General features: G+C 47.5%; 2 protein-coding genes and 1 non-coding gene across 8 annotated transcripts in view; 1 reads left to right on the forward strand and 2 right to left on the reverse strand.

The window, feature by feature from the left end:
* Positions 1-11,491, forward strand: part of MRO (maestro) — a 22,480-nt gene extending 10,989 nt beyond the window's left edge. For 2 of the 4 annotated variants that reach the window (XM_032311063.1, XM_032311061.1), the window contains 6 exons: positions 914-1,016; positions 2,634-2,780; positions 3,851-4,033; positions 6,726-6,881; positions 8,120-8,227; positions 8,579-8,936. In XM_032311063.1, the coding sequence (XP_032166954.1) occupies positions 918-1,016; positions 2,634-2,780; positions 3,851-4,033; positions 6,726-6,881; positions 8,120-8,227; positions 8,579-8,632 (747 nt within the window). In that variant the 5' untranslated portion in view covers positions 914-917 and the 3' untranslated portion in view covers positions 8,633-8,936. Of the gene's footprint in view, positions 1-913; positions 1,017-2,633; positions 2,781-3,850; positions 4,034-6,725; positions 6,882-8,119; positions 8,228-8,578; positions 8,937-10,634 lie in introns of those variants that run through there. The other 2 variants (XM_032311062.1, XM_032311064.1) reach the window with 2 other exon arrangements.
* Positions 11,492-55,818: 44,327 nt separating this feature from the next.
* On the reverse strand, positions 55,819-201,846 carry MAPK4 (mitogen-activated protein kinase 4). Of its 3 annotated transcripts, XM_032310884.1 has the most exons (7): positions 201,656-201,846; positions 151,727-151,846; positions 105,438-106,879; positions 67,630-67,774; positions 65,970-66,131; positions 61,114-61,315; positions 55,819-58,456 (listed from the first exon to the last, which is right to left on the reverse strand). In XM_032310884.1, the coding sequence occupies exons 3-7, from the start codon at positions 105,981-105,983 to the stop codon at positions 57,760-57,762; spliced, it is 1,752 nt and encodes a 583-aa protein (XP_032166775.1). In that variant the 5' UTR covers positions 105,984-106,879; positions 151,727-151,846; positions 201,656-201,846; the 3' UTR covers positions 55,819-57,759. The 3 variants fall into 3 exon arrangements, with proteins under 3 accessions (XP_032166775.1, XP_032166773.1, XP_032166776.1); XM_032310882.1 differs by lacking the exon at positions 151,727-151,846; XM_032310885.1 differs by lacking the exons at positions 65,970-66,131; positions 151,727-151,846.
* An 80,653-nt stretch (positions 201,847-282,499) lies between these two features.
* LOC116572507 lies at positions 282,500-282,642 on the reverse strand. Its single transcript, XR_004278371.1, has one exon. It is a non-coding gene; the product is annotated as a U4 spliceosomal RNA (small nuclear RNA).
* Positions 282,643-285,636: the final 2,994 nt, after the last annotated feature.

Raw genomic sequence — 285,636 nt, forward strand, 5'->3', positions numbered from 1 at the left:
AGATTTCTACCCCACAGGCAATTTTTGTTAAAATTGCTTGGCCATTCTAACCTGTTCTATGCACATGCAAACATATAGGTACAAATATGTTTCCCTTTCTCATACTAACAGTAGCATACTGATTTTCACTCAACAGCATGTTTTGGAGATCATTTTAGCATGGGTGGGCCTGCCCAATATTCTTTTTTTCCTTCCAAAAAATTGTTTATTAACATGTTATCCATATGGATTTTTCTTTTTTTCAAGTATGTTTTTAGTGGGTTTCCCCCCCGGTATTCTTCTCCATGACAGCAGTGTGGTCATCTGTAGTTGTGTAGTTGTAATATATAGTTCTAACTTATTTATATTAAATAATTAGTCACAACTATCAAAGGACATTATAGATTGTTCGCATTACAAAGTGGCAGTGTCTATCGTATACGTCTGTGTCTGAATAAATGATGTGCCGTTGTCTCTGTGGGGTCCCAGAGTGGCTGAAAGATATGCACATTTCAGAATTATAGTTGATGATATCAAGATCGCCTCTAAAACGCAGTACCAATTCACATTCCTGGGGAACTTTTGAAAACACAGCGTTTCAGGCTACTTTTTACTTTAACTCATGAGACTCTGAGTGGGGCCCTGAATCTTTGTTTTATTTCCTTGGTGATTCTGATATAAGAAGGCTCCAGGAGAGAATGGGAGCCATGGGACGGACGGTCTGGGTGCTCCTGCTGCATTTCCTCCTGCTGTTTATCTACTGCTGGGACAGCTGTGTCATCTCACCAAGGGGACGGGGTCCTAAAGGACAGGCCTCAGGGATGTTGCTTCTTTGTGTTCTTACCCTGGCACCGTGTTTTGTATGACACTGCTTGTCGATGACAAATCTTGGAAGAGTGTTTGTGGCTCATATGACGATTCTGTTTTCTTCTAGTTCCATGGATCAAACACAGAGAGGAATCCTGGGCCAGCCCGGGCCAGTCCCCACCACCCAGCCCAAGAAGAAAAGGACGTCAGTGATGTCTTTCTTTTCCAAGGTCTGTCACAAAATATTATGAACAGAGGTCCCTCCCCAACAACCACCTGTAACAGCGCCTGGTCTGCATTGGCTGTGGTCGCTCCACTGAGGTGCTTCTGGAAAAAGCTTGATGACCCTTCTCATAACACAGACCTCAGGTTCATAGGGTAACGAGATAAGCAGGGAGGAATTTAGCTTACTGCAAACTTAATCATAAAAGTATAGAAAGAGCTACAACGCATGCTGAGAAATAATGATGAGACCTGGTAATCACCCAAATACCGAATAGGACTGTGGGTCCAGTCTGCAGCCCCTCGTGCCCCAGGACAGTAAGGAGATGGCTTTTCCTGGATCTTGTCTGGATTGTCTTTGTTCTGACATCAGCATATGTTGCTGTGTTATATGAGGCACAGAACACTGCGCCCTGCCTGGTCTCATAGGCTCACCACAGAGGGGACCCGGTTCTTGCCCTGCAGTGACAGTTAGTCCCTGATGTGGCTTCCTGTGCTAGTCCCATGGTGTTTCCCATTTGCCTTACTTATGCATATCTGTTCCTAATCTTAGTTGCTCAGATATATGCGTTCTGGGGTGGGACAGCCTTTAGGTGTCCTGAAATGTTTGTAGGTGTGCTTTGCTAGTCGGGCCAAATGCTGTTAAGAGGTTGAGGAAGACGAGCACTGAGAATTAACCCTTGGATGTAGTCATGTGGAGGTGGGGGTGGGGGGCATCAATCTGACTGCAGAAGGTTCAAGAGATAAAGGAGAGAGGAATTGGAGAAAACAAGTATAGACACATCTTTCAAGGTAGAGCAGGAAAGTGGGGAAGAGCTGGAGGAGGACGAAGGGTTGGGAAAATGCTTTTCTTCGAGATGGAAGCCGCCCAGCATTTCTCATCCTGTGAAGGATCCCTGGTCTCAGCTCACACCAACTCTCTAAAGCCCCCTTTATTTATTTATTTTTTTGTTAATGATTTTCTTTCTTTATTTGACACAGAGAGAGAGAGATCGCAAAAGAGAGCACAAATGGTGGGCGGGGAACCCAATGTGAGACTTGATCCCAGGACCTGGGGACCATGACCTGAACCCAAGGCAGACACTTAACTGACTGAAGGCGCCCCTGAAGCCCTTTTTCTTCTGAGCTGTAGCACACCCTCAGTGATCCTAGAGCACCTGTCCCCATATTTCCCCCAACCTTTCTCAACACCAGCCCTGCATTATTTGTCTCTACCTAGTTCCTCATCCACCAAAGTTCTTCATTATGTAAATCAAACTAATGTATTTCCAGGAATAATCAGGTGATTTTTTAAAAAAAAGATTTTATTTATTTATTTGACAGAGAGACACAGCAAGAGAGGGAACACAAGCAGGGAGAGTGAGAGAGGGAGAAGCAGCCTCCCCCTGAGCAGGGAGCCCAATGCAGGGCTGGATCCCAGGACCCTGGAATCATGACCTGAGCTGAAGGCAGTTGATTAATGACTGAGCCACCCAGGTGCCCCAGATCAGGTGTCTTTAGGTGGAGAAAGAAGGGCTGAGTTGAGCAGGCCACGCAGGATTTTATTTAGAGGGAGGGATTGGGGTTGGAATAGGTATGACTCTGAACACTCCCCAGATCAATACATTTTTTACTGTACTACACAGGTCTCTTGGACACTGAGGTTCCAGAAGCGGGAGTCTCTGAAGAATGTGTTTTCCATCTTGGCAGAAAGAGCCCAGGACCCCAACGCTAAAAAGCGCCACATGGCAATGAGAGGCCTGGGAACCATGGCCAGTGAGACCCCTGACAAGGTAGGAGAGGAAGGTGGCACCCAACTGGCCCTCATGGCCTGGAGTCCCCAGGACCGGGAGATGGTGCTTCTTGTACCAGTTATCTGCTGCTGTGCGACAGATCACCACAGACCTAGCATTCATCCTCTTGTAGTTCCCTTAAGTCAGGAGTTTAGGTACAGCATAGCTGGGTTCTCTGCCCAGCATCTCACAAGGCTACCACCAGGTGTGGGTCAGACTGCGTTCCTTTCTGAAGCCTGCGCTCTTCTTCCAAGCCTCTGTGGCCGTTGGAAGAATGCAGCTCCTTCCAAGTGTAGGACCAAGGTCCCTGCTCTCTTGCTGACTGGCTACCTCAACTCCTTGAGGCTCTTCTCTCACAGCATGTGAGCTTTCTTCTTCAAGGCCAGCCCAAAAGCTTCAACCACTCATGCCTGCTCAGAGGAACTCTTATGTAGTGTGATACAACCATGGGAATGATATCCCATCCTTGTTGTCATATTCTAGAGGCTAGAAGAAAAGTCACTGCTTCCTTCCACATTCAGGAGAAGAAGAGTGGACAAGGGTGTGACTCATTTGGGGTTATTTGGGGGATCTTCACACCTCAGTAGTATCAGCCTTGGGAAACAGAGTGGCAGATGGGATTAACACACACCTGGACATCACCCTCTTGGGTGAATTTAATTTATTTTTGAGTAATTTATGCCTGTGTAGTAAAAGATGTTTTCCCTACCTCTTTTAGCAACTGTCAACTTCAGTGATCATTTCATCTCACCCCCGATAAAAGTATCTGCTGTGCCCCAGAGGCCTAGATCATCCAGCCCACCGCGCTCCTTGATGCTCCCTTCCCGCCCTCATCTGCTCATAGGCCAAGCTCCAGACTGCTCTTCCTGTTGTTCTTCCAAGATTGAGCTGGATCTTGGGTCAGGTTAATGGAAAGCATTTGTATTTCAATGAGTGTTGTTGCCGTAGTACCTGAAGAAGCTGCGCTCTCAGTCCAAGTCCTAGGTTACTGGAGGATTAGAAGTAGGATTGCTTTTCAACTCGCAGGGAGCAATTTCTGGACTACTCATGCTCTTCAAACTTGTTAACAGGTGAGAAAGTATAAGAAAATTGTCCTAGACCTGCTGGTGCATGGATTGTATGACCCTGTGAGTGCTGAAGTCATCCACGAGAGCTTGAAGACACTGACCATCATTTTGGGCAAGATCCAGGGGAAAAGTCTAGGCTCTTTCTTCGTAGACATCACTCTCCAGACCAGGACTTTATTAGATGATGTAAGTGAGACAATTCGGAAGAATTATGGATTATTAAAGTTGAGGTAGGATGAGATATATATAAGCCCCGGCTAGTGTGTTGCTCAGAGACCATGGTCTGTATTATTCACTTCTTTATTAAGAAATCATTGAGAGACTAGTATCGTACTGGCAGTTATGGAAGACATATAAAGAAGGAGGCGTTTTTGTTGTTCTGGAGAAGTGAATATATACACACCGATGATGACTATGGTGATGAAGATGATGGTCAAGGTGATGGTAACAGTGCTGACATGTATCGAGTGCTTTGTTAAGGTGTGACGATAACACTAGTTAGCATTTAGCGAGCCAGTACTGTGTGCCAGGCACAGTGCTAGGCAGTTCTCATGGGTTATCCCATAGAATCTTCTCAATAACCCAGTGAAGTAGGCACTATTATTTATCTTCACTTTATAAATGAGAAGAAACCAAAGTACAGAGAAGTTAGGTGACTTGCCCAAGACTCACAGAACCAGTGAGCAGATATGACCCCAGACTTTCTGACTACAGGACCTGGGCTTTTTACTGCCACGGGACAAGGTGGGCTAGGTAGAAAGTGCACTGATACGTTGTTTGCTCTGAAACTGTGGAGACTCTGAGATACCTTCCTTTCAATCTGACCAGTTAGCCTGCTGCAGACACACACACACACACACACACACACACCCTAACAGAGAGATAATACCTGTAGAATAGGAAACAGACCTACAGACCTTTTATTTACTCACAAAGCACCTTGCGTGAGTTCCCCCACTGAATTCTCTGGATGGACCCGAGCCACATGAGAGGAACAGAAATCTTGAAATTATGAAACTCAGAGTTTATATAGGAACTTTTGCCCCGTTTGCCTCTCCTCCTGCTCAGAGAGACAGAAGAGACCTTTGCTCTGGAATGCAAACCAGTCATCTCTGTGGGTAGCAAGGAGAGGAAGCCCTCTACCTCCCTGGAATGTAAACAAATATCTCCAGAGAGATGTCTAAATCTCTCTGCAGGGCCTATCTTTTTTTTTTTTTAAAGATTTTATTTTATTTATTTGTCATAGAGAGAGAAGCGAGAGCAAGCACAGGCAGACAGAGTGGCAGGCAGAGGCAGAGGGAGAAGCAGGCTCCCTGCCAAGCAAGGAGCCTGATGTGGGACTCAATCCCAGGATGCTGGGATCATGACCTGAGCCGAAGGCAGCCGCTTAACCAACTGAGCCACCCAGGCGTCCCTCTGCAGGGCCTATCTTAATTTCCAGGGCTTGCTTGCATGCAATCACTTTTTTATACCCAGATGAACTATAATTTTTGACCAGAAAGCCCTGGGTGTATAGTAACCTGGAGATACTTGTGGAGAGTTGTTTCCTGACAGTGTATATCTAGTGGAGCCTTCTTGACTGCCCATCTCACCCTGTGCTCTCTCATGCATGTGTTCCCTGTCATATGATTATCAGGCCCCGAGCAGGCCAGGCACCCATCTTATGTGTCTTGTACCTCTTAGAGTGGAAGGGTAGCAATGAATTGAATTATGCACATACACATACACACATACACGCACTGGTAGAACAGCAAAGAAAGTGCACCACTAAAGCAATTTGTGGAAGTGTCCCATGTGCTAAAAAATATTTTTCAGTTCTTTATGAAATGGTCAGTGGTCTTTGGTCTTGCTGAGTGTCTGTGACCCCCCAGTTCTAGGTGCTCCTTGCCCCTGAAGAGGCTCAGCCCAGCTCAGTTCCTCCTGGTTTGCCTGGAGATTTCATGGGACCAGGAAACACTGATATAAAATCCCTTCACTAACAGTCAGGAGACTGGGTGCTACCCCGGTTCTTTGTCACCCAACAGTGAGACTTCCACAAGTCACTGAAATGCCCTGAGCCTTGATCTACTCATCAGGAAAGGGAGATACTTGGACCAGACCTCTCACCTTGGAGAACAAGAAAGGACTGCACCCCCTGAGACACCCTCAGAGACCATTCCACTAACTAAAAGCAGGGAAAGTTGGCAAGGTGTCAGGAAAGAAACAATTGTTATTTCTATCACAGAAGCGAGAAATTCAGACCAGAAGTGAAGGAGATGCCCTAGTAGAAGCACTGGGAATAATCAAAAGGAGATGGGTCAAATGAATGAAAATTGCAGCTACCCTAAATTCCTTTAGGTAGTGACATGGGATGAGCTCCCAGATAGATCATTTGATGAAAAATCAAAGTTCGTGACAGTGGGATGGTGTGCTTCTGTTTGCCTAAAAATGTGAGAAAGGACTATATGATACATATTTTATTCTTTTTCTTCTTAATTTTTTGGAGGGATATGCACAAAATTTATAACATTGTTCATTCATGGGAGGGAAATTGAGTGGCAGGCAGAAAGGGGTAAGAAGGAGACTTACTTTTGTTAATAAAATGAATTGATTATTTTGAATTTTGAACCATACAAATGTATTCTATCTCCAAAACTTTGAGTAATAAAGAACAGAGTTGGGAAGCTTGGATTAGCACAGTGATTCCCCCAGTCTGCTTGTCTTGTCCTCTGGAGAAGACAGTCGGTCAAGACTGTTGTTCAAGCCAGCTAAGTGCTTTAGACGGGATCTTGTGATCCACACTCACCCGTGCAACAAAGCACAATGACTGTGATGTCCTCTGATGCAGTGGCCTTATGGTCATGACCTGGGTTCTGTTTTGTTCACCGGGAATCTGCAGGAGAATGACAGCATGAGATACTCAGCCTTCGTCTTGTTTGGCCAATTGGCGTCCTTTGCTGGGAGGAAATGGAAGACATTTTTCACCAGCCAGGTCAAGCAGACTCAAGATTCCCTCCTGATACATTTACAGGACAGAAATCCCCAGGTTGCCAAGGTAAGTCTGTGAGAGTCCCATCCGCTTCGCTAAAGCTCAGGCCGTTCCTGAAAGGGGCTGCGGTGGTGCCCTGTTGCGCTGAGCCACTAGACCTCTTCCTGCCGGTTCCATTAGGGACACTCAGAAGTGTATCCACGTGGGGTGCCTGGGTGGCTCAGTGGGTTAAAGCTCTATCTTCGGCTCAGGTCATGATCCCAGGGTCCTGGGATCGAGCCCAGCATCGGGCTCTCTGCTCAGCAGGGACCCTGCTTCCCTTCCTCTCTCTCTGCCTGCCTCTCTGCCTCCTTGTGATCTCTATCAAATAAATAAATAAAACCTTAAAAAAAAAAAAAAGAAGAAGAAGTGAATCCTTGGAAAGGTCCCTGCCCAGGGACTCATCTCTCTCTGAGCCAGCGGGCTCTTTTCCATCTGCTCCTGCCCCATGGGCCTGATCCAGTGCCTGCCAGAGGTAGATAAACTCAGGTTACTGGAGTGTTGGGGGCAGAGAGGCCCTAACTTGGGTCTAATGTGTGGGGCAGTAGCCCACATGACGAGGACATGAGCTCATGCCAGCTAGCTTCTGACAGTGCATATGTTCCCCACCCCTGGCTTCTCAATCCCCTCTAGAGCTTTTGTTTTATTCTTAGAGAAAACATGTCCTAACAGGGTTGGATCTATGTAGGTTTTCAAAAACCACTGAGAGTGAAAGGTTCCACTAAACCACTTGTCTTTTTTAAATTAGTGCACACAAGGGGGCACCTGGGTGGCTCAGTGGGTTAAAGCCTCATCCTTTGGCTCAGGTCATGATCCCAGCATCCTAGGATTGAGCCCCCGCATCGGGCTCTCTGCTCAGCGGGGAGCCTGCTTCCTCCTCTCTCTCTGCCTGCCTCTCTGCCTACTTGTGATCACTGTCTATCAGATAAATAAAATCTTTAAAAAAAAGTTAAAAAAATAAAGAATTTAGTGCACACAAGAGAGACAAAGAGAGAGAATTTGGGAATTTAGGAATCCAGAACTACTTTTGATGGGATGATAACCGGTGGTAAACTATAAAGTGTTGCTCTCCTCACCAGCCCCAACTTCTAGACACAGTCATTTTAGAAGAAAAATCCTTTAAGGCTGACGTCTTCAGACTTTCTGGAAGTTACTTTCATACCCTCAGTAGCCCCCAGACCACACATCCGGTGCAGTGCTCTTCCTCAGTTGGATTCTAGAACTCTCTAATGTTTTTGACAATAAGATGGTAATATTTTTCTCAGGCTTGCAAAACAACATTTCGAGCCTGTTCTCCATATCTGAAAGAAAGAAAGGAAACCGGCTTCCAGACTGAAGAAGATCAAAGGAACCCTAAACTCTGCCGGCAGCTGGTGAGTGAGAGAGGCGGGGAGAGAATTCTCCCAGAGGTCCCCCCCTCCTGGTGTCAACCCAGAGGCTGGGCAGCCACACTTGGGGGTTCCTCCCCATAAAAGAACTCAGGCCAATTGTGTTTCCCTTGTAACTAACCCGTCACACAATGTAAATGACAAAACGCCCAGAGGATTACACACAAAATCTATTGGCACTCCTAGCGTAGACTATTAGATGAACACAGGCCATGATCTGAGAGTCTGAGGACTGATGGTCCTCACGCTCTGCCTTTGACAACGGCCTCCTCGTCGTAGAGTCAAGGAGCTGTGTTGAACCTGTCCCTCACGAGCGCTTTTGCTGATTTCTTTCAGAGCCACTATCATCCCGAGCTCCTGCAGTACTTCTATGCAAATAAGATTCTGTAAACACAGAGCCACAGGGAAATTGTTCCAGTGAGCACCTTGCTGGGGAGCTGATAGTCCCCCCTCTTTTAACTCTTCGGATGCTTCTGCTTGCCTCTTGGGATTGTACTAGAAAACGGGATGCTGGGAGAACAATTGATGGCAATTGCATGGAATTGTATGATTCTATCCGAAGTAAATTCTCAATTGCTTTTATGTATCTCGTTTCCTCCCCATGCAAATTTGATGAGAAGGTACCTGCTTTGTTGAAAACATTGAAAACATACGTAGATTCGGTGCTTATTGTTCTTTTTGCTTCTTAAGTTTGTCTCTGTCACCTATCTTGTATTTTTTATTTTATTTTTAATTTCTGAGGTTTAGGAGAATATTACCTCAAGTGATTTTTTTTTTTAATCTGTCATTGATACTTTGCAATTTGTTATGGATGACTTTATTGGCAGGATCCATTTAAAGTTGGTGAAAGGCCCAAGAAGGAGGTTTGGAGACTACCTTTAGCTTCTCATAATCTTCAACAGTCATTGCCTCCAAGATCATCCCTAACACAAATTAATAAAGAGAAAAAAGAATCTAGAAAGTGTGTGTTGAAAAACCTCAGGCTAACAGTAATGTATGCAATAATAAGTAACATTTATAGAAAATGTTTATTGGACACTAAGCGCTTTGCAAGTATTATTTCATACTTACAACAACCCTATGAGAAAGGTACTATTGTTATCCTCATTTTCCAGGTGAGAAAAACTAAGGCACAGGGAAATTAAGTACTTGCCCCAGATGACCTGGTGAGAGACGGGGCTGGAATTTAAGCCTAGACAGTCTGACTTCTGGAGCCCATATTCAATCACCATATGATTCTGCCTCAATGTGGAATAATTGACAGATGGTTAGAAATGTAAAAAAACAAAAAAACAAAAAACAAAAACCACACAACAACAACAAAAACAAAAAGAACAAATTAAAAAAAAACACTCAGCTTCTGCTCTATTTAACTCAGTTAACTTTTGCTTTTATATGTACTAAGTACACATCTCTATTAATTTAATTGGTGGTCTAAGTATATAGTTTTACTTGTCACCTCTTGGCTAATTATGTCAATTTTTGGGGGCAGTCAATTCTAATTCTAGGAGGGATCACATGGCTCATATAAAAAGTTTCAAGAAAAACCTCAGCCTCTCCTACTTTCCCTCCAACCAGTTTACCTCCCAAGCTTTTCCTGTAGAAATCCTGATATTATCACCAAACTTGGCATTCAGGCCATACGGGACGACTGTGTCCAGTTTGGGAAATGGAAAACACAAGAGGGTCATAAGTGCTGCAGAGGGATCTTAATATTGTTCTGAAAATTGGGAACTCAGTCTTCCACTCTAGCTTTCCGGGGACGGGACTGTATAACACAGATGAGGGGTGTCTCCTAGGGGAGACAAGAATGTGGCAGATGGCAGAAGGGGAAGCAGGAACCAGAGGCATGAATGGATTTTCTTCCTTCCTATTTTGAGGCTGGGGTACCTGAACCAGGGACTCGGGAATGGCAAAGACTCCAGAGCAGGTGGGATGCTTCTGAGCTGAGAGCCTTCTCCCTTCCCAGATGTTGGCCTGTTTGAAACTATGTTGCAAGGTCCCAGTAGAATCTGATGCTTTCTGCTAAGCGATCAGTGAGTGGCCTGAGAAACAATTGCATCTGGCCAGCATTCGGACAAAGCTGGAGGTGGAATGGAGCACGCAGGTTATATGCACTAGAGCAGAAACATCCATGTACTTAATGCCCCTGAGCTGAATAAAATTGCGGAAGATGCTATTGAATTGGCTTTAAGATCTGTGGTGGACTGTTCACTTGGGTGGCCTCCAATGAATCATGTCTCCTAACACTCGTGCCCTCTGTAGACCCTTCCCGTTGCATCTGGGCTGGCTTTGTGGCTCACTTTAACCATGAGAATGTGCTGAAAATACCAGTATGCCAATTTCAGGCTACTCTGTAAGAGCCCTGGCAGCTTCCTTTTTTGTGCTCCAGGTGAAGCCAGCCGCCATGTAAGAAGCCAGATTACCAGGAACGAAGAAGAATGTCTGAGATCACCGTTTTGGAGGAAAGACCAGGCTAACTGTGTGGGATGCCACGTGGAGAGCTGAGGAACCCAATCCACAGTGAAGTCTGAGGTCCAGGCGCATGACGCACGTTGGCCGTTCCAGCCAGACTCCGGCTATCCACGTGACCCAGCTAACACCAGCTGTCTCCATGAAGCCCATCCCAAATTGCAAAATTGTAAGCAAGGGAATCAAGTGATTGCTGTTTTAAATCGCTAACTTCTGGGATAGTTTGTCACTCGGCAATAAGTAACCAAAAGAGATTCCTAATCACTAATTTTGTCATTTGGCCAGTTTTGTTTTGCTCTTAATAAGTCCTCTTTGAGTTTAAACTGTATTTCTAGAAAGTTATATTATGATGGAATTCTGCGGTGAGAGCAAGGGATGCCTTTTTTGGACGTTCTTGGACCTTTGGATGCCTTGTTCTCCTTTTTCTAGCTCACCCTGTGCATCACAGCACCCGGCGTGCAGCAGCTGATCCAGAAACATTTGCTCAGTGACTAAATAGTTGCAAATTGTAGGGGGAACAGCGTCCAAAGTAGTTTGCTACTCTGGGATCTTAGCCATGGGCTCACACTCTTCCTTTCCAGCTTTTTCTTCTGTTACTCTTTTTGCTTTAGCCAAGTTTGGCTCCTCTCTCTTTAAACCCTTCTTGGTCTCTTATGCTCCTTTGCCTTTGCTCAGTCTCCTCCTTTTGCTTTGAATTCCCTCCCCCCAGCCATGCATACTCCAGGCACACCCCCACACACATCTCAGGTGTATATCTTCTCTGTACTTTAAGACTGATCATTGCCCGATCCCCTCAATCAGGAAAGAGCTCGCATTTCTGAATTCCCAGAACATTCTCGCAGTTTTATGCTGCTTGACATGTTTGATCTCTTTGAAAGTTTTTTACCTCCATGTCTTTTTTTCCCCTGGTTCAAGAGAAGCTGCTGAAGGAGGGATCCTACCCTGTGTAGCTCTGTAAGTGCTTAGTAAATAAATGTGGATTGGGGAGGAAAAAGTCCTAACGTCATCTGAAGCTACTCCCCCTTGGGAGAAGCCCATTTTGTGAAATGAGGACCATCATTTCTCTCCTTATAACCCATCTGCAGGTGACTTTTATGCTTGTGTACTTAAGTAACCCTTTCCATGTAAGATGCCTGTTAATTTGCTAATCTAAAGGTAAGGCTTTGATTTTTTTTTTTACTTTTAAACACTAGATATGCAACAGTTGAGTGAATTAAAGAAAGAAACAGGAATATTCAGGTGCTACCGTGCTATGAGCTCAGGGTACAGATCCACATAAAACATGGTCCCTACTTTCCCGTTGCCCACATGATGGACCTTTCTTAAAGGGAAGGAGAAAGGAGAGAAAGACAAAGAAGGAAGTAGAAAATTTAACAAGTAATCAGTACTGGAACTCACTGTGAACAGAATCCAGTGGAATTCTGGTCCGTAATGTTGAGTTATAAAAAGCACGAGTGTGTTTTGCAAGGAGAGAAATAGTAGCTGTGTGGACAGCTAGCAGATAGTGCTAGAAATAAGGCAAATATGTATTTGTGCTTTTCTGCATTTTCCAGGTTTTCAGCAATAAGCATGTATTACTTTTGCAATCATAGAACACATGCAAAAATTCTCTTTAAAATAAAAATGGACTCTGTATTGGTGTGTCAGGGGCGTGCTGCTTATTGGTGTGTAAGGTGGCATGCTTCGGAGAGCCTGGGATGGTTTTCACTCACTCTCAGTAGCATGTGTTTGCGTTTGTCCTTTTGTGACATTGTCGTTTTAGCCTACTGATGACAAATAAAGTGACTTATGGTTGATTGTCAGTGTATTTATGTTACTGACTTTACATTCTTTTGGTATGACCATAGGAGAATAAGTCTTTTGTTCCTGTTTTTATTTATGTGTTAAACGCTCTTAGAAAAACCTCAGGTTCTAGAGAAACTCAGTGCATCCCAGTTTACTGAAGAGAGAGAGTTTGATATTGCAAAGGCCCCTTTAAATTATCGAGTTACGCAGACTTCCAAGCCTGACATGGAAGATTCTTCATAACGAACACCAACTTATGATTTCCCTCGGCTCTTCCTAAATTCCTCCTACCTGGAATGTTTCACCCTCCATTTGTTTGTTTCTATCCACCATTCACTGGGTGGATAGACTATTCCGAGTGTCCTTCTTTTTCAGAGGTAGAGCAGAGCACTTAGGAAGATGGGAAGATGGGTCCTGATCAGGCCCTCCTCATTGTGAATCTGGCTTTGCCATTTACTGGTATAAACTTGGGTAAGGCAGCCTTCCAAGCCTCAGTTTGGATCAGTGAAATGGACATAATAATCCTACCCATAGTGGTGGCATGCTACAAAGATTCAACTGTACAACATCAAACACTTTGCATAGTGCTTGACACATAGAAGATGCTCAGGAAATGTTGGTTAATTTTGCTCCTGACCTCCAACCAGCTCTCCAGTCCCCGTTCCTTCTTTCTCGATGCTGCCCAGGTCTCCACCGAGGCCCATCCTGGCTTTCAGTGTGGGATTGGAATGTCATCTTGATCCTCCCCAATGAGAGATTATAGTCCTAGAGTCAGCTCTGCCTCTTTCTCCTCCCCACGTGCTGAGGACTGTAGCATTGAGCCTTGCCCACCAGGGGGGCTCAATAAAGAATTTTGAATTTGTGGAGTTGCTAATACTGGTGTCTTGCCTGAGCATGAAACTAGCACCTCGCAGTTGGCTTTACAATGGCCCAATATATTTCCATAAGAATGAGAATCGTAACTGAACGAGAAGAGCTAGTCATTTTCTCCCACTGGGCTCTTGTCTGGGTGTGTTCAGAGCAAGAGCAGTGGCTTTTTATACTCCAGAGCCAGCTTCAATAGGTTCTTTTCATTCTGTCTGAATGGCTCCGGTGGCTCCGTTAATAATTCTGTGTTGTATCTTTTGGGCGATCTCTTGTTAATAATTAACACTCCACCTTCTGTTTCTGAGTGTGATTACTGTAATCATGTTCCTTTCAAGCTAATGAATTTCCAGCAGCACTTTGCAAATGTTAACCAGGTAATGGCCCAAATGTCTCCCTGCAAGAAGAAAATGTTTTTCAGAAACGTAGATCAGAGAGTTAAAATGTCATTTCCTAAGCCATGCGGCTAGAGGCACATGCCTCTGCCCGGGCGAAAATGCGATAGGAAATTCAGGGCCTTTCGACATGCTTGCATGGACTGACTACATCAGCAGGCATGGTCTCCTTGGAGAAAGAAAGCAGCTCAGTCCCAAAGGCGACATCACGTGTGCTGGAAGGACCCATGAGCTGGTGTCAGGAAACCTGACACGCCAAGTACCTTCATCAAGTCACGTAACCACTCAGCGCCTCAGGGTTTTCATCTGTGAAATGGGAGGAAGAAGCTACCACCCAAGGTCCCGTGATGGTAAAATGAGACCGTGGGTGGAAATGGTACGGTGTTAGCCCATGGTGAGCTGTGCTCGTGGGCACGGTAGCCGCTGATCAATGGAGCCTTTAATACAAGGGAATTTGTGGGAAGAAGGAAAGACAGCACTAACAGAGACCCTGATTTAAAAGTAATATGCAATATTAAAAATCTTAAAAATATAAAAACAGTAAAACTGAGTATAATACATTGTTCTATATATCAGGGTGCTTCTCCAGATAATAAGTACCCCTGTCACAATGTGAATTAGGATCAGTTTACAAGTTTAACATGTATCTATTTTATATAATTTTGTTACACCCAAACTTTATGGATAAGAAATAATGACTAACATTCAAAAATTGTGGAAACCCTGGCAACTCTTTCTTTGGACTATTCTAATATTGGGGTCAAATTCGATTCAAGATACTTAGGACTCTGTTAGGGAAAAATGAAAATCTTGATCTGTTTGGATTTAAAACTCTCAGAGTGACAGTTTATTTACTAACCCTTTACAAGCCTGAGGAGACTAAACCCAGGGATCTGAGATTTTCCTGACCAGCAAGAAAATCTAGACAATGTGCAGGGTCCTGGATTAAATGAACTCAAAGCAAATGAGCTTATTTTCTGACTTTAGTGAGCAGATTCAATTTCATAAACAAAAATTGTATGACTTGGGACGCCTGGGTGGCTCAGTTGGTTAAGCAGCTGCCTTCGGCTCAGGTCATGATCCCAGCGTCCTGGGATCGAGTCCCACGTCGGGCTCCTTGCTCCGCAGGGAGCCTGCTTCTCCCTCTGACTCTGCCTTCCACTCTGTCTGCCTGTGCTCGTTCTCTCTCTGACAAATAAATAAATAAAATCTTAAAAAAAAAAAAATTGTATGACTTAAGAGAGCAAATAAATAAATAAAAATCTTAAAAAAAAAAAAAAAAGAGAGCAAACCCAATGTCCTGTATTAAACAGGGGTTACTTGTTTAGATGGTTAACCTATCTTATTTGTAAGTGTTGCTTCTCATTAACTCTCAGTAAACAAAGAAAGGATTTTATCATGAAGATACTAGAATATGCACAGTTAAGTCTGTTTAATCTTTTTTTTTTTTTTTTAATATTTTATTTATTTATTTATTTGACAGAATGAGAGAGATTACAAGTAGGCTGAGAGACAGGGCTAAGCAGGCTCCCTGCTGAGCAGAGAGCCCAATGCAGAGCTTGATCCCAGGACCCTGAGATCATGATCTGAGCCAAAGGCAGAGGCTTAACCCACTGAGCCACCCAGGTGCCCCCAAGTCTGTTTAATCTTAAAGGCCCTTTGACCTACCTAGATCTGTGTTTATACTTCAACATAACTCTTGGTTGACCTCCTTGCTCTTACCTTTCCCAAGAAAAGGAAAGGCTGGCCTAGCATTTTGGATTTCACATGACTTTTTCTTAAATCTGATTTAAACATGTATGTCAATAAATGAAGTCAGCCTAAGAAATCAAAGCCTGGTATCTTTCGGTTTCCCCAGTGTTGGCTCAGGACGGTCCCCACCTGGCTTCAAGGAAAGCCCTTCTCTTCTGACTAGAATGGGGAGGAGTCTGAGGGGGAGGATGGTTTATGTTCTCTCTCAGGGGCATCCAGATCTCACACTCTCTGCTTCTAAGTGTTCCTAGAGCTGGAGCCTTCGGTGTAGCCTGTGGGAGGCAGCTGAAGGCAGAGGGCTCAGCTTCCGGATGTCCTTCCCCCTCAGAGTTCTTTAGTAAGAGATCATTAACGGTGATCTCTCTCAACTAATGAGAGCAACAGTCAGTAAAAATTTTTTTTTCATGGCTGGGCAGAAAACAACCAACCAAAGAAACAAACAAAACACCAACTGACAGCCCCCTTGCCTCATTTCCGGCTCACGCACCCACTCTCCTTCTGGCCCTTCCCTGGCTGCGCTGAGGGAATACGTGCAGCTTAGCGAGGTGTGGTATCTTGTAGAAAAACACAGTGGGCAAGGCGTCACGTGCAGCTTACTGTAAGGCAGGGGTAGGCGACTGTGGGATTTTCCTGCTGGGTATGTGCTGTGATGTGATGGAAGTTATTTCTGGCCTCAAAGCTTAACTCCTCCCTCCGCAGGACGAACACAGCCCCCCCTAGGGCCCCACCAGGCACACTCCCTTGTTCTTCTGAATACGGCCCTTTCACTGGAGGCTCGCTGGGTCCCTCCTGCTGCCCTGCCCTTTCTAAAACTATCCAGAAGTGTGGCTGGTATCATCAGGGCCCAGAATCTGCAAGGAGGGCAAGTGAGGTCAGCCAGGATCACTGTCCTCGGCTCTCTTTCTCTCTCTCTCTCTCACATAAATAAAATCTTAAAAATAAGTAAATAAACGTGATTCATCTGAATTAAGATGTGCTGTACGTGGAAGACACACTGGATTTCAAACACCTCGTATGAAAAAAAGAATGTAAACTATCTCATCTCAATAATGTTTTCTACTGATCACACCTTCAATGACAATATTTTAGCTATCTTGAGTTAAATACAAGATACTTTTCAAAATTAATTTCATTTCTTTCTTTTTACTGTCTCTCCGTATGGCTGCTCGGAGGTTGAAAGTCATCTCTGGGGTTTGTGTTTGTGGCTCACCTTCCCTTTCTCCCGGACGGGGCTGCCCTAATAGACACTTTCAAAGCCAGGCAGGCCAGGAAATGGTTTTGAGCCAGGGATTCCCCCCAAGCAGATTTTGGGGACAGTCACCTGCGCTCTCTAACAGCAAGGTTGCTCTGATGGGGGTTGAGTGTGTTTGGGTTAATGCAGCAGTCTCTGTATCATAACCTGTGCGGCCGGCAAGGGGGGAGGGAGGGACAGAGGGAAGTAAGCCATTGGTAGGGGCACCAGTTCCCGAAGCTGGAGAAGATGGTTGTAGTCGAGGCTCATGGTGGTCCTCCTTGACTAGGAGCCAGGGCTGGGAAGCCAAACTCAATTTGTCCCTCTGCCTCTGGGAAATACCAGCTAAGTCATCTTGGCCAGCTGGGTGGTGAAGAGCCAGGCTGGGACATCACTGCCCCTGACAACAGCTCTGTGACTTTGGACGAGTCACTGGGGCTCATTTCGCAGATCTGGACTCCGGGGGGGGTGTTAATACAGGACCCCCTCTCGTCCTGCACCCACTATTCTCTTACCCATCACAAGTTCACCACCTTAGTGGTGTCCCCCAGAGTGACTGATCACCCCAGTCTGCCTGGGATAAAGGGGTTTCCTGGGTCAGAGGACCTTCAGGGTTAACCTGGGACAATCAGGGTCACCCTGCCTCGGAGAGCTCAGCTGGGACTAGAACGTTAAATAGCTACTAACTGGCCAGTGTGGGGGAGGGTGGGCGGTGCATGGGAGGCGGTGAGTGGGGGAGTGAGGACGTGGGCGGATGAGACCACCCCTCCCTGGTGCCTTCCCTCAGCTTCCCCTGGAGCAGCAACTGTCCCTGGGGAGGGACACAGGAGTGGGGAGAGATTGTGTGGGTTGGTGTTCTGGACAGTGCATTTATTCCCACTCCTCTCTCCGCCCTCAGGCAGCTGGAAGTTGACACCAGGGCTGCTTCGATCCCACTCTGAGGAGGTTACAAGAAACAGAATGTCTGCTCCTATAACCTCCCTCCCCAAATCGGATCATTTCAGAATCGAGTCTATCACAGGAACTGTGAAAATGATCATTCTCACTATAAAAAAAAGTAGGAACTTCTCTCAGCTTTCTCTCCATAAATAGTCTATTTTCCCCATTCTGTTTCCACAGTACCCAGGCGGGACAGCCCCCATGCACGTCAATCCCTGATGCGGGGTCCGGGCAGCATGCTGAGTTCCCACACTCCCCAGGCGGAGTGTGATGTGGGAGAATGCTTCCCAGAGGCTTCTCAGCTCCAGGATATCTGCTGGGAGTCACTCAGAGTATTGGTTAAAACAGCATATTCCTGAAAATTCTGAATAAGTCAGTCAGAGGTGGGACCTGGGTGTCTGGGAGCATCTCAGGTGAGTCTGATCTGGGAGCATGCGCAGCTGGGCCAAACATTAGAATCCCCTGGAGCATCTGAAAAACCAGGTGACCTTAAGTCGGGCTTCCTAGGGAGAAGACCTGGGCATGAGTGTTTCTTAAAAAGCTCTTCCGGTGCTTTTAAAGATAGAAAAATGTATTGATGAAGACATTATACAAAGTGAAATAAACTAGAAACAAAACCACAAATAACTGTATCACTGCACTTACATGAGGGACCTAGAGTACTCAGTTTCATAAGAGTCAGCTGGGTCGGGGTGGGGGGGAATGGGGAGCCAGTGTTTAATGGGGAGAGAACTTCAGTTTGGGAAGATGGAAAAGTCCTGGAGATGGATGGTGGTGATATTGCTTAGCAATGTGAATGCGCTTAACGCCATTGAAGCACAGGCTTAAAAATGGTTAAAATGTTAAATTTTATATTACATGCATTTTACTACAATTTAGAAAAGGAAATATTGAGTAAAATGTGACTTTCTCTTTCTTATCCCCTCATTCTCTTTCCCATAAAAATCATATCATCAGTTTATTGAGTTTCCTTCCAGGCATATTCTGTGCATCTATAAACACATATAAATATATATCTTCATAAATCTACATACTTCCTGTTCAAATGGAAACATTACACTGTACGACCCACTACCTTTTTCACCCAACAATAAACCTGGAAGATATTTTCCCATGAGAACATAGTAAAGAGCCTCGTTACCAAAAGAAATTCATGATGTTCTGTGGGTGGTTGTGGTGTGATTTATTTGACCGTCTCCTAACGATGAAAGTCAAGGATTTCCCTCTTCTTCTGTTACTACAAACTGTGTTGCAATACACAGCCTTGTCATTGGATCCATGTACAAGTGCACTGTAAATACTCAGAACTTGAATTGCTGGAACACGTATTTAAAATTTTGACAGAAAGTGCCGACTTACTCTTTGTAGAGGCTGTACCAATGGGCACCTTCATGTGCAACGGAAAGGGAAGTGCCCGTGTTTATCCACTTGCTCGCTGACATGAGGAATTATCAGACGTTGGATCTGCTCCAGTCTCGTAGTGAAAAATGACATCTCCGAGCAGTTTTATTTTGCATTTCTCTTAGTTGTGAGTAGGAACATCTTTCTGATGGACTCATCGAGGTGAAGTGGTCAGCTGGTAAGGGAACTATCTTTGGGTGGGCAAGATAGTGAAGATCTCTGCAGGCACCCTGAGCCCGCAGCTCTTTAGCTACATAAAGTCCAGGCCGTCTCGAATCCAGAGGGAGGATGGACATTCTGGTGAAATGGACAGCACACTCCGTTAGGTCTTCATGGAGGAAATCAAACCACCTGAGACAAAGGGACACGTTTTGCCCAGTCCGATCTTTATCACCGGCCTGGGGGAGAGGGACCTTCTTGGTAAAGAGTCCATCTGGCCCTGGGAGGATTGTAGGACAGGGTGACAGGGTGTTGGAGAGTTCCTTCCTCGGAACCAAAAGCTGGGGTTCCACCCAGCCCAATGTATCGCTTATAAAGGGGGAAGCCAGGTACCATAAACTGGGAGCATTATATCTTTCCAGATTCTCTGTAGAGATTAGCAATACACATGGAAAAGGGCATGAACTTGTCTTTCAAGCAGTGAGTAGAGGAATGTGGCTGTCTGTGGGGTCTTATGGGAGAAGTGGGCAGGCTGAGACCCAGGAGCCTGCCTCCTGGGCGGATGGAGGGCCCAGGAACGCCGGTGTGTGTGTGAAGCCGAGCGAGGACGACCAGGAGGGTGCTAACTTCATAACCCCTGGTAGTTCAGCTCCCAGACATCTCAGGACCCAGCTCTGCACACTCAGCAAGGCAAGACTGCTCAGCCCGCTCTAGCTGGCTGTTCCTCTCCCCTTAGAGGGAGTAAACCAAAGCTGCTCGGTGACCAGAGGAGGGCGACAACGTCCTGTCTTTGACCCTGTAGGAGCAATTCTTTGGTCAGGGCAAAGCATGGTTTAGGATTTCCAGGCCATTTAAAAGGTTTTGTTCTCCCCCTACAGTCAGGGGAGGGGGAAGGTATCACTCTTCATAGCGCCAGCAGAAAACGTCTTTCTTTCATGTCTCCAGACTTTCAAGAATTTTTTTGAAGCCTTTTGACGTGCTTGGCTAGTAACTGTCTGTGGGTCACTCTGCCTTGTTATGTGAAAGCCACGGGTGAACCTCTGGACCTATGAGGTACCCCTGCCCTGTGCCTCAACCCCACCCACCACCCCCAGACCTGGGCTGTCCCACAGAAACCACCTCTTCCTGTTCTCGGGCTGGCTCCTCCCTCCCTCTGCAGAGCCCCTTCCCTGTTGTTTGTTGGTTTTTTGGTGGTTATATTCATATAATGTGGAAGTCACCACTGAGATAATTTCAAAGTGTACAATCCAGTGCATTCACTACATGCTCCACGTTATAGGGTCACCAGAATCTAGCTCCAGAACGTTCTTCCCAGTGATGGAGAGCTTTCTACCCTTTAAGCCGCTCTCACTTCCCTTCCCTCTCAGCCCTGGGCAACCACTAATCTACATTTTGTCTCTATGGAATCACCTATTCTGGACATTTTATATAAATAGAATCATGCCATACGTATACACACACATATGGTCTCTTGTGTCTGGCTTCTGCTCAGCATAGTATTTTTGAAGTTCATCAACGTAGCACTGTTATGACTTTGTGAAGTTAACCTCTGTTAAGTGGAGCCCAGGGTACCCATGGGGAGCCCTGATTTGACAGACCATATGAGGAATTGAACTGGAGCCGTTGGTGACTCTCAGGTCCTGGAGGAAGGACAAAGCACACCTCCAGGGGCCACACGAGGAGGTCAAGGCAAAGTGCAGAGAAGGGCACAAACTGAGCCGCAGACCTCTATGAGGGTCTATAGGTGGAGTGTTTTGGGGTTCCTGAGCTAGGGCTGGATTGCTCAGTTGAACCCTCCAAAGCATGGTTTTGGTAGCCCCATGGGGATCTCATCTAAGAGCTATATAAGTCAAACAGGCACTGGGAGGCAGGAGTGACTGCTGATCCCAATGGCTGTTGCAGAAATCCTATTGGGAGCTTTCATGTTCTCAAGAAACTCAAAACTCTGGGGGCTGCTATCAGGTCATGGGCTTGCATGGAGGGGCTAGTGTGGGTTTGAGGTCCCCAAAGGATGCCCGACCAAACAAAATGTATGCCAAGGCCACAATACCATGACGTAGTTTAGCTAAAACTCTTGACAATCATGCAGGAGGTCTTCATTCCTTTTTAGGGCTGGATAGTATTCCATTGCATGGGCGTACCATAGTTGGCTTACCCATTCATTCTCTTGATGAATGTTGTTTCCATCTTTGGACCATTATGAATAATGCTGTGACGAACATTGGTGTACAAGTAGCTGAGTCCCTGCTTTCAATCTTTTGGGTATACGCCTAGGAGTGCCATTGCTGAGTTAACCAGTAACTCTCTGTTTAACTTTTTGAGGAACTGCCCAGCTGTTTTCCATAGTGGCTCACCATTTTACATTCTTACCAACAATGCATGAGAGTCCCAATTTCTCCATATCTTCATCAACATTTGTCCTTTTTGTGTTATTGTTATTATCAGTAACATTATTACTATATCTGTCCTAGTGGGGGGTGAAGGGGCATGCTTTTGTGGCTTTGATTACACTTCCTTAATGATGACTGATGGAGAGCGTTATTTCATCTGCTGGTTTCATTTGCTTATCGTCTTTAGAAAACTGTCTGGTTAAGTCCTTTGCCCATTTTTAAATTATAGGGTTGGTTGTTTTTGCTGTTGAAGTTTAGGAGTTATTTATATATTCTAGATAGTAGAACCTTATTAGATGTATGACATACAAATTTTCTCCTGTTCTGCGTGTTGTCTTTTCACTTCATTGAAAGCTGCATTAAAGTTTTTAATTTTGGTGATACCCAATTTATTTTTTTCTTTTGTTGCTGCTATTTGGTGTCCCATCTAAAAAACCATTGCTAAATTCAAGGTAATGAAAAATTAGCCCTTATGTTTTCTTTTAACAGTTTTATAGTTTTAATAATTATAGTCCGGCCTTTGATCCATTTTTTAAAAGCATTATCCAGGAGCACCTGGGTGGCTCAGTCAGTTAAGCATCCGACTCTTAATTTCGGCTTGGGTCATGATCTCAGTGTTGTGAGATCCAGTCCCATGTTGGGTGTGGAGCCTGCTTAAGATTCTCTCTCTTCTACTCCCTCTGCTTCCCTCCCCCTGCCCCCAACCCTTGCACTTGTGTGTGCTCTCTCTCCCTCTCTCTTTAAAGGATAAATAAATTAATTAAACAAAACAGAAGTGTCATCCTTGTGGGTTTTTAAAATTGAGGTATCATTGACATGTAAATTACATTAATTTGAGATATAATGTGATGATTCAATATTTGTGCTTTTGATCCATTTCAAGTTAATTTTTGTATATGGTGTGAGACAAGGGTCCAACCTTATTCTTTTGCGTGTGGTATCCAGTTCTCACAGCACCATCTGCTGAAAAGACTGTCCTTTCCCCCATAGAATGGTTTGGTATCCTCATTGAAAATCAGTTGACCGTTGCTGTATGGTTTTTAGACTTCTAATTCTATCCCATTCTCTTTGTTTTTAAGCCTGCCTGGACTATTTGAGAATAAGGTGCTTTTCTTTTATTCTCCAACCCCTTGGCACTCTTCTTACTTACTACTCCCAATGTTTTCTTTTCATTCACGATGTGATTCCTTCCAAACCTTAGCCCAAGATTCTGCAATATAATTATTTGTGTAGAGAATTCCTTTTCTGACCTGATCTCCCAGTTCTCAAGCCTCCTCTCTTGCAGTACTCTTCCCCAACCCTACCACAGCCACCAGCTTCCACTGCTGTTCCCTTGTCCTTGTCCTCACCAATAACTCCACTCTCCATAACCATAGTTTCAGACATCCCAGACTCCAACCACTACCTGGTATTTATTAGAGAACTGTAAATTAAAACAGTGAGACACCACTACACACCTATGAGAAAGATTAAAATCCCAAACACCGAAAACACCAAATGCCAATGAGGCTGTGGGGCAATAAGAACTTTCATTCATTGGGATGCCTGGGTGGCTCAGTCGGTTAGGCAGCTGCCTTCGGCTCAGGTCATGATCCCAGCCTCCTGGGATCGAGCCCCACATTGGGCTCCTTGCTCAGCAGGGAGTCTGCTTCTCCCTCTGCCTCTGCCTGCCACTCTATCTGCCTGTGTTCATTCTCTCTATCAAATAAATAAATAAAATATTAAAAAAAAAAAAGAACTTTCATTCATTGATGATCAAAGTGCAAAATGGTTCAACCACTTTGGAAGACAGTGTCAGTTTCTTACAAAACTAAACATAGTCTTATCATATGACCCATCAATCACCCTCTTTGGTATTTATCCAAATAAGTTGAAAACTTATGTCCCCACAAAAACATGCACAGAAATGTTTATAGAAGTTTTACTCATGATTGCCAAAAATTGGAAAGAACCAAGATGTCCTTTAATAGGTGAATAAACAGAGTTGCCTTCAGACAATAGAATATTATTCAGCAATAAAAAGAAACAAGCTATCAAGCCACAGAAAGGCAGACAAAGGAATCCTAAATGCGTATTACTCAGTTAAAGCAGGCAGTCTGAAAAGCCACATCCTGCATGATTCCAAATATATGAGGTTCTGGAAAAGGCAAAACTATGGATCAGAAACTTGAGGGGAGGATGGGAGGGAGCACTAGGGGGAGCAGGGAGGAGTTTCAGGGTCATGGAGGGATTCTGTACAAGACTGTAATGGCTGGTGTAATGTGTAATGTAACGTGTAATGACATGGATTCATGTCATTACACATTTGTCAAAACCCAGAGAATGGTACAAAACAAAGAATGGATCTAATGTAAATTATGGATTTCAGTTAATAATTTGTCAATATTTGTTCATCGGCTTTAACAAAAGTGCCACAGTAATGTAAGAGGTTAATAATGGGAAAGTCTGAAGGGGAGAGAAGGGAGTATGTGGGAACTTCAGTTCTTTGTAAACTTAAAACTGCTCTAAGAAAGAGTTCAATTAAAAAAATTTGAAATCTCAACACCAGGGCACCTGGTGGCTCAGCTGGTTAAGCGTCAGACTCTTGATTTCAGCTCAGGTCTTGATCTCAGGGCTGTGTTTAAGCCCCGTGCTTGCTCCATGCCCAACCCTGGGCAGGGAGCCTGCTTAAAAAATAATTTAAAAAAAAAATCTCAACAGGAAAAAAAAAATGTTTGAAGATGTTGAAAGGTAAGATTAAGCATGTAATTGCCTCATCTCCAGAGCTCTTTTTTTTTTTTTTTTAAGATTTATTTATTTATTTATTTGACAGACAGAGATCACAAGTAGGCAGGGAGGCAGGCAGAGAGAGAGGAGGAAGCAGGCTCCCTGCTGAGCAGAGAGCCCGATGCAGGGCTCGATCCCAGGACCCTGGGACCATGACCTGAGCCGAAGGCAGAGGCTTAACCCACTGAGCCACCCAGGTGCCCCCTCCAGACTTCTTGTAAGAAAATAAATCATTGTGTATCACTTTTAATTAGTTTTCACTTGCCTGCAGTTGAGAACATCCTAATTCATGTATTAATTGTGTACATAGTAAACTGAGGTCAGGAGAGATTCAGCTACTTGTCCAAGAACACAGAGCTAGAAAATGGAATGGCTAGGCTTCACATCTGGTTTTCCTAACTCCTAATGCTCCATAGTCTTTCAAGCTAATATGTGCTTTCCTTGAGTGTGGACAGGACTTGTGATTTGCTTTTAGCCAATAGATTGTGGCAAAGGTGTTAGAGGAGCTCTCATTGCTGGCTTGATGAGGTGTGTGGTCATATTGCAGAGGCAAAGAATTGCAGAAGGCCTCTACATGGTAAGGGTGACCTTCAGTGGACAGCAAGCAAAAATCTGGGTCTTCAGTCATATAGCTCAACAGTAGAATGAGCATGGAAACAAATTCTTCCCCAGTTGAACCTCTATGAGAATGCAGCCCGGTTAATGCATTGATCTCAGCCTTGTGATCCCAAGCAGAGGATCCCACTAAGCTGTGTCTGGACACGTGACCCCCAGAAATGGGGAGGTAATAAATGGGTGATGTTCTAAGTTTTTAAGTTTTGGCGTATTGTTATGCAGCTATAGAATACTATTAGCACTACCTATACCTTGCATGAGCCATATTTTGATTCCCTATAATTAATTAATTAATTAATTATTTTAAAAGGATTTTATTTATTTATTTGACAGAGAGAGATCACAAGTAGGCAGAGAGGCAGGCAGAGAGAGAGAGAGGAGGAAGCGGACTCCCTGCTGAGCAGAGAGCCCGATGTGGGATTCAATCCCAGGACCCTGAGATCATGACCTGAGCCAAAGGCAATGGCTGAACCCATTGAGCCACCCAGGCACCCCTCTGTAATTATTTAAATTGTGTTTTACAAATACTGACATTGATGCAAATGTTAGACTTATGTTTCAGATGGGTAAACAATGATCCTGGAATAAAACAGTTCGCTAGCCAGAGTTCTTTTCTTTTTGTTTTGAATTGCAGGAAAACAAGAAAAGAAATGTGTGTCATTTGAACAGAGCATAATTCAATTGTCTTTCTTGAGACCTTGTGTCAATTTGATTTGCAAGCAAATTGTTTTTTCTTCTGGCTCCCTAGGCGGTAAATATTCTCTATCTTCGAACTCCTTTTTCCAGAAGGGATTTATGTGTGTGTGTGTGAGTGTGTGTGTGTGTGTGTGTGTGTATGCATGTGTGCATGTGTGTATTTATGTATATATGTGTGTGTGTACGTGTGCATGTAGGTTACATTAGTCACCATACAGTGCATCATTAGTTTTTGATGTAGTGTTCCATGATTCATTGTTTGCATATAACGCCCAGTGCTCCGTGCAATACGTGCCCTCCTTAATGGGCTCACCCATCCCTCTACTCCCCTCCCCTCTGAAAGCCTCAGTTTGTTTCCCATAGTCCATAGTATCTCATGGTTCATCTCTGCTTTGATTTCCCCCCTTCAGTTTTCCCTTCTTTCTTCTAATGTCCTCCCTGCTATTCCTTATGTTCCACATATGAGTGAAATCATATGATAATTGTCTTTCTCTATTTGACTTACTTCACTTAGCATAATCCCCTCCAGTTCCATCCATGTCGATACAAATGGTGGGTATTCATCTTTTCTGATGGCTGAGTAATATTCCATTGTTTCTATGGACCACATCTTCTTTATCCATTCCTCTGCTGAAGGACATCTTGACTCCTTCCACAGTTTGGCTATGGTGGACATTGCTGCTATGAACATTGGGGTGCATGTACCCCTTCTTTTCACTAGATCTGTTTCTTTGGGGTAAATACCTAGTAGTGCAGTTGCTGGGTCCTAGGGTAGCTCTATTCTTAACATCTTGAGGAACCTCCACACTATTTTCCAGAGTGGTGGCACCAGCTTGCATTCCCACCAACAGTATAACAGTGTAAGAGGGTTCCCCTTTCTCCACATCTTTGTCAACATTTGTTGATTCCTATTTTGTTAATTTTTGCCATTCTAACTGGGGAATGTGGGGAATGTGAATCCCATTGTGGTTTTGATTTGTGTTTCCCTGATGGCTAACGATGTTGATTCAGAAAGGACTTATTACACGAAATAACAAAGTACTTTCAGATCCAAATGATGTGTTTCACATTTCTCTTTTAATGAGAAGCTTATTCTGTTTTCAAGATACCCAAGTGCCTGGTTTTTTACTCCTCTTTCTAAAATAGAGACTTATTTATGCTGATTCCATAAACTTCATATAGGCAACTCCTGTTAACGGTCTTCCACTGGACAAAGGGTAAAGTCTCCTTTATTGTGAAAATGTAAGCTCGGGAGCAAGCCGGAGGGAAGAATTTTAATTTCCTAGTCTGGTCACCCCAGTTTGCAAGTTTGACTTACAAAAGTGGGCAGCCTTAGTTTTTATCATTTATTTGTTTGTATTGAACTATAGTTGACACAGTGTTACATTTGTTTGGAGAAGTGGGCTTTCTTTAAACCTAGGTCCAGGGGGATGAACAGAACATCCAGGTCCACTCCAGGCCCAATTCTAGATCATAATATTAAAACTAGCCAAGAACTCTGGTTTTGAGTTATGAGCATGTGGCATTGACTAGAAATGGGCCAGAGGTCTATTACATTTTAAGGAAGCTTTATTGCCAAAGAATCCCAGAGCTGGCAGGCAATCGCTAGATTAGACATCAAGTTGCTCACATAGAATAGGCTGCTGAACATGCAGGATCCTCAGAAAGGACATTCTTTTCCATGCCCACCTGAGAAGTGGTCATGAAAGACAAGCTTCAAGGGAAACCTTCAGGAAGCAGAAGTGAGGGCAGCCAGACTGGGCTGATACCCATGCAGGGAGCCCCTGCTACTTCTGTTCCGGTGGTCCCCATGTTCTTTCTCCCTTTTCCTCAAGGGAGTGTGGATGGCATTTATCCTGTTCTCATTCACCACTGGGTTTTGGCCATGCCTGGGTAGATGGTTTATTCTTTAGCCTTTGGTCATTGACCTGCTCCACCAAGGTCTCTCAGAGGATTGCTTATCTCTCAGAGATCCTGCATTTGGAGGTGGATGAAGCAACTGACTCATTCTTTTGGTGAGGAGCTGAGCATATAGTATATGACCTGAGCTTATCAGAAAGTGTGGCTTATGAGAAGAAGGACATAAATGGAGATCAGGGAGCCAAGGAGTGAGCTCCACTGGAAACTTTCTGGCTGTCTCTCTGGCTTCTAGGTCCTGCTTCACTCTTCTCAATAGTCTCAATTTCCACTGAGGATCCTCTGGGCTAAGCTCTTCTGAACCTTCTTTCCCACTGGCCAGAGGAATTGGTTTTGACTGGCTACGTCGCTCTAATCAGAATGCTTCTCAGGACTTTCATGGAGAGTCTGGACTTCAATGATCTTTTTTGCTTTCCAAAATGTGGTATACAGATATGACGCCCAAAATGGTGGCTGCCCTCTTATTTTCATGAAAGAAGCCAGTCTGCAATGAAACTGACATATCAGGGGCGCCTGGGTAGCTCAATGGGTTAAGCCTTGGCCTGTGGCTCAGGTCATGATCTCAGGGTCCTGGGATCAAGCCCTGCATCAAACTCTCTGCTCAGTGGGCAGCCTTCTTCCCCACCCACCCACCCCCCCCACCAGCCTCCTCTGCCTGCCTCTCTTCCTACTTGTGATCTCTCTCTCAAATAAATAAATAAAATCTTTAAAAAAAAAAAAAAGAAAGAAAGAAACTGACACATCAAGAGGAACACGGCTAAGAGAATAACAGATAACTAGAGCCTAATCCTGATCAAACCATGCCTGAAATCCTTCTACCTTGGGGTGTTCTTGTTATAGAAGCTTATAAATTCCCCTAGAGTTTAAGGGAATGTGCATCGCATTTTCAGTTATTTGCAGCAAAAAGCATCCTCATTGGCACCAGAGGTCTGGTTGCTACCACAGTTCTGGGAGGAAATTCCAGGATTTCAGAAAACCTACAAAGCTGGAAGGGCAATGTAAGTGGTTTTATAGGTAACAGGTAAGTCTAAGGAAGTCAGCTGAAGCAGGCAGGGCCACACAGGGCCCAAGAGGTCAGGGGTTTGGTTAGAACTCCATTGCAGAGAAGTCAGTAAAGGTGAGATTTGCTCTTTCTAGAGATGTAGGTCCTACTTTTTTTTTTTTTTTCAAGACTTATTTATTTATTTTAGAGAGAGAGCGTGAGCATGAGTGGGGGGATGGGCAGAGGGAAGGGGAGAACATCTCAAGCAGGTTGCTGCTGAGTACAGAGCCCATAGGGCTCAATCCCAGGACCCTGAGGTCATGAGCTGAGCCAAAACCAAGAGTTGGATGCTTAGCCAACTGAGCCACCCAGGTGTCCCTATTCAGGCTCTACTTTAATTGAGAACAGCGAGTGGGGGTCTGAGTGAGGGCCCTTGGCTGAGGGGTGGAGCTCTCACCTTGATTGTTGGGGATAGGTGAGAACAGGTGCCACTCATCACCAAATGTCTCACAGCCTTGCTTTCACAGTGGTTCCTCCAATTCTTTATAACCTAGTCTTCATAAAGACCATGGCAAGGCACTACCCTAGCAGTCCCCCACTCCTCTTTTTCTCCATCTTCCCCCTTCCTCTAAGACTATCCCTTTGGACTGTGAGGTGAGTTAATGGGAGTCACAAAGAAATATCTTGCACCATCTTTTAGAGGCTGAAAGTGTCCATGACTATTACAACTAGAACCTGGTCCCTTCCGGTAGCAAATGATTTGGCCTGGCTTTCCAGACACTGGAGCACATCACAGGGCTTATAGACACACCTCATATCCTTGAATGCTTAGCACACTGTCACCTTGGGCTTTTGTACTTGCTGTCCCCTTGGCCTGGAATGTTGTGCCCCACCTGCCCACAGAGCTGTGTCTTCTCTTTCTCAAGATGACCTGATTAGGAAGACAGGCTTCTTAAAATAAAACAGCACCTTCCATCACCCATCTCCATCTGCCAGCACTTCTGAGCTGCACTGTCTTCTTTATTTGTGTCTAATATTGGCCATCTTCTGCATATTACCCTGATGATTGTGTATCTCCCCTCTTTAGAAAGCAGGACAGAGACTTTGTCACTTTTTTTTAGTGTTGTGTCTTGGGTACCCAAATTAGGGCCTGATGTTCAACAAATACTTGAACAATCTACTCTACAGCTAGGAAAATTGAATTTTTTAACTTTTATTTATTTAAGTAATCACTACACTCAACATGGGGCTTGAACTGGTGACCCCGAGATCAAGTGTAGCATGCTCTTCCAACTGAGCCAGCCATCTGCTCCAGGAACACTGAATTTTTACAAGACACACAAGTGGGGGAAATGTGCATCTTGAAAAGTTGTATTTGTCATTATTATTATTTTTTTTAATATTGATTGGTTGGTTGATCTTTTTGCTCTCAGTGCAGTGATCAGGAATTTTGGCTCAGTCGGGTTCTGGCTCCAATTCTCTTGAATGCGGAACAGCCTAAAATGTGGGATAAGGGGGTGCAGGAGATATGAGAAGAGACGCTGGAACTTTGTCCCGTCAGAGGTATGGTGAGTGTAACCAGTAGCCAGGCACCCAGTTCCTCTGGAGCACAATGGGAAAATGGCGTTGTCATGAGACAAGTTACCAAGACACAGCGGAGGGCGAGGTGCCAGAAAGAAGAGAGAGAGCCTAAGGAAAAGTCTGCCTACAGAATGGCACAAAATCCAACATTATGGGATGCATCAGTTAAGAAAAAAATCTTGGAAATAAAACTAAAAATATGTCAAATGATGAGATGATGAAGTTGGAAAGTGTCCTAGAAAGTACAGCAACAAAAAGAACAATGAGGAAGTCGAGATAAAATAAAAGACTATTCCAGGAGGCTGATATCTAATAGCCACTGTAGAAAGAGCCAAGAGATCAAGAGGAAAGGACTTAGCCAAAAATGCAACAGTATTGACCAGAAGGGAAGTGAGTAAGTGTCAGATCCATAGTGTTCAGCAAGAGGCTAGATGATAAATGGGTGGGAAATACTTATGCAGGCATGCCACTGTGAAATATTCTAACAGCAGGGATAAAAGAATATCCTATTAACTACCAGGGAGAGGAGAAAAAAAATCCAGCAACAACAGTCCGGCTACAGAGCGTCACCACACAGATGAGCCTGAGACTTTCCTACAGCTCGAAGCTGCAGGATTCTCGAGAACTTTCTCCTCAAAATTCTGGGAGGAAATTGTTTCCCATCTGGAGTTCTGGTCCCAGGCACTATTGATGGAGTATGAAATGCAAGAAAGACATTTTGGGACATGCAGATTGTTTTTATTTTATTTTTTAAAAAGATTTTATTTATTTATTTAAGATACAGAGAGAGCAAGATTGAGAGAGAGAGAGAGAGAGAGAGAGAGAGCGAGCGCATGAGCAGGGGATAGGACAGAAGGAGAGGGAGAAGCAGGCTTCCTGCTGAGCAAGGAGCCCAACGAATCCTAGGATCATGACCTGAGCCGAAGGCAGATACTTAACCAGCTGAGCCACCAAGGTTCCCCGTGCAGATTGTTTTTAAAAAATTAACCTCCTGCAATATGTCGTTAGTGCTGTTCATCTAGTATTTCTGTCTCCGTTTGGGAACTTCCCTTTCCCCTTTGAGTTGCGGTGGCTCTGAAATAGTGTCCCACAGTCCCGGGATTTTATTTTATTTTATTTCCTTTCCTTTCCCTTCCTTTCCTTTTTTCTTTCTTTCTTCCTACTTTCCTTCCTTCCTTCCTTTCTTTTTTTTTTTTCTCAGTCTTCGCTCTCTATGCTTTTTACTTTTGGAGGTTTCTGTTGAGATATCCTCAAGCTCAGAAATTCTTTCCCAGGTTGGGTCCAGTCTACTAACAAGCCCATCCAAGGCATTCTTTTTTCTACTACAATACTTTTTATCTCTAGTATTTCTTTTCGGGTTCTTTCCTAGGATTTCCTTCTCTCTGCTCACATTGTCCATCTGTTCTTAAATGCTGTCCACTTCATCCTTAAAGCCCTTCGTACATTCATCAGAGTTGTTTCAAATTCCCAGTCTGATCAATCCCACACCCCCGCCGGGTCTGGGGATCCAGCTCCAGAGAGAGGAGAAGGGTGATGTGTGAGGATGAGAGCCAGGCAGCGGGCTGAGGAGTCAGGAATGTTGGTGCAGAGTGGAGCAGGAGGATGCGGAGCTCCAGGAGGGACCCCAAGGAGAAAATGATAAAATGGTTTGGAGGTATAGACATTTTGAATGAGAGCTGTTACACAGAATGGTTGGAGTTTGTAGGAAAATTTACCCACACGTTTAAGAAAATGACTGCATTTTAAAAAAGAGACAGTTATTAACTCCAAGAAAAACAAAATATAAGAAAAGAAATGTAATTGTAGAATACCACTTAGCTCAGTGATAAACACTGTCAGTGATAAATTCTAAATATGGACTTAATTCAAAATCATAATTTCATTGGGGGCAGGTTCTTCACGGGTGGAAGCAGAAAGAGATGTGGTATGAGGTCTTAAATTTTATTTTTAAAGATTTTATGTCTTTATTTGAGAGAGAGAGAGCGTGCACATACACGTGAGCAGGGAAGGTGGGGAGGGGCAGAGGGAAAGGGAGAAGCAGACTTTCTACTGAGCAGGGAGCCCCATGCAGGGCTTGATCCCAGGACCCCAAGATCATGACCTGAGCCAAAGGCAGACACTCAACCCACTGAGCCACTCAGGTACCCCTCAAAATTTTATATATAAGTCAATAGATAATGTTTAAAGTTGCTAAACCCAGAGAAAGCCATGGAACTATATTAGACATGGTCAACAGGCAATAAATATTGACTATAATCATGATCATTTCTAATAAAGACATATCTGTCTTTATTAGATGAGGTTGTGAAAGTGTTGTCAAGTGGCTTATCACATCTCTGCTGCTATGTGGCTTCCTTAGTGCCCATGCTCTCCCTGTGGTTGTACTAGTGTGGCTCAGTGGTCAGTGGTGTTGCTATTGTGATTATCTTCCCATTCACTAAGCATGGTTCGCAGGAAGGGATCCAGACATTATTCAGAAATTATGGGTGTGGCCTCCTCCACATTGTCTCCATGCCTGGGTGTGGCTGGGTTGCAACTTGCAAGGATATGACTTTGGAGATGTTTCCCAAGTTGAAGGGGATGAACACCCATTATCCTATTTCAAAACCTTGAGATGACTTTCAAGCAGAATGAGTCTTCGGGGGATCACATTTGCTGGGCAGAATTGAAACCAAGGAGAGAACTGTCACCTTCTCGTACCCACATCGGACACTTGAAAGCCACAGGAATATGCGTGTAGTAACCTAGAAAGGCAGAAGAGAAGCAGCAACAGTGAGACTTCTTTTTTTTTTTTTTAATTTATTTTTTTAAATTTATTTGTCAGAGAGAGAGAGAGCGAGCACAGGCAGACAGAGTCGCAAGCAGAGGCAGAGGGAGAAGCAGGCTCCCTGCTGAGCATGGAGCCTGATGTGGGACTCGATCCCGGGACACTGGGATCATGACCTGAGCCGAAGGCAGCCGCTTAACCAACTGAGCCACCCAGGCGTCCCAACAGCGAGACTTCTGTAAAGGCATGACGACTTGTAACTCCCACAGTTTCTCACGAGTACTTGAGTGAGTCTTGAAAGCGGATAATGCATCAGTTTTGAGCCCATGGCCAGCTGTCAACAGTAGTAGATTGGAAAAACCAGGAAAAATTGTAAGTTGCACCAGAGGGGGCAGAATGAGGATGTGATGGAAGGGGCGGGGATAGTTCTGTTGGGTTCAGAACTGCCCCCCAGGAGCAGGAGGCTTGGGAGTAGGGGCGCTCAGGTAGCCTGAGGGCTGGGTTTGTCTCCTGGGAGGTAAATTGAGTGCTATCTGACTTGAATGGCCAGGAGAGCCTCTGGTGGGTTGGAGGTGGGTGGAGGATGAACCTCAAGTGCTCTTTGAGAAGCCTCCAGAATCAACCAAACTGCCAGGTGGTCTCTGTCAAATTGAAAGATGTGGTTCCCACTCCAAGCCTGAAGTCCCAGGAGCCTCACAGTCCAGACTACCTCCAGACAGCCCTCGCAGTGGGGGGCCCTGGGCTCCATGCGCTGAAGGCAGGCTGGAGGAAGGTGAGGGAATGACTATATCAGGGGAAGCAAAACCTTCAAGAGAGGCATCAGCTGCCCTCAACCTCCCCGTGCTTTCTTCACTGTATCTATTTGTTTGTTCAGAGCCTGTTCCCAAAGAAATCAAGGTGGTTTAGGCATCTTGACTGACACCTGCTTAGTTGTCACCCCTCCATCCAGCCATGGGCATGTATTTCTGGGTGGCACAACTGTCTGTGTCTTGGAAGTGGCCACTTTGCCCCTGCTTGATCTTTCAAAGAGTTTAGATTCCTGTCAGTAAGTAAGAGGTATTTTACTGTTGAAAAATGAGACACAGGCTGGGAGACTTCTCTGCTGGTCAGCCGGCCTGGGGCAGGGGTCAGGGGAGCAGCCCAGGTAATTCAGGTTGATGTTAGCAATATTTGCCTTGCTCAGCCAGAAGCTAATGTGTGGTTTTTTGCTTCATTACTTCCAGAGACCAGAGAGAGGGTCTTTTGGTTCAAAGTGCTCTAGAGGCAGGGAGCTCTCTGAAGCTTTTAATATAATTTATTCCGATATAATTTAATATATGCTTTCCTTTTAATATAAATAAAACCCAACTACACAATGTTTGCCAACACTGCACTGATTTTCTTTAAGAGGTTTTAACTATTCCCTGTAAGGATCCAAACTCTTGGTTCATTATTTATTTTTCAGCTCATCTGTGATTCAAGTGGATGCTCATCTGATAATATTTCTTCAAGAAGTCAACCTCGGGGTGCCTGGGTGGCTTGGTTAAGTGTCCAAATCTTGATTTCTGCTCAGGTCATGATCTCAGGGCTAAAGGATAGAACCCCCGCATCAGGCTCTGCACTCAGGGGGGAGTCTACTTCTCTCCTCCCCTCCATCTGTCCTTCCTCCCTCTTCCTCTGCCCTTCCACTCTCTCTCTCTCTTTCTCTCTCTCTCTCTCTAAAATAAGTAAATAAATCTTTTAAAAATCTTTAAAAAAAGAAAGAAAGAAATCAACCTCTCCCATGTCATTTGTATGACCTTAGAGGTTATGACTAGTAAGCTAGATACACAGTCCGAGAGATCTGCAGAATCCAGCCAAATGTCATTTTAATAGGTTCAAATGGATTCATGGATTATAGGGAGACTATGAAAGATTTCATAATAGAATCAGGTAAACAGTCAAATCCCATCAAGTTGCTGTGACTTAGGTACAGAGTCGTTCAACTGAAGAATGAGGTCATGTGCAACTTGAACTCAAGCAACTTAGTAAGATCACCCTGTCAGACTATGACTAATGTTAATCTGTTAGAACCACTTCAGAAATAAATGCATGTTGTAAGAAAATTTATCCCTTTAGCTATATTCCTAATGTTAAGAAAACTGGTTCAATCTTTTTGAGTTAGTTTGAGCCAGACAAATAATGTCATAGTGAATCTGTCACCAAGATTGTTGGGAAATACCAACTTCCTGTGACAAATGTCGCTTATAACTCCAAGTGAACAAACACCATTTTCTATCATAAACATTCTCCCAAATGTAGTCACATGTTAGTCTTAAGAGTGTGAGTCAAAATCCTTGAGATAGAAGAGTAAAACATTAAGCACTTTTTAGCAAACTAGACAGGATTTTAACTCTGATGACAAGATGCAGAAAGTGGGTAGAATTAGGGGTGCCTGGGTGGCTCAGTGGGTTAAAGCCTCTGCCTCCGGCTCAGGTCATGATCCCAGCGTCCTGGGATCGAGCCCCACATTGGGCTCTCTGCTCTGCGGACAGCCTGCTTCCTCCTCTCTCTGCCTGCCTCCCTGCGTGTTTGTAATCTCTCTCTCTGTCAAATAAATAAATAAGATCTTAAAAAAAAAAAAAAAGAAAGAAAGTGGGTAGAATTAGCTTACATTATTTGTTCACAGGTGTGTAAATATTCACTATTATTTCTTCTACCTAATAAGATTTAATGGTTACCTCAAGACTTGTTTTTTTCAGAGCACCTGTATCAACAATCGGCATTTTTTTCCAGAATTCTTCTTTAGCAACAACTAACTGGGTCTTAGAGATTCTGCTGCCTCCCACATTTTCTAGCCAAAGCTGAGTGAAAGAATTTGTGGCATACGATGTGTTTCACAATCCCATTCAGAACACATGGACTTGGACTTAGACTCACATTGGCACCATGATTATAGAAGATGACTCTGTTTCTCCTTGTCCTGGAGAATGACAGTCCCTGTTCTTGTATCTTCCCACAGTCTCTGGCCAACTTGCAAAATGGCCAGCTTTAAGAAAACCTCAGAGTTTGCTTGGAAATCCTCTCATTGATTAGAATTACTTCATTGCTCCCTTAGTGGATGTTATAGATTAAACTGTATCCTCCAAAAAAAGATCAATTCAAGGTCAAGTTTCTTGTACCTCAGAATATAATCTTATCTGGAATCAGGGTCTTTGCAGATTTATCCAGGTAAAGATGAGGTCATTCTAGTGCGCCCTAATCCAATATGAGTTGTAACCTTATAAAAAGGGGAAATTTGGACACAGACACATACAGAAGGAAGATGATGAGAAGACACAGGGAGGCCATGTGAAGGGGGAAGGCAAAGACGGAAGAAGGCAGGTATAAGCCAAAGACCTCCAAGCATTGCTAACTGCCACCAGAAGCTAGGAAGAGGCCAGGAAAGATTCTACCCAGAGTCTCAGAGGAATGACAGCCCGGCCAACACCTTGACTCTACACTTCTAGCCTCCAGAAATGGGAGAGGATAAATTTCCACTCAGTTTGTGGGACTTCGTTATGCCAGCTCTAGTGGGTCCTTGAAACCTGAGGAGAACACACAATTGAGAACAGAGATTAGGAAGCCAACCAAACCCACGGTATGACTATTGTGTGAAATCTGGGAATAACGTGTATAGCCGGTATCTGTCCTAGCCAGCATCCTCCCCCCCCCCCCCCCCCCCCGGCTAGAAAGCAGAGCTACAATGATGGCTAGCGGGCAGGTGGTTTATTTTGACAAGGAATCCCAGGGAATAGAAGTAAAACAATAGAATTGAGCGCAAAAGTGAACTGGTCATTCCTGTGGGTAACTGAGGCCCCATCCTGCTAGCACCTCTGAGAAACATTCTGGAATGCGCCATGGATCTGCCCAAGGAATGGTAGAGAAGTGCATCGAAAGAAGCCCTGGTGGGGCGCTCAGTTGCTAAGTGTCTGCCTTTGGCTCAGGTCGAGATCCCAAGTCCAGAGATCGAGCCTCACGTTGGGAATCCCTGCTCAGCTGGGAGTCTGCTTCTCCCTCTCCCCTCTGCTCTGCCCTCCACCTGCGCATTCTCTCCATCTCCCAAATAAATAAAATCTAAAAAAAAAAAAAGAAGAAGAAGAAGCACTGGTGTTTTTTTTCCCATTGGATTTCCTCTCCATGTGCGTGTGGGAATGCAGAGTGGCTCCCAGGAGAGCTTTGCTCTGGGTCCGAGACAAGGACAAGAAGCAAAAGAGGTGGGGTGTGGGGGTCTGTCAGCCTCCCCTGAGAGGAGCTGGTGGGCTGCAGTGGTGGCTGAGTGTGGCTGAGAGGCTGTGGTTAGGACATGAGAGTTATCGGAAAGTACTTGGAGATTTTGTCTTATGAGGGTACTGGGCAATTAATTCATTTAGGTTTTAAGCTAAAAAGTGCCAAGAGATTTTTGGCCTATAAACAGCACTGCAACACTGAGAAGAGCTTACCCATCATTTTTATAAACTTCATTTATTAGATTTGTAAGGATTGTTTAAGCGCTTGCAAAAGCTGTTTGGTTTGCCAGACAATTGAATTAGTTCAAAAAGGAAATTGAGTGCATTGGATTTATCAACACAGTTAAAATATTTAAAGGAATTTAATTAAGTTAAAGAAGTCTCCTTAAAAATTATTGTGAACATTTGTGAAATTTATAAATAGAATTTTTCTCTAAATTGAACTTTAAAACGTAGGGAAAACTAGACCTTTGAATGATCTGAACATTAACCTTCAATCTCAAACTAGCTCCTGAATATTCTTTTCTATACAAACAAGATGCTCCTAAAGACTAAAAAAAAATCATAATTGTATCTTCCAGTGCTATTGAAATCTTTTTTCATCTATCCTGTTCATCCGAAAAGTGAGTTCTTCAAAAGTGGAATAAATATAAGATAGCCATTCATTTTGCAACTTAAACTTTGTATCATTTGGGGTTCTTTGACTGCAAACAAGGAAAATCAATTTTGGCAAAGCAAAGGGAATCTACTGAAGGATTCTGGGCAGCTCAGAGAATTAATGAAAAGGCTGAGGTCCAGCCTCTGAAATGGAGAGGCATCCAGTCAGCCCTGGGACTCAAAGCAAGTGTGTGGACTCTGTCCTAGGCAGATTCATCTGCAGGTGTCAGAGGCCACGCTGGCTGTTATCTGACAAGGGGACTTAATACTGAGGGTTGGGTGCTAGTCAAATTCATGAAAGGTCAGAGGAGTGGACTGTAGACCACCACCACAAGGCTGACCTCCTCAGGAAGCACTCATTTGGTCACTGCCAGGAAGTCTGAGGGTTCTATTAGCCGTCCTTCCTCCCCCGCCAGCCTCGCCTTTCGGAGGACCAGAGCATCTAAGTCTCCCACAGTCTCTCCTGCTGCTAGAATGACCAGAGGTGCAGCCATGTTCTCCCAGCATGCACTGGAGAGTCTTCCTCACCACTTGGGGCCAGCCTAGCAGCCTCAGCCCCCTCCCTGACTTGGTTCTGGTTACTCCATTGCTACAGAACCACGGCCTGACAACTAGCAGTGTAAGACCACGAGCAGGTCATTATGTCACTGATTCTGTGGGTCAAGAATACAGATGGCGCACAGAGGATAGGGTTGTCTCTGCTCCGTGCGGTCTGGGAATACTCAAACAGCTGGACTCTGGAGTCCCGGGAAGGCTTCTTGGCTCACACATCAGGGGCATGACTGAAGGACAGCTCCGTAGGGGTTGCTGACCTGAGCACGTGCATGAGGTCTCCTGGGACGCCATCTTGGGAGGTGGAGTTTCTCACGTGGAGTCTCGGTTCTTCAAGAGCACAGGCTCCATTGAGCAAGATGGAAACAACTTGGCCTTTTGTGACCCAGATCTGGAAGTCACACAGCATAACTTCCACTCTGGTCAGAGCGGTCACAAGCCTGCTCTGATTCAAGGGGAAGGATGCAGACCCTGCCTCTGCATTGGAGGAGTGTCAAGAAATGGCAGCGTCGTACTCTTCTGAGGTGACACTCGTGGTCCTCCATGAAGCTCCACTGCCCCATTGGCTGTAGATCAGCCTGTGGTCCTCCACCTGGAGTGTCCCAGCCAGTGTGCTACTGCAAGTGGGTTACTGCAACACGAATCCTCACAGCGCAGGGGTGGGGCAGTGGTCTCAGGTCAGCCAGAGAATCTGGGCTGGTCCCCTCTTGCCAGAGCAACCTCATCGTTCACCCTGCTATGCAACATGCGTGTTCTCATTTCCTAGGTGTACATGAGGTGGGAAAGTCGGAGTCTACTGCACTAGACCACACGCTTTTTGCAGATGAGAGCTTTGTCTGCTTTCTTCATCACTCTATCCCCATGGTGCTTGACCCAGAGCAAGTGCTCAGCAAACAGTTGTTGAATGAATGAATTTACTCCAGGCTCCCAACGTGAAAGCAGCATTACAGCTCAGCCTGGCTTTGTCTGTCAGGAAAGAAGGGCTATTCACAGCTAGTTACCAGGAATTTCCTGAGGTAATGGGGTGCTCTCCCCCACCGGAGGGCTTTGACTCCACAGGGCCGTTCACCAGTACCCCTTTATCCAAGGGCTCTGCATTCTCCTCATTGCTTTGGATCCCACTAGCAACTGGTGCCTCCTGAGGCTTCAACCAGCTGAGAAAGCAGAAAAAAGCCAGTCTGAGGAGGAAGAGAGGCAAAGCAGAAGCACGTCAGGTGAAAAGACGTTTTCTTCAGCTCTCCTCGTTGCTTCTGGGACCCCCTGCATCTGCATAGGCCTTGACAGGCCCTTTATGGCAATGTAGGCTCGTCCTAGCAGGAACCCCCAAACCCTTCCAGCTTCTATCCAGTTCTAAATCTGCTTCCACATTTTTAGATATCGATTATGGCAGCCCCCCACTTCATGGACCAATTTCTGTTTTATCTTTTTTTTTTTTTTAAGATTTTATTTATTTATTTCAGGGAGAGAATGAGAGAGAGAGAGCATGACAGGAGAGAGATCAGGGGGAGAAGCAGACTCCCTGCTGAGCAGGGAGCCTGATGTGGGACTTGATCCCAGGACTCCAGGATCGTGACCTGAGCCAAAGGCAGTTGCTTAGCCAACTGAGCCACCCAGGCTCCCTGGACCAATTTCTGTTTTAGACCATCCAGGCTGCTCTAGAAATCATAGTCAAGGTGGCTTATAAACAACAAACATTTATGTCTCATAGTTCTGGAGGCCGGGAAGTCCAAGATGAAGGAGCCAGCAGATTCAGTGTCTGGGGACCACGATTCCTCATAGACTGCTGTCTTCACACTGTGTCCTCACATGGCAGAAGGTGCAAGAGCTCTCTGGAATCTCTCTTATAAGAGCACTGATCCCACACCCGAGCACCCATCTTCATGACCTAATCACCTCACAAAGGCCCTACCTCCTAACACCATCACCATCAACGTATGAATGTTGGGGGACTCAAACATCCAGTCTATGGAACTTACCCCCCCACACCTCCATCATAGGCTACCCCTAAAGCTCGGACCCGACTCCATACCCCAGTCCAGTCACAGACCCGCTGTGGGATCATGGCCAGAGCAGGGAAGCTCTGCTTCCTTGGTGCTCCCATCTGGAATGTTCCTGCCTTTCTCCCTGTCTGGGCTGAGGTCATACATGGATGCTCTCTCTGCAAGCTCTGACGTCTTCTCACAGGGAAGGAGGACGTGTGCTTTTGGTTGTTCAAGGATTGTCATTCTTGTGTTATCCCAGCCCTTGCCCCAGTCCTTGGGATATAGCAGATCCTCACCCCATGTTTTTCATTGAAGGAATAATTAAGGTATTTATGTATGTATGTATGTATGTATGTATGTATTTGAGAGAGAGAGAGAGCTCCCGAGAAAGCAAGAGCAGGAGCAGGGAGAGGGAAAAGCAGACTCCCAGCTGAGCAGGGAACTCTTGGGGCTCCAAGCCAGGATCCCAGAATCATGACCTGAGCTCAAGGCAGACGCTTAACCAGCAAAGCCACCCAAAGGCCCCTGAAGTAATTTTTAATTGTCCTGGTTTTGCAGGTCAAGAAACAGGGGCACAGAAGGATGACCTGAGCTCACAGGGACAGGAAAACTTTCAGACGAACACTGGCCCAATTGCCAATTACCTCTCCGCCCCCAGATGGCCTCATTTCCTACTGTCCGCGTCCGTTGGAACAACGAGGCCCAAGGATCAGATGGGACGGGCTGCAGCAGGGCACCACCTCTATAAACCCGGCATTGCTCTCTCCGAAACTCAATCAGTTCCTGCTCATTTAATTTCTTCCCTGATTGTGAGGGAGGTTTGGCTCCAGGTGCTGGGTCTGCAAGTCGGGGTCTAGGAGGCGGAACGGACATTTCTGGCCTCCCAGAGCAGAGAAGAGCAGAGACCAGCGTGCTGGGAGTCAGATGAGCGGTGCCGACTTGTCCTGCAGGCGCCCAGGGCCAACCGCGCGCAGGGCTCCCCCCACATCATTCCACAGTTTTTTATAAGTCGGTTTTCCCGCTTGGTGGATGTGCTGTGCGTGTGTCCGGATAGATCTCTGTCCTTGGCCTCCAGAAGGGCAGTTCGCGAAGCGTGGAGCCGGCAGGGAGTGTGCCATTAGAGACAGTCATTAGGACGAATAGCTCGTGGGGGTAAACACACAAAACCCAAATTGAGTGACGTTCTAATTCACAGGAAAACAAGCCCCTTTGCAGCTTGCGCCAGATGAGGTAAATGGAAACACATGACGTCACTGTTGGGCAGGAGTCTCTCTGGCGCCCCTCCCTCCCCTTTCCTCTGTGGGGGGAGGGGCGCCCTCCCCTTTTCTCTCTTCTCTCCTCTTTCCATCATCCCTTTCTGTCTCCCTCCCTCTCCCTGCTCCTTTCTTCTCAGGGTCAGCTCCCCTCCTTGTTCTCTTGGGGGCATCTTCTCTCCCTGCCCAGTGCCCTTCTGATAAGACCCAGGCAGGCTCTCTCCAGCTCTTTAAGAGAAACTCATTGACAGTGAGAGGCAAACCACTGATAGGGTACCAAATCCCTTGGTTTCCAAGGGCACTCCATTGGTCTTTGGACAGGTGATAAGCATCTCAAAGCCCCCTCCCCAAGGGAGAAGGGGTCTCTAACAGTGGAGCTTCCTTCCCAACCTTACGAGTGGATGAGGGGTTCTGGGGGCCCTATTTTGAAGTCCCTGAAATCATATCCTACAGATCCGAACTAAAGGCTGGCAAATTCCAAATTCTGCTGAGTAGAAGCATTTGGGCAGGTGGGAAAGGAAGCGACAAAGCCAGCTTGGCTCAGAAGCAAGTCTGGCCCACGCGTGGCCCATGGGACTGCTCACTGCCCCCTCCAGCCTGGAGCAGGTGCTCAGCAGACGCAGACAGGACGCTCTGCCTTCGCTCAGTCCAGTCAGATCTCATTAGCCTCTCCTTTGCTGCAGCTGCTGGCTGCTTTCTCCTCAACTCTCCCTCCCCTGCCTGCTGCGCACCCCTCAAGTTCCCCCCACACCCATAGTCAATACTCCCTGTACTTCCTGGTAATTCCATCACCAGGCATTTGACCTAATTTGGGGTGCACAGATCACCAAACATGGCAGATGGAAGGCATCCGAGTTCCCAAATGAAGAGCTGGCTCGGCCGTTCGCCTGAGTCAGACGGGCGATGCTCGACGCATAGGAATAGCCATGGTGGGTGCGCTTCCCACTCCCCTTGCCGTGCTGCGAGGTCCTTCCGGGCAGGAGCAGGTCGGCTCTGTTCATGTTGCATCCCCAGTGGGCACTGGCTCACTGTGCCGAGCCCTGTGCCCCGTGGGCATTTTATGGGGCATGTTGTTGCATTAACCATGTCCGTTCTCGTCTGGGGCTCCTGTTGTCTTAGAGACTTGCTCCGAAGAAACCTCTTGAAGTTGCAGGGAGCTTCCATCCAGGTGTGTGTCCACCTGAATTCCTCCTTTTAAAGTAATGCTTTCCATTAAACAACCCTACGTGTGTACCAGACCGCATAGTATGTTGCCCTTCTGGACCTGTCATCTCCTGGGACCATCTTTATTGGGCCATGTGGACAGACAGGGTCCCCATTCCCCATGCTGCAGGCAGGCGGGGGAACCACCCAGAGCTCCTGTCTCCTGGCCTGTAGTCTGCCTGCTACTACGGTGCATGTACCCCGAGGCTTCTTCCCCACATTCCCACTTCCCTGCAGTCCATCTCACCTGGAAGGGAATCCACTCTCCTTCCCTCTATCCTGACCAGCCCCTCGGGTTTCAGCCTGGCCCTCCATCTGATCGCGCATCTCAACCAGCCCTTGCTTCCCTTGTCCCCGCAGCTCAGATTCCACGAACATGGCCCAGCGCCCCGCTCAGTCTCAGCCAGGGTTCCTATTCCGGCTCTCATATCCCTCCCACCACGGCCAAGGCCATCTCGGGGGCTCAGGCCTGAGAACTGGTCTTGCCCTTCACACCACCCCCACCTTTTCCCTTTAACACTCATTTTTTTTTTTTTTTAAGATTTTATTTATTTATTTATTTGTCAGAGAGAGAGAGAGTGAGAGCGAGCACAGGCAGACAGAGTGGAAGGCAGAGGCAGAGGGAGAAGCAGGCTCCATGAGGAGCAAGGAGCCCGATGTGGGACTCGATCCCAGGACGCTGGGATCATGACCTGAGCCAAAGGCAGCTGCTTAACCAACTGAGCCACCCAGGCGTCCCTTTAACACTCATTTTGAGGCTGTTTTCCAGCAACCACTTAGGTTTCTGAGATATCAACTTTTCTTCATAGATCATCACCTCCCCCACTACCCCACCCCCGGCTGGCTAGGAACAAAACAGCAGCAAAGGTAGAAGCCTGTGTTTCCCTTAACCGTGGTCGTTGTGTCTTCCACTTTGCCCTCTCTTCTTCCAACAGAGGGAGCTGGGGGGGTGGGGGCCAGTGTTGCTAGAAGGTCAAGGATGCTCTGGGCAGGTGAGTGCTCTGTGGGGGCAAGGTGTTCCCAGTGGAAGTCTAGAGTGACTGCTCGGGGTGGCGGGCGGGGGCTGCCTCACCCCGCCGTGGTTTGCTGAAGACTTCCCCCTCTCAGTTTTGAAAGAGGTAAGAATAGGTCTCTCACAAAATATACCACGTGGGCATAAAGATTATTTTGAGCTGAAGGCAATTGAGAATCAAAAGATGCAGAAAGAAACCGTCTCAGAGCTTCCCTTATCTGACTCTAAAAGCAATAAAATCTGGGAAATAAGGCTGCGATAAATTCCTTCTTCAGGCCAGACCTACTCCCAGAAGGGAGAATGTGAAGAAAATCTACTCCAATCCCTTCTTCAGGGTGGTTTTAAGGCCCTGACAGAAACAGAAAGTTCACTCATAATTGTTTAGAAAGATGCTATCATGAACATTATTTCTCGAGTGTTCTCCTAAAACCCATTTATTTTCTCCTAAAAGCCTTTTCTTCCCCCACCCTCTCTCCTACTAAATTTGGTGCATAACCTTCTAGCTTCAAGTATTTGAAGAGTCAGCTACTTCTTCTGCCAGCTCCCATATGTATACAAATAAATCTTGTCCTCTCGTTCATCTGCCTTTTGTCAATTTAATGCACAGACCCCAGACACAGAGCCTAAGTGGGGAGAGGAAAAGTATTTCCTCCCCAGCGGTTGCATGTCGTGACATGGAGAGTGACAGCCAGTGGCTTGGCTTCTGCCTCCTGTTGGCAGATGCTTGGTCTGCAGCAACTCCCGGTCTGTGGGCACCTGCTGATGATTTTCACTTAGAAGAACACAGTCTGGGGCGCCTGAGTGGCTCAGTGGGTTAAGGTCTCTGCCTTCAGCTCGGGTCATGATCCCAGGGTCCTGGGATTGAGCCCCGCATGGGGCTCTCTGCTCAGCGGGGAGCCTGCTTCCCTTCTCTCTCTGCCTGCCTCTCTGCCTGATTGTGACCTCTGCCTATCAAATAAATAAATAAAATTTAAAAAAAAAAGAAGAAGAACACAATCTTCCTTTGCCCATTATCTCAGCCCCCAAACTGAATATATTAGCCTTCATCTTAAGAGGTATACAGAGGTCGATCTATATACAATTTTTAAAGAACTTTCTGCTATATAATCACCTCACACGACAACCCTTACTCACACTCATTATTTCTCACAGCATCCCTGAACTGGAAGGATAACCATTACAATCAAGGCCTCCAACAAGCAAGGGCTTGTCACCAAGTCCCAGTCTGATGGTTTTTAATTCATCCTTGTTGGGTTCCCGTTAAATCTCTACAGTGCTACAAGTCACACAATCCCAGTTAAAAAGAAGTACGGCGCTCTCCAGGGGAGGTCAGGGGCTGATCCCGCCACAGTGGCCGTAATGGCGTGAGTGGTGGCCTTGGAGAGGGTGAGATGCCGGAGCAGTGGGCGGTCTCTGGAAGACTTTCCTCTGTTACCATCACCCTGGCCTTTGGTCCGAGAATGACACATTCCATTGCAAATCAGGGGCCCCACAGGTGCAACAGTCTCACAGGGTTATTCCAAGGCTAGTTCCTCCTAAACAAATCCCCTTAAACGAAAATCCCTTTAGCATACGTGAGTTCTACCTCTGTGATAGTCCTCTCTCGTTCCTTCTCCTGCCGCTGACTTGTTACTACAGACAGTGGAAGGTCTGGCCCTCTTGGGCGACGCGGCCACATCAGAGCACTAGCCAGTATTTTCCGGCGGCTCTGAGACCCATTTGACAGAAGATAGGGCTGAGTCCGCACTTGAGGTAGAGCATTCCGAGCCCAATTCGGATCTGTCAGCCCAGCCTACTCAAGGAATCCTCCCCGCTGCGAAAAAACCCAGTTCCTGGGATCCCAGGCCATGAATATTAATGGCCATTCTGTCATCCTGCTGGTTTGTGCAAACAAAATGTCTCCCCCGGGCTGGGCTGAAGCAGGTGGGGGCGTAAGTGATGGGGAGACACCGAGGTGATGAATTTTGGCCAGCGGCCCCCATAGAGGAGTGTGAAAAGAGAAAGGAAAACAGACATTGCACAAAGCGATCTGGAGGCTTTCCCGGCAAGCCGCCAGAGGTGTTAGCAAGTGAGAGTTGTCCGCTAGGAACTGCTCTGGGCACAGAGGCCAGAATCCTGCTTTGCCTTTCAGAAGCAGAGGGGGAGGCTGGAGCAGGCGGCTGAGCAGCTGGTGGGCTGCAGGCTAACTGCCCTCACAGCCAGGCTGGGCTCCATAAAACTTTAATAGCAGCTTCACAGAGCCTAATCCTATGACCCTAGCAGGGTTTCCCCCCTCCCTCTTTTAAGTCAATAGGATTTCTTTCTGGAAAAGAGGAGCCAAGGGGTAACCTTGCACAGCCGAGACTCTGGCTTGAGCCCCAGAAGAGGGGGAGGCTGATGGGGAGGGCCCTGCTAGCCCTCAGGAGACCAAGCCCCTTTCCTTCCCTCAGTCAAAGGAAAGGGAGCCTTGTCACAGGAAGAGGCAGCAAAGACAGGATGGCTGTACTTGGAGAATTTATGAGTGCCTCTGGCAGTCCCCGGAATAGGCTTTGTACAGGTTTCCCCATAACTTTCCTGCAGTTACTACAGCCCCTGCAGCTGTCACTTGGCCATTAGGTCTCAGGCCTCCATCGCAGTCAGGCCTTGCAGAGCCTGAGCTGATGGGGGAGGACATGGTAGGCGTCAGGAACCAAGATGGCTTCTTTGGTGCTAACACAGGTGTTCCTCTTGGTGACCACAGGACCTATTGGTGGAGAATTTGATGAAGGCTAGAAGTTCTGCATTACCAGGCTAGACTAGGGACAAAGGAATGCCATCCTTTTGCTTGTGGCACAAGGCCAGCTTAGCTCGGAGGCCACCGGGCCTGGGAAATGAGGTGACATAATTTTTCGAGGGAGAAATTCACTCAGGCTTTGCTACCAAGGAAATATCCACTGTGAGACTTCAGACTGTAACCAGGCCAACCCAGGGAGGCAACATCCGAGCTACTAAAGGCTCCTGGTGCCGAAAAGGGAAGGTCAAGCTCTGGGGCCCCGCAGCGCCTGGGGTTTCCCGTCAGAACGCGCCTCCTTCCCCACCTTTACCCACCCACAGGGTCTGCTTCCTGCGAGGTTCCACCTGACCCTCCCTCTGCCGATGAGGGATTTCAGATTCTCTGTTCAGAAGAAAGAACACTTTCCCCAGTGGGCCCTTCTCCACCTCTCCCTACAGGAAGCCCCCCTCCCCTTCATGCTTTCCTTCCCCAAGCGGTCCAGGATCCTGTCCCCCTGGTTTCCATCTCTCTTTCTTGGAAAAGAGGTTCTCATAGGGGAGGCAAAAGTTACCTCTACCCATTTAGGATTTCAGTGGGGACGCAAACGAAAAGACAGCTTACCAAGAGGGCACAGGTTATTAATACAGTGGTGACATCATGTAGGAGAGACCTCAAATAAGGAGTAACTCCAAGTGGCGGCCAGGGCCGCCCGCAGCTTCAACGAGGAGCACTGCTTCCTAAAGAGACGACAGGACAAAGGCGAGGGGTCTCGGGCTCCCAAGGGCGGTGAACCGTGGGAAAGGCGACAGTGTGGGAGGAAACACATGGAGTAGTTTGCAGATTCTTCTGGCGGACCGAGAAGAGTTTGTCTGCCGTCAAAGGGAAAGTCATACCCCGCCTTCAGGCAGAAAGGAGGAAAGGTAGAGAGCGCTCTCCTATGTTTGCTGCTTCCTAAGCGCCTTCCACGCAAAGAGGCGTCTTTCGGGCCACATGCTGTGGCCGGCTTACACTGTTACTGCCCATCCCAGCCGGCCTCAGGAAGCTCTCCCCACCTTTCTTCGGGCTGTGCGCTCAGGCTAGGTAAGCTGGTGAAGGCTCTCTGGCTAGGGCAAGGTGTTGTTCCTTCCAGGTAACGTGGTTGCAGGTGCTAGTGAGATGCAGTGGGGGACAGACGTCTGGGCTCCGGGATGGACTTGAGTGGGAGGGCGGGTAGGCTTTGATCGGGTGGAGCTTTGTTCGTTCCACCTGAGGGGCACCTGCCTCTCTCCTTTTTTTCATCCCACCAGGTCCCGTTAGGTTTTAAGGGATGAGGTTTTGCTCATATGATCCTCCTCATATGGAGATCTTTGTGATGATGAGTGATCATAAGAGTGTTCCATCCCCTTCGGCCTGATTCTGTAAGCCAGAAGCTCAGCTCCTGGAGAGGAAGGGGGGCTTGCCCTTTATTAAAGCAGTGGCCAGCCTTGGCATAACATCTCCACTTTCGGATTCGGGCCGAAATGTCTTCTGTATGCGCAAGGCAGACTCGTCTCATTGTCAAGTCTAATACATAAATCGCAGCTCGGAGCCAGGAGACCCAGATGTAAAATGCAGTGTCTGGCCCCGCTAGAGATAACTATATTACCTGTAATCGGGAAAGCGGGCCATCCTGATCCTCCACTCCGCTCCGGTGACTCCAGTGATCGATTTGGCCAAACTCCGATGAAGCAGAAGGACATTCAGGCGCAGGGCTTCAAGTGAAATGAAAGCGGCTGAGCCAAGAGATGAGATCATGAAACTCTTTGCAAAAGGAGGTGAACAGAGGAACCGTGACTCCGGGCTCCCCAGGGGCTTCTGCTGAGTCCTTCCTGAGCTCCGCTTTGCTTCTTGACTTCAGAACTTGAGAGACACTGTTGTATCTGTTTAAGAAACACGACTTTTTTCATTTAGGGCCATTTAAGTGGGTTTAAAAACCATCTCTGATTTGATCTGAAAGTGATCTGCCCACAAAGGCTGCATGGGGCCTGGAGTTCTGTGAGGGTCACTCCTTCAGTTTGAGAAGATGAGGACCTCGCTGAAGCAAAATACTACCTTTAAAAAAAAAAAGATTTTATTTATTTATTTGTCAGAGAGAGAAAGGGAGAGTGCACAAGCACAAGCACAGCAGAGGGAGAAGCAGGCTCCCCGCTGAGCAAGGAGTCTGACACGGGGCTTGATCCCCGGACCCTGGGATCATGATCTGAGCTGAAGGCAGATGCTTTAACTGACTGAGTCACCCAGGAAACCCTGAGATGAAATACTATTATAAAAGGATGAAGGCCAGCATCAGCCCATAGCATTCTAGAACTGTGTTATCCAACAGAATGTGGGGAAGAAAAAAAAAAAGTAATAGAATGCAGGACACCCATGTATCTTAAAAAGTTTGTATTAGTCAGCCACATTTAAAAAGTAAAAGAGACAAGTAGAGTTAGCCCTAATATATTTTATTTAATACAAGATATCAAACCTTACAATTTTAACATGCAATTATATTAAATATAAAAATAGGCAGTCAATTAAAAAATATAAGGGTATTTTCCATTCTTTTTTCAATTTGGGGGTCCCAAGTCTTTGAATCTGGTGTGTATTTGACACAACCGATCTCCACTTCAACCAGTCACCTCTCAAAGGCTCAGCAGCCACGTGTGGTCATGGCTACTAGATTGGACAGCGCAGACTGGAACGGTCCACCAACCAGAATTTCAAAAGGGTAGGGCAAGTACATTTGGATGGGAAGGGAAGCAGGGAGGAGAGACCTCCGGGAAATAAGAGCGGAGAAAGGGATGTTCTCTATCTAGTTCAGTTCTGAGCTCTAAGCCACGCCTGTGCTAGAGGGGCGGGGCTCCAGTCAGGAGTACAGAATGGAGAGGGCGGTGCTCTGTGGGCTGGACCGGGAACACCGCCTCCTGGGCTCTTCCCTCTCCGGAGCTGCTCCCACCCTCCTCTGAGAAGGAGAAATACGACTTGAAATCAGGAGGGAATGGGGCTTGCAGATGGCCATGTCTCTGTCTTAATCCTCAGCAAATGCAAACGGTGGGAGATGGGAGCAGACAGGAAAGCCCAGGGAGAAGGACTTGAAAAGGGGGAATGTAGCTAAGTATCTAGCAAAGATCTCAAAAAATAGGCAGCAGACATGGGATGGCTGGAGAACTGTAGATTAAGGACACAATAAATAATGCAAGAGGGTTTCCCCCGCCGGGACAGGTTGGGGTGAGAGCCAACACTTGGCTGTTTGTTGAGTCTACCAAAGAGCTCAAACACTCACCCTGGTTTGGAACTCTTTTTTTTCTTAAACAGGACAACTCGCTTTTTGGGAAAAGATTTATTTATTTATTTTAGAGGGGGAAAGCATGAGACTGCGGGGTGGGGGCAAGGAAGGGAGGCAGGGCAGAGAGAGGGAGACAAGCAGACTCCCTGTTGAGCCGGGAGCCCAATGCAGGGCTGGATCCCAGGACCCTGAGATTATGACCCGAGCTGAAACTAAGAGTGGGGTGTTTAACTGATTAAGCTACCCAAGCACTCCAGGTTTGGAACTTTTGCTGCTCATATGTTCTAGGAAAAGGCAGGTTCTTTGCAATAAAAGGCATAAAGCTATGTAGAAATATGCCCTTGGGGTCAGCCGTTGTGGTCACAGGTGTATAAAGAAGTTTGCCAACTGCAGGTTTTAGAGAACGGGACAATAACACTTCACCAAGGATCTACCAAGCGGCGGGAACCCAAACCGCACTGTTATGGGAATGAGGCAGAATACCATCGTGGAGGAATCAGCAGCCTTCAAATAATCCTTGTATTCCCTGGGATGCCTACTACCACGAGTGAAAGAAAATTTAACTGAAGACTAACTGGCTCAATCACAAGGATATTTACTGTTTTTTAACTAAAAAAGTCTGAACGTAGTGCTGCCTGGGTGACTCAGTTGGTTAAGCGTCTGCCTTTGGCTCAGATCATGATCTCGGGTCCTGGCATCGAGCCCCGAGTTGGGCTCGCTGCTCAGTGGGGAATCTGCATCCCCCTCTCCCTCTGTCTATTCCACCCTCGTATTTAAAAAAAAAAAAAAAAGTCTGAATGTAGGCAGTTCTAGGGCTGGTTATGCAGCTTACTGACATGACATCATCACAGACTTGAGCTCCATTGATCCCATGTTTTCACCTCCACAATCTGACTTTTTGTCCTTTGGTTTGTTGCCTCATGAGTTCAAGATGGCTGCTGTAGTTCCAGCATTGCATCCAAATTCAAAAGTAGGAAGCAAGGGTTTTCTTCTCAAGATGCCCTTTGAACCCAAGTATTGAGAAGCTTCCCAGGAAACATCCCTTCATCTCTCACGGACCAGAACTGGGTCACATGGCCATGGATCATTTTGAGGAAGTCTTAGGGAGGGAACCAGCTTTTGGATAGCTAACTATAATGAATGCCTCAGGTCCCAAGACAGGCATCATGCTGTAGAAGGAAGAGCAGTACCTTATGAGCCAGGAGCCACCAGCTTGCTATGTGACCTGTCCTTGTCACTTAGTCTCTCTGAACCTACAACCTTATCTCCAGGGTGAAGAATTAGATTCATTAGATGGCCTCTTTCTGCTACAACACTTTTGATTTTATTAAAACTCGTTTGAGGGTGTTGAATGAGCTGTCCTGGGTAATATAATTAATTTAATGAGATCCATTTGGTAAAAAACAGCTGTGGCTCTGCTTCCTGTGGTCAGGGCACATTTGTTGGCTGGATAAACTCTTTGCTCACAGATTTTGATGGAAGTTTAATTACACCAACATCTTGGTGTCCTTGGTCTCTCTGAATGCCAATTCCCAGTAGGAATGTCAGACCCTGTGTGTTGTGCTAAGCCAGAGGGACCTCTCCTGGCCTTGATTGACCTTGATCAGCCCTGCCCAGGTTGGGGCAGCAGAGGAGACCTCCCCTCCCATCGGGCATTCATTGCTCTCTCGAGTTTCTTTTCACCCAACTCTGGCCTAAATGTGGGCTTTATCTACATCCTTCCCGAAGCCCTTCACATGACAAAACTACTCAGTGCCCTCCTTTTTGTCTAAGCACTGCTTGAAGGAAATCACTGTGATGTTATGCTGGTGTGAATGGATACTGAGGGGACAAGGCTGCCCTACACACGGGTCAGGTACGGGGGTTTCGTGCACGGCTCCTGCGGGCCAGGCCAGGGCGGAACAAGGCAGGCGAGTCAAAGCTCTTTTCAATGGCCAGTAACAGAGTCCACTCAGAAAAGATTCGGGGAAGCTGTGGGGGATCCAATGAGAACCGGGTGCAGGGGGTACCGTCAGGTCCCTACAAGGGACTGGGATGGGGGGAACTGCCCTGTGCTTGGGCAGCTTCTGTCTGTCTCCTGCTTTCTTCTTCTTCTTCCTCTGTGGTTAGGAACACTTGATTACCCTGGTCACCCCACAGTTCCCAGGTTGGCTTGCCCTCAGTTCAGGCAACAGTGAAGACAGACAAGCATCTCTGCCTTTTTTTTTTTTTTTAGATTTAATTTTTTGTTAGAGGGAGAGCTCATGAGAGAGAGAGAGAGAGAGAGAGCGCACATGAGCAGGGAGTGGGGCAGAGGGAGAGGGAGAAGCAGACTCCCCACTGAGCACAGAGCCTGACACGGGGCTCAATCCTAGGACCCTGAGATCATGACCTGAGCCAGAGATGCTTAACTGACTGAGCCTCCCAGGCACCTTGGAGATGTTAATCTCATCTGAAAACACTCTCATAGAAAAATCTAGAATAATATTTGACCAAATATCCAGACACCTTGGTCTCATCGGGTTGGAACATAAAAGAAACCATCATCTCCTCTAATTCTACCTAGTAGGAGCCCGTATGTGGGGACTCGAAGCTGGGTGTGGCTCAGCCTGACTCTTGACATCCTCAGTTTCTTGTCTTGCCTCTTGCTTCATGTGGCCAGGGACCTCTCTCAGCGGCAGAACCCTGGTGTCCTCAGCTCGGCATTCCAGTACGGCTCCGGGGGAGCTGGTAATGCCTGCTTCCTACAGCAGTCTGTCATGCTTGCAGCGTAATTCCCCCAGTGGTAATCGCCAGGCTGACAGAATGAGTGGTTAGCTAGCTTGCTGATCTGTCAGCAGGCTTGGCTCTTACGAGCAGACCATGATTTACTAAGAAAAAGGATCTCAGGTGTTAGATTGCCTGACACCGGCCTCAGCAGGCATGTTTTTATTATTATTATATTTTAATAATGCTGCATATTCTTAAGATCTCCAGGATACAAAGCTCTGTTGCTTCAGCTTTGCTGTAAAGTTCACATAAAACAGACTCTCACGCGACTTTACAATGGCAGGAGGCACAAATACATCCAATGTGTCACAAACAGACTTACCTTGTAGAAGAGGGTTCACTTCCCAGGTCCTCGTTTCTCAAACCCTGTACATTCCAAAGCACAGCATTTGTACATTCTTCAGAAGGACTGGCCCTTGGCTGGCTCCTGGGAGCAATTCCGGAGCCTTTGGATTCTCTATTATACAGCTGAGCCAAGGCCATGTTTTCCCACTTGGACCTGGGCCGGGGTGCTGGGAACACAGGAGCTCACATTAGTCCCATGGTCCTACCCAGCTGAACTGATCCTTAATAAAAATTCTGGGTGCCAAGACTGGGATGAGACTCACTGGTTGTCACATGTTGTTGCTGGGAGAATTAGCATGTCCCCATGCCACTTTCTTGGGAGAGGACCCCCTGAAATCTTGTGCTTGGTTTCTCCAGGAGTTTGGCTGCCCCCCGTTTACCCTTTGCTGATTTGTTCTGTATCCTTTCACTGTAATAAACCGTAAGTGTGAGTGCGACAGCTTTTCTGCATCCTGTGAGTCCTTCTAGTGAATTATTGAAACTGGAGGATGGTCTTGGGAACCCCCCTCCGGACAGTTACTTGGCGGAGGACTCTGTGGTGGGGGGCAGTGGTGGAGAAGTGACTTTGGGGACCGTTAACAGTGGGAAATTAATAACAAAAGGGCTGGAACTGGCCCTGGAGGGCTCCCTGCGGGGCCAACTCTGGTGGTCTCTCATTTCCACCTCTTTGCCCCCACAGTGCCCAGTACACTGTCCTGCAATGCAGATGGTGCCCTGCCCAGATCCCGTTCAGCAGGTGCGCTGAGGGGGCCCATTGCCCAGCTGCTGTGGGTTTTGGCGGCCAATTGGCTCCTAGGAGAACTGCCCTTGGCTGAATGGGCTCTTTCCTCCACTCCACCCCAACAGTCCCCAGTCACTGGCTGACATGGGGGCACAAATGCCTCTTTTCCTCAACGTGGGATCAACTCCCTGGTGCCATTCATTCTCCAGAGCTCTGTGTGGTGTCAGGCTGAAGCTGGTCTCTACCCGGACCTCGAGCTGGCTGAGCGTTCTTCCCCAGCCTTGCTTCCTGTCCTCTCCCTCCTCTTAGCGCTTTCCTTCCAACAATCACTTGCGGAGAAGCCCCCATCTCAGAGACTGATTTGAGGGAACCAATTCGAGACGGTGAAGACCCGGCCGTCATGGCTGTTGGAACCCGCACGACCATGTTTGATACCATGGCAACGCCCTGAACCAACTCAGCGAGGCTCCCAGTGTCCTTGTTTCTGCAAAGGCATTTCTCAGTCATATTTAAAACTCTTAGTATCGAGCCCATGAATTACCGCGGAGAAGATGTAAACCACGTGTTAGCAGTTCTGGGAGACGGAAGGGGAAACAATTGTTGAAGAGGAGGTTTGCTCTCGGCCACAGGCTTGTCATTCACACGCTCCTCCTTCCCACAGTGGTGACTTGCACCGTGACCGGCTTCCTTCCCTTCTGCATCATCTCCCCTTCGCTCTAGCTTCTGAGCTCATTCCTCCCACTCCCGAATGACTTGCCCTTGATTTTTTTTTGTCTCACGATTTGCCTCTGAAGGAAAATAAGCCAGTGCCCCATCCGACTTTCCTTACTGGACGAATCAGCCCCCAAGCTGGGCAGAAGCTATCTGGAGGGGTGGGACACCACGTCCAATGTCAGAGTACAGAGAACCGGAGAACCGTCTGGCGTGGAAAACTCACAATTAGTGTCACAAGTGTTGTGAGTAGAAACACATCTTCATAGGAGACAGGATCAGACAATACGTGAATGGACGTACGGTTGACCCCTGAGCATGGGGCTTGGAGGCACTGATCTCCCACAAAGCAGAAAATCTGCATACGGAACTACTGACTGCCCAAAACTTAACTGCTAAGAGCCTACTGGTGGCCAGAAGCCTCACCCAGAACATAAAGTTGATTAATACATATTTTGTATGTTATGCATATTATATGCTACAGTCTTAAAATATTTAAGTCAGCTGGAGAAAAGAAAATGTTAGAAGAAAATTGCTGAAGAGAAACTACATTGACAGTATCGCACTATAAAAAATCCGTCTCCAAGGGGCCCGGGCGGCTCAAAGCTGGAATGCTCAAGGGTCAACCTCAGGGTGCTCCTTTCTTAGTTTTTCTTTCCTTTGTTGCTGTTTGCTCTTGGGGCTTCTCAAACCCCACTTCCCACTACCTACCAGCACCTCAAATTGGGCCTCAAGGCCAATGTAAGATTCCCACCAGGACTCTGGCCCCGCCCCCGGTGCTCTCTTCATCCACCTCTGCCCCGCAGAGAGATGGCCACTCTCTGCTGCCATTTTGGAGAGAATCCCCCAACTCCCTTAACGGGGCTGCTCCTCTTGGATCAAATGCAGCCCACCAAGAGAAAGTTCTTTTAATGCAAGGGCCTTTCAGGGAAGTCCGAATCGACAGAAACACATTTTAAGAACCCCTCCGTTGTCTTATTTTATAGTTGTTGAATAACAAATGAGGTCACGGCTAATGTCTGGCCAGTCTTACAAAGCAGTGAACTTCGTTGAGGGGACTCTCAGGTACCTGTGAAGTGTGGCTCGGGGAGGTATTTGTGGGTGTTGGCTCCTCCAAATCTCATGATGTTGGCCCCTTTGGGGCTGGACAAAGGGTTTAGCCTTGCTCAGAAAGATGGGGGTGAACTCCAAGATATGGTTTGAAATCTACAGGACGGACACCAGGCCAGACCCAGACGGTTCTGGAATCACTACCCTGACTACCAATCCGTATAGATTCTCCACTCCGCTCCCTGCCGACGGCAACCCCTCAAAACCCTGCCCTCCGGGGTGCAAGGAGAAACCAGCCGTGCTCCAAGGACTCCACCACTGCCCAAGACACGATCAAATAATACGTAAATGAATGAGAGCATACTTCGATGAATAAAGGACTCTGTGTTCCAATAAAACTTTATTTGGCCCATCCTGATGAGTTTAATAGATCTTTTGGAAACATGAGTAGTTATAACAATTCCTCTATAATAACAATTGTATATGAACTCCTGGTCAGGGTCAGCAGCTTGTTCCTTTACCAAAAACGTAAAGCCGCCCTCTGAGGACAAGTGGCACATGAGGAGCGGTGTGTATTTCCTTGTCTTATTTTAAAAAAAAAAGAAAAAGAAAAAGAAAGAAACTCAAACACTTCATATTTACATATTTTCCATTAAAAATTATGGTCAGTGTGATTAATTTTGTTTTTAAATATAAGTTTCTAATGTGTTGCAGGTTTCAATGTACAACTCTTAGTTAGCTGATAGGTTTAAGGTGCTGTCAAGGTGAGGGTGAACACAGCCCAAGGCCAACACTGGGGAGTCCTCTGTTTGCAAACTGGCTAGACCTCCCGTGGGTATCTCTGGGGGTGCTGGGCGGGGCAGAATACCAGTGGCGGGAATGGCAGAGCATTTCGGGGAATGGACTCTGCTTCCGCAGAGGGCTTGCTGTGCCCCATACCATCACCACAGGCTCTGAATGCGAGGATACCTCTGGTGCACGCCCCAAACTCAGCCTGAAGCTACGAGGGGCATGGCTGCTTGGAAGCCCTTCCTGTGTCCTGGGGTCTCTATGCTGGTGCCTGACCCCTGAGGACTTTTCCTGCTGGCACCCGGCCTTTCCCATCTTCCCACCTTGCTCCCAAGGCCACTTGCTTTCCATGCATTTCTTTAGGGACCACTCTCTGCCAGGGCTAAATGGATGATCAAAATCAAGGTCAGTATTCATGAAGCACGATTGGTCCCGTGTGAAATCTTCTCTCCTAACACATTTGCTCTATGGCGGGCACCTCATGGCCTTGTTTACTCCAAAGGCGCAATCTGTGCCAAGAACATTAGTTCCCAAGGTAGGCTGGGAGAGGAGCTCTGTACGTGTCTGCGTGTGGGTTCCATGTATGGGACTGGGTGTTGGGCTGCAGGCGTTACTGGGACTGCTGTCTTCAAACTCACCTGTGTATGACACTCCCTGGGGAGCTGGGGCCGTGGCCTTGCATCCGTGCATGTGTCAGGAAAGTGCATAGGGAGTTCTGGAGGAGGTGTGTGCCCAGGTCTGGAAGATGAGCTCTTGGACCCACAGATCCCACACTGGTCTGATCTGAGCCAAGGTTTTCAGACCACACAGGGATGAAGCTAACGGGGGTGTGGCAGGTGGGCTACGGAAGTACTTGAGGAACCAGATAATATCTGGTTGGTCTGTAGGGTGAAACTGGCTCAGTTTCCCATTTTGGAATATAAAGCAACATTGCTCTGAATAAAAGATGGGATAGGGCAGATGGTGATGGGCAGGGAAGAAACACCTTGGACCAAGGTTTTTGATTGGAAAGCCATAGGGCCCCCAGCAGAGGAAGACAGTTTAGAGTGGACAGACACTAGCCTAGGAGACCGGGCTCCCAGCCTTGCCCCCGGGGGTAAGCACTTCACTTGGCTTCTCCCGGCCTCACTGTCCTTCCTCTGTCCGTGAGGCTAGACTGGCCAGATGGCTTCAACCGTCGGCCAGCAAGATTCCTCTGCACCCGGCCGGGCTTGCAGACTGCTGTCTAAGACACACTGCTTCCCGGCAAACCGCCACCTAACAAGGGCCCCCTCTTTGCTGGGAAAGTGATCAACCCCCAAACTAGGCTCCTGTTCAAACCTGCTCCCAGAGGTTAAAGGCTAGTTATTAAGGCAGTTTAAGAAATGGACATTCCTCTCCCTCCTCGGATCCTTCCTGTGTTTTGCTAACCCCAAGGCAGCAGAGAGGGGTGCAAGGGCGCGCAGTCGAGATGCGGGGGAGGAGGGCCAGCCCCTTCTTGCCAGGCCGGGCTTTCCCGGGTGGCCTCCGCTCGGGGGTGCCTGGAGCTCCCCCTTTCCCTCACCACCTTTCTTTGGAGAAGGCCTCGGTCTGCACGAGATCCCCGGGGTGCTCAGGGAGGCACGCGCCGTTGAGGTCACCCAGTTTATTGTCCGGCAGGTCCTCGGGCTTGCTGCAGAGCTTCAGGGCGCGGGAGATAAACACGTCCAGGTCGAACTGGGGGCTGGCGCCCCCGTCGATGGGGGCCGGGCGGCCGGGCGGAGAGGCAGACAGGCGGCGCTCAGGGCTGTCGGGGGGCGGGCTGGCGCGCTCCGGGGCACCTTGCGTGCTCTTGACCCACTGCGCGATCTCCAGGAAGAGGTTGGTCGGCTCGTCCTCGCGTGGCCCAGCGTCCGCGGCCACCGTGGTGCTCGGGGGCGCCCCGGCCGCCTGCTTCCAGTGCGACAGGTCCAGAATGAGCTTGGGCTCAGAGTAGTGGTGCGGCTTGCTGTCGCGCCACAGCAGCTTGTCCAGGTAGGAAGGCGAGCCCACCTTATAGTCGCAGGAGCGCCCGTAGTCGGACTCGAAGGCGCGTTCCATGGACGAGTGCGAGCGCTCCAGGAAGCGCTCCGAGCTGCTCTGCGAGTCCTTGCGTGGGTCCACCTGCACGTCCTCGGCCAGCGGCGCCGAGCCCGCGCGCGGGTCGCGCTGTACCTCGCTTGCGTCCTGGCACCGGTCCGGCCTCCACTCCAGGTCCGAGGACAGGCTCACAGGGTACCTGCAAGGGTGCAGACAAACGGAATGGTGAGTTGCCTTCTCCGAGGGAGCCAAGGCCCCACACCCCTGTCTGTCGGGCACAGACTGCCTTTCCATTCCTTTCCTGTCCCTCTGGTCCCGTGGCTGCCCCCACCCACACCCCCCAGGGTTCCCGTGGAAGGACTGATTTTTTTTTTTTTTTTTTTTGGCTTAACCCTTGTATTCTTCTGCACTCATTCAATATCCTACAGTTATTTCTTGAGCACATTATTAAGTTATTTCAAGGCACTGGCATTGCCAGGCACAGCAGAGAACCAAACAACAAATTCCCTGGCCTCGTGGACCCTCCTTTCAAAGGCACCCACCAAGGCCACAACCCTTGCAAAGTTGCCGCTCTTGATCCAGTAGCCTCTCGGCGGGCCAGAGAGTCCGTGGTTCTAACCAGCTCCCAGGTGATGCTGATACTGCTGGTCCAGGGACCACACTTCGAGTAGTGGAGCCCTAATGAGTGCTCCTTGGCCCTGGCTCAGATTAGAATCACCCCACACTCTGATTCTGCAGGTCTCCACTGGGACTCTGCGTCTGCGTGGTTTTAACACATCCCCAGGGGATGCTAAGGTACGGCCTGGGCTAAGACCTCTTGCCTTAGGGGCTCTGGTTAGATGCCTCCCCACCCCCAGCACCCTGCAACAATGCAGCGCAGGTGGGATCTATGGAAAGGTTCTAGACACCTTCCAGAGAGGCCAAAGATCCTTGGAATTCTGCCTTCTGTCAAGTGCCCTGCGGCCACGGAGAGTAAAGTCAGCTAGCCAAGAGCAAATGAAGGGCAGGTGTGCTGGCCATCAGCTCGAGCTGGGCCCTCGCCTCCCCATGCCAGGTGCTCTGTGCAGAAGAACCATGTGGAGGGAGGCAGGGAGCGCAGGAAGGCATGGCCCACAGCCAGCCACTCGTAGTACAGGATGCCCAGAGCTCACACAGGAAGAGCCGGTGCACCGAAGACAGGCAGGTTTGGCTGTGAGAGTGTAGATGCGGAGAAGCGGTCCACACGATGTGGTTTACGAGGCACAGGGAGGCCCCGGGACTGCTGCCCTCTCTCCCAGTGACACCACGAGGGCAGGAGTCCCTCCCAGAGGCGAACACTGCCTCTTCCCACAAGGGTCCTAGAAGCTGCCGAGATTTCTAGGAGGAAGAACTTAAGAAGACCCTAATCCCTGGCTGCTACACACCGGGAGCCAGGCGCCGGTTCTCGGACAAGACTCTGTGGAATCAGCATTATCATGCTGCCTTCCCGATGTCCCCACTGGGACATGATGCTGGCACTCATCCAAGGTTAAGCCATTTGTCCAAAGTAGGAGGGCCTGTAGGAAGGAGTCTGCCATGGATGGCCAATCTCCATCAGGAAGGTGTGATGGGAAAGTCGGGAGCGGAACTCTGTCAGGCTGAGAAATGGGCAGAGCTGGTGGGCAGTGGCTAAAGAAACCCTGCCAGTTTTCCCGGCCCCAGCCCTGCACTACAGCCGTGATAAGCACGGGGTGGGCCTCCCTGGGCCAGTGCTCTGAGCCCTTAAAGCGCTGTGGCGCAGAGGGGGAGGGGCTGCAGGGACCACAGTCAAGGGCGGGAAAGGCATGGGGGTGGCAGAAGGAAGGGTCTTCATTAATCTCTATTTGCTGGCAACTCTTGATAACAACAATCGACAACAACAAACCCACAAACCTGTCCAAAAATAGCAACGTTGCCCCGGCCCTCCCACTGCCTCCTTACGCTGAAACCTGTCATCTGTCAAATGACTGAAAAGGAGAACTTGCTCATCTGTCACTTATGTAACTAGCTGTCACATTCCCACCGCAGCGGGGCTCCCACTTAGGCCTCCTTGGAGTCCTAGCTGCTAAGCCCTTGACTTCTATTTCTAAACTGAGCAGCTCTCAGCTCTCCCGGCCCCGGATTAGCAGATGGTGACGCCCAAATGTTTAGCTGCCTCATCTCAACGTCAGAACAGGAAGGGTCCCGAGAAATGATAACATGCCTACACAGAGATGGTTAAAAAAATGTGTGTTCTACCCAATGCTGACTCACGGGTAGTGACTTCCGGGTACACTGTGTTGGGAAGGATTCAGAGGCTCAGCCCAGTTTGGCATTCAGCAGTGTCTGGCATAGGTGCAGATCCAGGAGGCCCCCCAGGAGGCAGGCATTAGCTGTGTGGCCTGACGCTAGTCTCTACCCTCTCTGGGCTGTGGCTTCCTCATGTGTTGCTGAGTAGTAGTGATAACAGCACCCCTCCTTCGTGGCACTCTAGGGAGGTTTCAACGATGAGGACCATGCGAAATTTTGTGCGGTCATAAACGTCACATTGTCTCTCCTCTGTGTGCTGGCGCAGTCTACTTTTCTAGGGCAGATTCCCAGTCTGCCAGAAGTGAGCTCCAGTGACGGGTACTCCTTAAATGTCGCTGAACCTTGTATTGAGCCCTGGCTCTAGAACCCTCAGGGTGGGGAGGACAGGGGTGGTGGCCGTGTTGCACAAAGGCAGGCTCCCAACCCACACATGCTCACCCGCTGGGAGTGCCTGGGGTATAGAGCTTGGGAGGTAGAGGGAAAGGTCACGGAGGATCAGAGGCAAAACAGAAACGGGAGGATGAGAACGTGGATTCTACACTCCAGAGCCGGAGGCCCCTGGAACCGCACCTGTCCCAGTTGGAGAGCTGGCTCTGGTTGGCAGCCATCAGCAGGATGTCATCAATCTCATCTTCAATGCGGAAGGGGTGCTGCGAGGTGGGCTCGTCCTCCGGGCACGAGTACGGGCTCATGTAGGGGTGCTGCAGCCCCATCTCTGCTGTTAGACGATCCATGGGGTTAAAGGTCAGGATCTTCTCCAGAAAGTCAATGGCTGCAGGGAGCAAAACAGGACAGGAAAGTCATTCACTGCCCTGCCTAGCAGAGACATTTTTTGGTACTTTCCCATTTGTAAAAAGCTTTTCAGCCATTCTCCTTTCTTGTGATCCTCACCACAATCCAGTGCAAATTCAGAGTAGATAACTGCTTTTCTGATTTCACAAATGAATAAACAGAGGCCCAGCAGGGGAAAGTGACTTGTTCCAGTTGCTGTTGGTTAAGAGCCGGTACAGGGCTAGGAGTCTGCCTTAGGCTGGTCTGGGCTAGAGGCGAGTACGGGGTGACCCTCCCTGGAAGCACTGGCAGGGGAGGGGGCTGTGCGCATGAGCAGGACACCTGGAGCTCAGTCCCACTGTTGGGGGGGGCGTCCTCTAGGAGACAGCATGGGACACACCTCAGAGGTGGCTCCCTTGTGGGGTCGGGGGGAGCTGCGGTGTCTCTACACCCATTCCCACTGGCTACAGATTGTGTGTTGCTGGAGTGCCTGGGGGAGCCTTGGCTCCCAGGTGCCAGCAGTGACTTATGAGACAGGTCACCAAAAGGTGAGGCAGGTGGGACAGGTCCGATAGCCCACAGCTGCCCGGCCCTGCCTTCCTACCACAGGCTGCGCCTGGAGGTTTGACAAACAACAGCAGGCCGGCTTGATATTAAAATATTTATAACCACCAAGCTGAAGCCCTCCTGGGGACCAGGGTCCAGATCAAGGGGAGATCCTAGGCACTGGAACCTGGGGACAGGAAGGGACACTCCAAAGCCTTGTATGGTGGCTGGCTGCCCGCCAGCATGAAAGTACCTCGAAGTTTCGGTAGCCAGTCAGGCGCTGTGGGTGCGCAGTGGCCACACACCAGCTCTGCACACAGGACTGGTGTCCTTTCTCCAGGCGGGGCAGGGGCAACCCTCTGCCTTGTGGGCTCTGCCCTGCCTCATCTCAGCACAAGGTCTAGCCTGCAGGTTTGTATCACGCCTCAGCTCGGGAGAGCCCACCTGAATCCCGGCGGGGCTAATCACGTTACCGCCCACGTGGCAGGGGACAAAGGCTGCAAGCCAGCCACCACCGCCCTGCCCCTCACACCAGCCCTGGGTCTCTCTGCAGCAAAATTCATCCATGATTCAGGAAATTGAGGGAGGACGTGGTGAAGCTCCGTAAGCCCAGACCGCAAGATCAGTAAAGCAGCAGGCACTCCGATCACCGTCAAGAGCTCGAGGCTCAGGGGGAGCCTCTGGGTCAGGGCTGGGGACCTGAAAGACCCTCCCTGATGGGCGGGGCTGGGAAGAACCTGGCCACGGCACACAGTCCGCTCTGGCCCTGCCTGGCTCTGGGCAGGGCGAGGTTCTCCCTCTTTGGGCTGCTGCCCTCCCTCGATCCAGCAGATTACTCTGGACCTTCTGACAAGGACAGGAGAGAGCTGAAGCTCTGGACATGGGCAGGCATCATCACCGGCATCACTGTTGTTAACAAAGACCCAGCAAACCCTGAAGTGCCCCCCATGGACTCTAGTGAAGATGAGTCTCCTCCTTCCTCTTCCTGACAGCTGGTCTTCTAGCAGGTGCCAGACACTTCCAGAAGCCTAAAGACTAGAAAATCCCTTCTTGTCTCTAAGCTAAATCAGCTCTGCCCTCTGCAGGTCTCCCATGTCCGGTCCCCTCAGGTTCCAAGGCAGCAGCCAGGTCCTGGGCATGGCCCCTCTGCCTGGCACACACTGGCCTGGCTCTCCCAGCCGCCCTTGCTGTCTGACGCGGCTGGGGGACGGGAGGCTGGGGGACGGGGTGGGAGTGACGTGTGCACCCCACTTCCAGCCTGGATGCGTGAAAGCCTCCTGTAAGAGTCTCTCGCCTCTCTTCCCCTGGCTTAGGCTGGAAGTGGGTGTCCAGGGGGACCCTGAAGGCTGAGTGTTGAAGATGGCAGACCCTTCTCTGACAGTCTGGGTTCCGGGAGAACCCCAGGCTCCCCCACTCTGTCCAGACTGGAGGCAAGCTGTGTCTACACCGCCAGCAGATCTTCCTGGAGTTTCTGGATGTATCTGCCACGGCACTAGCTTTGTTTTTCTCAATGCAGAAACCAAGCCCTCCCAACCCCCAACTCCTCTTCTCTGGGCTCAACCTCCCCACATTTTCTGAAGGCATTTCTAGTATGAGGCTTCCCTACCATCTTGTCACCTTCCTGTGACCTAGTGAACTTCAAACGGGACTTTCCAGAGCCCCCAGGTCTGGAAGGATCCTCAGGGGCATCTTTGGTGACTGAGACGCAGGTGGGCCCTGAGGGCCCCAACGCTGCTTCACCCAGAGCACTCCCATCAGATTTGTCACTTGTGACACCTTTACTTTGTAGGGTAAATGGAGCTCAGAACTGATGCCTCGATATGATGGCCTTGGGGCCTGTCTCCCTCATCCTGCCTTGATGGCTCCATCAGCCACTGAGGGACAGAGTCACCCAGGCTGCCCTTTGAGCCTCTGCGGGCTACAGCCAGAAAGAGACCCTGCCTCTTCCCAGGCCTGCGGGGCCTCAGATGTACAGAAAAGGGAAGGACTGCAAGTCACCGGCCGGCTCTCCTAGGTGGGTGGCCTTGGTGCTCTCCCCCGACCCATACTTCATTCTGGGGACCCCTCATTCTCCTAAAGCTAGAGGTCAGCTGGAGACCTCCTTTCAAGGTCAGCTTTTCAAGGCCACAGGCCGGCGAGGGAGTTTCGGTTGGAGCGGAGTTTTGGCACATAGGGAGAGAGGATCACGCCCAGCTTCGGTGAACACTGTTCAGCTACAGGATCAAGTCCAAAGTCATTGGCCTCTTGGCCCTTCTCACCTCTCCAGCCTCACTTCCTACCTACAGGTCTGTGACTCGTCCTGCTGGTCCGGGCTCACCATGTCCCACTGGCCAGCTTCTCTGTCCCTCTCCACTCCCTTCCTCTCCCCAAATAGGCGGAGCTCTCGCCGGCCCCTTAGGATGCATTCCTTAGTCTTGGTTCTCCCCATCTTCCCAGCGAGAGCACCTCTCGTGTCTCCGAACTCCCATCCCTGACACTGTGGGGGCTTAACGCACGGCAGGGGATGCTGCCGACGATAATGAGGAGCTTCATCTCCTATCAGGGCCAACTCTGATTTTGTGGGGACACAGCCCACCACTCTGAGAGCCAGGGCACTGAGGGGCTGCTGTGTGTGTGGCTGCTTGGGGGAGGGGACGCGGTGACACACCCCTGACCTGGAATTCCTGAGAGGTGAATGCCCATCTCGCCTCGTGGTGGGATGTCTACAGGGCCCTGGGACTCACATACAGATGGGCGGAGTCTTAATTTGTGGTGAATGAAATGATTCTTCCTCCCCTTTCATGAAGAGAAAACTGAGGCAGCTTATGATTGAGTGGGGATCATGGCCACGGACATTGTTAGAAGACACCAGTGGTCCAAGTTCTTGGTCTCTTGATGGTCTCATTCGTAATAATGGACACAAAGTGGCATGGAATAAAACCTATTTCACCACCTCCACCGCAGCAAGCTGGGGCCACGGGACTGAGTTCTGGCCAACGAAACGTGAGTGGAGGTGAGGTGTCCAAATTCCGGCTCATGACCTTAAGGGCAAGCGGACCTGCCCCCCTTCCTGATCTTCCTCCGGTAGTAAGGGCAGCACCCTAAGATGGCTGAACAGGAGGACGGAAGGGGCCTGTGCCCCTGGATGACTTTGCAGCAGGATCACCGTCTTGGCCCTGGACTGTCTGCTTTGTGATTACTACAGAAGAGAGAAATAAGCTTCCTAACTTCTTTTTTCTTAAATGAGAAAGAAATCTTATGTAAGCCATTAGGAATTTGGGTGTCTCTTCCAACTGGCTGAACCTGTGTCCTACCTAACACGGGAGGGGGTCTCCTCAGGAAGCCTCTGGTAGGTGTGAGATCCAGTGATAATGTTAACATTTTATTTATTTGAGAGAGAGACAGAGGGAGAGACAGAGCATGAGCAGGGAGTGGGGCAGAGGGAGAAGGAGAAGCAGACTGCCCGCTGAGCATGGAATCTGACATGGGACTCAATCCCAGGACCCTGAGATCAAGACCTCAGCTGAAGGCAGACGCTTAACCGCCTGAGCCACCCAGGTACCCCTAATGGTAACATTCAGCTGATGGAGCAACTCTCCCAGGCCCAGGGCTTTACACATTCTATTTCACTCACCCGTCACGATGTCCCCATGACACGGATCACTGCACTCATCTTACAATTAAGGAAACAGAGGCAGAGAGGTTAGGAAACTCGCTCAAGGCCAAACAGCTACTCCAGTGGAACTGGGCAATGAGTCTGGGTCTGGGTCTGAAGCTCATAAAACCCACGTTCTCTGCATCACATCATCAAGGGAAACAAGGAAAGGGGAGCTGAAGGAGGAGGTGGAGGAAGGCGAGTGAGAAAGACGAGGAGGAGGAGGAAGCCAAGACAAGGAGAGAGTCTGGAGGACGCCAAGCTTTGCCTTGAGGGTCTCCTGGCGGCCAAAGTCTGGGGGCCAGGGATGCTCATTCTGGAAGGAGCTGGGGCAAACTCCTGCTACAGTGGCATGGCCTTGGCCCTTCTGTCTAGGAACTCGGCATCGTCCTTCTGGAAGCTGACCACCCGCCCGGCCCGGGAGGAAGCCGGAGCGCAGCCTCCCGGAGGCTGGCCTGGCCCCAGGTGGAGGTACCTTCGCTGTTCACTTCGGGGAGCAGTTTGCGCAGCGGCCTCTTCACCTCCCAGCTGCTGCTGACGAGCGAGGGCATCACCCTGAGCAGCTCGTCCTTGTCCTCCTCCCGGATCACGGGGATGGTCTCTAGGATGAGCTGCATCTGCTCCAGCTCGTGAGCCCCTGGGGAGCCAAATACCACATGGTCAAGTGCGTTGCCCGAGAGGCTGGGGCGGTGGAAGCCCCACGGTGGTTCCGGGAGGACGGTGGGAGCAGCACCGGGCCGGCGGCCAGGGGACCCGGGTTCGGGTCTTCACTTGGCCGCTGGCCTGCTGTGTGACTGCAGGCAGGTTGCTTGCCATGTCTGGGGCTTGGCGTTGACAAGTGTCTCTGCCTCTGGAATGGACCCGTCTGATACAGACTGAGTCAGCAGAGCTAATGTGACGGGAACAGCTGGGCCCAGTGCTCTGTCCCAGACGCCTCTGCGTGTTCTTTCCCGGGCTGGGCGAGGAAGTGATTTTAAAACAAGGTCTGAGCCTCGCCTTTTGGGTATCCAATTAGAAGGACCCTAACGAGGAGGGGGACAATCAGAAATAACCAGCTGGCTCTGGAATGCGGCGTGTGCTCCCCGAGGCCGAGGGGAGGAGGACCGGCGATGGCGCTATGCCAGGTGCGTGGGAGACGTGTGCGGGGACAGGACGGACTCGGGCATTTATTCACGCCTGTGCTCCTTCATTCCTTCACCAAATGTCGACTTACTGAGCAGCTTCTCCCTGGCAGGCCTCAGGCTGGATGCTCGGCCGTAAGAAGCTTCAGTCTTTACGAGTCTCAGAAACGCGACTCATCTTTGCCGCCCGAGCACGGACGCTCTCCCGGCGCGGTGGCACTGCTGGTAGGGGTCAGGTCTCTCTCCTCGCTGTCCCCTTCGACCTCCAGGCTGCTCTTACTCACTGCTTCCATTTTCCCTTTTTGCTTGATAGCCTTTCCACTTACTTCCACCAGTTTAAACTCTTAACTGACTTTCTATCTTCAAGAAGTCCCCAGATTTATGTAGCTGCTCTGCGTGCCTGTCCCTTACCACCGATTCCAAACTGCCAGAAGCTGGTCCTATGGTGGGGCTCCTCTGTGTCCCCCAACGACGCCTGGTGCAGCCCCGAGCGGACAGGATTACTGCGATGCTGTCGCAGCAAGGGCCTGCGGCTCAGGCTGTTTGGAAGCGGTCCCTTTGGCCTCCCCCTGTGCGGGCTCATGAAGGGTCAGTTCAGGGACCCTGGGAGCCCCTTGTGTGGTCCGCTTCCCAAATGAACACTCCAGACTGGCTGCTCACAATGGCTGGGAGAGAAGAGGAAGGGTCTGAAAATGCAGGATGGGTGTTTGCAGTGGTCAATCCCAAGGTGTCTGAATAGAAGTCGTTACTTGACTTTGAAAGTTCTGCCCTCAAAAGGTTATTTTCAGCCTTTCTGGTATCTTGCCAGAAATGATAAGGGGCTTCTAAGTAGGTCCATTAAGCCATACAGGTCATTTTAAAGAGAAAGACTAGAATGTTTTGTGGTTACCATCTTTTTTTGTCTTATTTTGTTATTGGGGTGTGTGTGTGGTTTTTTCTTTTTTCCCTTTTAATCAGTTCTCCCTTTTTCTAGAACGACATCAGAGAAGGAAGGAGGCATGGGCAGTGACTTACCAGCAAAGAGCATTCTCCCCGTGAGCATCTCTGCCAGGATGCAGCCGGCGGCCCACATGTCAATGGCTTTGGTGTAGTTGTTAGGGGAGAGGAGCAGGCGCGGCGAGCGGTACCACTTAGTCACCAACCCTTCCGACAGGTAACCCTGGAAGACAGAACCCCCGGCTCTGATGAGCAGCCCTGTGCAGATATACCCTCTCTCCCCAGCACCTTCTCATTTCTTTCCACCCAAAGACAGCACCCCGTCCAGGATCCTTCCACTCTGGAGCCTTCCCTGAGGCCCAGCAATTCTCCACTGTGGGTGGAGAGGCAAGAGACCAACATTCTGGAAGGAAGGCTTTCCCACCCCAACGTGACATCACCCTGCCAAACGAATCTGCCCTCATCTAGTCAGAAGCTGGATGCCTAGGAGCCAAACTCAAGTTCATTACCATCATCAACGGAGTGAGGACGAGAAACTTGGAATTTCATTGATCCAGCGGCTGAATTTCAGCAATGGCCACACATCTGAAATCAAGCCAGTTACTGTGATGCTGAAGGTAAGAATTAATGCGGCTATAGAGCTGGGGATGCCAAGCCCCTGCTGACCACGGAAGGCTGGCTCCGTAATGGGGGCAGGTGAAGGGCATACGGAAACACCCTGAACGGAGAGTGGGTGCAGCTTTGGTTGGCCCAGAGGATTCTGGGAGCTCCACAGTGTCTTTCTGAGGGCATCGATGTCCTCACTGATTTCAGCCACTGCTCAAGGATTTGTGGTCTGGGACAGAAGCCCTCCCTACAAGATGTGGTGGGGAGCTACGTGGTTTCGCACAGAATGGAAAATATAGCTGGGCAACTTGGATTCCGTTTTTTACATGTTGGGCCAGAAAGTTGGCCCGAGAGTGTAACCTGGGAGGTGTCCATTCGGATGACCCGGAACAGTCTCTAAACTGAGAAGGCAGACCCGTGTGGGGGTTAAGGTGAGACAATTCGGACGGAAGGGATCCAGTGGGAGAGCCCAGGGATGGTCTTGATGTCCGCTGATGAAACTCCCCATTCAGCATTTGAACTGCCCTTTTTCCTGATGTAGGAACTCTCACAGACCCAGGCTCACGCAGATGAAAAGTTAAGAAACCCCAATACCCACCAGGAGCTTTTGATCAATTAATCTAGAATCTATTTGCTCAAACCTTCCGAGAGCCCTACAGTACGGCGGCAGTGCTCTCTCCTCTGTGGTACATGTTTCTTCAGAGGAGGGACCCAAACTGGTGGAGGGAAGGGGGAAAGAGGAAGCAACCACAGGGTACCCCTTCCCTCGCCTCAATGCTCCCACCCAAATGAACTCCTTCGATTCCCTCATGTCCCTGTCGAGTCACCCATCCCCCATGCCCTGGCCCCAGCCCCCTAGCAATCACGGTTTTCTGTCCTCCGGTTTTGCTTTGTATGGAATGCCATATACGTGGAGTCCTCGCCCCTTTCTGAGTCCCAATTCCCTCACTTAGCATGAAGCAGCTGGGTTCATCCATGTTGCTGTATGCACGGTGGTTTGTTAGGGGTTTAAGTGTGATCCTGAAAGTTACAGATAGACTGGGGTGCCTCGCTGCCTCAGTCCTTGAGCATGCGACTCTTGATCTCAGGGTTGTGACTTCAAGCCCATGTCAGGTGTAGAGCTTACTTAAAAAATAAATTTTAGGTGGGGCACCTGGGTGGCTCAGTGGATTGACCCTGGGCCTTCGGCTCGGGTCACTGTCCCAGGGTCCTGGGATTGAGCCCTACATCGGGCTCCCTGCTCCACAGGGAGCCTGCTTCCTCCTCTCTCTTTGCCTTCCTCTCTGCCTACTTGTGATCTCTATCTGTCAAATAAATAAAATCTTTTTGGGCGCCTGGGTGGCTCAGTGGGTTAAGCCGCTGCCTTCGGCTCAGGTCATGATCTCAGGGTCCTGGGATCGAGTCCCGCATCCGGCTCTCTGCTCAGCAGGGAGCCTGCTTCCTCCTCTCTCTCTTTGCCTGCCTCTCTGCCTACTTGTAATCTCTCTCTGTCAAATAAATAAATAAAATCTTCAAAAAAAAAAAAACTTTTAAAAAATTTTAATAAATAAATAAATAAAGTTTAGGGGCACCTGGGTGGCTCAGTGGGTTAAAGGCTCTGCCTTTGGCTCAGGTCATGATCCCAGGGTCCTGGGATTGAGCCCTGCATCGGGCTCTCTGCTTTAGCAGGGAACCTGCTTCCTTCTCTCTTTCTGCCTGCCTCTCTGCCTACTTGTGATCTCTGTCTAATAAATAAAATTAAATTAAATAAAAAATGAAATTTGGGGGGCACCTGGGTGGCTCAATCGGTTGAGCGTCTGGCTCTTGATTTTGGCTCAGATCATGATCTCAGGGTCATAGGAGTCCCTCATGGGGTTCTGTGCTCAGCAGGGCATCTACTTGAGATTCTCTCCTCCCTCTGTCCCCACCCCGCTTGCTCTCTCTCTTTAAATAAATAAGATCTTAAAAAAAAAAAAAAATTCTTCAAAAAATTACAGCCACAAGCCAAACTGTAGAAGTTCACTTCTGGGTGGGCAGGTCATCAGTAAAGAATGGTTTGATTGATTTTCTAGTCAGAGGCTGAGGCAGCCAGAGGAAGATAAAAGCAGAGTCACCCAGAGGAGAGTTTTCTGATATGTAAATGAGCGGTCTTCTATGGATGGAATTTCCTGTCATTAACACCTGCCAATCCGCAGCACCCGGGACTGAAGTGGGGACACAGGGAGGCTTCCTTCTGAAACACCTGCCTGGAAAGTAAAAGAAAGATGTTTGCATGGGCAAGGCTGCCCGAGCCAGAAATGAGGGCCAGGCCATGACAGCAGCTGAGAAAGTTCGCCCAACAGCTCTTCCTTACTTCGGAATGAAAACCGAGGTCCTGCTGCTTCCCCAGGGTCACTTGTCCCTCAAGCCGTTTTGAAAACAGAGGACATACTGATGTGTTTCAGAAGCCACCAGGCAGAGGAGAATTTGGGAAGCTGCAGTGTCTTCTGTCAGGTTCTGGAGCAAGAGGAGCCCTGCAGAAGGGGGCGTTGGGAACAAAAAGGGGGCTCCCTTTCTGGAAGGGGAGGCGGGGCAGGGCGAGGGAAAGCAGACATGGGGAAGGAGGTGGTGGCAGGGGTCCTGCCCTCAGCTGAGATGAGCCCTGGGAGTCCAAGCAAGAGGCTCTGGGGCCTACAACACGATCCTAGTGATCTGAATTCAAGAACGTTTCAGCAGAGTGGGTGGGGTGAAAGAACACAGAACTTTCTAGAATTAAAAGAATACCGAGGAATGGAGAGTTTTATCAGAAGGGCTCACAAAACAGTAAGTAGATGGGCTCAACAGGTATCTTTAAATGGCTTTCCTGTCAGAGCCTGCAGGGTGTGGAGAGTTCCAGCTCCATCAGGATGTGGAGGAAACCTGTCATCATACCTGGTCTCCCTGTGGTGCACCACTGTGTGGGTCTCTGAGGAGACAGGACACTAACACTCCCACGATTCTCCATGGCCCCCCTCAGCACGTGAGAGGCAGGACTGGAGCTGCCCTTTCCCGAGGGTCCCTTTCCTCCTGCCACCCTGTCTGGAGGTGCTCCCGGGAGGCAGCTAGCCAGGATTCCCTGTCTAGACCCTGCCATGGGGGCCTCTGGGTCTTCCTCAGAAATGGCTGCAACCAGCCAGTGTCACTTCCTTTTAGGGTCCAGTACAGCCAAGGGGAGGTTTTGATTTTAAAAGCACGGGAGGTGTTTGGGAAATCATCAGCAGTGGCTGCCCTCTGATGAGGGTAATCAGGGACCCCCAACAGATCCAGAGGGAAGGTCTGATTAACGATCTGAGCATCCTCTGGGCAGAGGGAGCAGGGACACTGCACTCAGTCCCAGTTGCCTGCCAGGGAATCCAGAACAGCCTCCGTCAAACTCACTCCAGAAGGGTTGGCACCGATCCGCGGCCGGCTCGGGGTGGGTGGGCTCCAGCTCTGTGCCTCCCGAGCCTGACCCCTTGTGTCTGGGAGACAGAAGCTTAGAGAAGCCATGTTCCAATACGCCTTCTGCTTCATCCTTCTGGCCCCTCACAGGGACAGGAGAATTGAAACGGGGACACAGCCTCTGAAGCATAAAAGCCCAGTCAGCTGTAGCTGAGTGTGTTTTGGGGAAGGAGGGGTAGGGTGACAAGGTGCGAAGGCTGGTTTCTCCCCTCATCCTGAATGGCTGCTTAGGGCTGTCCCTGCTTCCAGGCCAGGGTGGTGGGGACTCGGACAGCCTCACCTTCTCTACCGCAAGTCTGTGGCATGTGGTGTCCCTGTGCGGTGGAAATGAACGTGATGATTAAAACCAGCCCTGTCTTCAAAGAGCATATAATGTAGGTAGAGATGAAACAGTCACTATGGTTGTCAGAAAGATAAGGAAATGATCTCGGTCAACATTTATGTGGGACCTACTCTGTGCTGAGCACTGTGTTAGCCTTTGACCTTTTTAAAAAGATCTATTTATTTATTTATGAGAGAGAGAAAGAGTGGGAAAGAGGGGCCGAGGAAGAGGGAGAGAGAACCTTGAGCAGACTCTGAGCTCAGCACGGAGCCTGCGGGGCACAATCTCACGACCCTGCCATCAGGACCTGAGCTGAAGCCAAGAGTCGGACACTGAACAGACGGCACTCCTGGGTTAGCGTTTTGCACGCTTCCATTCTGCTGTGCTCCCGTCAGCCTCTCGATGCAGGCTCTCCACAGGGCCCCCTGCCCAAGCTTGTATAACTGGGATGTGGCCTAGGGTGTCCCGCTCCGGAGTCCTCGCTCTAACCTGCACGTCGCTGGACCACCACCATAGAGCCCCCATAAGCAGCAAGGAAGGACACCGCTTAGAACGCACAGGGACAGGCTTTGTTTGGCAGTGGGTCAGTGAAGGCTTCCTGGAGATGCGGTCCAAGCTGGTCTTGCTGGAGGGGACGTCTTGGGATAGCTAGGTGGTGACAATGGGCACCCGTGTGAGTCAAGGTAGAGGGTGGGAAGACCTAGAATGTGCTCAGGGGACAGAGAGACATCTGGGCATGTGGACAAAGGGGCTGAGGAGAACGACCTCCGTTCTGAAAGTTAGTGGACGCCCAGCAAGGAGAATCAGGAGTGCTGGCGAGAGGTACAGACTGCCCAAAGCTGCTCACCTGGAGTCACTGGTCTCCATCCTGAATGAGCTCCCCAGGGAGGCTGCGTGCCCCTGTCCAGTTTGAGAACACCAGGAAGAACCAAGGCAGCCATGGACAGTTGTGGAGTGAGGAAGGAGGGGTTGTGAACAGGATGGGAGTTTCATCAGAGACCATGAGAGGCTGCTCTGTTCTTCCAGTTCCCCCTGGACAGGTCTGCGTCCTCTGCTAGAGCTCCTGCAGGTTCTTACTTCCGGGCAGGGTGTGGATGGAGCAAGGTGGTTACCGGCTCTGCAGTCCCGGTCCCTCGCAGCCTAGAGAGCCTTGCAAGCCTGGCTAGCACCAAGATGCTACTCTCTGGACAGCAGGGGACCCTGGGGCTCAGGAAGGCCCCTGGGAAGGCCCGTGGGCACCACGTGTCCTTGCAGCACACACAGGCACCCCTGTCTGATCTAGAAGAAACTGGGTCAAGGGAAAAAGAAATCAGGCTATGAAGAAGTAAAATTTTTAGCCTTAGGGATCCGTACAGGTTGCCGCATGGGTGCTGTGACTCTTATAGGCGCGCACGTTCCCAGAAGATCTTCCAGGGGGCGTGTGGCAGAAATCAAAGGGATGTCACACAAGGAATGGGAAAGACGCGGGATTTTTAGCCTGCAGAACATAAAGGGGGAGGGTGGCATGAGAGCTGCCTTTAAGTGTTTTTTTATTCATTTGAGAGAGAGAGAGAGATTTTGCATGGGTGGGGGAGGGGCAGAGAAAGAGGGAGAGAGAGGAGGATCTTGCAGACTCCATGCTGAGCGCAGAGGCTGACGTGGGGCTCGATCTCATCACCCTGAGATCCTGACCTGAGCTGAAATCAAGAGTCAGATGCTCAAATGACTGAGCCACCCAGGGGCCCCAAGAGCTGACTTTAGATGTTTGCAAGGTTGTCATATGGAAGAGTTAAGCTTGTTCCCTGAGGCTCTGGGGACAGACGTGAGCCAAAGCAGGAGACAGAAATCTCTGTAATAGGATCATAACAGCTAACATGCACTGAGCTCGTCAAACTGTGCTGCTTCACAAGGATTAACTCACTTCATCCTCACAACAACCCAGGGAGGCAGGGACTTTCACTGTAGCCATTTTACAGGGAGCAATCTCAGGCACAGAGAGGGTAAGTGGTCTCTCCAGCGTCACACAGGCTGTACGGGACAAGCTGGGATTCCGCCGCAGACTATGCGGCTGGTGTGCCTTCCATCTGACTACGCAGCCCTCCTGCCATTCACATCAGAAAAGCCTCTAAAGCCATCAGGGCTATCGAAGGCATGGGGGGTGGGGGGAGAGTGGCATGATGGGGAGAGGACTGGGCTCCTAACGGAGCAACGTCCAGGCACAGCACGGGGAACCGTGACACCACTCCCCTGGTGGACGTCCAGAGCACCGCTTCTCGGACTTGGGAGTGCACGCGGACACCTGAGGACCCGGACTGATTCAGTGCACGCTCGGGTCATCAGGTGGGTGAGGTGATGCTGCGCGGTCAGAGGGCCGCACCGGGGCCAGCAAGGCCCTACTCATCTTGCATATCATGCCCGGCCCTAAGGACTTGCGATCTGCCTCGCTCACAGCCCAAGCACATTTCCCCATCAGAGCAGCAGGCTGACCTATGATGGGGTTAATTCTTTGTGTTACAGACACTCATCAAAGATCATTTAGAAAAACAACACCTTCCCAGAGGCCCCTCTAAGCAAAGACGTATGGCCTTCCTCCTCCAGTCTTTTCCCTCCTAAGGTGTAATTCTTACTTGTGCCAATATCCCCATCAGGCACGGTTAGAAGCCTTTTTTAAAAGAAGTAACACCACAGTCAAAGAGCCTTTCTTATTGCTGACTCCAAACTCATTCTATTAAACTCATTTCCATAAAAATATACAGCAGGGAATCACTCAAGGCGAGGAAAGAAACACACAGTCTTCAAAGCCCAGTGCACAGCGCAGTGGCTGGTAAGTAATGGGGTACGCTGTGTTCATACAGCTACAGTCCACACGGCTGAAGAAAGAGTAGGGTTCAGTCGGCTGCACAGAACGGTCTTTAACTTCAAGATGCCCTCAACGCTGATCGGCTGTCCCCATTCGTCTGGGCTGCTCCTTCTCCACTCTGTGCACGGGGGGATCCTGGCCAGTGAAATTCACAATCTCTTCCTAGGTTTCCATGGAAATCAACCAAAGCCCAGTTAAGTTTGCGAAGGCCTGAAGACGCCATGTGGTTATTCCTCTTTATAGTAAAAAAAAAAGGGGGGGGGCGCCTGGGTGGCGCAGTGGGTTAAAGCCTCTGCCTTCCACTCAGGTCATGATCTCAGGGTTCTGGGATTGAGCCCCGTATCAGGCTCTCTGCTCAGCAGGGAGCCTGCTTCCCCTTCTCTCTTTGCCTGCCTCTCTGGCTACTTGTGATTTCTGTCAAATAAATAAATAAAATCTTAAAAAAAAAAAAAAAAAAAAAAGAGGAACTCATGGCCCTGAGATCAAGAGTCGAGTGCTCTATGGATGGAGCCAGCCAGGTGCTCTGAAAGAATCATGGCTCAGTCATTGGGCATCTGCCTTCAGCTCGGATCGTGATCCCGGCGTCCTGGGATCGAGCCCCACATAGGGCTCCCCGCTTGGTGGGAGGCTGGCTTTTCCCTCCATCACTCCCCCTGCTTGTGTTCCCTCTCTCTGTCAAATAAGTAAATAAAAATCTTTGAAAAAAAATTTTATTTCCAATTGTGCCAAGACACGCTTAACATAAAATTAACCACTTTCAAGCAATTAAGTGGCCCTGAGTACATTGACGATGTTGTCCAACCATCACCACTGTGCGTTTCACACAATGAAAACGGAGTCTGTACCCATTTAACAAGTCCCAGGCCCCGACCCCAACCTTCTACTTTCCTGCTCATACAAGTGTCATCATGTCCTTTTGTGACTGGCTTATTTCACTCAGCCCAACGTTCTTCCTCTTACTTTTACTTTTTCTTTATTGATTTTTTAAAAGATTTTATTTGAGAGAGGGGGTGGGAGCAGGGGGGCAGAGGGGAAGGTAAAGGATCTTAAGCAGACTCCAGAAAAGCCCGGAGCCCAATGCGGGGCTCAATCCCACAACCCCGAGATCATGACCTGAGCCAAAACCGACAGTTGGCTACTTAACTAAGCCACCCAGGGGCCCTTTACCTCTTACCAGCAGGGAAGTGGGAGCAATGGGGTGGGCCTTCTTTTTAAAAAAGCGCCTTCTTGAAATGTGGTTGTCTTCCAATAAAATGAGAGCTTCCGCCACAGATGAAAGCTTTGGACGTTGTCCTCCCAAACCATGAACTCGCAATTCTACCACAGGTCAAAGACATGGCAGAATGTTCTGTTTGTCTGGAGATATACCAAGATGTACCAAGATCACCAGCACTATCACCAGCACCATCCTCGCCAGGGATGGGCCCCTGAGCTGGTTAGAGAGGTGGATGGAGGGAGGTCTTTGCTTGGGCGGCTTCAGCCTCAGTTTCCCCATCTATTTGCATTCCTGGTCCTCAAGCATTCCTCTGTGGGGCGTTAGAGTCTTAGCATGGCCCACCACAACCGCAACCTTTAAATGAGTGGCCCTGCTGGGCCCAAGTGACTCATTTTCAATGGGCTGGTCTGTGAGCAAAGACTCGGATTAGGAAGACCCATTAACTGACAGGCCCTAATTAGGCATTTGTCTCGCTGACCTTCGAGGGGAAATCTGGTGGCCCCGTGGGGCAGTGGCTCTCAAACCTGCTACACATAAGAAGCATCTAGAGATCTTAAGAGAAGCCCGATGCTCAGGCCATCTGCTATACCAGTTATGGCGGACTCTCCAGTGGGGGGGCCCCAGCATCCGTACTTTTTACAGTTCTCCACGTGATCCCACTTTAGATTCATATTTGAGAACCGGTGCCCTACTGATCAACTGCTTGGAAAGGTAAGCAGTATTTGAGACTCCCCAGTTAGGGCAGCTTCTGTTTGTAGCCCCACTCGGGAGGAGATGAATCCTTGAGCAGCCACAGACACTCCCCCGGACGGCCGCGCCGTGGGAAGCAGACCCTGCCTGGAAAGCGACCAGTCGTAACAACGGCTGCCATTTATTGAAAAGCCTAACGATATGCCAGGCTCGGTGCCACGGGCTGCTTTATTACTAGTGCATTTCATGATCAAAATGACTCTGTGAGAAAAATACAGAGTGGTGAGCAACTTGACCAAGGCTAGGCTGGCTAAAAATGGGCAGTGCTGAGATGCAGTCCTAGCCGTGGAACAGAACAAAGTCCTTGTCATCACGGAGTGCACCTGTTGGCTGGAAAGACAGCAGAACAAGCAAATGGACGATATGTCCCCTGGAGATGGGGCAAGAATGAAAAGCAAGCAGGGTAAGGAGAAAGACAGATGGACTGGGTGGGTGATGCGGGAAGGCCTCTGTGATAAGGGGACATCAGTGATCCTTGTGGCCATGTGGGGAAACATCAAAGACGTCCATCTCTGAGCCCCAAGTCTCCCCTTTCTGTCCCCCAGCTCCACCTCCAAACAAGGGCAGCACTCTAACCTTCTCCCCTCCCCTCGCAAACCCTCCTCTGAGATCTCTCCTTAACACCCAGGTGTGTGTAACAGAGCATCTTTGGGCGGGCGGGGGAGGGAGCTACCGGGTGAGGAGCTCCTATGAGGCACCGGGGATTTCTGGCCTGCATTAGCTCAGTCGAGCTCATGACAACCCTGGAAGAGAAATATTTATTTTTTCATCTCACAGCTGGGGAAATCCTGCAGGCCCGACCCCCTCTGCCTGGCTTACTGGGCAAGCCTTTGTGTGCCTGGATCCCGTCACCTCTAAATGCACAACTCCGAGGCGCAGGGGAGATCCGGAAGGCAGGGGCCATTCTCTCTCCACCTGCGTTGCTCAGGGGAGACGCTCACGTTCAATGTGGTGAATTAATGGAATGAATGTAATCTGGAGGAATGACTAATAGGCCCATAGCAGAATTTCTGGAAATGACCACGAGCCAATAAATTATTTTGAAGTTCGTAGGCCACATAAAAATCACAGGGCAAGAGTAGCAGCCATGTTCAAGTCCAGCCCTCTGAAATCCAGGGCTCCTTTCCACCTGACATTATCTTGATGCTGCAGCATGGGAGCTGGGCCCCTTGGGCTGCGGATTTTGCTGGGGGGCCAAGGTGGAGGTCAGACTCAGCTCTGTGTTCCAATCCTTCCACCTCCGCTCTCAAAAAGAGGATGGACCTGTAAGATGGGCGCGGTCACTGTCCCGGCTCTGTGGCGGGGAGCGCAACGGCACAGGCCCAACATCGAGTCCCACAGCACACAGTTCCGTCCCCATTTCTGCACCTCCTCTCGTGGCTGCTCATGTACCGTCCCTTCCCGGAGGGTAAGCCTTCTCCCTCTGTTCAGCTTGCAGGACACGCTTGGAAGAACCTTCTGGGCTCCCCCTCCTCAGAAGTCTCTGGGGTATACACCACCACCTTTGTGTAAGATAACTAAGATGGAATCAGACTGAGAAAAGTGAGGGCTATGTTGTCATGGTCTTGCCTTTTCCTATGGAAGCAGGGTCAGGTGCATGTTAGAAGGGAGAGGCGGATCTTGGAGCCCTGGGGCGACTTGATTATATGGATGGCGATGGGCAGGGACAGACGCTGGGCCCCGGCAGTTCACCTGAACAGGCTGGAAATCCCTCTCTTGGGAGCCTGTGAAGGGCAGGAGCCTGGGGAAGTTGGCACTGGGCAGGGTAGGACTCCTGCTGGGCCCAGCCTGTTTATAGGAAAGGAAGTAGCTGCCTACAGAATGGAGGAGAATGAGCCAAAAAAGCCCCATCACTTCTGAATTTGGCTACCTCCCTGGTCTGGGGTGGGAAAGTCTCCCTTATGGAGTCACTACTTTGAGTTAAGGCAGTGTTTCCCAAAAAGGGCTCACATCCCAAAGAGGCTGACGGGAGGAGCTACAGCGTGTGAACAGACAGATCCTTCAGGCAGGTGGACAACAACCAAGAGGTTTACAGAGTCTCAGGGTCTCCTAGATAGGGTTCAGGATGCACCGTCTGGCACCCCTCTTTGTCCGCATTATTTTCTAAGCTTGTCTTGGGGACCAACCTTTCTCTGGGTACACCTTTGGGAAATACTGGGCAAAGTTCTTGTTCACACGCTTACCTGGGAGAGGAAACACTGATCTGTTAGCCATTGTCTTCTGTTCTATTAGCAAAGACTCGTGTCATTATGGCTCCTGCCGAACACACTCTTTGTGGACGGAAACACACTGCAGCCCTCACTCATCTCTGGGCCCCTGAGGGCAGGGACCATTGCACCTGCTGTGCCTGGGGTCTGCATGTGGAGGAGGCTGAAGGCCCAGGTGACCATGTGTGACAGAAGCAATCAGAAATGTTGGCTGCTCTGAATTCACAGAGGCTCTGGCTGCAAGGGTGGGGAAGGGCAGGCTGCAAGGGGGGTGGGGGGGTGGGGGGAGGGGCCGGCCTGCAGGGTGGTTGCCCTGTCCCCTTCCCCCAACCACCAGGGAAGAAGCACAGGCTGCAGGGGATGGAGGAAGACTGTGGGGTCAGAGAAGAGGGTGGCGGCAAGGCCCTGACACCAACTCCAGCCTCCCCACCCCCACCCCCCCCCAGCTCCCTGCCAATGTTGGTCCTGTCAAGGTCCAAACCCAGCTCTGGGCTTAGTAACTCTGTCTGAGCTTGATTCAAGAAAGGTCTCCTCTCCTTGGTGGCTGGGCTGCCTGGATCACATTATCCACCAAGAACCACATCCTCTCTCTGCGGAAATACTTCTCTTCCAAAAACACCTGCAGGCCTCCAGACATGTCCCACTTCTGAAATGCCCCGCACTTGAGGGACCACTGGGGTCCCCTGCTCCAGGGAATTTCAGTCTCATTTCAGAAGGGATTGTTTGTTGACAGGCATTCCTTGAGTTTTTCCCATAAGTCTGGCTGTGTGTGAGTTTTTCCCATAGGTCTGGCTGTGTCTGGCTCCCTGGCTCAGGGAGCTTACAAGCCAATTCTGTGCAGTGAGCTTTCTGGTTTGACTACAAAGACCATTATTAAGCCAAAGGACACTCATCCCTGAGTGAGGGAGGCGATAGGGCCTCAGGGTGTGAAGAACGAAACAAAAAGGGGGTTGGGGTAAGTTCTGGGGGCCTCTTAAAAATATAAAATTATGTGGGGCACCTGGGTGGCTCAGTGGGTTAAAGCCTCTGCCTTCGACTCAGATCATGATCCCAGGGTCCTGGAATCAGCAGGGAGTCTGCTTCCCTTCCTCTCTGCCTACTTGTGATCTGTCAAATAAATAAATAAAATCTTTAAAAAATATATAAAATTACGAACACAAAATTATGAGAGTATTTTTCAGTCAGAAACTGTAGCAAATTAAAAATTATAAAGAGCTGGCAAATACCACAAGCACCACACAATTCACAAAAATAACATTTTTACTAATTAGCTGCTTGACAAACTGCAGGTAGCAAACTTCTGAAACGTGCCGCCTCATCTCTGATCTCTTGTACGGCAATTCTGTACCGTAATTTTTCACAGTCAGAATTTAAATATAACTCAGTCTTTGAAAGATAACTGAAAAGGTAACTCAGTCTTCACAATGGTTGATATTTCAGAATGACTGGTATTTTATAAATTTCTCTCACCTCCAGTACTTGTTGGGTAAGGTCATATATATTTTTAGGACTCTTGTCAAGTTTGGGAAAAACGCTACTAAGCCCTCTTTCATGTATGCGCTGTAAAACTCAGGAGGCATTTCTAGCTTTCTCATGTGGTGACTCAACTTTCATTCTTTGAATTGGTGGCATTCACTGACCAGGCTGTTGTGAACCAGGATGGGCCAGATGTGGCCACACGTTATGAGCTGTAGGTGGGCTCTGCTTCTTTTGTGAGCTGACACCCCATGACTTGATTCAGGGGCCACCAAAGGATTCCTGGGAGCTATTCCCACACCAAGACGACGGCAATGACTGAACTATATATAGAAGTTAACAGCAAATCATGTAAATATACTCGACTAAACCAAAGTAAACGTACCCCTAGCCCAGCCTCCTCTCAGAGGCCCCACCAGCATGACCCAACACGAGGGAAGACATGGGAGGGGGCAAGTCAGAATGGAAACGGGCTCCTTCTTAGCTGATGGCTGCCGAGACAGCTCAGCTTGCAAATATTACAAAAATATATGACCATATGAACACACTGTGAGAGGTCCTGAGTTGGGATTCACCAACTCTGTGGTGAATTCGGTTCTCAACCAGGAGGACAAAGGGCCAAGGAAGAGGCAAGGGCCAAGGAAGAGGCAAGGGCCAAGGAAGAGGCAGGGGCCGAGGAGGACAGGGAGGCATGTTGTCAGGATCTTTGAGACAGGAAAGCAGGTACCGGCCTAGTCTAGGAACCTTCCCTGAGGTCAATCACAGCAGGGCCTCACCTCTCATAGCCTGAGGCAGACTGTCTAGAGCTCTGGTCACCCCAGAGAGTCTGTGAAGAGGGAAAGGTTACAGAGGAAGCTAGTGTCGTTTTGAAGGATGTTTCTTTCTCTCCTTACAAAACAAGCTGGTATGATCTCTGGCCACCAGAAAAGGTCTCTGATCTCCTCCCCTTGCCATCCGGCTGCCTTAAATTCCTTGACCAAGAGCCTTGGTTTCACTTTTAGAGGAAGAGCTGAAAAAGCAAATTCCATGCCCCCACCCCCACCCCACGGCGCGCAAAAGAGTATGCAGGGATTTTATTCTCCACACTCAGCGGTGCCTCTGGAAAGTTCCTGGAGAGCTAAGGGAGGTAGGATATTGCAAGGGCCCTGGACACTTAGAGAAAGCAGGGCTCTGAGGAAGGGAAGGGGCACGGGGCGGGGGGAGTGGGCCCCAAAGAGGAAGTCCAGCCTCTATACAACTTTCCAGCACCCCACCCAGCGGGTCTGGCAACCCTAGGTGGATGGTTACAAAAAAGGGGGGTGAGCTTTGCTTCAATATTTACGAGAAAGCGCTGTGAGTGCACTGGGTCTTCAAAACCATAGGACGAGCTCCAGTGGGTGTGTGAAGCCACAGCTGCTTCATCTTCGCCGCTGTCTAGTATTCCAGGGCTTTTAGAGGGAGTGTGAACAGGGAGTCGGCATCCTTCTGTTAGATTCCCTTCTAGCTACTGCTATATAATAGAGAATTTGGCTGGTCTTTTCCCCCGGTTCCCGTGAGGACGCCTCTAAACCCTCTGGAATGTCCTGCGTGTCAAGAGGGCAATTGTTACTCTCTGTGGGCCCGTAGATAGCTTCAGGATGGGTCTGGCCATGTAAACAGAGAGCTGGGTTGGGGGTTGGGGGGCTGCTAGAGCTTGAGTTCATCCAGGTGCCCAACGATTCAATCAACCATGCTTACATGATGAAAGCCCAGGAAGAACTCTGGACCCTGGATGTTGAGTGAATGCCCTTGGTTGGTGACACGCACCTATGTAACCAAAAAACCTCCACGTATGGGACCCTCCTGGGCTTTGCCTTTGGGATTTCTTGCTCTGGCTGGCTGGGATTCGTAACCTTTGTAAGAACACTGTAGTCGGAAGCGTAGGGCTTTCCTGAGTTCTGTGAATCATTTAAATGAGGAGGGTATGTGGGCCCCCGAATTTGTAGCCAGTGCCCTGTGTGCCGGGGAAGCCCTGAGCTTGTGGCTGATGACTGAAGTGAGGGCTGACCTCTGGGGACATGACCTCAACCTGCCAAGTATGTTTAGATCAGAAAGAGGTCACTGCAGGTGTTGTCAGTTAAGATGAAGTCAGCAGGATGGACTATCACCCAGGATGACTCATATCCTTACCAGAAGAGGAAATGTGGACACAGGGCACCCTCATGGGGAGGTGGCCATAGGAAGATGAAGGCACAGAGGGAGTGAAGCCTCTAAGAGCCAAGAAATGCCGAATATGGCCGAAGCAGCCAGGGTCAGGCATGGAAGGGACCCTTCCTCCTAGCACCTAGAAGAACTGACCCTGGCAACGCCCTGAGGTCAGACGTGTGGCGCCCAGAACTATGAGGTAAGGGGTTTCTGTTCTGTAGGGTTCTCAGCGTGGGCTGCTTTGACACGGCGGCCCCAGCAAACTAAGGCAAAGCCCAACGAAGGCTTGATTTTCTTCCTGCAATGATGATTTTGATTTGTCTTTTTTAAACAGCAAAAATCAAACCCCACACAAATCCTTCTGGCTGTCTGCAGGCGCCCTGACTCTCGGGTGCTCCAGCACGGGAAGAACATGGGGACATGGAAGCATCTGGAGGGTTTCTCAGCAGGAGGACCTGACTCTGGTCTCACCACAGCCCGCACTCCCCTGCCAGACGGAGATGCCTCACAGGTGGTGTATCGGTGCTGGGAACACAAGCTCTGGACCTGGGTTTGAGTCCAGCAGCTTCCATGTTGGTGACTTAACAGTGATTTTCTTAACCTCCCTGAGGAGAAGACTCCCTACGGGGCTGTCGGGGGATTGAAACAAAACACATGCAAAGCACGCTGCTCTGAAGAGTGCCACGAAGTCCTTCCATTCTCAGCTCTATTTTGTTTTCTTAAGAGAGAGACAGTGGGGCTTGGGGAGGGCCAGAGGGAGAGGGAGAGACGATCTTAAGCAGGCTGCACCCCTAGTGCAGAGCCCAAAGTGGGGCTCGATCCCATGACCCTGAGCTAAAACCAAGAGTTGGCCACTTAATTGGAAGGAGCCACCCAGATGCCCCTGGCTCTATTTTGAGAGGCTTCAAGGGTGCCCCTTTGCTTGTTGTGCCCAAACGCCTCAGCCTGATTTCTCGGGGTCTCACTGCTCTGCTCCAGCCTTCCTCTCCCTGCTCCCCGGGGGGTCAGGCTCTGCTCTCCCTGACATGTTCACCCCCTTTGCCTCGCTGGTGCCCTCCCCTGCAATGCCGCCTCTCACTTCCTACCTAGAGCCTGATGGCCAGTAAGGCTACCTTCACCCCCACGTCCTCAAGACGCACTCTTTCCAAACGAGCTCTAACTTAGAAGGAAAAATGGGGCCAGAGACAGGGGAGGGAAAGGAACGTTTTCTCCAGAAGACCCGTCCGTGTCACTCATTCGACACCGGATATCCCATGCCGCCCCGTGTACTTGGCTAAAATGTGAGTCTCTGTCCTGTCTTCCCAGTGTCACCACCCGTGGCCACACAGGGCCCACTGAGGTTTGTCAAGCGTGCTCAGTTCGGACTGGTTTCGAACCAATTCGGAAGGCACAACTGCCCTCCCACCACACCCAGCACAGACGTCCCACTTTCGGTGTCTGCTGCTGAGGACGGCGACAGTAAGTCAGGGACTAACTCCAGATGCCCCTCTCACATTCTTTCCCCTCTCTAGGTGGGGGTGGGGTGGGTGCAGAGGGAGGGAGCAGAGCTGGAGGCTGGCAATGAGGCCAGATCTTCCCCGGTGAATCAGTGCCATCTATACGGTGTTACTGAAGCCCTCTCTATGCAAATAGCTCTTCCCAGAAGTCCTGTGTCGTGCCTGATTTCCCACCTTTGGAATAAATTATATGGGGTAATAGTCTGGGTGTGCAGGGGGCCACTATTAAAATGCAGGAGGACATCTGTCACTCCTCCAGTGAGTATCAAGTGTTCACAGCTGGGGAGTCACATGCAGATGGGAGCCCACTCGGAAGAGGTGACAACAGGGCTCTGGCAGATAGTGAGGACAGCATGGGGACAGAGGCTGTAAAAGGCACTGATGGCCCCAGGTGGCTCAAGGACTCTGCCTGCACAGGGGAGGTGGCTGCGGAGAAGGGGAGCCAAGAAGTGCCCATCTAAGGCCAGTGGATGAGCCCACCTGGGGCAGCTTGCAGGGAACCTGAGTTCCGCAGGACCAGGACACCCTTGGGGTAAGTCATTCAGGCTGGCTGAGATTGCCGGGGAGCAGGTGTGCCCTATATGCACATAGTCCCAAGCCTTTCTTTTAATTTTAATTGGTTTTGGATAGAAAAGATCCCCAACTATTAAGGGCACCATTCTCAGTAGCTTCAAAGCTCTCTTTTTCTCTCACTCTCTTGTTTTCTTCCAAGCAGCAGGACCTCTTTGATGCTTCCCCATCCAGTGTCTCTGGCAGCTAAACACCTAGCACCTCTTGCTGAGTCAGAGGTGGGAGGTCCAGACCTGCCTGAGGGCCTCCCTGCATCCCTGTGGCAGCCCCTGCGGAAGAACCCCCCAGGCTCCAAGGAACACAGTTTGACAACATCTGTGTGGCAAAGAGCACTAGACCTCCAGTCGGAAGTCCTGGAGTGAAGCCACATGTACACTCACTAGCTACAGAAGCCTGGACAATCTCAGCCCCCTCAGTTTTCGTTTTCCTCATCTATAAAATGGGAGACAGGGCCCTACCCAAACCACAGGATGACCATGGGACTCCCACCATGACCGGTTAAACAAGGGCGCAGCAAATGCGTGGGAGCACTCAAGTTTTTATCGCCATTCACATTACACAACTGGCTTCTGAAAACAGACCGAGACTGGACACCCTTCGGCAAGGTCGGGTTTTGAACATCACGACTCTGAGTCTTCAGACGCTGTGGCTCTCGGACATGAAAGGGAGGCAGGAACCCCTCTCCAGAGCCCGGTGGCTGTGATTTTCTAGTAATTCGGATGTCTGCCTTTATCCTTTGTCTGTTTCCTTACTTGTCAGACCATCAGCTGTCGCTTCTCTCTGCTCTCAGGTGACCATCTAGTCCCTGGTTCGCTGCCTCTCATCTGCTGGGGGGTCTGAAAACCCAGCCAGGAATCTCACCTCCAGAGGCCCGGGGGGTGGGGACGGGGACGGGGACGGAGAGACCCCGTGGATGGGTGAGGCCCCATCTGTTCAGGGGTTTAGACTGTCTTTACCTTCCATCTTGCCTGGGGCTCAGATAAATGAGGGCTGCAAAACAGAAAGACCGCTGTCCTTGCTCCGGAGTCCAAAATTCATCCTGCACCCGCCAGCCACCAGCCAGCCCTACTCGGAGCTCCCCCAGCATGAAGACCGGCGGCTTAAAGCTGAATTCACGGTAATGAGTCCTGGCCCCCAAGCTGTCCTATCCCAGATTCCTCCCTCACGCTCTGGCTCTGCTCCATCCGGTAAGAAGCTCGTGTCTCCAGAGGACTTCCTCCCTGCTGAGCACTGTGCTAAGCACCTGGCATTCTTTATCCAGTTCTTAGAACAACGTTGTGACATGGGTTCTGTTATTTCCGTCTTGCAGGTAAGAAAATGGAGCTTAGAGGATAAACCCCTTGCTCAAGTCCCACAGTTATTAAGGACTAGGATCAGGGCTTATAGCCTATAGTCTGTGGAGTTCTTCCTCCTGGGCAGGACAGGCATGGATCCAAGGCCCTGCTGAGCACTCCGTGTCCAGATTCTCGCCTACAAAAGCTACACGGGCCTGCACCACGGGGCTCGCACCTACCATGGAGTCCAAGGGAAGCAACGAAAGACTGACCCAGAGGGTCGGGGAACGCCACCCAGGACTGGTTGAGGCCCTGCGCGGAGGCTCCGGGTGAGAATACCTGAAGTCTGGGCCACAGGCGGAGAACCGTGAGGTGGTATGATTTCTGGAGCCACAGGAAGGTTGCTTGAGAAATACTGCCTCCACCTGCTGGCTGCTGCCTGAAAATCCCTTTCCCTTTCCCAGCGAAGAGTAAAACTTAAATTATCAATGCGACCAGGCTGTATGGCTTCGTGCTACAATTCTACGGACGCGTACATGGCTGATGTGGCTTTCTTGCTAAGATCCACGGGGGGTTTTGAGAGAAGGAAGAAGTACCTGGCGGTGCTCCTGTGGGGACGAAGCAGGGCAAGAAAGAGGACGGGGGGCAGCGAGCTGTGGCCGGAAGCTCTAACGAGGGGAAAGGATGCGGAGACGCAGACCAGGAGATGGTCTGGTAGTGTGACCAGACACGGCCTTACTGAGCTCATCCAACAAGCACAGACTCAGAAGGCTGTGGTTTGCTTCAGTCAGGAGCCACCTTGAAGACGAAAACCCACTGTTCAAAATGAAGCAGAAGGTTGGGTTTCTGTGCTATTTGGACGTGGGTCGGTGTTCTGGCTAACGGTGGGGTGAAGCAAAAAAAGACGTTCTGTTTCAACGCCTGTTGCCGGAAAGATCTCTAAAATGTCCCCATTCAATTTCCTGCCTTGGGACACAGCGTCCAGGGAACAGAATTCGATTTCGGACGACTGAATGATGTCATCAGCTTTCGCGTCTGAGTCTTTGTACATCACGGTGCCCGGCGGCAGGCCGAAGAGTGGAGCACGCGGCATCCCGTCTGCTCGACGTTCAGAGCCAATGTGAAGTGAAAAACCAAAGCCAGGGACTTCCTGGAGAGACTTGTCTCTGTTTTCTCTCACTCATTTGCTTCTCAAAGTCAAATAGAGACCCCAATATCACTTCAGGCAAGTCGTTTTCGGGGAGGCCTCTCTGGAGAATGAGATGAGCTGCTGTCTAAGGTCTAATGTGGCCCCGACGTTGTCTCTGAGAACCGAGCTGCTCTAGTTAGCGGATGGGCCCCGCCGAATCGGGATTCTGCTCCCCACAGCGAGCCCTGTTCCAGGAACTGTTAAGTCCCCCAGCCCCAACATGCCCCAGCGCTCACCTCGAGCAGACACGCGTCACTGAAACAACAGAACCCTCGCAGGGGTCTGGATGTCAAGTGTCATCACCACTCAAGGACACTCTTTTAAAACAGGCTGCTTCTCCCGAACAGTCTGAGGGTGACCCCAACAAAACTGGTCCTCCTGGGGACTGTTGAGGGTACAGGGCCAAGACCAGAAGTTCAGGGATGAACGCTGCTCTAACTGCACACATCCTGAACTTTGGGGTCTCTGTCCCAAGACGGACCACAGAAGAAGACACTGGGAGTGGAGTCCTTGAGGGGCTCAGTAAGCATCGCCCAGGTGGTTCTCCGTGGCCATGGCGCCTCCTCACACACGCGGGCACAGTCCTATCTCTATGTTCTCATCTTTGGACTCTGATTTTCCCCCCCAGTTGTCTGTGGGGGACGTGGGCCCGTATTCTCTTTCGTTTGATGGGGAGGAAGCTGAGCCTCCCGGGTCAGACTGACTTGCGTGGGTATCGTGCGGGAGGCAGGGCTGGGACCCAGGCCTCGGACGCCAGCCCCCCTGGTCTTTGAAATTGTCTTCACTTCGAATTCTGCTTCAGTGCCCCGGGGAGAGAGGAGATGCAGGCAACCATTGTTTTCGTTTCCAGAGGGGGAAGCCAAGGCAGAGAGCAGTGATATTCCCTCCTGGTCACCTGAGGAGTTGGGAGGGGCACGGAGGCCAAAGCCACAGCGTCTGAACCTCAGGCCAGTGTCTGTTCCCAAACAAGCAACTTCTTCACTCTGTGGTCCTACTGAGCCGTGGAGTGCCCCCTGTGAAGGCCCTGAGCAAGGAGGCCCAGCAACAGAAAGCCATGAAGGGTCGGCGACGAGAGACGGAGAGAGGGGGACGGCAGGCGAGCAAAGCTGGGGCCGTGCGTCCTCCTGGGTGCCAAGCCTGCAGAAGGAGACGACGCCAGCCCGTCACCTCACACACTCCTTGCTGCTGGCCCTCTGGCCCCAGTCCACACAGGTCTTCCTTGGCCCTCCTTCCTAATCCCTGCAATAGCCCCATCCTTTCCAACTTCCTCCCAGTGCTTTCCTGCCAGTGGCTTCTCAAGAACCCGTTTGTGTGTGTGGTGGTGGTGGGGGGGGCAGTTTCCCCCAGGCCTGCCTTCATCAGAGGACCCCGGGAGCCCCTCTAATGGGCCGATCCAGTCCACGCCATCACCCCAGGGGGTGCCAAGAGTGAAAGGGGATGAAGGGAGTAAAACTCTTTTTCGAGGCAATAACAAGCCACTCATCAGATTTTTAAGCAAAAAAGATGGGCTCTGCCCCACTGAGTTGACAGGGGCCACCACGTCTGACCACGCCCTGCTGGAAGGGTGGGAACGTGAGGGGGAGTCTGTTGCTGAAGGGGGATGTCCAGAGAGAGGGGCGAATACAGCCACTGCTCTGTGGCTGTGCTCCAACTCCACACAGCCCTGCACCCAGCTGTGCTGTCGCTTTGCCTGCACGTCTGGGAGGGAACTCGCCATCTGCGGCCGAAGGAGTTTTATGGGCAAACTGTGGCACTGTGAAAAAATCTAGTCTATGTAAGCGTCCCACTTGAATATAAACTCCCTGAAGTCAGGGACATCGGCTAGAGTATTGATTTTCGGCCTTGTGTCCTCAGAAGCTAGATCATAGTTGGCATTCAGAATGCCAAGTATTTTTTTAACGATTTTATTTATTTATTTGACAGAGAGAGAGATCACAAGTAGGCAGAGTGGGGGGCAGATCAGGCTCCCTGCTGAGCAAAGAGCCCAATGTGGGGCTCGATCCCAGGACCCTGAGATCATGACCTGAGCTGAAGGCAGAGGCTTAACCCACTGAGCCACCCAGGCATCTGAATAAGTATTTATATTTTAAAACAGCTTTATTGAGGTACAAGTGACATACAATTGCACATACTTAAAGTGTACAATTTTGATATATTTTGACATACATATGCCAACTGTAAAATCCTCACCAAAGTAATGAACACATGTGTCACCCCTGGGAGTTTCAATGCCTCTTTGCCTCTCCAACCACTGATCAGTTTACTATTACTGTAGATTACATTTTCTAGAATTCTATATACATGGGATCTTACAGGATCTCATTATTCATTCCTTCCTTCATTCATTTTGGTCTGGCTTCTTTCACTTGGCGTAATTGTTTTGAGATCCATTTCCTATTGTTGCAAATGGTCCATTCCCTGTTATTGCTAAGTAGTAATTCCACTGTATGGATATACCACAGTTGGTTCAACTGAATGTTGATAGACATTTGGGTAGCTTCCAGTTTATCCTCTATGAAAAAGAAAGCTGCTAGGAACATTTATACACAAATCTTTGCATGGACATATAGTTTCATGTCTTTTGGGTAAATATATCAAAGTGGAAAGTCTGGATCATATGGCAGATGTAAATTTAACTTTTAAAGAAACTGCCAAATCATTTTCCAAAATGGTTATAACATTGATTTTCAAATATTAAGCCAAACTTGCAGTCCTGAGATAAAACACACTTGGTCAATATGCGTTTTTCTTTGTATATGTCGTTAAATTCAATGTGCTAAAATTTCGTTTTGACATTTTACATATATCTTAATGGGAGATATGTTTTCTTTTCTTGTAATGTTTTTGTTAGGCTTTGCTATCACCGCAATGCTTAGAATGAGTTGGGAAGTAGTCCCTTCTCTCCAATTTTTTGAAAGAAATTTGTAAAACTGGTACTATTTCCTCCTTAAATATTTGGTAGAATTCCCCTGTGAAGCGATCTGGGCCGAAGTTTTCTTTGTGGAAAAAAAAAAATTTTTTTTTTTTTTTAAAGATTTTACTTACTTACTTGACAGAGATCACAAGTAGCAGAGAGGCAGGCAGAGAGAGAGGAGGAAGCAGGCTCTCTGCTGAGCAGAGCCGGATGCGGGGCTCGATCCCAGGATCCTGAGACCATGACCTGAGCCGAAGGCAGAGGCTTAACCCACTGAGCCACCCAGGCGCCCCTGTGCAAATGTTTTTAACTACATGTTCATTTTGTAAGTAGAGAGGGATATTCTACTTCTCAAAAAATTTTTTTTGAGATACAACGCATATACCATAAAATTCACTATTTTAAAATGTACCATCCAATGGTTTTAAGTGTACTGGCAAGGTTGTACGACCATCATTACTAACTAATTCTAGAACATTTTCACCATCCCAACACAAAACCTCATACCCGTTAGAAGTCACACTCTATTTTTCTCCAACTCCCAGCCCTTGGCACCACTAATTTACTTTCTGTCTCCATGAATTTGTCTATCTTGTACAGCTCACAGAAGCAGAATCAAACAACAGGTGGCCTTTTGTGACTGGCTACTTTCACTTACCATAATGGTTTCAAAATTCACCCATGGCATATAGCATGCTTATTAGCACTTCATTCTGCTTCATGACCCAAAGAGTCAAAACTATCTTGAAAAACAACAATGTTGGAAGACCCACCTCCTGATTCCAAAACTTACTACCAAACTTCAGTCATCAGGATAGTGGTGTTATGACATAAGGAGAGACATGAATGAAGCTGGACCCCAATCTCACACCATCTACAGCAATGACTTCAACATGGATCTAAGACCCAAAGGTAAGACCCGAAACTATAAAACTTTCAGAAATCATACATGTAAATCTTTACAACCTTGGATTAGACCCCAACTGCAAAAACAACAAAAGAAAACATAAATCGGGTACCAACAAAATTTTAAAGAAGTTTGCTTCAGAGGACAACTCCAAAAAAGCTAAGGATAACCCACAGAGTGACAGAAATTCAAGTTATTTATCTGATAAGGGACTTATATCTAGAATATATAAAGAACTTTTATAATTCTATAATAAAACAAAACCCAAATAACCCAATTAAAAATGGGCAAGGGATCTGAACAGACAGCTCCCCAAAGAAGATCTACACATGGCCAACAAGCACACGAAAAGATGCTCGACCTCATTGGCCACCAGAAAAATGGAAATCAAAACCACAATGACGCACACCCTCACCCCTCATTCTGGGATGGCCAGAATGAAAACAAGCACATGAAACAGAAACTGAGAAGTGATACTGAGGATTTGGAGAAACTGAACCCTTGCTGCTGGTGAGAATGTAAAATGGTGCCACCAGTTTGGAAAACATTCTGGTAATTCCTCAAACAGCACCATATGACTCAATAATCGCACCTTAGGCTTATACCCAAGAGAAATGGAAACCTATAGACCCACAAAAGCTGGTTCAAGAGCATTCACAGCAGCATCATTCATGATGGTTGAAAAGTGGAAACAATGCCACAAGCCAAGGAACAGATAGACAAAATGTGGTGTATCCAATTCTGGCATGTCATTTGGCAATAAACAGAAATGAAGCAGTGAGACCCGCTATCACATGAATAAAGCTTGAAAATACACCAACCCGGTCACAGAGGACCACACACCACATGATCCTATTTATATAAAATAGGCACAGGCAAGTCCATAAAGAAAGAAAGTAGACTTCTTGGGTGCCTAGGACTGGAGAAGGAGGGGATGGAGACCTTGAGGGGTGATGACTCAGGGGGTTGAGGGTTTTGTGGGGGGTAATGAAGATGTTTTAAAATTGATTCTGGGGGTACGTGGGTGGCTCAGTCGGTTGAGTGTCTGACTCTTGGTTTCAGCTTTGGTTATGATCTCAGGGTTGTGGGATCAAGCCCCATTTACAGCTCTGCGCTCAGCATGGAGCCTGCTTGAGGTTCTCTCTCTCCCTTCTCCTTTGTCCCTCCCTCCACTCATGCATGCTCTCTCCCTCTCAAATAAATAAGTAAAATATTTTAAAAAATAAAATAAAATTGATTATGGTAATACATGCACAACTCTGTGAATATACGCCAGTGAAATGTACATTTCAAACGGGTGAGTTGTACAGGATGTTGATTATGTCTTAAGTTAGTGTAAAAGCCAATATAAACCTCTGTTCTACTGCAAGTAGCAACCTCGCTGGTCGCTTTTTCCCAAATAGCTGCGTGCTGGGGCAGTGAAGCAGGCCGTGGCCCCAGTAAGTTTCCAGTGGGGAGAGATGGAAGGAGAGATCCCGTGGGGAGAGGTGGAAGGGAAGAGAGGTGCAGGAGCACTGGGGAGGACGGCAGGTGGACATGCGAAGCTGAGAGGCTGTGCGGGCCCCAGAGAGAAGAAGGGGCCTAGGACACAGGGATTGCATTTTCCTGTCCAGGCCCCACCTTTGTTCACTGTGGGCCCCACGGAAGATGACAAAACTGCTCTGTTCTCCAACTTTCTTCACGAGAAAAGCAGAAGCAAGTGCTCCCCATTTCATGACTCTCCCTTCTTCTCATCACAGAAAGTACCTGGGAGTCTTTGAGTTCTGGAGCTGAGTCCAGCGGCACTAGCTGCTGTCCAAGTCCCTGGAGGCAGGTCTGGTCCAGGCTCTGCTTCCTATTAGCAGTGGGTCTTAGATGAGCCCCAGCGGTCCCCTAGTCCTCACGTATCAAGTAAGGACAATAATTAACCTGACCTGCCTCCTTCAGAGGAGGATCCAGAGCTACCACGGGTGGGAAAGAACTGCCAGCGTGCATTACTGTGAATTCCAGGAAAAACTTCAGGGTAGATATGATGATATTGATCCCTCAGCTACAGGGGCCATCAGCTGTTCATGCTCTCTCATTAGCATCTACAAATTGGTCGGGGTCAGGGTTGAGGGCAGCTGGTAACCACAGAACAGAGCTAAAACAAAAGACCTATAGAGGACCACTAGGGAAATGGGAAATGGGAAAAATTCATCCCCAAGAAGATGAGTCCCACATTTCACAGCTGCTTAATTGAGCTTACTGCCAGGAGGACACGTGGTTCTGCAGATGGTCGTCGTTCTGCATAGAAGATAGTGCAATACAACCTTCATGACCATAACCTAGGGTCTCCCACACTCTGGAAACCTGCTGTCCAGGTCATCTGGGGACACAAGAGAGGCAGTATGGTGCAACAGGCAGAACAAGGAATGGCTCCTCGTTTTCTCTGCCTTGGACAACAACAGGATGTTGTCAGGCGTGTGACGGACAGTAGAGGCAAACAGGACATCATGGAAGAGAGGGGAAGGAAGCAAGAATGAGCATTGGGGCAGCTGTGAGACAAAGGCTTGCCTCTTCCCAAACAGCTGTGCCAGGATGGACCTCATGGTTGCTGTTCTGCATGCCTGGATATGGAACTGGAGGTGGACATCTAAGTGAGTACCTCTGGGGAGGACAGGCCTTCCTCTCCAGGCTGTGCGTGGGGAGGGTGCATGGGTAGGGGCGACAGGTGCTCATTGCTGGGATCCATTCTGAGGGGCCATCACCGAGGTCTATTCTGATTGGCTGGTCCCCAAGCTTACCGATTGTTAACTATTTTGAATATCAACACTAGTGTATAACCTCATTACCAGAATCAGTCTTTGGCTAAATTGCAGAAGTGCCAACATTTAGCAACCTAGTCTACCTTCAGGTTAAACACCCTCTTCCAAGCGCGGTGCTTCCTCATCGATCTATTCTGACAACTGATTCCCATAAAGGTTTCTGACTTGTCCCTACTCCTCTTCACTCCTTCCATTTTTATCTAAGCTGAGAAACTAAAGCATGGTCAAGTGCCTCAATAATATTTATCATTAGTGCTAGCATTTCCAGTTGTCTGAGAACACAGAAACCCTCTCCAATCATGATTCATAATCACAGTGGAAAAGAGCTAATATTTACCAAGTGCTTCCCAATGCCTGACCTGGTGCCATGCACCGCACACACAGCCCTGGGAAGCAGGATCTAGTATGAGGAGGGGACGGGGCCAGCCCACAGCAGGTGAGGTAATTCATTCTGCGTCACCTGGTACCAATGAGGAGGGTCATCCACCTTCCCAAGGGCATGGTGCACCCAGAAGAGCCTGTCCCGTGGTTGGCATGGGGCCAGCAGCCAAGGCGGGACCACCCTTGGGGAGAGGGGGTAAGACTCATGTGACATGTTATGGTCAGCGTGTGCACACTCCCAGCCCAGATGCTGGTGGGCTTCACCCTTCTCTCTCATGGAGGGAGTGATCGGGCTTACCACTCTTGTAATAAACATGTTCTTGGCAAGCAGACTCTTGTTAACAAAACTTCCTCAACCTCCTACCTGAAAAGGTTACTGTGATAAAACCACCCATGGTCCTGCTACACATTTTTGGGAACTACAGAAAAATGAACAGAAGGGGGGAAATCCCCTTCTTTTTATTTGTCATGTCTAACCCTTGTTAACAGTTTGGAGCTTTTAACCTTTAGCCAATTTCAACGTGTCATTCTTTTCTCTGTGTTTCCAGCTGTTATGATCACCATCTAGACAATTCTGTATCTTGCTTTTTAAACCCAATCATTATGACATAAACATTTTCTATGCTATTGTGAACTCTTCCAAAAACACAAATGAAAATAGTTGTATCCCATGCTGTGGGTAAGCCAGTTTACTTAACCATGCCCTAACCTCCAATATGATTTCAAGTTGAGATGTTCACGTATGAGGTTCTAAGTAAAGAGGTGGTATTGGCCACATCTGAGTTCTGTGTATCTAAGAATTGAAGTGTCGCAGCTGGTCATGCAGTTTGAATTTGGCTTTTTAACTTAAGGACGAGTTTTAAATTGTACTGAGGTGGAAGGAAAATGTCCCCGAATCCCAACAAGGCACTTAGCTAAATCTCTTAGAACATCTTTGTGGACAGTGAAGAAATACAGATCAGATAAAGATATAATTTTGTAAACTCACAACTGGTTGGACAACTAAATCCAAAGACTGTTAGCTCAGGTTCAGTGTCACCCTGAGAGAAGTGTCTAACCGCCATGAGTCGAAGCATTTCACCTAATCCCTTTACACATTTTAAAACCAGTGATACAAGTGAAGTCATAGAAGACAGGTTTATCAATTATGACGTTGTAAGGGACAAAACCACCAATTATGACGTTGTAAAGGATAAAACAAAGATCCAAAAAGGTCTCATCAGGCTGGAATATTTGTCTTAAGCCAACAAGATGAAGATCAAGCATATAAATGTAAAACAGAGAATACCGGGCTTAACTGAACTTGGTTGGCAACAAGCTCAGTATGAGATAATAGTTGACATGGCTGCCAAAAAAACCACGAGCAGCGGGAACAGTAAATCATTTATGGAGCAGAGAGGTCACACTCTCACTAACTCTGCTGGTGAAATCACAGAGTATCTGTTCTGAAAGATACTTTTTAAGCAAGGGTATGACAAGTAGGAGGAGGTCAACGAAAAGACAGGGAGGGTAGGGTGAACTCTGGCAACATTATCATGTGAACAGCCAACAAGGCAGCTTAGCTCAGTGGCTACAGCGTGACCTCCGAAGCCACTGCTAGGCGTTGACACCCAACACCACCATTTTCTAGCTGGTGACCTTGGACAAGCTACTCTCTGTGCCTCAGTGTCTCCATCTTAAAATGGGGACAAGAGCAGCACCTATCATTATCATCACCATTATTATTCTTATTACATTATTAGGCTGCTGTAAGGACTAACTAGGTTAACACCTGTCAAGCACTCAGAACAGTACCTGGATATGCAAACAAAGGGCTTCTAGGCTGCAGAGAACTAGAAGGGCATGATGGATGACTTCAAATATTTGAAAGTTTCTCTGAAGGAGCGAAATCGTGCTTTATTCTGAGATGTTCTTGAGGACCGTACTTGATTCAGTGGAAAGGTAAAGGCTTAGCCTCTTCATTTCAATTAGCATTTAATGTACAGGTATTTTGGGTCAGATACTGTGCCAGGTGCTAGGAATAGAGAGATAAATGAGATACATACTGTTTACTAAGGGCTCCAATGTCTATCAGGGAAGAGTCAGCCATGTGAACAGATAATCACCATAGTATGGGAGTAAGTGCTTTGGGCAACTGGAGGAAGGTGTGATTAAGTCTCCCTCGGGGAGCTGGGCAAAGCTTTGCAGAGGTGGGGCTTCCGAGCTGAGTCTGCAGGGATAGTAGGAGTTCATGTGGGAGCAGAGGGAACAGTGTGTGGGATCAGAGCTGTCACCAAGTATGGGATTATCCAGTGAATGGTGACAAGTCAGTGATGTTACAGCACAAGGTGGGTGGGGTGGCAGAAGCTAGAGATGGGGCTCAAAGAAGTGGAATACCAATGTACAAGGTTGCCAAGAAAATCAGGATAATCCCAGTAGTACGATCTCTCCCCCCTCCGCTGCCCAGCCTATTTCTCTACTACTATCTTTTCAACAGGCAACCCCAGCAAAGGCTATACTAAAGAAAGGCTGTATTAAAGAAACTATACTCCAGGTGAAAATTGCAAAGGATTTGACTCAATTTTCCAATCATTCTTCTTCAGTGTAAACACAGGGATATTTGCCTATAGAGTAAGACGGTATCATGTTCCTGAGATATTTATATCCTGGGAGTACCCAAGAAGAGGGACTGGAGCAAGGCGTGGAGCAGCTGGGCTCCTCCCCACCAGGACTGAAGGCGCTGTGTGAAAGGAGTTCCCCTACCTGCACATCCACTCAGGTACAAAGGGAAGGAGGAACAGTGCGCTATTCTACACTTAGCCCCTAGGCTCTCCACTTGATGCCACCGAATAATATTCATTAAGCACGCTACTGGGATGTAGAGATAAGTAAGTCACCAACACTTCCTTCAAGGTGCTTACAATCTAGCATAAAGGGTCATTGGCCACACAGAGCATTACATCACTGAATGCGAGGGGGGCTGCTTCTGGTCATGACGGAGTAGCTATACTAGATTTGCCCTCCTATCTTAAGCAATGACAAAACTGGACAAGCACACACATCAGATGTTTTCAGGCACTGCACAGTGGGTTGAGGGAAGGTACGGAAACACATAAGGTGAATTTCATATTCGCCCTGGCACTCCGCCTGGGTAGATTTCCCAACCACAGCACAGGGAGATGGAGCAAAGCAGAACATGGTTGTCCTACTGATCTGGGGAAGTAGGAACTGGAGTTTGGGGTTGTTGAAACATCCAGAACTGGCAGGACAAGATGCTGGAGAGGAAGGTTCTTCAATAAGGTGGGGGCCCAGAAGTTTGTTGTAAGGGTGGGGCTCACACAGATCTCTGGCTGAGTGCTGTGTTGCTCAGATGCAGGGTGAGATCTGGTGTGGGCTGGCAGAGAGCAGCTACTTTGGAATTGAGAGCAAGAATATTAGAGGTTCTAGAGACCTACCACTGGATCCATGGGAGTTCCAGTCTAGCCAGCCAGAGGGGAAGCACCAGGCATTCCAGTGACAACAGAAAGGGGAGGACCTAGGGGTAAGGACCATGTTCTAGAATAAGGGTTACTCTAGTCCTGCCCTCTCAAGCCTAAAGCCAAGCCTTAACAAAATTAAGGAGAACCATCATCAGTAAATTAATGGACTGCCAGAACAAAAACCAAAATTGGGTTTTGAACTCATTAAAGGAAGACAATATAATTCAGACTCCTTTTCAGAGTATCATTTGCAATGTCCACAAAATTATGAGAAATGTGGAGAAGAAAGAAAATGTGACCCAAATTCAGAAGAAAAAAGGAGTCAATATAAAACAACCCAGAGATGTCCCAGATTTGGAATTGGCAAAGACTTTAAAGCAGTTATTTTAAATATTTCATGGATTTATAAGGGAAAAAAATGATCTCAATGGATGAAGATGGGGAATTTTAGCACATAAAGGGAAACTATAAAAAAGGAACCAAATGGAAATTCTGGAATGGAAAAGCATATTATCTTAAAGGAAAACTCACCAAATGAGCTTAATGACAAATTAGAGATGGCAGAAGAAAGGATTAGTGAAGTTGAAGACAGAACCACAGAACTTATCCATTCTTAAAAAAAAAAGACAGAAGAAAGACTGTACAATCTTCTGGAGCAATAGCAACCTAAGTAATACATCTAATCAGAACCCAGAAAGAGAAAAGAGAAAAAGCAGAGCAGGAAAAAAAAAAAAATTGTTGAAATGTCCCAAATAACAGAACCAAGAAGCTCAATGAATCCCAAATAAAATAAGCACCAAGAAACACACACCTGGGCACATCCCAGTCAAGCTGCTGAAAGGCTCAAGACAAAATCTTGGTTGCAGAGGGGGAAAAAAAAACCCACATACATATAGGGGAAATGATGTGAATGAAGACCTTCTCTTCAGAAATAATAGGGGCAGGAAATAAGGCAATGGCATTTTTAAGTACTGAATGGCAAAAAGATCGTAGATTCAGAAGTTCATATCCAGAGAAAACAAACTTTAAACATGAGAGGAAAATAAAGACACTTTCTAGATAAGGGAAAGTCTTTGCCAACTTGTCAGCAGCAAACCTACTACAAGAAATTCGAGCCCCTCTCCAGTAGGCTGGTGGGACACTGACTTCCTGTGGGTGAGGTGAGTAAGGAGGCTGGTGCTGAAAATAAGGAGGAAGCTTCTGATCCCTTTATGCTTTTAATCAACAGCTCACCGCCCCCTCCCAAGAGGCAGACCGGCAGGCACAGGAGAAAAGGTGAGCTTTGTTTCCTAAGATGATGGGGTAGGCAGAAAGCAAGGCAGCGATACCCTGGGCAGCGAAGCCAGCAGTAGAATCCTGAAATGCTGTCAAACAGGCATTGCTCCAAGCCCCTAATTCCGTCACTCATCACCTTGGCCTCATTCCCAGAGGCTCCTCGATCTCTCTAGGATCTGGCAATCAAGGGTCAATTCCTGGCGAGCAGGGCCCCTCCAGGACCCTACCTTGGGTCTCTGGCTGGCTGCTTTTCTGATGGGCAATACACGGGCCATGCTAGTTAAAGATTTTTCCTATGGCCCATGGTTGCTTCCCAGGGAGGGAGGCCGAGGTGTGATGTTCAGGGAGGGTGCAGGAGAGGACCCCAGGAGGTCCAGGGACACCATGGAGGCCCTGCTCCTGGGGGTGGGGCTGCAGTGGGAAAGGGCAAGGAGGCTCTGAAAGCCAACGGAAATTAGCTCTCCAGTGGGCCCGAGCATTCAGGGACACTTGACTCTCTAGTACAACCTCTGTTCTAATCCCCTAGGTCATGTTTTTCCCTTTTAAAAAGGGATATTTCATAGCCTTTTAAATAAATCTTTTCAGCTCCACTGATTTGGAATAACACGCTTAGCAGCTTAAGAACTTCTAGCTGGGCCTTCAGCAAGTTGTCCTTCCACGAGCCCATTTTCTCATGAAACGCTGGCCTCCGGGTCTGGCTGGGCCTCTCCCAGGGCTGGCACCGTGGACCCCGGTTCTTTTCCGGGATCCCTGGGAGGGATACTATTCCTCCCTCCCTGCATCTAGGGAGCTGCTCCTCTTTCCCCACATCTCCAAGACGGAGATCATTCAAAACACAAGCCCACAGAACCCCAAAAGGCCACGCTCTTGATCAGGGGCAAAGACCCTATTTCAGGCCCAGGAACGCGCACTCCTCCTCGGAGTTTCCGTTTCGAGGGAATCTGGGCTGTAGGGAGGCTTTCTGCGTGTCTGCCCAGGCAGACAGGAGGAGCTTATATCGGCCTAGACAGATGAGAAGCTGTCAGAAAGCAGTGGCCTGGAGAGGAGGAGGTGTGGTTATCAACACGGTTAAACCAGCATGGACACTGCCGACCGAAGCTCCGTGCACAGCCTTCGGAAGCTGGCTGTGTATGTTCACCACCACGAACCTTTCTGCCTCCTCCAGGACCTTGAACCACAAGCCTTAACGAACCACGGTCGTCTGCCCTCAATCCACACTCGGTCTCACTGATCTGCGAAGCCAGTGTCTCCTGTCAAGTTACAGAAATCAAGGAGTTTACAGCAGAATGAAAAGTCCATGTTTTCTAAGATTGTGTTCCTATCACCAGACTACCGTGAAAGTCACACCCAAACAGAACCAACGCTCCTTTCAGTGGAGATCCCTGGTTTGTGTAGCTTTTTGCCAAACCTGAGCGATGATGAACAGGCCAGACAGCTTCCCATGTGATGTGATGGAGACCCTGAAAAGCCGTCCTGCCCAAAACAACCCTCCCCATTCCGGGTCTGACATTCTCGCCGTGAATGACCCCGTTAGTTAAAGGAGCTGCTTTAAATACAACCCCATAATCTGGGAGTTCCTAGCTTCCTTCATGATGCTGTCCACACACAAGCTGTTCCCTGTCTTCAGATAAGTGGTTTTTTTTTTTTTTTTTTTAAGATTTATTTATTCAACAGACATCACAAGTAGGCAGAGAGGCAGGCATAGAGGAAGAGAGGGGAAGCAGGCTCCCTGCTGAGCAGAGAGCCTGATGCAGGGATCGATCCCAGCACCCTGGGATCATGACCTGAGCCAAAGGCAGAGGCTTTAACCACCCAGGCGCCCCTGATCAGTGATCAGTGAACCAGCACCAGACTCACCCGGAGGCTTGCTAACCACCCAGCTTGCTGGGCCCCACCCTGAGTTTCCGATAAGGGTCGGCCTGAGAGGAACGAGAGACCATCTCTCTGGAGCCCCAGGGACAAAGTCGATGTTCTCTGGTCCGGCACCCACTTTGAGAATCAATCACTGTCCTATTAATTTCTAAGACATCTTCATGAGATTGGTAGCTATAGTGTGAACGCACTCTGATAGGGAGTGAGGTATGAAGACAGAGGGCTCTGGAACAGAAAGGGGTCAAGGGCCCAAAGACAGGCTGGCTGAACAAACTCAGATCTTCTCAACTGATCCACCAAAGCACAAGTGCCGTGGGCTGTCCAGACGCTGCTGGGCCTCTGACTCTGGCTTTCTTTCCTGGTGTCTTCTGCCTGTGGCCCCCAGAGGAAAGACGAGGCTGCTGGCAGGGCCCGGCAGCCCAGGCAAGGATGGGGGGCTCCTCCCTCAGCCACGGCGGCCCCTCCAGGAGGAGAGTGAGTTCACACAGCTGATCTGGCTGTCAGCGTGCTGTGGGCTCTTGGGGGCTCCTGACACCAGGCAGAATTTGCACAGGACTCAGCCGAGTCTTAAACAACGTTTCTTTTTTGCCTCTTTGGAGACCCTCTGCTTCCTAACAGGATAAATTCAAAGGAAAACATGCTCTGACCCTTCAGCAGCCTCTTGACACAGACAACAAGGAACTCCTTAGCGGGCTGGCTGAGGGGTGGGTGGGGAAGGCTTCATCACAGGAGCAGAGGCTGGGAAGCCACCTATCAGGTGGGGCCTAATGACTCCCCTCTGGCCCTGTCCGGAGCTGGTTCTGTATGTCAGTGGAGAAGGAACCGAGACTTGAATGTCCGCATGGTATTATCAGGGTGTCTACTGGGAGAACAGTTCTGTTAGTGATTTCGCCCTTTGTACATCTGAAAACACTTTGACATCCTCCACGTGACTCTATCAAGAATCCTGGGAAATCACCAGAATGGGAACAATGACTGTTTGACAGAAGACCACTGAGAAAAGAGGCACGGAGTGGCCTGGAGTGGCCTGGAGTGGGCATGGAGTCGAACCGTGTGTGCTGACCACACATTGTGAGATCCTGAGTGGGGGGTCCCTTTCCTAGGCCCTGGTTTTGTCATCTGTGAAATTATGGACAAGGTGATGGTGAGGCCTTCTGACAGACCCACTCAGGAATGAGCTGCTCAAAGAGCAGGACTGGCCTGACGTCAGTGAGGTGAGTAACAGTGACTCAGAGAGACAAGTGCCCCCCGACAAGCTGTTGAGTAGGCCATTAGAGCATTCCCACTGCCACCCACTGCAATCACCCTGACAGCGTGGGCTCACTGGGAACTCCAGTTGCCTTCTGGACCTGGCAAAGACCGAGGCCCCCAAGAGAGGGATGGTAAGGGAGACCCAGAATGCTCTCGGACTGTGTCTTCAAGTCCCAGGGAAGCCAGCTGCTCACTGGAGAAGAGAAGGCCATTGCCTTCGGCATCTCCTTCACCAGGTGAACTCAGTGGACACGACCCTGAATGGCAGGCCCCGTGCTAGATGAGCAGAAGTGGAAGCGAAGGAGACTCACTGTCCACCCAGGAGGGAGTCGCAGTGAGGAGTGGGAAACCGGGGGGCTGGTGCTCAGCCAACGGGCCAAGTCCAGCCACCAGTCAGGTCACAAAGTCTGGCCCTGGCCCTGGGCTGAATCAGCATGAAAAAAAGGAGTGCCCTTTTATAACCCACACCTAGGTGCTGCCTCCTCCAGGACCTTGAACCACCTTCTTCGAGGCGAGTGCAGGAGCCGTAAGACTTGAGGAAGGCTCCGGTTCAGAGCAGTTCCCAGGCGGACACCATCCTCCACACACACAGGGGAAAGCAGATGCGCACGTCTGACCCCAGCCAATCCCCTGGCTGGAGAAATTATGGGCCTGTTCTCTTTCTGAGACTCAAATCCTCTACACACATGCCATCCGTGGACCCAACTAGCTTCCCACCTGTGATGTGCTGGTAAGTGACTGTTCTTCCCCTGTTCAAGATGGCCAAGATCCACTGGGCCAAGTCTCAGGCACAATGATCAGACTCCCTGGAGGAGATAAAGTAGACACGACATGCCTCAAGAACCAAGGGGCTCTCAGCCTCTGGGAGCAGGGAAGAGGCAGACGCAAATACCCACGGGACAGAGGAGAGCATGGAAGATGCTAGAAGGTCCAGGTTATGGGTGGGGGAAGAACCAACAGGGAGATTCAGAAGAAGGGAAGGTTCATTTCAACTGGGGGCCAGTTGGCCTTCCAAAACAAGATAGAGCCTGGAGGGACCATGCCTTACGATGTGAGAAGGCCCCAGTTCTAGAGCCGCTCCCGCCACAGTCAGCCAAATCATCTCAAGATAGCCGGTTCTCTCCGATTTCAGATGGACCATTTGCCCTAAGTGCCTCCCAGCTTTATGAGAACTAAATGAGAGCTGATTTAAATGCACACTGGGTCAATGAAAGCACCAAATATAAAGTTTTTGTCATCACTCGGCTTAAAATGAGGAGGTAATGAAGAAGGCCGAAAGTACATGAGGGAGAAGGGGGAGAAGGGGTGCGAAGGGGTGCGGGGGACACCTGCCCAAGGCAGGGCTCACGCAAACACCCACTGGGCTCACATTGGGCCCCAGTGATTTTTTTTTTTTAACTCCCACAGATAATTTTATTGAAGAGACTCTAAGAAGATATGTCACAACACCGAAATTCTTCGGCATCAGGAACATGAAAGTCCCAACCAGAGAGGTGTCTTCCCAGCCCCAAGGGACAGGAACGCAGCCACTTAGAGTTGCCGGCCAGGGAACCAGGGCCGGGGTCTGGGGTGCTCAGCAAACACTCCTTACATAAACGGACGGGCTCCTTACCTTACTGCCTCCAGCGGGGCTTTACATCCACGCTCCATGTTGACTTGTAGCCACAAGCCACAGGCAGATGGCATCTACCCTCGTCCCTGTCAAAGATGGGGAAACCAGGGCTCCCAGAGGGCACGTGACTGTCCACATCCCGGCTAGCACTGCCAGAAGGGAGCCTGGACCCCTGCCTCCACACCTCCTCACACTACGCGCTTTCTAACAATTGTTAGGGCAGCCGATCGTCACCCCAACACCTTTCCTGACTTTAGAGACAGTTCGGAGCACTCTGCCCGGAACACGTCGCTTTATCAGACCCTTTCATCAAAGGCGGTCCGGTTCTTACTCCCAAAGGTACTGGTTTATTGCAATTCAGAAAGTGGTTTTGTGCATCCCAGAAATGAGTGTCATGGATGCGCTGGTCCTTTCACCAAATAAGAATTGATTTGGGTTAAAACCTTCAGTTTGATTGTTTCCAGTCATTGCTTCTTAGAAGAAAGGGAAGGGTATTAGGAAGACAAAAGGGCATTATTATTATTATGGTGGTGGTTGTTGTTTTTACCATGGATACTCTGCCTACAAAGTCAACTGTCAGTGTTGACAGATGGCCAAGCCACAGGAAGGGGGGATGGGGGCAAGCGCTTGGTTAAGGTGGCACTAAGGAGCTCGAACCAGCTGGGCTGATCTGGGGTCTGAAATCTAGGCTGGAGCCCAAGTTCTAGCCAGTGAGGGTGGGACGGGGAGCCCTGCCTCCCCCTCCCCCGGATACCCTCTCACTGTAGCTACCCCATGCAGGTCAGTGCCTTTCTACGAGTCTGTGACCTTCTGGCTGCGGCAAATAAGGTAGCAAGGAAGAGCAGAGGAATGGGACCTCAGAGAGAAAGCTGAAGCATGTTCAAGGTCAGAGCTACCCTCCCCTTTCATGACCTACCTCGGCCACTTTGGCTGACCTACTTCCTAGGGAATGTTTTCATTCTAATAAAAATTCATGGTTCAAAGGTTCTGGCAGAAGGCTGGAAATCACACCCACTCCACAGCTCTGTTGAGGGATGCCTGGTGATGTGTGCTCGGGCTGAGGGGCTCAGAGGCTCCCCTAAATTGGCAGGAACCAGGGGTGGGGGAATAGAACTTCCAAGGATTCCCAGTTCCTGAAGGGAGCAGTGGATTAGTTAAGAAGAGGTTGGGGGCCTTAACGAGTGTCCACATGTCCATCAGTGTGGCTGGGTCAGCTCTGATCTCTGCAGCTGGAAGAGCATTTAGCTCTGACCAGGGGGTCTCAGGCCTGTCCAGACAACTCTGGTGTTAGTATGACAGGGAGAGGCCAGAGCACCGCGGGACCTGGGAGAGCTGAGCCATTAGCTAGACAGCATACGCTGAGGATGAGTTTACCAGATTCACTGTTCGTGCCCCCTGTCCGTGGACAGAGAGAACGGGACACAGAGTAGGGGAGGAGGCAAGCTGAGCCAGAGCATAAGGCTGGTGTGCTGGGGAGCCTCACAGGGAGCCCTGAGCAGACAACAGGGAAAGGGGGTATTAGGCAGATGGCAGAGATAAGAGAATGCTAGAGGCAAATTCACCAACCACAGTCTTAAAGTCATAGAGTTTAGAGCTGGAAGGCATCTTGGAGATCACCTTCTCCAACCCCCTCTTGCGCAGCTAGGAATTCTGGGTCGTGGCCACGGTGTGGAGCCAAGCCTAAGAGCCAGGTCACTGCTCGCACCCCCTGCCCAGCCAACCACTGCTTGTGAGGCCAGTGGTCTTTCTGGCACCCTCCAGCCTCCCCCAGGTACGAACCCCAGCCCCCCGGCTTCAGCGAAGCTAGGAACGCCCTCCTGAGTGACCGTGAGCATCCTGGAGGGTTCCAGGAACCACCCCACCAGCCATTCCAACCAGACATACCTTGTGTGAATAATGCTGGTCAACGATCCTCGCCAACCCGAAGTCCCCGATCTTGAGCACGAGGTCCTCCGTGCTGATGAAGATGTTGGCAGGCTTCAGGTCCCTGTGCAGCACGTTGGCCGAGTGGATGTACTTGAGCCCTCGGAGCAGCTGGTACATGAACAGCTTCGCGTGCTCCTCCGTCAGCGTGCCCTGCTCCAGCAGGCGCGCCAGGTCCGTCTCCATGTGCTCCTGGACGATGTAGGCCACGCTGAACTTGAACAGCTCGCCCTGCAGGTCAGTGCCCTTGGGCCCCAGCACCTCGTACACCTTCACGATGTTGTCGTGGTCCAGGCGGCGGATGATCTTGATCTCCCGGAGGGCGTGCTTCATGCTTCGGGCGTCACTCAGGACGATCTTCTTGACCGCCACCTTCCGGCAGGCCCTGCTGTCCACGGCCGACAGCACCAGCCCGTTGACGCCAAAGCCCAGGGGCTGGAAGTCAACAAAGCGTCCACCAAGGTCATACCCATAGACACTGGCAATGCAGTCCCCCTTCTCAGCCATCGTCGGCTCAGTGGTCAGGGTCCGCCTGGGCGATGGAGGGGCGGTCAACGTTGGCCAAGCCCCGGGGAGCAGCTTTCCCAGCACACCTCATTCTGTCGAGTCCCAGAGCTGAGGGTTGCTTTTTCTCGTGTTGAGGTCACTGCCACCAGCCCTCTGGAGATAGGAGTGGCATCTGTCCATGCTTGCTGAGCTGCGGAAGGCGAAGGCTCAGACTGTTTTCTTGACCCGTGTCAGAAGGGCTGTCCACCAACTCCTCGGTACTCTGAACTCTCCCTGAAATTTAGAATGGCTCATGCTTTCTTCAAATGTAGCATCTTGGAGAGAAAAACCAGTCTCATGATCTATGTGAATGTGATGTTTCCTACCATAATGAGCCTCAAGGTAAAAGATCCAGAAACTCTCCTCTTTGAATCTTGTGTTAAAAGACGTTCCTTCCGGCTGAAATGCAGAGCTGTGGCTGGGCTGAGCTCCTGGACTTCTGATGGCCCAAAGCTCAGTTTTATCACAGCGTCCAGCAGCCTGGTAGCTCTTCTCTGCGTCCCAAGCAGGATGAAGGGATCCCAGCAATGGATTCTGGAGGCCTCCAGGGGCTTCTTTCTACTTCTGCCGGCTCCCCTTTCTAGCAGCTCCCCTTAGATGCTGCGACCCAAACCAGGCTGGTGGGCACTGGTGAAGAAAGCCGAGAAACCCAACCACCTTTCTCGAGCTCTACACCAAGTTACCCAGGAAGTCCCAAAGCCGAGGGGCACTCAACTGCCACGCCAGGATCCTCCAGAGGCCTCCGACGGGGCTGCGTCCTTGGTCACCCCTTCCTCCACGCCACCTTGCACAAGACTGTGCTGCTGGACTCGGACAGGCTGCAGGAACGCGGCATCTTTCAGACCATGTCTCCTTTCCTGTCAAAGAAATAACGTTGGGTAAATTTCCACACTCCAGCCTCCAACACCTTCCCACTTGCGTGTCCTTTGTTAACCAGCCCAAGTGTTATTTGATCTGTCCAGCCAGCTGAAACACTGCTTGCTCAGGGGATTCCAGGCTCTGCGCTGCCCAGCCGCCCCTCCTGCTGTGCACAGCGCTCCCCTGGAAGGGAGAGAAGATGGATTGATTTGATAAGATCGTCAAATGGTGTGCCTTTGATGTAAATGCCTGCTCCCCAGAGGTTCACACACCCAAACTGTGGGTGGGAATGATCTGCTCTGACTTTTGAGAAATTAACTTGTGATGCTCTCTCTAAACACATACCTCAGTACTAGCTGGGAAGGTTGAGAGTAAAAAGTAACGTGCTGCAGACAGAAAATAAAGGAGCGATAACTTTGTGTTTCTGCTTGGACCCCTTTGCTTCTCCCTTTTGCAAATGTCTCTGGGTATTTTGAGAGAATCTGCCAGGTGCTGATGTTTAATTACATGTGTATCTCTTGCTTTCCAAAGAGGCAGCTTAAGCACACACATCAAATAAGAGAACTTTACTACCACCCTATAAAAGAGACTCTCTGCCCAGCAAAGAAGGGCACAGACTTAGCAAGACACCAGGACCAGCATGGTGAACTGTGTTCTCTTTGATGATGAGGATGTAGCTCTGCAAAGCAATGGTTCAAATCCTATCCTGACTGCCCCCTTGTGGCTGCTGACTCAAATTACAGGCACAGGACCTAAGGGGGAGGGAAAAAACTGCAAAACAAACAATGTAAAATCAGACCTCTGGAGTAAAGGCAATGTCATAGCTTTTAAGGGAGTGGTAGGTTTTACAAGTTTATTAAGTCCACGGACATTCAGAGAACAAATACTGTATGCTGCACAAAGGAATGAATCTGGCAGAGCTATTTCTTAGTTCTCATCACCCCGTTGGGTCCTCTATAGGGATGCCTTCGTATCTGAATTTTGCACAACTCTGCAAATGGTAAGTGAGGCAAAACAACAGTTATCTCAATGTCTGAAATTAGGGGGCAAATCAGGAGACACAGATGATCTGAAATAGTAAATCATCAGATCCCCTCTGAAGACTTATGACAGAAATTTGCCAAGGGTCTGGAACATAGTAAATGCTCAGCAGATGTTAGCTATTGACAACTTTGTTAAAAATTCCCTTGCACTTGAGTAAGATGGACCTACTATTCTAATGTTTTGTCAAGATCTTCAGTGATTCTACTCTGCTTGTGTTTACTGGTCCCAGCAGCAAAATAACCTTGGTCTTAGAGAAATTTCAGACTGGGAAGCAATCACAGCAAACAAGTCTAGTGGTCCTTAACTGGGGATGGTGCTGCCCTGTCTGGTTAATTCGACTAGGAGTCACTACTGGCCTTGAAGAGGCAGGGCCAGATTGGCTAACCATCCTGCCAAGCAGTTCTGTCAGTGAGTAACTGACACAAGCCCCCGAATGCCAGCACATTCACTGTGAGACCATGATTCTGGTCCAAGTCCTCACTTTGGGACTTTGAGAGCACGGAGGTTCAGAGGAGTCTAGCTCAGTGCTTCTAGCATAAACAGGGTCAATAAACATTTGATGAATCGAGAAATGACTACCATTCACTCTGAGGATTCCTTGCCAGGTAGGGACAGTGCTGGGACCACCCTCTGTGCCATATTCTGTGGCCCATGCAGTGATGTCTACCTGGATACCTAATTCAAGGGAACCAAAGAATCACCCCAGTCCCGCATTCTGTTCTCCTCTCTCCCTGTGCATTTGGTAACATAAACCAAACTGGAGCTGCTTTCACTCTCTATCCATATGCCTGGTCCAGTTCCCAAGGGCACAGCAAACAGGCAATTATATATTTTGCTTTATGAGAAGAGATTACTTAAGCCTTTTTCCCTTGCCAGCTCCCACTGGGGTGTAAACAGACAGGACTGAGCACCTAAGCAGGGAGGGGATGACATCACCAGCAAATGAGAGCAGGATTTGTTCCAGATCGGCTGCATTGCAGATAATCAAGAGGTGCTTTATTTATTTTTTAAAACTCTTTCCTCTTCCTCTCACATGGGGCAGGGACCACCTCCCCTGGGTGCACATGGGCACACATGCATGCACACGTGTGTGCCAGTGGTCTCCCTGATGAGCTATCAGCTCCAGCGGGCAAGGGCCATGTCCCCTTGGGAAGAGTTGGTCCAGCCACTCGGCCTTTCTCATGGGCCTCTAAGTACACTTTTTCAATTCCTGCCTTCCTTCTTTGCCTGCACCTTCCCGGTTCCCGAAATGTCCTCCTGCTTCCTCCCCACTTGCTGAAATCCTACCCATCACTCAGAATCCAGATGGCATCTCACTTCCACTCCAGAGTTCCCATTCCTGGAGTGTCCCCGGTGACATTCTCTCTGCTCTCCGCTCCTGCAGTGTTGGTGCGTCTGCTGTCTGTGACATTTACCATATCTGAATCTGGGCTGCTAGGTAGCTTTTTATCCATGACCATCTCCCAGCTAGACTTCAAGCTCCTCAGGCTCCAGCATAAAGCTGCCCTTGGACAATGACCGTGGCTTGGGAGTGTCTGAGAATACTTGTCCGTTAAGTCTACAAAGTGGTCATGCCCACATTTCCTGCAAGGTCAGCCTCCCCTCCCTGTGTCTGCTGCCTCAATACAACTTGCTCCAGAAGGTTCTTCTCACGACAAGCCCCAACCACCCAGACACACCGCCACCCCCTTGGGAGCACCTTCTGCTCCAGAATTCTAGCACTAAGCAGGCAGCCCCTGACCGGCCGTTTCTCTGTTCCCGTGTGAGTTTGCTGTTACTCATCCCTTCTCAGTCCTCTTTACTTTCTCAGTTTCTAGAATTCCTCTATAATTTCCTGGGTAAACCTTCTGCCTTTCTCCACAGGTGGGCTGATTACAAAACACCGAGTCCCTAAGACGTCTTGGATTAGTGGTTCATTGTTTGTGTGACACACCAGGGGGTGTGGGCCCACGGGTCCTGGAGAGAGGCAGACCCAGCATCTGGAGATGTGCCCACCTGGGCAGAGGAGTGATTCTGGCAACTTCTTAGGGCAAAGCACAGCCATGCTCCGTTTGAATTTGGTGGCTCAGAGCTGCTCTGAATCAGGTGTGACTTCCAACCAGGGAGTTGGCATTCACCTTGAAGGAAGGAAAGGTCATGGGTTCAGCTGTGCTCGAATGACAATGAGCAAGAACACGTGTAACTCCTGCAAGGACAGCCCGGGCTCCAGTAATTCATGGTGAATGTCGTCATAAAATTCAGGAGTAGAAATATCTATCCCCAGGACTGGATGGAGCTAGCAACGGAGCTTCATCTCTCCACTGATTTCTCCTGGACTCTCCTGCAATACCTTATCTGAGGCCAATTAATTATCCTCTTACACATCCAGCCTTCTAACATGTAGAGGCAAACCAGAGACGAGATGGTGTGTGCCAACTGTCCCTTGCTGGGTTTCCTGGGGATCTGGTTTACAAAGCGGCTTTGGAAAGTCTAAATTTAGACTCCATTCTGCCTGTTCAGATCCTCTCAAGCCTCATGCTGCCATCAACTTTCAGCAGGAACGATGGATGGCCCCCGATGAGGGGCTGATATTTCACAGAGCTTTCTTTTCTCTCCTGAGCACCCAAAAACTTGCAGGAAATCCTTTTCAGGCAAGGCTAATGTTTACAGTTGAACAGGCTGCGCACTGCAAAAATTCTAGGTGGCACCATTCACGTTAGAGTCCAGTCTGTCTGACTCTAAGGTTCGTGACCCTAATCACCATAGCCCATGTGAACGAAGTCCTCTAGACCAGAGATCAGCAAATTTTTTCTGTAAAGGGCAAGAGGATAAACACCTAAGGCTTTGCAGGACAGACCTTCCATGTTGCAGCTACTCCAGCCTTGCTTTCCAGCACAAAAGCAGACACAGATAATACCCAAAAGAAGTGCATGGCCGCATTTTAAAAATGTTTATTTACAAAGAAGAGGTGGGAGACTGAATTTGGTGAGGAGGCTGCAGTTTGTCGCCCCTGTTCTAGACGGTGTAGGAACATTCTCTAGCTTGTTCCCGAGGTGGCACTGAAGTGTGCTATGACTCAGACCTTTCCTGCTCCCCATGCATGGTCTCCTCCCTTCTGGCCTCAGACCTCCAGCTGCCTCTCACAGTGGCCCAACCCCAGGCCTGCCTGCCCTCCCAGGGAGCTACCCTGGGCCAAGTTGAGCTCATCTGCAGGTTTCCTGGCCTCAGGGCCCACAGGCTACCCTCTGTCTCTGTGATTCTCAGGTACTGCTGACTGCCTTACTCCTACTCAGCTGGCCTCTACCAGAGGCTATCTGGAGAGGCAGAGAAGGTGAGGTGATGAAGACAGGGTAGCCGCCCAGACTGAGAGGTCACCATGGGCCAGGAGCTGCGCCCAAGGATTTCGGTTTGTGTCCTGCTCCCATGAAGACCCCAGAGGGAAGTGACTTGCCCAAAGTCACTCACTAGCAGTTGACATCTCTAGAAATGACCTCTCAGCACTGTTAACATGTGATCTGAGCCCAAGTGAGTGACCCTCACCACGAAGCACCTAGGGCCCATGTGACTTCCAAGGCCCAAGGAAGAGAAAATTGGGGGACAGGTGCACCTGTGGTACTTCCCAAAGGAAAGCAGCCCCAGTGTGGAGACCATGATTCCCTGCCCACTTTATGGAAACAGAAACTGAGAAACAGAACATTAAAATGAGATTAAGAGTTAAGAAAAAAAACAAAACAAAAACAAAAAACTGCAAGCTTAAACAACCATCCCACTCCCTTCCAACCGGTTCTTAGACTCTTCTCTCACCTAAGCCTCGGGTACACCAGAGCCCGGGCTGCAGAGACCCGCCATCCCAGGCGTGAACGGAGCTGAGTGTTCTCCCAGCTCCCTGACCTCACAAGGTCCTGGTGCTGACACGGGCCACCAATCAGGAACCATTCCCACTTCCTCCGGGTGAACAAAAACAGGTCTGCGTGAACCAGCAAGCAGCTGAGCCCGACCAGGGATGACCCACGATGGTTCCGACCCAGGGTTTCTCAGCCTCGACGTGACTGACACCGTGAGCCTGGTCATTCTCAGCTGGGGCGCTGACCTATGCACTCTAGGATTTTGGCAGCACCCCTACATGCCAGAGCACCCCTGAGTTGTGACAACCAAAAGGTCTTTAAACACTGAGACTGATCGCTGGTGGAGGAGGCACCCCATCGCTCCCAGCGGAGAACCACTGGTCTAAAGCAGCCGTTTCTAGAACTGGAGAAGAGTTACTTGTTTTATGCAGCTGTACGGCGTGCTGTTGTCAACAGTTCAGGAACCCTGGTCTCTACTTACTAAATGTCAATAGCATTTCTGGTTCCTGTGACAACCTCAAACATTTCCAAAACCCCGTAAGGCAAGGGGATATCCCACACCAGCCCTGTTGAGGGCCTTGAGTCAAAGGCGTGGTAACCCAGTCCCTCCTTGGCAGCCATTGGCTTAGGGGTTGGTTATATGATCCTGTTTAGGATGGTTAAGTCTTAAAGGAAATCCCACTTCGGGGGATGGTGCTCAGGAAAAGGCCTCCTTCCCAAGAAGAAACCACTCTGTCCCTGGACGTCTGTGGGAGAGAAAGTGCTGTTGGTGCTACTGCAATCACTTTGAAACCACACAGGGACAAGCCTGGGGACAAAGGCCAGCACAGGAGAGCTGGCAGATGGGGGGGAGGGGGTGCTGACATTGCTGAGTGGCCGAGCCAAACCTGGAAATGCCCACCTCCAGCTTTCTCGCCCCGTGAGGCTGCTAAGCTCTATTTCTGGCTAAGACATTTTCACCGCCTTTTCCCCCTTTTATTTGAAGGGGACATGATCTGACAGCAACTTGCCAGGGACATGGTTGATGGGGGCGGGAGAGGAAGAGGTGCAGAGCGCAGGGCTCCGGACTTCCAGGAGCTTGTGGTCCGACTGAGAAAGAGGAACCAGAGCAATAACAGTTACAAAAACAATCGAGAGCCCTCAGCACGTGTGGGAGTTAGGACGCGGCAGACGGAGGACGGACCAGTCCGAGCCGGGCGCGGAGGCTGCGGAAGGCACGTTCTGAGAAGGCCCCCAACGACCCCCGCCTCCTGGTTTCAGGCCCTGTGTAATCCCCTCCTCGTAAGAGCATGCTGGACTTCCTGACCGTCTTCTAAGGAACAGCGAGGCAGAAGTAATGAGATGTCCGCTCTCCGATGAGGTTATAAAGAGGCCATGGCTTTCCTCGTGGGTGATCACTCTCAGGGAAGCCAGGGGAGGCAGCCCTAGGGGGTCATCCACGTGAGTTCTTTTTCCTTTTCTTTAAGATTTTATTTACTTATGTGAGAGAGAGATTAAGAGAATGAGTAGAAGGAGGGGCAGAGGGAGAAGCAGACTCCCTACAGAGCAGGGAGCCCGAAGTGGGACTCGATCCCAGGACCCTGGGATCGTGACCTGAGCCAAAGGCAGACGCTTAACCGACTGAGCCACCCAGGGCCCCTCGGCAGGAGTTCTTGCAAGGAGGCCTTCTGACGCCCCCTGGCCACCACAGGGGCAATCTTAGAAGCAGACCTTCCCTGAGGTGAGCCGTGAGAAGGAAAAAAAGCATGAATTCTCACAAGAGATTTTATGTCACAGGCACTAAGCTGTGCCCAGTGTCCTGATCACAGAAACCATGTGACAATAAATGCTGCTCAAGTGCCTGAATTTTCAGATGTTGTTCTACAGCGACAAACCACCAATGCCTCAGAAGGGACTTGGAGATCTGCAGCTCTTGACGTTTCCAAGACAGAAAGGATGCAACGCTGGCCTCTGACTTTGAGAATTCTTGGGCCAGGGGTCCTGGGTCTTACCTGGCTTGGATTTCATCATATTCCAGAGCCCGACAGAGTCTGGGGTTGGGCGGCGGGGCGGGGGGGACACGTCACCTCTCTTGTTTCAATGATAGAGCCCTAGTGTCTCGTCCTGGGTCCCACATACAGTAGGGACTTAAGAAACTGATACCCAATGACACAGGAAAGCCTACATGCTTGCAGGAAGAGTTTGGTTATGACCGAATATAACCTGAATGGGAAGAGAAATCGAAAATGGGTCCCTGAAGCCCAGATCAGAAAGCTTTTGGAATCCCTCCAAGGAGAGCAGGAGGTAAAGGTGGGGGTTGAAGCAGGATACCACAGGGACCCCAAAAGAGCATAGTGACTGGAAGGCACTTCCTCGCCAAGGAAGGAAGGGCGGGTCCTGAGGCAGTTAGCACTGTGTTATCTCTGACTCTGAGTTCAGATGGGTCTTACCCTGGCAGCGACAGCAGCGATACTCCAGGACTTGGGAGAAACAGCTCTTCCGGGCCTTCCAGGCTTCGAAATGAAGTGCCAGCCCTCCAAATGCCAGGTGAGGCAGCTGGGGGAGTCTAGGCGAAGTGAGCCGCCCTGCTGGGAGGACAGGAGGCCTCTCCTCGCTGTGGAAGCCCAGGTGCACGGGCAGACAGCTGCCCCAAGTGTTGGCCGGCGATGCCAACTCAGGCCACATTTCCTATCCCGTGCCTCTCCCATGACCAGCACCACTGCCGACCGAGGGCCTGCCTGGGACGTCCCTCTGCACACCAGCCGGCAGGACAGCCACCAGCCAAGCCCAACACATCCCTATAAATACATCTCGGGCAGGGGAGCAGGTCGCGGTGAGCATCCTCCCCTGGGGTGTGCAAAGGTCTGAATGTTCCTGGAGGCGGTGATGCCACCCACCCTGGCTTGCTTCCCTTATAAGGTTTCTTCAAGAACACACGGGGCGGGGGTGGGGGGGATGCAGAGTAAGAAACAGGAGGGGAACCGGTTTTGTCTTCCTCTCTCTGAGAGGAGCAAGAGGAGAGCTGCTGGGGCAGGAAGAGAAAAGTTAGCAGAGGGAACGTCAGACCTTGGGGTTGTCACCTCCTCCCCCAAGTGCAACGTGCAGGAGCGTGCAGTTTGGTCTTTGCTCTGCCTTTTCTCTTGAAAATTACATAACCAGGGGCGCCTGGGTGGCTCAGTGGGTTAAAACCTCTGCCTTCAGCTCAGGTCATGATCCCAGGGTCCTGGGACAGAGTCTCTCGTTGGGCTCTCTGCTCAGCAGGGAGCCTGCTCCCCCCCCCCCCCGCCTCTCTGTCTACTTGTGATCTCTTGTCTGTCAAATAAATAAATAAAATCCTTAAAACAAAAAAAAAAAAAAAAAAAAGAAAATTACATAACTAGCCAGGGAGAACAAAGACTTCGCAGGCCTCCCAGCGGCACCACGGAGAGAATCCCCGCAGGCGCCCTGGAGCACCACGCCCACATCAGTGCAAAGCCGGGGAGGGGGACAGGGTGAGTCCCCACATGTGAAGTGTGCGTGCTGGTCCCCAGGGGGGCGGCCCTGGCTGCGGAGGCTGGGAGTCTGACTTCAGGATGGATCACACGTGTCTGTGCCACCCAATGAATCCTTCTGGGTTTAGACAACTCCTTCACTTGACCTTTGTCAATGCAAGGGGAAACTTCTTAGTTGTTCTTTTTTTTTTAAGGAAAGAAATCTGGGATAGCCGAAGACTTCTTTCAAAATCTAAATCAGGGCAGTTATGATTTCAGTGGCTAAATAAGGTGAGGCCCCCATTTGGGGCCTGCTCTGTTCTAAAGGGCAGACATCCCAGCCGGGGGTAAGCGTCTCAAAAGTGGTGTCTGCATCTTTAATTTCTGCCGCATTTGCTTCAGCACCTGCTGCACGGAGTCCATAGATGAACTGTGCCTTCCCTGACTTTGGAGATTACTCTCTGTGAGGCAAGATTTAATAAGCCATCGTGGGAAAGCACAAAGCTGCTGGTCCCGGAGGAATTCCTTGTTCAGACCTCACTTTTCCTACCAAACTTCTGGACCCACACGTGGGACTACTTACTCCCTGCCCGCAGGGGGCGCCCATGGCAGTGTGGGGAAGATCCCTGGTTTGTAGTTATGGGATTCAGCATTAAGGTGTATTGCTTTTAGCCCAGAAATGGCAAATAGGTATCAGACGTATTACTATCAACCCATCTTGCGCCTATGGCAGCTGTTGGCAATCGGTGATCACCTTCTCCTTCCTGATGAGCCAGGGACCCCAGCACCCCTGAGAGCCTCTGCCGACCACCTTGAGCTGGCTGTCAGAGCAGAGCCTGTAGGCATCCACAGCCCAGGCGGCTCTCTCTGGCCTCACACCGCTAATGCCCGGCTTCGGTCCCTCTCTTCCCCTGGCTAATTCTGACTCATCCTGTAGGTCTAAGTCTAAATGTCCCTTCATCCAGAAAGCCTTCCCTGATGCTCTTTCCCCTCCCCAGACCAGCCTATCTGTCCGGCTGCGTCCCCTGGTTCTGTCCTCACGTCACTCTTCTCTCGTTCTGTTTCTGCTTTAATTGCTTGTCTTCTGTGTCTGCCCGGAAGCTCAGTGAGGGCAGGGGCTCCATCCTCCACATGTGCCACAGCCCCAGTGCCCCATTCCTAACTGGCTCGGTGACGAATCATAACATTCGGGCAGCACAAGGCACCCCGGGACCTCCCTTGCTCCACATCATCTATAAATGCAGATTTGTAATACTCACGCCTCCCTCCCCCTGAGAGGATTTCACGTCTTGTCCGATTCGAAGCCTGCATTCAGTCCCTTTAAATCTGACAGAGTTCTTAACTTCTCACCCAGTCCCCTGGCCCGCTACCCAGCAAATGTGCGCACACGCTACCTCCTACTAGTCCCATGGAGGTTAATCATTTCCAGGGCTTGTGCTCACGGGGACAGAGAAATCATTCGTAGAGCAGAAAAAAGTTCCCTCTCCTGGCGACTGCATCTCCCTGTTCACAAGCGGTAGAAGACGTATTTTGACGGCTCAGGGGACCACCACAATCCCCGGACCACACGGGGCTGTCACAGCCAATGAGAAAAGTCACCGGGGGCGCCTGGGTGGCTCAGTGGGTTAAGCTGCTGCCTTCGGCTCAGGTCATGGTCTCGGGGTCCTGGGATCGAGTCCCGCATGGGGCTCTCTGCTCAGCAGGGAGCCTGCTTCCCCCTCTCTCTCTGCCTGCCTCTCTGCCTACTTGTGATCTCTGTCTGTCAAATACATAAATAAAATCTTTGGAAAAAAAAAAGTCACGGGACCCGAGTTCGAGTCCTGCGGCTGCCTGTGAGCAATCCAGGAGTGTCAAGTCTGTGAAGCGGGAACAACCTCACTGCCCCACTTCCTCAGGGGGATAAGGACAAACAGAGGCCAGTGAGCCAAACACACTTTCAAACGTAGAAACCGTATACTGGAGGGAAGTCATAACTTCCTAACTTCTGCAGGGACACTAGCTGGGTTCTAGGGGGTTTGAGACGTGACCCTTTCTCATTCCTCAAGCTTGTCCCTTCATGTTCTTCCAAGAGGGAGAGGCCTCAACGTGGGTAGAGACACTGGCCCACCAGCTACTGCACATATGTTTTAAGTCTTGGTGTTTTGGGTTTTGTCAGAGGCAGGTGGCAGGGAACTTGAGGCTAAATTATTTCTATCTTCTCTTACGACCCAACACACACTGCGACATCCAGCCCCGAATGGGGTGTCTAGCAATGGATCTACAATGAATCACAGGCGTAGACTGAGTATATCCTCCCGCCACCCCTCCACCCCCACCAATCCAGGTGTGGAAATCCTAATCCCCAGTGCGATGGTATTATGAGGCGGGGTCTTCGGGAGGGGATTACATCATAAGGATGGAGCCTTCACAAATGGTAGTAAGGCCCTTATGAAAGGAACCCCAGAGATCTCTTTTGTCCCTTCCACCATGGAAGGACACAGTGAGACATCAGCGGTCCTTATCAGAACCCAACCACGTTGGCAGCCTGATCCTGGACTTCCAGCCCTCCATAACCACGAGAAATAAATTCCTGTTATTTATGAGCCGCCCAGTCTGTGGTAGAAGAGTCCGAACTGACTGAGACACTCACAAAGTGCCTCACCAAGTTCATTACGGCAACAGAATCCACTCTATTCTAACTTCCTGACCTCCGCTGCCAAGCGTCCAGTGCCCTCTCTTCTGCTCTCCTGGTGAAGTCCTCCTTCCCTCGAAGGTGATTAGACCCTCCCAGTCGGAACCACCTGCCACATAGATTCCATCGCAGGAACGGGCCCTCCTGGAGAAGCAGCAGGTGCTGCTGGCTGCCTGCTTTAGGAGGGACCCCAGTGAGCGTCGCTGGTCTCTGAGGAAGAGTGAATCCCCTGCAAACCTATACGAGATTCCGCACAGGGAGAAGCCTCTCGGATCTTAATGGCCAGGATCCCACGGAAGGCCATCCAACCCCACTGGACGCGGAAAGGGGAGGGTGGCAGTGGTCAGCCTTCAGCTCGCTGGAGAACGGGACAGAAGCTCCTCCTGCCTGGTGGGGAGAGAAGGAAGAACGGAAAAGCAAGCAACAGAGGCAGGAGAGGAGGAGGAAGCTGGGAGGTGGGCGGTGGACCCAGGAACGCACCCTTCCCCCTCCCAGGGCTCCTAAACAAGGCAAAAGAACCGGATCCCTCATGGTGACACTGGGCTTCCCACCAGCTGGCATGTGGATTCTTAGCTGCGTTTCATGTCATCTGGATAAAGGTGGCCGTCCTCACCTCAAGGTGAGGCTACGCGCCCACTCAGTCCACACTGACCGCAGCAGGAACCAGAATCCCTCCCCTGCGATGTAAGAAAACTGAGGCCCAGAAACAGGAAAAGGACTCTTCGGGGGTTAGTCAGGGAGGCCTGCAGGGTGCTCCAGCAGCAGATTTTGAGAAGAGGTCCTTCCAGCCATGTCTTGGGCCTCAGAATGACCTTATGAAGGATCTTCCAGCCAAGATCCTTCTTCCCAAGAATGAGGAAGGGGATCCCGACCCAGTGACAAAGAGCTCCGCACAACGAAGAACGGCAAGCTGGGAAGGAGCAGCTCTTCCTACTCCAATTAAGTATAATTAGCGTGTATCAGGGAAACAAAAGCCACATATGGACCGTGTGGCAGCCGCTGTCAGCTCTCCAAACTGCAATCCTCCCCCTTCACTGAGAGCAGCGCTGGGAGCCAGGCGACTGTGAATTGGTCTGTGTCCCCACTGAGGACGTGCTGGGCTGGTGCCTAGCACAATGCCTGGCCTCTGGAGCCGCGAGCCCGTGTGTGATCCTGAGGAGAGTTCCAGGTTCATTTTAGTCTGAGGACAGCCGGGCCCCCAAGGCCGGGAGCCAGAGATACCTCCGTCCCTTCCGATATAACAAAGGCAGTGAACAATCACGGGGATGCAAACGCCTTATGCTCATACGCATCCGTGAGCAACCGAGCACTCAGAACCTGACGCTTCAAGGCAAGGAGTGGGCCTGAGTTGGGGGAACAGGTTTGAAGAGGAGGACTAGGGAGAGAGAAGGAAAAGGACTTCAGGCAGGAGGAATGAGAGAGAAAGGAGCGGAGTAAAGGGAAGAAAGAGGGACCCCATGTCCACTCCCACAGGCAGTCACCTGCCTTCCTTCTCCACTGTTCGGCTGCTGTGAGCCCTTGGTACACACGGACCCACCTCCCCAACTGGGAGCCTTAGACACACACATCAATAAAGTCCTCAGCGTGGAAAATGCAGGAACCTTGACAACAGCGGCAGCATGACCAACACAACGCCACGCGCTAGCTGGACAAATGTCACGCTGGTCGGCGGCCAAGAACTCCACAGCTCTCCCAGGTACAGGGAGTCCTGGGCCGAGAACTGGATTTTACCTGCACGGTGCAGTCGGCCGGAAACCCAACCAGGGCCGGCACCGCGGCCAGCGCAGCGGGAGTGTGAGGTCAGCAAGGCGCTGGACGGTGACGCACTCACACGTTCCTTTGCTGCCCATTTGCCCTGCACACTGCAGATAAACGAACTTCAGGATTTATTGGGTTTTAAAAAGAAACAGCACAAACCAGGCTCTGTCTTCTTGTTGTGACCCAGAGCTCTCATGTGCTGGGAACGAGAGGGCAGTCAATGGGTCTCCTGGCCTGGAGAAGGTCTCAGCCACCAGCAGGCTCATATGCAGACCCAGCCTCCAAGCCACCTGCTAGGAGGAAGGCCAGTTGATAGGTATCACCTTCCCCCCAATGTCAAGGGGCCAGGGCAAATTGGGACTCAATGGAGAGGAAAGGCGGCTGACTTCAGCTACAACGTAGGCAGAGCTGCCCTCCAGAACATGAGTGGGGAAGGTAAAGTCTGGGTAGTAAGAAGAGGTGGCCGAATCCGGACAAGGTGGGCTGGAGGAGCGGCCCCCTTCAGCACTGGTCCCTCTCACTTGGGAGTAAGCACAGGGAGGCAACTGCTCACCCTGGCGGTGGGAGGGGACAGAACCGCTACCTTCCAGGGAGAAACTTCTGGATGGGAAGAAGGTGGATTTTAAAGCAATGCTTTATTTTACCAATGACAGAATTATTTTCTTTTTCCAAGCAGCGATGTAAATTGGTTTTAGTTCTGAATCTGTTTCAACCACCTAAATTGCAAATTAGAATCCCAAATGTAGGCAGACAGTGGTCTTGGGACAACTCAAGAGGCCCCGCGGCCTCAGAAGGCCTGAAGAGAAAGACAACGCGGGTTTCAGCAGAACTGAGCCTGTTCTGGGCATCCAGAATGGAGGTGGGGGATCTCCCTTAGCCCCCCACACCCTGCCATCTGTTTAGTTCTATAACGCAAGTCTATTCCTTTGAAACCAACCGAAAAGCAGAAAAAACACGGACTTCGATAGTGAGCTCTTGGACTCATCTCCGACCCAACCCCAGAAAGGGACTGAGCGCCAGCTTCGACACAAGGCTCCCCCGGGCTCCGAGGACCACAGATCTGCTCTCATCTCTCCCGGGCTGCTGGAGAAAGTGGCTGGGAAAATCTCGGTGACCTTTCACACCCTGTGGCTGTGGTCAGGATGCTCTCTGAGCCTGGATGTGCTCTTTTGTCTCTCCAGCCACTTCCAAGGCTTCGCAAGGAGGCCACCTCAGGGGGAAGCGCAGTCAGGGTCATGACCGGGGGAAGGTGAGAAGGGAAGTGCTTCTCCGGGGCGGAGGGCCCTGTGGCAGCCCTCACGGAGTCCACTTCGAGGGAACAAGGAATGACGTCCCAGCAGCTCCCAGCGGCTCTCCCTGCCACTGCCCATGCCCTAGCCCCTATCCATCCTCTTTCTGCTTCCAATATTTCTAAAATACATCTGATCACTTTAGTCTCCTGGGGCCAAAATACTTTTTAACAGAGACTACACCCAAGCACCTCGTGCAGCCTCACATCAGACCCCCATCTGTCTTCCCACTTCTGTCCAACTGCCTTCCATAATCCGCACCCCACACTGCAGCCTGGGGCCATCATCCCTGAGTCACCCCATCCGAGGCACACGCGGCCCATCTGCTGATGACACGCTATCGTCTTTGTGTTCCCGGAACAACCCTACTCGTGCCCAAATGTCACCCCGCCCCCTCGGAGTGAACTTCTCCTTCTCGGAGCTCAGGGAGCACAAAGCATCTGCCTCCAACAGTTGTCTCGTGAGCTTCTACTGTCTGGGAGTCTTCCTTCCCACTGGATTGGGAATCCTGGGGGGCAAGAGCCCCGTGCCTGGGCCCCCAGATACTCCCTGCCCTGTACGGCTCCTGGCTTATAGAGGGTGCTAAGGAAGCAGTTGATGAGCCAGCAAGGAGACGATGGATGGGAACGGGGCTAGGACTTGACAGTGGAGAACGTAAGAGGTGCTTGGCAGAAGTGGTCCACAAAGGCACATGTCCCTGGAGAGTGTGACCTGCTGGTGGAAAGACGGCCAGCTCCCCGGGACCTGAGCAGGTGTTTATGCAGAATGATGCAAGCTCTGTACGCCAGCCTGGGCCGCCAGCCTGCGGTGGGGCAGCACCCAGGACTGTGGCAAGGGTGCAGACATGGCGGGGTCGGGGGCTGCTGAGCAGAGGTGCAGAGAGCAAGCAGATCTCCTAGGAGTGCTGGAGAAGAGTCCAGCGCAGCTGAGAGAAACTGGGATCAGAGAAGGGATTTTGCAGTAGAATCTTGGTGACTGCACATTCCCCTGGGCCTCACCCAAGACAGGGCATCATTGACACGGTGGGAGCAGCCTAGCTGCAGCAAACATAAACCCCGAGAGGGACTGCACACCATTCCCTCCGGCGTTCCTGTCTTTTGCTTCTTTTCCCAGCTTTCAGATCACCACTGACAAACTCGGGATGCCAAATACGGGTCGTTTACTGAAACTGGCTACGGGCTAGCTTCTCAGGTTCATTTGCCTACTTCCCCACAGCAAAAAGACGCTGCAGCTGAGACATCTCCTTATAAACTGTCTTGCCGGATTCTTCCGGAAGCCTCAGCTGCTGTGGAGAGCTCTTCTACTGTTTGGTCGCCCCACGGATGGCAATAAAATCAAGATGAAAACTCATTTGCAAAGCAACTTCCCACTGTCCAAAGCATCTGCATGCAATGTCATTTAATACTTTCATGTAATATTTATTGAGCTTCGCTATGTACCAGGCGGCGGGGATGAGGGGGGCACGGGGAGGACCCCCCTGCAACTCACAGTTCAGGGGTAGAGGTGCAGAGGGGACACAAATAATGACACAAATCATGCCTGTGTGCGACAGGCAATGGTGAGAAATGTGTGATGGGAAAGTGTAGGACGCCAAGAGCCAGGGGGACGAGGAGACAATTAAGTTGGGGAAGTGATGTTTGCGTTGAGATCTGCAGCTCCCCAGGAGGTGGGGTGGGGAAATGCTCAGAGCCATGAAGAGCCCTGAGAGGTGTGATGCTGGAGGGAAACAGACGGTTGGGGTCGGGGAGGAGGGATCTGCTGGCCCCCAGGAGGCGTGGGGGTGGACGAGGAGGCTGACTGCGCCATGAGGAAGCAGCTCCGGGTCTGAAGCAGCTGCACGCCCAGGAGGGAGGCCCACTGCAGGTGCTCTGACAACCGGCGCACACACCCGCACCCCCCCACCACCCGACCGGTTCCACCCTGTCTCTGCTCCACGGCTCCAAGCTGGGCGGGGCCCGGGCCTGGTTGAGGCGGTGGCCCACCCTGCTCCGGTCCATGCTCCCAGGGGGACCCCTCCCTCTGGACAGCCAGCTCCAGGTGTGCTCCCCAAGGCAGAGGACCCAGGTGCAGAGCAGAGCCAGGCGCTCTCGCCATCCGCAAACAGCCAAGGGTAAACGATCCCTGCAGGCCTCTCATCTTTTTTTTTATGAAGAGCCTCGTGCGATTTGCTGCAAACTCCCGGGATGAGGAGGGGTCTCCCGCTGAGGGAGGCTTCTGGGACCACCCTGCCCTTGGTCGGAGGAAGGAGATCTCGGCGAGAAGGAGCCGGTGAGGCGCTGTGGAGCAGGGAAACTCTGGCTGACGAAAAGGACTCTGGGTTTGCGTCTGACCTCTGCCACTTACACAGGATGTGACCCTGAGCCTCGGTCTCCTCCTCTGTCAACCGGAATATTCTGCCTCCCGTATTTATCCCACAGGGTGTTGGAGTGAATTAAAACCACCAGCCCTGAAGGCAGTGTGGAAGGAAAAAACAGCCCAGGAGGGACTGCTGAAATCATCATCACAGATGTTAGCCCTTCCCCGGATAACAGCAATCCTAACAACCATGGTAACTAGTGACAGCGACAATAACAACAGGTGACAATGTGCCTTATGTCGTTTAACTTCACTCTTAATGTGACACTCCTAGGAATGCAGGAGCCTGGCGCATCTTACAAGCCAAGAACAGACTCGTAGTGGAGGAACCCGGCCAAGCGTACCCCGCCGGAAGTGGCAGAGCTGGGCTTCACACCCCAGCAGCGTGCCCCCAGACGCCACACGTTCCGACCCTTAGGCAGTGCTGCCCGAGGGAACCCCCACCACCCCTGCTAGAGCTGTCCCAGCAATCAGACTACGGGGCTGGTGTGCTAAGTGACACCAGGCAGTTGCCATTAGCTTGCCCTATGCCCCTTGACAAGGGATTGCCTTGGTCCTCCTTCTGCTTCCTTTCGGGACCAGGGACAGCAATCTTGACTACTTGTTCCTTTTCTTTCTCTGCAGTGTCCCCTCGTCTTCTCCGTCACTCACACTCTTCTCCATTAGTGCCCAGATAAGGGCTTGAGGCCAGCCAGGTTCCCTCTCCCAGGAGATCTGTGTTTTAAGCCTTTTCTCTGACCATAGAATATGAACTTAGGCCCTGGCTGGGTAAGGTTGGGAATCACCCTGGCTATTTGGGGGAAGAGTTCCTGGCACCTCAAAAATGACATCATGAAGGTCATTTCCTGGGTGGCCGAGAAAAAGGAGAAGAGATGGTCAAGGGCCCTTCCGAGCACTGGGGGAGAGGACCCCGCCCCCCAAACCACTGCTCAAACGACCCCCCGAGTCATTTGTTTGTATGACTGAACATGTTTGGGGCCCTCTGGATACCAATGACAAGCGTGACTTTGTTCCCAGCCGTCTAGCTGGCGGGTCCTAGCTGCCCAGCGGTTCCAAGCCGGTGATTACCTTCCCTTCTCCCACCTGGCCAATCCCCCACCACACCCGCTGACAACGGCTCTCCTCGCCTCCCTCAACCTCCCCAGGTGGGATTTACAGTGAGGGGGTTACCAAGGCAAGCAAATGTGCATGTGGCTTTACACTATCCTATTCTGGTCTTCCCTCCACTCCAGTGCAAAGTTATCGGAGCGAGATCTCCTGTCCAGTGCAGAAATCCCAAAGCTTCTGGCACTCAGGTCCTGCTGGAGGCAGCTGCAGAGACAGAGGGAGGCAACTGAGATGTGGACAAGCAGGAATACACCTCCCCTCCCACTCAGAGGGCATTAAAATGACAGTAAGGGGGTCTTCGAATCAACATGAACCCATACCAACGAAGGGAATACCAAGGGAGCAACTGGAAGACATTTCTGAAAGGTTGGGAATTTGTAAGTCTGTGCCCAGAAAGCAAAGGTGGGCAGGGGTGGGGGTGGGGGGGGAAGCAGGGAGGGGCAAGTAAGGAGGAGAGGCTCCAGGTGGTGGTCCACAAGCCAGGTGGAAGGGACCCAAACTGTGGAATTGACTGAAAGTTTGCATATGAAATGGGACAGTGTCCGCGTGTGGAAAAGCGGGCAGATCCTGCCTCCTTCCCCTTCCCATCCTCTTCTTGAACCCTATGTGCTCCAGCCCCTAAATCTAAGCCCCCAGTTCTGAGGGGACCCTGCGGAGGTGCCATGGAGAATAAAGGACAGGATGAGTTCGAGAGGACACGTTTTTTTGGTTTGGTTTGGTGTTGGTTTGTTTGTTTTTACAAATTCATAATGTAAATGCTGTTTACTGGTTTTCAAGTTTTAGAATCAATCTACAAGTAAACAGGCCACAAACACGACAGATGTCCTCAATGCGGACACAGAAAAGATTGAGGAGAAACGCTGCTGGACAGATGGAAGGGGAGAAGGAAGGAAGGAGAAGAAAGAGAATATTCTTACGCTATGTTGAGAGATCCTGCTGAAAGCAATGGAAAGAGAAATGACAGGTAATGAATATAAGCTTGAAGTTAAAGGATAATAAATATGAGCTCTTTAAAAATGATGATTACAATCAAAATCAAATAAAGATGCTGACCACGATGCTTCTTTCTAATGAGGAAAACATTAAGGGTTCATCAACAAAATAAATGTGTAACATAATATCAGATTGTTTAATGGGCAGGCAAGCAGATTTGCCTGCCCGACTTCATTACTCCTCTTTCTCTCTCTCTTTTTTTTTTTTTTTGAAGAATTTTATTTATTTATTTGACACAGACAGAGATCACAAGCAGGCAGAGAGGCAGGCAGAGAGAGAGAGGAGGAAGCAGGCTCCCTGCTGAGCAGACAGCCCGATGCAGGGCTCTATCCCAGGACCCTGAGACCATGACCTGAGTGGAAGGCAGAAGCCCAACCCACTGAGCCACCCAGGCGTGCAAAATGAGCCACAAAGACAACAATAAACCACCCCAAAAGTGGGTGAAGCATTTTATTTAGAGATTCGTAACTAACCAACATTAATAACTAAAAAGAGAAATGTTTGAAAGTTTGGGGTCAGGAATGACATAGAAGATGACAGCTTTTCATTATAAGACTCTTTTAAACTTTCTTAAAAAAATAAACAACAAAAAACCATGGCTTGCATTGATTAAAAGTAGAAAGACCAGGGACTCATCTACTTATTTGCAGCCCCATGGTTCCCAGGGCAAAGAATGCTCCAGAGATGCTGGGAAGGATCCCGTCTCAAGTCTTGCTGTTGGAAAAGAAAGAAGGTACCTCTGTGACAGCAGCCTGGGAACCAGCTTTGGCAAGTCTGTGCCCCTTGCCAATGACTGGGCTTTTCCCTCGCCACCCACCTCTTTGTCATCCTCCCCGTCCTTACATGCTCTTGACATTTTAACCCACTGATTTTCAAACTCAGGTGCACACCAGAACCCACTTAAAGTCCTGGAGCCTCATGAGAATAAGATAACCAACAGACTGGGAGAAAGTGTTTGCAGAAGAGATATTGATAAATGACCTGATTCAAAAATGGGCCAAAGAATTTAACAGACACCTCACCAAAGAAGAGATACAGATGGCAAAGAAGTGGATGAAAAGATGTTCTACATTGTAGGTCATTAGGGAAACACAAATTAAAACAATTACTATACACTTATTAGAATGGCCAAAATCTGGAATACTGACATCAAATGCTGGCAAGGATGTGGAGCATCAGGACCGCTCATAACATGGCTGGTGGCGATGCATCATGGCACAGCCGCTTGGGAAGACCGTTGGTAGTTTCTTACAAAAGTAAACATATTCCTATCCTATGACGCAGCAATCTTGTTTCCTGGCATTTACCCAAAGGAGTGGAAACTTAACAGCCACACAAAAACCTGTGCATGAATGTTTATAGCAGCTGCCAAAATTTGGAAGGAACCAAGATGGCCTTCAGTAAGTAAATGGATGAACAAACTGTGGTACATCCACACAATGGAATATTATTCAGCACCGAAAAAGGAATGAGCCGACATCCCCTTTCCAAAGGCAAAGGGCAAGCTGATTACCAACCACCCCTGGCAGAGTATTGGTCCAGAGAGGCCACTGGAGTTTTGAGCACTGTGTGTTGAACCTATTACATTCTATGCCATGTCAGAGCACATACCCAGCATCATGTGACTCCTGAAAAAGAATAAAAGGTAATCAAATGAGGGGCATTTGTTCTATCCAGGGATACCAGCCTTAAACAGGAATTCCACACAATGCTTCACTGTATTTTCTTCACAGGATGAAGCTGCTCCTGAAAACAACTTCTTGATAATCACAACTACTTGAGTTTACAGTTTCTTAAAGCTTTTTCACTAAATGTGCTGGGTAGTTTTCGTAAAATAAAGGAAGGAAGGTGAAATGCATATACCAGCAAAGTTTTTCTAAAGCAAGTCTGAAGTCATTCTTAGTCCCCTGGGGTAGAATTCTTTTAGTGTGTAAGCTCGCCTTTCCAGTCTTCTTCCCAGATACACGATAATGTGCTTCAGCTGACAGCCAAACAGCAGCGAAAACAGCAGGAAAAGTAATTAGCAAATTCATTAATTAGGATACGGCCTACATTTCTTCTATAATGGTTACCATTTACTTATTTTATTATTTTAATTCTCTGCCTTTTACTAGTCATTAATGGCCATTAATGGTATAATAGTATATACTATTATGTCTGAAGGGTCACAAATATATTTTGCTTTACATGTAAAAGTGTTATTTATATAGAATATCAAGTCTGAAGCGGTCTCAGAGGCAGTGTTGCAGAATATGTTAAAAACAAATCTTACAGGAAAACAAATACACACAATGGAGAACCGCTAGTAATTACTAAACACTTAAGAAGACAGACAGACACTGGACTATGCTATTTAATTTACTCCATTTTTAGTAAAATTCTAACAGTTTAATTACAAAGAAAATCAATGAGAACACTGAACTTGATTATTATATAATACTATCCAGTTTATTTCCTTTTTTCTTTAAGATTTTATTTATTTATTTGACAAAGACACAGCGAGAGAGGGAACACAAACAGGGTGAGCGGGAGAGGGAGAGGCAGGCTTCCTGCTGAGCAGGAGCCCGATGTGGGGCTCGATCCTAGGACTCTGGGATCATGACCTGAGCCGAAGGCAGATGCTTAACTGACTGAGCCACCCAGGCGCCCCATCCAGTTTATTTCTAAATTTTAATTGTATATTATTGAGAAAATCCAGAGTCACAGAGATAAGTTAGGGCAAATGTATAAGAGCTTTTTATTTTTTTTAATAGTTCACATTGACAATCTCAAGTTATTTTTAAGTTAAAGATGTCAGAATAAACTTTGAGATGAGCTAAAAATAAGATGAGCACATTGAGAGTTTCAATATGTTAAAATTTGAGAAACAACCCATTTGAGGGTGGGGTTTTTTTTTTTTTTTTGGCTTATAATTCTTTTTTTTTTTTTTTAAAGATTTTATTTATTTGACAGAGAGAGATCAGATGTAGGCATAGAGGCAGGCAGAGAGAGAGGAGGAAGCAGGCTCCCTTCCGAGCAGAGAGCCCAACACAGGGCTCGATCCCAGGACCCCGAGATCATGACCTGAGCCAAAGGCAGCGGCTTAACCCACTGAGCCACCCAGGTGGCCCTGGCTTATAATTCTTAAAAGAAATTAAAAATATACTTTAAAATAAGTTCAAATCAAATTGTCTGCGGAATTGCAAAGCATGTTTCAAACACAAGTTAAAAACTACGAATCTGTGTAAACTTCTTTTTACAGATGAGGAAATCGAGGTCCAAAAAAGGTGGGGAGACTTACCCAAATTCCACACAGGAATGTCATAACAGAGTGAGATCACAACCAATTTCTCTGACAGTATGTCCCCGCCACCTTTTATGTTGCACGTTTCAGAGAGGGAATGCTTTAAGGGGATTTTTTATGGAACGTGCCTCCTCCAGGGTCCTCTGTGACTTCGTGAAAAGACACGAATGGAGCCTGATTTTGTGTGTCACCAACTGGACTTCCCACTCAACCAACACTTTTTTTTTCAGGTGGCAGCTCGTATCCTGCTCCTGGAATTGACAAATAATAATTCGGGGCAAGAGCAAAGTTAGGAACATGGATGAGTATGAAGAACGCTGGGCTACCCCCACCATTCCCGAGATCAGTCATCTTCCTCGACGACTCCTTTCCAGAACAAACGCTCTGTAGCATATGTGGACTGCTTCTATTAGGCGGACAAAAGAAAGCAAGGTAGCTGTAAGTGCCAGACCCTGACACTGTTCTGACCACTGCTAGCTGACACCAGAGATACCAAGTATCGACACTAAATAGAGATAATTATTACCAGAGGTAATTATTATTAACAGAGTGAGCTGTATATAAATAGCATAGATTTCCCAGACTAGACAACCCACTCTGCTGTTGGGAGGTTCCTAATGGGATATCCTACCAGGTATACTCTCAACCCTCCTAATGCCCCAAAGGGAAGGGCTAATTAGATTATAGTTCATCACCCAAAGGGGGAGAAAGACATTTAAAGATACTGGAAAATAGGGGCGCCTGGGTGGCTCAGTGGGTTAAGCCGCTGCCTTCGGCTCAGGTCATGATCTCAGGGTCCTGGGATCGAGTCCCGCATCGGGCTCTCTGCTCAGAAGGGAGCCTGCTTCCTCCTCTCTCTCTGCCTGCCTCTCTGCCTACTTGTGATGTCTCTCTGTCAAATAAAAAAAAAAAGAAAAAGAAAGAAAAAGAAACGGCTTTCATCTCTTCAGAGCTCCATCTGCCCGCAGGCCAAGGCTGAGCTGTGTCTTCCTCCATTCCCCAGATATGTGACGAGGCAAGGCCACTTCGGGTCTGGGCACCAGGGCCCTACCGTCCTCCCCCTCATTCCCACCTCCATGACTCCGCCAGAGTGTGCCAAGGCAGCCCCGGCGGGTTTCCTCCTCCACAGAGGTCCCACACATAAGCAGTCCTGGCTTTGGCTGCTGGCTCTGCGGGTCACAAGAGACTTGTGTAGCATCTTGGAGTCTCAGCTCCTCGTCCTAAGAAGTGGGCTCTGGAAGCCTTCTCTCTGGGTGGCACAACAGTTGGAGATCGTGCACCCAAGGAGATTTGCTTCGCGCCTGGCACCTAACAGCCCCTCCATTGGCAGCAGCGGCTCTGACCACTGTATTGTGCTGCGGATCCTCCATTCTTTCCAGGACTTCACGTCTCTCCAAAAAGGCTCCTACATTTCTTCTCATGTCCATGTCACTGTGCCAGGGCACTGTCAGGAACTCAACGGGAATTAAGTAATGTTTCCACACTCCTGGCTCCTCTTGGGTAGCTCACCTCTCACCTTCTGTGACTTTGAAAAGGTGGGCTCCAGGGAAGGAGCAGGAGGCCAGAAGCAGCACAGGAAGCTTTGGGGGACAGCAGCAGGGCTCCCGTGGTCGTCTGTACGGAAAGTGCTGATGTGTCAGCTGCCCCACTGTAAGGGGATGGGACGCTGCCCCCTTGGGGCAGAAGGATAAAGCCACATGTGAAAGGCAAGCTAAGAGCCTCATATAAAAATACGTCACGCAAGTTTGAAGTACTGTGATTTGTCATAATATTTTTCTAAGACTTCAAGGCCTCCAGTGTTCACTCAAGGACTATAAACCATGCCACAAACTACCTAAAATGAGGGAGAGACTTTTTTTTTCCACTCTAGAAATAGCTGCCGAACAGATTCCATGCAGTGCTTCCTTGCCGGCTGCCAACAGCATCACATCTCATCATCACCCAGGAAGAACGGGGTAGATATGAAGTCAGAAGTGTCAGGGAGGGAGGGGAAGGAACCCGAATTAACGGAGTACCTGCACAAGGTCAGGCACTTTACACAACATGACATCCTTGAGGACACACAGACCTCTCTTGTGATGGGCCCAAGTCTGTCTCCCTCCTCCCTATGCATGTGTTCAAGTCCTAACCCCGCAGTACCTCAGGATGTGACTGTATTTGGAGACAGGGTCTTTAAATGGTGATTAAGGGGCGCCTGGGTGGCTCAGTGGGTTAAAGCCTCTGCCTTCGGCTCAGGTCATGATCCCAGGGTCCTGGGATCGAGCCCCGCATCGGGCTCTCTGCTCAGCGCAGGGAGCCTGCTTCCTCCTCTCTCTCTGCCTGCCTCTCTGCCTACTTGTGATCTCTGTCTGTCAAATAAATAAATAAAATCTTTAAAAACAAATAAATAAATGGTGATTGAGTCCCAACCCAATATGATTTGTGTCCTTATAAAAACAAGAGGTTAGGACACAGATGTGTATTAGCACAGAGGAAAGATCGCATGAGAATGTAGCAAGTGGTGGTCTGAAGCCCAGGGTGAAGCTTCAGGAGAAACTAACCCTGCTGACATCTTGACTTTGACCTTGCAGCCTCAAGAATGGTGAGAAAGCATTTTGTTATGGCAGCCCAAGCAAATGGATACATTCTGACGCAGGTATTACTCTTATTTTACATATGGGGAAACAGGTATATGGAAGTAGCCTGGCTAGAGACAACTGGAAAGAGAGACTAGACCTCTAGACCTTAGACTAGACCTGCTGGACTCCAAAGCCCGGTCTTCCCCTCTAGCTCGTGAAGAGTGGGGGCTGTGGAGCCAGCGTTCCTGGCTTTGAATCCCAGCTCCATCATTTCCTGGCTTTGTGGCTTTGAGCGAGCTGCTTAACTTCACTGTGCCTCAGTTTCAACATCTATAAAATAGAACCACAGAAATCCTTACTTTGTATGCTTGTAGAGGGGATGAAAGAATTTTAAAATGAGCTACAAACATATGCAAAATAATAGGAGATAGTTACACTCTGCTGGGTCTCAGCACCCAGCTCCTGCTAATGTTTGGTCTGTGATCCTAATTCCTGATGTAGAACTCTTAAAACCCTTGTAATTTCCTGTGTGACAGGAAATTCTGTTCTGAGGAGGCAACTCTTGGTAGGCTCCTGCATGGGAGCTGGTGCCCAGCAAAAGCAAGCCATAATCAGAGGCTTGGAAACTTCAAGCGCCTCCCAAGCCCCTCCACTACCGGCCCCCCTACCCCGGATCCCCAGAGAGGGGAGGGGAGTTAAGAGTGAAGTTAGCGATGGGTCATGCCTACATGATGAAGCCTCCATAAAAATCCCCCAAGTGTGGGGTTTGGAGTGTTCCAGGTTGGTGAACAAGAACACGTCCACGTGTGAGGAGGCTGGGCACTGCAAACCCCACAGGCACAGAACCTCCCGTGTTCAGGATCCTTCTAGACCTCACTCTAGGTACCTTTTCATCTGGCTGTTATTCACACCCTTTAATACCCTTTGTACTAGCAGAAATCTAGTACTGGTTTCCTGAGTTCTGTGAGCTGGTCTAGAGAATGAATGGGACCCAAGTAGGGAGACGTGGGAACTTCTGACTGATAGCCAGTGGCTCAGAAGCACAGGTGACAAGCTGGCCTGGACTGGGTGTCTGGAGCAGGGGTGGTCTTGTGCAACCGAGCCCTTTACCTGCACAACTGGACCCCAGCTCCGGGTGGATGGTGTCAGAATTGAACTGAATTGTAGAACAAGCCACTGGTGTTACAGAATTGGTCTGTATGGGAAAAACCCCTTCCCCCGATCCAGCTTCAGAAGTGCTGAGTGACAATAAAGGAAAAACACTTCATTTTTTCCCTAGACAACATAAGATACTCAGCGTTGACACATGGCAAGTGCCCAAAAAACATTAGCTAGTATGACTACTACTATCGTTATTACCATTATTTTTATTAACATCATAATAATGAGGGATCCTTAACAGTACTGAGGGATCCTTACTAATCTCATCCGAACTTCACTTTCTCAGGAACGTGAGGTCCAGACATGAGGAACGTCTTTGAAGGTCACAAAACCAGGTAATTGAGATCTTCTCCATGATCTTCTCCATGTTCTGTTGTTTGGTGGAGGCTCAATGAAACAAGTATCTGGCTGCAAGGTTTAGTTTCTAATGGTTTTTACGGTGAGAGCAGGGCATGCAATGAAGGAAAGGCATCCAGGAGGCTGCGGTGGGCATGGGGACTGTGACCCTCAGCCCCAGACCCTCATCTGCCCACAGAGACACACATGGCACCAGCCGCACCCCTCCCCCCGAGCATCGCTGCGAGTGCACCAACACGGACACGCGAAGGTGACACAGGACACTGAGGCATAGGATTCAAAACAAAAGAGAGCAATTCCTGAAAGTCCTTGTGGACCCAAGGGCAGGACAGAAGATACGCCTTAGGACCAGACCTGAAAAATTAAGGAAGCATCAAAAGATTCTCCTAGAAAAACAACTGATGGATGTGGCTATTAACAGACCTATAGTCCATTTGCTGAGTTTGCTGAGAAGAGGGCAAAGCAGACACACCTCGTGGAGTGTGTATGTGACTACACTGTTCTGAGCCATTAGCGGGGGCTCAGGCAGAAGGGGCAGCCCCTGCCGGAGAGAAGCCAGCAGTCACATCTGTTCCCAGAGCTCCAGGACCAAAGGAGTCTGGGGCTGGTCCGCAAAGGCAGGGACCAGACCACGGGGCCTTGTCCACCGGACTGAGGAAGGCGCTCTCCTAACAGCAGCAGTAGGTCACTGACGGGTTTTTGTCTAGAGACCATGAGATCACAGTTGTATTTGGCAGAGGCGACTACGGCGTGGAGAATGGACTGCCGGGGAGGGCCTGCGCTCAGGCAGCTCGGGCTGGGGAGCTTCTGAAGTGGTTCGGGGCCCTGAAGCTGGTCGGCGGGATTAGGATGTGCAGCTGAGCAAGGGACTCAAAGCAGAGATGAGAGCTACCTAGGATGCCAAGTCACCAAGCACAGTGAAGGCCTGGAGTAGGGGGGAGGGAAGGCCAGTGGATCCCAGACAGACCCCTTTCTGGCTTGGACTGCCGGACAGACAGGGATGCTGATACCGAGACAGGATCCTCGGATGAGGGGTGGGTCCCGGGGTCGGTCTGAGAATCACACTGAGGCTACGCGACATCCATGAGGGGACGTGGACAGGAGGCACTGACGTCTGCTGAGTACTCGCCCTGTGCCAAGCGGCCCTAGGCGGCCCTAGCAAAAAAACACAAGGAACAAAACAGGTTCCCTGCCCTCAAGTGGCTCATGCTCAGCCGGGGCCACACACTGGAATCACCAGGGAGTCCAGTGACCACGGATGCCCGGATCCTGCCGCCCAAGTCGCAGTTAACTGGGTGTTTATGGGCTCCCCTGGTGATCTAGGGTGTGGTCAGGACTGAGATCCCCGGAGCTTGCGAGACCTGGGGTGGCCCATGCCTCATCCCATAGAAAGGGGAAGCAGCAAGACTCATGACCTTAGGTCTTAAGGATTTAGAACAGAAAACCTAAAGCATGTGATATCATAGGAATACTATTTTCTCATTATTAAATCAAAATACATGCATTCTTTGTAATTCCCAGTTCCTACTTCTGCCCTGGCTCCCTTATTAAGAGCTGAGCCTCTCTGTCTCAGATCAGACTTTCCTCCACGACACACAGAAACACACCTCTCACGCCTGCAGGAGAATGAAAACTGGATCACAGAGGATCCCTTCTCTAAGAGGTGATGTTCTAATACAAGATAGAACTCAAAGAGAACACAAGGCAAGATGTAATCCATGCTAATAACCAAGGAACAAAATAAATGCCTAGAAACATCAGAGAAGCAAGAGATAGCTGGTGTTTACTCCTCTTTCCAAGTCACGACAATGGACCGCACAAGAGTTCTCCCTCCTGGAACTGAACACATCTTGCCCTTGAACTCTGAGGTCTGAGCGCACACCTTCCTCAATTTTCCTGGAAAGAAGAGAACCTGACAGCCAGGCCGAAGTTGCCTGTGCCAGGCAAACAACACTTCAGTAAGCGTGCCAGGGGCACACCCCACACCCCATTCCGGAGCAGTGCCCAGCACCGCTCAGAACATTCCCGCTCATCTGCGCTGCAGGCTGCTGGGCAGGGAGCCGCCGGGATCCATTCGGCCTGTTTGGAAAAGAGAGAAATGAGGCATCTGGGAGACAGGAAAAGGCGGATCCGTCTGGGAGGGGCAGGCATCTGACAAAAACAAATCCTGAACTTCAGCCGCGAAAACGACTGTCTCCCCCCAGCCCTTCCCCCTCAACTCAAACTGTACGTTTCCAGCCCAGGGCTCCCTGAGTTCTTCCAAATGCCCTTAAGTCATTATAAGCACTGCAACGCCCCCGCCGTCAATGTGGTGGGCTGCGCTCCTTAGGATGGAGAAGGAGCTAACAGACGATTCTAGCCTCGCGATTCTCCAGAAGCGACCATAAATAAAATCAAGTCCACTTGTCATTCCACCACAGGCCACATCATCTGCCCTGAGGAGACTCGTGAGGAGTATCTGACCTCAAGGACTTTAGAGTAAGAGTTAAAGAGTTTAGATTTTATCCCTTAGTCAGTGTGAAGCCACTTAGGGTTTCTGAGGGATAGGATCAAGGAGTTTCAGTGAGATGAATCTGGCAGCATCATGCCCAAGTGTCTTGGCCTGAGAAGCCATTAAACAAAGGAAGGCCACTGACAAGAACTGAACCCTCAGAAGCCCATGTGTTATCAAGTGTACTAGAGTGGCACTAGAACATTCTCCGAGCCAATGTGTGTTATACTACTTAAGTCACTAGGGTATTTGCTTGCTGCTAAAAGGAGGAGGACCTCTATGGATCCTTCGGACTGGGCTCAGTCGTGGCTGCCTGAGAAGCTGTCCCATCACAGGCAGGCCCCCATTTCCCACGCAACAATTCCAGACCCATGGAGATCACTTTTCCCTAAAGATTTCCAGTGAAAGGGACCCCCCGGTGCCCATGGCGATGTTCTAGACTCGAGAAGGATTTTCTTGAGTCCTACTCCATGCCACAACCTGCCTCTTCCCTCACCACAGAATAGAGAAGAGCTGAGCGGATTCTTCTCTGCCACAGAGACACCTGGGACAGCTGAGGCGTGTGACTCTGAGTTCGACACATCCTTTTCCTTACTGCCCCAGAGACCCCGGTATAGAACCGTGACCCGTTTATACTTTCATCAAATTATTCCACCAGTTCAATAGGTGGTAATAATAATAATAAATCTATGACACCTGGGGTATTGTACTAGGTACAGTGGTACATATAAAAAATCAAACCGGACCCAGTCTCTGTGCTCAGGGAATGATGAAAGTCCAGAAGATGCTTAATATTATTCATAAACATCCACAGTGAGACAGAAGATGACAGGATGTGAAAGAATCCCAGAGAAGCAGGTGAGGGAAATACCACAGGCACAGGGGACATCAAAGTGACTTAGTTCCAAAGGGAAATACTAGGGATGGTAGATTCTGACAAACCAGAGAAAAACCTTGCAGATCTAATTATGTAGAAATCCAACAACAACAGGAAAAATTTACTTCTCCCGAATGAATACAAGAACACAGGCGGACGTGCTCTGCAGCCGGCCAAGGCAGCCACTTCTGGCTCCTGAGATTCCCTACAGTATCTGGGCAGGGAAGCCCCCAGCCTTTACCACTCAGGGTCATGTGACACTTGACGGGAAAACAAACGGCCTGCGCCAAGAGGAGAAGCAGTCCTGGTTAGGCTCGAGGGCATCTAACCCAGGGCCATCTGAATGAAGCCTGTCTTCCCTAAGCAGCAGGAAGTACTTGGGAGGGTTTGACCCGATGGGGTCCTGGCTGAAGGTGACAAGCAAGCCCCTCCAAGCCACACAAGGCCCCACTAGCCTAGAGATGACCGGCAACCCCCACTCCCCCCACCCCCTGCCCCTGATGATCCCTTCTTCATGGGACCATCCACAGATGTCCACAGCAAAGAACATCTAATACTTTTGACGTTTATTTGGGGCTTTTACAAACATCTCTAAGTCTCCCAACACCCCTGACCAGGCAGGCACTCTGAACCCTGTCCTCTGTGACAGGTTATGGCACGGATTTCCTACTGTGTCTAGGATCTATCTGTAAGCATGTTCCATTCAAGCAATTTCTCCAGCTTTGGCTTTGGCACACCCTCATCGCCTCCCTCCCCGGGAAGGACGCTGTGAGAGACAAAGGTTTTCTGCTCTGAGAGGACTTAACTGCCCATCTAGGGGCCACAGAAGAGTTAAAATAACAACGAAAAGACATCAGAAGGCAGGGTTTGATGGAGTCTCAAATAGAACAGGCAGACACTGATGCAAAACGAGCTCACAGGACCAGAGAAAGCACGGGGCTGGCTGAAGTAGGAAACCACCAAGCACCAGAGGGGTTTGAACGATGTCTAGCACTTAGCAGAAATTCCATCTTTTTTTTTTTTTTTTAAATAGTTGATCCTTAGTATGACTGCCCTTATATTCTCTAAAGTCTCCACAAACACTGAATTAGTGGTACAGAACCACTGCTCCCCAGGGAAATACAGGGTTAAGTTACTGTGAGCTGCTGGTCCAAACAAGGGAGCAGCCTCGCATACACTTGGTGAATTTCCCCTTCCTTTTTCTGGCTGTACCATACCGGCGATGCATTAACAGCAAATTCACAGTCAACAGCACAGTGAGGCATGCCTGAAGGAGGCTGTCTCAACACGGATTTTCTCTGTCAGGCACATCACAGCCTTCTCGTGTTTAGGAACACTAGGCAGCGCTTCGGCTCTATGCTTAGGGCCATTTTAAACAGTGAAATCATCAACAAAAAGCACAAAAATGCACCAAAGCGCCATTAAGTAGAGTGCAGAGAGAATGCTCACTCACAGTAGGAGAGCTGTACCAGGGAGGCAGGGTGCGGCCTTGCTGGGTCTCAGCCGGAAACACACACACACGGCAACATAAATTTTTTGCCATTCTGTTCTGCACATGTCCACAAACAGCCGTGAAAGCACCATGAGTATAGACTTTGGGGTATAAATATATACTAGTGGGAGGGGCAATGAGCAAATATGGGATCCATGAATAATGAGGATCAACTGTCCTTTGTTCCACAAGGGACGTAAAGAGAGGCACTCAGTCCATGTCTGTGGGATGCAGTTGAAGCTGCAAAGACAAACGAGGCTCTCAGGGGGAGGAAACACACATGGAGGTCGATGGAATGGGAAAGAGAAGCTGGTTCTGCATAAGGGAGGGACAGGAGGGAGCATGGCCAACGAGGCAGGTACGGTCAGACGTGGGTATTACCCACAATCACTAAGAACCTGGCAGGTGCAGGACTAGAAAAGGGCAGAATCTCAGGACCCTAGGGGATGGGTCAGGAGGGGCTGCTATGGACAGAGGGGCCAGATCAGTTCAGCAGGTACATCCAGAGCACTTCTGGATCTCCAGGGATGGAGATGACTGGCTGCTCTAGAGGGAGGGAGAGGAGGAAAGGGCTCGATGGTCCACGACCTCTATGTCTCAGTACCCATACAAAAGCGACACAACCAGGAGCCAGGACCCAGCAGCCGGCAGACCGTCCCCAAGCCTGCCCCCTCATTCCTTCTGTGCACCATGGCTTCCCATTACCCATCACTGTTGACCTGTCTTCTCAAACATTCATTAAAGCCCTCCATGTGCCTGGACACTCGCACGTGCCTGATACGGTGCTTAGTCCTCACGACAGAGGTGGCCGTTATTATTACGCAGCCCATCTACAGACAGGAAACAGGCAGGGGTTAGGTGGAACTCTTAAAACTCTCTGAGCTTTCTGGCTTCATGTAATCCCTTCTGTTTATTTTGGCTTTTGCTGCCCTCACCTGAGGAGACTGATCCAAAAAATACTGCTTAGACTGATGTCAAAGAACTTACTGCATCTGTTTTCCTCTAGGAGTTTTATGGTTTCAGCTCTTACATTTAGGTTTTTCATCCATTTTTGTCTGTATGGTGTAAGAAAATGGTTCAGTTTCACTCTTTGGCACGTGACTGTCCTGTTTCCCCAACACCATTTGTTGAAGAAACGGTCTTTTCCTCATAGCATATTCCTGCCTCCTTTGTTGTAGATTAACTGACTATACAGGTGTGGGTTTATTTCTGAACTCTCTAGTCTATTCCATTGATCTATGTGTCTATTTTTGTGCCGGGACCATATGGCTTTCATTACTACAGCTTTGTAGTTGATCATGTAGGTATCTGAGGCTGTGATCCCTCCAGCTCTGTTCTTCTTTCTCAAGATTGCTTCGGCTATTTGGGGTCTTTTGTGGTTCCATAAAGATTTTAGGATTTCTTGTTCCAGTTCTGTGAAAAATGTCAGTGTTATTTATTTTGATGGGAATTCTACTAAATCTGTAGATTGCCCAGCAAAGGAACCATCAGCAAAACCAAAAGGCAATGCATGTAATGGGAGGAGATACCTGCAAATCATACCTACAATTAGGGGTTAATATCCAAACTATATAGAGAACTTACACAACTTCACATTAAAAAAACAAAAAACAAACACCATTGAATAATGGTCAGAAGACTGGAATAGACATTTCTCCAAAGAAAACCTACAGACGGCCAACAGACACCTGAAGAGACACTCAGCATCACTCCTCAGGGAAACGTAAATCCAAACCACAACGAGACATCACCTCATACCTGTAAGATTGGCCATTATCAAAAAGACAAAAAATAACAGGTGTTGGCAATGATGTGGAGGAAAGGGAAACCCTCCTCATATCACTGCTGGTGGGAATGTAAATGGGTGTAGCCACTGTGAAGAACAGTATGGAGGTTCCTTCAAAATTAAACAGAACTATCTTATAGTCCAGCAATTCCACTTCTGGGTATTAGCTGAGGACAATGAAAACACCAACTGGAAGAGAACACACCCCTATGTTCACTGTGTCCTGATTACAACAGCCAAGATATGGAAGCAACCTAAGTGTCAGATCAATGGATGAAGATGATGTGGTACACGCACGCGCACGCGCACACACACACACACACACACACACACACACCATGGAATATTATTCAGCCACAAAAAAGAATGAGATCTTGCCATTTGTGACAACATGGATGGACCTAGAAGGTATTAAGCTAAGTGAAGTGAGTCAGGCAGAGAAAGGCAAATACTGTATGACTCCACTTATATATGGAATCTAAAAAACAAAACAAATAAAGCAGAAGAGAAATAGGCTCAGAGGCACAGGAAACAAACTTGGTTACCAGAAGGAAGACGGCTTGCAGGGGATGAAATAGGTGAAGGGGATTAGATGTACAAAGTTCCAGTAAAAAAATAAGTAAGTAATGAGGATCAACGTACACAAAGGGAACATGGCCAGTAATACCGTAGTATCTTCGTGTGGCGACAGATGGTAACTAGGCTTACCACGGGGATCACTTTGTAATGTATAAAAATATCAAATCACTAAGATGTACGCCTGAAACTAATAGGATATTGTATGTCAATTACACTTCAATTAAAAAAGCAAACAAAGTCTCTGAGCTGATGGTCTGACGCCAGAGCCCTCGGCCGTAACCAGGGACCCCGCGGCTCTTGCTTGCTCACGGCTGAATCCCAGCAGCTTGGTTTGGAGCTGGGGCATCTGCGTGACTCCAGAAATATCAGCTGAATCACGTCCACCTCCAGCCTTCCAGGTGAGTGGCATGTGGTGCACACAGACTCCTACAGCCCCGGATCAGGCCTCCCTTCACCAGGGGCTTCAACCGGAGCCAACTTCAAGGATGTTTGCCCTGGGCTGTCCCCCCACGCTCCCACCCACACTCAGGAGGACCTTGCACTTGGTTTAACACTCTGTTGTTTTGAAATTCTTAACACTTTTCAAGCAAGGGGCCTGCATCTTTGCTGTGCACTGGGCCCCTCAAATTCCATAACCGGTCCTGTTCCTGACTCCCCCAATCTCCTCTCCCACAGAGGGCTTTGCTGTGGGCCAAACCTGAGGACCAGAGACAAGTCTGTGCAAGCAGCCACTGCTTTGCTGAAAACTTTCCATCCCAAATTAACACGTACATTTCTATTCTGGCTATGGAGCCAACTAACGCGTGTAACTTAATCACACTGTTGTTTGCTCAATCTGGCTGTAAACCGTGTAAACTTCATCCTCCCAGGGGCTTTCGCTACCGGTTGGGGAATTAACAACCCACGTCAAGCTCGTTACACGACTCTCTCAGGACTCTGCTCTGATTTCTGCTCTCAAAATCCCTAACCCAGAGCAAGCAGCCTGTGGGCCCTGAGCGATGCCCTCCCCTGAATTACTGAATGGGAGCACCTCCTCTTAGAAAAGTCCCCACGGTTCAGAAAGCAAGGCGGAACAATGAACACTCTAATCATACATTGCTTCTGTCCATCCACATAAGCCTGAAGCTCTGCAAGATCCTCACATGAAGGGTTGCCAAAAAAGTTAAGGAAAATGGACCTTTTTCTCCTCCCCAATCTAAGCTGGATATAAAATGAAATTAAAATCCACAAACAGCTAACTGCCCAAGCCTTAGTTTACTAATCAAACAAATGGGTTGAACAATTTATCTGCATTTAATAACACAGGCCAACAGAAGAGCAGGTGGCTGCTAGCCATGACCATCAGGAGACAGGAATACCTAGCACTGCTGAGGGGCACAGCAGGGTCCAAAGGAAGGACATGGTGGGAAGAGGAGAGGTTGGAGGGGTCAGAGGAGACCCAGGTTCTGTTACTGATGAGCTCTTGGAGTTGGGTTTATAGCACTGCACTCTCTGGGCCTTGGTTTCCTCCCCTGAAAAATACTGACCTAAAAATAATTTGGTGACAGTGATGGGTGCCTGGGTGGCTCAGCTGGCTGGATGGCTGACTCGTAATCTGGACTCAGGTCATGGTCTCTGGGTCCTGGGATCAAGCACCGAGTTGGGCTTTGCACGTGGCATGGTGTCTGCCTGGGGATTCTCTTCCTCTGCCCCTCCCCTCACTGACCACCCCCTGAAATAAATAAATAAATCTTCTTAAAAAAATATTTGGTGACAGTGAGGTTAAATAAGACCATGGATCCAGAAACCCCTCTGTGAAACCTTTAAGACTTACTCTATTTTTTTAAGATTTTATTTATTTATTTGAAAGAGAGAGGGAGACTAAGCGAGAAAGAGAGAGAGAGAGAGAGAGAGAGAACCAGCAGGAGGAGAGGGAGAAGCAGACTCCCCACTGAGCAGGGAGGCAGATGTGGGACTCAATCCCAGGACCCCAAGATCATGACCTGAGCTGAAGGCAGACACTTAACTCACAGAACCACATAGGCAGCCCCTTTTAAAGTCTTATTCTAAAACAGAAGATGCTACTGGGCCCAGATGTTGCATGTACTTAAAGGGCCTTCAGAAGGTCTAGCAGATCCCAAGGAAACTGCCCTGAAATGATTTCAAGAAATCCCAGCTGGGGGAGGCAAGATCAAATTCGATGGAAAGAATTCGTATTCCCCGTGGCCTGCCAGCCCTTGGCCTCCTAACGCGATCAGATGCTGGATTTGGAAACAGTCAACCCGATCGTATTCTTCACACTTCTAATTACTTCATGATTTGTATACACATTTTGGCGGTTGCTTCAAGGCTGTTTTATTAATTCACAGATTTTCACTATTTTTGCTTCTCCTTTTCTTGCCAATTAGCTGAGCTAGCGGCCACTTGGCATCTGGGGAGAGCTGCAGTGGAAACCAAGCCTCCCTGATCCCCAACCCCCACACCCAGGAGCCTCACCTCAGACGGAGGGTCAGAAGTCACCACTGGGGACAGATGGGTGGGGGTGGCCTGGGGGAAGCCCCTTCCCCAGTGACAACATCTGTTTCCTCTGCCCTTAGAGAACAGCCTGGAGCACCTCCCCTACCATCTCTTGCCAACACCACGCACACTCCCAGGCCTATGCTCACACTCAGAATCGAACACCTGAGGGAGTAGGCCGCCATCACTAGACTCGTGTCACTAACCTCATGAAAATTCTTCCATTAGTCTCCCCAGGAAACTGGGAGAGAGCACCCTATGCACCCAGGTCTCTGGTGTAGCCGGTAAATACCATCCAAACTCATGGCCAAGTGAGACCCTACCCTTGTATCAGTCCTGGGCAGACAAAACGGGCATGGGGTCTGATTCAAGTCCTGGACCTCATGGGCCTCACTTCACCCCGTTGCCAGGTCACCCTGAGGAAGAGTGTAGAACACGGTAAGCCCTAAACGCAGGCCATTACAAGCAGCCGACTGAAGTGTGACTGTACCCTAGTGGTAGAATGTTTTGGTTCCATTTTAAAATCAGACGGATTTCAAGGCTGAGACTTGACGTGGAGTAGGAAATATGGCTGAAACCTCTCCTTCCTCCAGAGCCCAGGCTGACTGAAGCTGGTGGTTGGAAGCAAGAAGGAATGTTCCAGAAGGGAGTGCCTGTGGCTTCACTGGGCCATTGTTATCCATTGTACCCTCCTCAGATGATTTTTGTCAGCTTCCTGCTTTTAGAATGTACCCCTAGGGGGAGGTCCAAGCAGCATCCAGCTAAGGAAACACAGCAGGAGCTGAAATGGAAGCCACTTGGCCAAGACTAGGGCAGGAGGCAAGAGAGCTGAGCTGGAATAGTAATGCTCCCCCTCCCTTGCTCAGTCACAGGGCCTAATGAAAACACCTATTTGTCTTGCAGATTGATCCCTGCTGGGGATAGCCAGGAGGCTGGTTTTCCTACCTGATGAAGGACATCAGCACTCAGACTAGCAAGCAGCCACTTGGGCACAGGGCTGGGGAAAGGGACAAAGCCTCCAGGACATCAGGGAGAACCTGGCACAAGAGCAACACTGCTGACCGACGCTATGGCTCTTTTTGAAGATTTCCAGCCACATTCCATGCCAGCACTTTCACTCTCCCTAAGCATCCCAGGATTCCAGGCACCCAAGACTCAGTCCCCTAAGATCTCCTGGGGCAGACCAGGCATGTTCCAGGGCCAGCCTTGGTTCCTCCAAACCTGCACCCCTCCAGCCCCTTCTCCCATGCCCTGGGTCAGCTCAGGGAAGCACGGAGCTGGCTGAGTTTCTAGGGCCCCTGCCCCTCTCCAGCCCCTTCTCTGGTGCCCCGGGTCAGCTCAGGGAAGCATGGAGCTGGCCGAGTTTCTAGGGCAGCCTGGGCTTCAGCTTCTCACATGGGTGTGCTGAAGTGAGCGCCAGTCAGCAGGGATGCAAGTTTGTTTCCAGATACTTTTCATCCTCCAGGCACCCCAGAGAGTGAATGAAGATGGGAGTTCAGTGCCACAGGCTGAGGGAGAAGACAGGGCGCTCCAGCCCAGCTGTGTGCTTGGACAAAACTTACAGCTGACTCAATACCCTTTAAGCACGCCACTGGGTGCTCTCAAGTGTCATTTTCTGAACACACTGAGTTCTCTTTAGACCTAGAGGCGGCCAGAACTTCCCAGGACGCCGCGCCGGAAGAGCATTCCAGACAGGGCCCTCCAGGAGGGACACCTGCGTATATGGAACAGGACGTGTCTTCAGACAATATTAACATCAAGAACACCACCACCACCTCTACAAAACTCCGAAGAGTTTATTTACAAAAAGCAAGTAAACCTAGGTAGAAAAACTTGGATTGAGGCAAAATATGGTGCTCATTCTCTGCTTCACAAAAGGACTCACCACTGCCATGTTTAAAAAGCAGCAAAAACAATTGCTGCTTTTTAAAAATTACAAATTCACAGGGGCACCTGGGTGGCTCAGTGGGTTAAGCCTCTGCCTTGGGCTCAAGTGATGATCTCAGGGTCCTGGGATCCAGGCTCTCTCTGCTCAGCAGGGAACCTGCTTCCCTCTCTCTCTCTCTGCCTACATCTGTCTACTTGTGATCTCTCTGTCAAATAAATAAATAAAATCTTTTTTTAAAAAAACTTAAAAAATAAAAATTACAAATTCACTGCATAAAAATCAGATAATAAAGGTAAGAAAAACAAAAGAAGGACCCTAATGCCCCAGAAAATCCTGCCTCACATCCTTCTAACATTTGCGGTACATATAGGATAACATTTTTTTTTTTAAAAGGAAACTACAATCATATGGTATATGCCATTTTATAAGCAATATACTATAAAAAATTCTTTGAATGAAGAGACTGATACATCACTTAACAGCTCTACAGAATCATCAAATAGAGTACTAACATTTACTCACGTGCTGCTTCCTTTAACTAGTGTACCATCCTGGAACTTTCAATATTGGCAAATGATAACTTAATGAACAAATCTCTAAGAATGTAATCAGGGAATCATAATTTCTGATGTTCTTGCATTCTGCTTCCATTTATACACCAGGCACTAAAGAACCCATACAGTCATATATTCATTCATTCTTTTACCATATGCTGATTATAACCCTACTATATTCCCATCATTATATAAGCACTGGGATGTTCCTGCTCCAGTGGAACCTGGACAGCAGTGAGAGAAGACAGACAACACATAACAAAACAGAGATTTAAAAAAAAAAAAAAATCAGACTGCAATAAGGGCCGTGAAGAAAATCGAGAGGACAAGATATAATAACATAGCTCAAGAGAGAGGATTATTTTAGCCAGAAGACCTCTCTGAAAAGATCACTGAGTGATCTTTCTCCTTACCTGAAAGGTAAGGAGTCATCCCCATGAACAGTCGGAGGAAGAGGAATCCAGGTAGAGAAAACAACACATGCAAAGGCCCTGAGGCAGGAGCCTTTGGTTTGGTATACGCTGAAGTAAGCCAAATGTGGGGAAAGGCTGAAGAGGCAGATCACCCAGGGTCCTGTCACTGTGAGGAGCTCTAACTTCATCCTGGTGTACCAGGAAGCCACTAAGTATTCCTGTAGGGCAGTGGTGTGATCTAAATTGTAAGTTCCCTCCAGCTGGGTCCTGAAATGTGAAGAATGTACTGTGGGGGGAGACCAGTAAGGCAGTCTTGGAAGTGGTCCAGGTGGGTGATGATGGGGTCTTGGACTTACTTGATGGTTGGGGTGGAGAGAGACACAAGATACATTCTGGAGTGAAATGAAGATCTGCTAACACATTAGCTGTGAGAGAAGTGGGCAGGGAGCACTGAAGAAAGAGTCCTACTAGTTTTTGCTTGACCGGCTGACTGAGGCACCACTGACACAGATGGGAAAGTCTGCGGACAAACAGATTTGAAAGGAGTCAAAATGAATTTGTAGAGACGTCTATATGGCTGCACAATGTTTATAATGCTTTTGAGATCCTTTCTCTCCCTGGCTCCAAGGAGCTCGGTGTTTCTAGCACTGAGACCTGGCTGGTGTAGGTTCTAGCTCGGGATCAGCCCCTTCCTGACCTGAGACTTCAGGGAACTTACCTCACTCCATGCAGATGTCCCCCATCCGTGACCAAATAAAAAGAATACATGTCCCTTTCTTAATTCCTGCAGCTCTCTTAAAGGCCGAGAAATAATGCCAAAGGAGCTATTTCCGCTCCTGGAAAGGAGGCATAGTAGGTACTGTCAGGTTTCTTTAGCGTCTCCCGAACTACCTGTGTGTATACAGGAGCCCTTTATCATACTCCAAGGGCTCAGCCTCTGAGCGAAAACATCTTTGGGGGACAGAACCTGAAATGATACCATTTATCTGACCCTGCGGGTCACTAATCCTCCCCAAAGATCCTTCACTGGCGTGGGAACACCGCCATTCACTCTCATTACAGATAAGGTTCTTATTTTAAAGCCCTAAACCCAGACATTTGGCAGTTTGTGGGGCTGCTCCTCAACCACTCACCAGACGGTCTGGCCTGGCCTGGCAAATGATTGCTTCGTAAATGCCACAGCTGCAGAGCCCCTTGCCTCTCTCACGGCCGCCAAGTCGGGGACCCAGGGCCCCCCGGCAGTGTGTGCTCTCACTCAAGTGTTTAGAAGCCAGAGCCATGGACCCTGCACACGCCCCCCAGGTCCCCTCCAGGAATGCAGGCCTTTCAGCCTCGACCGCAGGGCAGGTGCCCCCATCACCACCACTAAAGGCTGTCTCCCCCCAACAGAGCTGAGGTCACGCTCCCTTCCCTGGGCCCACCGCACCCAGCGGGGCGGAGGGGGGGTGCAAAATGGCATGAGGGTCTGAAGGCCTCTGACTTGGGCAACTCCGAAGGACCGCTCCAGCTGCACTAGTCCCGGGGCTAGAGGAGGCCATCACCGGGGCGGCCTCCCAGCCCGGTGTATCCTCGGGAGCCCTCCCCACAAAAGCCCTTGACGTTTCTCTCTCACAGCCTGCTTCCCAGGGAGGAGTGCAGGGCCCAGGGCAGGCCCCCAGCAGAGATGGGCTTGGACCCTACCCCCTCCCAGGGGCTATGGTCTAGGAAGGGAGACAGACCTGCTCCAGGCACCCTTGCTTCTAGCCTAAGGCCAGGCCATGCTTCCCCCAAGGCACTCCCAGGCTTCAGGGCCTCCCCCACTGCCCCCCCAACCCAACTCTTTGGCTCACTTTTCACCTGTCCTTTATATCTGAGGCCGACATCGCGCCTCGTCATGCCTCTCCTTATAATGAAGTTCACTGAGCCCGCAGTACATTCTTAGGGCGGTAAACTGGTATTATGGACATGGCCTGTCTCCCCAGAGAGGCCATAAACACCCCACGGCAGGGACTTCTCTAAGTTCCACACCAGCACAGCGCAGGACACAAGACGGTAAACGCTGGCTGCCGACCCCGGCAGGCAGAGCGACGGCGCGCGCTAAGGTTAACTGCCAAATGTATGCTACACACAGAAAGTCTTGTGGATACTTGGTGAAGGCAGAGATTGAAGAAACTCCAGGGAAAGCGGAAGAAAAACTTTTATAATAACCGACTTACCGGGGACAGTGGAGATTTCATTTCTGGGGGAAAATTTTGCTCCTGGGAGCTCGACCCTGAATTCCTAAGAGCTCAGTTCTCCAGCTCGTCGTCCATCTTTCCTGCCATTTGGGGTCCCGGCTGTGCTGATGAACAGCTCTGCGGAGAATGAGCTTGGGAGGCGGGTGCAGCAGAAACGCATGCTTCATGGCAGACAGAAGCTCTCTGTAACTTACATCACCAAGTCGCTGCCCACCCCCCAAGTCCTATAACGGCAAAAAAAACAAAGTCCCATTTTCCTCCCTGTTATTCAATGCTTCCAGCTCAACAGGTACTTCTCTACCCTTACCCACGCCAGCATCATGGAGCTTTCCCACGTTTTAAAACCTGCTATTTCTGACCTCTGGATGGGGCTCCTTCCCACATGGAGAGGCCAGGTGTCTTCTGTCTTTCGCGGGCACGTCTGGAGAGCAGCAGGTGAGAAAGAGCACACGCTCCAGAGTTGGACGGTCTGAATCTGTTTTACTGCTCTCTACCCACTTGGCACAAGCTACTTAAGCCTTCCCAAGCCTCAGTTTTCCCATTTGGAAAGTGGAGATAATAGGACCTCCTTGCTGTGATTAAATGAAAGCGTGTATGTAAATCAGTGAACACCATGACCAGTAATGAAGTGAATGTTCGGTAACATTAAATACCGCTCTTCCTCTTTACAAGCTTCCAAGGGCCCTGTTCCTAGCAAGCTGCATAACAAAAAGGCTACTTGGCTCAAATGTAGTAAAAATAAGACGACAGAACTGTTGGGTTGACAGTTACCTAAATATATGGATAATCTCTCCAAAGACGGAGGGATAGATGGCTGGGCTATGGGTGAATTTTTCTTCATTCTGTAAGTTATGTTAATGTCATTGCGTTCTTTGTCCTGTAATTCTTTTTTAAAGATTTTTTTAAAAATTTATTTACTTGAGGGGCGCCTGGGTGGCTCAGTGGATTAAGCCGCTGCCTTCGGCTCAGGTCATGATCTCAGTGTCCTGGGATCGAGCCCAGCATCGGGCTCTTTGTTCAGCGGGAACCTGCTTCTCTCTCTCTCTCTGCCTGACTCTCCGCCTACTTGTGATTTCTCTCTCTGTCAAATAAATAAATAAAATCTTTAAAAAAAAAAAATAAAAAAAAAATAAAATTTTATTTACTTGAGAGAGAGCGCGCGCGCTAGAGAGGGGAGAGGGTCAGAGGGAGAAGCAGATTCCCTGCTGAGCAGGGAGCTTGAATAGGACTCGATCCTGAGACTCCAGGGTCATGACCTGAGCTGAAGGCAGTCGCTTAGCCAGCTGAGCCACCCAGGCACCCTGTCCTGTAATTTTTTAAAACAAGTGATTTTCATATCTAAGTGGGTAGCCCCACTTCCCTCCCTGGGTGAAAACACACAAAGTAAACATTGATAAGCCAGTGTCATCTTAGCGCTTGCAGAATCCACGCCAGATTTTTTCAAAAGGGGACCGAAGAATCTGCGTCTAATTAAAAGCAAGTTCCTCCAGGCTTATACGCTCCCCAAAGTTTGAGAGATTCTAGGAAGAACTCTGGATTTGCAATCAGAAGATGCAAGTTCTAGTCTTCACTCTGCTGCTGTCTTTCAGCCAAAGTCCCGTGTCCTCCTGGGTCCCGCTTTTGCTTTCCCCTTCTGCAAGGAGAAGGGGTCAGTCACATTCCCCACTGGGAACCCATGCCAAGGGAGAAAAGCTGGCCGGAGAGCTTAGATTCCTGAGGATAACTAAATAAGCTTGGGGACAAATAAATATTCAGCAAGTGATCAGGCCTCGGCAAAAGTGCAATGCATGAATACTTCTGCCAACCCAAATAAAGCTGTCACACAGCCTGCATTTCCTTGGGAGAGCCAGTACTCAGGCCCTGCTTCTCCGGCTCTGCGTGCTCCTCCTGCCAGTTGACCTATGGACAACCCCAAGCTTATGCAGAGAGAAAGGACTGTGAAAGGAAAGAGAGAAACATCAATTTGGCTTAAGCTCCCAGCTTTGGTAAAAGGATGGAGCATCTACAAATAATGCCCAAAGGGAGAGTTCCATGAGCGTGAGTGTGTTGGCCGCACCGAGGAAGAAAGCATTATTGAAAAGATGCAGGAGGGGGCAGTCATCTGTGGTCACTGAGATGTGCTCACCTCCTTGGGTAAGTCAAGGATTCTAAGTCCAGTTTAATGTAAACCCCTGAGTTCTGATGAGCCAGTTCATGTGTTGAGTAAATATCACAATGACTCTCAGAAAAATGAACCACGGCTGCTCATTTCATTTTTTTCTGACGAAGGAGTAACAGATACCGGGTCCGCCAGCTATTTGGTTCATCATGGAGGATCATCTCGTATACCTTGAGCTGGGAATCTCTGGCTGGACATTAATCCAGGCTCACAGAAATTGGAGTCGACATATGAGATCCTTCCCAGAGATCTTTCTTTTTGCAGGGGAACATCCCAATTAAAATGGTATATTTTGGGGCACCTGGGTGGCTCAATAGGTTAAAGCCTCTGCCTTAGGCTCAAGCCCCACATCGAGCTCTGCTCAGCAAGGAGCCTGCTTCCTCCTCTCTCTCTACCTGCCTCTCTGCCTACTTGAGATCTCTATCTGTCAAATAAATAAATAAAATCTTTTTTTAAAAATGGTATATTTTGCACTTATATTCACCTTGTTGTGTAAGAAATGGAATGACTTACGCGTCCTTGGGGCATAGAAAGATGCCCTACAATGGGCGCCTGGGTGGCTCAGGGGGTTAAGCCGCTGCCTTCGGCTCAGGTCATGATCTCAGAGTCCTGGGATTGAGTCCCGCATCGGGCTCTCTGCTCAGCAGAGAGCCTGCTTCCCTCTCTCTCTCTCTGCCTGCCTCTCCATCTACTTGTGATTTCTCTCTGTCAAATAAATAAATAAAAATCTTTAAAAAAAAAAAAAAAAAAAAAGAAAGATGCCCTACAGCAAGGCAGTTACCAAAACCGGGAGGCTCAGTCTTGGAGAGACTGGTAACTGAACTAACTGGAGAGGTCAAATGTTGGCATATTGACTTTCCTTTCCTTTCCTTTCCTTTCCTTTCTTTTAGCAGGAGAGAAAGAGAGGGACACAGAGAGAATGAATCTTAAACAGACTCCACACACAGCACGGAGCCTGATGTGCAGTTCAGACCCTGAGATCATGACCTGAGCTGAAATCCGGAGTCAGACATTTAACTGACTGAGCCACCCAGGTGGCCCTGCACGCTGACTTTCAGGCAGTATTTTGTAGGGCACGGTCTTTGCATTTTCTCTCCAGGTTTAGGATTTTTTGATCCATCTCTTCAAACACCTGTTCCACATGGGCTCACTTTATTACGATGATGATACTCTTACAAACCAAGCAAATGCTTTCCCATCAGGCTTGTAAATGGTGTCTAATTTCATGTGGTCTCTAACATTTCTAAAGATAGAAATAGATTTTAAAAGTACCTTGATACATTTTAGAGATAATTCAAAAACACAAGACAAGGGAAATTTAGCGGGGATAAATAGAAGATCCAGTATTTACCCTCAATTTTACTATGAGATCTGAAATGCAGGAATGGCCACTGGAAAAGGCCTTGAGGGTCTCAGAGGACCCCAGATTAACATCTGAATTATTATGGGAAAAAATGTTTAAAAGCCATCTTACTACAGAAATACATGGAGAAAAATGCAACTTCTGAGCCTGTGTATCTTCTTCCTCTTATTTTTCCCCAACATTACTCAAACCCTTTTTCGGAGTATTCTGTACAGCTTTAAAAGCGAAATGGGGAGGGGCGCCTGGGTGGCTCAATCATTAAGCGTCTGCCTTCTGCTCAGGTCATGATCCCAGGGTCCTGGGATCGAGCCCCGTATGGGGCTCTGGGCCCAGCGGGAAGCCTGCTTCTCCCTCTCCCATTCCCCCTGTTTGTGTTCCTTTCTCACTCTCTCTCTCTCTGTCAAATCAATAAATAAAATCTTTTTTTAAAAAAAAAAAAAAGTGAAATGGGGGAGAAATGGGGGGGACAGTAAGAGCAGATGCAGGGGATAATAACTAATTTGGTTTACTTGCTTTAATAAGCAACCTTCAACAAAAGCAAAGAAGCCCAGACAGAGAGTGGTGACCATGTGTTGAGGACTGGGGGCCAGGGGGAGGAGAGCTGAACATGTTAAGGCTGGCGATGCAGGTGATTTGATCCAGAGGGTAAAAAGGGTTGCCAGGAATATACATACACATACTTACATATATATCAGAAAAGACAGTTTCAGGCCAAAAGAAGAAAGTCTGCAGGTAAGTTGGGGCTCTCCTCCCAAGGGACGGCTGACTCCTAACGAAACCGTGAGCTCCCTCTCATGGGACATTCTGGAGAAGGAGAAGCGGTGATCTGTCAGGATGGTATGAAGACGACTCTGGGGGCACCGGGGTGGCTCGGTGGGTTAAAGCCTCTGCCTTCGGCTCAGGTCATGATCTCAGGGTCCTGGGATCGAGCCCCGCATGAGGCTCTCTGCTCAGCGGGGAGCCTGCTTCCCCCCCGACCGGTCTTTCTACCTGCTTCTCTGTCTACTTGTGATCTCTGTCAAATAAATAAATAAAATCTTAAAAAAAAAAAAAAAAAAAAAAGACAACTCTGGCACTCGGTGCTACAATTTTAGGGTAATATAAACGTGAATAGTTACCAAGCTGGAAGACGGGACAGATGGGGAATGGGTAAATGGCTTACGGTTCCAAGTCAGAGTAAAGATTTAACAGGAATATTCTAGAGAGGATTTTAAATCTTGATGGGCAGGTGGATCAGACAGCCTGTGACATTCCTGCCCCTGGATTCTCGGCGTAACATCGGACTGGTCCACAAGGGTAGCTGCGATCAATGACCTCCAAGCCTTCTCTGCTCCAGGACCGGCCGGTTCTGCACTAAAGCTTCATCAGTTTTGCAACAGAGGCTGAAAAGTGGCCCCTCGTGGGGAGCTACTGAGTCGTACAGGCTGGAGTCTGTCAAGGGTTTAACAAAGTGGAATAAGCAGGGGTCTAAACTCAAAGGCAGGTTTAATCCCTGGAAAGTCAAGTTGGACAAAAAGTAGTATCATGGGGTTTCCCATGGGCTTATCTTTCTCTTTAACTATTTAAAGTGCTTTTAGAACAAAACAAATGAGCAGAGGGGAAAAAGAGAAACCAAGAAACAGACTCTTCCCTACAGAGAACAAACGGAGGGTTCCCCTGGAAGGGAGCTGGGTGGGGGATGGGGAAACGGGATGGGGATCAAGGAGTGCACTCGTAGCGAGTCACTATATTGCATGCCTGAAACAAATTTGACACTGCCTGTTAACTAACTGAACTTAAATAAAAGCGTTAAAAAAAAAAAAAAAAAGGAAAGGAAATGAAAACTGAGAACACGCAAAAAGTTAAAAAAGAGTGCTTTTACAACCCCTGTACTTTAGTTCCTGCCATGTGCCACTTTAAAAAATGGAATCATTTTTCTCCTTGATTTAAAAGATTGAACCTGTTTTCTCTGCTTAAAAAGACTACTTCGGTATTGCCTCTGGAATGACAGAACTCTACACATTACTTATGTTTAAACTGCTTTACCAGGAATGGACTGATGCTAGTGTGCCCCATTTGAGAAAATCTGCAAAAGCCCAAGACCTAAAGAAAAACCCACGGGTAATCACTCACTTTCTAAAAGTGGCCTTTGTTTTGCACCACAGCTCCCAGAGACACAAAGCCTTAAAGCCCAAAGCCGAAACCTCAGAGAGGCTGATGACGACGATGATGGTCCAAATTATCCCCATTTATTAAACGTGTCCTATCTATAAGCCCCTCAAATATGTTCACTCACTTAAGCCTCAAGACACCCAGGGCAAGACCACGTTTGTCAGCCACCCGTGGACGGTGGGATGTGTCCAAAATTAATGACTGCAACTTCAGGGTGCAACCCTCAAGAAGAGGGGCCTTCCTTGCTTTTCATCCTTTTCCCTTTCTTCTGGCTGAACTGCACATCCCAGGGAAACACCCTGACCCACGCAGATGAGGGCAACACCTGAGGGACAGGGGAGCGACAGGATAGAGAAAGCCTGGGTTCTCAGTACTGGGAGCTGCCACGCCGTCATGAAGTATAATGCTTGCAAGACTGAGTGAAAAGGAAGTAAATGTCTATATTGTTTAAATTATTAATAATAGGAGGAGCGTATCCCCACTCTGGACTCAGGCAAGAAGGGCATGTGCACTGGGCCCTGCACTTCAGAAAGTTCCGGGTCTCCCAACACCACACACACACACACACCCCCCAGTCACTCAGGACCAGGGACACAGTATAACCAGTACCTTGAACATCCGCTGGCATGACTAACATCATTCAAGCCCCAGGGACACATTTCTCTGTATCTCTTGCCTTAGTCCTCAAAACAAAAGGCCACTGTGTCCAAATGTTGTAAAGACTGGGGACTTGGCCACTGCCAGCAGCATCAGGAAGAGCTGTAGCTTCAGAGCAAGGGAGAATCTGAGCAGTGCCAGCACTGGGTATTAGCTCATCCAATCCTTCTTCTCAGAGAGCATCAATGCAACAGATTTCTGCATAATGAAGAAGGGCTGCTTCCCAGCAGGGTGGGAGAGCTACTTTCTTTTCTTTCTTTCCTTCTTTGCCTTTCTTCATCTTCCGATTCTTGGTTCTAGCAGCACGGCTGGATTAGTGTGATATTTATGAGTCACATACAAAAGCGGAGGAGTAACGTGCCGTATTAGACAACGTATAGACCTCTGAAATTTGCACACCTCTGTGTAGGTCTGAAGTCAACATACGTGATATGTGACCCTGATTCTTTACACGCGCAACCAGACAGACTTTAAAAGCTATAATTACAAAGTTTTATTTTTATTCCTTTAAGATGTTGTATTTTTGAAGGTGTTATTTTTATGTAATCTCTAGCCCCACCCTCAGGCTCAAACCCACAACCCCTAGATCAAGAGTCGCACGCTCTACTGACTAAGCCAGCCAGGCATCCTATTTTTAGGAAAATATTTTATAAGCTCTTGAACTGAGGTTCAAAAAATTAAGTAACAATTCAGGCTTCTTTAAATTACTTTAAAATGTGGCACTTATTTATAATTTGTATTTTTGCTTTTTAATTTTAACAGATTTTTCAATATTTTAGTAAAAATGTTTTTAAAACTTTCATTTAAAATAATTTTAGGGGCGCCTGGGTGTCTCAGTCAGTTAAGCATCTACCTTCGGCTCAGGTCATGATCCCAGAGTCCTGGGATGGAGCCCGGCATCGGGCTCTCTGCTCAGCAGGGAGCCTGCTTCCTCCTCTCTCTCTGCCTGCCTCTCAGCCTACTTGTAATCTCTGCCTGTCAAATAAATAAATAAATAATCTTTAAAAAAAAAAAAAAAAGAGGAATACAATAAAGCTAATTTTAAATTTTTAATTACTTGAAATTTACATTTTGATGAAAATACATTCAAATTTAACACATTTTATTTTTTAATCCTTTAGATTCTTCTTTTTTTTTTTTTTTACTATTTTATTTATTTATTTCAGAGTGCATGAGTAGAGGGTTTCATGGGGAGGAAGGGGAGAGAAAGAAGCAGACTCCCTGCTCAGTGGGGAGCCCTTCAAGGGGCTCAATCCCAGGACTTGGAAATCATGACCTGAACTGAAAGCAGCTTAACTGACTGAGCCACCTCAGTCAGTTGCCCCTAATCCTTTAGGTTCTTATTTGTCAACTGAAAACCAAGTATGATAAACAACATAATTAGTGATTCCTTAAAATGAAGATAAGAAAATACATTTTATGAAATACATAATTTATGCATTAAATGTCTACCTTATTACTCCAGTCAAACATTTTCTAGCAGAATACCCAAGCATGCAAAATAATAATCAAATTCCATTATCGTTAATATTCTGTCAACTTTCAATGATCTAAAGACCATGGCTTTACATGCATTTTCCTATTATGAAAGTGTATTTGTCAAAGTAGCAGAACATAGTACATGTAACACTGAGTTGTAACTTTCATTCTTTAGACATATGGTCTGCTATCCATTTGCAGTCTTGCTTGAGGCCTGACAAATGTTAGAAAAGGTCTTTCTTAGAGCAATTGAACTTAGGTTCTAAACGGTGTGGTGCCCTTGCTTACTTCTCAGATAAGTCAGAGCCCACAACAGTGTGAAATAAGAGGCTAAGCAGCGATCATGAAAGGGATTCGTTGGCTATCTCTATACCCTGTGTACGGCAGAACAGACTCAGAACGTCTGTAGAGCCATGTGGCACTAAGGGACTGTTCTGACACAGTCAATGGTGGCAGACAGTGTGTGTTAGTTACCGGCTGCTGTGGAACAAATCACCACAAACTCAGGAGCTTGAAGGACACACATTTATCATCTCGCAATTCTTATGGGTCAACAGTCCAGACACAGCTTAGCTGGATCCTGTGCTCAGAGTCTCGAGCTTAAAACCGAAGTGTCAGACGGGCTGCATTCTCACTGGCAGGCTTGACTGGGGAAGAAGCCAAGCTCATTCAGGCTGTTGGCAAAATTCATTTCCTTGCAGCTGAAGGACTGGGGGCCCAACTTCTTACTGGCTATTGGCTGGAAGCCACTCAAGTCCTGGAGGCCACCCACAGTTTTTTGCCACATGGCTGTCTTACAATATGACTGTAAGCTTTTTCAAGGTCAACAGGTGACCCTATCTCTCCAACCTGCTAAGGCAGAGACTGACATACTATAATTATGGGAGTGACATCCTATCATCTTTGCCATACTGTGTTGGTTAGAAGCAAGTAATACATTCTGCCACACTCAAGAGTATGGATTATAAAAGGATATTATAAAGGGGTTATACCCCTTAGGGGGTCACCTTGGGATTTGTCTGCTGAAGTATTCTTGTGCTCTGGCAGAATGATAAGACCTTGAAAAAAATCCCCATGCAGGGGGCAACCTGGGTGGCTCAGTCAGTTAAGTCTTTCACTCTTGGTCTCAGGGTCCTGAGACTGAGCCCCGTGTTGGGCTCTATACTCAGCGAGGAGCATGCTTGAGATTCTCTCCCTGTCCCTCCCCCTCTTCATATGTGCTCACTCTCTTTCCTTCTCAAATAAATACATAAATAAAATCTTTTCAAAAAAAATTCCAGGGTGCCTGGGTGGCTCAGTTAAGCGTCTGCCTTCAGCTCGAGTCCTGCATCGGGTTCCCTGCTCCATGGGAGAGGAGACAAGCCTCTGCTTGTGTTCGCTCTCTTGCTGTGTCTCTGTTAAATAAATAAAATCTTAAAAAAAAAAAAAAATCCTGCCTACTTAGAGAGGAAAGTGATAGACAAAATTTTCAGAAATTCATACAGGGTCCTATGTTTACCCTAGCTAGAAGATTCCACACCAAGAACTCTGCTAAAACTGTTCTTTGCCCTAGATCTTTCGAGTTGTCTAATCAAATCAAGATGGCAACCAGTCATTTTTCTGCTCTTTACCTAGTTAGAATGTTCTTGGTGTACTACTCGTGCTCTTAGAGAAGACATTTCTGGTCATGAATTCAGCAAGTTTCCTGAATTTCCTGCTCAATCAATGACCGCAAGGTCCTATAAGATATACAAAGAAGATAACCCTAACCTTGTTTCCTTATAGTCTGCAGCCCTATTGGTAAGAAAAGACAAGAAGAATGTCCAAGAATGAAGTTTCATTCTAACGACCTCTCCTCCCCGAGCCCTCCAGTCAAAGCCTCCTCCTTCTCCTCCTCCTCTCCCTCCTCCTCATCCTCTCAGAGTCCACATACAAACAGAATTTCTTGTTACAGAGTTCTACACCCTGATTATCCCCCTAAAATCTCTCTCCCATTACACTGGGAGATCTTTGAGGGCAGAGTGATTTACTCCTATCTGCTTGTCCAGCACCTGGAACCATCTCTGACACAGAGCCACCTCTCCACATGGGTTTGGGTGGATGGACGGACTGATGGTAACAGATGAGTTGTGTGATGGTAAACAGTACAGGACCATAGATGTGAAACCCTTAAGCCACACTGCTTCTCTGAAGTTATTTCTAATTTTCCCATTAGTAAAAAACGGAATTGTACAATATTCAGCAGAAGAACCAGAAATAATCAAATATTTTTTCTGTGATTCCACTTAATAGGAAGTTCAAGACCAGACAAAAGTAATTCTTGGGCAGAATGGGAGGGGTAGAAGAACTGCCTGAGAGGGAGGTGAAGAAACCTTTTGCTAGAATCAGCCCACTGCCTTGTCTGGTCACAGAGTGTATCCATATCTAAAAGCCCCATCAAGCTGTGTGCACGTAAGATCTGTGAGCTTTACTCTACACAGCATGCTTCAATCTTTAACAATCTACAATCTAAACTACAAAGGGGATGGGGGGGGGGCTGTACCTGGGGGCTCTGTGTACAGAGCACAGTACCCCTACTTCACTAGGAGTCCGCCAGGGGAAAGTGGTGTCAGCAGTGTGATCACCTCCAAGGGACCCAGCATGAGTCCTCATCAGATGTTTAACCCTGGGTTCCCAAGACTAGCTGACGTGCCCAGATGCTGCTGGAGGAATGCTACCATTTCCTCTGGGTCACTTTATCCTTCTCTGGAGACCTGGCAGATCAGGTACTGTGCTTCATTAAATGATTCCCTAAAGCCTTCCTTGAGGACAAGAAACCCTGTCCCAGCTGTCAGAGAGATGGGCGCCTGTCCCTGGGGCGACATCTGCAATGGGACACTCTGGTCCACTCCTGCCTAAGTGGCTCTGTGACACCTTCCGGCAGAAAGTCTGCTCGCTTATTTGGTGGAGGTGTGCGAGGCCACATCCACGGCTGCTCCCGAGGGGACCTCTCTGGTGTGGGTTTTCTGCAGCCATAACAGGTAACTCTGCTGTGTGTTCTCTTGCTGTCTCCACACTCATTTAAAAAAAAAACAAAAACAGGCAGCTGTACGCTACTGGGCTCACAATGGGAAGATGACGCTGAGAAGCACAACACTAGACGCCAGGTGACAAAGATGACGGAATAAATGCCTTCTCCCAAGCATAGATGTTTGGAGAAATTGTGTCTCCAGATTAGTGCATGGGAGGCTGGTGAGAAACCACTCCCTCCTGAAGCCTGCTTCCAGCAATGTGGACCCGTCTCCCTTCTCTGAACTCAAACCGCACTGGAGCCCATCCAAAAAGCCGCTGTCTGCTCACCAAGTTTATCTCACTCCTACACCAAGACTGTGAGTTCTTTCAAAGCCAAAGCCATGCTTTGTGCATCTCCTGCTTCCCCAGAATCCCTGGCCCAGGGCTAGGTACAGTCTGTGGTCACTGAATACTGGTGACTTGGGTACATGTCAAAAATCCAATAATTAGGGGCGCCTGGGTGGCTCAGTGGGTTAAAGCCTCTGCCTTCGGCTCAGGTCATGGTCCCAGGGTCCTGGGATCGAGCCCCGCATCGGGCTCTCTGCTCAGCAGGGAGCCTGCTTCCTCCTCTCTCTCTGCCTGCCTCTCTGCCTACTTGTGATCTCTATCTGTCAAATAAAATAAATTAAAAAAAAATCTAATAATTAAACAATTCAAACATATAACGAATGCCCTCCAAGCACAGTCCTTGGCCTAGACAAGGAAAAGACATATTAGGCTTCAAGATGTTCACGGCTAAGGGGGAAAGGGAGAAGGGGATGAACTCGATGAGCTATACCTTTTGGCTGTGATGGAAGCCCAGGAGAGAGGTCAGTGTAGTGCCATTCAGCCCCCTGTACACCCCACATTCCAGCCTATTACTTTACAAATCAAGGGTACCTGCCAGGAAACACCTGTCTCCCAGCTCTGAACCACCTCTCTGTATTCTGCTCAGCGATGCTGGGCTGGAAATCAACAAAATGCAAGTCACACACTTTGACACCGGTGCCTTGTCAGTTTCCACCAACAGGGGGCTCTGAAGGGAGACTGCAAGCAGGAGAAGGCTGCTCCTGGCTGTGTCCCGGGGCAATGGCCCTTCAAGGCACTTACACCTGGGCAGAGCCCACTTCTCCAAGGTTGGAGGCTCAGTCTGAGAGGCCTTCCTCCAAGGCCCCAGGGTATCCACACCAGCGACAGTCCTGCCTCTGCAGTCACCTCTCCTGCTTCACGCAAGTTCCCTTCACCTGTGCAGGTCTCCCACACTTACTTCACCAACTCCCTCCATTAAACTCTCTTAAAGTAACTGGCATGGCTCTGCTTTTCTATGATCCTAACTGTGATCTGATTTCTAACTGGGATCGCCTCCCTCCTACAGGAAGGAGGCGACCTGCCCAGTATCTGTCAGTTACTCAGTGGCACAACTGGCACCAGGAACCAGGCTTTGTGACCCCAAATCCTAATTTTCCACCCACCGCATCCACCACATCTATAGACCAGTACTATCAAAGACAATACAGCATAATGACCAACTGGGTTTTAACGCCAAACTACTCAGATTCAAAACCTGCCTCCACCAAATACTATCTATGGGACCTACAGCAGGCTACTTCTCTGGGCCTCCAGTTTCCCCACCAGCAAAATACAAGTGGCCACGGAAGCCATCACAGGGATACTGTGATGCGTTAGCACACATCAAGCACTGAGGAACAGGACTGGCGTGTAGAACGGTACTGGCATCGCCATCACCATCGCCATCATCGTCAAGCAGCAGCACGGCAGAAAGAGTGTAGTCCCCAGTCACAACCATCTGTGTGTAAATCTTGGTTCTGTCTCCTACTCGCTGCGCGTCCTCAGTAAGTCCCTTCACCTATCAGAGACTGCCGCCCCATCCCTATCATAAGGCAGATCTCACAGTCCAGAAGAATCACGACAGAACACAAGACATGCTCAATGTTCACCAAGCGGGTATTTAACAAAAGGTTATCTCCACTGTTACTAATTCTATCAAGTCTGATGGACCAAAAATCTCCTTCTAGATCACTGGGACATGCATGCAGTGACTTCAGGACAGAGATGCCCTGAGTTGTCATTATGGAAAAGGAAGTGAAATCTGTGCTTTCAAGCCATCTCAACTCTCACCACACTCCTGGGCGATCTACAAGAATGTCCAACCAGATGAGGCCATCAGCAGCTTTCAGTTTTCACTCCGCAGGACTCACTGACTTGCTATCACATGACCACGTGACTGACGTCTTAACTGGGTAATTTACATCTTATCTACTTCCAAGAAGGATTTTCACTCACCTCTCGTATAATGTTATGTGACCGAAAACTTAAGGTCAGAGACAGAGATCTGAGCCCAGAGGGAAGGGGAGAAAGATAAGGGTAAAGATAATCTACTCTGAACCTACCTCAAGATGGTTATTATCTCCAAGTATCAAAGAAATCCTTTTTCCCAACAGCCAAGGTAAAAAGGAAAACATAACTGTTGTGTAATTCTCATTTTGACTAAGGTAGACATCGTTTTAAAGGCAGAAAAATTTCCATGACACTACAAAAAAATTTAATTAAGTGAGACTTTACATAGGGAACACTGCATAACACAATGAGTCGACCATTCAATGGTAGCTCTTCAGAAGTTAGAAGAACTCATTTTGGGACTTCCTATTCCTTGTTCAAACAGAGTCAGGTCATTACAACAGAAGACTGGCAAATTATCTGTAAAAGCTACCAAAGATGACAGTTCTAGCTTGCTCCATGCTTTGCCAGGCCTGGAAGGGGAGTCATACAATTTCTCAAAGCAGTTCCAGAATATAGATTATTTTTTTCCCTTTGAAGACAGGCAGGAACCTGGCTGAGAAGGGAGAGACAACAATGTGTCTTTGAGGTGATGGATGGAGATGTGCAAACACATGACTGAGGGTGACTCCTGTTATCTGCCCGTCTCCAGCGTGGTCGCCTGCCCCTGTGCGTCTGGGCTGCCAACCCGATTCATCCCTCTGGCTATTTTCATCTACCCGCTCCGCTGCTCGGGCCAGGGCTTTTCTCCCTGCCGCCAGGGCCACTGTGGGTCATGTCTAAATAGCACATGCCACCAAGAGCAGTGATCAGAGGCAAAGGGATAAAAGAAAAAATCATCCCAAGGGCTGAACCTGAGGCAGAATACACAGCAGTTAAGAATCTGGGATTTGGGGGCGCCTGGATGGCTCAGTGGGTTAAGCCTCTGCCTTCGCCTCAGGTTATGATCTCAGGGTCCTGAGATCGAGCCCCGCATCGGTCTCTCTGCTCAGTGGAGAGCATGCTTCCTCCCTTCTCTCTCTACCTGCTTCTGCCTACTTGTGATCTCTACCAAATAAATAAATAAAATCTTAAAAAAAAAAAAATCTGGGATTTGGAGTTAGAAGACCCAGGCTCAAGTCCTCGTCCCAACCCTGAACCATCTGGGAGACCATGAGCACATTAGCTCACCTCCTCCGGAGCCTTTCCCTCCTGTTTCTGGAACAGTGGCTAGTACATTACACAGGCGGCACCTCGTTGGAAGGAGTTCTTGGAACAGTTGGTAAAGGCCTCCAGGTAGTGCTTGGCTACATGCTACATGTTAGCCATGATGATGGGGACAAAGAGAAGGCCCCCAGTGAGCTTCCCTAGGCAAAGGTGACATGGTGTCACCCGGCAGAGACAGCTTATGCTACAGGGAGCAACATCAGCATCTCACCAGCTTCACGCTGCCAAGCGTCTCCCTCTTTCACACTCAGGGTCCCAGGCCGGCAGAGCTCCACAGTCATGCACACCACAGCTGCAGCCTCTGTCCAGAAGTAGCACTTCCGCTCACAACGCATTAGTCAGGTGGTGAGCAAACTCCTGCCCACAGGCCAGCAGCTTATTTTTCTAAATAAAGTTTCATTGAAACATGCTGCTTCACAGACAGGCTGCGGCCGCTTCCACACCAGGACAGCAGAGCTCAACAGCTGCATCAGAGGCCGGGGGGCCTATAAGATGAAACTATTTCCTGTCTAGTCCTACTGACCCCTGCAATGGTCTAAGGGAGGCCCAGCCATACCTAACTTGGAGGCAGACAGGAAATGAATGCCAACGCTACTGTGCTCTCAGATCGCAGAGAACTAGAGCTCTGCGGTGCACAAACACTAAAGACGACACGGTGACTGGTACCAGTCCACCAACAGGGCAGCCGCTCTGAAAGCTCCTTCTCCAGAGGGAGACATGGATTGCAACGGAACAACACCGCTGAGCTAACCTCACACGAGCGCGGTTTCACCGCGTGACATCCCTGGCTTGGGAACCTCGAGGGGATCCCTAGTGTAGAAAAGATAAGATTTCACCCCCTCTGCTGGACACTCAAGACCCTCACAAAACTGGCCCCTTTCCTCCATTCAAGAAAACATTCCACACTGTTCTCTGCCAGGATTCTTTGCTTCTCTCTGTCTAATCTCCCTCAAAAACGAAGAAAATGCCGGCAGTTACAAGGTCAGTGGCAGGTGGTACTCTCCCCGTATCTATCTGCTTCCAGGACACAGACTTGACCCTCAGCAGCACTCTTGGTGTTCCCATTATGACACCTGCTACTTCCCCTCTTTCTTTCTTTTCTTTGCTTTTTTTTTTTGGATCCTATGAGAAACATGAGCCCTCATTTCCTGGTGCAGCCCAGAATTCCCTGTGTTCCAAGATGCCTTTCAGAACACTGGGAGTCCGCATGGTCTGCCTGTACCTCTCTTCCCCTTTGAGATCATAGCCCAAATCTGTCCTCTCATCTTTCCCTCTGGCTACTGCTTACCTAACAGACAAGAAGATCTGGAAGAACTGGGAGCAGGCTAAGGCAATGCACAGAAGCTGCCACGATCCCTGAGAAAGCCCAGGGCCAGCCACGTCAGCTGGGAACAGAGGGCCAGGCTCTCCCAGGAGGGCACAAATCCTCTTCGGATGGCCTGGCCTCTAGAAGGAAGTCTGAGCGGCCCGTCCGCCACCTCCCCTCCTCCTCCCAGGAGGAATGGCAGCTCAGCTGCCCCTGAGACCCATTCCAAACAAAAACAAGCCTGAACTGAATTTCTAAGAAGATCAGCAATCCAACTGCCAAGTCAGAAGTGACCCCGAAAAAAAACCCAGAGTGAGCACATGATGGCCACAGAAGTAGGGTTGCACGGCGGAAAGGGACGTTCCTGCTGTTGCTATGTTTTGTTCTAGCACCTAGAGCGGGGGGCCAACTCCAAGAGAAGTGTTATGACCTGAAGTGTTTCACCAAGGCTCTGTCCAGAGAGATCCATGCCTTTCTTTATTCCTGACATTTCTCCCTCAGAGCAGTACCTGCCTGCTCCCAGGACCCCTCTCCTGGCTCTTTCTTCCATACGACGTTAGGCTGGTCCGTGGGGGAAGGAGATGGTCACTGATGCCCAGTCGAGGGCTCAAGCGTGGCCGCTGGGGGCAAGACAGATCTGGGTTTCAACTTTAACTCCTTCTCGAGTTAGCTGTGTGACTTTGGATAGGACACTGACCCTCTCTGAGCCTTGATCTTCTTACTGTATGAAGCGCCTACTCTTGTTGGGTAGATAGCCTCTGAGCTGAAGCGCCGGTGTGTGCTCAGGGCCTGGTACAGAGTCTGACGAGTGGGGCGGTAATACCCACTGTCCTTACCATCCTCTCTTCCGATGCGCAAAGATGTTCAGTAACTGAGGCTCTGCTTCATGCCCCGGCATTGGTCCCAGACCTTCAAATCCCTTAACTGTTTACCAACTCGTGTGTGTCTTTGGAAGATACAAGTTAGAGTCCACACTGGGTCATGTCTGAGTCCCTGGTGGGGCAAAGCCCCTGCTCAGGCCATCCGCCCTCAGGACTGGCCGTGGCTGAAAAGCCAAGGCCAGCTTCCGCACTGTGGCCTGGTGACAATCTTCGCAGCCCAGTGCAAGCCCTTCCACCGGCCTTTTCCCAGTACATCTAAAATGCACCTACTCCCCCCAACTTAGCAAAATGTGACAGCGGGTAAGGCCTTCTAGGGCAAGACAAAAAGCAGATGGTAAAAACAGGGTTAGAAATGAACCACCTTGGGGTGCCTGGGTGCCAAAGCCTCTGCCTTTGGCTCAGGTCAGGGTCCCAGGGTCCTGGGATCAAGCCCTGCATTGGGCTCTCTGCTCAGTGGGGAGCCTGCTTCCCCCTCCCTCTCTGCCTGCCTCTCTGCCTACTTGTGATCTCTCTGTCAAACAAAGAAATAAAATCTTTAAAAAAAAAAAAAAAGAAGGGTGCCTAGGTGGCTCAGTGGGTTAAGCCTCTGCCTTCAGCTCGGGTCGTGATCTCAGGGTCCTGGGATCGAGCCCTGCGTCAGGCTCTCTGCTTGATGGGGAGCCTGCTTCCTCCTCTCTCTCTCTGCCTGCCTCTCTGCCTACTTGTGATCTCGCTCTGTCAAATAAATAAATAAAATCTTAAAAAAAAAAAAAAAAAGGAAAGAAAGAAAAGAAAAGAAAAAAAGAGATGAACCACCTTACATACAGGCAGCGGTCTGTTCCTAAGACCCGGAGTCCAGAGTTTCCATGTGTTCTGACATGAGTGCGTCTGGGAAACTCCAGCAGGAGTCAGGTCTGGGGGCTGCTTCTCTGCTGCCGTCAGTGGGCTCGCACCTCACGGATGAGGAGGCACTTTACCACGGGGGACTGTGGTAACCGTGTGAACGGATGCCTCATTCCCCCAGACAGGGTGCCGAGGATGCTCTATCAGCCGCCTTCCCAAATAACGGAGGGATGATTTATCACTCTCAGCATCAAAACTTTAACACTCACCACTTTGTTGGAAGTTCCGAAGCTTATCACATCCTTTCCTGCCTCATTAAACAAAGTATGCTAAAAACCATTTCCTCACTTCTTGGTCACTCAGGGCCATCACTGCCAGCATCAACCATTACGCGGGGCTTTAGAACAATGATACTATCCACGAATCTACTGAGGTGTGGGATGATTCTTCTTCCTACACAAATGATCCCAGAATTTAGAACTGCTTTTGTCTGATTTTCATATTTATGCGACCCTTCCTTCACCATCCACAGTCACTTCTTGCCTGACACAAATTCTTTCTAATTTGCCATTTCTACTCTTCTGTGAGTAGGAGAGCAAATCGTGCGTATTAGAACTCCATGTAAACCAAAAGCTATTAAGCCCTAAGTAAGGGCCAACGGGACTCTTTCCTGAGTATTCGCACCATTTCTTTGAGACGTCCATCTTGGCTAACAGAAGCCTATTACACCTTCCATGGAGGAATGAGTTCATCTATTCCGCACGGTGTAATGAGCCTGCCCATGAAGGTAAAGCTTTGACAAATACAGACAGACGGAGGGATAGAGGGAAGGATGGGGGGAAGAAAGGAGAGATGAAGGGAGGGAGGGAATAATGAACCCACGTGAGTGCGTACAAGATGCTGGGCAGGGCTCTAGGAGCTTTGCCTGTATGAGCTGGTGGCCCCCAGGACAGACCGGAAAGGGGGATACCATTATCACAGCCATTCTTCAGGTACAGACTCTGAGGCACAGAGAAGGTAAGCCCGACCACAGGGGCTGGAAGACTGGGTTCTGGAGGGGTGACAGTGCGGCACTCACTGGTACAGGAATGGCTCCTGCAAGTATCCCAGGGAGGGGGGGGAGGGAGGAGCTGGAAGATGAGGAGGGCAGGACACTCAGGAACACCTCTCTGTGGTGGCCACCAGGAGATGAGGGCGCCCCTCAAGCAAGTTCCTTAGTGGCTCAGAGGTCCCCTTGGGACAGAGGAGAGGAGGGAAATGAAAGCCCATGGAGCTGGCAGAGCTCTGGGGTGACTCTGGTCAACACCACCTCCTGAACACCAGTGGGGATGGGGACAGAGCCCGCTGTCACCACCCGTGGGGAAATGACCCCTTTCCTGACAGGCCCAACAGTCTGCCAGCTTCCCCTTAACTATCAACAGCCTCTGGCTTGGCTGAGGGCCAAAAAGCCCCTCTCCACAACCCCCGGGCCAGGTAGGCACCACTTAAGCAAGTCTCAGATAAAATTCAGGCAACTGTTTAGTATTCATTAGCAAGCCTGCAGACACAGCCACGTGAACCGCTCCGCAGCTCAGGAAAGTCCCCATCTTGGCCCACAGCCAGCACCTTACTTCTAGGGTGGCTGCAGAGATATGCGGGCCAGCCCTGTTCCGGACACAAGCAGCAGGAGGCCCCCATGAAGCAGAGCCTTCGGGACCCCCAAGGCACCCAATTTAGCCTGGGCCTGGGAAACTCTTCCACCCACCATGCAGGAGGCACCACCTGGACAGTCTTCCCAACAGACTACTGAACTCAAATGCCACTCAGGACACCAAGGAAAAATCGTTTCTTACATAACTCAGGCTAATGAAGCCCCAGGTGTTGAGTTCAAGGATACCTGGAATGCAGGGTAGCTACCTATGGAATGCGGATTCCTGATTAGGATATTTCGAAGGCAACAGCTCTTACCCCTAGGGTGTGGACTGAAGTTCAACCGTGTCTACACTTCTTGCTGCAACCTTCGTAGGGAAATGTTTTAAAGCAAAAGATCACAGCACAGGGGCGCCTGGGTGGCTCAGTGGGTTAAGCCTCTGCCTTCGGCTCAGGTCATGATCTCAGAGTCCTGGGATCGAGCCCCGCATCAGCAGGGGCCCTGCTGAGCAGAGAGCCTGCTTCCCTTCCTCTCTCTCTGCCTGCTTCTCTGCCTACTTGTGATCTCTCTCTGTCAAATAAATAAATACAATCTTAAAAAAAAAAAAAAAAAAAAAAGATCACAGCACAATGCAGTGCTATAGGCTCAGGGGAGGGCCGGCCATTCAGATACGAGAACGGGCAGCGAGGGTGTTCAGGTGAGGAACCACCCACCATCCAATGCGGAAGCTTAGGGGTGCAAAGCTCAACCAGGTTCGGGAGATTCTAAGTTCTACTCCTTGGGATCCCCCGGATACTGGACAGAGCCTGGGGCTAGGCTGTGGGTGGGGTGAGCAGCAGTAGGGTCCAGTTATGACCCAAGTAGATGACACAGTTGTCTTTTGTCTTCACACAGGATCTGGGGGCCTATAATGGGCTAACACACATGGTGACTCTGGGAAGAGCTGCAATGTTTCTCAGATGACAGTCTATGGTATCATCTGTCTACAGAGCACTTTAAAGGAACTAGAGGCTGAGAAAGATATTCTGAAAAACGCAGATTAAAAAATATGGAAGACAAACCCTAAGACTCTTTATCTCATAAAACAAACTGACAGTTGTCGGGGGGAGGAGGCAGGGAGAGGGTGGTTGGGTTATGGACAGTGGGAAGGGTATGTGCTATGGGGAGTGCTGTGATGTGTAAACCTGGCGATTCACAGACCTGTACCCCTGGGGCTAATAATACATTGTATGTTAATTTAAAAATAAAAAATAATAAAAAATAAAAAATTAATTTAAAAAAATAGGGAGGATAAAGCTGGATCACACCAGCTGGGAAATACTGGCCTGTCGGCTGGAGAGAAAACAGAAATGTACTTACTGGGCTGTTTAAGATACCAAGTGAATGGGTCTTCTCTTTTGAATGGAGACAAAAACAAACTGAAGTGTCCCTGGAGATGGAGAGAACCTTCCTCGTAGCCCCTTCACAGTGAGCACCTGAGCGGGCAGCAAATACGGCAAAGGACAGTGAGCAGAGTGTGTGGTGATGGAGCCAATCATGGGAAAGGATGAGAAACAAGACACCGGGGCTTAAAGTCCGATCGGTGCCAGCGTGCAGAGCCTTGATCAGGAATAAGACAGACCTAAGTTGATGCCAGAAAAGCAGCAAATAGGGTCTCTGAGAACAGTCAGAAGAAGCTCAAGGGCAGACACTGGCGAAGGGGTACATCCTACCGCCACGACCTGGGCAGGCTAATCCTGCGTGTGGGGACAGCCCAGGGGAAAACTGCCCACAGAGGATGGCCAGGAGAAAGGGAGAGAGAAGGGATGCCCCAGAAGAAGGGTGCAAAGCATGGAAATGGAACTCTGGAGGACAAAGTCAACATGTGTTTCAAGGGAAGCTAAAACTGAGACCATTTCAGGACCCCAGAACTGACGCCACTGATGTCAGTTTTTTTTCTCTAGAGAAAAAAACAGATCGGGCAGGGGGTGGAGTGGAGGGGGCTTGGTGTGGCTGGGTGGCTCAGCTGGTAGGGCACCCAACACTTGATCTCAGCTCAGGTCTTGCTCTCGGGGTCATGAATCCAAAAACTAAATAAAGCCCTCCCTAGATGTGGAGACTCCTTAAAAAACAAAAAACAAAAGAAAAAAATGCCAAACAGACCAATCTACTGCACTAGAGCTATTTTACTTCATAACCTTGAGTCATAATCAATACCGAAGTTTAAAATAACACTTAATGAATACGTTTGTGAAAAAGGCGTGGATAGGAATAAAAACTGCGTAGTCTTTAAATTTTCCTAACTGGTATGAAATTTATCTTCCCAAAGGGACCTAGTGTCTCTCACTTCATTTTAATCTCTTCTTCCAAAGAGGCCAAAGAGTTCCTTTGGCACTAAAATCCTTCAAATAAAAATACCTGGCAATTCTGTACCATTCAGGATGCCTTTGGCTGCAAGTAACGAGACACTTCTCCTGGAGTAGTTGACATGGTAAGTACATTTATTGTTCCACAAAACCCGCAGCCACAGCATGGCCCAGGTCCAGATGTTCCCCTCCCCCAACCCCCCCACAATGTCTTGGCTTTGTGCTTCCACTGGAGGTGAACGGCTCCTACAACTCCAACCTTCATAGTTATACATGACAATGTCCTAGGGTAGAGGAACCACCTCCCTTGCCCTGTAGCTTTTTTGTAAATTGGAGGAAACTTTTATCAGAAGCCCCCAGGGAGCTGTCTCACAGCCTAGCTGGGGTCCTGTGGACATCCTAAGCTCATTAGGACAGCAAGTTTATCCTGAGATATGTTGTTGAGAAGGAAGACAGGGTACACCTGAATAAACTGGGATTCTTAGACCGAAGGAGAGAGGCAAACAGACACTGATCAGACCATCAGTAACATTTACTAGGAATGCCACACGCTAGTCGCTGCTGAGGCCAAAGCTGTAAGTCACAGACTGTTTGTTCTCCCAAAACATTTTACAGTGTGGCTGGGGGAAAAGCATAAATGTGTATAAATGGAAGATAATTATAGTACACAAGTCAATGTATGTTAAGTACTAAATGCAAGCACTCTACCACCACACAAAATGTAAGACAGATTCATCCTAAACCAAACAGTGTTCTACTGGAAACCAAGTCATAGGTGACTGGAGTTTTAGGAGAATGCAGATATTACCTAATTATATATCATAATCGGCTTTGTGCTCCTTAGAGAAAGGCGTTCCATTAGAGGCTGTAATATAATAAACAGCTTAAAATCCAAGGCTCTTTTCACAAACATATTCTTTTAAATGACTTAGGATAATGCTCCACAGGAAAGCAGAAAATACAAAGTAAAATGTTTGCAGAACGTTACCCATGCTGAGGCTCTGTAGATAAGCTCTTTAGAAATACATTCACGGATACAGACGTCCTTGATATGGCCGCATTCAGCTATATAAATCTCAGCTTATAAGTGAAGTAAAGACTGACAGGTTTTTCGAAAAACTATGCTATTTACAGATCAGTGAAGTGAGAATTAGTGAGATTCTGCTGTAATGTCTAATTAGGATTAATTAGCTAATGTTCTCAAAGCACAGAGCACGGATGAAATTTAGCACAAGGTTGAATTGTACTATAGTAGAGAGACTGAATATTAATTCTGTTCATAAACACTGAAGCGAATTATATTTGTAGACACTCTGTTTCAGGAGGTGATCCTCAGGGTGTCCTAGACTTAGTGGCCCACTTCCAAAGAGAATGGAATGGCTTAAAGAGTCCCTTTACAGTGGAAAAGCCCAGGAAACACCTCTTCAGCCAAATGATCAAGGTTAAGGTCATCAATGATGTCTGTAGATATCACATACCCCGAGACACTGTGATGACAAGGGTATGTCACTGCTGCGGGGTTTTTCCAAAAAACCCATAACCCCCATGAGAAAAACATCAGGCAAACCCAGACTGGTGCACATGCCACATGGTACTGAGCCAGCAGCATTCCTCTAGAGAGCCAAGGTCATGGACAAACAAGGAAAGACTGAGAAACTGTCACAGACCAGAAGAGAATTTGGGGGGGCAGGGGTCCTACTAGGAGCGGGGGGTGGGGGGAGTGGGGTATGACAACTAAGTGGGACACCATACTCTGGACTGAATCTTGGAACAGAAAAGCAGATGTTAACAGAAAAGCTGAAGAAATCCGGAGAAAGTGTGTTTAGTTTAAAAAAAAAAAAAAAAAAGTCAGCTTAAGACATAAATTATGAAGCTAAAGCTATATGGACATTTTTAAAATAAAAGCTATCCATGAATTGATAACACAGTACCAAGTTTACTCATGACTCTGTCAAAACACACAGTAATTATTGATTTTTTTGGTCTTGTCTTAGAAGTTCATGAAAGGATTTGATCTTGGTGAGGCTATCGCTCACTGTAGAGAGGAAGCCCAGGAATTATTTAATGTGTAAAAATGCAAAGGCTTGGACAGACACAAATCAGTAAGAAGAGTTGGTTAGTGAAAGAAACAGCACACAATCTGGGATTCTCCTCCTGATGTAAGTGATGTGATCAAGCTGTAAATTCCTTGAGGGCAGGAACTATTTCTTACTCATTTTTATAACCATCACAGTGCTTGGCATGCAGTAGATGTTTAATATTAAAGTCAGTTGACTCAGTTTTAGGAGATCAAGTTTCAAGGTCTAACACTTCTCAGAGTTTTCAGCCTGTGGAGGTGGGGGGGTGGTGATGAACGGGGAAGGGGGTCTAGAAGGATGAAGGACTAAGGGTCAAGTTTCAAACACAGAGGGGTTGTTAGGGGTTGTTTTATGGTCCCAAACACCAATCCTGGGTTTTTTTCCCTTACCAGCTCAGCTTCTTCAAGGAGCCGTGATGAAGGCTTTAACAGGTAGTCCTCCCTAATGTCATATCATTTTTATACATTTTTAGGGCTCTAAAGATGTCATTATCTCATTAACCAATGAACTTGACATAGAGAAAAAGCATTAATCCCAATTTTCAGATGCAGACTTTGACAGCCGAAAGAAGTATGTATACCATGCTGAACCGTGGCTGAAACTGCAGGGAAAACCCAGGTTTGCCTTCTCAAAACCAGCAGACTTTAATATTAGACACCTCCCCGATATGCAGCCTATGTCCTCTGGGTGCCTCCTGATCCAACATGTTCTCCTGTCTTCTTTCTGTTGGATTTTGAAGCCAATTTGACATAGACTATTAAAAAAGCAGATCATTAAAATTTCAAAATAAGAATTATAACTCGCCACCTGGAACTAGAGTTAATTAAATACTCCATGACAGCTCCCTGCGGGATGCGAAACCAGGACCTACGCTTCGCTCTAGCCAGACCCCCTGAGACCACTGGTCTAAAAAGAAGATGAGCAGGATGGAGTCATGATTTTAGTGCAGATGAGCCTTACCCAGGGCTGGCCATTAGGCACGGACATCAGCTTTTAGTGTTTCTACTTGATAGGACTGGATTCGCCTCTGAAGTGAGTCATCTCCAGCCTAAGCCACCCATTTCTAAGGAACTCTACCCCTGGGTTCATGATATGTACAAAGACCGGTAAAGGTTAGTAAAGAAGAATCCCAATCTGGTCCAGATAACCTCTTCTCTCTGGATCAAAATAGGCATTTGGTGAGAGTGAATGGGAAAGGACTACAAGGGGGAATGAGGAGACTTTCTGGGGTGACCAAAACGTTCTCCTTTGTCTTGATTGAAGTAGATGGTTATATGGGTGTACAAAACGTCTTCAAAACTCATTGACCTCAATACTTCAGATCTGGGTAAATTCTACCTCAATGTTAAAATAATAATAATGACATCTGAAACTGAACATGCTAAGATTTACTCTAAACAGTGATGAGTGCTTTGGGGCTATTATTCTCATGATCTGAACATATGAATGTGGCTTGAGACCGAGGTGTGTGTGCGCATGTGTGTTTTCAGCATCATCACACTCTCTGCCATTTATGGAACTCGTGACTAATGATAACTGTCAATTATCTCTTCCTTTGAGGAAGGAACTGGCTACCAAGCAGTGCTTCCCCAATCTGACTTTGTGCCACTGATGTCTGTCTATTTTGGTGGATACATAGGACAGAAGCATGTACCTCAAGGATAACTGGTTCTATTTAAGGAACTCTTTGAGCTCTGGTGTGTGGAGAGAGACCTGGAAGGCTGGACTTGGAATGAGATCTGGTGATTATGAGAACCACTCCCTCACTGATAAACAGGGTCTCCCACAGGAGTCCTACAAGACATTCCTGCTCTGGTATGATGCTCCTTATGGGCATCTCCTAGGCTGAGTTATTTGAAGAGGATGAACCAAAGACAGATCAAGTCAATTAAGAGTCAAAGCATCAAGCAGAAGCAAACCAGGAATAGGCATAGTCTGTGCAGCCCAGGAGCTAAGGGTTCCGATTCTGGCATCAGATCAGACCAGGATTTGAATTCCAGCTCCATCCCTTACTGACCATATGACCTTGAATAAGTCATTTGACCTCACTATGCCTCAGATCAACTCATCTATAAAATGGGGATGATGGCAGCACCCATCCCATCAAACAGTTCTGAGAATTATCTTGGTAAATACGTGTAAGGTTCTAGAGGAGTACTTGGCACTAAGTACTATTTAGTTGTAAGCTATCATTATTATTTATAGCATTACTCTCCTGAAATAACCACTTTTGCTTATCTATTCACTCCTTCAAGGGCTACATATAGACCCACTTAAGACAAACAAAGGAAGTATTTCAGAAAGAAGCACTGCTTGGGAGCAATTCACACTTAAAAGGAAGAGAGGCTTGCCAATTTTCATTAGCCACAAATTCCATAAATGGCAAGAGTGTAATGAAGTTCCTGCTTAAAAAAAAAAAAAAAAAAAAAAAAAAAAAAAGCTAATGCAACTCCAGGTAGTAGAACTAGAAAGTTTAAATCATGGGAATAACAGCCCCAAGGCACGTTATACTGTTTAGAGTAAACAGCAACATATTCAATTTCAGAGATCACTTTTATTTTTTAATATTGAGGTAGAATTTACACAGACATTATATATTTTATGCAATGAGTTTGTTGGCCATGTCCACACATATGACCCCAATCAAGATACCGAACGTTCCTGTTACCCCTGAACATCTCCTCATGCCCCCTTCGAGTCAACTCCCGTCCATCCTAGACAGAGGCAGCCACTGTCAGGGTTTCTAACACCGCGTATTAGTTTTGTCGACTCTTGAACTTTATCTAAATAAAATCATTTAGGAAATACTTTATTTTTCTGGCTTTTTTTTTTCTCACCTATGTTGTTGAGATTCTATCTCGTGCATCTTTTTTTTTCTTTATTTTTATTGCTGAGTATTATTCCACTTTCCATGATCTTATCACAATTTCTTTACCCATCCTCTGCTGATGGCACTTGGGTTGATTCCAAATTGGGACTAGCATGAACAAAGCTGCTGTGAACATTCTCATGAGTCTTCCTATGGACATATGTTTTCATTTCTCTTACATAAGGATCTAAAAGCGAAACAGGTGGGCTATGGAGTAGATGTAGGTCTAACTTTGAGAACTGCCAAAACAGTTCTCCAAGACAGTTCTATCATCCTACACTCCCACCAGCATTGTTCAAACATCCTACATGCTCCATATTCTTGCCAACATCTCATATTGCCAGTCTTTCTGATTTTAGCTATTCTAGCAGTGATGAATAGTATCTCCTTGTGGTTTTAATTTGCATTTCCCTTACAACAAATGATGTAACCTTCTTACCGCCCATTTGTATATCTTCTTTTGTCAAACATCTTTTCAAGTCTTTTGCCCGTGTTTTCCTTTAGATTGTTGGTCTTTTATTATTGACTTGTGGGAGTTGATTAATTATTACATATTAAGTCTTACTTGTTTATATTTCTTGCAAGAATTTCTTCCCAATCCATAGATTCCCTATTCATATTCTTAATAACGTCTCTTCATGAAAAGAAATATCTCATTTTGATCAAGTCCAATATATTGTTTTTCTCTTGTGATTAGTGTTTTTAATGTCCTAATCTCTGACTCATCTGACTATCCACAACCACAAAGATATTTTCCCATGTTTTCTTAGTGTATCTTTTTTTAAGAGGAAAAGAGAGAGGGAGGAAGGGTAGGGGGAGGGTAAAAAGGAAGAGAGAGAATTCAAAGCAGGCTCCACATTCAGTGCTAAGATGGAAAAAGTGCACACTCTCACGACCCTAGGATCACGAGCCAAAATCAAAAATTTGATACTCAACCAAATGAACCACCCAGGCACCCCTCCTATGTTTTCTTATTCAAGTTCTCTGTTTAGCTTCCCCATTAATTCTATGCTCTAACTCATTAGTTTTGATATGTTCAGTGGAGTCAGGGTCAAGGTTCATCTTATTAACAGGGAGATTTTTTTTTCCCAGCACCACCTGTTAAAAAGCCCTTCTTGTTGAACTGACTTCCCATCGTTGTCAAAAATCAGTTAATTATAGATGTATAGTTCTACTGGCAGACTCTGTTTCATAGATCTGTCATTCTTTATGCTGGTATCACTATCTTTGTTACTATAGCTTTAGAGTAAGTCTTGAAATCAGGATGAGTCCTCTAACTTTGTTTTTCTTTTTAAATATCATTTTGCCACTATAGATCTTTTGCATTTTCATATACATTTTGAATTAGCTTGTCAGTTTCTTCAAATTAGCCCGCTAAAGTTTTGACTGGGACTGTGTGAATCTAAAGATCAATTTTGGGGGGAATGAATGTAGTTGTCACTGTAGCTATACAGTTCCAACAACGAATCAGGGAGTCTAGAAGTAGTCTTGTTTCACAAATGCAGGACCCTCTGCTCAGACGGACCAATAAAAAGTGTCTGCTCAAGTATATATCACCAGTTAAGTAAGGAGGTTGAGATCCCAAGGCGGGTGGGTCTGACCTTAACCCTCAGGTGCTCTTTGCCAGGCCAAAATTGGCATGCAACCAGAGGAAGCATCTGGAGCATGGCAATCATTCCACAAGAGAAATTGCTGGAAAAACTAAGGACTGCCAGCCTGGAAAAGAAAAGATAATGAGAAGACATGATGGTTTGTCCAAAAAGAATTTAAATGAATTATCATGTGAAAGACCCTGGGGTAGAAACTTCAAGGGGCCAACGTTGGTTCAAAAACACTTAAATGACCAGAAATGTCTTAGGAAGCAAAGCTGGTGGTAAAGTACACAGACTGGGGAGTCAGGCTGCCTGGGTTCCAATCCCATCTCTGTGACTTACTAGCGAGCTGTATAGCCGTGGGCACTGTCAATTAACCTCTCTGTGCCTCGCTTTTCTTCATCTGTAAAAAACTGTCTTGGATCAGGCACCAGGGTGGCTCAATTGGTTAAGTGTCTGCTTTCGGTTCAGGTCGTGATTCCACCATCTTGGCGTCAAGTTCCACATGGGGCTCCTTGCTCAGCAGGGCGTCTGCTTCTCTCTCCACCCTTCCCCCTGCTCATGCTCCCTCTCACTGTCTTACTCTCTTAAATAATAAAATATCTTAAAAAAAAAAAAGTCTTGGATCAATGGCCTAGTAATCATAAAGGACTCATGCCAGCATCGGGTACACAGCTGGTGCCAAGTAAGGGTCAATGGAAAAAAAATCCAGAAATGGATGGGAGGACCAGCCAGGACATTCTTTCTCAAAGGGTTCCAAAAATGTCTGAATTACCATCTATTCTGATAGCTACAGAAAAGATGCTTGCGTTACAGGAAAAGTTGGACTACATAGTCTCTGGGGTTCCTATTTTTCTTTCTTTTTTCAGTTCTAAGATCCAATGCCTCTAAGTCAATTCCTTCAAAAGTCATGAAGAGGGGCGGCTCAGTGGCTCAGTGGGTTAAGGGTCAGCCTTCGGCTCAGGTTATGATCCCAAGCTCCTGGGATCAGGTCCACATCAGGTTCCCTGCTCACAAGGAGTCTGCTTCTCCCTCTGACCTTCCCCCAGCTCATGCTCTCTCTTTCTAAGAAATAAATAAAATCTTTTAAAAAAAAGTCATGAAGGGACGCCTGGGTGGCTCAGTTGGTTAAGCAGCTGCCTTCGGCTCAGGTCATGATCCCAGCGTCCTGGGATCGAGTCCCGCATCGGGCTCCTTGCTCCGCAGGGAGCCTGCTTCTCCCTCTGTCTCTGCCTGCCATTCTGTCTGCCTGTGCTCGCTCTCTCTCCCTCTCTCTGACAAATAAATAAATAAATAATAATAAAAATTTAAAAAAGTCATGAAGACAACGAGAGACATGCCCACCCTCTTGCCTCCATCAGTCGATACATTCTCTCTTCCTTCCATCAGTTAGAGCCCAGCTTGCCTGGAGACAAAGCCTCTAAGTGATATAAGGAAATATAACCCACATTGTGCCCTCAGTCACACACTGACTGGAAGATAGAAAGGAAGAGGAGATGGACACCAAAAGGAGGCAACAGAATTCACTTGCCCACAATACGAGTCTCTAGCTTCTGCCAGTCTGAGGCCCTGCGTCTTTGGTTCAGTTGGGAATCTAGCAAAGTCCACGGCGAGGGGAAATGACATTCTTCTGACTCAGAAAGGCTGGGTGTTTTTGTCCTCAGACCCACGTGGAGGACTGTTTCTTCTCCAGGCCCAGGCTTCAGAGATTTGTATCTATCAAAAACCTGTTGCCTGGCTCAGTGGGTTAAGCCGCTGCCTTCGGCTTGGGTCATGATCTCAGGGTCCTGGGATCGAGGCCCGCATCGGGCTCTCTGCTCAGCGGGGAGCCTGCTTCTCTCTCTCTCTCTCTCTGCCTGCCTCTCCGTCTACTTGTGATTTCTGACAGTCAAATAAATAAATAAAATCTTTAAAAAAAAAAAAAAAAAAAAAACCTGTTGCACCCCTCAAGTACTCCCTTCTCCAATATAATGTCCCTGTGGGAGTCATCTGGCATGTCCTTGAACCCTTTCCTGGGCCTCTTCATCTTCAACTCTTATGGACCTCTAGTGTTTTCCCAGCCCCATTTCTTTTTTTTTTTTTTTTTTAAGATTTTATTTATTTATTTGACAGAGATCACAAGCAGATGGAGAGGCAGGCAGAGAGGGAGATAGAGGGAAGCAGACTCCCTGCTGAGCAGAGAGCCCGATGCGGGGCTCGATCCCAGGACCCCGAGATCATGACCTGAGCCGAAGGCAGCGGCTTAATCCACTGAGCCACCCAGGCACCCCCCCAAGCCCCATTTCTTACTCCTGACAGACAAGGGGCTCCAAGCCTTTTAAGGCTTTTTTTTTTTTTTTTTAAGTGTTTTAAACACTCTCATTCCTAAGTGCTTTCCCCTTCTCTCGTTGCCTTCTGCCCACTGGCTCCACTTAACAACGAGCTGCTTAATTACTTTCCCAGGCCATTTCGGTGGATTAAAACCGTCCCTGCTCTGGAAGAGGCTGTTACATTTCTCACGACTCTGGCAGTCAGAGACCATAACTGTCCCTCTTCCTAGAGGAGAATCAATCTCAGCATTTTATGAGGTGCTCATCATGTGCCCTGTGGCCTCAGAATCAAACCATCTCTCCCAAGTTTGATGACGCACTGGAGAAGCTCCTGGAAATCAGGAACGAGGAGTCAGATATCAGAAATATTTGGGGTACCTGGGTGGCTCAGTGGGTTAAAGCCTCTGCCTTCAGCTCAGGTCATGATCCCAGGGTCCTGGGATGGAGCCCCGCATCAGGCTCTCTGCTCAGCAGGGAGCCTGCTTCCCTTCCTCTCTCTGCCTGCCTCTCCGCCTAATTGTGATCTCTGTCAAATAAATAAATAAAATCTTTAAAAGGAAATATATATATATATATATATTTATTTGAGCCCCAAACCATGTGGTGCCATTTACCAGATGTGCCACCTACAGCAACTCCCTTCATCTCTCGGAGCCGCCTTCCTCCTCTCTCGGGGAAGAATGGTGAGAGCCAGACCTCCAAACACTTACCTGTCCCTTACACTTCCTCTTTGGATGCATCAAACAGATACTGCAGATAAAATGTTCTGTAAACCATAAATGCCCGAAACAAATACAAGGCCTGTTTAAGAGGCTGCCCTTGGCCACTTGGATGAATAAACCAGAAACAGTGCACATGCTGCAGTAGCCAAATTCTCCACTGTCACCTAGGTCAGCACGTTACAGCGTCATCAATTTCACTGGATTCTAAATTTTAATGGGCGCCAGAAGAAATATCTTAAATCGACATGACTCGGCCAGATACAGGAGCATCCACAACAGGCAGGATTAAAGGAAGGACGTAGAACCAAAAGGTTCCAGTTTTTGTGGTATTATTAATTAGCAATGGGAGCTTCTCTTTATTTCTCAGACTCTCCCACTGAATAGGGTTGCTGTGAGATCAAGTCCTACATTAGAAGTAATTTACTACCTTATAAATTCAGTGGACAATATTATTAGGATGGTTTTATGGATTCACCCATAAAGAACCAGAGACTCATTTCCCTAGGGTTCGACCGAATCCAAAGTCAGCAAATGTCATGCCCATTATGGTACCAAGAAGAGTGTGAAAAAGCATTATCACTTTTATTTTCTTTAACTGCAGTATAGTTAATACACAGTGTTATACTGGGTTCTGGTATGCAAAACCATGATTCAACAATTCCATGCATTACTCAGGCTCATGATGGAAGTGTACTTTCAGTCCGCTTCACCTGTTTCGGCATTATCACTTTTTAAAAAGGTGATTAAGAAAAACTTAATCAAGGAAAGAGCCCTGATTTTGACCTTGAGCATCAAGAAGAATAGGTTCATAAAAACAAAATACACAGCGCTTTGATGGTTACTTCCACGCAGAAGTTACTGGCTTGCCAAGGAAGGAAACTGACCCATCCTGAGTACCCATGATATGCTGAGCTCCACGCTTTGGGGGACCACACCTACCGCCCAAACCTGAACACTTATGAGAGTAAAGGAGACACATTAATTATGCGAGGACAACCGGCCATGTTAGATGCATTGTCTTGTCTCCCATTCCCACACAGCTCAGAGCAGAGCTCTGAAGAACTCCAAGGACAAGAAAATCACTAATTCACACTAGAATTTTCCCATATGGTATGACATTATTATTCCATTCCAATGCTCTATCTGTTTACCTTTCAGCTCTAATTTTAGCACAGCAGAAAAGCCCATTAGTTGCTACTGAGCAAGTGTCTTCATTAACTTGTGTGAGGTGTTCTGGGCCGGGTCCACAGGGCTGTTGATGCAGCAGGGCTGCTGGACTCTCCCACTTTCTGATCAGCTTTGACCCAAGTGGGCTTCACAGAAGTACTTCAGCAGCGGATGTGAGAGCTGCCTTTATCCCTCTCCTATGCTCCGACTCAGGGCCATGAGTGGATAAGCTCAAATCCCCATCCAGAGAAAGGTATTATGAGGGTTGGGTAAAAATGTGCTTCCTGCTGGTTCCTCCACTAGCTGGAAAGAGCAAGTTTTTCTGCCACTAGCTGAAATTCAAGTTAAAAACACGTATCTTTGGAGGTGCCTAGATGGCTCAGTCGTTAAGCATCTGCCTTCAGCTCAGGTCATGATCCCAGGGTCCTTGGATCAAGTCCTGCATTGGGCTCCCTGCTCTGGGGGAAGTCAGTTCTCCCTCTCCCACTCCCGCTGCTTGTGTTCCCTCTCTCAATGTGTCTGTCAAAAAATAAAATAAAATCTTTAAAAACAAAAAACAACAACAAAAAACTACCTTTGTATCTTAACTTCGTGACCAACGCCACGATTCAGGTACTAACAGATGCTCTAATCCCAAAATTGGTCCTTCCTCATCACAGCCGGTCATCCTGCCCTGGACATTAGGACAAGCCTACCACAGGCTGGAGGTGTGGAAGAGAAAGAACACTGGAACGGAGAGCAGAAGCCTGGCTTTGCCACTGCTCTGCCATTCTGGGACTTCAAACCTCCTTCTTTCTACAAGGGAGTAATCTTACTCAGTGTTATCTTAATGGAGTTGCCATGAAAATGATATGCAATAATCCATCCGAAAACTCTTTGAAAAGAACAGAAAGCTCTACAGATATACTGGCAATGCAAATTTGTAGGTGAGAGGACAACCCCACAGAACCAGAGAAGCAGCAGTTGTGAATTCTCTGTTAATTACAATCTGAGGCCCAATGCCCAATGCTCTCGATGCAATCAGGAGCCAAGAAAAGCTTGCTCAGGAAGCATGGGGTTGGATGAATGGGCAAGAACAAAGAGAGAGGATCATTTCCCAGCTATGAGCAGCTGGAAAAGTGCACTGACCATGTTATTTGGATCTGAACAGTCATATGGGTCCAAAAGGCTCCACAAGCACCATCATCATGACATGACATTTAGAGTTCATATTCTTCTACCATCTAATGGGCTACCTTTATGGTCATTTCTCCAAGTCTTTCCTCTATCCATAAATTTTGGGTCGGATGCATCAAGTAATTTTTTAGGACCAAGGCCGTGATTCCTGAGTCTGTGCATGGTCCCAGAGAGGAGCCCGATGGGGGCCTGGACTGGCAACCAGCCAGAGGACCCAAGTTCTAGGGCTGCTCCTCACCCATATGTTCCTGTTGGGCTACACCAGCTGTTCGTCAACACCTCATGCACACTTGGTATATTTAACAGACATTCTTCCGTGTATCTAGGGATGGGACATTGTAGTAAAGATGCTTTGTTTCTCTCAGCAAGTGGACACAGGAATGTTACTGTGCTTGCCAGACCCCTAATCAGCCCACCAACCACTTCTCCCAACATTGTAGGTGCATGCCACTCACCCCTCAGGAGGTGGAGTCTCCTTCTCCTCCCTTGGAGTCTGGAAAGGCCTCGTGACCTTGACCAACAGAAGGTGGTGGAAATGACATTTACTCCAGGACTTTTGAGCCCAGGTCCTAACAGAACTGGCAATTTCCACTTCTTCCTTCGGCATAAAGTCTGGTTACCCTGAAACCACCAGGCTGTGAGGAAGCCCAAGCCAGACCCAGAAAGAGACCACATGGAGGAGCACGGAGGCACAAGACAGGCAAGGGAAGCCTTCTCCCACCTTCTGGCCCAGCCCAACACAGTCAGCAGCTGAGAGCACCCAAAGGAGTCCCAGGTGACACCACATGGAACAGAAGAGTCACCCCAGCAAAGCACTGCTCAAATTACAGTTTTGAGAATAAGTCATTGTTGTGTTAAGATGCCAGGTTTTGGGGCTGCGTGGCTCAGTGGGTTAAACCTCAGCCTTCGGCTCAGGTCATGGTCTCAGGGTCCCAGGATCGAGCCCTGCGTTGGGCTCTCTGCTCAGCAGGGAGCCTGCTTCCCCTTCTCTCTCTGCCTGCCTCTCTGACTACTTGTGATCTCTCTCTGTCAAATAAATAAATAAAATCTTTTAAAAAAAAAAAAAAAAGATGCCACGTTTTGCGGTGGTTTTTTATACAGGAGCAAGTTAATGAAACAACAATGTCTCACCACTCCACCACAAAAACAGCATAAGTGACATCATCAACTATGTAGACAGAGAATTCCAAACCCTTCTTACAGCAAATAGCTAAAATCTGTTATTCAGCAGCAGTCTTGAGAAGTTAAATATGTTGAAAGGCTCTGAGGGTAGAGACTTGAAGCCTGAGCTCCAAGTCACTCTTGACCTTTTGAATTACTCACAACTTTGGGCAAGGTACTCACCCTCTGCGCCTATGACATGGAGATAATAACACCACTCCTGGGGTGCCTGGATGATACAGTTGGTTAAGCAGGTAAGCATCCGACTCTTGGTTTAGGCTCATGTCATCATCTCATGGTCATGAGCTCAAACCCCGAGTTAGGGTCCGAGCTCAGCGTGGAGTCTGCTTGAATTTCTCTCTCCTTCTCCCTCTGCCCTACCCCTTGCATTCTCTCTCTCAGACAAATAAATAAATCTTTAAAAAAAATAGTAACACCTCTCCTATTTACTCTACAGACTTCTTGTAGTAACCAAATGAGATATATTAAATGAGCTTTAAAAGAATGATGAAAATTTTCTACTAGCTGACATTTCATAACTTTATTTTTTCAGATTGACATTTTTACAGTAAACATCATGAAAAAGAGAAAGAGAAGGCACAGCCCCCTTCACATGACCTTAGAAAAGGCTTCCAAGATGGTACCCAATGTATGGCAAACCTCATTCAGGGACAGACAGCAGATGGGATCAGGATAAAAACAGCTTTGCATGAGCCAGCCAAAGTTTGAAGCAAGCCCCGTCGGACATCTGGCCAAATGTTTCTAGCAACTCTGAAGCAAAAAAGTCCTAGTTGGGCATGTCATTAGCAAAATGTTTGGGACAGCACTCAGTGAGGCATTCAGATGGTGTCTGCTCAGACAGCATATCTCTTCCCCTGACCTGCCACGAGGGCAAGCATGGACTGTGGGTCACGCCCACCACCTTTCTGCTCTCACCCGCCTTCCAATCTGAGTCAGGCTGCCAGCTCACCATCCTGCAATCTGTTCTCCTATCTACGTGTTAGTCTGAAGCAGCAAAAGCCACCTTGGAATGGGTGACCTACACTTCTTGATGTCATTATCTCAGAGCACAGACTGCTCACTGACGCTGGTCATCAGTCTAGATCCCTGCCTTCCCCAACAGCAGCTCACTCATGCCTTCTGGGGGAGCCTCTAACTCAGCCAGTGGTGAGACCCCACAGCCTGAGAGGAAGGGGCCCAACAAGGGAGACAGCCTACACAAATCTCCATCAGTCTCTCCGGTTCATGATGAGACCTGGCGGAATCGATTTCCTCAAGAGCCACTTGTTGGAGATGTATCAATTACAGTATGATGAAGAGCCCTACGAGAGGAAACCACAAATCAAATTTTCATTACCAGATGAAGTAAGAAGTACCACAAATGAAATCCATCAGTGTTGATTTTTCTCTGCGATGGGCCAGGACAGAGAACTTGCTCCTGCCAACACCTTTTGCACCTGTGCCTACTAAACAATTGGCTCGCTGCGGCCCTCTTCCATGTACATGACTTTCTTCTGCAGGCACGATGCACTCACTACTGCGGTGGGCAAGGTGGGGGTCTGCCCTGATTCAGAAACCCCCGTGCCTCCAGAATGCCCAGCACGGTGCCATTTTGAGGGTACTATGAATTTAGGAGACTGGCCTTGGTAAGCCCCCAAACTAAAAGCCTGGGAGGTTGGGGGACTGGCCTCTGACTCAGGTTTGTAATTGTTCTCAGAGTGGGAGCAGGAGGGGGATGCGTGACTCCCAGGTAGAACCAAGAAAGAAAAACCCAGAGCTCCCCAAGATACAGAACCCACTAGGCCCTCATTCAGGCTAAGTAGGGGGGACTGCCCCACTCCCTTCCATGCTGGCCCTTCAGGGTTCTCCTGCTTCAAGGCTGCCCTTGACATTTATTTTAACTTACTTTTCCCTGAGAAACAATCTGAGTAGGGGGAACAAAGAATGCCTGGGTCCACATACAAGCATACGCAGGAGATGTTCAAAGAGCCAGTAAAGGCACCTACTGGAAATGGCTCTAAAAAGATGGAAATGCTGAGCAGAGACCGAGGGTGATGCCAGGACAAGATGACAGAGAGGTCACACCCCTGTGTCCTCATCACTTCCCAAAGGGACTTCTGTGACAGTCTCGTGGGTCTCCTGCAGATGCATGCTCCCGCCAGGCCGTTTCCCAACTCGTCATGTCACTCTCCTGCGTGAAACCCCCCAGGGAACTACCTCACTTTCAGATCAGCCCGGACTCCTCCACGTGGAGGACCAGCACCGGGATCTGGCCTCTGCCTGCTTACGCAGATGAAGCTCGCTCCCCATCAATCACCCTAAGCCACGTGTGCGCCCCACAGCAGCCTCACTCCTGTTCTCTTCCACCTTTGCCCGCACTGCTCCCAGAACACTGCCCCCCTGCTCCTCAGCTGGCAAACCCCTACTCATCCAAGCCCTCCCCACCAGGCTCCATCTGCTCCCGGGAGCCACCTCTGAGCCACACTGCCGCCTCCCCTCTGCGATCCATGGAAGCCCCAGGCTGGGAGGCCACTTTAACTCTTCATCCTGTGACCATTAGGTAGATCTGCAGCCACCCAACAGTGTCCTTTCCCTAAATACCACAAGTGCCATCTGTGTGCTTTCTTCATAGGGCAGTCCCCAGACCAGCAATCGGCACCACCCCAGAAGGTGTCAGACGGGCCAGTTCTGGGGCCCCACCCCAGTCCTACTGAATCAGAGAATCTGGGTGTCGCCCCAGGAATCCGTAGTTTAACACTTCTCTAAGGGACGCCTGTGCACACTCGAGTGCGAAAACCAGTGCCCTGGGAGACTTCCAAGAGCACAGAAGAGCAGTTCAGATTCAGCTCCGTAAGCAGCTCCAGTGAACTCTCTGCCTGGCAAGGACGGTGGAGCCTCCCCACGGCTGCAGGCAGCTGCACTGGCTGGGGCCAGATGCGGAAATACTTCCCTTCCCTGTACCCCTTGAACTAAACAAGAATCACCTAGGGAACCAAGGAAACCAGGCAACTCGTGCGCTCTGTGCTTCAGGGAGCTCTCAGAACCCTGAGCAGTGGGCGGGCTCTAGCAGCGCCTTGTCAATGGGACAGAGTTCACCTCGGGCTACGTCCAGGGCTGGAGCACCTTGCTCTTACAGAAGCCAGTTTCTGGTTGTTTTTCTCCAAAGGACAGTGTGAGACAGACACATCAGGAGTATGACAGGCAGATCAGCCACTCCTATGACAGGTAGAGAAAATGCAGCAGAGCAACCAGGAAGACCCTGGCTGTCGGTTCTGGCTGCGAGCTCCACTGGCGAGCTGAATTATTAGGTTTTGCTGCCCACTCCACCCCAAATCACTGCATAACACGTCCAAGCCTACAGAAATGTCCAAAGAACCAGAAATGGACTTCTTAGCACTGGCTTCTCTTATAAACCCTTACATCTAGCTTTCATCTCATACTTTATTTTTATTGAACACCTGCTATGCACGAGGTTAGCCAGGTCTCATTCACCCATGGACTGCAACCTCGGCTGCCCGTGAGAATCACACGAGGAGCTCTGAAAAAATTATGATGTCTAGTCCAGACCCCAGACCCATTAAACCAGAATCTGGGGAGTCAGACCCAGGCATCAGGATTTTTTAAATTCCCCAGGAGATTCCAATGTGCGGCCAATTTGGGGAACCATGGTTTTAAATCTTGATGTCTGAATCCCACTCCAAACCAAATAAATTAGTTTTTAGGGCTGGAGCCTTGGCATGTCTGTGTAACACACACACACACGGAATTTTCAGAGACATCCATTATTGTGACATCCTTTACAACGCTGCCTACAGGAGCTAGTGCCTCCGAGGACTGTATAAATCTGATAGCGGGTGCCACCAAAGGTACACAATTCATAAAAATGGCATTCTCACTACTGAATCCAACCCTCGGGGCTCCCATAGTCCCTACTTAGGCTTCCCTACTCAGCGGGGAGTCTGCTTCTCCCACTCCCTCTGACCCTCCCCCTGCTTGTGCTCACAGGCACACTCTCTCTGTGTCAAACAAGGAAGAAAATAGAATAATAAAATCTTTTTTAAAAAATTCCTTTTACAACACTGATGCTGTGTGCCTTGATCTGCCCAGCAAGTGAGGGAGCTTTTTACTCTATGGTGAATGAAATATGGTTGGGATATGTTTCATCTAAAGGATTCCTATTATAAATCCTTTTCTGGAAATGCTGATGTTGACAGAGCAAGTGTGCTTTAAAAGGGGTAAGCCTGCAAAACCACTCATTAAAACTTGGAAAAATAAGCTCAACACCTCCTCTTCTTTTACATATTACCTCTGCACAGTTGCAGTTTTTAGTGTGACTTTTTTTTGTTTTTGCCACCCCTGACCGTTCATCTACATGCCTGATGCCCAAGAGAATTATTCTCTGTAATTCCTGTTGCATCAGGAGGAGGGCTGAGCTGGAAGTTAAGATAAGTGGGCTCTGGATCCCATGTCACCTTGAGTTCTCTATGTGATCCAGAACAAGTTACTTGACCGTCAGGTTCTTCATTTACAAAACAAGAGAGTAAGTCCTTGCAAGGATGGTTTTCTTCCAGTTCAAACATCATGTGGTTCTCATTTGCTTGTGGACAACGACATTAGCGTGGTGGAAATGGCTAAGCTTATTACTTTGTTTTCCTGAAAATGGGTAATTATTTGGGAGAAAATACCTTGAGTAACCAATTCCATAAAACAAAGATTAAGTAACTAATAAACACACCATAATGTCCTCGATGCCACAAGCCTGCGGAAAGCAGAGAAATGGCCTATGTTGATAATATTAACAAGGAAAACAATTATACATCTAACCATGCTTTCAGAGAAGGAAACAGATGTTACAGCATAAAAACAGAGAGGAGGCAGCTTGGAGCATTTAGGAAAGAATGTCCAGAAGCAATAGAACAGTTCTTTCTATTAAAGTTTCTAGTTTAAAAAAAAAAGGGGGGGGGGTTCTAGTAAAGTTAGGGTTAAAGGAACAATGAACGTGGCTCCTAGTTCTAAACTTCCCAAGCACTGACAACGTGGCCTAAGACCAGCCACCCATCTTCCCCAAACTCAAGGCTTCCCATCTGTCAAGTGGGTATCACACAATATGGACGCAATGTCCTGGACAGGCCACTGGGAGGCTCAGAGAAGACACCAGTGCTACACAAAGCCAGGAAGATCTACTTGAGCCCGTGTCCCTAACAATTTTGATCTGGTGATCTGTAAAAACCAGAATTTCCAACTGAGAAAGGCCTCTGGAGATAAAACTCAGAGCTGATGGGATCTCCTACGGCGGCTTCTTTCCTTTTTCTCACCTTCTTAATTCCCCTTACTTATTTCTTACATAAAAATATGTGCTTACTTTTTAAGCAGTATAAGAAGGTATAAAATAAAAAATCCTTTCCCTTACCTCTTCAGTCCCCGGTTGCTTCTTACTTTACCACTACTAACAATGGCTTCTGTGTCCTTCCAGAAAAAAGCTTGCATGTAGCACATAATCATCACTGTACGTGTACACGGTCCTGTATCTGCCCCGCCTATCTAGAGCTAGACACCTTCTTTTCCAGGTATCTATTACTAGAGAGGAAAGATCTCATTTCAAATAATCTCAGTTTAAGGCAATATAGGTTTAGATTACTGAAATCAGACATTGCTTTTAGGGATGATAAATAATAATGCTATTATTATTTCTTACCAATGGGAAAGGGGGAAAGAGAGCAAGTTACTTAATATGTTATGGGAGCCAATTCCTGAATTCAGGGGTGCAGGGCAAAACACTGCATTGTTTGTTGGTTAAATAAGAGCAAAGTCAGCCGTTAAAGGACCGATAAACCTTTGGTTCTACGGATCTGTTTCTGAATAAACTGAATAGAGAAGTCAAGGGATTTTTTTTCTTTTTACCTCCTTTGTTCCATAAATGCATTTCAGGCTCACTTTCAAAGATGGCTCAAAAAAAAAAAAAAAAAAAAAAAAAAAAAGAGGGGGCAGGGGGAGGGGTTCAGGATTAACAAATTCACTGAATAACTTTTGAAGAATGAAGACATACACAAAAATTTAAAAACAAGACTTTCAGCTTTTAACTGATGTAGTTTAATAAACCAAAAGCATTTTCACATTGTAGTTTAATGAACCAAAAGCATTTTCTCCCTGTCATCCTTCATCCAACAAAATTAATAAGGACCTAAGTCTTTTGATTTGTCTTTACTCTCCATTCAGCTCAAGGATATGGTACAGTATAGAAAAAAATGAACACTTATTTAGGCCATGACATGCCCAAGACCATTTATCAGACATACTCTCACTCATACTGTTAAATAATGGTCTTTCTCCTTACTCTGTACATCCTACATTTCTCTCTGTCATTTTGATGGCACACATTTCACTGGCTTTATTACACAGCAGATGGGTAGGATGTTCGAGTCCTCTTCAGCGTCCTACACGATGGGCATTAAAACTCTGTAATAACTGGTCAAGACATTTTTCCTTTCTCTCCTCCAATCTGGAAAGCTCAAAGCAGTTGAGTATAGTTCCTCTATTGTTACCTATGTCTTACGTCCTCTTCTAAAGAGATTTACTGCAATTATCTTCCTGATTCTTCTCTTACAAATAAAATCATTTCAGATTTCTGAATCTCTTTGTCCCTTTTTTTTTCCTGTTGGAAACGCTGTAACGCTTTATTGTTCTGAATCGTCTAAAAAGTTCTGAATGTTTGGTAAAAAGTGCCATTGCCACCATACAGAGAAGGCAATGTCCTGGTCTCTATGACAAGTACAGAGCTTCGCTTGGCTAACTTTGTCTGAACTCCCCATGGTTCTCACATATGTTACTGAAATTGTAGCATATTATCTCTTATTAGCAGACAAAATGGTCTCAAAATGGCTGGAAAAAAACTCAAATTACAATTAATGGAAAATTTGACCATAGGAATATAGATCTAGACTTGATGAATCTCAAACTAACTATACCTCTTTAGAAAAAACTTTTAAGAGCCTACGTTTACCGATAAATAAAAGAAATGTGGACTTGTCCCTAAAGTGAATCACACTGCAGGAATTAATTTACTTCATTTCAGCCTGAAGAGATTTCAGACATCATGGTTCATAAATTCTTACGGCTGGTGGGGCTTTCTAGTAATTTTGCCTCTAAAAATAATCATGAAAGGGTTCATTTTCTGGGAGAATAGAAAGCTTTCTTCTTCAAAATTAATTAAGTCATTTATCCTTTCTTCCAAAGGCCCCAGTCACAGTCTAGAACTACCTGGGAGTGGAATGATAGCTTCGTTCCTTTAAGGACAGTTATTAAAGCCCAATTGGAGGATTTCTATTTCTAGCTAAGAGTGAACTAAGATATATAGATATATATATACATATATACGTGTATGTGTGTGTGTATATATATATATATATATATATATATATATATATAAAATCTTTCCTGTGTGTGAAATGCTGTAAGAGTAAAATAAAAATAAGCTGGATATATCATCATGGAATATAAAAAAAATCTCCGTGATCTCCAAAGAGTTGGTGGAGATACCCTGCCACAAAACAAGCCCCTTCCAGAGAGGCAGATCCCTAATGGCCAGACCTTCCTTGTTTTACCCAAATGCTACACACCTGAACAGTGAGAGCAGACCGTGCTTTCCTGGGCTGATAGCAATTTTCTGAGAGGACAGCTCTGAGGTTCCCAGGGAGAAAGGGACCCCAAAATAAATATTAGAGTCTCCCTCAAAAAAAGGCAATGGATGCTCTGCTAAGGTGGGTGGTGGAGAGGGGCTTCCTGCCACTTTGTGCCTCTATGCCCCACCTTTTCGAACTCAGAAAATGTATTTTTTCCACTGTAAAATTCTCTGTCTTCAGGAAGGTTGGGGAAAAACATCTATGAGAATTGGAGCAAAGTTGGTGAAAATATATTTGGCTGGTGATCCTGAGAACACATGGATAAGCATGTGACTTCTGAAAGCCAGGAAGGATTACGTAAGCTTCTTTGGAAACATAAGATTCAACAAGAGTCCCCTGGAAAGGCCACCCTGACTCCTGAGCAGGGACATAAACAGTTCAGTCTCTACAAGGACTAGACTTGGCCATGGGTGAAATATTCTGCTTTCCATCTAGAAATGCTAGAGACCAGGCCGAATGGCAGAAATGTTACCTAGCTAAAATACAGTCTACTCGCTTTCCTTCTTAACAGTTGCCCGGATAGAAAGCATCTTCGTCCCTTATCGTGTCCCTTGGTCTTAAATTCGCATCTTCCTGCAGGCCGCTGTGGACGAGAAGGCAGAAACCAGATGGAGACAGATGACTGATGGGGCTCCAGATGCCACTCCTGCAACCGCTTTCTCTGCCAGCTCACCTGCCTTATTAGGAAAAGCCTAAGGGACTGGTCTCTTCTATGTAGGGAAACAGATCTACATTTAGCTGGAGGCAGTTTGCAGGAATGCATTCATCCCAACCTCAGCTTTCCAGCTAGGACCAGGATGACATATTGGGAGTGGTGGAGAAAGTTCTCTGGCCATGGGCAGGCAAAGGGCAGCAGGTGCTTTATGCTCCTCTCCTGTCTGTCTCTAAGCTAGATCAGACTCACTTCTGCCTCCTCCAGCTGCAGTGAACTGGGTAATTTGAACCAAACTTCCCAATGAACACAAAAAGAAACCTACAGGAAATATTTTTTAAAACTTTTTCCTAAAGCTAACAAGATGGGGAGGGACTTCAGACTTAAGATCTGGGAAAAGGAGGTACAGAGATGGGGGCCTGGGTATGAGGGGCTACTTTCACCGGGTCAGATGGACCGTGAATCCAAAAGAGGAAGTTAGAAGCCCAGCAGCACTTCCCGCGGCCTCACAGTCAGGGGGCCAGGGCATCCCTAGGCGACAGGCCTGGTAAACCACTTCACACTAACGGTTAGGACCCTAGGAGTGAGAAAAAACAAACCGGTCTGACTTCAGACATACGGGTGACCTAAAAACATCTTAAGTCCTCACACTGATCCAGGATTCCTGGTACCCCAAAAATCCTGAAGAAGCTATTTAAGCTATTTAATCCTCTCTCAAACTCCTGTCATTTTTAACCAGGATCACTCAGAGCCTCAAATTATTACATTTCATCGATCTTAAATATCACTAATTATATGACTGCACTACTATTTTAGGTACCAGTGAAAAAGAAAAAGAAAAAATGTTAGGTAGCTCCTATTTTAGGTACCAACTATAAATATAAAACTCCATCAAGTGTAAACCACATCTGAATTTCAGAGATTGAAGTGTGGGGGGGGGGCGGGGGAGTACATCTTAAAATTGATGAGATGATATTTATGCAAATTTTTTCAAACAATATCTAGCACACATTCAAAGATAATCAGGCACATATAACACAAATATGAACCAGCATGATAATCAGAACAAACAACAGAAAGAACAAATGCATAAGTATTCCAGATGGAAAAATTATGACACACAGAATGTACAACAAATATACTTAACTATGGTCATGGAGGTACAAGTTGGGCTTAAACATTTCAAAACAAGGAAACAGGAATTACATAAAAGTAACATTAAAGACTTGAAAAAGAACTAGAAATTTTAGAACTGAAATTCAGTTACTAAAATTAAGAGTACAACAGATGGCTTTATTTGCAGATTAGATACAGCTGAAGAGACACAGTGTGATTTAGAAGACAAGTTAGAAGAACTATCAGAATGTCGCTAGGAGACATAAAAAGGATGGAAAATATGGAAAAGAGGGTAAGAGACAAAGAAGTTATAGTAAGGAAATTTAAGATAGTAAAATGACCTTACAAAACAAAGTTCTCCCAGAAATAGGCAAGAGAATTCTGAGGAAGTTGCTAATAAACCTAAGCTCAGCTCCTTCAAAGAGCAGCTACACCACTGAAGCAGGTCACCTTACTGAAGACCCAGAGATAGTATAATCCTGGTTAAAAGTTGCAATGTTGTGATTTATGAAAAATATATATTTGGCCATTCAGATGACCAAAACCTATTCAGGTCCACAGTTCCTGGCTCACAGCACCCAAACCTAGGAGATCTCCTGACAAAAAGAGCAATGGGAACAACTTTTGTCATAATATTTGGTCTTTATCCTCAGATCTTGAAATAACTTCACAGCCAAAAAAGTGAAATAAGTAGCTTGTTATTCATAAAAAGTCCCACTCCTTACCACAACTGGATTTACGTTAATCAGGTGACTCTTGGAAAGTACCTAAGGGAAGGGCCTGGTTGCCAGGGGAACTAACCATGAATAAAGTGATGGAACTTTCAGCCCTACTCCCCCGACTTCTGAGGAGGGGAGAGGAACCAGAGGTTGAATCAGTCACTAATGGCCAATGATTTAATCAATCATGCCCCTGTGATGCAACCTCCATAAAAAACCAAAAGGAAGGGGTTCAGAGAGCTCCTGTTTGGGGAACCTGAATGCTTCCACATACCACTGTGCCTGGCCCCAAACTCCATGTGAATAGAAACTCCTTTGTTTGGGACCTCACCCTATGTATCTCTTCATCATGCTGCTGATTCATACTCTTAGATATCCTTTGTAATAAACCAGTAATCTAATGAGTCAATAGTCTCCTGAATTCTGAACCACTTTAACAAATTCACTGAACCCACAGAGTACGAGGTGGGAACCCCTGATTTACAGCCAGTCCATCAGAAGCAGGGATGACAAGTTTGCAACTGGCTTCTGAGGTGGACGGTAGTCTTATGAGCTGGAGCCTGTAACCGGTGGGATCTTGCCTTCTCCAGGTAGATAAAGAGTAGGAATTGAGTTGAATTGCAGGACAATCAGCTGGTGTCCAAGATTTGCCTCAATGTGTGGGGAGAACAGCCCCCTGCATTAGCATCAGTGATCAGAACTCTTCTGAAAGAACAGGGGAGGGGCCCCTGGGTGGCTCAGCGGGTTAAGACTCTGCCTTCAGCTCAGGTCACGATCTCAGGGTCCTGGAATCGAGCCCCACATCAGGCTCTCTGCACAGTGGAGAGCCTGCTTCTCTGTCTCTCTCGGTCTGCCTCTCTGCCTACTTGTGATCTCTATCTCTGTCAAATAAATAAATAAAACCTTAAAAAAAAAAAAAAGTGTTGAAAGAACAGCCGACTATGGTTATTTTACCTTTCTGTGCTTCACTCTCCTCATACATGAACTGATACGGTAAAACAGTTCCCAATTCACAAGCTGTGAAGGACTGAGAATTAACACCTGTGACGTACTAAGTACTAAGCACTAAATAAGTGCTCACTACATGCCGGTCAATACCAGGGGATCAAGCAACTGTCCACCCAACTTTGTTTCAGGAACCAAAGACGCCATCTCCACCACTATGAACAAAGAGAGTTTAACCTAAAAGACAGCACCTATGTTACAACATACAGCACAGTATGTTGGAACTGTGGAACATTAGGGTTGGACAGAATTCTTCATCGAATATCCAGATCAGAAGTTTATTGTCTTTCCTTTTTTCCTTTCTTTTTTAAAAGATTTTATTTATTTATTTGAGAGAGAAAGAATGAGAGAGAGAGAGAGCATGAGAAGTGGGAGGGTCAGAGAGAGAAGCAGACTCCCTGTCCAGCAGGGAGCCCAATGCAGGACTCAATCAGGGGATGAGTGGAAGGATCTTGACCGGAGTGGAAGGCAGTCACCTAACCAACTGAGCCACCCAGGCATTCCTGTCTTTCCTTTTTAAAAAATGGATTTTATACGTGCAGATGAATTTTTTAAACCACTAACCCCACATAGAAAAATAGATAAAAAAGATATAAACAGGTAACAATCCTATTGAGAAATGTTTAGCCATATTGGTAACCAAAATGCAAATGAAAGCCATAGTGGCATATTTTCCACTTACCAAATTATAATTTTTAGAAATAAAAATACCCTATAGGCACCTGGGAGGCACGGTCAGTTAAGTGTCTGACTCTTGGTTTCATCTAGGTCATAGTCTCAGGATCGAGCCCCAGGTGGGGTGCGACACTGAGCACGGAGTCCGCTTGGGACTCTCTCTGCCCCTCCCTTCTGTGCTTGCACTCTCTCACTCTCTTGTTCTCTCTCTCAAATAAATAAATTAATCTTTAAAAATAAAATAAAATACCCTATGCTATCAATGATGTGGTAAAATCATTTCCATTTTTGGAACACAATTGGTTAGCATGGTACATTTCCAATCCTGGTTGAGTAATTTCACTACCTGGAAATGTATACCCAGAAAAGAATCCAAATTATAGAAAAAGTATGAACACAAAGTTGTTCATTGCAATAATACAGCAGTGAGAAACTGGGAGAAAACCACGTTCACTAACAACAAAATACTGCAATTAACAGGCTTCCAGAGTGTTGATTTGCGTAGCCATTAAAAGTCATGTTTACAGGGGCTCCTGGGTGGCTCAGTGGGTTAAAGCCTCTGCCTTCGGCTCAGGTCATGATCCCAGGGTTCTGGGATCGAGCCCCACATTGGGCTCTCTGCTCAGCAGGGAGCTTGTGTTCCCCACCACCCTCTCTGCCTGCCTCTCTGCCTACTTGTGATTTCTGTCTGTCAAATAAACAAATAAAAAAATCTTTGGGAAAAAAAAAGTCATGTTTATAGAGAGTCTGTAAAAATACAGAAATTGCAGGTGCCTGGGTGGCTCAGTGGGTTAAAGCCTCTGCCTTCAGCTCAGGTCATGACCCCAGGGTTCTGGGATCGAGCCCCACATTGGGCTCTCTGCTCAGCAGGGAGCTTGTGTTCCCCACCACCCCCTCTGCCTGCCTCTGCCTACTTGTGATTTCTGTCTGTCAAATAAACAAATAAAAAAATCTTTGGGAAAAAAAAAAGTCATGTTTATAGAGAGTCTGTAAAAATACAGAAATTGCGGGTGCCTGGGTGGCTCAGTGGGTTAAAACCTCTGCCTTCGGCTCAGGTCATGATCCCAGGGTTCTGGGATCGAGCCCCACATTGGGCTCTCTGCTCAGCAGGGAGCTTGTGTTCCCCACCACCCTCTCTGCCTGCCTCTCTGCCTACTTGTGATTTCTGTCTGTCAAATAAACAAATAAAAAAATCTTTGGGGAAAAAAAAGTCATGTTTATAGAGAGTCTGTAAAAATACAGAAATTGCAGGTGCCTGGGTAGCTCAGTGGGTTAAAGCCTCTGCCTTCAGCTCAGGTCATGATCCCAGGGTCCTGGGATCGAGTCCCGGCTCTCTACTCAGCAGGGAGCCTGCTTACCTCTCCCCTCTCTCTCTGCCTGCCTCTCTGCCTCTTCGTGATCTCTGTCAAATTAATAAATAAAATCTTTAAAAAAAAATACAGAAATTGGTATAATATTAACTGAAAAAATATATGAATTACAATTATATGTACAGTATGATCTCAAGTGTGTTTAAAAACTGAGCTGAGGATAAAAAAGACTAAAACATAGCAAAATATGATTGGGTCAAAGGATCATGGTAGGACTTTTTTTGCTACTTCCCATAATGCACACGTAGTACTTTTCTAAATAGGGAAATAAATATTTTTGTTCTAACTATTTACTGTAAAGATAATATCAAAGAGCATTAAAGGAAGTTCTTTTTATTTAAAAAAATTTTGAGATCGGGCGCCTGGGTGGCTCAGTGGGTTGAGCCGCTGCCTTCGGCTCAGGTCATGATCTCGGGGTCCTGGGATCGAGTCCCGCATCGGGCTCTCTGCTCAGCAGGGAGCCTGCTTCCTCCTCTCTCTCTCTCTGCCTGCCTCTCTGCCTACTTGTGATCTCTCTCTGTCAAATAAATAAATAAAATCTTTAAAAAAAAAATTTTTGAGATCTAATTGACATAAAACATTATATTAGTTTCAGGTATACAATGTAATGATTCAGTATCTGTATATACTGTGAATCTGTATATACTGTGAAATATAATATATCTAGTTAATATCCACCACCACACATAGTTACAATATTTTTTTCTTGTGATGAGAACTTTGAAGATCTACTCCCTTAATAACTTTCAAATGTACAGTCCAGTGTTATTAACCATACTCACCACTCCATGTGTGGGAAGTTCTGTAAAATAATCTCATTCCACTAATCCAACTCTCTGTTTTTTCCTGGTTTTTTTCAATACTACTCATATGCACACACACCTCTGGCACAGGTGTTATCAGTGTGAATTAAAGGTTAGTGCTACCAGGATTAGATGACCCGGTAATCTAATCAACAATCTAATCAATAATCTATAATATAATCAATAATTTGATCAATGATCTAATCAATTAGATTATTAGAAACTCTTCTGCGTGGACCTCCCTTCCACTAATATGCTCTAGCAACCAGGAAGTCAGAACAATATTCCAGTGACAACAAATGCCAAAGGGGATGGGACAAACTCCTGACCCCTTGCCCAGCATTGGCACTAACCTCTGTGTAACCCTGGCAAGCCACTTAACTTCTCAGCCTCAGTTTCCCCATTTATAAAATTGGCCAAAGAGAGCTGCTCACTGGTCCCCCAAATCCCTTGCAGGTTATAATCTCTGTGCTTGCATGCAGATTTGACCCAAAATCTCCAAACAGATCTTGACTCTTAAAAACTCTATATAAAAATCAAATTCATTTAAACACAAATGGAAAAATAGCTATTTTTTTAAAACCCTCCTACAATAAATCTTCTTGTAGAGAGTCTTTTTATTTTTGTTAAATCTAGACATTGACTTATTGACAGTTCATCTTTACATACAGTCAGGCACATTTAAATACTAAACCTATAATCATAGCACTTTCTCTTCCTCACTGAAGGTAGGCTGATTTAGATTAAGGAAAAAGACTGGGTGAATGAAAAGTCTGAAATACAGAGATTTTTTTCTAGTTTGTTTTATTATCTTAAGTTTTCAAATACTTCAACTATTTGCCTACCCATGCCCCCAAAAGGCATTTCCTATCTAGCCTGTTGGAATACAAGAAGCCTCATTCCAGTCTTGGGTATAGAAGCATGACTATAATAGAAGTATGAATCAATAAAATCTTACTGTAAAATTTCCCCATACCATTATAATATGCTGGAAAAGAGTTTCATTCACTTTCTGAATCAATAACTTGGGCACTGGGCCAAACTCGTTTACAATGCGTGTTAAGGTACTTCTATCCACTAGAGGAACTCACATAGCCTCCTGCTAAACTTGAACTAACCTTGCCCCACAAACATAGTGTGGGTACTGACCTGGAATTGCTGAACCTATGAGAGTTTCTTTCCGAGAACAGACAGTAACAGAAGTACAGGCCACCCTGCATCTAACAATTCTAGTTTGATCCACGCTAAGTCAAGTCTTCGAGAAGATTCTCTTAGCTCTTTCCAGTCATGGGTAGAAGAAAGTCTTTACTTTCCTGTTCTTACTGCCACAGCTGTCCTGTCACTCCTCTCCTCTTTCCCAGAGGCAGCAGCTTTACTCGAAGATAATGAAACTGAAATCCCTCTTACAGAATCCTTCCAATGTTCTAGCAACAGTTTCACCTGGTCATTCCTGGTCATTTTGCTTAAAGAGGACTCCTAAATTACATAAGCATCCTGTCCCACCAGAACTAGATCCTCTCCCCACATCCCTCCCCACTGCTGCGCAACAGTCACTGCCCAAGCAGCAGCCAGAATGACCCTGTGGGCAGTGGTGGCTGCCAGGGGTGGCTCTGTGGCCCACAGGTCTGGTATGTTAATCAGCCACATGCTGGGGGAAGAATTTGAGGGGTTTTTTTTTTAATTTTTATTTTATTTATTTTTTTTGCCTCAAAAGACTGACTTAATGCCATGAGCAGATTAGACTATGTGAGATGACAAAGGATGTTATGCTGATTTCTGAAATGATTCATAGGCGAAGTTCCACGAAGTTAATTTCACATTTACTAAGTCGCCGTTATTGAAAAGAACCAAGTTATGTTAAATAAGGCCTCTCCCAGGAAAGTAAGAAGGTACAGAGAATGGTACATATGGTACATATTCACCAATATCCCCTTAAAACAGTGGGTCTCAATCAGGGGTGACTTTGTTCCCCAGCAAACATCTGGCAACAACTGGAGACATTTCGGATTGTCATGACTTGGGGGGGGTCGGAGGGGGGCGGGGACACTACTGGCACGGACTGGGTAGAGGCCAGGGATAGTGACAAACACCCTGCAACACACAGGACCACCCCCATGACAAAGTATTACTCAGCCCGCAACATCAGTGGCGCTCAGGTTGAGAATCCCCCCTTACAATAATGAGCATGTGTAGACGGGTAGAGAAGCAAGGTCTGTTTGGAAAACGATTGACCTTTAAACACCAGAGCAAGTGCAGGTCAGGTAGACAGGAAGCTCAGGCGGAGCTGCTATGACTTTAGTCACCACACTCAGGTAAAAAGCTCTGGACTCTCAGGACTGCGAGGACCGGCCAGGCCAAGAGTGGCTGCACGAGGAGGTGGTGGTGTGATTCCAGGAGCACCAAGACCCGATTCCCTCCAGCACCCACTTGTCTGGGCTTGAAATCCTCTCATGGTGGACAAAATCTTTCATTCCATAATGAGGTTTAAAGTGCAAAGACTCCCAGAAAAATGAACAGTGACCTACATTCATATTCAAGAGAAAGTGACTGATGACAGATTGTTTTTCCCCTGTAGTGTTCATACAGGGAAAGGCTCTGAGCAGCTCCAAGGGGTGCACGCGGAGGAAGAGAGGACAGGGAGGGAAAGTGTAAAGAAATGGGCAATATGGCCTTTGGAGAGAAATGTCACCTATAGACCATGCCTGAGCCTGCAGGGAGGTGGGGACACAGACAGAAAAAAAAAGTCACATTCTTAGCCTTGAAGAAGATTACAATCAAGTTCAGCTCAGGTGAAAAAACTCCAGGAATGCCGGAAAGAATGGCAGGGATGCAGTGCAGTCCCTGCAGCAAATAGAAGAGAAAGGTCCTCACCAGCGCTGGGAGCACAGTGAACCCCAAACTGTGCCGAGCTCCTGACTCCTGAATTCTAGCGAAGTCATGGACACAGTAAAATGCTCAGGCAGCAATTCTGTGAATGAATGAAACTATTCTAGAGGAAGAGCTATCAAATTCCTGGTTGGTTTTCCTTCACACCTTTGCTTCCACCATTTTTCTCAATTTGGGAGGAAGCCTTGGTTCGAGGTCTTTTCTGCCCATGCGAGTCCTAGTCCACGTCGCAAGGCCAGTTCATGTTATCTCTGTACATTCCTGATTTCACCCTCTGTGGGGTTTTCCTCTGCTCTGAATTATAGGGCCTCTATGCCATGCACAGAAAGTTTACAACCTATTTCCTATATATCTTTTATAACAGGCCTAATTCCAGAAAGAATCTGAGGGGGCTTTCAAATTCATAACAAATATAAGACAATGTCCTTTACAAAGAATTTAAGAGGGAAGCTGGAGATAATCTGAGAAGAAAAAGATCACTGTACCACGAAGTTGGGATGAAGCAGTTACCAGGAATTACTGGAGGCCAAGGTAAAAAGATGAACATACTAGACATATAGAAAGACACAATTTCATGAGTGCAAGATTTTCTTTGCCAAATTCTAGGAAGAATATACTCCTGGCTTTTTTCAAGTTTGCTATGCAAACAGTCAATTTACATGTTGATCTCAAGAACTCTGTTAGGTCCTTTAGGACAGAATACATCTTAGGGTTTACTTCCCAGATAGCAGCCTGTATTAAACGTAAGTGCTCAAATATTTGCTAATAGACTAATGACCCGCAGGTTGCTTCAAGTTTGGATATTCCAGTGTGTCTCTGGATCCCAAAAGGATCAGAGTCATAGGAGTCATCAAATCTCTCAGCAGGAAGGACCATCTGATTCTTCCGCTGAGTCCCCAGGCCCCCAAATGATGGGATTTTAAAGATAGGCTCACCCCACCTGCTTTGAAACTAGGGGCTGGAAGGTTCACGCAGACCCTATCTTCGCTATCTTTGTGCCTCCCCCAACCCTGTTCCTGGTTTAGCTGATTGTCCTTTTGTCTGTCTTTCTGTCCCTTTTGTTTGTCTTTCTGTCTGCACCACAGATTCTTATCCCTTTGAGTGTCAAGGCTTTGCCCTATTAACTTTTAATTCACCACAATAACTAACATGGTGCTTTGCCCCAAAGAACTGCCTTTTTTCTTTTTTCTTTCTTTTTTTTTTCTTTTTCAGTATAAGGAAAGTGAATTGGAAAGGGGTCCCTGAGCCCGTCTTTTCATTATTCTGCCCTGCTCCCCTCTGACCCCTCCACCTGGAGGGCAGAACACCAGCTCCTCCTACACCACATGACAAGCAGTCCAGAAAGGTTAAAATGCAATTTACTACAGGAAGGGAAGACTCAAGGGTCCAAGGGCACATTCTCTCTCCCTTATTTCCACATGCCCCCCAAAAGTAGGCTGGGAAATCCTTCAGGAACACACACACGATAACAAAAAACCTTTGTACACAGAAGGTGCTCAGTAAATATCTATTAAAATAAGGTCACAGCACAACTACCTTGAATACAGTAAACACTCAATAAATACCGGCTAAACTGAAAAGTTTGTAACACACCTACTTTGTGCGTAGTAGATGCTCAATAAATCTTTTAAATTAAGATGATCGTAGGACTTCTGCCTTGCCCATGGTAGGCCCCCCGTAAATGGCTATTACATCGAATAGCAGTAGACGCTCGCTCAGAGAACCCGGGCAGAGGTGACATCAGTCAAATCCCAGGCAGAGATCCATGAATGGAAATGCGCGTCTGGAGGTAGCGCTTTCGAGAGAGCCGGAGAGGCGCGTGACAGCGCGCGGCCGCGGCGCTCCGCGCGCTTTTTCCAGAGCCGCCGACCCACCGCCCGCTGCCGGGCATTGACGAGCGATCGCGACCCGGTCCCCACCCAGGCGCGCGAACCGGCCGCTGCCTCCAAATACCACTTCGAGGCTGCACCTGGAGCTCCCGCAACCGCCCGCTCCCGGGGGGTTCCGCCCACTCTGGCTTCTCCTCGGATTCGGGAGAGTTGCGGGCAGAACAAAAGCAAACGCCAGCGAGGCTTCCGTTTGCGTCTCCGATGGAGAGCAGCCCGGGAACAGGCTGGGGAAGCCGGCCCGGGACCGGGCTGCGTGGTCAAACCCGACCCGCGGCCGGCAGCCGCCTTCCCTCCGCAGCCGATTCAGGCTCGGGACTGCAGAGCCGGGGAGAGCAGCGGGGCTCCCTCCCTCCCTCCCTCCCCGCTCTCTCGGGAGCCCCGAGCCCTCGCCCTGGGGCCGCGGGAGGGCAGACTGGGCGCCTCGGTCGGGGGGCGCGGGGGGGCGCTATATTAACCCTGAACGAAGCGCGAAGGAGGCTGGAGGGAAAGATGCTAGGGAACTGGGGCAGACCCCACAACCCAGATCCGAATTTGAACTCGCAGTGCGAACCGTCCCTCGGCGCCCCCAGACGCACGGAACTGCCCGCGGGGGTGGGGTCCCCTCCACGGCGTCGGGTGCCTAAAGCCTCCTCCCCCACACACCCCCCGGGGATGCCCAGCGGCAACCTTCCCGTCAGGACTACAGATCCAGCGACAACCTCGGCGCGCGGCTGGCCGAGGAAGGGGTGTTAGGGGGCGGCCGTGTCCGTCTCGCGGGAGACACCCCCGCGCGGAAACTCGCTAGTTTGGTATTTGCCTGGTTTTCCGTTCGGATTTTTTTTTTTTTTTTAAGGTGAGGTGGGGGCACCGTGAGAACGGGGAAGTAGCATTTCTTCCTTTCGCCCGGCTGCTCCGGAGCCCGCCGAACTCCGAGAGGGGTAGGCGGCAGGAGAAGAAAGAAAGCGGAGGGGGAGCCACTTACCCAAAGCACAGCCCGAGAGCGCGGCGGCCCGGGCGCGAGCGGCGCCTTTGTCTGCGGTCGCGGCGCCGGCGCGCTCGGCCAGGCCGGTCCAAGCCCCGGCGCGTTGCGAGCTCCCGCGGGCGCCCGGACACCCCGGCCCGCGGCTCCGGCTCCCGCTCCCGCTCCGGCTCCGGCTCCGCTCTGGCCCCCGCCCGCACAGCCCCGCGCTCGCCGCCGCCGCCGCCGCCGCCGCGGCTCCGCCCCGAGCCGGGCCCCGCCCCCGGGCCGCCGGGCCCCCACCTGCTGCGGCGGCGGGCGCGGGGGAGCCGGGTCTGGGCCGCCAGGGGCGGCCGCCTCCCTCGCGCGCCGGGCTCCCGCCTCTCCAGCCTCCCGGCCGGGCGCGCACAGAACACAGGGCCCTTCTCCCACGCAGCCCCCCGCGGAGACAGCCTCACCTGAGGGGCCCGGCGCCCGCGTTTTCTGAGTCGAGCCGCGGTCCCGGGGTAGTCTGGCCTTCCCGCCTCGGCGCACGTCCTCAGGAGTCCTCCATCACCTTAGAAGCCCGTCCTCACTTTTGCCCGGGGAAGGGCACCCGTCGGGCTCTGCCCCGGCGGGATGGGGCGGCGGGAAGCGGGGTTCTCCCTAGCCCCAGGCGAAACCGGGCCTCCCAGCCGGGTCAGCCCGGCGCCTCTGCAGCGGCCAGGGGCGGGGGTGCCAGGGGAGACCGAGCCGGCGGCTACCAGGTGGCCGGTTTGGAGCCGTACTGTCGCTCGCCGTCGCCGGGCCAAGGGAGACCCGGATGGGTGGGAGAAGGAACCGGGCGGAGAGTCGAGGGGGTGCGGGGTGCACGTGCACGGGCCCAGAGCCTGCCCTGGATTCAGAGCGGGTCGCCTGGGCTGTGGACCTATGCTCACTTGCAGGGCCGGGATAAAGGTAACAGAAGGCAGCCGGGCTTTGGAAGCCAGAGAAAAGGAAAGGAGAGGCCACCAGACATAACGCTGGTAATAACCAGTGTTCAGGTGCCGCCTTCCAGCGAATCTAAAGGGGTCCATACCGATTAGGTGTGTCTCTTAATGCGTTTCTCCCCAGTGGAATGGCTGAGGAGACACTTTTCTAAGCATAGAAAAAAATATGATAACCTAAATAGTGTATAATGAGGTCACTAGCGGCTTTAGCGGCCCAAGAGCCCTCCCTTCTCCCAGCTCCCAAAGCCTTCTGAGCAAGAATCGTACTTTGACACTTTATAGGGTCAGCTGTATCCTATGGTTAGTTCTTCTTCACCTCTCCTTTTCTGCTTCCAGGGCCTAGGGCAATTCCAGGTGTGTAATAGGTGCCCAATAACTGTTGAAAGCATTAACGGGTGATTTATGTAACTGCTAATTGTAACGTGGGCAAAACACAAAGATTTTTAATTGTAGGATCATATCAGAAAATGCATTAAGTGGGTAGAACAGTGATGGCCGTAGGCAGGGTGATAAATGTTAGCTCTAATTATTAGGTAGAGAGAAATGCTATTAATCACATGTACGTAGGTAATACCTTAAGGTTACTTACCGATTTAAAGAGGTCAGTTGTCTGGACCTTCATTAACCTAAAAGAATAGGTAAGGATAAGGAGAGTCTGTAACAAGCGAATGTGTGTGCATCTGTGGGAACTTTCCTGTGTACGTTTCCCAAAGGGAACATTTTAACATTTGCTTCTTTAATTTTCATTACAAATAAGTATTATCGATTCAATGGGTTTGCATAAATATGAAATACTCCGTTAATTTATTCATTTTTATAACATCTTTTCTAGGAAGGAGGAATGAAGCCCCAATGATTCTCATTTTGTCCAAAAAAGCCAGAACGGCAAATGTCCCACCACATTGAGCCCACTAGGCTGAGAGTCTGGTGGGTCTGAATAAGGAGACTGACTCAGGACAACACCAGCAGAGCTCCTAGCCTCCCTCCTGGGTGTTTTAGATCAGTGTCTTGGGTCTGTGAAACTGTTCTTGGGAGCAATGTGGTTGTCCACGTGAGATAATTTATCTCTTCCATTTGGCAACTGGGAAAATGTAATTTTCTCCGTGTGATGAGCATGAGTGAATGGCTCATGCATAGTGAATGGCTGTCCTCCAAATTGTGGGACGAGGGTGTGAAATATGCATTTTAATATCAGAGTCCATTACCGCACAATGCCAGCGGAATAAATAGGAACTGGGATATTTTATCTAGACACCCTCCCTCCCATCAGAATCACATGGGGTTCTTCTATGGATGCTGTTATTAGGGAACAGTTTATTCCTTATTTTTACCCCCACAGAAGAAATGTTTCCCAAAGAAACAGCTGGCCTAGATAGGGTAAGAAAAAAATAACCACATAGAGCCCAGGGGGTGGGAAGGTCATCAGGTAGCTTTAAGACTTCTTCAAGTGGGGAGAATATGTACCAGCATTTCCTCTATTGCCTATGAGTAGAAACCCATCAGCTGTACCAGGGTGTCCCGGCCAGAGGAGCTGATGTCTTCAGTGATCCTGGAGGATACAGTGGGTGGGGAGTTGCTGCATTGAGCAGGAAAATGCCATGCCACCTGGCTTAGGGTATTTACAATATGATGTTTTTGAAATATTGTTTCTATAATACTGTGTATTATTCCCCCCATGCATCTGTTGAAACCTAATCCCAACCTGTGGGTGTTTGGAGGTGGGGCCTTGGCAAAGTGATGACTTCAGGAGGGTGGCACCCTCAGGAATGGGGTTTCTGCCTCGGGAAAAGAGACCCCACAGAACTCCCTTCACTCCTTCTGTCAGGTGAGGGCACGGTGATAAGACAGGCTTCTGTGAGCCAGGAAGTAGGCCCTCACCAGATATCAAATCTGCCAGCACCTTGATCTTGGACTCCCCCGCCCCCAGAACTGGGAGAAGTTTTGCTGTTTATAAGCCACCGGGTTTCTGGTATTCTGTTATAGCAGCTGGAACGGACTAAGACAATAGAGTAACCATCCTCAGGAAGGGCTAGTATCTAAAATGAGGTACAAATGACGGTCTTTCTCCATAGAACTACCAATAGGATTTTTTGATTGTGATATATAGTAAGAAATATATTTGCTCTGGGCCCCTGGTTCCCGGCACAGAACTCCTCAAACCCTAGGAATTTCCTGAGTGATTAGAGCGTGCTTTGTCATTCATAAGGGGTGTCAATGATACCCCTTGGAGTTTATTCTAATGAGATGACTTAGGGTGGGCCCCACCTATAGCCTCAGGATGAAGCTGGTCACTGGAAAAACCTAGTGATTAGAGGTCTGGAACTTTCTGCCCCACCTACCAACCTCTGGAAAGATGAAACCCTATACCTGAACAGTAAGTAAGACTTGATGAGTTGCCGGGTTGGCGAACACACTCGGTAGTGGGGAGGACAGTGAACTCCAGTTCCACGGGGCCAGAAGCACCTGCGTTGGAACCTTCTGGACCTAGCTCTATGTATCTCTTCATCTGACTGTTCATCTATAACCTTTATGATATTTTTAATAATATTTTTAAAAATTATTTTATTTATTTATTTTAAAGATTTTATTTATTCATTTGAGAGAGATACAGAGACTGAGAGGGAGAGAGAGAGAGCACAAGCAGGGGAACCAGCAGAGAGGGAGAAGCAGACTCCCTGCTGAGCTGGGAGCCTGACATAGGGCTCCATCCTGGGACCTGGAGATGATGCCCCGGGCCAAAGGCAGACACTTAACCCTCTGAGCCACCCGGACGCTCCAAGATTATTTATTTTAGAGAGGGAGGGCAGAGGGAGAGGAAGAGAAGCGGATTTCTGGCTGAGCACAGAGCCTGCCACCACAGAGCCGGACATGGAAAATGCCTTGGGGCTGGATCTCAGAATGCTGAGATCTGGACCAGAGCTGAAATCAAGGCTTAACCTACTGACCCACCCAGGTGCCTCTATTGTATCTTTTGTAATAAACTGATAAACATATATGAATGTTAAAGTTGAGTTCTGTGAGCCACTCCAGCAAATTATTGGAACTCCAGGCAGGGGTTATGGAAATCTGAAGTGGGCAGAGGGTACAGTCTTGTGGGACTAAGCCATTAATCTGAGGGAACTGATACCATCTCTAGATAGTGTTGGAATTGAATTAAATTGTAGGAAAACCAGTCAACGTCCACTCAAAATTGAGTTCTTGGTGGCATTGGGAAAAACACACAGTGGATTTATGAATTGTTCATACCTGTTTCCCAGTTTGGTTTTGTCTTCCAGAAGAAAATCTGTTTATGATGATTATACTTATGCCTGATTTATACCCTGTCAATTACAAAAGGGGACATGAGGCCCTTTGAAATATTAAAAAAACATGTGAAGCTATAAAGTACTCTTCTAAGTTTTGGTACATCAGTCTTGGTTTACAGTTATTACCAGTATTTTATTAAATAAGGATGGCTGCAATCCAATTCTGGGCCACAGGAGGAGAGCCCCCACCTATTATTGGCAGATGTGGTTGATAATAATGTTGCTTTTACAGAGTTGCTCTCCCTTACTATAAAGGAACCTGGCTGACCAAAATAAATAAATAAAATAATATTCTAATTAAGATGTGATGGAGGGAGGCGGCGCCAGAGCCACTTAGGAAACTCAATAGAGAAGGGTCAGAGTCTTGATTATGCTTTCTTGAGTCGTCAAGAGGGAAGAGCTGCCAAAAGACCATGCAAAGACAGCATAGTATGATCAAAGAACAGTGGCTGGAGAGTAAGCAACTCTGTATCACTGACCAAGGCTTTTGCCCTCTCTCGGTTGTACTTTTCTCATCTGTATAATGGGAGCGCTCGCCTTCCCTATCAAATACTTCTCGGGTGCCACGTTCGATCCCTGTAGGTCTCACCTTATTTTGGCTGTCCAGCTCAGGGACCGTCTGCGCTCAGAGACCTGGGATAGCTCCTCACCTCCTATTCGTGTTTTTTACCTCACTTCCTGCCCTGGGGCTTCCCTGTTGCCTCTGGGCTAAGTGATGCTGCAGAAACCCAGTGTACATCCTTGTGTGAAATTGACAGGGAAGTTAAGACCCGCTGGGTGAAGCTGTCACCAGTGGGTTCCAGAAGCCAGCAGATGAACTCTTTTCACCTTCTCCAGAATGCAATAGCCCACGTGGCCCCTCAGTAGAGGACCCAACAAGATCAGGCAATCGGTTGTGCTGGATCCTGAAAGTGCTTGCTTATTCCCTTTCCCTCTCTGCCGTGCTCCCTTTCTCTTCGTACTCCGGCTTGTCTGGCAGGACTGTACTCCTCTTCGGTGGGACGAGGGGTGAGGAGGACTGGACTTCTTAATAAATAATGACATAGAAGCTTTTGTCTTGGGATCTGCTTCGGGAATCCCAGGCTGACACCAAGATTCACTCTGTTTCTCAGTGTCCCAAAGATCCCCACAGGGGCGTAGCCCCGACTCCCACTTTCCTAATGAAGGAAGAGGCAGAGCACAAGGCAAGACAAGTTGTTTTCTATCATGTCTTTCTGTTTAAAGTTCATTTAAAACAAAAAAGTTAAAAAAAAAAAGTTCTGATGTGAAGACACAATTGAAAGCTCTTGGGACAAGTTTGGGAAAGGTCATGGTAGATGGGAAAGTGGGTTTGGGATGGAAAGATCTGAATACACTTACAGAGAGAATTGCTATTGGAGCAATCAAAGGAGAAGGACCGGGGGGAGGTGGGACTTTGGGCTGGAAAGATAAGTTTTGAAGTAATATCACAATGCGGATAGGAGGAGAGTCTGTTTGTGGTTAAGGTTCCTGGGGAAGCAAGTCCAGTGAACAGAGGGTCTAGGAGAGAACCTAAAATTACCAACTCCGGCAACTCTCTCTCTCCCTTGCCCCTGCAAAGCCCTTTTCCACATCTTGCCCTCCCCCTTTGTCCTACTAAGACAACAGTGATTTGTTCAGATAGGGGGTTGAGATCCCTTTTACTCAGGAGGTTAACACCTTCTCAGGCCCCCAGAAGATGAATCATGACTGACTTAAAGGCCAATATGTAACCCAGTTCTGGCTAATGAAACGTAATGGGAATTCTGCTAAAGAGAGCTCCCTTTCCTGAATTAAAAGATTGCAGGGAGGCAGAGGTTCCCTTGTTCTTCCTGCCACGAATGTAGATGTGATGCCTGGTGCTGCAGTAGCCACATTGTGATAGTAAGGCCTAAGCGTGAGACGAAGGCCAAGAGAATCTCAAGGACGCTCTCCCTAGTATCAGTGAGCTACTAAGCCAATTTTAGCAGCCATAAATTATCCTCTTGTGTACAAGCAAAATAAATCCTTATTTATTTCAGTCGCTGTCAGTGGGGTATTCTGTTACTTGGAGCCAAAATCATTCCTGAGCCCAGGAAGATGTGATAATGAACCAAAGGAGAACCAAGAAGGAGTGGCTGACAGTGCAAATGCTGTTGAGAAGTCAAAAGAAAGATGACACTGAAAAACATGAATTTTTCAACAAGAGGTCATTAGTGAGCTCAGTGAGAGCCATTCCAGACTTACTGATGGGGGCAAAAGCTAGATGACGGTGGGCTGAGGAGAGGAGGCATGGAATATAGACAGTTCTTTCAAAAATTATTGTCAGCGTGTATGTATTAAGAGCCTTCAAATGTCTCTGAGCTTTAACCTACATTCTTCACTTGTAGAGATCTAGCCAAAGGAAATATTAGAGATACTGACAAAGATTTAGGCCCAAGGGCAGCTTTATCTATGGTAGGGAAATGTTGGCAACAGCATAAATACCAAACAATAAGGAAGTTGTTAAGTAAATTATCGTATATCTTCACGGCAGAGTATTGCTCTTGCCTAGCCGTAGAAGGTTTTGAAAGAATTCTTTTAATGACATGGAATAATGCTCATAATGAATCAATTTAAAAATCAGGCTATTAAAAATAGGTCATAAATTTATTATATACATTATATGCAAAGGAAAAGGGAGGAATGAAATCCATAAAATTATCCAAAGTTAGGGGCATCTGGGTTTAGTCAGTTAAGTGTCTGCAGTCAGCTCAGGTCGTGATCCCAGGGTCTTGGAATCTAGTCTCTATCTGCACCGCCCCCTCTCCGCTCATGCTCTCTCTCACTCTCTCAAATAAATAAATTAAATATTTTTTTTAAAAATCCAAAGTTAGGGGCGCCTGGGTGGCTCAGTGGGTTAAAGCCTCTGCTTTCGGCTTAGGTCATGATCCCAGGGTTCTGGGATCGAGCCCCGCATCGGGCTCTCTGCTCAGCAGGGAGCCTGCTTTCCTTCCTCTCTCTCTGCCTGCCTCTCTGTCTACCTGTGATCTCTGTCTGTCAAATAAATTTAAAAAAAAAAAAAATTAAAAAAAAAATCCAAAGTTAGGGGGCGTCTGGGTGGCTCAGTGGGTTAAGCCTCTGCCTTTGGCTCAGGTCATGATCTCAGGATCCTGGGATTGAGCCCCACATCAGGTTCTCTGCTCAGCAGGGAGCCTGCTTCCCCCTCTCTGCCTGCCTCCCTGCCTACTTGTGATCTCTGTCAAATAAATAAATAATCTTAAAAAAAATAAAAAATAAAAATTCAAAGTTATAGGAAAACTTCTTAAATTTCTATTTTTCTTTATGCTTCAAAATTAGTACTTATTATTTTTATAATCAGAAAAAAACAGGTTCCTGGTTAAAAAACCAGGTTCCTGGTTAAAAAACAACAACAACAACAAAAAAAAAAAACCAGGAAATTTGCTATGTTTTTGTTTTCATGTTTTCTTCTTAGATCAGGCTGCCAGGAACTTCAGAAGCAAATCCAACGTTTACTCACAAGTATATTATTATCCTTTCCTGACATATTTGTTTTATCTCTGCTGGGGTCCCAGGTCCCATAACTGCAAAGATAGGAAGAGGCATCTGAATCATGTAGCCCAGCGGGAAGGGGCATGTCCTCCCAATATGACCCAAAGCCCCTTCAGTCAAGAGACACGGGTAAGAGACAGCAAATCTCCCTTATGGCAAGACTCAAATAAGAGAGACCTTTACGTGAATTGAAAACAATATGCAGCAGATGGCCGATTAATCCCCCTCTACTCAGACCACATTATAGGACACCAGATTGACAAGAGGAGCGACGAGACCCTCTCATTAATTGGCCCCAGGTGGCTCCAGTTGTTCCGCCTGTGGCAGCAGCGTGCCAGCCTGGGCTCCCAAGAACGGAAAGGTAGGAGGCCGCACTGCAGGCGGACCAGGGAGAGCCAGCTTCCCCAGCGCGCATGTGGTCCTGTTCCCTGCCCACCTCCCCACCTGCCCCCCACAGGTCCAGGCTCTAATGCCTCGGGTTAGGTTATTTGGGCCTTATGATGTCCTCGAGACTCGTGACCAGGGACAGAAGTTATTTTCCTCTGGATAGATTTCACTGTAGAACAACGTCTGGCTCCCTTTAAGAACACAAGAGGAGGGGCGCCTGGGTGGCTCAGTGGGTTAAGCCTCTGCCTTCAGCTCAGGTCCTGATCTCAGGGTCCAGGGATGGAGCCCTGCATGGGGGGGGGGGGGGGGTCTCTGCTCAGCAGGGAGCCTGCTTCCTCCTTTCTCTCTGCCTGCCTCTCTGCCTACCTGTGATCTCTCTGTGTCAAATAAATAAATAAAATCATTAAAAAAAAAAAAAAGAAAGAAAGAAAGAAAGAAAACGAACACAGGAGGAACACAATGATTAGGCTGTCAGCCATCCTATATTTAAATCTAAATGTTCAGGGGCGCCTGGGTGGTTCAGTGGGTTAAAGCTTTTGCCTTCGGCTCAGGGCATGGTCCCAGGGTCCTGGGATCGAGCCCCACATCAGGGTCTCTGCTCAGCAGGGATCCTGCTTCCTCCTCTCTCTCTGCCTGCCTCTCTGCCTACTTGTGATCTTTCTCTGTCAAATAAATAAATAAAATCTTTGAAAAAAAAAATCTAAATGTTCAGGCATACATGGGGGAGTCATGATATTCCACGCAGCTTGGGGAAGGGGCCCAGCACCCCTGCCTGGAGGTTCTCCCCACTTCCTCCCGTGGCAAATCTTTCCGTGTGCACTCACAAGGTAGTTGCAAGGGTCAAATGAAATATCAATATGCAAACACTTTGTAAACAGTGAGAAGCTATATAAACGTAAGTCATTGTTAATTATTATTACTCCGTGGGGAAGCTAAGCCTAAAATGGATATTGTGTCCTATTTCACTTTTCTTGACTCCAAGCCACTGAGAAAATCCTCAAGCAAAGAACTGCCTAAAACCTGAGAACTGCTTTCAATTTATTTCAGCAAATGCCTTGCCCCGAGATTAACACTTAGAACGGAAATCTCTTATTTGGTCCCTGAAAACTCCAGCTATAGGTCTAAAGAAAGAGGAAGGGATAGTGTCTGTACAAAGTAAAGAGAGGGCAAATGGGAACATTCGAGGGAGTATCTCTTGCCACTAAGCTGAGGCCCTCAAAATGTTTGTTGAAATAACTCTTCAGGGGCGCCTGAATGGGTGGCTCAGTGGCTTAAGCCTGCCTTCGGCTCAGGTCATGATCTCAGGGTCCTGGGATCAAGCCCCACATCAGGCTCTCTGCTCAGCAGGGAGCCTGCTTCTCCCCCCACCCCCACCTGCCTCTCTGCCTACTTGTGATCTCTCTCTCTCTCTGTCGAATACATGAATAAAATCTTAAAAAAAAAAAAAAAACCTCCTTAAATTCCTGTACAGAGTCCTAGAAATATCATGAACTTTGGGTTGGTACGGGCAGCAAGCTCTCAGCTAAGAAGGGCAAGGCATGTTGGAGAGAAGGCTACTCTTCACAGTTGCTGGCTACCAGCACCTCTGGGAGAAGAACCCAGGAAGAAGCCAGGGTACCTGAACTTGAAGCACAGCTGCTTTTGGCGGGAAGGGGCCCCACCGCCATCACCAAACAGTGCCATCCAGCACTGCTATCGCCAAAACTATGACAGTTCGTGAAAAAGCAAATGGGCCCCACGTGCTGGTTCTAAAGTCCCATGAGAGCAAATTGTTGCCTTCCCTTCCCTGGAAGTCCCGCAAGTGGGCAATGCCAGCATGGAGAGATGTTGATTTAAGTGCCATTAGCTCTTCTTCCCACCCCCCAACCCAGAGATCGTTTCATATGCTTCTGCTTGGTGCAGGACCTTGGTCCTCTGCCTGCCACTTAAATCTGGTCTCCTTTGGGCAATAACAGGGCTGTTCATTGTACTTTTGACCCAAAGGAGAGTTCAAGTCCGTTCTATTTAGTCCTTCACAAATGCAGGCACAAACTCTGGCATCTTTCTCTTCCCCTCCATCCCATCTCTTTCTTGGCCACTGGTTGAAAAGGAGAGAGGTGAGTGCAATCAGGACTGAGCAGTCTCAAAGCTCAAGGAGGCAGAGAGCGCGAATCCCTACTGGTCAGAGAGGGTGTGTGCTGCTGCTGCTGCTGCTGCTGCTGCTGCTGGTGCTGCTGAAGCAAGACATCCTTCTGGGATGGCAGTGGGTAGTCCCGGAGACCCCCATCACCACCCACCGAGAGCTGCAGCTATGGGCTGGGTTCCACGTGACTCCCAGAGCAGCTGATGCCAAGACACCATTTCGCACCTCTCGCTGTGAAAAGTCCCCCAATGTTTGACAAAGCCTCGTCAGCGAGGCTGTGGGCAAAGTCACTCCCATATTCCTAATGGGGTGCCAAGTGGGACAAGCTGCAGAAGAAGGTGAGGCCGTGTCTCCAAGATTACAACATGCATATACGCTTTGCCCGGGTAATTCCATGTCTCGGAGTTTATCTTAAGTTCATCTTTTACACGTAAGAAACCGTGGTTGTCAGAGTTGCTCAATGCAACCTACTTAGTGATAGGAAAAGATTGGAAATAACCCATGATTACTCAGAAGGCGCTAGCTAAATGAACTGTGATCTGTCTTCCCAATGGAGAAGCATAAAACTTTAAAAAAGGAAATGGGAGGAAGTTTTCTAAACTAATATGGAAATATTTTCGAGATGTGTTTATTAAGTCAAAAAAGAACGAGGTGCAGAGCAGGGTAGAGCTTCTCTATTTCCAAGAATGATCGTCCAGAAACAGTTACTCCCCGTTTTAGCATCAGAGACACAATAGAAGCAAAGGCATTTTTCAATCCATACATATGATTATGTCGACAGAGGATCCAGAAGCATCTATAAAAGCTACAAGAAGCAGTAGGAGTTAATTTAGCAAGGTTGCAGAAGACAAGATTAATGGGAAAACTCAATTAAATTTCCCTATAGTAACAGCAAACAGGCAGAGAAAAAAATGGCTAAAAAATCTACCATTTCCAAAAAAAAAAAAAAAAAAAAAAAAAAATCTACCATTTCCAATATCATAAAAACATAAAATAGGAATGAATTTACAAAAGATGTCCATGCCTTTACACTAAAAATTACAAAATAGTGCCAGGTAAAAGGAGAGTACACCATCTTCGTTGAGTGGAAGACTCAAGATCGTTAAGATGCCAGTTCTTTTTTTTTTTTTTTTTTAAAGATTTTATTTATTCATTTGACAGAGAGAGAGATCACAAGAGGCAGAGAGGCAGGCAGAGAGAGAGGGAAGCAGGCTCCCTGCTGAGCAGACAGCCCGACGTGAGGCTTGATCCCAGTACCCTGAGATCATGAACTGAGCCGGAGGCAGAGGCTTTAACACACTGAGCCACCCAGGCGCCCCTAAGATGCCAGTTCTGCTCATAGTTGTATATCCCAGTATATCATCGCAATGTGAGTGAAAAGGTTTGTCTTCATTTTACCCACATGAGGCTTTCTCTCTACTGCTTGGCTAGGAGTTTATGAGACACAGGAGGACAAAGCTGAGGGACAGCCTCCTGGAGGACCCAGAATCACCCTCCCCTGCCATAGTTGAGGCTTTGTTGCTAAGCCAGTTGTCTGCCTAACCTTCACCCCCAGAGGGAGCTTCCTCCCAGGGGACACCTCCATCTCTCTCAGATAGAATTTGAGGAAAACCTTCATGGAGTCCATGTCACACAGGTGTAAAGATACAATCTCGACCTGAGTGAGCATATGTTTGATGTCAGCCTTTTATGGTTCATGGTTGTGGTGTATGATTTTGTTCAAGAAGTTTCAAGTTTCTCGGGGCACCTGGGTTGCTCAGTGAGTTAAAGCCTCTGCCTTCAGCTCAGTTCATGATCCTAGGGTCCTGGGATCAAGCCCTGCATCCGGCTCTCTGCTCGGCAGGGAGCCTGCTTCCCCCCACCCTCTCTCTCTCTTTGCCTGCCTCTCTGCCTACTTGTGATCTCTGTCAAATAAAAAAGAAAATCTTAAAAAAAAAAAAAAAAAAGAAGAAGTTTCAAGTCTCTCAAAAACAGTTAAGGGCATTCTGAGTTGGTCTTCCACACCCTAGTATGGCGCTGTCCAATAGAACTTTCTGCAGTGAGAGCTATGCTGCCTGACATAGCAGCCACGAGCCATAAGTAGCAACTGAACATCTGAAATGTGGCTAGTGTGATTGAAAAACTAAATTTTATTTTATTTTTTTTTAATTTTAAGTAGGCTCTGTGCCCCACGTAGGGCTTGAACTCACAACCCTGAGATTAAGAGTGGCACAGTCTATCGACTGAGCCAGCCAGGGGCCCCTAAAAAACTACATTTTAAATTGTATTTCACTTGAACTATCCAAAATTTAAATTTAAAAAGCCATATGTAGCTAGTATCTCCCAAATTAAACAGGCAAGTCTAGTCCTTACAAATCCTGAAAAATTTCCAACAAGTCCTAATGTTAATCACCTTCCAGCAACCTGTGTCTACTCCCCCTGCACTAATTCCAGAACAGTTGAAGGATACAAAATGCCATCTCATCAGCAAAATTAAACATCTTTCATGGGTGCAGATGTACTTTGCTCTCTTTTTTTGTCCCCTAAATAGTTCCTAGCTCAGAGTTAGCCACATAGGTTTTCACAGTTAATATTCATTAGGGTAGATAATGTGAAGGAGAAGGGCGAGGAAATCCGTGATCAAAGTAAATCTACTCTACCTTTGTAGAGTAGGGACACTGCCAGGTCTGAAGGAGCTAACGACACTGTTTAGCTTCTCTAGCTCTGTGTTTCTCATCAACCATCACAAACTGCAAACACCCCAAGTCTGTAATCCTTTCAGGCAAAGACTGTGTTAAGATGCTTGTGAAATGGTGGGGGTAGGAACTCCAAGAGATCATCCCTCTACAAAAACAGTGAATAAATGGGCAAAAGCTGTCAAAATCAATTTTACTGGAACTCTGGAAGCTAGTCAAGGATTTATAGCAACCAGATGAATGCTTAATCAAGAAAAAGGATACTGATTCTCAGAAGGAAATCTTGGTGGCTTTTAGCTTCTCCTGGCCCCATCTCCACCTCCTTCAGGCAGTAATGAGGAAATGGAACAGACCTTGTTCTCAAAGAATTGTGGTTGTTTGGCTTAACCTGTCTGGGGCCTTCCTGAAGAAGCCACGTGAGAAGATTGTTTTTGCCTTGCCTCCTCCCAAGTGGAGTGGCAGTGACCTGAGGGGCATTTGTCAAAAACACCTGAGGCACACAACAGACATACTGAAAATCTTGAAAGGAATGGATGGAAGTGAGATGCTTTAGGAATAAGGGCTCTGAAGAGCTCCCACATATTCCTAAGACTCTAGAAGACCACATACATGCCCAGGGTAGGGTATGTGCTCAGAAAAGACCTTAGAAGACTCCTAGCTTTCACCTCCAGCTGACCTTCAGGCTCTGCACAAGCAGGAGGTAAGAGCTAAGACAGAGCTATAAACTGCCCAATTGAGTGTTAAAGGTTTGTGCCAACACACACACACACACACACACACACACACACACACACACCCCATCTGCAAAGACATGGTCATTATTCTGTGTTTGGCCAGGCATTTCAGGAAATCTCTGTCAAATCACTAGCTGACTATTAGTCAAACAGAACCTTTAGTGACTACACATAAAAAAGAATATCTATTTTTCAAATACAGTTCCGAGAAGTTGCTAAACAAACAAAGAGTAACCATAAGTATCAAAAACAAACCTGCAGGAGGGAGGATAATCTGATTTCCAGAGTTAGACTATTAGAACATGGAAGAGGTTTTGTTTTCAACAAAAATTCAGAAGCAAGCAAATAAACATGGGGGAAAGAGAAAAGAGGGGGTGACTGCTTAATGGGTACAGGGTTTCTTTTTGGAATGTTGGAATGTTCTGGAATTAGATAGCAGTGATGGTGGCCCAGCCTTGGGTCTAGGCTGGAAAACAATGTATTGTACATACTGAGATCATGAATTTTATCTCAAAAACAAGGACTCATTACAAAATGGATTTTTAAGCAGTACGCCAGGGCTTTGGTTTGATATAGTTTGATGAACTCATTTACCAGCCTTCCCAGAAATTCCTCTTTTGGTTTTCCACACACACTTCAGGAATTCCAGGTCTGCCAGGATCACCATATAAGCTGGTCTTAAAAGCAGAGGCCCACTTCTGGGTGGCCTATAACCATGGATGCTGACGGTAGGTTGAAGCTGTCACATGAAGTGCGTGGTTGTTTTTACAATCTCTCAAATGCAATATTTCCAAAACGCACCACTGATTTCTTGTCCCTCTCCATCATTCTGTACCTGCAAGGGAACATCTCCTCATGCCATTTTGCACAGCTTCCTTACAACCTATTCAGTTAATCTGTGTGTCCAGAGTGTTAACCTCCTACCTGGCTTTCAAATCTCCCTACTTCTCTTCATCACCATTGCCGCGCCCCCTGTTCCTGATCTGTGGTGTTACAACAGACTCCAGCTGGTGTCTCCTCAGCTCTCTTAACCCCTTTCAGTCTATTTGTGACTCTTCATTTGCATTCTTGAAATGCAAATCTAGGGGTGCCTGGGTTGCTTAGTCAGTTGAACGTCCTACTCTTGGTTTCAGCTCAAGTCATGATCTCGGGATCGTGGGATCAAGCCCTGCATTAGTCTCCACATTCTTCAGGGAGTCTACTTGTGCCTCTCCCTCTGCCTCTCCCCTGCTCTCTCTTTCTTTCTCTCTCAAATGAATAAATTAAAACTTTACTAATAAAAATAAAATTAAATGAAAATCTAACTATTTCACTCCCCTATTTAGTCTTTAATTGGCTTGGAATGGTGGAGGCTGGGATGGTGTACCCATCGCGACAGAGCCCTACTCTGAACCAGTCAGTCATATCTACTCCTCATTTCGGTGTCCTATTACAACATGCAGCATTCCCAGGATTGTGGGATTTAGGGAGTGAATTATCCAATCTGTTCAACTTGACTGCCCAGACTGCTCAATCAATTCAGGGTCATTTCTCCAGACTCTCAGGTGCCCCAAATGGCCACTGCCTTGAAGAAGACAGAGAAACATCTTGTCCTAGAGTCCTGTTTCTCTCATAGCTCCTTTCCTATATCTTCTGAGCTATTTTTAATTCCTTTGTTCCTCCCACAGTCCCCATGCATCCCAGTCCACACTGGAGCCCTGCGTCTTCTAGTGTAGGTGGCCAGTGTCAGCTGTCAATCATCGTCTTCATCCAATCCCATTGCTAGGTGCAAGAGGGGAGGAGGAGAAGGGAGAGGAGACAGACCCTCCTCAAGTTCTAGCCTCAGGGAGAAATAGGGGTACATGTGATCACATCTTTCATCCTGCTAAGGTAGCCCCCTGCCAACTTACTTTCTGGACATTATAATGCTAAAGAGAATGACTGTTTCCTACTCTACCTCTCATTCTATTACCAAAACCCTTCTGTTATTTTAGCTTCAGCATGTGTCAGGCAGCATCTCTAAAAATGGGATAGAAAACCTGTATGACACCAGAAAGAATGACACTTGGGGGGAAAAGTAGGAGCTGATACAGGAGATGGAGGGACGGCTGAAGACAGCCTACCTTGGGCTCACTGAGTTTCTGAGAGTCTGACAGAATTCTGTGTTTCTTACAGAAAACAGGTATCAGGAGGAACAGTGCAGAATTATTTCCATAAACTGTCCGAGACTAAAAATGATGTGCTGCAATGACATGGAGCAAATGGACTCCTAACTCCTTCCTCATGGGCTTCAGTTTCCTCTATCGAGGAGAGCAAGCCTTGGACTGCAAAGGGCAGAACAGACATGGGTGAGGCCAAGCAGTCAGAGTTGAGTGAAGAATGAGTCTGAAAAAGAGATGGGCTGGTCTGAGTGCCTTGAACCTCCCAGCTGAGGTAAGCTTCATGGAGGGGGAGGGGAGGGAAAGGGCCTATAAGTAAAATGGATCAGCCCAGATCATAACATCTGAGGACCTCAAAGAAGGAGAGGTATTCCAGGAGACTAGAAAGAGCCTGAGTTTGATGTCAATTCAGATGGTGAAAGTCATGGCTTGCAAGCATTGAGAGTAAAGGAAGAGGTGATCATAGGACCTGCATGGAAACCCTAGCCTCATTTCCTTCCTTAGGAAGGGTTCCAGACTGGAAAACAGGATTACACACCAGGTGTTGCATCTGGGGTTCTACAAAGTATTGGACACTGTGGACACCTAAGAGCATCTATTCAAAACCATCTGCAGCGTCACTGCCTGGAGATCTGGAGTTCTGGAGACATCCCTCAAGGCTCCTGCTTTAGCCTGCTCCTGTCCCCAATCTGTCACCATTAAAATTTAGTTGTCCTTGCAACAAGCCCATATTTGTGTATATTTCCCAAAGGACAAAATTTAATAAAATTAAACAGTGATAAATATGAGGTCTCGTACTTTAGTCTGAAAAATCAGCACCACACTTCTAACACAAGGAAGATGTGGTTTAACTGGAGTGGCACTTTAAACCTCTTAAAAGCTAATAATTTGCCTCATTCCAAAAGGATCCTCATAGCAAGTGCTGCTGTTGGGTGATGAGCTCAATGTTTCATGACCTCTTCTCCCCCTTTGATGTGAGTCTATTCAATTTATCATCAGATATCAGTGATCTATGACCTGACCTGGGCTCACATGCAGGATAAATGTTTCCCTGGAGGGCTTTAGAGGGAGCGGATGCCTTTTCTCAAGGACAGGGCAGGCTTATCGACATCTTCTGTGTCTGTCTTCCAGTGGCCGGATCAAAGCTAAGCACGCAAGGATTCACACCCAAGGGAATAATGGAGAAAGTTCCCATCTAAAGAAGCCCATTGTATCCACAGCATTCCCTAGAGCATTTCACCCATCTCCTTGATCCAATGAGATAAGCCAATCAGGCATCTCCAGTTTACTGGTGGGGGATCAAGTAACCTGAGAGAGCCAAGGGCTCCCCAGCTTCTCAGTGTCACAGCTGAGCCCAGAAGCCAAGTTGCAACTTCCAAGTTCAGCCTGCTACACATGAGACTGTACAGGATGTATGTGCCCCTAAAATCAATGGTTTAAAACCAAATTGTCTTTCAAAGAAGAGTTCTGTGTGTCTATGTTTAATTCGACAACTATTAATATTTAATAACTGTTAGCTATTGAAAAGAATCAATTATGTGTAAATCACTGTTTCCATTGCGGAAGGGACAGGTGAGCTGTACAGAGGTGGATGGGGGTCAAGAAATAGAAGTAGAAGTAGTGTCAGCTTCCAAGGTCTTCCCTTTAAGTCAGGAGTTCCAACCCTAACAGAGGGGGTGTGAGGTGGAGGGGAAACAGAACCTGATAGCACATGGCAGAACTGGGGTTGGACAAAGATTCAAACTCTTACTAATCTACTCTGGTTGAATTCATTACAAGTATAGAGGAAGTGCCTAGAGGATCTGTTTTAAATGGAACCCTAATGTTGGTGTTTCAGATACCTGTGACAAGGCAAAGGAGGAACTCTCTGGTTTCAGGGGCCCTTTCTGGAGTGTCCTTCAATTCTGAACATGTAAGCAGACCCTCTGTATCCTCCTGGTCTTCCAGGCTGGTCCCCTCCCTCTGCTTCTTGAGTTAGCTTGGGATTTGGATCCTCTGTTCCTTCCTCCCCCAACACTGTCCTGGTTTGTGATCTTTTCTTTTTTTTTTAGATTTTATTTATTTATTTGACAGAGAAATCACAAGTAGTTGGAGAGGCAGGCAGAGAGAGAGAGGAGGAAGCAGGCTCCCCGCTGAGCAGAGAGCCCCATGCGGGACTCGATCCCAGGACCCTGAGATCATGACCCGAGCCGAAGGCAGCGGCTTAACCCACTGAGCCACCCAGGCGCCCTGTGATCTTTTCTTATTCCTGCCCCTGACCAAGCCTAATTCTGGTCTTTTTGATAGGCACTAATGTGCCAGGTTTGCAAAATAAAACTTCAAACCTCCTCACCATTGTTCTAGATCAGTGGTCCTCAAAGTGTAGTCCCAGCCCAGTGACAATGTCGCCATCTGGGGATGTGCCAGGAGGGCAAGTTCTCAGGCCCCATCCCAGATCTACTAAATCAGACATTCTGGGGTGGAGCTTAGAAATCTGTGGTTAACAAGTTCTCCTAGTGATTCTAGTTCAATTTTGAGACCCACTGGTTTGGAGAATTGGAACATTAAGCAAAGTGATGGTGTTTTCTTTGTCCATTTCCTGGACCTTCCTTCAAAATCCAGGTCACCCACTGTATCCTCCTGCCACTTGTCCTGACTACTTCGTTTAGCCTCACCCACCTTGCACCACTTATTGGATTCCATTCTGCTTTGTACGGCCTTTTCTCCTTTATCTATGTTTGTCTGTCTTGGTTATTATGGCCAAACATACTTGGCTGGGCACTGGACCTCCAGTGTAAAAAACCCAATGTCCACCCTGTACCCAGAACATCTAGTAGGAACATCTCTCTCTCTCTCTCACAGACACACACACACACACACACACACACACACACACAGGGCTCTTCTCCTGTGATGTCATCTGGTCACAATGCATGTTGGCCTTTCCTATAGCCAGAGACGTAGAATCTGCCCCAAGACTTCCCTTCTCCTGCCACAGAGTCTTCTGGAAGTCCTTGCTCTGCTCCTCCTCCTCTGACTTGTCCACCTTTCTCCCAAGGAAATGTTTGTCATTCTCCAGCACATCACAGCCTTTGCAGGAGGCCCATCTCTCTATTTTACTTAAGGCACAGATTATTCCCGATGTTGTTGGAAGCCTCTTCTCAGTGTATCACCTGCCCAGCCCTGACCACATTCTCCAAACACATGTTCTTTTTTTTTTTTTTTTTTAAGATTTTTATATATTTATTTGACAGAGAGAAAGAGATCACAAGTAGGCAGAGAGGCAGGCAGAGAGAGAGGAAGGGAAGCAGGCTCCCTGCTGAGCAGAGAGCCCAACACGGGGCTCGATCCCAGGACCCTGGGATCATGACCTGGGCCGAAGGCAGAGGCTTAACCCACTGAGCCACCCAGGTGCCCCCTGAGCATCATATTCTTTAAAGAGCATATATTTAGGGATAGAATAATATGCAGATTTTGATATGGCTACATCAAGCCAACTGTGAAGGGAACCATGAGTTCTATACTACCCTCCAGCTCTTTCTCCCAAGGAATGTTGATAAGCCTTGATCAGTGTAGCCAAGACCCATTGGGTCCAACCTATCCTGTTAGGTCCAGTCTGGGGCTCTCCACCATGTCTGGCACTGTGTGTTTCTACTCAACTGCTCCATTGAGATGCCTACGTCATGCTTTAGGCTGAGCCCTCAGTTGTAAGTTTCCCGCCAAAACATGTAGGCGAACTTCCCTTTAAGCTCAGCCCTCCCAAGTGGGTTCTACAAAATGTTCCCACCAATACCTTCTGGGAGAAGCTGGCTGCCTATAATAAAGTAGTGTCTCTCTGTCTAATATGAGTAGTTTGTGTCCCCATGTTCTTTGCTGGCTGCTACCTCTCTGCAGGGCCCCTATTTTTCCGTATGTGGCAGCAATAAAATGAGGTTGGCTTTTTTTTTTTAATATTTCATTTATTTATTTGACAGATAGAGATCACAAGTAGGCAGAGAGGCAGGCAGAGAGAGAGAGAGAGAGGAGGAAGTAGGCTCCCTGCCTGCCGAGCAGAGAGCCCGATGTGGGGCTCAATCCCAGGACCTTGAGATCATGACCTGAGCCAAAAGCAGAGGCTTAACCCACTGAGCCACCCAGGCGCCCCTAAAATGAGATTTTAAATCTCTCTTGGGGAGAAAATAATTTTCGGATCTAAAACCTGATCCCTAATTACTCAATTCTGTGAAGCTTTCTGAAAAACACTGTTAAATATCCCTAGGGATACCCTTAGGGGTAGCAACAGGGCAATATTGTTTAATTACTACTTGCCCAGGATTTTAAGGATCGTATTGGATTCCTTATCAGGAGGTACCACTGATTCTATTACTTGGATGAAGAACTGAAGCTGTTATGTGATTAGTCCAGGATGACCCAGCTCATGTGAGGTGGGGAAGGTTCCAAATTCACACTCCTTCCATTCTGACACATTTGCTCCAAGCCTTGGTTAAGGCAAGGACTCACTCTGCTCTTCCACTAACTGAACTTGTCCTCTAGTCTTATTCTTTGACACTCAGTTCCACCTGGGCCATCTTTACCTGGATCTCATACACCTGAGTGTTCCTTCCACATCTGCCCTCTTCTCGGAGCTGACTTACTCACTGGGAGAGCTGGAGTAGCCTAGAGGTTAAATGCACAGAGGGTGGAACCAAGCTCCGCAGGTTCAAATCCAAGCTGTACAATTCACTGGCAGTGTGACCAAGCCATGGGACATGGGACAAGCCCTCCCTGTGTTTTGATTTCCTCATTTGTGAAATGATGACAATAATGGGCCACCTACCTCCCAGGGCTGTGAAATGTAAGTTGATCTGTCACAAAGCAAACATATAAACATTTGTTATTATTTCATTGTCTTCATCCTTTCTCCCCATTGCCCTCCTACCCTCCATGCCTTCTCTTCTGTTCTGTTTCTTCCTTCTCGTGCTCTCTCATTCACCTGCTCTGTCCCCAGTATCATCAGCCCATTGGTCTTGGAAGGACTTGATTCTGATCCTCTTCATTAACTGTGAACCCAAGGATTAACTCCTTTCTCTTGCCTCTTTTTTTTTTCTTCTTTTCTTTTTTTTTTTTAAAGATTTTTATTTATTTATTTATTTGACAGACGGAGATCACAAGCAGGCAGAGAGGCAGGCAGAGAGAGAGAGGAGGAAGCAGGCTCCCCACTGAGCAGAGAGCCCGATGCAGGGCTCGATCCCAGGACCCTGAGATCACGATCTGAGCCGAAGGCAGCGGCTTAACCCACTGAGCCACCCAGGCGCCCCTTTTTTTTCTTTTCTATATCAAAATTCTCTTTGCTACATGCCAGTGGTATGGACCACAGATGGGGTGGGAAGACAGAAGGCCTTGATTCTGGTCTGAGCTCTGCCACTTAGAGCTGCTGGATCTTGGGTAAGGTATTTAATTTAAGTTAGCCAGCCTCTTACCTCAGGAAGAGGTCAAAGTGTCTCATTACCATGTTGCTTAGCCTCTGTGCTCTAGAGCCGTCGGATCTTGGAGATCGGTGTGGCCAACAAGTAATAGTGGCTTTCTTGGGGCTCCTGGGTGGCTCAGTGGGTTAAGCCTCTGCCTTTGGCTGAGGTCATGATCTCAGGGTCGTGGGACTGAGCCCCCCATCAGGCTCTCTGTTCAGCAGGGAGCCTGCTTCCTCCTATCTCTCTGCCTGCCTCTCTGCCTACTTGTGATCTCTGTCTGTCAAATAAATAAATAAAATCTTAAAAAAAAAATAGTGGCCTTCTGAAGAGTGTCCCTAAGAATGGATGTGCCAGTTTCGTGAAGCCTCTGAGACATGGCAGAGAGCAAGTCTGGGGGCCCGGCCATTCCCTGCTGTAATCCTACACACCAAGGCTGCTTCTCATTAGGGTTTCATTTATTAGGAGTATATTACAATTCTTTATTTCTGATCTCCACTGGGCTCCCTGCAGGGAGTCACAGGCATGGTATTTGAGAGGTAGAAAGGAAACCAGAACCCTGTATTAAATTGCTTGCCATACTGGTATCCATGAAGGAGTTCATTCTAATTTCCAGCTAAAATTTGAAATCTGCTTTTACTGCACTTTCCATGGAGGTAAGGTGCCATTCTTGTTACCTGGGCGGGCTGCTGTTCTGCAGTTACATTTAGGGAACACATTTACCTTTGTTTTTATTTTCCCCGACTTCATGGGACCACTGGCCTGGGGCTTCAGGCTTGAGTGCACTCTTGTGGATGCATAGACTTCGAGTGGGGCTCCTCTCCAGCTCAGCTGCTGGTTTTCACCTCTTTGTTCTTTATTTATTGCTCTGGATATTTTCCAGTGGAGCTTCATCCATGGAATGACACCATGGCCACCCAAGTTTCCCAGAAAAGACTGTCTTTCTATGGGACTGTGTCTATCAGACCCTCTGTTTGGAGCTGTAATTTGATTTTTTATAGTGTTTTCTAGTGATTTTCAAATTGAGCCGTGCCATTTGGTGCAAAGTCAAGTAATCACTGCATATGTGCATTACTACAGGCAGAGCACGAGGCAAGATGCTGCCACAGGGACAAGCGGGCTCAGCCTGGGAGCTCAGGACGGCAGTAGGGCCAGCTGAAGGAGAGAGGAGATTAGAAGGGGAGGTTTGAAAACTTTCACTTGGTGGCTTCCTTCAGTAGCCAAGAGAGGTGTGACAATGTGGTCATTGTTCAGGGGGCAGCACAGGAGGCCATGGGGAGGGGCGGGGAGGAGGAATGGGCAGCAGGGAAATTGGATTGGAGCCTCCAGCTCTGGTGAGTAGAAATAGGGCGTCGAGTTCCCACAAAAGTGATCGAACAAAGACCTCAAAACTTCAAATCTTGGCGTTAATAATCTCAACAAGACCTCTCATTCAGCTGCCATTAGTCGCGTAATTGGATAGCTAAGTTTGGAGAAAAAAAATAAAAGGTATGAAACAGTCACAGAGCATTTTGACTGCAGCGCAGATTTTAAATTGTTCACATGATTTCCTATTCCTGAAACTAATTATTGTTCCTTATTCCCTCTTTTCTTTCCTCGCTAAATTTGTCTCATAATCATGTCATTCATCGCTATAGCCCAACGTCACTGTTCTCGGCACAGCGAACTTATTTAGAGTGGTTTTGCTCCTAAACATTGTCTGGAATAATGTCCAGGAACAGGTTTTATATGATTAAAATATATGGTTATGCAATACAAGGATTTTTTTTTTCCTTATTTAATCTGGGAACTCCTGTCGAAAAGGCAAGATTAGATCAGGTACACCAGTGGTTCTCCAGTGTGGTTCCTGGACCAGCAGCAGAGGCATCCCTTGGAAACACATTGAAAATGCAAAGTCCAGGGCCCCCCCCCCCCCAGACCGCCAGCCTCAGAAACATGGCAGTGTGTGTGTGTGGGGGGAGGATGGAGCCACAATCTATGAAACCTTCCCAGTGATTCTGATGCACTTTGGAGTCTGAGAATGACTGTTCTAACCTCTGAGTCTTCTCTGTTGCACTAAGTTGTTTTGGCAGTTTGGAAGCCTTCACTGGGATGGCAGCCTGGGAGACACCGGCAGCCGGGACTGACTGAACGTGAGACTATCTCCTTAGCATTTCATTCTTAAGAGTCACAGGTTGGGTTTTTCTGCCTCCCTCTGTCGTGAGGGAAGGCGCCCCAGTTACCTTTGTTCTGACCCCTCTCTTCGATTGGCTTCAATAGGGGGCAACCGACACTCCCCTGGGTATATTCAAACCAACATGGAGTATGTTCAGATTACTGTAATTTTGTTGGGATTTCTTTGTGAAGACCTTATTATTAGAGCAGTTTTAGGTTCACAGCAAAATTGAGAGCAAGTTAGAGAAAATTTCCCTGTAGCCCCTATCCTACATGTGCATAGGGTCCCCACTACGGACATCCCTGCCCCTCAGACTAGTACCTTTGTTACAACCAATAAATCCACCTTGACTCATCATAATCCCGCAAAGCCCATGGTCTACCTTAGGGTCCACTCTTCCTATGGGTTGGACAAATGTCTAATGACGTGTCCAGCATTGTCAGTGAGTCCCATTGTTCAACTACAGATCCCAAAAGTTAAAACCAAAAATAGATGGGGCCACTTAACTCATGTTCCAACTGAAACCAATTGTTCTTATTTTTTATCACATTTTCTGCAGGCATTGACAGGGACTGGAACATTCCAACCACCAGACTAGAAAAGCCCTGATAGGCACTGAATGCTAGGAGACCACATCCCACCTAGCCCTTTCCCTGCCCATGATTCCGAGCTAAACACACACTCATCTGTGACCTCACCCTCACCTGTGACCCTGTGCTCTGTGCTTGCTTTCTTGCACGGAACCCCTGAACTCCGGGTGTCTGTCTTGCCTACAGAGACGTCAGATGTTAAGGCTTGAGCCGGCTACCTCCACCAGCTGCCAGCACCCAAAATAAATGTCTCCCTTTCTCTTTTCCAGACTCTCCTGTCTTGAGTTACCAGCTTTTCTCACCACAAGTTTATCTGAGTTTGTTCAGTAAGGGTGTTGACCAACCAGCCAGGAGCTGTGCTCTGCATTTGTCCAGACCCCCTCCCCCACCACACAGATTCCCAAGGATCAACAGGGTGCCAGGGCTCAGCCGTTCCTCTCCAGATTCTAGTGATCACACCAATCTGTGATAGATCTGTAACATCGTGATCATCGCCTACAGGGTATTTTCACCACCCTAATTACTTTGCTTTTTCACCCATGTCGAAATAGTGATTTTATTCCAACCTCCCCAGTTCTCTATGCCTGAAAACCTCGTGCATTCGTGGAGCCCTGGAGGTTCTTCAGTCCTGCTCTTCCGAACAAGAATTCAACCCGAGTGATGACAGCAGAGAATGCAAGGAGAGGGGCGTGAACCAGCGGGAGAGCGGGAGCCGTGGCGGGTCAGGTGTCTCTCTTCCGCTGGGCTGCAGCACTTCAGCCCGGAGGCTATGTAATGAGATTGGCTCTCCTGAAAGATCTGTTACTTGGCTTACAGAGGAAGTCCTCGGTAACGTCGAAAGCCTGAGGGCAGTAACCGCTGAAGTTCTTGGTGCACTTTGTTCCGAGGAGAGAAACTGGGAGCTCCTTGGGTTGCTGGCCGTTTTGAAGGTTTGAAGGAAAACTGACAGCTAGAAAGGCTTGAAGGGCTTTCCAATTTTGTGTGTGTTTGGACAGTTGCCAGATCACCCACTAAAAAATAAGGAACATTCAGGGTTGGGTAACTCTTTTCTCAGGTACAGTGCTAAATCAAATAGTCCTTCGAAAAAGAAGTGCATTTCTTGATATTTTTTCTTTTTTTAAGATTTTATTTATTTATTTGACAGAGAGAGAGAGATCACAAGTAGGCAGAGAGGCAGGCAGAGAGAGAGGGGGAAGTAGGCTCCCCGATGTGGGGCTTGATCCCGGGATCCTGAGATCATGACCTGAGCCGAAGGCAGAGGCTTAAGCCACTGAGCCACCCAGGTGCCCCTCTTGATCTTTTTTAAAAAGTTTATTTGTTTATTTAGTAATCTCTACACCTAACGTGGGCTCGAAACCACGGCCCCAAGATCAGGAGGCACTTGCTCTTCTGAATGATCCGTCCAGGTGCTCCAGCATTTCTTTATGTTTATTGTCTCGGTATCATCAGTCCAGTGACTAAGCTTTACGGACATAACGCTGTACTCTGAATAAGAGTGTTGATATACGTTATCTATTTTAATCTTCTCGGTGGTCTCATCAGGTAAGCAGTAAAGTTCCCAGTCCTGTGTTGCAGGGAAGGAGATGGAGGGCTAAGTGAACTGGCAGAGCTGAGGCCAAACGTGGACCGTCACACTCCCAGACCGCAGTGTCCCGCATGGCTGACATGGCCAAACCCAAGACGCATTTGACTCTTGATGCCACTAGTAATGGTTAGAAGCACGGCATCTGGGTAGTATTTGCCTTCCACACAGCCTTCCACAAGAAATAAGTCACAATCATAATGACTCCGAGAAGTTCAACAAAAATGCTTGAGACGGAGTGACTGTCATATGAAAAGAGACTGGAAGAATTATAACTACTTCAGCTCAAAGGGCACGGATTGAAGGGGACCGAAGAAGGGAGCTTAGCTTTCAACAGGAGAAACTAGAGATAACATCCTTGAAGTCTGGGCAATGTAGCTTTAGGACAAGCACGAACAACGAACAACAGGGTCATGGGATTCATGAGCAGAGAAGAGGTAGAGAAGACTTTCTCGAACACCAACTCCATGACCTGCAGAAAGTCTAAGCTCAAAGAAGGAAGGAAGGAAGGAAAGAAGGGAGGGGGGAGGAAGAAAAACAGAGAAAGTCCAAGCTCTCATTCCAAGTGTTTGCAAATTCCCAGAGGCCTGTGTTTTCATGGTCACCTCTGGTTCCAATTCTTTCTTCTGATGAATTACTTGAGTTTATCCACTTCACAACATTCCGCACTGGATCCATCTGAGAGGGAACGTAACCTGTCTCTTTGCTTCCCTTCTCCCTTCTCCTACCAAGAAAACGACAAGATACAAGCACAGTCTGATCCTAAAGGCCTCGGTTCATATAGCAGTGTCTGGGGAAAGTAAAGTTATTTATGTGGCAGAAACACAAACGATTCTAAATTGTGTATTAGAGCTCCCTCTTCCTCACAGCCATGTGGGCCTCTGAGCCACTCGCTGGTTCAAGCAGAGCCAACCTGCTCTGCACACTTCAATCTTGGATCCACTGGAAAATTCTTTAACTGTAACGTATGAGTAGGGATCTAATTTTGAATCACCATTGGTTAAATAATCCATCTTTTTTTTTTTCTGTGATATGAAATGACATCTGATATTATTATGTATTATTTTCATGAAATGAAGACATGTCAATACTCCAAAAGTTTACCACCCACAGACCCTCCTTGGAAGAACTATCAAAGATTGTTCTCTGTTAGGAAGGAAAGGGAGCCCAGAAAGGAGTAAAGGGATGGAAGATACAATGATACACAGACAAAAAGTTAAACGTATAATAAGTATCACTTAAAACCCTAGCTGATAACAATGTGGGAAGGCATGTGTAAGGTTGCTGGGGCAGCAGGGGAGTGGATTAGTTTGAAAGTTTTTTTTTTTTAACATTTTATTTACTTATTTAACAGACAGAGATCACAAGTAGGCAGAGAGGCAGGCAGAGACAGAGGAGAAAGCAGGCTCCCCACTGAGCAGAGAGCCCGATGTGGGGCTCGATCCCAGGATCCTGGGATCATGACCTGAGCCAAAAGCAGAGGCTGTAACCCACTGAGCCACCCAGGCACCCCAGTTTGAAAGTTTTTAAAAATAACGTAACTTTAGTATCCGTGTAACAAGTGTAAAGACAACCACACCTATCACATTGGTTAACATTTACAAGTCTGACAATACCAAGAGTCAGAAGTGGCGTGAAGGAACAAGAATGTTGGAACACTTTTCAGGGTAGTATTGCAATCACTTTGAAAATGGCTTGATATTATCTACTCAAGTTGAAGATTCTCATACCCTATGTCTGAGCACTGGGACTCCTAAGAATATGGGCAAGAGAAACTCAAGCCCATTTGCACAAAGACACATACACAAGAAGGTTCATAATAGCAATGTTAATATACTCAAAAGCTAGACACACCAAAGTAACCAAGAGTAACACAGAAATACCATGCATTATGTTTGAACAATGGAATGTTCAAGAGTAAAGGAGGTGAACTACAGCATGGACGAATCTTAGAAACAAGTTGGAGCAAACAGACATAAAAGCGTATACACTATTTCATCCCTGAAGTTCAAAAATAAGCAGAATTGAATTTTGTTCAGGTATACAAACTAAGTGCTTGGAATTGATTTAAGCTTAGATGGTGGCTGCATCTGAGGAGAGAAAGGAGGTTGTGATTGGAAAAAAGGAAAACGTAATGCATTATTATAATGCAACGTGTAGAATAATAGAAAATATATATATTGGTCTTTGCCTCTAGCTCCTTCCTTGCACAGACCTCCTCAAATTCTCATAATTTCCTAAGAGCACTAGGAGCATCTTTTGTTCTATTATTTGATCTTTGATCCCAGTTCCTGACACAGAGCTCCTAAATCTCTTGGAATTTTCTGAGTGGTATCAAACTCAAGGATGGAATCTCGGGAATCTTGATTTATAGCCCGTTGTAGAGAGGTACAGGTGACAATGGGGGACTTGTGATTGGCATGTGAACGGTGGGAGCCAATCTTGTGGGACTGAGCCCTAGCCTGTAGGATATGACATTGTTATCACCAACTAAACAGTATCAGAGTTGATTTAAATTGTAGGACACCCAGCTAGTGTTGGAGAATTAACTTGACGTGTGCACGCCCCACATATCTGGTGTCGGAAGTCCAGTGAAGTGTGGTAGTTGTATGAGGGTAAAGCAGAAACACAAGGGGGGTTTTCCTTTATACCTCACCATCCAAACCCACAAATAGAACATTGCCAGTACCCAGGAAGCCCTCACATCCTCCTTCCTAATTAGAGTCAGGAGAAAGAATTCTAAATATATCAGTAGTTCCCCGAAATATGAAAGAGTCAAACCCATTTATTAAAATATATATCAATTGAGAGAATATTGACATCTTTAGAATACTTGAGACCTCCTGGGCACAATTTACCTTTTTCCTTTGATTAAGGCTTCCTTTATGATCTCAAGTAGAATTTTATTTTATTTCTTTATTTTTTAAAAGATTGTATTTATCTGACAGAGAGAGATGGTGAGAGAGGAAGTAGAAGCAGGCTTTCTGCTGGGCAGGGGGCCCGATGCGGGCTTTGATCCCAGGACCCTGGGATCATGACCTGAGCCAGAGGCAGACACCTAATGACTGAGCCACCCAGATGCCTCTCAAGTAGAATTTTAAACTTTTCTTCATTCGCCCATGTCATTCTCGTGGGGTTCTTCATCCTGAATTTGATTTTTGTTTGCTTGGTGTTTTTTAAAATGTGTAAGTATAATCATTGATATTTATTTCTGTTAAGTTTCAAGTTTTTGATTTTTATCTGTAATTCCAGTCTGTGCTTGCTTCCCTCACACATCTGCCCTCACACAAATCACTGATACAAAATGGAGGTCAGGACAAAACTTAGGATCTGTAACATGCTGCAAGAGATCCCCTTCCCAGAGACTCTGGACTCTGAAAAACAACCTGAGGGTTTTGAAGGGGCGGGGGGTGGGAGGTTGGAGGAGCCAGGTGGTGGGTATTAAGGAGGGCACAGATTGCATGGAACACTGGGTGTGGTGCAGAAACAATGAATATTGTTACGCTGAAAAGATATAAAATAAATTAAAAAAAAAAAACAGAGAGAGATCCCCTTCCAAAACTGACACATGACTTAAAAAGTATTTAAGAGTAGTTGTACAAATATACATCTGTATCTTTATCTAACCATACTGTTGTATGATCTGTATTTCTCCATTTGGTCTTCAAAAATAACATGTAAATAATTTAAGTGCCTTTCTAAAATCCAAATAATGTATAACTGCCATATTCCCTTCTTTAGCTAATAAAGCAAATCCAAGAAAAAAGATCTGCAATGAGATTGACCTGACTATTCTTTCTTTCTTCCTTTCTTTTTCTTTCTTTCTTTCTTTCTTTCTTTCTTTCTTTCTTTCTTTCTTTCTTTACAGATTTCATTTATTTAAGTGTGGGGGGGGGGAGGGCAGAGGGAGAAGCAGACTCCCCACTGAGCACAGAGCCCCATGCAGGGCTTGATCCCAGGACCCTGGGATCATGACCTGAGCCGAAGGCAGATGCTTAACTGACTGAGCCACCCAGGCGCCCTGACCTGATTCCTTCTTCCTCTTTTTTTTTTTTTTTTAAACTGTTATCTTATTTTTTCCTAGATTTTTGGACATTTATTTATTTGACAGAGAAAGAGACAGAGAAGGAAAAAAAGCAGGGGGAGTGGGAGAGGGAGAAGCAGGCTCCCCACTGAGCACAGAGCCCCATGCTGGGCTTGATCCCAGGACCCCAAGATCATGAACTGAGCTGAAGGCAGATGGTTAACTGACTGAGCCACCCAGGCACCCCTGAACTGACTTATTCTTAACTGGAGTTGGGCTGACTCTTCGTAGACATCACTTTCTCTTCTAAGTACAGTCCTTGTGAACCATTCATTTAAGAATCTCTTCTGGGGGGCACCTGGGTGGCTCAGTGGGTTAAGCCTCTGCCTTCGGCTCAGGTCATGATCTCAGGGTTCTGGGCTGGAGCCCCACTCAGCGGGGAGCCTGCTTCCCCCTCTCTCTCTGCCTGCCTCTCTGACTGCCTCTCTGGCTACTTGTGATCTCTGTCAAATAAATAAATAAAATCTTAAAAAAAAAAAAAAAGTATCCCTTCCGGAATTTACTGGAGATCGACATCGAGATTACTCCTCTATATTTTCCATAATCAACTCTGGTGGATTGGGCTACTACTACTAATTCTTCACGCCCCTGTATTAGTGTAATACACCCTTGTCTTTTGCCGCGTGATGTTGCGCAATTCCCACCAGCGCCGGCAGGGGGACGATTCCTAGAGTTAGTGATGCTGGGCGTGGCCAGGTTGTAGGTCTAGAGGAAGACAGAGGGGACTGTGGATTGTGCAGGCCCTGGCCCTAAGAGGCATTAATTGTCCATTCACTTCTTAGATGCTCCTGCCATTCACCATGAAAATCACCTATCCCAGGAACTGCTGGTCCACAGAGAGTGAAAGACACAGGAGCTGATTTGAACCAGACTGACAGCCTGAAGCAGAGCTGCCCCAGCAGACCTGCACATCTGGGAGAGACAAAAATAAATGCTGTTGCAAGCCACTGAGTTTCTGAGGTTGCTTGTTGTGCTACAAAAACTATTATGTTCTCCTCTTTGAAAACTGGACATCAGTCCACCTTTCCAGTGTTATCTCTGAACTCTCAAAAATTACAAATGGAGAGGGCCTAGCTGGCCTGGGTGGCTCAGTCGGCCTTCTTTTTTTTTTTTTTTTAGATTTTATTTATTTATTTACTTGACACAGAGAAAGCACAAGCAGGCAGAGAGGCAGGCAGAGGTTGAGAGAGAGGCTCCCCACTGAGCAAGGAGCACGATGTGGGGCTTGATCCCAGGACCCTGAGATCATGCCCTGAGCTGAAGGCAGAGGCTTTAACCCACTGAGCTACCCAGGCGCCCCTCAGTCTGCCTTCTGCTCAGGGCATGGTCTCAGGATCCTGGGATCGAGTTCCGCGTTGGGCTCCCTGCTCAGTGGGGAGTCTGCTTCTCCCTCTCCTCTGCCCACCCCCCAACTTATTCTCCCCCTCTAAAATAACTAAGTAAAATCTTTTTTTAAAAATTACAAATAGTATATACAGACAATGAAAAATTATTCATCCTTAAAAAATGAAATCTTCTTGATAATAGCCATCTTAATGATAGTTCCTTGTGGTTTTGATCGGCACTTCCCTAATGACTGTGATATTGAGCATCTTTGCACATGTCTGTTTGCCATTTGAACACAGTGGGACTTTCTGAGATAATGGGTGTGTTCTATATCTCGATTTATGGTGGCTGTTCCAGAACGGTGGCTATCTGTCAAGCCCACTGAACTGTATACCTCCAAAGAGTGAATGTTATTATATTCAAATTGTACCTCAATCAATCTGAATTAAAAAAAAAAAGGCGATTCTGACACACACTACAACACAGATGAACCTTGAAGGCATTAGGCTAAGTAAAATGAGCCAAAAGGACAAATATTACATGATTCCACTTACCATGAGATACATGGAATAGTCCAGTTCATAGAGACAAAAAGTAGAACCGTGGTGGCCAGAGACTGGTGGGGGAGCAGGATATGGGCACTTGTTGTTTAAGGGATGTTCTCCCGCTAACTCATACTAGACGTTCAAGACGCTTCATACTTTCGTGGCTTTTCTTATTCTTCTCGCTTCCACCCCCCCCCCCCCCCCGTCAATCATTTCTATAAGCAAGAGAAACCATTTAGAAAGTCCGAGTCTCTAGTTCCAGTCTGTTTGGACAGCAGTGGTCAAAACTTACTGTGTATATGCCAGGAAATATTAAAAGTTCCTGAGAATCCTCAACTCATGTCATTAGATAGACTTGGCTTCATAGACCTTTAAAATGTTGAACTTGGGTTCACTGATTGAGTAGATGAGGGTGAAATTCTCGCTTGGAAGACTTCTGAGTTTGCACGCTCTTCTGGGGATTCATTTTGCGTGTTGGTCACTCATGAGGAAGGGGGTGGATTGAACATTTTATAATTAACCTCCTGCAAGAACAACTTGTTCTTTAAATTCAGAAGCCAAGAAATTTTGAATAGAATCAGTTGAGAAGGACTGGGGTTGTTTTGGGGTTTTTTTTTTTTTCTTTCTTTCTTTCTTTCTTTTTTTTTTTTTTAAATTCAAGTGGAGCAGTTCTTATTCAGTCAGAACCAAAATCCTGTCTAACTTTATTTGTATCACACTTGTTGGCACACATCTCCTGGTGATGAAAATAAAAGAGCCTGTGTAAAGGTCTGGGAATAAAAACAACAGACATAAGAGAAAGAGAAGAGTAAAAGGAGACAGAAAGGGGAAAGAGGGTGAGGAACAGAGGAGGAAGGGTAGAGAGAGAGAAAAAGGTTCGAGAACGTTTGCATAGGAAGTCATCTTCAGGATGGCGGATTTAACACTTACGTTAGTAGTGAGATCTTGGAGACACAGAGAACCTAAGTTGCACTGCATCACCCAAATAGTTAATGACAAAGCCCGTAGCCATGGCCTCCCGACCTCTATTCAGTTTTCGTTCCTTCCAGTCTCCCCCACCCTCCCTCCTTGCAGGCTCATTCTTTAATTGTGTTAACATCCATTCTTTTTTTAACTGGATTGATTCATTGTGAGAATAGAAGCAAATACCTCCTTGAAAAGTTCAAGGAAGGTTTGGATGTGTTTAGAAGACTGGGCAAAAACCCCAGGAAATTTGCAGTCAAGCATCTGACTGTCACGGTTATTTGTCCAAACATAGTTATTTGCATACCTGAACACGGAACTTTGGAGTTTTCTTCTGGTTGGAAGCTGGTCCCCTATCACAGCCTCTGTGTCCGGCACAGAAATTCCTTCAGGGCATATCCCCAAACTCCATCTGGTCACTCTGTTCCTTGTCTCAGTCATCCTGCCATGAACCATTCTTTTACCTGGATCCCAAGGTGTGCTGGGATTTCCAGAAGGGAATAGAGTGAAGCTGGCAGGGACTTCCATTTTAGTCCTGTAATCTTCCACTAAGGTGTATGTGGGTCAACATATCACACAGACACAGTCACATAAAACAGCTTGGACAAGGATTTTAGCCTTCTTCACCTGTATCTACCTCTTGCACTGGTGATAATATGGTTGGGGTAGAGGGAAGTGCCATTATAACTCAAAAATTTTGGAGATCCCTGCCTTGAAGTAAAGGTCCATTCCCTGAATGACTGTAATAGGATTTCCTGAGCGTCTTGGTTGTTCCATGATAGGTATTCAAAATCTGGTTGTATTTCACTGACTGGTGGGGTAGAGATGCCCCCAACATCCTCTTGCACCCGTTGATATGTTTAGAGGATGGTTAGTCTATGGAGAAGAAGCTGGAAGTATAAGTCTAAGGGGGAGGGTGCGAATGATTAGAGGAGGGAAGACCTTGAGGTGCAGGTCTCATGAGAGAAAGTGTAAAGTTTGGGCCACAAGCATTGTTACTGAAGGGTTAGGAGCCAGACCCAGGGAAGATCTAGTTGGGATTTCCAGCTGGGATGCAGTGTGGCTCTTGCCATCCATGGACAGAGAGGGAAGAGGACACAGACAGCAGTGTTGGTATCGGAAGAGTTTTGCTGCCCTTTGCCAAGGAAGCAGCTGCTTGAGGCAGAGGAGGGGCATTGCTCTTAGAGAGCTGACCCAGTCACGGCTACAGTGGTGAGACACTGCCCTCAAGTGGTTCATGGGCTGGGGACCTCAATGTGGAGACACCAACAAGCCTGGTCTGGGACCTACCTGAGACCAGAATTAATTGGGAGACTTTAGAAATTCTGGGGTCATGTGGCTGCCAACTGTGAGCTGGCAAGCCCACGTGTTAATGTTAGCATAGTGTGTTCACATGGTGGGAGGCCTGAGAAGAAGCCATCCATGTAGTCCTCCCTCTGTGCCCACGCCCTGTCTCTCCCCAGCATCCCCCAATTCTAGTATCACAGACCAAGCAGATCATTTCCCTATAGCGTTACTGCTCCCAACAGTTGTACCATTTGTACACCACCTACAGTTGTGCAAGTGTGTATACTTCAGGGAGCCATTTGCCTCACAGAACATCACAGAGTTGTATCATTATTGTGACTATTTTGTGACTAATGGCTATGAAGTGACTTGAGTGTCAGGAGCGTTTTTCTAATTTGCACAAAATTGCAGTGTTAGCTAGTAGAGGGCTTCCCCAGAGTTCCTTTAAGGCAGGCCACTGCCCCAGTTGTGGTAGCTCAGAAGATAGCCAAATGGATGGTCCCAGAAGGGACCCATCACTGGGATTGAAGTTAAAATGGAAGGACTATCAGATTTCTTGACATTTTTACTAAGATGGTTTGGGCTGGGGGAGGCATGGGGAAAAGGCTGGTGGCCTTCAAATCATTAGATGATCTGTAAAGACAAAGGTACTCCAAGAGGATACTAATTCCAGACTGACAGCTCTGAGGGCAGAGAAGGTATTCTATCCATCTCTGTGCAGTCCTGCCATCATGCCATCACCCAGATGATGTGTGTTGAGTTGAATTTTGATGAATTCCTCTGTCAGTAAGGGTTATCAGTAAGTGCCTCAATAACAGACAAATTAAGGGCTTTGCCACCTCCAGTTAGAACATGGTTCCAGTTTATAGTGTAAGCAGTTTGGGTCTTTCCTCTATGTCACATCTTGAGGGCCTGGAAGTCTGCGTGGGATAGAGGGACATGATAGGAAGACAAATTAACATTTTTTGAGCACCTGCTCTGAATGTTCTGATTTCATTATCTCTGCTGAGGCTTTGGTGTAGGGTTTCTAGTCTATCCTCCACTTCCCTTCCTCACTTAAGGTTATAAACAAACAGATCTACTCCCCAGAGACAATAATCAAATGGTAGACAAAGAAACACTTTAGAAATACCAAACTCTCTTGTACCCCAGTACTAAATGGGAGGCTGAAGAATTGAACTTAAGGAGAAGCCTCTGGTTCTTCCTGTCCTGAATCTAGGATGGTCAGTTCTTCAGAGTAGATCCAACCTGATTCGCAACTCAAGCTTCCAGTAGAAAAACAGCAGAGCACAGTAGAGCACAGAAAGAATGTGTGGGGTAAGGTCCTTTCTAGGCCTTGTAACTCATGGAGACGGGAAATAAAATGCAAGAAATAGCTAGCCCATCCAAAAGACCCAAGCCCTCCTTCTGAACTAAAGTTATCATAATAATTATGTATTACTGTGCAACAAATTATTCCTAAACTTAACGGCTTAAGACAACAACATTTATTATCCCACAGTTTCTGTAAGGCAGAATCTGGGCATGTCTTGGCAAGGTCCTTTGGCTCAGGTTCTCTCACATGGCTTGCAATTAAGTGTCTTATGTACTGTTGGATAGAGGGTCTTCATTTCTTGATGACCTGTTGGTTAGAGGTAGCTCTGAATTCTTGACACATGGCTCTCTATATAAGACAGCACATAACATGGCAGTTTGCTTCATTGAAGTAAGCAGGAAAAGCCAAGGAAAGTGTGTGCAAACAAGATGTAAGTCACAGTTTTTAAAGATTTTAATCTCAGCAGTGATATCATCTCAATTTTGCCATATTCTATTCATTAAAATATGGAAGATATCTAGGAAATTTAAAAATATGTGGAAAAATAGCATACTCATAAATAAACAATAGGGAAAGAAGCAATCAAAAGGGAAATCAGAAAATATTTTGAGATGATTGAAAATAAAGATACAACATAGCAAAACTTAGGGGTTGCAGCTAAAGCAGTACTTAGAGGAAAATTTATAGCTCTAAAATTCCCATATTAAAAAAATTAAAAATTAAAATTCCCATATTAAGGAAAGAGAAAGATCTCAAATCAATAATGTAACCTTTCACCTTAACATACTGGGAAAAGACCTAAATCCAGCATAATTATAAAAATTATAATGTAAATTCATGAATTAGGAAATAGAAAAATAAAACCAATGAAACCAAAAGTGGGTTCTTTGGAGAAAAAAGTTACTAAGATTAAATCCTTATCTAGACTGACCAAGGAAGAAAAAGAGAAAACTCAAATTATTAGAATTATAAATGAAGGGAGGGACATCACTACCAACCTTGCAGAAATAATAGAGGTTACAAGGGAGATGTATGCAAAATGTATAGAATTATATGCAAGAAAGGTAAGACAAAACAGACAAATACCTAAAAAGATAAGACAAAAAAGCCAACTCAAGATGAAACAGACAATCTAATAGACTTATAATAAGAGAAGAGATTTAATTAGTGTTAATATATATTTTTATTTTTATTTATTTTTAAAGATTTTAAAAAATTTATTTATTTGACAGAAAGAGAGATCACAAGTAGGCAGGAAGGCAGGCAGAGAGAGAGGAAGAAGCAGTCTCTCTGCAGAGCAGAGAACCCCATGTGGGGCTCGATCCCAGAACTCTGGGATCATGACGTGGGCCGAAGGCAGAGGCTTTAACCCACTGAGCCACCCAGCCACCCCAGTATTAATATATATTTTTAAACAACTCACAAAGAAAAGCAGGAATAGATGACTTCTGTGATGAATTTTCCAAACATTTAAAGAATTAATACCAATTTTTCACAAACTCTTCCAAAAAGCAGAAGAGGAGAAGATGTATCACAACTCATTCTATGAGGCTAGTATAATTCTGATAGCAAAACAAGACAAAGATATTACAAGAAAACTGCAGGTCAATAGCTGTTATGAATATTCATGTAAAAATCATCAACAAAACACTAACATGGGGTGCCTGGGTGGCTCAGTTGGTTAAGCGTCTGCTTTTGGCTCCGGTTGTGATCTTGGGGTAATGGGATCAGGCTCCACATCAGGCTCCCTGCTCAGCAGAGAGTCTGTATCTCCCTCTCTCTCTGTCCCTCCCCCCAACCCATGCTCTCTCTCTCTCTCTTTCACTCTCTCATTTTCTATCTCTCTCAAATAAATAAATAAAATTTTTTTTACAAATCATCCACAAAATACTAACAAATCAAATCTGGTAATATAGGCAAAGAACTATAAACTGTGACAAATGCAGTTTATCCCAGGAATGTAAGGGTGGTTCAACACACAAAAAAGGCAAAACAATGTATGTACAAATTCATAGAATGAAGGGGGGAATCCCACGATCATCTCAACTGATGCAATAAAAGCGTTCGACAAAATCCAACACCCTTTCATGCCAAAAACATTCAATAAACTAAGAATAGAAGGGAATTTCCTCAACTTGATAAAGGCCATCTATGAAAAAAACTGTAGCCGCTATCATACTTAATGATGAAAGACTGGATACTTTCCTTCTAAGCTCAATGACAAGGCAAGATGCTCACTTTCTCCACATCTATTCAACAGAGACTTGAGGATCTAGCCAGGGCAATGAGGCAAGAAATACCCCCCCCTTTTAATCTCATTGAGTCATAAGATCACCACTAGCTACAGAAAGGCTGGGAAGGTACCTGGGAAGAGGTACAGGATTATCATATCTATTTTTTTAAATATTTTATTTATTTATTTGTCAGAGAGGAGAAGCATGGAGAGCTGCAGGCAGAACGGGCAGAACAGGCAGAGGGAGAAGCAGGCTCCCTGCTGAGCAAGGAGCCCAATGTGGTACTCGATCCCAGGACCCCAGGATCATGACCTGAGCTGAAGGCAGCTGCTTTAACTGACTGAGCCACCCAGGTGTCCCATCATATCTGTTTTAGACCAATCATGAGTCATCCCCAGAGACTGGAAGAGGGATTTACCTTCTTCGGTTCACCATGCAATTGAGTAAATCAGTGATCTATCAGGAGGACAAAGGTAGGTAGAACATGTGTTGGATAGGCAACCAACCATGTTCGCCAGGCTGTGCTGTGCCTGGGGAGATAACAAACTGGCGCACATGATGCGATGCAGACCTTCCTTTCATGTGGTTATAGGCCTTCCCTTCTACTTGGGTAGGACAGAATAAGACAAACAGCATAACCTTGAGCAGCTCCACCACTGAACACTACCATTTTCCAAAAGAGAAGCTACTTGGACCTCGGCAAGAGTTCTATGGTCATCCCTCTGCTAATATGTATCCTCCCCTTTCATATCCACACTTCCACATCCACATTTTGCACGGACCTTTCAGAGAGGTCTTGCCAAACATAACCATGGGAGGGTAATATTGTTACCCCATACCTTACCTGAAATCCGTCAATGGCTGGCCTTTCTTTTGGATAAATATCAAAATCTTTGACATAGACAACAAAACCTTACATTGCTGACTTCTGCCTACTTCTCCATCCCCATGACACACTTCCTCAGGGAAGACTTCCTCTTCTGTAGGTCAGTATTCTATTCAGTAGGTCAAGTGTTCTAAGGATACATTTCTAGAATGCAGTGAACTTTTTCTCTACCTCATTTATTGCAGTGTGCAATTTTACAATTATTTTCATGATTGTTTGATTAATGTCTAATTCACCCACTATGTGTAAGTATCATAAGGGCAGGAACTCTCTGTTTAGGCTCCTATGTGTAGCAAAGATTGGTAATGACCTCTCAATACCTAGTCTCCACTTTTTATTAGTAAAAGAATCCTGGATTTACTGGGGGCAGCAATGCACCGAGCTAAGGTATGTTCCAACTTCCCCCCAGGTCTCAGCTTCCTTACATGTCCCAGCTTCCCTTGCAACTAGATTTGACCAAATGAGTAAGTTCTGACCAATTAGATTTAAGCAGAGTGTAGTGTGGTAATTCTGGGATGTCTCCCAGAAAAGGGAGAGAATGAGCCCCTCTCTGTTCCTCCTTTCTGCTTTCTGGAATTTGAACATTAGGGCTGGTGCTGGAGCAGCCATCTCAGGTCTCTAGTCTCCATGCCAAGGATAGTAAAATAGCACGCTAGAAGAAACCTTCTACCAAGTTCCTGATGACTTTGGAGCTACCATATGAGGCCTAGGGTGCTTACCTCTGGACTACTTTTCATGTGTGAGAGAAATAAACTTGTCTTTATTTAAGCCACTACTTAAGTTTCTTTCTTTCTATCGCATGCAGCCAAACTTGATTATAATACAATATTGAATTATCTGGCTTACGCATAGTAGATTTCAATAAATATTTGTAGAAGGAGGGGAGGAAGGAAGGAAGGGAAAGAGGAAGGGAGGAAGGAAGGGGAGGAGAGGGTAGGGGAGAGGAGGGAAGGGAAGGAAAAGGCAGGGAAGGAGAAAAAACTTATGAGAGCTCAGAAGACAGAACAATTGCTTCCGACTAAAGTAATCTGGAACTTTCTTGAATTAGATCTGGTGCTTTGTTTTGTTGCTCCCAGAACTTGCTGTGTATATGTCTTTGATGGCACTGCCACTCTGTGTTGTTGTTGTTGCCGTATTATATAAGTAATGTATGTTCATTGTACAAGGAATGGTTTTTGAACATATGGAGGGGTAGAGAGTTGAAAGTAAAAATCTCCCTCCTTGCCTGCTTCCCCAAAGACAAGACTCCAGAAATAACCAGTTATCCTGTGTGCTTCCAGAAATGTTCTTGCATATGTAAGGCTATGTGTCTGCTATCTCTCTATGCGTATAAATAGCTCTCGTTACTCGGATGGGATTGGTCCTCTCTCAGGCCTGCGTGCCCGCGGCTTGTCCCTCTTCGCATGCATCTTTGGCCACCTCCAGGCTGCCAATGCTGGTGTGCTTTGGTGTTTATCACGCACTAGCCATCAAGGCTCATTGAAAGTGAATTCTGGGGTTGCCTGGGTGGCTCAGTGGGTTAAAGCCTCTGCCTTCGGCTCAGGTCATGATCCCAGGGTCGTGGGATCGAGCCCCACATCGGGCTCTCTGCTTTGTGGGGAGCCTGCTTCCTCCTCTCTCTCTGCCTGCCTCTCTGCCTACTTGTGATCTCTGTCAAATAAATAAATAAAAAACATATATAGGGCGCCTGGGTGGCTCAGTGGGTTAAGCCGCTGCCTTCGGCTCAGGTCATGATCTCAGGGTCCTGGGATCGAGTCCCGCATCGGGCTCCCTGCTCGACAGGGGAGCCTGCTTCCCTTCCTCTCTCTCTGCCTGCCTCTCTGCCTACTTGTGATCTCTGTCAAATAAATAAATAAAATCTTTAAAAAAAAAAAAAAACATATATAAAAAAAAAAAAGAAAGTGAATTCTGTTCTTGCTCATTTTGAAGTTCTGAAACCTACAACAGGTGCTTATTAAAAGTGTTGCTGAGTGGATGCTCGGGAAGTCGCTGAATCCAGCCTTGCAGTGGATGCAGGGCAAGTGGCAGAGTGGAATTTTCCTCACTGGCAAGCAGTTGTTCTTTTAAAGACAGCCTCATGGTCACTGAACACAGCATTTTTATGCCCCTGAAACTCCTCAGGACATTTCAACCAGCCCTAAGCAGCGATGCCTCCGAATGGGGAGCTCGGGGAGTGTTAGAGGGGCTAACCCCCTCAGCTGGGCTCGAGGAGCTGCCCAAGGCCCAGAAGAGGGGGAAAAAAAAAAAAAAAAAAAAGAACCCAGCTCTTAAACTAAACTGAACTGCTCACTTTCTGCATCCTCCAAAGCTATCCCTGGGTCTTGCTGGAAAGCAGCTCCAGAGAAGGAGGAAGAAGACCCTTCCAGAGCAGTCGGAGGAAAATGGCTGAGTTTGAGTTTTTCATTTGTTTTTGTTTGTTTCTTTGTTTGTTTACAGTGAAAAGAGCACTAAAAAGAGGTTCGTGGAAGGTCTCAGACCATTGAGCTATGGGCACTTCCACTGAGAAAATTTGTGTCTGGAAATCAAACCGAGACATCATAAAAGTGAAGATAGCTACGTCTAGTCCTCTTTCCAAAATTCTGTATCATTTTTAGGTTTTGCCCCCTTTTAATTTTCATTTGTTGGTTAAAACCCGATTTTAACAAATCTGGTGAGACATTAGGTTTGCTTCATGAAATTCAAATAGGTTGGAACAGGAATCTGTTAGTGGCTTATACAGTGGGGGTGTGGGTAGCAACCTCCCTGGGTCTCAGACCTTTTACTCTTCCCTCCTCAGCATCCTCACACTCCTGCCTGCCCACCCCCTCCCACCTCTGAAATCAACCCAGCTCTTAGGGTGAACTGAAAACAGTCCAGCCCTTTGATGTCCTCCAGGTTTTTCCCCTCAAATCCAGTAGCTCCCCTCTGAGAGAGGCAACTGGAGTTTATTAAGTGTTTGCTGAGCATCGTAGGGAAAAGTGTGCTTCCACGAAAAACTGTACATTATCTAGACTCTGGAAGCCACCCTGGGGTGATCTGATTTTTTTTTTTAAAGATTTTATTTATTTATTTGACAGAGATCACAAGTAGGCAGAGAGGCAGGCAGAGAGAGAGGGGGAAGCAGGCTCCCTGCTGAGCAGAGAGTCTGATGCAGGGCTCTAGCCCAGGACCCTGAGATCATAACCTGAACTGAAGGCAGAGGCTTAACCCATTGAGCCACCCAGGTGCCCCTGGGTGATCTGATTCTATGGCAAAGATTTGACTTCTTGAAAAATTGTAGATAACTGATAGTAACGCAAAATAATTCCTATCTATGGACATGTAAATTCTGTACTGCTGGAAAAAGGTTCAACTGCCATTCAGTTGAACCCACGTTTTATTGCAAACAGTAAGCAAGCCTGCCCCTCATCCAGGAGGAAAATCTCCTCAGGGTTGCTTGCCACAAACACATCCTGAGAAATGGCCTCACATTTTTGACATACCCAGAACGACGTATAGGAGTACAGAGACCGTGGAGGGCTCTCTCGCCCAGTAAAGACATATGGTTGAGTGAAAAAAGCAGGCCACAGAACTGCATGTATGGTAAATCCCATTTTTATAAAACTGTATACAATTTTGTAATGTTGAATTTGTAAATTTTATGAAATGTGTAGTTATAAAGATGCAATTGTATAACATTGTATCAAATATGTACACACACACACAATTTTATATGTTATATAACATGTATGTTATGTGCCTGAAAAGATGTTTACCAAGAAGTTAACAGTCGGTATCTCTGAGTGGTAGAGGATCGGCTGATTTTTAAACTTTAATCTCAGTACCTTTTGCATTGTTTAAATTAATTTCAATGAGAATATATAACTTTCACAAAGACCATAGTTATTCTCTCCTTTTAAAAGATTTTATTTATTTATTTGAGAGAGAACAAGAGAGAAAGAGAGCAAGCATGAGCAGCTGGTTAAGGGGGTTTGTTATGGGGGGGGTGGAACAGACGGAGAAGCAGACTCCCAGCTGAGCAGGGGGCCCGATGCAGGACTCAATCTCAGGACCTTGGGGTCGTGACCTGAGCCAAAGGAAGACGCTTAACCGACTGAGCCACCCAGGCACCCAAAACCATAATTATTCTTAAAAAATACTGGGTGAGACCACAGCTCAGACTGAATTGTGAGATTAATTCACACTCGGGAACCTAGGGTGATAACATCCAGAAGCAAATCACGGAAAGAGATTGGACACTCATCAGAAATGTGGAAATGAGAAGTAACCAGGAAGCTAGGAGCTGACACACATTTGCTAGTTGTTATGCCAAAGACAAGGGAGCAGCCAAAGCCCTGGTCAAATTCATTTCAACATTTGGGAAGTCTGACTCCCAAATCCAGGAATGACCAGGTCCATGTGGACAATGATTCTGATGTCATCCTAGCATATCCAGTCCCTTTGAAATGACAAGTCCAAATTAAGCAGAGACAGAAGGAAAAAACCAGGATTTCCCCCCATTAAGTCAGTATCTTTCTATATCTCTGGGCTAACTGAAGTCACTTTTCAAATATAGCACCACCCTGTTACAATACAGCTCGGTAGGATCCGCGATGAGTTAAAACATGAGCCATAAATATAATGGCAAAAGCATTATGATTCTGGACAAATTTAGGAGTTTCACTGTAATATCGGATGCCTTTAACATAGTATCAAGTTGACTAGCAAAAAAAGAGTCTGAGCCTTACAAATTGTGATTGCTAATGTGAGTGGGTTCACCTGCTTTGAAATGTCAGGTTAAATCAGTGGCATTATCTTTTGAGGATCCTGGTTCTTAGGATATTAAAGCTGTTTTTACCAGTTGTTCCTTGGTGTGGCAGTTAATAAAGTTACCAGAAGGCTTGGTCTCAGCCTCTTCCCAGAAAAGTGATTGCTAATAACTCTCAGCTGGGGCCCAAATGGAACCATTTGTGGAATCAGGGGGCTGGAGCTGGAGTCCTCTGCCCACGATGCTTCCCAGTTACCAGTTTTAGAAAAAAAAAGAAACTGGAACTGAAGTTGTCAGGATGGGTTTTGCAGAGAGCTGGAAGGTAATCCAGCAGACAAGGGAACAGAGGAAGGGAGCCCCGAACCGGGAGGAGAATCAGAAATGAGCCAAGATAATGGTGCAGGTGCAAAGAGCTGTCAGCTTTCAGCCGGCTGGAGAAGCAGCACTCTCCAAAAGGGAGCATGCCAGCTCTGGGCTCCAGCCCTGGCCCTCTGGCTCTTCCACCGGCTACTGCTAGGGCTGGCTTCAGGACTTCCTGACCTTGTGCAGCAGCTCAAGGTCAAGAGAGGGATGCGCCCAGATGAGGTTGTGAAACCCCTTTCAGCTCTCCATCTGGAGAATCGTTGTTTGGTCCATGAACAGGACCCAGGAGCATCCTCAGGCCAGGCGCTGTGGAGCAGGGCAGACTCCTGGTGGCTCCCTAGAGCGAGAACAGATATGACATATCCAACGCCCTCGGGAAATTACCCAGAGCTGTCGTCCCTACCACCGTTTCTGCTCTGCTGCTTCCTTAGGGAAGGTCTGGGAATTTCACATCAGTAGTAACTGAGAAATGCAAAATGTCAGATGAAAATCAAAGAAGTCTTCATTTGTCATCATCCTAGTTTCTGATTTTTGTTTTTATCATGACAGCAGTATGTGTACTTTTATCCTATTATTCTGTTCTTGGAGGCATTTGACAAATGTCTTCCGTACATGAAAATCTCATCCCAGACAAAAACCATCCAGGAACACAAGCACCTTCCACAGAGTAAACCTTCCCCGTCTGTTTTGTGGTATAAATAGATGGAACCACCAGGGTGAACCGGTCAGAACTTCTCCCTCTAATGGAGAAATCCAGAAGGATTCTGTCCTTGGACCATCCTTCTGTAAGGAGGATACCCTGCCCCACAAACAGTCCTTCCTGGAAACTAGAAAATTCTGTCTCAAGAGAAAGGAAAGGACACATTTCAAATGCTTTTATGTGTTTTAGGCTAACCAAAGACATCCAGCCAGGATAGAGGGTTCTGTCTGACAAGATGTCTTGAAGTGGCCCTTGTCCTTTAGATGCAAGGCCGCTGGGCATTGTCTGTAAGCCTGAAGGAAATCACTGAAACTGCTCTGCTTCCTGAGAGAACCGACAGGAAGGGAAGGAAGGATTGGGAGCAATTATGCTATACTCAAGAAAAATAATTTTCTTTTTCCTAAAGTGCCTTAATACTATGCAGTCTCTAAGAATTACTGTTTGCTCACTGGGAGAGTGTATGCGTGTGTGTGCGTGCGTGCACACGCATGCACACGTGCATTTTTCTTACTGCATTAAACCAGGTTTTGCATTTTATTTAACTTGTGACATGGTTACGCTTTGCCTCCTCAGCTAGACTGTAAACACTCTGAAAGAAGGACCAGAGTTACATCTCTGCACCTCTGCGGCCAAGTGGACAGAAACAGCTAACCTCTGGGAAATTAAAGTTAATTCCCCAAACAAGAGCCCCGTTTTGCCTGCTCTGCTCTGATTAGAGTTAATAAAGGGCAAAAGGTATCCTTGTCAAGAAACCTGAACTTAGAAAGAACCCTGGTGGCAACTTGTCCCACAGACGGCAGATTTGCTGCTGTGAGGTCTTCCCACGAGGCAGAAGAGAAAGCGGCCCTTGGCCTCACTCACACTTACTACGGGCTTGACATTATGGTTGCAGGACAACCCAGAGCTGATCATTCTTCCTTTTCTAAATTTTCTGATTAAAGGGGGATGAAAGAGGTGAATTTTTCTCAATCTTCTTTCCTTTCTCTTCTCTGTGCCTAACAGCATGCGTTCTCCCACCGGCTGGGATTGTCGGTGACTATGACAGGGACGTTATGAGCACAGGAAGAGGAAGCATTGCCCTGGCAGTGAAAATTACACATGACCAAGATCTGGAGACCTGCACAGGGATCCCAGCCTCATTTACCTACTGTGTGACGTTGGGGAAGGCAACACATAGTCCCCGAGGATTTCAGGATGTGGAATCCTAGACCAGAGATGGCCAAAGTACATCCCAACCCCAGGTTTTATACATGAGTTTTACTGAGACATGGCCACACCTGTTCATTTACATATTATTTCCTGCTACAGTGACAGAGTTGAATAGTTGCTACAGGGACTCTGTGGCCTGAAAAACGAGAAATATTGACTAGCTGGCCTTTTAAAGTTGTATCCAAAAAAGGGTGTACCCTGTTCTAGACTCCAGCATTGACTTCTGTTAGCCTTGGAATTCCAGCCCCCCCGCAACCCGTTGTACAGTTTTCTTATCAGCAGAGCCTAGGGTGCTACAGAGAATAACGACCGAATCATCAAATGCTTTTGAAATAGAACGCCGCAGAAGAACCCCATCTCACCATGGACAGCTAAGAGCTCCCTTCCAAAGGAACCCTGTGCCCTGTTGACCCGCAGAGCAGAGAGTGGGCACCTGCCGAGCAGAGAGTGGGTACCTGCCTGCAGTGCTGAACGGGTTAGGGCTCTCGTTGGCACCCGAGGCTTCAGCAGCTTCGAGGACGGAGTCGCACAAAGCAGCCGCAGCCAGCACTGACGCAGTCTCTTCTGTGGTCCTGCGTCTCTTCCTGTTTGACTTCTCTGGATTTGAAGAAATCAGCCGAGGTGATACTGTGGCAGCGGGGTGGCAAGCGTGCAACGCTCCCTCTTGGATTTATGGGAATTAGACAGTTTGTCTCCGGGGCCCTAAATGGTTGGAAAAGACTTCTTCACTGGCTCACGCTGTGTTACTAAAGGGAGGGACATTTCCACGTTCAGTCCTCTCACCGCAGAGATGAGGAACTGGAGGCCAGGGAAGCCGAGGGACCGGCTCAGGGTCACACATTTGGCTAAGAGCAGAGCCAGTTAGAGTCCAGAGGCCCCGCTTTCTGGGCTCATGCTCCTTCCACTCACTCACTCGCATTGTCAGCCACTGTTTGTGACCCGTCTGCCACGGACCAGGAATGGCGATAGCTACTGATGGTAGGGTCGTGATAAGACAGATACACACCCTAAGAGCAGGGGACTTTCGGTTGCAGATCAGCCAGATCTTAGAGGAATAATACATAGATAATACTATATAGCATTAAAAATTGGGATAAGTGCTATGAGGAGAGTGAATAAGGCACAGTGATGGAGAATAACAGGGAAAATCTACTTGCCGTATTCGTGGATTTCAGACACACATTAAAAAAAAAAGATTTACAAACTTATTTTAGAGAGAGAGAGAGCACAAGTGGGAGGGGCAAAGGGAGAAGGAGAGAGAATCCCAAACAGACTCCACACTGAGCTCAGAGCCCGACCAGGGTCTTGATCTCACGACCCTGAGATCACGACCCAAGTGGAAACCAAGAGTCAGGTCGCTCAACCGACTGTGCCACCCAGGTGCTACGGACATGCATTTTTTTTTTTAAATATTTCTGAAACCAAGATGCAATTTATCATAGATGAGGCCTTGGGCTATAAGGAGTGGCATTTTAACTTTCTGAGTGGTACAGAAAATAATGGTGTGTCTTACAGTTGATGGTATCTTGGGTTCGATGATATAGAGTGGATAAGGAAGTCAAACAAGACCTTTGTTCATTTAAGCCAAGTCCTGAAGGCTGAGAAAGGGCTAGCTCTGCCGAGAATAACGGAAATAACATTCCAGACAATGGGATTAGCAGGTGCAAAATCCCAAAGGCAGAAAGAAGTGGGGGGGCCCTTGAACAAAGGCCAGGGTGGCAGGACTGAGGATGTTCCAGGAAGGCCTGGAAGGGCGCACCAGGCCATTCAGAGGTTTGAGGCTTGTGCTCAGGTGCGTTTCAACAGGAGAGTGTCACACACACAGTTCTGTATTTCTAACAGCTTTGCCTTTCCCGGAGGGAAAGGTAAAATCCAGACTATTTGTTTATGGGGCAAGCTTGAATCAGGAGCCCGGAGTAGGAGGCAGGCAAGAGAAGGCCACGGCCTCCATCAAGATGGGCCAAGAGAGGTGGAGAAGGGGTTGGTTTTCAGGATGTTTGGAAGGTGCCCCAGACAGGGTCCCTCTCCTCGTCGGCCACAGGCTGTGGAGGTGAGTGCAGTGGGGGAGGGAAGAGGGTGGAGAACACAGGCCTTTCGTTAGGCTTGCTCCCATAGGTGAGCCTGGCTTTCTTGCCTTTCTGTAGTTACCCATCAGAACCCTCTGTACTCTCCTTGAGTCTTTCCCAAGGCCAGCACCCTGGAGCCGTCTTGGGTGGAGGAGAGGTAGGAGTGCCTCTTTCCACTTCTCAGCATGCCCTCCTCAGCCCATCTCTCCTTCTGGCCATATTTGCCCAATTAACCGCTAGATCCAAATGCTGTGGGTACCTAGTGTAAGGTTTCGCAGGCGAGGTAAACACAACACCAGGCAAGGTAGACACAAGGCAAGATTTATTAAAGGCACTCTCCGGTGAAGTTTCAGGGCTCAGGAGAAGGGGAGCCAGGAAAGTTGCTTCGGGAGGGGGTGGGCACCCTCCAGCGGCAGTGAGATTCCTCAACTCCAGAAAGGGGTGGGGGGAAGTCGCAGTGGGAGGGAGGTGTTGGGGGGGTGTCTTTTATCGGGCCAAGGCAGGGCATGGGCTCACATCCATATATGGTAGGGTATTTGGTGATCTGAGGGTATGGGGTGGGGGGTTCTGATACTTCTGTTTCCTGCATAGGTATTGGGTTACCTATGGAGAAGTGACCTGGGCATACATCCTTTTGGCGGGAGAGTCAGGGGTTAAGGAAAGGTGGCGGGGAGGAGGCAGAACCCTGCGGTTATTTCTATTGTTCCTCCTGCACTCTCGGAGCCCACCCACCCAACATATAGAACTGTTCACACTGTGACCCACCACGGGTTCTTTGCAGGGATCTCTTTCCCCACAAAATGGTCCTACCCAGACTGGTCAGTGGCAAATCCTTAGGGATCCTGGAGTTCATGAACAGTCAGGGCCACTCCATCTTGATACCCCACTGAGAGAGAGAGAGAGAGAGAGAGAGAGAGAGAAAGCGCGAGCGCACAAGTGGGAGGGGCAGTTGTCAGGAAGGATAAGGCAAGGCTGTGTCTTTGCTCGGAACCCCAAGCCCCAGGCCACGTTAGGATGCTGGGCTCCCTGCTCCTGCTGCCATAGCCCCTCCCTGGCCTCCACTTCTCCAAGCCCACATGCCTCAGCTGCCTTGAAGCCATCCAGAAACCTCACAGAACACGCACCAGCCTCCCCCACCCAGAAGTGGCTCCTCTGTCTGCTACCTCCCTAGGGATCTGGGGGCTCTGTGGGTGTAGAGGAGTTTAAGTTCAGATAATGACAGGGAACTGCTTGAATGTTCTCGGTGACTGTCGCTCCTGCCGCTCGCCCACTTCTGCCTGCCTCCTGCAGCCTCAGCCACTACCAGGAGGCAACACCGAAGCCCTGTGGGCCCAGCCGGCCAGCAGGGTACCGCCTCCTCCCGCCTGCTCATTCCGCAGCACCTGGCTTTGCCTCCCCATCATCTGGCACTGGTGGGACCAGTGCCAGGGACTCGGTACTGAATCGGAGGTGGAACCCTGTTTGCTGTTTCCCAGAATATCTGCTCCTGTGTTTTGAATTCCTCTGGCATTTGGTATCCTCTTCTTGCTCATTTAGCATTTAGCTTCTGATGCCTGGAGTGTTCAGTTCACTTCACAGCACCGTGTCCTAGCTCTCCGACTGGATGATGAGCTCCTGGGGAAGCAAGCCTCTCTCTCCCAGGTCATTCTTCCCCCACAGCGTGCTGTATCCAGTGCTGTGAGAAGAGCAGCATGAGCAGGACGTGAGAGGAACACTTATTGGCTGACCAAAGTCTTGGCTGGGTCTCCAAAATGTCACAATTCCTAGAAGACCAACGAGCGTCACATTTCATAGCCTGGAATTGTTGCATGTTGGGTGGGCTTGGTCTCAAGAGACCCCCAAATTGAAAAGAGAAGAGAGAAGCAAGGAGTAGACCAGATGAGGCTCCAGGCATGCCAGCAGGGCAAACTGGAAGACCAGGGGGGAAATGGAAAACCTCCTGGGGAGTATGGATATCCAGGGGGCAGAGCCCTCTAGGAAACGGTGACAGATGGCTTTCATCTTGACAGCCAGTGCTAATCCTTAAGGGTGGCTGCCTGGAGTCCTCTGTCAGAAAAGATTCTGAGGCCGTAGCCATGACCAGTGGGAAAGAGGGCCAGGCTCACTGGCACTGAATTGCATGGGCCCAGGAGAGGAGAGAGAGAGTGTGCATTAGCCATTGTCCTCTGGGCAGTGCTAGGACTTTGAATTGGGTGGATGGCAGAGTCCGTGGGTCCGGGAACTCTTTCTGTGAGGAGCAGAAACATGTCCAGAAATGAAGATGAGGAAGGATGATCTGGCCTTCGTGTCAGAGTGAGACGGCCTGGTCTGGCAGCTGGTCACTCGGACAGCTCAGGACTGGTGTCCTTTGGGGCACCCGGAGCAAATAACATAAAATAGACACAGAGGAGCACACAATCATGGGTGCAAGATGTGCCCAGGAAAAGGCTCCAGCTCTCAGGGTTCATCTCACATGCCCCAGATACTAACCTCTTGGCAACCAGACCATTTCTAGATCCCACTTGTTAGCAGAGCTAAACATTTTAATATAATGGCAGCCAGGTCAGATTTGCACGTGAGGCTGGGCCTCAGTTGGGGAGCAGTGCTGCCAGGGACAGGAATTAACAAGCATTGGGATCCCATTTGCATCTTTAACCTAGATAAGTACAATGGTCTCCCAGACCCCAGGTTTATTCCACTCCAGTTCATCATTACTAAGGATGCCAGAATGTTCTGTCGAAAGCACACATCTCTTCCTCATAGCCCTTGTTAAGACTCTTCAGTGAATCTTCACCACCTAAGAATAAAATCGAAGCACCCTAGAGCGGCATGGTGGGACATCCATTATACACACCCTCTACCTCTCCAGTCACATAAGAGTGTCCCTGTTTACCTGGGGCCCCAGGGCCATGTTGGGTAGTCTTTGCAAACAATGTGATGTATGGCGGTGGGGCTTTAGTTTGCACACCATTCAGTTCGTCCTCTGGGGGAGCTGGAGACTAAAGTCAGCCATGCAGGTAGCCAGCCATGTCTATGGGACTAAGCCCCAATAAAGAAACTCTGGCTTCCAAGTTTCAGGTAAACTTTGCTGGTTGGCAATGCTTCGTGCATATTGTCACATATTGTTGCTGAGAGAAATTGGTGCTGTCTGCTGTGCCCTGAGGAGTCAGGGGAAACATCTGGAAACTGTATTTGGTGTCTCCTAGACCCTGCCCTGTGTGCCTCTCCCCTTGGCCGATTTTAATCTGCTGTGACAAATATAACTGTGACAAATAATCTGCTGTGACAAATACAACTGTGAGAATAATGACTTTGCTGAGCTCTGTGAGTCCTAGAAAATGCTTGAAACTAAAGGTGGTCTTGGGGCACCCTGAACCAGCAGTTGGTATCAGAATAGTGCGTGCACTTGGTGGCACTTGAATTTGCAATATTGCACTCTAATATTAAACACTGTAACAAGGAACATCCTTATTCATACATGTTTAGACCACGGTGTGTTTCTTTGGGGCAAATTCCTAGAGGTTAGTTGTCAAGTCAGTGTTGTTGAACATTTTCAATTATAATAGATACCCAATCAACACTTTCTCCTCTAGGTTGAGAAAGTCTGTTTTCTCATATTATTGATATTTTCCTCCCAATCTAACAGGTTTTTTTTTCTTTTGGTTTTGTTTGTTTGTTTGTTTGCTTTTTAAAAAGTAATCCACAAAACAAAAGCTAGGGTTTTTATTTTTGTTTTAATATTGTGGGTAAAGTTAAATATTTTTTCATTGATTGTTGATTCTTCCTTTCTCTGTTTTTCTACTGCATTTTCACTTTTAGCTTATAAAACTCTATGTATAGCAAGGAGCTTAACCTTTCTTCTTTGACCTGAAATGTTTAAAATCAGAAATCATACTTTCCTTTGGAGCATTGTTCCTTCCAAATGTCAAAGGTGTGTTTCTGCATGTGGGAAAATTACTAACACATTTCCTCAAAGGTAAAATTGCATTTCTCTTAAGTCTTGGAGCTCAAATCTACATTGCCTAATTGAATTTAAACATACTGACAAGAAAAGTCAACTGTTCAGTTTAGGGATGCATGATTTCATGCCAAATGATAACTTAAAAGCTGAATCATTACAACAAAAATGAGGTCAAATCAAAGAGCTCAATTTAAAGCGTTACTGTAGCCCCATCTGAATTCATCATCCTGAACTCACAGGAACTTGTCTTTAATAAAGGGACACTTCAAATCCTGTTATCAGTCACAGGGTTACGCAATTCCCAATGTTCCTTGTGGCCAGTACCACCCTTAGACCTGGGCAGGCAGTGCCCCAGCCCCAGGCATGTTCTTACGCGGGCCCACAAGTCATACACACAATCAAAACTGTGTACATCAGGATGCCTGGGTAGCTCAGTTGGTTAAGCATCTGCCTTCAGCTCAGATCATGATCTCAGGGTCCTGGGATGAAGCCCCACATCTGGCTCTCTGCTCAGCAGGAAGCCTGCTTCTCCCTCTCCCTCTGCCTGCTGCTCCCCCTGCTTGTGCCCTTTCTTTGTGTGACAAATAAATGAATAAAATCTTAAAATAAAAAACCCAAAAACCTATATGCCTCAGTCACTCAACCTATAGTCTTTTACAGGACATAGCTTTATGCATGTGGGGGACTTTCTGACAACAAATGTGTGTGCTGTTTTCCAACATCAACAACCGATCTTCCAATTCTCCAAGATCAACCAGGCGTCCAACAATTCCGCTCAACTCTGACACTAACTATCCTGAGTTAGTACAGACCCCACAGGTGAGGGCCCCCGTTCCACAAGACACCTCTACTTCCAACTCCAGCTACAAGTCCCAGAGGTCACCTGTATTGCTGGTTGGCAGGCTATTAATTCAGGGGTTCTCATAACCCCTTCCTCAATTTCTATAATTAAGTAGAATGACTCATAGAACTCAGAAAAAAAAAACACTTTCCCAAGTATTACGGGTTTATTTTAGTCAATACAACTCAGAAACTGCCCAATGGGAGAGACACACAGTGCGAAGGATGGAGGGTTGGTGTGTGCCCAGCTTCCATTCCCCCCAGCTCCAGGCACTGTCCCTTTTCAGCACCTTCATGTGTTCCCCAGCCCAGAAGCTACTTGAACTTGTTACTCAGGGATTTTTATGGAGGTTTCATTACATAGATACAGTTGATTTTATCACTGAGCACTGGTGATTGAACTCAATGTCCAGCTCTCTTCCCTTCCCTGGAAGTTGGTGCGGGGGGTTGTAGTTGAAAGTTTCAGTCCTCTAACCTTGGTTTGGTCTTTCTGATGACCGGTCCCCATCCGGGAGCTCTCTAGCCCCTTTCCTACCTCCATTTCAAAAGCCATCTCATCAGCATACGAAGACAGTAATGTCCAAAAGTTTAAGGAGTTTGTGCCAGGAACTGGAGACAAAGAACAAGTATTTATTCTTTATTATACCACACATATATTAATCAGTTTCAGGGTGATCTGTCACGCAGAAACAGAAAACATTTCGTTTTAATTGACAATGTATTAGCTGGATTTATAACTTTAAAATATTTAGGCATTTGGTCACAGGGACATGAAACCTTGTTGTTTCAGGCCTGCCTGAGGCCCTGGGTCTCAGCTCTTTGGCCATGTTAAGGGGAGGGAGAGTCTGTGTCTGTGGGTTTTTCCCATGCCTTCCAAGGATGGGGCTTGAACCTCTAAAATAGAAGTCCAAGGAGAAGGCAGTGACAGAGGGCACGTCGCTTCAGATTCAGACCACCTGACTTCTGTCCTAGCTTTGCCACTTGCATGCTGTGTGAGCTTGGGCAGTTACTCCACCTCTCTGAGTTTCAAGTACCTTACCTGTAAAATGCGGATAATATCCACTTCACTGGGTTATTACAAGAGTTAAGGGACGCCTGGGTGGCTCAGTCGGTTGAGCATTCGTCTCTTGATTTGGGCTCAGGTCATGATCTCAGGGTTGTAGGGTCAAACCCTGCGTTGGGCTCCAGGCTCAGCCACAGAGTCTGCTTAAGATTCTCTCTCTCTGCCGCTCCCCCACCCGTCACATGCTCTCTCTCTCTCTCTTTCTCAAGAAAAAAAATTTTAAATAAGAATGACCATGTTGTGCTTAACACAATTAGAAGCACTTGGAAAACACTTGATGCAGGACTTCTGTGGTATTGGTATTACTACTACCACTCACTCTGCTCTAACCAGCCCGCACCGCTTAGAGGGTCTTTGGGAGCGCTGGGCACAAGGGGAAATGATCCCTACAGTTCCAGCTGAACACAATCCTTGAAACCTCCCACCACAGACCCATTCAGAAAGGTGGACTCCTGGAGTCCGTCCCCTACTCTCAGACCCTGGGGACTCTCCTATCCACGCTGGAGAGTGATTTAGTGCCAGCTGGCTGGGAGCAGGAAAATAGAGAATTCTGTGTGGATCTAGAGACCCTGCTGCAGGATTCCCAGAAGGAAGGCTAGCATCTGGTGCAGGAGATGACAGGATTCTGAGAACGCAGAAGATGTTCTCAATCTCCGGTCTGACCTCACTGAGTATACGCAGTTGTGCCCACTCTAGATGGTCAGGAAACCTTGGGGAGAGTAGTTAGAAGGTAACTAACTCATTTGTAGGTTTCTTTCTTTCTTTCTTTTTTTTTTTTTGGCCGACAATCCATCTCATTGCCAGAAGTAGTTTGCCCTGCTACCACTCTGGCCTCAAACTCGAGAATAGCTTAAAAGCCCGGTGATGTCACCATCTGCTATGGTCTGAGTATTTGTCGCCCCTCTTAAATTTATATGCTGAACCTAAAGCCCACTGTGATGGTACTATGAGGTGGGGCCTTTTGGGGTGCTTAGATCACAAAGGTGGAAGCCTCCGGAATGGGATTAGTATCTTAGAAAAGAGACTCCACGATCTCCCTAGGCACCCCGTCCCTGGCCACAAGAGGATGCAATGGGTCCTCAAACAGGGCTCCACCCTGATCTCAGACTTCCAGCCTCCAGGACCATAAGAAGTAAATTTCTGCGGTTTATAAGCTACCCAGTCTGCAGTATTGTGCAACTAGAGCCCAAACAGACCAAGATACTATCCATGACTAGGAGGTGCAGAGATGGACCTTACATGATGATGATGAGGAGGAGGAGGAGGAGGAGGATATTAATAATAATACAGCTTGAAATTTGAAAAACGTTTGGAGGAAATTCAAACCATTACTACCATCCTCAATAATATTACAATTGTAGCATAATATATTACAATGTATTGTAATTTTCTGTTTTGAAGACGGAGCTTAATGTTGGGGATACAAAAGAATCTGGACCCTTTTGTCCAGCAAAGCTTCCTGACCATGCTCTTTCTTCTAACCTCAGTACATGAGTGTTATTTATGTTTTCTATTGCTGCACAGTCAGAAATAGTAGGCAACTGTTTTGTTTGCGATCTATCTGTTTTAAGTTGTTCTCACTCTCATCTTCCTGGAAGAGTGAACTTGTCTTTTACTGAGTCCATATAGTTTCTTTCCAGCTTCATTTCTGACATATTTAATAGACAGAGAATAATCTCCACCAATAAAGTAATCAGCCTTCAGGGGGAAAGATGACTGTGAGTCTTATATAATTTATTAATGGGGGAAAAAGCCATCAGTTTCACATTTCATTCAGCTATACAATTATTTGACACCAGTTAGCTCAGTTTATAAGAGCAGAACCTGCCTTTAAAAAAGTGAATGTGGGATGACAGTTGTGAGACTGGCATGGACCTTGTCCTTCCAGCCTGCCCAACTCTGTCTTTACAAAGGGGGAAACTGAGACCCAGAGGCATGACGTGAACTGCCCGGCAGATCAGAACCAGTCTGATGCCATGACCTCCAGGCCAGTGTGTCCTCCAGGCCAGTGTGGCCCTGGCAGAGGGAGGAAGGGCACTCACAGACCAGAGATCCTGGCTTGGAGGCCCCAGCAGTTCTGACAGAACATGGAAACCTGAGGCGTCCTCAGTGATGAGAACATCTACCTTCCTAGGTCAACATCTATCAAGAATGCCGCATAGAGAAGACTCTGCGAGAAAAAGAAAGGGTCATTATTTCCTATGATGGGAGATCATTTTATTATACAGAAATGTTCAAAGCACAAAAAAGCTCCGGAAATATAACAAGCATATCAAACATTCTCTGTATTTGAAAAACCTCTCCTTTTAAGACTGGAAATAGAAAGAAACAGAGATGGGAGGAACCAATGCTGATTTAAACAAGGTTTCTTAAAATCGTGTAAGTGAGGGGAGGGCCGGGGTGGAGGCCGGCAGGGCTGAACTGTGTCACTAGCTCACTGTGTAGGATGTGGGCAAGTCATATCACCTCCCTAGACTTCAGTTTCTTTTCTTGTAAAATAATGGTTTTAAACGAAATCATGTCTAAGGACTCCTACAAGCGTGGAAAGTTCCATGCAAAGTTATTCCGACCACCTGCAAATCCTCAGCAGCTTCTTCCAACCTTATGATTGCCTTGTTGATAATGATCACTTGAGATTGTGCAGTGTTTTTCCATTTTAATTAAAATCCTAGCCTGCCTGAAAATTATTTCCACCAAGCCAAGGACCCAGAGGCCCATGCAAATAAGCATGGGTTGGCACTGTCACCATTCTCCATCAAATTATATTTTATTTTTCATCTTGGAGGCAAATATTTTTCAGTGTGTTATTTCTGAGTTGTTTTTTTAATGCTTGACGTACCTCTGGCTGTACATAATGGGCGGCTTACTCTTTTTCCAGACCATGTTAGTTAAAAACAGGTGGGCCAAAGAGTAACTCTTCCGGGACTCAGCCGGATGCCACCAGCCAAGCCACCATATGGTCTTTTGCCCTGAGTGTGGCCTTTTAGGCGGAGACATTCTGTTTGGCATGAACAGATTCTGGATGTCACATCTCAGGGTACTGACACTTGTATTTTCCTGACTGCTTTCCTGTTTTAATTAGAAACTATAATTTATATCTTTAATCTACATCCCAGGAAACCCGCCCGATCACAAGACAGTAGGCTTAACTCGGGAAGGTAGTGCTATTGTTGGTGACAATGACAGCATTTACTGAGGGCTTATGACATACCAGGCACTATACTAAGGATCACTGTGGCGTATTAAGAAATATGTCTGGGCTTTATCATCAGTTCCTGGTATAGAGTTCCTAAAATTCTAGAATTTTCCAAGGGATATCAGTGTCTTTTATCATTTGTAATGAACCCCTTGCACTGCACCTAAGCTTATGCTGAGGAGGTTAACTTAGGGTGGGGGCCCCTAGGTAGCCTCCAGATGAGACTGGTCACCAGAAAGACTCAGTGACTGGAGAGGGGGCGCTTTCAGCCCCCCACGTTGCTCTGAGAAGTAGAGGCTGTCTGCGGGGAGGAAGTGGTTGGAGAGTGAGATACATACAAACTATTGAACGAGAAGATCCGGAGAGCTTCCAGTTTGGTGAACACATCAAGATGTTGGAAGGATGGTGCATCCTGAGAGAGCAAGGGAGCTCCACACCCCTTCCCCACAGCTGGCCCTATGCACTCTTCCATTTGGCTGCTCATGGTTTGTATTCTTTATTTTGGCTTTTTTTTTTTTTTTTAAGATTGTGTTTATTTATGTGACAGAGAGCACAAGCAAGGGGAGTGGCAGGCGGGGGCGGGGGCAGAAGCAGGCTTGCTGCTGAGCAGAGAGCCCAATGCAGGGCTTGAACCCAGGACCCTAGGTCATGAGCTGAGCAAAAGGCAGATATTTAACTGATTGAGCCACCCAGGTGCCCCAGGTTGTGTCCTTTATAATAAACCAATAAACATAAGTAATTCGTTTGAAAGCAAGTGATTTAACTTGAGGTTGGAGTTGTGGGGTCCCCTGATTCATAGTTGTTTGGTCAGAAGGACAGGTGGCCTGGGACTTACAACTGGTATGTGAAGCAAATGCCGTCTCCTAGGACCGAACCCCTACATCTGTGGTGGTTAGTGTCAGAAATGAATTAAATTGTTGTGTACCCAGTTGATGTCCCGGATAATCAGTTGTGTTGGAAATCATGTGTTATCGCACAGTGAATCCTCACAACCACCTCATGAGGTGAATATTAGTAGGAAGTTCATTGTACGGGCGTGGACCATGATGCTCAAAGAGAGTAAGTCCCTTCTTCAAGGTCACACTGGAAGGGGGGTGGGCAGGACTCCAACTCCAGCCATCTGAGCTCGGATTTATCTGGTACCCTAAAGAACGGAAAGAGAATGAAACGACCCCATGCCTGGGAGTGACTCGGCATAACAGCAGCCCGGGAACAGACACTGCGTTGTCAGTCGGCCTGCCCTCGCTTATCCAACAAGCATTTATGAAAAATCTGCCATGTGCTTCACGGGGTGAGCCACCGTGAGAGCCTTCGGGGACTAACAGAGTCCCTATACTCGAGGGGCTTGGATCATAGCAAGAGCAGCAAAATGCGCAGAAATTATCATGAAGGAGCAACAGAACATGATTCAAGCTGTGGCAGGGGAGGGGCAGGACCAGCCAAGCATTTCAAGCAGGAGTGATCAACAAAAAATTGTAGGCTCGGGCACCTGGGTGGCTCAGTTGGTTAAGCGACTACCTTCAGCTCAGGTCATGATCCTGGAGTCCCAGGATTGAGTCCCACATCAGGCTCCCAGCTCCATGGGGAGTCTGCTTCTCCCTCTGACCTTCTCCCCTCTCATGCTCTCTCTCTCAAAGAAATAAATAAAATCTTTTTAAAAAAAAATTGTAGGCTCTGTAACTTTTCTTCTCCAGTTCATTTGAAAAACTGACATCATCCTGTCTCCACGTATCATTTCTGTTCTTGTCTGTTTGTGTTTTAATGAAAATGCACTTAAAAACTCAATTTTCTATTATCTATTGGGAGTGAACCAGCTGGTTTATGCATTGTCCATTAGGACGGTCCCTTAGCAAGTTCTACCCCAAAGAGGCGTAGGAGGCTCTGCCTCTGGGGCATGTAGCTACCCTAGTACCCAGTCCAGATGACCTGAAGGGACAGCATCTCCTCCACCCGGTGGTGAAGGAGGCTCGCCGTCACTAGCCCTGCTTACCAGGGCTCACCTCCACAGGTCAGACTCCTGAGGATGGACACCAGGTCAGTTTCAGGCCGACCTGGGAGGCTCCTTCCAGAGCAGTCCTGGTGTGGAGTAACATCCTGTTGTCCTATGGGTGCTCTCCCCCTTGTCTGACTTAGTCCTCATTTTGATTTTATGAAAAGGGGTCACTGGTCACTGGTCAACTTAATGAAGGATATTCTGGAGGAGGAGTCAGGAATCCGGGGGTTCCGGACCCAGCTCCAGGACTAACCTGGATAATCTTGGGCAAAATCCTTCATATCATAGAGCCTCAGCTTTCTCATCTGTAAAATGTGGTGACTGGTCTAAATTCGTGTTTTCCAAAGGGAATACTACTGACTTTTCAGTTGGGATGATTCTTCTTAGGTTGAAATACTCACGTCTGGCAGGATGTTTATTGCTCCTAAGTTCCTGAGTTCTAACTGTCAATTAGAGTGCCCCCCACCCCTAGTCATTATGAAAACCCAAACCACCTCCAAACATTTCCAAATTCCCTGTGGTTAGGGGGAGGAGGACAGGGCGGGGAGAAGGGAGCCATGGGGACGATACCACTCCTGGTTGAGGGTCACTGAACTAAGTGATCTCTAAAAGGGCCTTTCAGCCATATGATTCTAACTGATAAATACTAGGATAAAGGGATATCTCCGGGCTACTTCCTACAAATATTTGAGGTGTGCTGTCTCCACAAGGGATTGCAAGAGTCTTATCAATAAACACCTACCTTGGGGTGCCTGGGTGGCTCAATCTGTTAAGCATCGGCCTTCGGCTCAGCTCACTATCCCAGGGTCCTGTGATTGAGCCCCACATCGGGCTCCCTGCTCAGCTGGAAGCCTGCTTCTCCCTCTCTCACTCCCCCTGCTTGTGTTGCCCCTCTCACTGTGTCTCTCTCTGTCAAATAAATACAATCTTGAGAAATAAAATAAAATAAACGCCTGCCTTGTTGTCAGGTATGCTGGAATTGTCTAGGTTTTAATGCGGGTGTTTTGTTCCATCTGAATCCTATGGCTGCTTGGAGCATTGCACTGAAGCCATTTAGGCCCCAGTAAAAGGATATTGTTGACAGCCAGCTCTTTATGTTTCTCAGACAGGACAGCCACTGAGATAATGAACTTGCTACCTCTTCACCCTCCTTAACAGGTTTGCTATTTCCAATAGGTAGTAGCTCTTCTTAGCTATCAAAGTAAAGGTCAGATACTAAGACTTTCTGGTTCATTACTAGGGCGCCTGGGTGGCTGAGTCGGTTGAGCTCCCGACTCTTGGTTTCAGCGCAGGTCATGATCTCAGGGTCAAGAGCTCGAGCCCCACCTCGGGCTACCTGCTCAGTGGGGAGTCTACTTGAAGATTTTCTCCCTCTGCTCCTCCTCCCACTCGTTTTTTTTTTCTCTCTCTCTCTCTCTCTCAAAGAAATAAGTCAATCTAAAAAAAGAAGAGTTTCATTTATTACTAGAAGTTAAGAAGAACCCAGAAATGGCCAAAGTATCTTCCCCATGGCCCAGGAGGGCAGTGTTCCCCTGTATTCAAATCGGTCACTACGGCGGCGGGCTGGACGGCTAGCTGCCCCCTGCAGGAGCTCCCTCTACCACCAGCAGCTGGCAGAATTTGGGCTGCAAATGGCACCTCTTTGCTGTTAATTGAAGTGAAGTGGCGTACTGTGTTTAAGGGACTTGAATGCCTGTGTGTGTTTATGAAGCATGAATAAGTTATGACTTTCTGTCTAAGAATCTCCTTTGAAAGCAGCTGCGCCGTGCTCCCGGCCTGGCCCTCGCCTTTGCAGCTGCTCCTGGGTCCGCGGCTTGGCTCAGTCCACACCTGCGACGGGCCCGTAACTGTCTTGTTGTTGGAAATCTCTTCTTCCAGCGTAGCCTTCAGAAAGCAACCTGTACAACGAAATGCTTGCCACATGGGGCTTTGCGGCCCTCCTTCCAGTGGCTGGAATTAACCTGTGTCAATGGGGACCTCAGTCAATGTGAAGGGAGCAGGGAGCTCTGTCTTGGGTGACCTCTGCTCAGGCCGGCGGCCCCCCGGGGGCTTCTCTCCCTCAACGGTACATGAGATGAGCCAACTCAGCAGGGAACGCCTGGAACAGGAGCTGGGACCTCAAATGCTGTCCAGGCTGAAGGAGCCAGGCACCAAAGTGCTAACTGAGCGGGGGCCAGAGCTCCCCTTCATCAGGGCAGGCAGAAAAGCAGCGCAGCTTGTGAACGGCTCTTGATGGTATCACTGCTAAGTGGAAATGTGACATACTCCGCCTCTGGAGCATCCATCTTATAACACACCTCGCCTGAGAATGCCCACTGTGCCCAAATCGGTCTCGGTTTTCATGTCTTGTGACCTTGCAATGCCATTACGTTCTGCTCTTATTTTCTTCAAAAAGTTTCTTGTCTCACCTTTCTTTCCCCATTTCTGGCCAACGCCTCCAAGGAGATCCTCGCTGTTGTACCCATCCGTCACTGGCCTAAGCTCTGGGATAGAAATGCAATCGAGAGGGCAGGAAGTGTTCCTCTTCCCGGAGCTCAAAAATCTTACAAATGAGGCGCCTGGGTGGCTCAGTTGCTTAAGCCTCAGCTTTCAGCTCGGGTGATGATCCCGGGGTCTTGGGATTGAGTCTTGCATCGAGCTCCGTGCTCAGCAGGGAGCCTGCTTCTCCCTCTCCCTCTGCTGCTCCCCCTGATTGTGCTCTCTCTCTCTGTCAAATAAATAAATAAAATCTTAAAAAGAAAAACAAAAAACTTACAAGCTCTCCTAGAGCGTTTAATTTGCCGATAATTGCTGTAGATCAGGTGGCAAGTTCTCGTTGGAAAGTTCTTGTTGTCTGGGATTAGCTGAACAGCGTCTGGGGAAAAGACAGAGGAGGGATCCCCATTCCTAACCCCCCCGCCACCGTCCTCTACTGGCAATAAATGCTCCTTGCTGGAAAGTATCTGTCAGCATCCTGACTTAGTGGATTGGGGAGGAAGCAGCAGAAGGAATCAGAGAAAAAGACACCCTCATCTCCAGGAATCTGAGGCAGGCAACGCATCCAGTAAGCCTCCCCCTAGTCGGGCAGCCTCTGCAAATACCCTGGGGAGTGTGGTCATAGCCCTTTATATGCAAACCATTCTTAGTACTCAGAAATCAACTCCCCTGAAGCTGATCCAAAGGCTACCCTTGAAGGATATAGGTAAAAACCTACAGAACAGAACCAAACGTAGGTAAAAACCTTTCCAAAATGCAACACGAGCCTGGGCTCTGTGTTGAAATTTCACACTCTGTCCCTGACACTTGAGTCAGACTCTCTCAATATTTCATATAAAGAAACTTGTAATTAAAACATGGGCTCTAATTCCATCATTTATTTTCTGTTTTTTATTCTAGAGTGGGAGTCAGCCAACTATAACCCCACAGGCCCATCCCCTGTTTGGGTAAATAAAGCTTTATTGGAGCACAGCCACACCCACTCATTTACATTTTCTCTAGGCTACTTTTGCTGCAATGGCGGAGTTGAGTCATTGGGACAGAGACCTTAGAGCCCACAAAACATAAAATATTTGCTATCAGGCTCTTGCTACACCCTGTCTAGAACTCCCGAGAGACCACTGATAAAACCTTAATGTTCCTTCTACGGGGAGGGGCACAGTCCTGGAACACGGGCTTTGCCTTCCCACAAACTTAAATCCCGGTCTCTTGCTTATCAGCTGTGGAATCTGGCATAAATGAACAGCCTTATCCTTCTCCGCCCAGATGCCAACCATAAGGAACATAGATCCCAACTCCAACAGGCTAAAAAGGTGATAAAAGATGTCATTTCACATTAAAAGGAAGTACAGAAGTGAAACAGCCTTCCAGGGTTAGCGGATTCAAAGACTTGGTAATGTCTCAGGGGCCCAGATCCCTGGCATCTCTCCGTGGGTGGCTCTCCGTGATATCTGCACACTGAAGCTGACAGCAGGATTGCTGCAAATAGTGCCAGGCAACAACCGAGACTGAAATTTCTGGAAGAAAAGAAGCCATCTTTCCCTCTGGTTCTCTCTTGGGAACGAGAACACACCCCCTAAAGCCAGTAGCTGGTCTGCCCTCATCTCTTCTCTCATAGGCAGATATCAGGTGACATTGGCAGTGACTAAGGGTTGCTGAATTACAGCATTAGTTCAATTCACAGCCTCCTTCATGCTTACGTAAAAGTTTGGGCAATCGTCTGGAAACAGTGGATCAGGATGGAATGGGATATTATAGGAAGATCCGGATGCTTCAGAAACATCTGAACCCAGCAGAAGGAGTCTTTCCTTTCCCTTCTGATGGGGTTATTCTTGCCTTGCTTGAGAACCCCTAAAGATGATGGCCGAGGGGAGTAGCTTGCCACGTGAGCCCATTCTCCTTCAGGCTCTGGCTCAACCACCCCTATTTCTTTCTAGGCTTTTGACTAGATTCCAGGTTCCATTATCAGCATAACCTGAGATGGAATTACAAAGACAAACCCAGGGGGGAGAAGTACACAGCAGAATATATGCAAGCTATTGCCAATGCTTACTTTAAAAAAACTCGCAGAATATGGGTCTGGACCAAGGAAAGAGAAACTTAATTTTAGATCAGGCCAAACTGATTGCTGTTTGTGTGGACCAGAAACTCTGAATTCAGTATTCCAGGTTGAGCATCTGGAAGTGATTTTGGTTGTGCTTTCAGTGAGTTGACTGATACCTGGGCTCAGGGGTGGTCTAACTGCAAGGTGTTGAGATGCCAGAAATTTGCTGGCATAATGTAGGTTAGTGCTTCTCAGGCTTTCGTGTGCATACGAATAGCATGGAGGTCTTGCTAAAATTCTAATTCAGTAAGGTCTGGGATCGAGTCCAAGATTCTGAATTTCTAACGAGATCCCAGGTAGGCGATGCCAGTATTCCCAGCCTTCACACACTTTGAATAGTAATGATAGAGAGAAATGATCCAGTGCCTTGGGGGATAGAGGAACGTCAAAGTGGATTTATCCTGGGCATCCCACTCATCCATTTTCCTATGTGCTTTGAGAGAACCCAGAATACACTCTTTTAACCAAGCTCCTGGGAATTACATTGGTGGGGCATTGCCGTCATCTTCAAAAGAAATGGTAGGGCCTGTTCTTTGCAGGTTGAGAATGCTGGGGGAGAACCTAAAGTGGAAACGAGTTTCCTGATTTTCATGACCATGTTAGAATTCCAGGGTAGATAACATTTAGGAGCAGTATCTCAGTCTGAGAGGGAAAGTGGAGGTAGTTGCTGAGTACGATATGGGACCAAAATAATAGGAGAGTCTCACTCCTGGGGATCTCTGGCAATGCTCACTGATTATGAGCACCCTAGAACTTGGCCAGTCTACTGAGTTTCTTATTGGTCAATTTAACAAACAAACAAGATCTCCGTCCTACGCCCAGAGACCTGAGCCACCGCAATAGTTAAGACTCCTGTCCTAAGTCAAGTTCTTTGCAAGCAAATTCGGAAATGAAGATTTCTCTACAAGTTATTCACTAGGTAAGTGCTCCCAGGAGAAACTGGTAAGGAAAGAGGAAGGAAGCATGATAGGCAAAGGAAATAAGCCAAGCAAGGTGCCTGATCCCACAGGTAAGTCAGGGGGTTAAATTATCTTGGAGTTGGGATGCCTTGGTGGCTCAGTCAGTTGAGCGTCTGCCTTCAGCTCAGGTCATGATCCAGGGGTCCCGGGGCTGAGCCCCACGTGAGGCTCCTTGCTCAACAGGAAGTCTGCTTCTCCCTCTGCTTCTTCTCCTTCCCCTGCTTGTGCTCTCTCTCTCTCTCTCTCTCTGTCAAAATAAATGAATTAAATCTTTTAAAATAAATAAATAAATAAATAATCTCAGTGTTTGTTCCCGCTCCAGGCAAGGAAACTGGGCTCTCACACTCTTGCTCCGATCAGTCACTGACTGGAAGCCCCATGAGGGAGGGTGTCATAAGCTCCCAGGCACTCCGGCTCTCTGTGCATTTGGCTCCAGTGGCTGCAGTAGCTGAAGGGCAGGTGTCTGAAGACGGCTGCAGGTACGGGACCTTAGAAACACAAGAACGCAGAAACCAGGGGAGGGGTGCACAAAAATTGTAAATGAGATCCAAGAGGATATGGGTGGATGCAGACTATCTGCTGTAGTACCTCACCCCAAACTTAGTTAATTCTTAGACTTAGGGTGGCCTGAATGAAGGAGAACTGCAAGGAAAAGATTCCATAGACCAACCGAAGTACGCACTTCAAGTGTTCCTTTGAGTCTTGTCCAATGGCAACTGTGGCTACTTAGTAGGACAAATGGACTTTGGGGAATAGTAATTATCCAGCCTCCTGGGGATTATCAGACACAGGTTCTGACCTAACACTATTTCTAGGGTCCCAAAATACTACAGAGGGTCCTCGATCACAGAGGGAACTTGCAATGGTCAGGTGATGAGTGAACTTTGCCCTGGGTCCATCTCCTGGTAGCTCTAGTGAGACCCTAACACTGATCAAGGTTTCCCTGCTCCTGAGGGTAGGGTTGGCAGAAGATCCATGTGGGCTTCCTGATCTGAAGAAGAGGAGCTCTGATGGCAGAAAGAAGTGAGAGGAAGCCTTGGAGCTCTCTCTTCCTCCCTACACTGTAAACCAAGACTGATTCTGCATCCCTGGAAAAACTGAAGAGCTATTGAAAGATGTGGAGGTGGTGATTCCTGCTCTATCACCTTCTTAGCCACATGTTTGGTTAATATAGAAGACAATTAAGTCTTAGAAAAAGATGCTAGCTTACTCAAGTGATACGGCAATTGTGGCTGGTGTTCCAAAAGCTGTTTCTATCAAAACAGATCAACACAGTCTCCGCAATCTGGTATGTAGCTCTAGGTCTGGTGCTTTGCAAAAATCTATCCTAGGAAAGAAAGAAACAAAAGAAGAAAGAAAGAAAGAAAGAAAATGCCAGAAGGAGACTGTTTATCTTGTCAGGGGCTGCAGTATACTTTCCCAGTTTTACAGAATGTCCCACATTTTGCATTTGTTTGACTGTTTTCTTGTGACTGTGTTGCTCTGATCCATTTATATGCTGCTGCTTTGAGGGGGCCCACACTGAGAGAAGCCTCATCGGCCTGTCCAGGCTGCCACATACTAGCTCTGCCATTTGGTCCTTTGGCCAAGGAGATCTAAGTGACTACGGCAGATCAGCAAGCTAGAAGGAGCCGATGGCAAACCCAAGGGGACATTTTCAGCCATAATCCTGAAGGGTGTTGAAATAAGATCATGCCCTCTTTAGAAAGTAACTATTCTCCTTTTGAGATACAGTTCCTGGATTACCACTAGACACTGGTAAATATCGAGTATCTGATTGCTGTGTGACATAGAATGTGAGTTTCTGCTCACTTACTGAGTTTTTTCTGATACACCAAGCATTAGGGTCAGATGGGCCCAGCAGCACTCCATCCGCAAGAAGGAACGATATAGGGTAGTCAGTCTCTAAGATGACCTCCAGTGATTCCACCTCTGGCATTCATGCCTTGTGCAGTCCTCTCCCACACTGCATCAAGGTGGGCCTGTGGGGCCAGTGGAATGCAGCAGAAGGGATGATATGTAACTTCTGAAGCTGGGTTACCAAGGACATTGCGGTGTGTGCCTCGCTTTCTCTCTTGCATCAATTGCTCTAGAACAAGCTACCCGTCACGTGATGAAGACACTCGAGCAGCCAATGCAGAGGTCCATGTGACAAGCACCCGAGGCCTCCTGTCAACAGCGAGGGAGGAGTGAGACCTCTTGCTCTCAGCCATCATGGAAGTGGGTCCTCCAGCTCCAGGGAAGCCTTCAGACGGCTGCAGCCCCAGTGGACACCTCGACTGCAGCGTTGCAAGAAACCCTGAGCCAGAACCACCCACCTGAGCTGCTCCCACATTCCTGTTTGTGTTTGTTGTTTTAAGCTACGTTTTGCTGTAGTTACGCAACAATAACTAACACTTGGCATAGTATATTAGAACAGGTCTTCAATCACACATCATTATCGCGAGGAAGCTCCCATTCCCGTGGGCCTACACCTGTCACAATGACACTCTTCCCTCAATGGAGGGAGAGCTTCCTAGAGAGTCTGAGTTTGCAGAACACTCTGCGTGTTATGTAGATACCAGCAGAATGACATAATGAGGTTTATGGTCAATGCAGAAGGGAATTCCTCGTACGGACAGCCCCCAAGGCTGTGCATCTCATTGTCTACTTTGCCTTCCATACCAGCCGTGTAGCTGGGGCACAGACAAGTCCATGAAGCTCTGCCCTTTGGAACCCCACCACAGTGGGTATTGCCCAGCAACTCGCCAGAGCAGCGGAGAATCGTTGTCCCGCAGATGGCGGCAAGAGGAGGAGCTGTGGCCAGCTTCCAGCGGGTCCAACACTGTCCCATGCCCGGGAGTGATGGTGCCAGTGATGCCAGCGTAAGGGAAATCCTTAGAACAAGCTCCATGGAATCATTTTGGACACTGTTACTGGACTTGCTTGTGTAGCACGCTGGGATATTCTGTAAACTACTCAATCTTCCAGTAAATTCCTTTTCAGCAAAAATTGGGCAGAATTGGCCTCTCTTCTTTTCGTTTAAGAGCCGTATGTAATAGATTGACTGTAATTTATTTCCTCACATCACTGCAATCGTTGCCACAGGACCTTTTGCCCATGCTTTCTTCCAGCTGCCTAGAACATGTCTTCTTCTCACATCATGGACTTATCTCCTATTCATTCTTGGGATCTCAGCCTCCTTAAGGAAGCCTTCTCTGGTGACCATCAAATATTCTCAGAGAGCTATTCCTGTCCTTCCCACTATTTATCCCCCTTACATGGCTGTTTGACTAATGTGCGTATCCCCCTTAGCATAAAAACTCCCTGGGAGTAAAGACCATATCTGTCTGGGTCAACATTTGATTGCCCAGGATGAGTCCTGGGCCAGGAGCATCATAACCAACAAGCATGTGTTGGTTGAATAAATGACAGAAAGAAATTGAAATCATTTCTCTAACTGTACAAAGGATTACCAAAAGGAATAAATGAACACATACATAAAACAAACATCAGAATCCGAGACACAGAGAAGTAGATAAGGAGATGTTCACGGCATTCTTTTGGACTCTTCTGCCTCCATTCCTTGCACTCACCTCCAATCCCGTCTTGGTCCCCAGCCACACTCTCTAAAGGCGTAAAGGAAGTTATATAAATCCTCAAAACACAGTTGAGAGCCCGTGCAGAAGCAACTAAGTCATGAAAACTTCAGTTACTCCGAATCCTGTCATCCACCCTAAATCACTCCCTCAGAAACGACTTTTCAATTTTGTTCTACCTGCCGGAAGAATCCAAATTGCTCTCAAAAGTCCTGGCTTGTTAGAGCGATCGCCGTTCTCAATCCCTCTGCCTAAATTACGTGTCCGAAGAGCTCTCGAAGCTAAGAAGGGCCTTTTGGTCCTTCGGTTCATTCATACGGGCGTAGGCTCGGCAGACGTTTCCACACACCCCCCCCCCCGATAAATTTATTCAGTTTCCCTTCCTTGTGAAGTGACTTTGGGGTACTGCTGCTTTGGGTAGCTGGTAGAAACATGTGTGACTCAACAGACACAGTTACACGAGGATTTACAAGGAAGGCTGCTCCCTGCAAACCACAGGAGCCACACAGCGTGAACTTGGGTGTTGGGGCCCTCCCTCCGCCCACACACAGCTTCCCGGAGATGTTGCCATGGCATCTCTTCCACAATGAGAAGGACTCCCTGTCTGTGCACTGCTGCTCTTCCAGAGATTCTCCTGCACCTGCAAGTTCCGCTTCAATGTCAGACACCCCCCCCAACAAAGCCCGTAACTACTTTATGATTCACTTGTGCCCTAACTGAACACAAAGCCGCCAGTTAGAGTAGGAGCTCATCAAAGGCATCCGTGTGGAGACATTTCCCATTCAGAGGATCCTAATGGCTGTTTTATTCATTCACTTAATCTGGTTAATTCAAACATGGCAAAAGAAGCTTTTTTGGTAATCTGCTCATTTCCAGTCCTCCATTCAGTTTCATTTTGAAGGCTAAGACGTGGCAGAAAGTCTGAGTTACCTTTGCAAGAAGGCAGCTCGGTCCAAACTGCATTTTATGTAACTCACCCTAATTAGACTGCAAAAGCTCTCAACAAGGAATCCAGCTGTTTTGCCAGAGCGAACGTTCTGAAGTCTTCTCTCCCTGGCCTGCTGAAATTAGAGCCGTCACCCATTTTTCTGTCACAAAAACCAGACATGTAACGTTCTGTAAATTATTCTTCCTACCAGTGTAGGAGGAAAATATAATAAAAGGAAGTCGTTTATGCAGCAAAGAACAATCTAGCGGCACTGAGAATAACACTCACCCAGACTAGTCCTAGTTCAGTTTCTTTATTCCAGAAAATCACGGGGCAACAGCAGAACCCCACCCCAGACCTTGATGGGCCCAGGGAGCTCTTAGCAATAGATCGACGGCCTGCCCCAATGATGGCATCGCAAAATTATTGGATATCAGCCTGTCTGAGATGCTGTACTGAAGTTTGATGAGGTGTGTGGGTTTTTTCTTTTTATATCCACTTCGACTGTGAGATTTATTTGCTGCCGTAGGCCAAACCAGGACCTTCCTGAACTGAGACCTGAAAACAGCAATTTAATCAGCCTTGCTTCCAGGAACACAACACACTTTTCTTTTTTGAGGGGAAAAGAATTTATTTTTGTTAAAACAGGAGAGGGAATTGACTTTGAATTAGTTGACTTGAGTTCCAGTTCCAGCTGCGCCCACTGTCTAGTTGGGGACAGAAACAGATTATTTTCCCCCTCATTGGCAAAGTCAGAGTTGGATTAGATAACCTTCAAATATTGGACATTGAAATGGAGGTCCATCCCTTCGGCTAAACTTGATAAACCTAACTTGTCCTAATAAAATAGGCATGGGGGTGCCTGGGTGGCTCAGTGGGTTAAAAACCTCTGCCTTCAGCTCAGGTCATGATCTCAGGGTCCTGGGATCAAGTCCCACATCAGGCTCTCTGCTCAGCATGGGGTCTGCTTCCCTCTCTTTCTCTCTCTCTGCCTGCCTCTCTGCCTACTTGTAATCTCTCTCTATCAAAATAAATAGATAGAATCTTTAAATAAATAAATAAATAAAATAAGCATGACTCAGACATGTGACTTCAGAAAAAAAGTAAATGACAGAGATATCTGAACGCCCTATGCTCCGTAGTGGGTCAACAAACCTAGTGAAAAGCTATTTTGTGCTCAGCACTTTCATGAGTGCCTTTCTTGGGGGCCCCCAGAAAAGGACTCTGAGGACTCGAGTTTTGTCCATGACCCTTATTACTGTTCATCTCTGCAGGCCTGGCCTCTCTAGGAAATCTTAGTAAAGAGGGGTTCTCAGTCCAATGTACTTTACAGACATGACATTCTGGGTTCCAGTGTCTTTCCTTTGGCCCTTGCTTTGAGTTGGGCTCAAGTGTGAAACAACCTAACTGCCTGAGGCTAGCTGCCCTTAAAGCACATTCAGTGGGGACATTAGAAAATACTTAGCAACTGGTAAAGTCCACACTTTCATCAGTCAGAATGAACACTGAGCATCTTGATGGTCTGAGCACAGTAAACAGCTGAATGTCAGCCCTGAGTTTATCTAATCTTGCATGATGCAGCACAATGTCACAGGGCCTTTGCACAAGCTGTTCACCCTGTCTGGAATGACTTCTCTCCCCTCTTCACCAAACTGTTGCCCATGGATTCACCCTAATGAGATGGGTCCAATCAATACATGCAAGGTAGTGCCCCCAGAAATGATTCATTTCCCAAGCAGACCCAGTTGTCCTTGGTCTGGCTTTTCCAGAAACAGGACTGAACTGATTAAACACTAGCAGTAGGCATGGCATACTAACATTTATATTTGTAGTTCTCTATGTGCGCTGGGACTGAGGGAAGTAGTTTGGTAAAAGTTTCCACAGTAATTCCTTGGTTCCCTCGCCTTTGCCTCCATCACCAGAAGAAAGTTATGTTTGGCTGGGCATGATCTCTCATGTCAATGAATTATATGCAGAGATCAATAGAGGCTATCGAATTCAGGTATGCCTCATGTAATAACATTGATATGCTCTTGAAAGTGCTTTGGAAGACAAGTGTTTCTAATAGCAACTCTAGTTTCCTGTCGGTTTTCATCAGAATTTCAAAGTTAATATTGCTGCTGAGAAAACACTTGTCTCAAAAAGCAATTCGGGATACCGCTCAGCAATTATAAGGCCACAAAAGATATAATTCCATTTATATGATGTCATGGAAAAGACAAATTTCAGGGACAGAACATGGATCAAAGGCATGCTGGGGTTGGGGATTGTCTGCAAAGGGACAAGAGGAAACTTTTTGGGGTGGTAGAAATGTTTTATGACTCGATTATGGTGGAGGTTACCTGGCTGTATGTGCTCATTAAAATTCAAAGAAATATGCACCTTAATTTACTAAGGTATTAAATTTATACCTCAGTCAACCCAACTTACAAAAATAGTACAATTAGAAGTGCAAGAAAACTCCACATCTTGGCACATAAGATTATTTCATGACTGGGCACCTGGGTGGCTCAGTGGGTTAAGCCTCTGCCTTGGGCTCAGGTCATGGTTTCAGGGTCCTGGGATAAAGTCCGCTCAGCGGGGAGCTTGCTTCCCCCCCCACCCCCCACCTGTCTCTCTGCCTACTTGTGATCTCTGTCTCTCAAATAAATAAAAAAAAATCTTTTGAAAAATATTATTTCATGACTTTCTAAAGAGAGCAGTATATGGTAAGGATAAGGTTGCCCTTTTTAAATGGCACAAGTGTCCTAAAGTTTAAGAAGCAAGACATCTTATGTGCCACCCCTTGCCAAGGCATTGTCTGGGAAGGGGGAGGGGTCTGGGAAGGAGAGGGTTGCCTCCAAGGCCAAGTCAAAGGTTGCACTGTTTCATGGTCAGCCTGAATGAGCAAGACACCTGTGTGGGAATAAATTCTGAGCTGAAGGGTGTGAAGCAAAATAGTGGGCCCCCTGGACTGAAGCACAGAGAAATCCAGATGCTGCGCTAGAAATTGGACAGAGCAAAAAGAACTGGAGGGGGAGTGCTAAGTAGTCGGTTTAGAACCATGGTTCTAAAGATGCAGAAGCCAGGTAATCCTGTTGCTCAAAACAAATCTGAGCCCCAGTGATTCTGTACTTCATTAGATTCACACAAACACACGCGAGAAGGAAGGCAGGACCTTCTTTATTGCCTGCTGTCTCTTTGTCACTTAGAATAGTCTCTGGCATATGTTAGCAACTCAATATGTATTTCTTAATGGAATGAGTCATCTATACCACGTGGTGGGTAATAAGAACAGGAGTTAAAACCAGGGGTTTGGGAGTTAGCAAGAGTGGGTTCAAATACCAGCTCTGTGACCTTGGGAGATTTGCGTAACTTCTCTGTGTCTCTGTTACCGATCTGTGCAATGGAGCTAAGCCATTATCCCAGGGACTGAGCTGGGAACCTGTGTGTAAAGCTCTTCATGCAAGTGCCTCCCTGGCAGGAAGCACCAATAAGGTCATAAGTGATTAGTTAGGGCAGCCCCAATCTAGCTTACAGATATGGAGATAGCCCGCACAAAATTTTATTTTTAAATTGTTCATTACCTACACTTCTAAATCAGTAACTTTTTAAAAAAGATTATTTATTTATGTATTTACTTGAAGGAGAGAGAGGCAGTGAGAGAGGGAACACAAGCAGGGGGAGCAGGAGAGGGAAAAGCAGGCTTCCCGCAGAGCAGGAAGCCCGGAGCAGGGAGCACGAAGCAGGGTTCGATCCAAGGACCTGGGATCATGTCCTGAACTGAAGGCAGACACTTAATGACTGAACCACCCAGGCACCCCCTAAATCAGTAACTTTTATATAAATATCTGGATCTGGGGCTTCCCTTTAACAGTTGAGCCTGCCTTCCCCCAGGGCAACCATGAACTAGAACTCTACTAGACATCACTTCCTTTAGATGGGCCATGGTTGTCGCCTTTCATGTTGTCCCAGCCACATTCTTGTGACCCCACCTACCTGGATGCCGTGGACATGTGTGTTTGCACACCAGCAGTAAATGGGAATAGCATGGTTCATGTCATGATCGCACTTAATACACAGCCTTTGTTCATTTGGGGCGGCTTGTCTTACATTTTTATGGCCACTAGAGGGCAATACAGATACAATTTATTTATTTATTCATTCATTTATTTTTAAAAAGCGTTTAATTTGTCAGAAAAAGAGAGAGAGACCACATGTGTGTGCGCGCGCACGCACAAGTAGGGGGAGTGGCAGGCAGAGGGAGAAGCAGACTCCCCGCTGAGCAGGGAGCTCCATGTGGGACTCAATCCCAGGGCCCTGGGATCATGACCTGAGCCAAAGGCTGACACCTAATGACCAAGCCACCCAGGTGCCCCCAAAGACGGAGGTTTCACCAACTGAGCCATCCAGGCATCTGGATATAATTAAAAAAAAAAAATTACATGTTTTTTAAATATATGAATGATTTCCATAACTATCCAGTATGTGTTCATGTACACACATATACAACAGAAAGTGTTTTAGTGAAGACAAGTGCTACCTGACAAGCCGTTTTTATCACGAACATCACGAACTACAAGAAGAGATGAGCTACCCACGGGATCCGGGAGAAACCTGACACCTGAGGAAATTAAGCTCATCACCTACACCTAATAGGGAGGAAAAGCACAAAGAAATGGCTTCTTGCCTGTAGTTCCAGCCTCCTAGAGTGATGAATTCTGTCGGGCCTTTACTCCACCCCACAGCGGGGTGGGCCAGCATAAAAGGTTGAGAGCAGAGTCTACCAGAGAGTCCTGCTCAAGTTCACATCCCCACTGTAGGATGTTTGGCGGGTTACTTAGCCTTGCAGGTCCGTGCCTTCTGCATCTGTGCAATGAGGATCACATGAATTCGTGTATTCACAACCAGCTTTGTGGGTGAGTGTGCAGTTCTGAGTTCTGGACTGCACTCGGGGGAGGCTTAACGTGACTGGTGGGGGCGGGTCGCATGGTGGGAATCGATCTGTTCTAGGCCAGCGATTACTGCCCAAAGAGTACCATTCACTCTGGCAAGAAAAACTGGTTGTAGATGGAATTGTGAAATGTTTAGCACTTCCCCTCGAGACTAAGTACGTGTGTAGTATATGGCTTCTCTGTGGACGCTTCTAGGTGATCTAACAAGCTGTGCAAGAAATGGTCTTCAATCAAATGACTAATGATCTGAAGGCAGCATAAGCCGTATCAGTTCTTGGGAAAATAGAGATTTAAGAGAGATTCAAAATCAGATCAACATTATTAACAAGGCAATAATATTTCAGCTTGTTTTCATTATCATTTCAAAGAATTCATGAAGTCTTAGGTCTCAGCTGAGAATCCTCTAGCGTCTATAAACTTGCAGTATCATTGATAGTATTATGATATGGAAAGCAGTAATGAGCTTATATAGCTTAAAATGTTTTAAATAACTAACCTGAACTGGGAAGAAATCTATCTCCCCCTGAAATTATATAAAGCACTAGCTTTCTACCAAATTCAATTTTAAATTATTAAAGCAATTCCCTGTAACTATCCTCTTCCGTTTTGTGGTGGTAAACATTCTAAGAAAACATTAAGATTTTAATTGTGTAGTTAAATCAAAAACCATGACTTTTTATTTTATTTCTCAAAGTTCTACAGCACCTTCAAGAAATGATAACATTATGGGGCGCCTGGGTGGCTCAGTGGGTTAAAGCCTCTGCCTCTGGCTTGGCTCATGATCTCGGGGTCCTGGGATCGAGCCCCGCATCGGGCTGTCTCCTCAGCAGGGAGCCTGCTTCCCTCTCTCTCTGCCTACTTGTGATCTCTCTCTCTCTGTCAAATGAATAAATAAAATCTTAAAAAAAAAAAAGAAATGATAGGGGCGCCTGGGTGGCTCAGTGGGTTAAGCCGCTGCCTTCGGCTCAGGTCATGATCTCAGGGTCCTGGGATCGAGTCCCGCATCGGGCTCTCTGCTCAGCAGGGAGCCTGCTTCCCTCTCTCTCTCTCTGCCTGCCTCTCCATCTACTTGTGATTTCTCTCTGTCAAATAAATAAATAAAATCTTTAAAAAAAAAAAAAAAAAAGAAATGATAGCATTATGAAAATATAAATTGAAAACCTTACCCAGATTTATAAAAAATAAGTTCATTATTCTTCTTCCCACTCAGGTTACCTTCGAAACCCAGTTTTGCTCAAACTCTCTCTCTTTTGTTGTATAACGAAACCAATCTCCAATTCGCCTTAAGAAGAGGAGGAATCACTTAATAGATACTCCAAAACTAGGAAGATTTAGGTATATAGCTTACTGACTTCTTTGAGATAGAATATTATTTATGAAAATTTGGAAGCACCCCAAATGCCTAACAATAAGGAACTAACGACATCATTTGAAAAAGTATGCAGTTATTGAAACGATGTTGTAGGATAGCGTGTAGTGGCAAGGGAAAATGTTCATGACCTATTAAATAAAAAGAATCAGTGACACCTATATTGCATAAGACTCTTTTTATACATTTAATAATACATAGCTGGAAAGAAATAAGACTGGAAGAATGCATCTCCACTCTGAAAGGTGGTGGCCTTTGGGGAGGGGATGCATTTTCTATTGACTTTTCTTATTTTCCTTATTAATTTCTATATATAAGGCACCACATGTGGGAATTAAACTCTTTCAAAGTGCACTTCTCAGCAATGGATCGTAACTGAACTCTAAGTTAACAATTTGCAAATAATTTATGATTTTTCCTTTTCAGAAGTTAGAGAAGATTCCTATTTATCCCTCCAGTAATATGACTGCTCACCTTGCATTCTGTATGTTCTCTCTCTCTTTTTTAAAATCTTATTTTACTTATTTATTGGTCAAAGAGAGAGAGAATGAGCACAAGCAGGGGGAGCGGCAGGCAGAGGGAAAAGCAGACTCCCCGCTGAGCAGGGAGCCCCATGTGGGACTTGATCCCAGGGCCCTGGGATCATGACCTGAGCCAAAGGCAGAAGCTTGAACAACTGAGCCAGTCAGGCGTCTCACTCCGTATGTTCTTTTAAGCAGGACAGAAAAGGGTGAGTATAGGATAAACTTGGAGATTAGACAAAACCTTGGATTCTCCCTGGGTGTGTATTTTATTTATTTATTTTTAAGATTTTTATTTATTTATCTGACAGAGAAAGATCACAAGTAGGCAGAGAAGCAGGCAGAGAGAGAGAAGCAGGTTCCCCACTGAGCAAAGAGCCCGATGTGGGGCTCTATCCTAGGACCCTGAGATCACCACCCAAACTGAAGGTAGAGGCTTAACCCACTGAGCCACCCAGGCGCCCCTGGGTGTGTGTTTTAAATGGGGATATTAGAGACTGTCACTTCTGTTTGAATTCCCTCTTCTCCAGATCACCCTCAGGCCTTGGGCTGCATATCACTTCCTCCCAGATGCCTTCCTTGATCCCTGTACATTTATGTCCAGTGCTTCTGAGTGTCCCTACGGTATCCAGTACACGTAGTCAAAGTATTTGTCATACTGCTATTTTTATATAAGCTTCATGAAAGCAAGAACGGAAAACTTTTTTATATCACCAATCCCCAGCCCCTAACGTATCTGAGTCAAAGTAGATGCTCAATAAATATTTGTCAAGTGGATAAGCAGATCCACCTTGTTTATCAGAGTGGAAAACAGATGGGGGATCACTGTGGTGCAGTTTCTACCACCGTCTGAAAGGGCCACGAGGGAGCACGTCTTGGGACACTAGGGGTTCAGATCACATGAAGTCGGGAGAGGCTGAAAATAGGGTTGGATTTAGGAATAGATACAGGATGTGCCAAAGGAGAAAAAAAAAGATGATTCCCGGACAGCCAAATGAGGAGGTCCAATCAGATTAGGAAAAGAAATTAGTCGCTAAAAAACTGGGCCAGTTTCTTTCCATCCTTATAAATGATCCACATGAGCCCTTACAGCAGAGGATAAACATTTCACAGTCTAAAACTGTAGCCACCTAGAGGCAGTCCTAACAACGTAACACGAGATTTAACCCTTTTAAAAATTAACCGTTATACCTCGTCAACGTTCTTGGGGCCCAGTCTCTTAATGTTGCCAAAAAATACTTCAAAAACAAGAAGATTGTTCTGGTCATCGTGTCTCTGCCCCAGTGGCCTACACCAGCAGAAAAATATCACACCTAGCACGTGAATTCCCAGCCTGCGGGAATAGAACACTACCGTTCCCTAATCTCAAAAGGGTGCCCCGGGCTCCAGAACCAGGAAATATGGTAGTTAGCGTGGCACGGAGTTTCTTCTGACTCAGAGCCCGTCAAGCAAACATGAAGACCAAATGCCCTTCTCCCTCCTCCCCCAAGACAGAAGTCAGCCCAAACTCACAAATGCCAGCGGTGTTTGGGAATACGTAGCTCCGAGTCCAAGCCCACCTCCAAGGAACACCTCAGAATAGGAGAGAACCACCCACCTCCATGGCCTGCCCACACGGAACAGCAGAGGCTTGGGTGTTTCAGTTTAGGGAAGCCAATGATGGTGTGATTTCTCATGGTCTCTAACTTGGAAAGGATTCCCAGAAGTGAATCATTATTTCTAGCTTATTAACACCAACAGCTGCTTCTGATAACATAAAGGACCAGAGAAGAAGAGAGATCTGGCAGAGGGACTTTCCTCAATTATTAGCTTCGATAATAAAAGTATAATCAGAAGCCCAATTCTCTAAATAGTCTCCCAGGCTCCAGAAGCAGGCCAGAGTTTAAGTCTAGGTTTATAGGTGTCCTGCTTCAAGGAAATCCTAAACCCAAAATCCAGATGTATTACAAAGAAAACTGTAGTTCTTGTTACCCTCTGCTCAGCGGGAAGACATCAGTGGCCCCTACAGAACATACAGCAGGCACGTGACATTTTTGATGACTAGAGATCAGCGAGATAAGGGGTGCTCTCTATGTTCTAAAATGCTACCTGGGGGCGCCTGGCTGGCTCAGTCGTAGAGCAGTGGGACTCTTCATCTCGGGGTTGGGAGTTTGAGCTCCACTTTGGGTGTAGAGATGACTTTAAAAGAAAAAATAAAAGTCTATCTTGTGGAGTGCCTGGGAGGCTCAGCTGTTAAGTATCTGCCTTCAGCTCAGGTCATGACATCAGGGTTCTGGGATCGAGCCCCACATCGGGGTCCCTGCTCCGTGGAGAGCCTGCTTCTCCCTCTCCCACTCCCCATGCTAGTGTTCCTCTCTCTCTCTGTCAAATAAATAAATAAAATCTTTAAAAAAAAAAAAAAAAAAAAGCTATCTTGCTGTTTTCATCAAAAAGATCCAGAGAGGGCTTCCTAGATTCTGTTCCTAGATTCTGGTTCCAATAATGGGAGGAGCAGGAAAATGGACCAGCTCTTCCACAGATGGCAACTGGCAACTCTATTCAAAATCTTATAAAAAAACGATTATTCGAAAAGTCTGGAAAACGGCCCAAAGCAGGCAGGACTGGAGAGAACATGTCCCTCAAACAAAAGGGAATTGCACTGGGCAAGCTGTGCATTCAGACAGGTGTTTCTGTAGGGCATTCCCTAGCTCTGTGCAGGTAAACTAAAATCCAGGTAGGGAGCGGCGGTCTTTCTGGTCTGAGGCATCAGACAAAGGATGCGGGAGTGCCGGAGAGGAGCGGGTGAGATCCTGGAAATGAAGGAAGCACAGAGGGAGAAACCCTCGCAGGGACTTGGCATTCCACTCCCATGCTGGCTGCGCCCCGGGCAAGGTGGAGAGGTCTCCAAGGAGCCCCGTGGAGAGCAACAGCTGGGAGGAGGACCCAGCTGAAGAAAGCCATCGGTGGTGCCCGCAGAAGGGGAGATGACATGTAGACATCGAATCCTGCTAAGTCAGGATCAGGGTTCATCAAACATTGTTGGCTTTCCCTTGGAACAGCAGAAGGGCCTGAGAGGTAAGTAGCCTGCGTCCCAAGACTGATGAGAGGGAAACGCACACAGAGAGGGAATACCAGAAGGAAAAGAAAGGAAGGAGTGTGGAGTAGCAACAGGCACAGATTTTTCTTTCTAAGGACGGAAAAACCCATTTCTTCCCTACTGGGTGTTTCTCTCCCCTGTGTGTCTCCTTCCCCTTTACCGAGAGTGCTTCCCTGCTCTCACTCCCATTTGCCAGGTGTGTGAAGGGTTTTCCCCACAGCAAGCCACTCTCTATGACACCAGCCGGGTGTCCTGCAATTTAACTAAATTCTGGCCCCATCTGCCCAGAGAGGGCATCAGCTACCCTAAGTTAAGGGCTCTGTCCCACAAGACTGTCCTCCCCAGACCACACACACAGACACACAGGCACACAAACACACAGACACACACACACTTACATTCTGGACACCTGCAAGCTCAGGCTGTCATCTCAAAATCATAATAACAACTATGGATTGGGTGATCATCGCTTATGCACAAAAGAATGAAATGAATGACGGCAAAGTTACAAGAGACAGGCGGGGAAGATTGGGAATATTCTCTCATGAGGCACCTGCACTATCTGTGAACAGCTATTGTGTTATTTGAAAGTGACCTTCCATTCATTGTAAACATATATTACAAATTCTAGTGCAACCACTAAAATTATTATTATTATTATTTTTTATTTATTTGATAGACGGAGAGAGATTACAAGTAGACAGAGAGGCAGGCAGAGAGAGAGGGGGAAGCAGGCTCCCCACCAAGCAGAGAGCCCGATGTGGGGCTCAATCCCAGGACCCTGAGATCATGACCTGAGCTGAAGGCAGAGGCTTTAACCCACTGAGCCACCCAGGCGCCCCCACTAAAATTATTTTTAAAGGAAGTATAATTTATATGCTAAGAGAGAAAATAGAATTATATAAAACACTCGGTTAAAGCCAAAGAAAGGCTTGAACACTAAGACGTGAAGAACAAAATCTGCCAATAGAAAATGGTACAAATAGCACAGATGTTAATCCAAATACCTCAGTAACCACCTTAAATGTGAACTGCCTAAACATGCCAGTTAAAAGGCAGCGTTGACAGGACTAAAAAAAAAAATCCAACTATAACTTGTTTATAAAACACAGATAAAAGGTACAGGGATTAAGATCCACCTTGCTAACACAAGCGGGACAGATCTGGAGTAGCTATAGTAATTTCAGACAAAGTCAGCTTCAGAAGGAAAATAATCAGGGAAACAGAGAGGCATTCATGATAAAGAAGTCAATTCTCCAAGAAGACATAAACAATCTTTAATGTGTATGTGTCTAACAGAGTATCAAAATTCAGGAGGCAGAGACGAGAAATAGACAAGGTCTAGGGTGGTATCTGGATACCTGAGCCCCTATCAGTACCTGGTCTATGCAGCAGGTGGAAAAGCAGTAAGGACATAGTTGAACGAAACAGCACCAACGATCAACAGGATTTAATTCACACAGAGTACTTCACCCAATGGTGGCATATTACACATTCTTCTCCAACTCCCAAGGAATATTCACCAAGACAGACCACAACCGAGGCCGAAAATCACACCTTCGCAAATATAAAATAGAAGTCACACCAAGTATACTCTCAAGCCAACATGGAATTAAATTCAAGATCAATAACAGAAAGGGAGCTAGAAAATCCCTAAATATCTGGAATTAAACAGCCACACTCCTAAACAAGGGGGGGGGGGCAAAAAAATGGAGTCTTAAGAGAAATTTTAAAATATTTTGAAGTGAGAAAAGGGAAAATAGAACTTATCAAAATTTGCAGCATGCCGGTGAAATCAGTGTTCAGAGGAAAATGGGAAATGGTGCAGCTACTCCGGGCTGCAATCTGACAGGTTGGGAAAAAAACAAGTAAATATGCAACTGCCATGGGATCCAACAATTGCCCTCCTGGGACTGGCACTCCCCAATAAATGAAGATTTACGTTCACGCAAGAAAGCGTTCTTTCATGTGTCTAGCAGCTTGATTCATGATAGCCTCCCCTGGAGATCTATGCAGATAAGCAGGTGGGATGATTACAGTAAGGATGGTGTATCCTCACCCTCCATTCTGTGGAAAACTTCGCAACGATAAAAAGGAGCGAACTGTTGACAGGTGCAACCACTTGGGTGAATTTCCAGAGAATTATACTAAGTGGGCGGTGTGGGTGGGGGGAGCCACGCTCAAAGGGTTTTATCCTGTAACATTCTCGAGATGACAGCATTATAGAAATGTCCAATGGATGAGTGGGTGTCAGGACAAAGGAGCGGGGGCTGCTAGGAGGGAAGCAGGTGTGGTCCCAAAGGACAGTATGAGGGATCTTTGTGGTGGTAGAAATGTTTGTATCTTGACTGTATCAAAGTCAATATCCTGGTTGTGATCTTGTGCTCTAGCTGTGCAAGATGTTACCATTGAGGCAGAGTGAAGGGAAAAGTTCTGTTGCTCCTTATAGCTGTGTCAACCTATAATTATCTCAAAAGAAAAGTTTAAGGAAAAAATGATAGGGGTGTGCGTTACACGGGTATGTGCACTAGTCAATACCCATTGATGTATATTCTTAACATCTGTGCATTAAACTGTTTGTAAATTTAATCTCTTTTAAAACTGATGTTACCTCCTAGCCACCTAATTTATGGCTTTTCAAAACACCAGGGAAAAGTTTTCAATTAGCAATAATCGCGCCTCGGATAAACCTCATTGGCTACGATACTGCCACTGCTCAAAACACCAGGGAAAAGCGTGTTTGTAATAAAGAATGTGACACAAATTTCTAATTATACCATAATTTCTCATAAATACTTTTTGTGTGTGTTCCTTCAAGACTTACTTTTTGTTTAAAATTTAAATTCCAGGGGCACCTGGGTGGCTCAGTGGGTTAAAGCCTCTGCCTTCGGCTCAGGTCATGATCCCAGGGTCCTGGGATCGAGCCCCGCATCGGGCTGTCTGCTCCGCGGAGAGCCTGCTTCCTTCTCTCTCTCTCTCTGCCTGCCTCTCTGCCTACTTGTGATCTCTGTCTGTCAAATAAATAAATAAAATCTTTAAAAAAATAAAAATAAAAAAATAAAATTTTAAATTCCATTGTAGTTAACACACAGTGGAGTAATAATTTGAGGTGTACAATATAGTGATTCAACACTTCTATACATCACCCAGGGCTCATCACAAGTGAAATATTAATCCCCATTCCCATTCCTTTTTTGTTTTCAAAATTTTATTTATTTATTTGAGAGAGAGAGAGCACAAGTGGAGGGGAGAGGCAGAGGCAGACTCCCCACTAAGGAGGGAGCCCAATGTGGGGCTTGATCTCAGGACCCCAGGATCATGACCTGAACCAGAGGCAGACACTTAACCAACTGAGCCACCCAGGCGCCCCTGATCCCCATTCCTATCTCACCCATCCCTCCACCTGCCTCCCCTCCAGTAACCCTCTGATTGTTTCTAGGTAAGAATCTATTTTCTTTGGCCTTAGGGACTTAGTTTGAGTCAGTCTAACTTTAAAAGGGTTCAACTGACATTGTATTAAATTATTTCTACTTTCCAATCATATATATAGTCTTGGATCCAGTTTGAGTAACGCTGTTTGAAACTTTTCTAGGGAGACTCCTTAATATATTTAGTAACGCTAACACTTTCTTTTTGGCACTTGTATTAATAGATGTATTTTGGAACAATGGCAATGGTTTATTAGGAGCCAGGCTGTTTCATAGAAGAAATATTTAATATTATAAAATAAAACTGCAGGCAGGCTATATAATTACACATAGTTCTATTCAACGCTCCACCATAATTTCAGTTACAATTAGTATAACATTTATAAATTCTGAAATCTTACAATTATTATATAACAAGCAAAATAAATTAGAAACAAGATTTGGGTTTAAAAAAATGTATAAGGTTTTTAGTCAGTGAAAACTTCTTTTGGGAACCCAGGTGGCTCAGGGGGTTAGGAGCCTGCCTTCAGCTCAGCTCATAATCCCAGGGTCCTGTGATGGAGACCCACATCAGGCTCCCTGTTCGATGGGGAATCTGCTTCTCTCTCTACCCCTCCCCGCTACTTGTGCTCTCGCTCTCTCTCATGCTCTCTCTCTCTCAAATAAGTAAATAAAATATTTTTTTAAAAAACCTTTTTGTTACTCAACTAATAACTTAGAACTTCATTATTTCTTGATGCTTAATAGTTCCACAAATTCTTTCCTTAAAAGATGAGATTTCCATGTAATTATCAGCAAATATTTTTTAATTTTTTTATCATCCACTCAGAATCGCCCCTCAGCTTCAACTGAGTATTTCCCAGAGGTAACTGAGGATATTAGAATCATAGACTATTAAAACTCGAAATGAGAGAAATTTTTTTCAACTATGTTGCTATATTCAGGAAGAAATGGAGTCCGGAGAAGGTGAAATCCCTTGCCCAGGCCACAGACTGGTGTCCTGAATGTGCATTCAGAAGTATTGCTTTAGCGCCCTCTACTGTTGAGGCCTGCTACATTGCCTGGGGGCTCAGCAGGAAATAAAAGGGGACAAAAACTCCTGGCCTCAGGAGTAGGGAGAGAAAGACAAATAAATTGCTAACATACATAGACCGTCAGATACACATACGTGCTATGAAGGAGAATAAAGCAGGGAAGGGAAGGTGTTGCAGAGGGAGCTCTAATTTTATTTTATTTTATTTTATTTTATTTTATTTGGAGCTCTAATTTTAGATACATCGAGGTCTGAAAAGGCCTCAATAATCAAATGACATCAGAGCAGATTAAGGGAGGAAGGAGGGGGTTCGTAGGGGTGAAGGATGAGGAGCTTTCTGGGCAGGGGCAACAGTCCATGCAGAGGCCTGAGGGAGACGCCTACTTGGCCTGTTCCAGAAACAGCATGGAGGTAGGAGCTGCCCCAGCCGAGGTAGGAAATAGAGCAGCAGGAGGAGGGAGGCATGAAGAGCTTTCCAGGCCTTTATAAGGACTGGGCTCTTATTGTCTAAGAAATGCGGAGCTCCTGAAGGTTTTTGAGCGGGAGAGTGACCTCCTTTAACTTTGGTTCATTGGAGAATAGACAGTAGGGAGGCAACAGCAAACACAGAGACCAGTTAGGAAACTGAATTAATCCAGGGTAGAGAGGATGCTCTTTGGGACCAGGGTAGTTGATATGTAGCTTGGGAGAAGGGGTCAAAGTTTTGAAGGTAGAACCAAAAGGGAGTAAATGGCAGAGGGAGAACTAGAACCCAGATTTCTGATGCTCTGGTTTTTGATGCACCGTGTTGCTGGATTGTTCTTTTAGAGTCAAAGAAATTATTCCCAGGAAATAATTGGATTTCTGAGTCAAAATAAGGATTGGAGTTGTAAGTTATCACATGCAGCTTGATGCACAGCCCACAATCATTCTAGAAAGAAAATGTTTATAATTAGAAATTGCTGGCATTTCTCATGTTGACCCATCAGAAAGAAGAAAATTTTAATTACTTGCACTTTAGAGTTGCTGCATTGACCCTAGACTTAAAGTATTAGTCTGAAATTGCACTACAGTTGTTAAAAAGAAAAGGCAGAGAGTGGGCTCATAATAATTAAGTTAAACCTGCTTTAGAAATGAGAGTCTGGGGGCGCCTAGGTGGTTTAGTTACATGTCTGCCTTCAGCTCCAGTCATGATCCCAGGGTCCTGGGATCGAGCCCTCAGTCGGGCTCCTGGCTCAGCAAGAAGTTTGCTTCTCCCTCTGCCTCTTTCCCCCGCTC

Source organism: Mustela erminea, chromosome 13, assembly GCF_009829155.1.
Source record: "Mustela erminea isolate mMusErm1 chromosome 13, mMusErm1.Pri, whole genome shotgun sequence".
Classification (NCBI taxonomy): Eukaryota; Metazoa; Chordata; class Mammalia; order Carnivora; family Mustelidae; genus Mustela; species Mustela erminea.

Coding starts and splice junctions, on each gene's coding strand:
- MAPK4 (XM_032310882.1), bottom strand. CDS start 105,983: ATGGCTGAGAAGGGGGACTGCATTGCCAGTGTCTATGGGTATGACCTT. Junction 67,775..105,437: donor ACCAGCATTATTCACACAAG/GTATGTCTGGTT, acceptor TCTGTCTTCCAG/GGTTACCTGTCGGAAGGGTT. Junction 61,316..65,969: donor CCCCGAAGTGAACAGCGAAG/GTACCTCCACCT, acceptor TGCTCCCTGCAG/CCATTGACTTTCTGGAGAAG.